Below are 283,925 nucleotides of genomic sequence, written 5' to 3'. Positions count from 1 at the left end.
TGTCTATAAAACCGTGTAAAGTTTGGCGTCTGGCCGGCAGGGAGCGCTAGTGTCTATAAAACCGTGTTAAGTTTGGCGTCTGGCCGGCAGAGGGCGCTAGTGTCTATAAAACCGTGTTTAGTTTGTCTTCTGGCCGGTAGGATATAAGAACTTGTCGAAAAAGATGAATTGCGAAAATTGAATGGAGATGTTTTGTATGTAGAAGCCGTCCAAGGTGTGTTATATAAAAGTTGTATGCAAATAGTTAGAATTATGGAAACCAAAGTATTATGAAATTAGATGTTCGCTCGATGTATGGAATTGTCGAAAAAGATGAATTGCGAAAATTGAATGGAGATGTTCTGTATGTAGAAGCCGTCCGAGGTGTGTTATATAAAAGTTGTATGAAAATAGTAATACAAAGGGAAAAAAGTATTATGAAATTAGATTGCCGCTCGATATAGGTACTTGTCCAAAAATAAAGAGATAGATGTATGTTAGGTTAGGTTGTGTGAAGCGATGCACATCTGGGACACTTTCTGATTGGTATTATAAGATTTGCCCATCCACACTAAAAAAAAGGTTAGGTTAGGTTAGGTTAGGTTAGGATAGGATAGGTTAGGTTAGGTTAGGTTAGTTTGGCCGGCAGAGGGCGCTAGTGTCTATAAAACCGTGTTAAGTTTGGCGTCTGGCCGGCAGAGGGCGCTAGTGTCTATAAAACCGTGTTAAGTTTGGCGCCTGGCCGGCAGAGGGCGCTAGTGTCTATAAAACGGTGTCAAGTTTGGCGTCTGGCCGGCAGAGGGCGCTAGTGTCTATAAAACCGTGTAAAGTTTGGCGTCTGGCCGGCAGGGAGCGCTAGTGTCTATAAAACCGTGTTAAGTTTGGCGTCTGGCCGGCAGGGAGCGCTAGTGTCTATAAAACCGTGTTAAGTTTGGCGTTTGGCCGGTAGGATATAAGAACTTGTCGAAAAAGATGAATTGCGAAAATTGAATGGAGATGTTTTGTATGTAGAAGCCGTCCAAGGTGTGTTAAGTTTGGCGTTTGGCCGGCAGAGGGCGCTAGTGTCTATAAAACCGTGTCAAGTTTGACGTCTGGCCGGCAGAGGGCGCTAGTGTCTATAAAACCGTGTCAAGTTTGGCGTCTGACCGGCAGAGGGCGCTAGTGTCTATAAAACGGTGTCAAGTTTGGCGTCTGGCCGGCAGAGGGCGCTAGTGTCTATAAAACCGTGTAAAGTTTGGCGTCTGGCCGGCAGGGAGCGCTAGTGTCTATAAAACCGTGTTAAGTTTGGCGTCTGGCCGGCAGAGGGCGCTAGTGTCTATAAAACCGTGTTTAGTTTGTCTTCTGGCCGGTAGGATATAAGAACTTGTCGAAAAAGATGAATTGCGAAAATTGAATGGAGATGTTTTGTATGTAGAAGCCGTCCAAGGTGTGTTATATAAAAGTTGTATGCAAATAGTTAGAATTATGGAAACCAAAGTATTATGAAATTAGATGTTCGCTCGATGTATGGAATTGTCGATAAAGATCAATTGTGAAAATTGAATGGGGGTGTTATGTATGTAGAAGCCGTTCGGAGTGTAACATATAAAAGTTGTATGAAAATAGTAATACAAAGGGAAAAAAGTATTATGAAATTAGATTGCCACTCGATATAGGTACTTGTCCAAAAATAAAGAGATAGATGTATGTTAGGTTAGGTTGTGTGAAGCGATGTACATCTGGGACACTTTCTGATTGGTATTATAAGATTTGCCCATCCACACTAAAAAAAAGGTTAGGTTAGGTTAGGTTAGGTTAGGATAGGATAGGTTAGGTTAGGTTAGGTTAGTTTAAAGTTTTATGAGAATAGAAACTGTTCGAGGTGTAACATATAAAAGTTGTATGAAATAGTAATAATAACGAAAAAAAAAATCGTGTCTATAAAACCGTGTCAAGTTTGGCGTCTGGCCGGCAGAGTGCGCTAGTGTATATAAAACCGTGATAAGTTTGGCGTTTGGCCGGCAGAGGGCGCTAGTGTCTATAAAACCGTGTCAAGTTTGGCGTCTGGCCGGCAGAGGGCGCTAGTGTCTATAAAACCGTGTAAAGTTTGGCGTCTGGCCGGCAGGGGGCGCTAGTGTCTATAAAACCGCGTTAAGTTTGGCGTTTGGCTGGCAGAGGTCGCTAGTGTCTATAAAATCGTGTCAAGTTTGGCGTCTGGCCGGCAGAGGGCGCTAGTGTCTATAAAACCGTGTTAAGTTTGGCGTCTGGCCGGCAGGGGGCGCTAGTGTCTATAAAACCGTGTAAAGTTTGGCGTCTGGCCGGCAGAGGGCGCTAGTGTCTATAAAACCGTGTTAAGTTTGGCGTTTGGCCGGCAGAGGGCGCTAGTTTCTTTAAAACCGTGTTTAGTTTGTCTTCTGGCCGGTAGGATATAAGAACTTGACGAAAAAGATGAATTGCGAAAATTGAATGGAGATGTTCTGTATGTAGAAGCCGTCCGAGGTGTGTTATATAAAAGTTGTATGAAAATAGTAATACAAAGGGAAAAAAGTATTATGAAATTAGATTGCCGCTCGATATGGGTACTTGTCCAAAAATAAAGAGATAGATGTATGTTAGGTTAGGTTGTGTGAAGCGATGCACATCTGGGACACTTTCTGATTGGTATTATAAGATTTGCCCATCCACACTAAAAAAAAGGTTAGGTTAGGTTAGGTTAGGATAGGATAGGTTAGGTTAGGTTAGGTTAGGTTAGGTTAGGATAGGTTAGGTTAGGTTAGGTCAGGTTAGGTTAGTTTAAAGTTTGATGAGAATAGAAACTGTTCGAGGTGTAACATATAAAAGTTGTATGAAGTAGTAATAATAACGAAAAACAAAAACGTGTCTATAGAACCGTGTCAAGTTTGGCGTCTGGCCGGCAGGGGGCGCTAGTGTCTATAAAACCGTGTTAAGTTTGGCGTTTGGCCGGCAGAGGGCGCTAGTGTCTATAAAACCGTGTTAAATTTTGCGTTTGGCCGGCAGAGGGCGCTAGTGTCTATAAAACCGTGTTTAGTTTGTCTTCTGGCCGGTAGGATATAAGAACTTGTCGAAAAAGATGCATTGCGAGAATTGAATGGAGATATTTTGTATGTAGAAGCCGTCCGAGGTGTGTTATATAAAAGTTGTATGAAAATAGTAATACAAAGGGAAAAAAGTATTATGAAATTAGATTGCCGCTCGATATAGGTACTTGTTCAAAAATAAAGAGATAGATGTATGTTAGGTTAGGTTGTGTGAAGTGATGCACATCTGGAACACTTTCTGATTGGTATTATAAGATTTGCCCATCCACACTAAAAAAAAGGTTAGGTTAGGATAGGATAGGTTGGGTTAGGTTAGGTTAGGATAGGTTAGGTTAGGTTAGGTTAGGTTAGGCTAGGTTAGTTTAAAGTTTTATGAGAATAGAAACTGTTCGAGGTGTAACATATAAAAGTTGTATGAAATAGTAATAATAACGAAAAAAAAATCGTGTCTATAAAACCGTGTCAAGTTTGGCGTCTGGCCGGCAGAGGGCGCTAGTGTCTATAAAACAGTGTTAAGTTTGGCGCTTGTCCGGCAGAGGGCGCTAGTGTCTATAAAACCGTGTCAAGTTTGGCGTCTGGCCGGCAGAGGGCGCTAGTGTCTATATAACCGTGTTAAGTTTGGCGTTTGGCCGGCAGAGGGCGCTAGTGTCTATAAAACCGTGTCAAGTTTTGCGTCTGGCCGGCAGAGGGCGCTAGTGACTATAAAACCGTGTAAAGTTTGGCGTCTGGCCGGCAGGGGGCAATAGTGTCTATAAAACCGTGTTAAGTTTGGCGTCTGGCCGGCAGAGGGCGCTAGTGTCTATAAAACCGTGTTAAGTTTTTCGTTTGGCCGGCAGAGGGCGCTAGTGTCTATAAAACCGTGTTAAGTTTGGCGTTCGGCCGGCAGAGGGCGCTAGTGTCTATAAAACCGTGTTAAGTTTGGCGTTCGGCCGGCAGAGGGCGCTAGTGTCTATAAAACCGTGTTTAGTTTGTCTTCTGGCCGGTAGGATATAAGAACTTGTCGAAAAAGATGAATTGCGAAAATTGAATGGAGATGTTTTGTATGAAGAAGCCGTCCGAGGTGTGTTATATAAAAGTTGTATGAAAATAGTAATACAAAGGGAAAAAAGTATTATGAAATTAGATTGCCGCTCGATATAGGTACTTGTCCAAAAATAAAGAGATAGATGTATGTTAGGTTAGGTTGTGTGAAGCGATGCATATCTGGGACACTTTCTGATTGGTATTATAAAATTTGCCCATCCACACTAAAAAATAGGTTAGGTTAGGTTAGGATAGGATAGGTTAGGTTAGGTTAGGTTAGTTTAAAGTTTTATGAGAATAGAATCTGTTCGAGGTGTAACATATAAAAGTTGTATGAAATAGTAATAATAACGAGAAAAAAATCGTGTCTATAAAACCGTGTCAAGTTTGGCGTCTGGCCGGCAGAGGGCGCTAGTGTATATAAAAGCGTGTTAAGTTTGGCGTTTGGCCAACAGAGGGCGCTAGTGTCTATAAAACCGTGTCAAGTTTGGCGTCTGGCTGGCAGAGGGCGCTAGTGTCTATAAAACCGTGTAAAGTTAGGCGTCTGTCCAGCAGGGGGAGCTAGTGTCTATAAAACCGCGTTAAGTTTGGCGTTTGGCCAGCAGAGGGCGCTAGTGTCTATAAAACCGTGTCAAGTTTGGCGTCTGGCCGGCAGAGGGCGCTAGTGTCTATAAAATCGTGTTAAGTTTGGCGTCTGGCCGGCAGGGGGCGCTAGTGTCTATAAAACCGTGTAAAGTTTGGCGTCTGGCCGGCAGAGGGCGCTAGTTTCTATAAAACCGTGTTAAATTTGGCGTTTGGCCGGCAGAGGGCGCTAGTTTCTATAAAACCGTGTTTAGTTTGTCTTCTGGCCGGTAGGATATAAGACTTGTCGAAAAAGATGAATTTCGAAAATTGAATGGTGATGTTCTGTATGTAGAAGCCGTCCGAGGTGTGTTATATAAAAGTTGTATGAAAATAGTAATACAAAGGGAAAAAAGTATTATGAAATTAGATTGCCGCTCGATATAGGTACTTGTCCAAAAATAAAGAGATAGATGTATGTTAGGTTAGGTTGTGTGAAGCGATGCACATCTGGGACACTTTCTGATTGGTATTATGAAGATTTGCACATCCACACTGAAAAAAAGGTTAGGTTAGGTTAGGTTAGGATAGGATAGGTTAGGTTAGGTTAGGTTAGGTTAGGTTAGGATAGGTTAGGTTAGGTTAGGTCAGGTTAGGTTAGTTTAAAGTTTTATGAGAATAGAAACTGTTCGAGGTGTAACATATAAAAGTTGTATGAAATAGTAATAATAACGAAAAACAAAAACGTGTCTATAGAACCGTGTCAAGTTTGGCGTCTGGCCGGCAGGGGGCGCTAGTGTCTATAAAACCGTGTTAAGTTTGGCGTTTGGCCGGCAGAGGGCGCTAGTGTCTATAAAACCGTGTTAAGTTTTGCGTTTGGCCGGCAGAGGGCGCTAGTGTCTATAAAACCGTGTTTAGTTTGTCTTCTGGCCGGTAGGATATAAAAACTTGTCGAAAAAGATGCATTGCGAGAATTGAATGGAGATATTTTGTATGTAGAAGCCGTCCGAGGTGTGTTATATAAAAGTTGTATGAAAATAGTAATACAAAGGGAAAAAAGTATTATGAAATTAGATTGCCGCTCGATATAGGTACTTGTTCAAAAATAAAGAGATAGATGTATGTTAGGTTAGGTTGTGTGAAGTGATGCACATCTGGAACACTTTCTGATTGGTATTATAAGATTTGCCCATCCACACTAAAAAAAAGGTTAGGTTAGGATAGGATAGGTTGGGTTAGGTTAGGTTAGGATAGGTTAGGTTAGGTTAGGTTAGGTTAGGCTAGGTTAGTTTAAAGTTTTATGAGAATAGAAACTGTTCGAGGTGTAACATATAAAAGTTGTATGAAATAGTAATAATAACGAAAAAAAAATCGTGTCTATAAAACCGTGTCAAGTTTGGCGTCTGGCCGGCAGAGGGCGCTAGTGTCTATAAAACCGTGTTAAGTTTGGCGCTTGTCCGGCAGAGGGCGCTAGTGTCTATAAAACCGTGTCAAGTTTGGCGTCTGGCCGGCAGAGGGCGCTAGTGTCTATAAAACCGTGTTAAGTTTGGCGTTTGGCCGGCAGAGGGCGCTAGTGTCTATAAAACCGTGTCAAGTTTTGCGTCTGGCCGGCAGAGGGCGCTAGTGACTATAAAACCGTGTAAAGTTTGGCGTCTGGCCGGCAGGGGGCAATAGTGTCTATAAAACCGTGTTAAGTTTGGCGTCTGGCCGGCAGAGGGCGCTAGTGTCTATAAAACCGTGTTAAGTTTTTCGTTTGGCCGGCAGAGGGCGCTAGTGTCTATAAAACCGTGTTAAGTTTGGCGTTCGGCCGGCAGAGGGCGCTAGTGTCTATAAAACCGTGTTAAGTTTGGCGTTCGGCCGGCAGAGGGCGCTAGTGTCTATAAAACCGTGTTTAGTTTGTCTTCTGGCCGGTAGGATATAAGAACTTGTCGAAAAAGATGAATTGCGAAAATTGAATGGAGATGTTTTGTATGAAGAAGCCGTCCGAGGTGTGTTATATAAAAGTTGTATGAAAATAGTAATACAAAGGGAAAAAAGTATTATGAAATTAGATTGCCGCTCGATATAGGTACTAGTCCAAAAATAAAGAGATAGATGTATGTTAGGTTAGGTTGTGTGAAGCGATGCACATCTGGGACACTTTCTGATTGGTATTATAAAATTTGCCCATCCACACTAAAAAAAAGGTTAGGTGAGGTTAGGTTAGGTTAGGTTAGGTTAGTTTAAAGTTTTATGAGAATAGAAACTGTTCGAGGTGTAACATATAAAAGTTGTATGAAATAGTAATAATAACGAAAAAAAAATCGTGTCTATAAAACCGTGTCAAGTTTGGCGTCTGACCGGCAGAGGGCGCTAGTGTCTATAAAACCGTGTTAAGTTTGGCGCTTGGCCGGCAGAGGGCGCTAGTGTCTATAAAACCGTGTTAAGTTTGGCGTTTGGCCGGCAGAGGGCGCTAGTGTCTATAAAACCGTGTCAAGTTTGGCGTCTGGCCGGCAGGGGGCACTAGTGTCTATAAAACCGTGTTAAGTTTGGCGTCTGGCCGGCAGAGGGCGCTAATGTATATAAAACCGTGTTAAGTTTGGCGTTTGGCCGGCAGAGGGCGCTAGTGTCTATAAAACCGTGTCAAGTTTGGCGTCTGGCCGGCAGAGGGCGCTAGTGTCTATAAAACCCTGTCAAGTTTGGCGTCTGGCCGGCAGAGGGCGCTAGTGACTATAAAACCGTGTAAAGTTTGGCGTCTGGCCGGAAGGGGGCACTAGTATCTATAAAACCGTGTTAAGTTTGGCGTCTGGCCGGCAGAGGAAGCTAGTGTCTATAAAACCGTGCTAAGTTTGGCGTTTGGCCGGCAGAGGGCGCTGGTGTCTATAAAACCGTGTTAAGTTTGGCGTCTGGCCGGCAGAGGGCGCTAGTGTCTATAAAACCGTGTTAAGTTTGGCGTCTGGCCGGCAGGGGGCGCTAGTGTCTATAGAACCGTGTCAAGTTTGGCGTCTGGCCGGCAGAGGGCGCTAGTGTCTATAAAACCGTGTTAAGTTTGGCGTCTGGCCGGCAGGGGGCGCTAGTGTCTATAGAACCGTGTAAAGTTTGGCGTCTGGCCGGCAGAGGGCGCTAGTGTCTATAAAACCGTGTGAAGTTTGGCGTTTGGCCGGCAGAGGGCGCTAGTGTCTATAAAACCGTGTTTAGTTTGTCTTCTGGCCGGTAGGTTATAGGAACTTGTCGAAAAAGATGAATTGCGAAAATTGAATGGAGATGTTTTGTATGTAGAAGCCGTCCAAGGTGTGTTATATAAAAGTTGTATGCAAATAGTTAGAATTATGGAAACCAAAGTATTATGAAATTAGATGTTCGCTCGATGTATGGAATTGTCGAAAAAGATGAATTGCGAAAATTGAATGGAGATGTTCTGTATGTAGAAGCCGTTCGGAGTGTAACATATAAAAGTTGTATGAAAATAGTAATACAAAGGGAAAAAAGTATTATGAAATTAGATTGCCACTCGATATAGGTACTTGTCCAAAAATAAAGAGATAGATGTATGTTAGGTTAGGTTGTGTGAAGCGATGTACATCTGGGACACTTTCTGATTGGTATTATAAGATTTGCCCATCCACACTAAAAAAAAGGTTAGGTTAGGTTAGGATAGGATAGGTTAGGTTAGGTTAGGTTAGTTTAAAGTTTTATGAGAATAGAAACTGTTCGAGGTGTAACATATAAAAGTTGTATGAAATAGTAATAATAACGAAAAAAAAAAATCGTGTCTATAAAACGGTGTCAAGTTTGGCGTCTGGCCGGCAGAGGGCGCTAGTGTATATAAAACCGTGATAAGTTTGGCGTTTGGCCGGCAGAGGGCGCTAGTGTCTATAAAACCGTGTCAAGTTTGGCGTCTGGCCGGCAGAGGGCGCTAGTGTCTATAAAACCGTGTAAAGTTTGGCGTCTGGCCGGCAGGGGGCGCTAGTGTCTATAAAACCGCGTTAAGTTTGGCGTTTGGCTGGCAGAGGGCGCTAGTGTCTATAAAACCATGTTAAGTTTTGCGTCTGGCCGGCAGGGGGCGCTAGTGTCTATAAAACCGTGTAAAGTTTGGCGTCTGGCCGGCAGAGGGCGCTAGTGTCTATAAAACCGTGTTAAGTTTGGCGTTTGGCCGGCAGAGGGCGCTAGTTTCTATAAAACCGTGTTTAGTTTGTCTTCTGGCCGGTAGGATATAAGAACTTGACGAAAAAGATGAATTGCGAAAATTGAATGGAGATGTTCTATATGTAGAAGCCGTCCGAGGTGTGTTATATAAAAGTTGTATGAAAATAGTAATACAAAGGGAAAAAAGTATTATGAAATTAGATTGCCGCTCGATATGGGTACTTGTCCAAAAATAAAGAGATAGATGTATGTTAGGTTAGGTTGTGTGAAGCGATGCACATCTGGGACACTTTCTGATTGGTATTATAAGATTTGCCCATCCACACTAAAAAAAAGGTTAGGTTAGGTTAGGTTAGGTTAGGTTAGGATTGGATAGGTTAGGTTAGGTTAGGTTAGTTTAAAGTTTTATGAGAATAGAAACTGTTCGAGGTGTAACATATAAAAAATGTATGAAATAGTAATAATAACGAAAAAAAAAATCGTGTCCATAAAACCGTGTCAAGTTTGGCGTCTGGCCGGCAGAGGGCGCTAGTGTATATAAAACCGTGTTAAGTTTGGCGTTTGGCCGACAGAGGGCGCTAGTGTCTATAAAACCGTGTCAAGTTTGGCGTCTGGCTGGCAGAAGGCGCTAGTATCTATAAAACCGTGTAAAGTTAGGCGTCTGGCCAGCAGGGGGCGCTAGTATCTATAAAACCGCGTTAAGTTTGGCGTTTGGCCAGCAGAAGGCGCTAGTGTCTATAAAACCGTGTCAAGTTTGGCGTCTGGCCGGCAGAGGGCGCTAGTGTCTATAAAATCGTGTTAAGTTTGGCGTCTGGCCGGCAGGGGGCGCTAGTGTCTATAAAACCGTATAAAGTTTGGCGTCTGGCCGGCAGAGGGCGCTAGTGTCTATAAAACCGTGTTAAATTTGGCGTTTGGCCGGCAGAGGGCGCTAGTTTCTATAAAACCGTGTTTAGTTTGTCTTCTGGCCGGTAGGATATAAGACTTGTCGAAAAAGATGAATTGCGAAATTTGAATGGAGATGTTCTGTATGTAGAAGCCGTCCGAGGTGTGTTATATAAAAGTTGTATGAAAATAGTAATACAAAGGGAAAAAAGTATTATGAAATTAGATTGCCGCTCGATATAGGTACTTGTTCAAAAATAAAGAGATAGATGTATGTTAGGTTAGGTTGTGTGAAGCGATGCACATCTGGGACACTTTCTGATTGGTATTATGAAGATTTGCCCATCCACACTAAAAAAAAGGTTAGGTTAGGTTAGGTTAGGATAGGATAGGTTAGGTTAGGTTAGGTTAGGTTAGGTTAGGATAGGATAGGTTAGGTTAGGTTAGGTTAGTTTAAAGTTTTATGAGAATAGAAACTGTTCGAGGTGTAACATATAAAAGTTGTATGAAATAGTAATAATAACGAAAAAAAAAAATCGTGTCTATAAAACCGTGTCAAGTTTGGCGTCTGGCCGGCAGAGGGCGCTAGTGTCTATAAAACCGTGTAAAGTTTGGCGTCTGGCCGGCAGGGGGCGCTAGTGTCTATAAAACCGCGTTAAGTTTGGCGTTTGGCTGGCAGAGGGCGCTAGTGTCTATAAAACCGTGTTAAGTTTTGCGTCTGGCCGGCAGGGGGCGCTAGTGTCTATAAAACCGTGTAAAGTTTGGCGTCTGGCCGGCAGAGGGCGCTAGTGTCTATAAAACCGTGTTAAGTTTGGCGTTTGGCCGGCAGATGGCGCTAGTTTCTATAAAACCGTGTTTAGTTTGTCTTCTGGCCGGTAGGATATAAGAACTTGACGAAAAAGATGAATTGCGAAAATTGAATGGAGATGTTCTGTATGTAGAAGCCGTCCGAGGTGTGTTATATAAAAGTTGTATGAAAATAGTAATACAAAGGGAAAAAAGTATTATGAAATTAGATTGCCGCTCGATATGGGTACTTGTCCAGAAATAAAGAGATAGATGTATGTTAGGTTAGGTTGTGTGAAGCGATGCACATCTGGGACACTTTCTGATTGGTATTATAAGATTTGCCCATCCACACTAAAAAAAAGGTTAGGTTAGGTTAGGTTAGGTTAGGATTGGATAGGTTAGGTTAGGTTAGGTTAGTTTAAAGTTTTATGAGAATAGAAACTGTTCGAGGTGTAACATATAAAAGTTGTATGAAATAGTAATAATAACGAAAAAAAAAATCGTGTCCATAAAACCGTGTCAAGTTTGGCGTCTGGCCGGCAGAGTGCGCTAGTGTCTATAAAACCGTGTTAAGTTTGGCGTCTGGCCGGCAGAGGGCGCTAGTGTCTATAAAACCGTGTTAAGTTTGGCGCCTGGCCGGCAGAGGGCGCTAGTGTCTATAAAACCGTGTAAAGTTTGGCATCTGGCCGGCAGAGGGCGCTAGTGTCTATAAAACCGTGTCAAGTTTGGCGTCTGACCGGCAGAGGGCGCTAGTGTTTATAAAACCGTGTTAAGTTTGGCGCCTGGCCGGCAGAGGGCGCTAGTGTCTATAAAACCGTGTCAAGTTTGGCGTCTGGCCGGCAGAGGGCGCTAGTGTCTATAAAACCGTGTTAAGTTTGGCGTTCGGCCGGCAGAGGGCGCTAGTGTCTATAAAACCGTGTCAAGTTTGGCGTCTGACCGGCAGAGGGCGCTAGTGTTTATAAAACCGTGTAAAGTTTGGCGTCTGGCCGGCAGGGGGCGCTAGTGTCTATAAAACCGTGTTAAGTTTGGCGTCTGGCCGGCAGAGGGCGCTAGTGTCTATAAAACCGTGTTTAGTTTCTCTTCTGGCCGGTAGGATATAAGAACTTGTCGAAAAACTGAATTGCGAAAATTGAATGGAGATGTTTTGTATGTAGAAGCCGTCCAAGGTGTGTTAAGTTTGGCGTTTGGCCGGCAGAGGGCGCTAGTGTCTATAAAACCGTGTCAAGTTTGACGTCTGGCCGGCAGAGGGCGCTAGTGTCTATAAAACCGTGTCAAGTTTGGCGTCTGACCGGCAGAGGGCGCTAGTGTCTATAAAACCGTGTTAAGTTTGGCGCCTGGCCGGCAGAGGGCGCTAGTGTCTATAAAACGGTGTCGAGTTTGGCGTCTGGCCGGCAGAGGGCGCTAGTGTCTATAAAACCGTGTAAAGTTTGTCTTCTGGCCGGTAGGATATAAGAACTTGTCGAAAAAATGAATTGCGAAAATTGAATGGAGATGTTTTGTATGTAGAAGCCGTCCAAGGTGTGTTAAGTTTGGCGTTTGGCCGGCAGAGGGCGCTAGTGTCTATAAAACCGTGTCAAGTTTGACGTCTGGCCGGCAGAGGGCGCTAGTGTCTATAAAACCGTGTTAAGTTTGGCGTTTGGCCGGCAGAGGGCGCTAGTGTCTATAAAACCGTGTCAAGTTTGACGTCTGGTCGGCAGAGGGCGCTAGTGTCTATAAAACCGTGTCAAGTTTGGCGTCTGACCGGCAGAGGGCGCTAGTGTCTATAAAACGGTGTCAAGTTTGGCGTCTGGCCGGCAGAGGGCGCTAGTGTCTATAAAACCGTGTAAAGTTTGGCGTCTGGCCGGCAGGGAGCGCTAGTGTCTATAAAACCGTGTTAAGTTTGGCGTCTGGCCGGCAGAGGGCGCTAGTGTCTATAAAACCGTGTTTAGTTTGTCTTCTGGCCGGTAGGATATAAGAACTTGTCGAAAAAGATGAATTGCGAAAATTGAATGGAGATGTTTTGTATGTAGAAGCCGTCCAAGGTGTGTTATATAAAAGTTGTATGCAAATAGTTAGAATTATGGAAACCAAAGTATTATGAAATTAGATGTTCGCTCGATGTATGGAATTGTCGAAAAAGATGAATTGCGAAAATTGAATGGAGATGTTCTGTATGTAGAAGCCGTCCGAGGTGTGTTATATAAAAGTTGTATGAAAATAGTAATACAAAGGGAAAAAAGTATTATGAAATTAGATTGCCGCTCGATATAGGTACTTGTCCAAAAATAAAGAGATAGATGTATGTTAGGTTAGGTTGTGTGAAGCGATGCACATCTGGGACACTTTCTGATTGGTATTATAAGATTTGCCCATCCACACTAAAAAAAAGGTTAGGTTAGGTTAGGTTAGGTTAGGATAGGATAGGTTAGGTTAGGTTAGGTTAGTTTAAAGTTTTATGAGAATAGAAACTGTTCGAGGTGTAACATATAAAAGTTGTATGAAATAGTAATAATAACGAAAAAAAAAAAATCGTGTCTATAAAACCGTGTCAAGTTTGGCGTCTGGCCGGCAGAGGGCGCTAGTGTCTATAAAACCGTGTCAAGTTTGGCGTCTGGCCGGCAGAGGGCGCTAGTGTCTATAAAACCGTGTAAAGTTTGGCGTCTGGCCGGCAGGCGGCGCTAGCGTCTATAAAACCGCGTTAAGTTTGGCGTTTGGCTGGCAGAGGGCGCTAGTGTCTATAAAACCGTGTTAAGTTTTGCGTCTGGCCGGCAGGGGGCGCTAGTGTCTATAAAACCGTGTAAAGTTTGGCGTCTGGCCGGCAGAGGGCGCTAGTGTCTATAAAACCGTGTTAAGTTTGGCGTTTGGCCGGCAGATGGCGCTAGTTTCTATAAAACCGTGTTTAGTTTGTCTTCTGGCCGGTAGGATATAAGAACTTGACAAAAAAGATGAATTGCGAAAATTGAATGGAGATGTTCTGTATGTAGAAGCCGTCCGAGGTGTGTTATATAAAAGTTGTATGAAAATAGTAATACAAAGGGAAAAAAGTATTATGAAATTAGATTGCCGCTCGATATGGGTACTTGTCCAAAAATAAAGAGATGGATGTATGTTAGGTTAGGTTGTGTGAAGCGATGCACATCTGGGACACTTTCTGATTGGTATTATAAGATTTGCCCATCCACACTAAAAAAAAGGTTAGGTTAGGTTAGGTTAGGTTAGGATTGGATAGGTTAGGTTAGGTTAGTTTAAAGTTTTATGAGAATAGAAACTGTTCGAGGTGTAACATATAAAAGTTGTATGAAATAGTAATAATAACGAAAAAAAAAATCGTGTCCATAAAACCGTGTCAAGTTTGGCGTCTGGCCGGCAGAGTGCGCTAGTGTATATAAAACCGTGATAAGTTTGGCGTTTGGCCGGCAGAGGGCGCTAGTGTCTATAAAACCGTGTTAAGTTTGGCGTCTGGCCGGCAGAGGGCGCTAGTGTCTATAAAACCGTGTTAAGTTTGGCGCCTGGCCGGCAGAGGGCGCTAGTGTCTATAAAACGGTGTCAAGTTTGGCGTCTGGCCGGCAGAGGGCGCTAGTGTCTATAAAACCGTGTAAAGTTTGGCGTCTGGCCGGCAGGGAGCGCTAGTGTCTATAAAACCGTGTTAAGTTTGGCGTCTGGCCGGCAGGGAGCGCTAGTGTCTATAAAACCGTGTTAAGTTTGGCGTTTGGCCGGTAGGATATAAGAACTTGTCGAAAAAGATGAATTGCGAAAATTGAATGGAGATGTTTTGTATGTAGAAGCCGTCCAAGGTGTGTTAAGTTTGGCGTTTGGCCGGCAGAGGGCGCTAGTGTCTATAAAACCGTGTCAAGTTTGACGTCTGGCCGGCAGAGGGCGCTAGTGTCTATAAAACCGTGTCAAGTTTGGCGTCTGACCGGCAGAGGGCGCTAGTGTCTATAAAACGGTGTCAAGTTTGGCGTCTGGCCGGCAGAGGGCGCTAGTGTCTATAAAACCGTGTAAAGTTTGGCGTCTGGCCGGCAGGGAGCGCTAGTGTCTATAAAACCGTGTTAAGTTTGGCGTCTGGCCGGCAGAGGGCGCTAGTGTCTATAAAACCGTGTTTAGTTTGTCTTCTGGCCGGTAGGATATAAGAACTTGTCGAAAAAGATGAATTGCGAAAATTGAATGGAGATGTTTTGTATGTAGAAGCCGTCCAAGGTGTGTTATATAAAAGTTGTATGCAAATAGTTAGAATTATGGAAACCAAAGTATTATGAAATTAGATGTTCGCTCGATGTATGGAATTGTCGATAAAGATCAATTGTGAAAATTGAATGGGGGTGTTATGTATGTAGAAGCCGTTCGGAGTGTAACATATAAAAGTTGTATGAAAATAGTAATACAAAGGGAAAAAAGTATTATGAAATTAGATTGCCACTCGATATAGGTACTTGTCCAAAAATAAAGAGATAGATGTATGTTAGGTTAGGTTGTGTGAAGCGATGTACATCTGGGACACTTTCTGATTGGTATTATAAGATTTGCCCATCCACACTAAAAAAAAGGTTAGGTTAGGTTAGGTTAGGTTAGGATAGGATAGGTTAGGTTAGGTTAGGTTAGTTTAAAGTTTTATGAGAATAGAAACTGTTCGAGGTGTAACATATAAAAGTTGTATGAAATAGTAATAATAACGAAAAAAAAAATCGTGTCTATAAAACCGTGTCAAGTTTGGCGTCTGGCCGGCAGAGTGCGCTAGTGTATATAAAACCGTGATAAGTTTGGCGTTTGGCCGGCAGAGGGCGCTAGTGTCTATAAAACCGTGTCAAGTTTGGCGTCTGGCCGGCAGAGGGCGCTAGTGTCTATAAAACCGTGTAAAGTTTGGCGTCTGGCCGGCAGGGGGCGCTAGTGTCTATAAAACCGCGTTAAGTTTGGCGTTTGGCTGGCAGAGGTCGCTAGTGTCTATAAAATCGTGTCAAGTTTGGCGTCTGGCCGGCAGAGGGCGCTAGTGTCTATAAAACCGTGTTAAGTTTGGCGTCTGGCCGGCAGGGGGCGCTAGTGTCTATAAAACCGTGTAAAGTTTGGCGTCTGGCCGGCAGAGGGCGCTAGTGTCTATAAAACCGTGTTAAGTTTGGCGTTTGGCCGGCAGAGGGCGCTAGTTTCTTTAAAACCGTGTTTAGTTTGTCTTCTGGCCGGTAGGATATAAGAACTTGACGAAAAAGATGAATTGCGAAAATTGAATGGAGATGTTCTGTATGTAGAAGCCGTCCGAGGTGTGTTATATAAAAGTTGTATGGAAATAGTAATACAAAGGGAAAAAAGTATTATGAAATTAGATTGCCGCTCGATATGGGTACTTGTCCAAAAATAAAGAGATAGATGTATGTTAGGTTAGGTTGTGTGAAGCGATGCACATCTGGGACACTTTCTGATTGGTATTATAAGATTTGCCCATCCACACTAAAAAAAAGGTTAGGTTAGGTTAGGTTAGGATAGGATAGGTTAGGTTAGGTTAGGTTAGGTTAGGTTAGGATAGGTTAGGTTAGGTTAGGTCAGGTTAGGTTAGTTTAAAGTTTGATGAGAATAGAAACTGTTCGAGGTGTAACATATAAAAGTTGTATGAAGTAGTAATAATAACGAAAAACAAAAACGTGTCTATAGAACCGTGTCAAGTTTGGCGTCTGGCCGGCAGGGGGCGCTAGTGTCTATAAAACCGTGTTAAGTTTGGCGTTTGGCCGGCAGAGGGCGCTAGTGTCTATAAAACCGTGTTAAATTTTGCGTTTGGCCGGCAGAGGGCGCTAGTGTCTATAAAACCGTGTTTAGTTTGTCTTCTGGCCGGTAGGATATAAGAACTTGTCGAAAAAGATGCATTGCGAGAATTGAATGGAGATATTTTGTATGTAGAAGCCGTCCGAGGTGTGTTATATAAAAGTTGTATGAAAATAGTAATACAAAGGGAAAAAAGTATTATGAAATTAGATTGCCGCTCGATATAGGTACTTGTTCAAAAATAAAGAGATAGATGTATGTTAGGTTAGGTTGTGTGAAGTGATGCACATCTGGAACACTTTCTGATTGGTATTATAAGATTTGCCCATCCACACTAAAAAAAAGGTTAGGTTAGGATAGGATAGGTTGGGTTAGGTTAGGTTAGGATAGGTTAGGTTAGGTTAGGTTAGGTTAGGCTAGGTTAGTTTAAAGTTTTATGAGAATAGAAACTGTTCGAGGTGTAACATATAAAAGTTGTATGAAATAGTAATAATAACGAAAAAAAAATCGTGTCTATAAAACCGTGTCAAGTTTGGCGTCTGGCCGGCAGAGGGCGCTAGTGTCTATAAAACAGTGTTAAGTTTGGCGCTTGTCCGGCAGAGGGCGCTAGTGTCTATAAAACCGTGTCAAGTTTGGCGTCTGGCCGGCAGAGGGCGCTAGTGTCTATATAACCGTGTTAAGTTTGGCGTTTGGCCGGCAGAGGGCGCTAGTGTCTATAAAACCGTGTCAAGTTTTGCGTCTGGCCGGCAGAGGGCGCTAGTGACTATAAAACCGTGTAAAGTTTGGCGTCTGGCCGGCAGGGGGCAATAGTGTCTATAAAACCGTGTTAAGTTTGGCGTCTGGCCGGCAGAGGGCGCTAGTGTCTATAAAACCGTGTTAAGTTTTTCGTTTGGCCGGCAGAGGGCGCTAGTGTCTATAAAACCGTGTTAAGTTTGGCGTTCGGCCGGCAGAGGGCGCTAGTGTCTATAAAACCGTGTTAAGTTTGGCGTTCGGCCGGCAGAGGGCGCTAGTGTCTATAAAACCGTGTTTAGTTTGTCTTCTGGCCGGTAGGATATAAGAACTTGTCGAAAAAGATGAATTGCGAAAATTGAATGGAGATGTTTTGTATGAAGAAGCCGTCCGAGGTGTGTTATATAAAAGTTGTATGAAAATAGTAATACAAAGGGAAAAAAGTATTATGAAATTAGATTGCCGCTCGATATAGGTACTTGTCCAAAAATAAAGAGATAGATGTATGTTAGGTTAGGTTGTGTGAAGCGATGCATATCTGGGACACTTTCTGATTGGTATTATAAAATTTGCCCATCCACACTAAAAAATAGGTTAGGTTAGGTTAGGATAGGATAGGTTAGGTTAGGTTAGGTTAGTTTAAAGTTTTATGAGAATAGAATCTGTTCGAGGTGTAACATATAAAAGTTGTATGAAATAGTAATAATAACGAGAAAAAAATCGTGTCTATAAAACCGTGTCAAGTTTGGCGTCTGGCCGGCAGAGGGCGCTAGTGTATATAAAAGCGTGTTAAGTTTGGCGTTTGGCCAACAGAGGGCGCTAGTGTCTATAAAACCGTGTCAAGTTTGGCGTCTGGCTGGCAGAGGGCGCTAGTGTCTATAAAACCGTGTAAAGTTAGGCGTCTATCCAGCAGGGGGCGCTAGTGTCTATAAAACCGCGTTAAGTTTGGCGTTTGGCCAGCAGAGGGCGCTAGTGTCTATAAAACCGTGTCAAGTTTGGCGTCTGGCCGGCAGAGGGCGCTAGTGTCTATAAAATCGTGTTAAGTTTGGCGTCTGGCCGGCAGGGGGCGCTAGTGTCTATAAAACCGTGTAAAGTTTGGCGTCTGGCCGGCAGAGGGCGCTAGTGTCTATAAAACCGTGTTAAATTTGGCGTTTGGCCGGCAGAGGGCGCTAGTTTCTATAAAACCGTGTTTAGTTTGTCTTCTGGCCGGTAGGATATAAGACTTGTCGAAAAAGATGAATTTCGAAAATTGAATGGTGATGTTCTGTATGTAGAAGCCGTCCGAGGTGTGTTATATAAAAGTTGTATGAAAATAGTAATACAAAGGGAAAAAAGTATTATGAAATTAGATTGCCGCTCGATATAGGTACTTGTCCAAAAATAAAGAGATAGATGTATGTTAGGTTAGGTTGTGTGAAGCGATGCACATCTGGGACACTTTCTGATTGGTATTATGAAGATTTGCACATCCACACTGAAAAAAAGGTTAGGTTAGGTTAGGTTAGGATAGGATAGGTTAGGTTAGGTTAGGTTAGGTTAGGTTAGGATAGGTTAGGTTAGGTTAGGTCAGGTTAGGTTAGTTTAAAGTTTTATGAGAATAGAAACTGTTCGAGGTGTAACATATAAAAGTTGTATGAAATAGTAATAATAACGAAAAACAAAAACGTGTCTATAGAACCGTGTCAAGTTTGGCGTCTGGCCGGCAGGGGGCGCTAGTGTCTATAAAACCGTGTTAAGTTTGGCGTTTGGCCGGCAGAGGGCGCTAGTGTCTATAAAACCGTGTTAAGTTTTGCGTTTGGCCGGCAGAGGGCGCTAGTGTCTATAAAACCGTGTTTAGTTTGTCTTCTGGCCGGTAGGATATAAAAACTTGTCGAAAAAGATGCATTGCGAGAATTGAATGGAGATATTTTGTATGTAGAAGCCGTCCGAGGTGTGTTATATAAAAGTTGTATGAAAATAGTAATACAAAGGGAAAAAAGTATTATGAAATTAGATTGCCGCTCGATATAGGTACTTGTTCAAAAATAAAGAGATAGATGTATGTTAGGTTAGGTTGTGTGAAGTGATGCACATCTGGAACACTTTCTGATTGGTATTATAAGATTTGCCCATCCACACTAAAAAAAAGGTTAGGTTAGGATAGGATAGGTTGGGTTAGGTTAGGTTAGGATAGGTTAGGTTAGGTTAGGTTAGGTTAGGCTAGGTTAGTTTAAAGTTTTATGAGAATAGAAACTGTTCGAGGTGTAACATATAAAAGTTGTATGAAATAGTAATAATAACGAAAAAAAAATCGTGTCTATAAAACCGTGTCAAGTTTGGCGTCTGGCCGGCAGAGGGCGCTAGTGTCTATAAAACCGTGTTAAGTTTGGCGCTTGTCCGGCAGAGGGCGCTAGTGTCTATAAAACCGTGTCAAGTTTGGCGTCTGGCCGGCAGAGGGCGCTAGTGTCTATAAAACCGTGTTAAGTTTGGCGTTTGGCCGGCAGAGGGCGCTAGTGTCTATAAAACCGTGTCAAGTTTTGCGTCTGGCCGGCAGAGGGCGCTAGTGACTATAAAACCGTGTAAAGTTTGGCGTCTGGCCGGCAGGGGGCAATAGTGTCTATAAAACCGTGTTAAGTTTGGCGTCTGGCCGGCAGAGGGCGCTAGTGTCTATAAAACCGTGTTAAGTTTTTCGTTTGGCCGGCAGAGGGCGCTAGTGTCTATAAAACCGTGTTAAGTTTGGCGTTCGGCCGGCAGAGGGCGCTAGTGTCTATAAAACCGTGTTAAGTTTGGCGTTCGGCCGGCAGAGGGCGCTAGTGTCTATAAAACCGTGTTTAGTTTGTCTTCTGGCCGGTAGGATATAAGAACTTGTCGAAAAAGATGAATTGCGAAAATTGAATGGAGATGTTTTGTATGAAGAAGCCGTCCGAGGTGTGTTATATAAAAGTTGTATGAAAATAGTAATACAAAGGGAAAAAAGTATTATGAAATTAGATTGCCGCTCGATATAGGTACTAGTCCAAAAATAAAGAGATAGATGTATGTTAGGTTAGGTTGTGTGAAGCGATGCACATCTGGGACACTTTCTGATTGGTATTATAAAATTTGCCCATCCACACTAAAAAAAAGGTTAGGTGAGGTTAGGTTAGGTTAGGTTAGGTTAGTTTAAAGTTTTATGAGAATAGAAACTGTTCGAGGTGTAACATATAAAAGTTGTATGAAATAGTAATAATAACGAAAAAAAAATCGTGTCTATAAAACCGTGTCAAGTTTGGCGTCTGACCGGCAGAGGGCGCTAGTGTCTATAAAACCGTGTTAAGTTTGGCGCTTGGCCGGCAGAGGGCGCTAGTGTCTATAAAACCGTGTTAAGTTTGGCGTTTGGCCGGCAGAGGGCGCTAGTGTCTATAAAACCGTGTCAAGTTTGGCGTCTGGCCGGCAGGGGGCACTAGTGTCTATAAAACCGTGTTAAGTTTGGCGTCTGGCCGGCAGAGGGCGCTAATGTATATAAAACCGTGTTAAGTTTGGCGTTTGGCCGGCAGAGGGCGCTAGTGTCTATAAAACCGTGTCAAGTTTGGCGTCTGGCCGGCAGAGGGCGCTAGTGTCTATAAAATCCTGTCAAGTTTGGCGTCTGGCCGGCAGAGGGCGCTAGTGACTATAAAACCGTGTAAAGTTTGGCGTCTGGCCGGAAGGGGGCACTAGTGTCTATAAAACCGTGTTAAGTTTGGCGTCTGGCCGGCAGAGGAAGCTAGTGTCTATAAAACCGTGCTAAGTTTGGCGTTTGGCCGGCAGAGGGCGCTGGTGTCTATAAAACCGTGTTAAGTTTGGCGTCTGGCCGGCAGAGGGCGCTAGTGTCTATAAAACCGTGTTAAGTTTGGCGTCTGGCCGGCAGGGGGCGCTAGTGTCTATAGAACCGTGTCAAGTTTGGCGTCTGGCCGGCAGAGGGCGCTAGTGTCTATAAAACCGTGTTAAGTTTGGCGTCTGGCCGGCAGGGGGCGCTAGTGTCTATAGAACCGTGTAAAGTTTGGCGTCTGGCCGGCAGAGGGCGCTAGTGTCTATAAAACCGTGTGAAGTTTGGCGTTTGGCCGGCAGAGGGCGCTAGTGTCTATAAAACCGTGTTTAGTTTGTCTTCTGGCCGGTAGGTTATAGGAACTTGTCGAAAAAGATGAATTGCGAAAATTGAATGGAGATGTTTTGTATGTAGAAGCCGTCCAAGGTGTGTTATATAAAAGTTGTATGCAAATAGTTAGAATTATGGAAACCAAAGTATTATGAAATTAGATGTTCGCTCGATGTATGGAATTGTCGAAAAAGATGAATTGCGAAAATTGAATGGAGATGTTCTGTATGTAGAAGCCGTTCGGAGTGTAACATATAAAAGTTGTATGAAAATAGTAATACAAAGGGAAAAAAGTATTATGAAATTAGATTGCCACTCGATATAGGTACTTGTCCAAAAATAAAGAGATAGATGTATGTTAGGTTAGGTTGTGTGAAGCGATGTACATCTGGGACACTTTCTGATTGGTATTATAAGATTTGCCCATCCACACTAAAAAAAAGGTTAGGTTAGGTTAGGATAGGATAGGTTAGGTTAGGTTAGGTTAGTTTAAAGTTTTATGAGAATAGAAACTGTTCGAGGTGTAACATATAAAAGTTGTATGAAATAGTAATAATAACGAAAAAAAAAAATCGTGTCTATAAAACCGTGTCAAGTTTGGCGTCTGGCCGGCAGAGGGCGCTAGTGTATATAAAACCGTGATAAGTTTGGCGTTTGGCCGGCAGAGGGCGCTAGTGTCTATAAAACCGTGTCAAGTTTGGCGTCTGGCCGGCAGAGGGCGCTAGTGTCTATAAAACCGTGTAAAGTTTGGCGTCTGGCCGGCAGGGGGCGCTAGTGTCTATAAAACCGCGTTAAGTTTGGCGTTTGGCTGGCAGAGGGCGCTAGTGTCTATAAAACCATGTTAAGTTTTGCGTCTGGCCGGCAGGGGGCGCTAGTGTCTATAAAACCGTGTAAAGTTTGGCGTCTGGCCGGCAGAGGGCGCTAGTGTCTATAAAACCGTGTTAAGTTTGGCGTTTGGCCGGCAGAGGGCGCTAGTTTCTATAAAACCGTGTTTAGTTTGTCTTCTGGCCGGTAGGATATAAGAACTTGACGAAAAAGATGAATTGCGAAAATTGAATGGAGATGTTCTATATGTAGAAGCCGTCCGAGGTGTGTTATATAAAAGTTGTATGAAAATAGTAATACAAAGGGAAAAAAGTATTATGAAATTAGATTGCCGCTCGATATGGGTACTTGTCCAAAAATAAAGAGATAGATGTATGTTAGGTTAGGTTGTGTGAAGCGATGCACATCTGGGACACTTTCTGATTGGTATTATAAGATTTGCCCATCCACACTAAAAAAAAGGTTAGGTTAGGTTAGGTTAGGTTAGGTTAGGATTGGATAGGTTAGGTTAGGTTAGGTTAGTTTAAAGTTTTATGAGAATAGAAACTGTTCGAGGTGTAACATATAAAAAATGTATGAAATAGTAATAATAACGAAAAAAAAAATCGTGTCCATAAAACCGTGTCAAGTTTGGCGTCTGGCCGGCAGAGGGCGCTAGTGTATATAAAACCGTGTTAAGTTTGGCGTTTGGCCGACAGAGGGCGCTAGTGTCTATAAAACCGTGTCAAGTTTGGCGTCTGGCTGGCAGAAGGCGCTAGTATCTATAAAACCGTGTAAAGTTAGGCGTCTGGCCAGCAGGGGGCGCTAGTATCTATAAAACCGCGTTAAGTTTGGCGTTTGGCCAGCAGAAGGCGCTCGTGTCTATAAAACCGTGTCAAGTTTGGCGTCTGGCCGGCAGAGGGCGCTAGTGTCTATAAAATCGTGTTAAGTTTGGCGTCTGGCCGGCAGGGGGCGCTAGTGTCTATAAAACCGTATAAAGTTTGGCGTCTGGCCGGCAGAGGGCGCTAGTGTCTATAAAACCGTGTTAAATTTGGCGTTTGGCCGGCAGAGGGCGCTAGTTTCTATAAAACCGTGTTTAGTTTGTCTTCTGGCCGGTAGGATATAAGACTTGTCGAAAAAGATGAATTGCGAAATTTGAATGGATATGTTCTGTATGTAGAAGCCGTCCGAGGTGTGTTATATAAAAGTTGTATGAAAATAGTAATACAAAGGGAAAAAAGTATTATGAAATTAGATTGCCGCTCGATATAGGTACTTGTTCAAAAATAAAGAGATAGATGTATGTTAGGTTAGGTTGTGTGAAGCGATGCACATCTGGGACACTTTCTGATTGGTATTATGAAGATTTGCCCATCCACACTAAAAAAAAGGTTAGGTTAGGTTAGGTTAGGATAGGATAGGTTAGGTTAGGTTAGGTTAGGTTAGGTTAGGATAGGTTAGGTTAGGTTAGGTTAGGTTAGGTTAGTTTAAAGTTTTATGAGAATAGAAACTGTTCGAGGTGTAACATATAAAAGTTGTATGAAATAGTAATAATAACGAAAAACAAAAACGTGTCTATAGAACCGTGTCAAGTTTGGCGTCTGGCCGGCAGGGGGCGATAGTGTCTATAAAACCATAATAAGTTTGGCGTCTGGCCGGCAGAGGGCGCTAGTGTCTATAAAACCGTGTTAAGTTTGGCGTTTGGCCGGCAGAGGGCGCTAGTGTCTATAAAACCGTGTTAAGTTTTGCGTTTGGCCGGCAGAGGGCGCTAGTGTCTATAAAACCGTGTTTAGTTTGTCTTCTGGCCGGTAGGATATAAGAACTTGTCGAAAAAGATGCATTGCGAAAATTGAATGGAGATATTTTGTATGTAGAAGCCGTCCGAGGTGTGTTATATAAAAGTTGTATGAAAATAGTAATACAAAGGGGAAAAAGTATTATGAAATTAGATTGCCGCTCGATATAGGTACTTGTTCAAAAATAAAGAGATAGATGTATGTTAGGTTAGGTTGTGTGAAGTGATGCACATCTGGAACACTTTCTGATTGCTATTATAAGATTTGCCCATCCACACTAAAAAAAAGGTAAGGTTAGGATAGGATAGGTTGGGTTAGGTTAGGTTAGGATAGGTTAGGTTAGGTTAGGTTAGGCTAGGTTAGTTTAAAGTTTTATGAGAATAGAAACTGTTCGAGGTGTAACATATAAAAGTTGTATGAAATAGTAATAATAACGAAAAAAAAATCGTGTCTATAAAACCGTGTCAAGTTTGGCATCTGGCCGGCAGAGGGCGCTAGTGTCTATAAAACCGTGTCAAGTTTGGCGTCTGGCCGGCAGAGGGCGCTAGTGTCTATAAAACCGTGTAAAGTTTGGCGTCTGGCCGGCAGGGGGCGCTAGTGTCTATAAAACCGTGTTTAGTTTGGCGTCTGGCCGGTAGGATATAAGAACTTGTCGAAAAAGATGAATTGCGAAAATTGAATGGAGATGTTTTGTATGTAGAAGCCGTCCGAGGTGTGTTATATAGAAGTTGTATGAAAATAGTAATACAAAGGGAAAAAAGTATTATGAAATTAGATGTTCGCTCGATATAGGTACTTGTCCAAAAATAAAGAGATAGATGTATGTTAGGTTAGGTTGTGTGAAGCGATGCACATCTGGGACACTTTTTGATTGGTATTATGAAGATTTGCCCATCCACACTAAAAAAAAGGTTAGGTTAGGCTAGGTTAGGTTAGGTTAGGTTAGGATAGGATAGGACAGGTTAGGTTAGCTTAGGTTAGGATAGGTTAGGTTAGTTTAGGTTATGTTAGGTTAGGTTAGGTTAGTTTAAAGTTTCATGAGAATAGAAACTGTTCGAGGTGTAACAAATAAAAGTTGTATGAAATAGTAATAATAACGAAAAAAAAAATCGTGTCTATAAAACCGTGTCAAGTTTGGCGTCTGGCCGGCAGAGGGCGCTAGTGTCTATAAAACCGTGATTAGTTTGGCGTTTGGCCGGCAGAGGACGCTAGTGTCTATAAAACCATGTTTAGTTTGTCTTCTGGTCGGTAGGATATAAGAACTTGTCGAAAAAGATGAATTGCGAAAATTGAATGGAGATGTTTTGTATGTAGAAGCCGTCCGAGGTGTGTTATATAAAAGTTGTATGAAATAGTTAGAATTATGAAAACCAAATTATTATGAAATTAGATGTTCGCTCGATGTATGAAATTGTCGAAAAAGATCAATTGTGAAAATTGAATGGGGGTGTTCTGTATGTAGAAGCCGTTCGGGGTGTAACATATAAAAGTTGTATGAAAATAGTAATACAAAGGGAAAAAAGTATTATGAAATTAGATTGCCGCTCGATATAGGTACTTGTCCAAAAATAAAGAGATAGATGTATGTTAGGTTAGGTTGTGTGAAGCGATGCACATCTGGGACACTTTCTGATTGGTATTATGAAGATTTGCCCATCCACACTAAAAAAAAGGTTAGGTTAGGTTAGGATTGGATAGGTTAGGTTAGGTTAGGATAGGTTACGTTAGGTTAGGTTGGGTTAGGTTAGTTTAAAGTTCTATGAGAATAGAAACTGTTCGAGGTGTAACATATAAAAGTTGTATGAAATAGTAATAATAACGAAAAAAAAAATCGTGTCTATAAAACCGTGTCAAGTTTGGCGTCTGGCCGGCAGAGGGCGCTAATGTATATAAAACCGTGTTAAGTTTGGCGTTTGGCCGGCAGAGGGCGCTAGTGTCTATAAAACCGTGTCAAGTTTGGCGTCTGGCCGGCAGAGGGCGCTAGTGTCTATAAAACCCTGTCAAGTTTGGCGTCTGGCCGGCAGAGGGCGCTAGTGACTATAAAACCGTGTAAAGTTTGGCGTCTGGCCGGAAGGGGGCACTAGTGTCTATAAAACCGTGTTAAGTTTGGCGTCTGGCCGGCAGAGGAAGCTAGTGTCTATAAAACCGTGCTAAGTTTGGCGTTTGGCCGGCAGAGGGCGCTGGTGTCTATAAAACCGTGTTAAGTTTGGCGTTTGGCCGGCAGAGGGCGCTAGTGTCTATAAAACCGTGTTTAGTTTGTCGTTTGGCCGGCAGAGGGCGCTAGTGTCTATAAAACCGTGTTTAGTTTGTCTTCTGGCCGGTAGGATATAAGAACTTGTCGAAAAAGATGAATTGCGAAAATTGAATGGAGATGTTTTGTATGTAGAAGCCGTCCGAGGTGTGTTATATGAAAGTTGTATGCAAATAGTTAGAATTATGAAAACCAAAGTATTATGAAATTAGATGTTCGCTCGATGTATGAAATTGTCGAAAAAGATCAATTGTGAAAATTGAATGGGGGTGTTCTGTATGTAGAAGCAGTTCGGGGTGTAACATATAAAAGTTGTATGAAAATAGTAATACAAAGGGGGAAAAGTATTATGAAATTAGATTGCCGCTCGATATAGGTACTTGTTCAAAAATAAAGAGATAGATGTATGTTAGGTTAGGTTGTGTGAAGTGATGCATATCTGGAACACTTTCTGATTGCTATTATAAGATTTGCCCATCCACACTAAAAAAAAGGTTAGGTTAGGATAGGATAGGTTGGGTTAGGTTAGGTTAGGATAGGTTAGGTTAGGTTAGGTTAGGTTAGGCTAGGTTAGTTTAAAGTTTTATGAGAATAGAAACTGTTCGAGGTGTAACATATAAAAGTTGTATGAAATAGTAATAATAACGAAAAAAAAATCGTGTCTATAAAACCGTGTCAAGTTTGGCATCTGGCCGGCAGAGGGCGCTAGTGTCTATAAAACCGTGTCAAATTTGGCGTCTGGCCGGCAGAGGGCGCTAGTGTCTATAAAACCGTGTAAAGTTTGGCGTCTGGCCGGCAGGGGGCGCTAGTGTCTATAAAACCGTGTTTAGTTTGTCTTCTGGCCGGTAGGATATAAGAACTTGTCGAAAAAGATGCATTGCGAAAATTGAATGGAGATATTTTGTATGTAGAAGCCGTCCGAGGTGTGTTATATAAAAGTTGTATGAAAATAGTAATACAAAGGGGAAAAAGTATTATGAAATTAGATTGCCGCTCGATATAGGTACTTGTTCAAAAATAAAGAGATAGATGTATGTTAGGTTAGGTTGTGTGAAGTGATGCATATCTGGAACACTATCTGATTGCTATTATAAGATTTGCCCATCCACACTAAAAAAAAGGTTAGGTTAGGATAGGATAGGTTGGGTTAGGTTAGGTTAGGATAGGTTAGGTTAGGTTAGGTTAGGTTAGGCTAGGTTAGTTTAAAGTTTTATGAGAATAGAAACTGTTCGAGGTGTAACATATAAAAGTTGTATGAAATAGTAATAATAACGAAAAAAAATCGTGTCTATAAAACCGTGTCAAGTTTGGCATCTGGCCGGCAGAGGGCGCTAGTGTCTATAAAACCGTGTCAAGTTTGGCGTCTGGCCGGCAGAGGGCGCTAGTGTCTATAAAACCGTGTAAAGTTTGGCGTCTGGCCGGCAGGGGGCGCTAGTGTCTATAAAACCGTGTTTAGTTTGGCGTCTGGCCGGTAGGATATAAGAACTTGTCGAAAAAGATGAATTGCGAAAATTGAATGGAGATGTTTTGTATGTAGAAGCCGTCCGAGGTGTGTTATATAGAAGTTGTATGAAAATAGTAATACAAAGGGAAAAAAGTATTATGAAATTAGATGTTCGCTCGATATAGGTACTTGTCCAAAAATAAAGAGATAGATGTATGTTAGGTTAGGTTGTGTGAAGCGATGCACATCTGGGACACTTTTTGATTGGTATTATGAAGATTTGCCCATCCACACTAAAAAAAAGGTTAGGTTAGGCTAGGTTAGGTTAGGTTAGGTTAGGATAGGATAGGACAGGTTAGGTTAGCTTAGGTTAGGATAGGTTAGGTTAGTTTAGGTTATGTTAGGTTAGGTTAGGTTAGTTTAAAGTTTCATGAGAATAGAAACTGTTCGAGGTGTAACAAATAGAAGTTGTATGAAATAGTAATAATAACGAAAAAAAAAATCGTGTCTATAAAACCGTGTCAAGTTTGGCGTCTGGCCGGCAGAGGGCGCTAGTGTCTATAAAACCGTGATTAGTTTGGCGTTTGGCCGGCAGAGGACGCTAGTGTCTATAAAACCATGTTTAGTTTGTCTTCTGGTCGGTAGGATATAAGAACTTGTCGAAAAAGATGAATTGCGAAAATTGAATGGAGATGTTTTGTATGTAGAAGCCGTCCGAGGTGTGTTATATAAAAGTTGTATGAAATAGTTAGAATTATGAAAACCAAATTATTATGAAATTAGATGTTCGCTCGATGTATGAAATTGTCGAAAAAGATCAATTGTGAAAATTGAATGGGGGTGTTCTGTATGTAGAAGCCGTTCGGGGTGTAACATATAAAAGTTGTATGAAAATAGTAATACAAAGGGAAAAAAGTATTATGAAATTAGATTGCCGCTCGATATGGGTACTTGTCCAAAAATAAAGAGATAGATGTATGTTAGGTTAGGTTGTGTGAAGCGATGCACATCTGGGACACTTTCTGATTGGTATTATGAAGATTTGCCCATCCACACTAAAAAAAAGGTTAGGTTAGGTTAGGATTGGATAGGTTAGGTTAGGTTAGGATAGGTTACGTTAGGTTAGGTTGGGTTAGGTTAGTTTAAAGTTCTATGAGAATAGAAACTGTTCGAGGTGTAACATATAAAAGTTGTATGAAATAGTAATAATAACGAAAAAAAAAATCGTGTCTATAAAACCGTGTCAAGTTTGGCGTCTGGCCGGCAGAGGGCGCTAATGTATATAAAACCGTGTTAAGTTTGGCGTTTGGCCGGCAGAGGGCGCTAGTGTCTATAAAACCGTGTCAAGTTTGGCGTCTGGCCGGCAGAGGGCGCTAGTGTCTATAAAACCCTGTCAAGTTTGGCGTCTGGCCGGCAGAGGGCGCTAGTGACTATAAAACCGTGTAAAGTTTGGCGTCTGGCCGGCAGGGGGCACTAGTGTCTATAAAACCGTGTTAAGTTTGGCGCCTGGCCGGCAGAGGAAGCTAGTGTCTATAAAACCGTGCTAAGTTTGGCGTTTGGCCGGCAGAGGGCGCTGGTGTCTATAAAACCGTGTTAAGTTTGGCGTTTGGCCGGCAGAGGGCGCTAGTGTCTATAAAACCGTGTTTAGTTTGTCGTTTGGCCGGCAGAGGGCGCTAGTGTCTATAAAACCGTGTTTAGTTTGTCTTCTGGCCGGTAGGATATAAGAACTTGTCGAAAAAGATGAATTGCGAAAATTGAATGGAGATGTTTTGTATGTAGAAGCCGTCCGAGGTGTGTTATATGAAAGTTGTATGCAAATAGTTAGAATTATGAAAACCAAAGTATCATGAAATTAGATGTTCGCTCGATGTATGAAATTGTCGAAAAAGATCAATTGTGAAAATTGAATGGGGGTGTTCTGTATGTAGAAGCAGTTCGGGGTGTAACATATAAAAGTTGTATGAAAATAGTAATACAAAGGGAAAAAAGTATTATGAAATTAGATTGCCGCTCGATATAGGTACTTGTCCAAAAATAAAGAGATAGATGTATGTTAGGTTAGGTTGTGTGAAGCGATGCACATCTGGGACACTTTCTGATTAGTATTATGAAGATTTTCCCATCCACACTAAAAAAAGGTTAGGTTAGGTTAGGTTAGGTTAGGATAGGATAGGTTAGGTTAGGATAGGTTATGTTAGGTTAGGATAAGATAGGTAAGGTTAGGTTAGGTTAGGTTAGGTTAGTTTAAAGTTTTATGAGAATAGAAACTGTTCGAGGTGTAACATATAAAAGTTGTATGAAATAGTAATAATAACGAAAAAAAAAAATCGTGTCTATAAAACCGTGTCAAGTTTGGCATCTGGCCGGCAGAGGGCGCTAGTGTCTATAAAACCGTGTTAAGTTTGGCGCTTGTCCGGCAGAGGGCGCTAGTGTCTATAAAACCGTGTCAAGTTTGGCGTCTGGCCGGCAGAGGGCGCTAGTGTCTATAAAACCGTGTTAAGTTTGGCGTTTGGCCGGCAGAGGGCGCTAGTGTCTATAAAACCGTGTCAAGTTTTGCGTCTGGCCGGCAGAGGGCGCTAGTGACTATAAAACCGTGTAAAGTTTGGCGTCTGGCCGGCAGGGGGCAATAGTGTCTATAAAACCGTGTTAAGTTTGGCGTCTGGTCGGCAGAGGGCGCTAGTGTCTATAAAACCGTGTTAAGTTTTTCGTTTGGCCGGCAGAGGGCGCTAGTGTCTATAAAACCGTGTTAAGTTTGGCGTTTGGCCGGCAGAGGGCGCTAGTGTCTATAAAACCGTGTTTAGTTTGTCTTCTGGCCGGTAGGATATAAGAACTTGTCGAAAAAGATGAATTGCGAAAATTGAATGGAGATGTTTTGTATGAAGAAGCCGTCCGAGGTGTGTTATATATAAGTTGTATGGAAATAGTAATACAAAGGGAAAAAAGTATTATGAAATTAGATTGCCGCTCGATATAGGTACTTGTCCAAAAATAAAGAGATAGATGTATGTAAGGTTAGGTTGTGTGAAGCGATGCACATCTGGAACACTCTCTGATTGGTATTATAAGATTTGCCCATCCACACTAAAAAAAAGGTTAGGTTAGGTTAGGTTAGTTTAAAGTTTAATGAGAATAGAAACTGTTCGAGGTGTAACATATAAAAGTTGTATGAAATAGTAATAATAACGAAAAAAAAATCGTGTCTATAAAACCGTGTCAAGTTTGGTATCTGGCCGGCAGAGGGCGCTAGTGTCTATAAAACCGTGTCAAGTTTGGCGTCCGACCGGCAGAGGGCGCTAGTGTCTATAAAACCGTGTTAAGTTTGGCGCTTGGCCGGCAGAGGGCGCTAGTGTCTATAAAACCGTATTAAGTTTGGCGTCTGGCCGGCAGAGGGCGCTAGTGCCTATAAAACCGTGTTAAGTTTGGCGTTTGGCCGGCAGAGGGCGCTAGTGTCTATAAAACCGTGTTAAGTTTGGCGTTTGGCCGGCAGAGGGCGCTAGTGTCTATAAAACCGTGTTTAGTTTGTCTTCTGGCCGGTAGGATATAAGAACTTGTCGAAAAAGATGAATTGCGAAAATTGAATGGAGATGTTTTGTATGTATAAGCCGTCCGAGGTGTGTTATATAAAAGTTGTATGAAAATAGTAATACAAAGGGAAAAAAGTATTATGAAATTAGATTGCCGCTCGATATAGGTACTTGTCCAAAAATAAAGAGATAGATGTATGTTAGGTTAGGTTGTGTGAAGCGATGCACATCTGGGACACTTTCTGATTGGTATTATAAGATTTGCCCATCCACACTAAAAAAAAGGTTAGGTTAGGTTAGGTTAGGTTAGGTTAGGATAGGATAGGATAGGTTAGGTTAGGTTAGGTTAGGATAGGTTAGCTTAGGTTAGGTTAGGTTAGGTTAGTTTAAAGTTTTATGAGAATAGAAACTGTTCGAGGTGTAACATATAAAATTTGTATGAAATAGTAATACAAAGGGAAAAAAGTATTATGAAATTAGATTGCCGCTCGATATAGGTACTTGTCCAAAAATAAAGAGATAGGTGTATGTTAGGTTAGGTTGTGTGAAGCGATGCACATCTGGGACACTTTCTGATTGGTATTATGAAGATTTGCCCATCCACACTAAAAAAAAGGTTAGGTTAGGATAGGTTAGGTTAGGATAGGATAGGTTAGGTTAGGATAGGTTAGGTTAGGTTAGGTTAGAATAGGATAGGAAAGGTTAGGTTAGGTTATGTTAGGTTAGTTTAAAGTTTTATGAGAATAGAAACTGTTCGAGATGTAACATATAAAAGTTGTATGAAATAGTAATAATAACGAAAAAAAAAATCGTGTCTATAAAACCGTGTTAAGTTTGGCGCTTGGCCGGCAGAGGGCGCTAGTGTCTATAAAACCGTGTCAAGTTTGGCGTTTGGCCTGCAGAGGGCGCTAGTGTCTATAAAACCGTGTCAAGTTTGGCGTCTGGCCGGCAGAGGGCGCTAGTGACTATAAAACCGTATTAAGTTTGGCGTCTGGCCGGCAGAGGGCGCTAGTGTTTATAAAACCGTGTTAAGTTTGGCGTTTGGCCGGCAGAGGGCGCTAGTGTCTATAAAACCGTGTTAAGTTTGGCGTCTGGCCGGCAGAGGGCGCTAGTGTCTATAAAACCGTGTCAAGTTTGGCGTCCGACCGGCAGAGGGCGCTAGTGTATATAAAACCGTGTTAAGTTTGGCGCTTGGCCGGCAGAGGGCGCTAGTGTCTATAAAACCGTATTAAGTTTGGCGTCTGGCCGGCAGAGGGCGCTAGTGTCTATAAAACCGTGTTAAGTTTGGCGTTTGGCCGGCAGAGGGCGCTCTCTCTCTTCTCTTCTAGCCGTTTTCTATCCTTTGGATATAGGCCTCTCTCATATTTTTCCAGTTTTCCCTGTTCTGTGCCACTTGGTACCAGTTAAGTCCGGCTGTTCTCTTGATATCATCATACCATCTTTGTTGTGGTCTGCCGGTGCTTCTTTTCTCCCCCCAAGGTCTCCATCTTGTTATTTTTCCGCTCCAGTTGGTGTTATTTCGAGCAACATGTCCGGCCTAGTTCCATTTAAGACTACCTATTCGCCTCACTATGTCCTCGATTTTGGTTCTATTTCTTATCCACTCATTGGTTTTATGGTCTTTAAGCGTTATTCCTATCATTTTCCGTTCTATTGATCTTTGATGTACCTTTAATTTATTCAAGATTTTCTTTGTTAGGACCCATGTTTCACATCCGTAGGTTGTTACTGGGAGAATGCATTCCATGTAAACCTTGGTTTTTAGTTTGAGGGGTAGGTTGGAGTTGAAGACGTGTCGCATCTTCCCGTAGGCCGCCCATCCTAGATGTATTCTGTGGTTAATTTCAAGTTCTTGATTGGTTTTACCCAATGTTAATTCTTGACCTAGGTAGATATAAGAGTTCACTTTCTTTATCTGTTGTCCTCGCACATTTATACTCTCTTTGTTTGTCCGTTGGTTTGTCATGAATTTGGTTTTAGAAATGTTCATTTCTAGGCCTACTTTTCTTGCTTCTTGTTGTAGTTCTATAAGCATGTATTCTAATTCTTCACTGTTTGGGGCAAAAATGGCAATGTCATCGGCAAATCTTAGGTTACTTAGTTTTTCTCCCGATATATCAATTCCTCTGTCTTCCCAATGTAGGCTCTTAAAAACGTCTTCTAGCACCAGTGTAAACAATTTGGGTGACACAATGTCTCCTTGTCTAACGCCTCTTTTAATTATGATTTCCTCAGTGTCTTCATATAGCCTTACTTTCATTTTTGAGTTGTCGTTTAGTGTCTGTATAATGTCAATATATCGTTGGTCTATTCTTGCATTTTTCATTGACCTCATAATTGCCCAAAATTCAACTGTGTCGAAGGCCTTTCTAAAATCTATGAAGGCAATCCATAATGGGATGTTATATTCCGTTACTTTTTCGTTCAGTGTCCTTACGGTGTGGAGACGTTCTATTGTACTCATGCCTTTTCTGAAGCCCGCCTGCTCATAGGGTTGGTATGCGTCGAGTTTGAATTCAAGGCGGTTTGCTATTATTCTCATAAAAAGCTTGTAGATCTGTGATAGCAGGCTGATTGGTCTATAGTTTTCTAGGTTGCTTGGATCACCTTTCTTATATATCAGTATGACTATCGCGGTGTTCCAATCCTGTGGTATTCTTCCCTCGGTTAGGCATGTATTAAATAATGATTTAAGCTCTCTTATCAGTAGGCTTCCACCTTCCTTCAACATTTCCGGTATGATGTTATCGTCACCTGCCGCCTTTCCGTTTTTTAGTTGATTTAAAGCTTTTACAATTTCTTCCTCTTCAATCTCAGGTAGATCCTCGGAGCCAACGTTACATATCCTGTTTTTATGGTCACTGTTTGCTTTTCTAACATACTCATTGTCTATTTTGGACTCGTACAGACCTGTGTAGAACTTCTCTGTTACCTTGAGTATCTCTCTTCGATCTTCTGTTATGTTACTTTGTCCGTCTCTCAATTTGATCATTTCTTTTTTATGTGCGTTTTCTTTTTTAAAGATGTTCAGACCTCTGTTTTTCTGTATCAACTCCTCTATTCGATTTTCTTGATACTTTCGTATGTCTTGCTTGGCCATTTTCCTTGCTGTTTTGTTTAGTTCGGCATACTCTACTGTATTCCTTTTGTTGTCTTTAATGAGCTCTCTCCTTCTTTCCAGTAGCTGTTTGGTTTGTGTTGTAAACTTTTCTATTCTTTTAGTTTTTGATGATACTAAACTTGTAGTTGTTTCTTTCAGTTCTTTTACCAGTCTATTGTTTGTTTCGTCCAAGCTCTCGTGTGATGATGTTGTTTCCTTTGTTAGTCGTTCTGTCAATCTTTTGCTATATACTGACTTGTTGTCTCTTATTGTATCAGGATCTATACGGTATTGCGTGCTGTTGAATTTTTTTGCTCTTTCCAATTTTGTGTTTAATACGATCCTGCACCGGACTAATCTGTGGTCGCTGCCCGTATTAAAGGAATTAAGAACGTCAACTTCTTGGACGATATGTTTATTTGGTGTCAGCACGTAGTCTATTTCGTTTTTTGTAATTCCATCCGGGCTGGCCCAGGTCCATTTTTTGTGAGGTCTTTTTTTGAAAAACGTATTCATTATGTATAGTTGTTCTTTTTCCAGGAAATTTGCAAGCATCGTCCCTCTTTCATTTCGTTTCCCCAGTCCAAATTGTCCAACATACTGTGAGCTATTACACTGCTCTCCTATTCTTGCGTTGAAGTCTCCTATTATCAGCGTGTATCTTGTCTTATTTTCTGTTAGGCTCTGTGTGATTTCATCATACAGCACCTCGATCTCTTCGTCCTCATGACTACTTGTTGGGGCATAGATTTGAACGACTTTAATTGTTATATTGGAGTTAATCTTAAGTGTTATGTATATTACTCTATCTGATATGGTTTTAAGTATTTGAAGATTTGGGGAGATTCGTTTGTTGATAAGAAAACCCACACCACCCAAACTATTATCTTCTCTTCCTTTGTAGAATAGGATATGTCCTGATCTTAGTCTAATGGATTCTTCACCTCTTCTCCTTGTTTCTGATATTCCCAGAATATCCCAGTTTATTCTGTCCAGTTCGTACTGTAGTTCCGTTAACCTTTCCTCATTTCCAATTGACCTAGCGTTATAAGTTGCAATGTGAAGTTGGCAGCCTTGTTTTACCCAGGGATTCTTAGCACCCCCTGCTCTACGACTGGTCTGACCGCTACCTTGGCCAGGGTCGTTCGAGCCGCTGGGCACTGGGGGCCATTGTTTTTGGTATGTCTTCATATGAGAGGGGTTAAGCCATAAAACACCACGTTGGCCAGACGTCTTGGTGAGTGTAGGTTCAGCCGCCCCTAACCTGGGGAGCCGTCGCTGTTTGCAGCCGCCCACTCTGGGTCAGACGCTGCAGATTTTTCCTGTTGGTCCACGGGGCGTATTTGATTTCCGCCCTACCACCCATATCTGGGAAGCATTCCCCTATCCGCCACCCGGGGACGCGCTCTCTAGGAGTTACAGGCTCTCCCGAGAGAGAGAGGGCGCTAGTGTCTATAAAACCGTGTTAAGTTTGGCGTTTGGCCGGCAGAGGGCGCTAGTGTCTATAAAAACGTGTTTAGTTTGTCTTCTGGCCGGTAGGATATAAGAACTTGTCGAAAAAGATGAATTGCGAAAATTGAATGGAGATGTTCTGTATGTAGAAGCCGTCCGAGGTGAGTTATATAAAAGTTGTATGAAAATAGTAATACAAAAAGAAAAAAGTATCATGAAATTAGATTGCCGCTCGATATAGGTACTTGTCCAAAAATAAAGAGATAGATGTATGTTAGGTTAGGTTGTGTGAAGCGATGCACATCTGGGACACTTTCTGATTGGTATTATGTAGATTTGCCCATCCACACTAAAAAAAAGGTTAGGTTAGGTTAGGTTAGGTTAGGATAGGTTAGGTTAGGTTAGGTTAGGTTAGGTTAGGTTAGGTTAGGTTAGGTTAGTTTAAAGTTTTATGAGAATAGAAACTGTTCGAGGTGTAACATATAAAAGTTGTATGAAATAGTAATAATAACGAAAAAAAAATCGTGTCTATAAAACCGTGTCAAGTTTGGCGTCTGGCCGGCAGAGGGCGCTAGTGTCTATAAAACCGTGTTAAGTTTGGCGTCTATCCGGCAGAGGCCGCTAGTGTCTATAAAACCGTGTCAAGTTTGGCGTCTGGCCGGCAGAGGGCGCTAGTGTCTATAAAACCGTGTTAAGTTTGGCGTTTGGCCGGCAGAGGGCGCTAGTGTCTATAAAACCGTGTTAAGTTTGGCGTCTGGCCGGCAGAGGGCGCTAGTGTCTATAAAACCGTGTTAAGTTTGGCATTTGGCCGGCAGAGGGCGCTAGTGTCTATAAAACCGTGTTAAGTTTGGCGTTTGGCCTGCAGAGGGCGCTATTGTCTATAAAACCGTGTCAAGTTTGGCGTCTGGCCGGCAGAGGGCGCTAGTGTCTATAAAACCGTGTTAAGTTTGGCGTTTGGCCAGCAGAGGGCGCTAGTGTCTATAAAAACGTGTTTAGTTTGTCTTCTGGCCGGTAGGATATAAGAACTTGTCGAAAAAGATGAATTGCGAAAATTGAATGGAGATGTTCTGTATGTAGAAGCCGTCCGAGGTGAGTTATATAAAAGTTGTATGAAAATAGTAATACAAAAAGAAAAAAGTATCATGAAATTAGATTGCCGCTCGATATAGGTACTTGTCCAAAAATAAAGAGATAGATGTATGTTAGGTTAGGTTGTGTGAAGCGATGCACATCTGGGACACTTTCTGATTGGTATTATGTAGATTTGCCCATGCACACTAAAAAAAAGGTTAGGTTAGGTTAGGTTAGGTTAGGATAGGTTAGGTTAGGTTAGGTTAGGTTAGGTTAGGTTAGGTTAGTTTAAAGTTTTATGAGAATAGAAACTGTTCGAGGTGTAACATATAAAAGTTGTATGAAATAGTAATAATAACGGAAAAAAAAATCGTGTCTATAAAACCGTGTCAAGTTTGGCATCTGGCCGGGGGAGGGCGCTAGTGTCTATAAAACCGTGTGAAGTTTGGCGTCTGACCGGCAGAGGGCGCTTGTGTCTATAAAACCGTGTTAAGTTTGGCGCCTGGCCGGCAGAGGGCGCTAGTGTCTATAAAACCGTGTTAAGTTTGGCGTTTGGCCGGCAGAGGGCGCTAGTGTCTATAAAACCGTGTCAAGTTTGGCGCCTGGCCGGCAGAGGGCGCTATTGTCTATAAAACTGTGTCAAGTTTGGCGTCTGGCCGGCAGAGGGCGCTAGTGTCTATAAAACCGTGTTGAGTTTGGCGTCTGGCCGGCAGGGGGCGATAGTGTCTATAAAACCGTGTTAAGTTTGGCGTCTGGCCGGCAGAGGGCGCTAGTGTCTATAAAACCATGTTTAGTTTGACTTCTGGCCGGTAGGATATAAGAACTTGTCGAAAAAGATGAATTGCGAAAATTGAATGGAGATGTTTTGTATGTAGAAGCCGTCCGAGGTGTGTTATATAAAAGTTGTATGAAAATAGTAATACAAAGGGAAAAAAGTATTATGAAATTAGATTGCCGCTCGATATAGGTACTTGTCCAAAAATAAAGAGATAGATGTATGTTAGGTTAGGTTGTGTGAAGCGATGCACATCTGGGACACTTTCTGATTGGTATTATAACATTTGCCCATCCACACTAAAAAAAAGGTTAGGTTAGGTTAGGTTAGGTTAGGATAGGATAGGTTAGGTTAGGTTAGGTTAGGATAGGTTAGGTTAGGTTAGGTTAGGTTAGGTTAGTTTAAAGTTTTATGAGAATAGAAACTGTTCGAGGTGTAACATATAAAAGTTGTATGAAATAGTAATAATAACGAAAAAAAAAATCGTGTCTATAAAACCGTGTCAAGTTTGGCGTCTGGCCGGCAGAGGGCGCTAGTGTATATAAAACCGTGTTAAGTTTGGCGTTTGGCCGGCAGAGGGCGCTAGTGTCTATAAAACCGTGTCAAGTTTGGCGTCTGGCCGGCAGAGGGCGCTAGTGTCTATAAAACCGTGTTAAGTTTGGCGTTTGGCCGGCAGAGGGCGCTAGTGTCTATAAAACCATGTTTAGTTTGTCTTCTGGTCGGTAGGATATAAGAACTTGTCGAAAAAGATGAATTGCGAAAATTGAATGGAGATGTTCTGTATGTAGAAGCCGTCCGAGGTGTGTTATATAAAAGTTGTATGAAAATAGTAATACAAAGGGAAAAAAGTATTATGAAATTAGATTGCCGCTCGATATAGGTACTTGTCCAAAAATAAAGAGATAGATGTATGTTAGGTTAGGTTGTGTGAAGCGATGCACATCTGGGACACTTTCTGATTGGTATTATGAAGATTTGCCCATCCACACTAAAAAAAAGGTAAGGTTAGGTTAGGTTAGGTTAGGTTAGGATAGGATAGGACAGGTTAGGTTAGGTTAGGTTAGGTTAGGATAGGTTAGGTTAGGATAGGTTAGGTTAGGATAGGTTAGGTTAGTTAAGGTTAGGTTAGGTTAGGTTAGGTTAGGTTAGGTTAGGTTAGTTCAAAGTTTTATGAGAATAGAAACTGTTCGAGGTGTAACATATAAAAGTTGTCTATAAAACCGTGTTAAGTTTGGCGCCTGGCCGGCAGAGGGCGCTAGTGTCTATAAAACCGTGTAAAGTTTGGCGTCTGGCCGGCAGGGGGCGCTAGTGTCTATAAAACCGTGTTAAGTTTGGCGTCTGGCTGGTAGGATATAAGAACTTGTCGAAAAAGATGAATTGCGAAAATTGAATGGAGATGTTTTGTATGTAGAAGCCGTCCGAGGTGTGTTATATAGAAGTTGTATGAAAATAGTAATACAAAGGGAAAAAAGTATTATGAAATTAGATGTTCGCTCGATGTATGAAATTGTCGAAAAAGATCAATTGTGAAAATTGAATGGGGGTGTTTTGTATGTAGAAGCCGTTCGATGTGTAACATATAAAAGTTGTATGAAAATAGTAATACAAAGGGAAAAAAGTATTATGAAATTAGATTGCCGCTCGATATAGGTACTTGTCCAAAAATAAAGAGATAGATGTATGTTAGGTTAGGTTGTGTGAAGCGATGCACATCTGGGACACTTTCTGATTGGTATTATGAAGATTTGCCCATCCACACTGAAAAAAGGTTAGGTTAGGTTAGGTAAGGATAGGATAGGTTAGGTTAGGTTAGGTAAGGATAGGTTAGGTAAGGTTAGGTTAGGTTAGGTTAGTTTAAAGTTTTATGAGAATAGAAACTGTTCGAGGTGTAACATATAAAAGTTGTATGAAATAGTAATAATAACGAAAAAAAAATCGTGTCTATAAAACCGTGTCAAGTTTGGCGTCTGGCCGGCAGAGGGCGCTAGTGTCTATAAAACCGTGTTTAGTTTGTCTTCTGGCCGGTAGGATATAAGAACTTGTCGAAAAAGATGAATTGCGAAAATTGAATGGAGATGTTCTGTATGTAGAAGCCGTCCGAGGTGAGTTATATAAAAGTTGTATGAAAATAGTAATACAAAAAGAAAAAAGTATCATGAAATTAGATTGCCGCTCGATATAGGTACTTGTCCAAAAATAAAGAGATAGATGTATGTTAGGTTAGGTTGTGTGAAGCGATGCACATCTGGGACACTTTCTGATTGGTATTATGTAGATTTGCCCTTCCACACTAAAAAAAAGGTTAGGTTAGGTTAGGTTAGGTTAGGATAGGTTAGGTTAGGTTAGGTTAGGTTAGGTTAGGTTAGGTTAGGTTAGGTTAGTTTAAAGTTTTATGAGAATAGAAACTGTTCGAGGTGTAACATATAAAAGTTGTATGAAATAGTAATAATAACGAAAAAAAAAAAGTGTCTATAAAACCGTGTCAAGTTTGGCGTCTGGCCGGCAGAGGGCGCTAGTGTCTATAAAACCGTGTTAAGTTTGGCGTCTATCCGGCAGAGGCCGCTAGTGTCTATAAAACCGTGTCAAGTTTGGCGTCTGGCCGGCAGAGGGCGCTAGTGTCTATAAAACCGTGTTAAGTTTGGCGTTTGGCCGGCAGAGGGCGCTAGTGTCTATAAAACCGTGTTAAGTTTGGCGTCTGGCCGGCAGAGGGCGCTAGTGTCTATAAAACCGTGTTAAGTTTGGCGTTTGGCCGGCAGAGGGCGCTAGTGTCTATAAAACCGTGTTAAGTTTGGCGTTTGGCCTGCAGAGGGCGCTAGTGTCTATAAAACCGTGTCAAGTTTGGCGTCTGGCCGGCAGAGGGCGCTAGTGTCTATAAAACCGTGTTAAGTTTGGCGTTTGGCCAGCAGAGGGCGCTAGTGTCTATAAAAACGTGTTTAGTTTGTCTTCTGGCCGGTAGGATATAAGAACTTGTCGAAAAAGATGAATTGCGAAAATTGAATGGAGATGTTCTGTATGTAGAAGCCGTCCGAGGTGAGTTATATAAAAGTTGTATGAAAATAGTAATACAAAAAGAAAAAAGTATCATGAAATTAGATTGCCGCTCGATATAGGTACTTGTCCAAAAATAAAGAGATAGATGTATGTTAGGTTAGGTTGTGTGAAGCGATGCACATCTGGGACACTTTCTGATTGGTATTATGTAGATTTGCCCATGCACACTAAAAAAAAGGTTAGGTTAGGTTAGGTTAGGTTAGGATAGGTTAGGTTAGGTTAGGTTAGGTTAGGTTAGGTTAGGTTAGTTTAAAGTTTTATGCGAATAGAAACTGTTCGAGGTGTAACATATAAAAGTTGTATGAAATAGTAATAATAACGGAAAAAAAAATCGTGTCTATAAAACCGTGTCAAGTTTGGCATCTGGCCGGCAGAGGGCGCTAGTGTCTATAAAACCGTGTGAAGTTTGGCGTCTGACCGGCAGAGGGCGCTTGTGTCTATAAAACCGTGTTAAGTTTGGCGCCTGGCCGGCAGAGGGCGCTAGTGTCTATAAAACCGTGTTAAGTTTGGCGTTTGGCCGGCAGAGGGCGCTAGTGTCTATAAAACCGTGTCAAGTTTGGCGTCTGGCCGGCAGAGGGCGCTAGTATCTATAAAACCGTGTCAAGTTTGGCGTCTGGCCGGCAGAGGGCGCTAGTGTCTATAAAACCGTGTTAAGTTTGGCGTTTGGCCGGCAGAGGGCGCTAGTGTCTATAAAACCATGTTTAGTTTGTCTTCTGGTCGGTAGGATATAAGAACTTGTCGAAAAAGATGAATTGCGAAAATTGAATGGAGATGTTCTGTATGTAGAAGCCGTCCGAGGTGTGTTATATAAAAGTTGTCTGAAAATAGTAATACAAAAAGAAAAAAGTATTATGAAATTAGATTGCCGCTCGATATAGGTACTTGTCCAAAAATAAAGAGATAGATGTATGTTAGGTTAGGTTGTGTGAAGCGATGCACATCTGGGACACTTTCTGATTGGTGTTATGAAGATTTGCCCATCCACACTAAAAAAAAGGTTAGGTTAGGTTAGGTTAGGTTAGGTTAGGATAGGATAGGACAAGTTAGGTTAGGTTAGGTAAGGATAGGTTAGGTTAGGTTAGGTTAGGTAAGGTTAGGTTAGGTTAGTTTAAAGTTTTATGGGAATAGAAACTGTTCGAGGTGTAACATATAAAAGTTGTATGAAATAGTAATAATAACGAAAAAAAATCGTGTCTATAAAACCGTGTCAAGTTTGGCGCCTGGCCGGCAGAGGGCGCTATTGTCTATAAAACTGTGTCAAGTTTGGCGTCTGGCCGGCAGAGGGCGCTAGTGTCTATAAAACCGTGTTGAGTTTGGCGTCTGGCCGGCAGGGGGCGATAGTGTCTATAAAACCGTGTTAAGTTTGGCGTCTGGCCGGCAGAGGGCGCTAGTGTCTATAAAACCATGTTTAGTTTGTCTTCTGGCCGGTAGGATATAAGAACTTGTCGAAAAAGATGAATTGCGAAAATTGAATGGAGATGTTTTGTATGTAGAAGCCGTCCGAGGTGTGTTATATAAAAGTTGTATGAAAATGGTAATACAAAGGTAAAAAAGTATTATGAAATTAGATTGCCGCTCGATATAGGTACTTGTCCAAAAATAAAGAGATAGATGTATGTTAGGTTAGGTTGTGTGAAGCGATGCACATCTGGGACACTTTCTGATTGGTATTATAAGATTTGCCCATCCACACTAAAAAAAAGGTTAGGTTAGGTTAGGTTAGGTTAGGATAGGATAGGTTAGGTTAGGTTAGGTTAGGATAGGTTAGGTTAGGTTAGGTTAGGTTAGGTTAGTTTAAAGTTTTATGAGAATAGAAACTGTTCGAGGTGTAACATATAAAAGTTGTATGAAATAGTAATAATAACGAAAAAAAAATCGTGTCTATTAAACCGTGTCAAGTTTGGCGTCTGGCCGGCAGGGGGCGCTAGTGTATATAAAACCGTGTTAAGTTTGGCGTTTGGCCGGCAGAGGGCGCTAGTGTCTATAAAACCGTGTCAAGTTTGGCGTCTGGCCGGCAGAGGGCGCTAGTGTCTATAAAACCGTGTCAAGTTTGGCGTTTGGCCAGCAGAGGGCGCTAGTGTCTATAAAACCGTGTTTAGTTTGTATTCTGGCCGGTAGTATATAAGAACTTGTCGAAAAAGATGAATTGCGAAAATTGAATGGAGATGTTCTGTATGTAGAAGCCGTCCGAGGTGTGTTATATAAAAGTTGTATGAAAATAGTAATACAAAGGGAAAAAAGTATTATGAAATTAGATTGCCGCTCGATATAGGTACTTGTCCAAAAATAAAGAGATAGATGTATGTTAGGTTAGGTTGTGTGAAGCGATGCACATCTGGGACACTTTCTGATTGGTATTATGAAGATTTGCCCATCCACACTAAAAAAAAGGTAAGGTTAGGTTAGGTTAGGATAGGATAGGATAGGACAGGTTAGGTTAGGTTAGGTTAGGATAGGTTAGGTTAGTTAAGGTTAGGTTAGGTTAGGTTAGGTTAGGTTAGGTTAGGTTAGTTCAAAGTTTTATGAGAATAGAAACTGTTCGAGGTGTAACATATAAAAGTTGTCTATAAAACCGTGTTAAGTTTGGCGCCTGGCCGGCAGAGGGCGCTAGTGTCTATAAAACCGTGTTAAGTTTGGCGTTTGGCCCGCAGAGGGCGCTAGTGTCTATAAAACCGTGTCAAGTTTGGCGCCTGGCCGGCAGAGGGCGCTATTGTCTATAAAACTGTGTCAAGTTTGGCGTCTGGCCGGCAGAGGGCGCTAGTGTCTATAAAACCGTGTTGAGTTTGGCGTCTGGCCGGCAGGGGGCGATAGTGTCTATAAAACCGTGTTAAGTTTGGCGTCTGGCCGGCAGAGGGCGCTAGTGTCTATAAAACCATGTTTAGTTTGTCTTCTGGCCGGTAGGATATAAGAACTTGTCGAAAAAGATGAATTGCGAAAATTGAATGGAGATGTTTTGTATGTAGAAGCCGTCCGAGGTGTGTTATATAAAAGTTGTATGAAAATAGTAATACAAAGGGAAAAAAGTATTATGAAATTAGATTGCCGCTCGATATAGGTACTTGTCCAAAAATAAAGAGATAGATGTATGTTAGGTTAGGTTGTGTGAAGCGATGCACATCTGGGACACTTTCTGATTGGTATTATAACATTTGCCCATCCACACTAAAAAAAAGGTTAGGTTAGGTTAGGTTAGGTTAGGATAGGATAGGTTAGGTTAGGTTAGGTTAGGATAGGTTAGGTTAGGTTAGGTTAGGTTAGGTTAGTTTAAAGTTTTATGAGAATAGAAACTGTTCGAGGTGTAACATATAAAAGTTGTATGAAATAGTAATAATAACGAAAAAAAAAATCGTGTCTATAAAACCGTGTCAAGTTTGGCGTCTGGCCGGCAGAGGGCGCTAGTGTATATAAAACCGTGTTAAGTTTGGCGTTTGGCCGGCAGAGGGCGCTAGTGTCTATAAAACCGTGTCAAGTTTGGCGTCTGGCCGGCAGAGGGCGCTAGTGTCTATAAAACCGTGTTAAGTTTGGCGTTTGGCCGGCAGAGGGCGCTAGTGTCTATAAAACCATGTTTAGTTTGTCTTCTGGTCGGTAGGATATAAGAACTTGTCGAAAAAGATGAATTGCGAAAATTGAATGGAGATGTTCTGTATGTAGAAGCCGTCCGAGGTGTGTTATATAAAAGTTGTATGAAAATAGTAATACAAAGGGAAAAAAGTATTATGAAATTAGATTGCCGCTCGATATAGGTACTTGTCCAAAAATAAAGAGATAGATGTATGTTAGGTTAGGTTGTGTGAAGCGATGCACATCTGGGACACTTTCTGATTGGTATTATGAAGATTTGCCCATCCACACTAAAAAAAAGGTAAGGTTAGGTTAGGTTAGGTTAGGTTAGGATAGGATAGGACAGGTTAGGTTAGGTTAGGTTAGGTTAGGATAGGTTAGGTTAGGATAGGTTAGGTTAGTTAAGGTTAGGTTAGGTTAGGTTAGGTTAGGTTAGGTTAGGTTAGGTTAGGTTAGTTCAAAGTTTTATGAGAATAGAAACTGTTCGAGGTGTAACATATAAAAGTTGTCTATAAAACCGTGTTAAGTTTGGCGCCTGGCCGGCAGAGGGCGCTAGTGTCTATAAAACCGTGTAAAGTTTGGCGTCTGGCCGGCAGGGGGCGCTAGTGTCTATAAAACCGTGTTAAGTTTGGCGTCTGGCTGGTAGGATATAAGAACTTGTCGAAAAAGATGAATTGCGAAAATTGAATGGAGATGTTTTGTATGTAGAAGCCGTCCGAGGTGTGTTATATAGAAGTTGTATGAAAATAGTAATACAAAGGGAAAAAAGTATTATGAAATTAGATGTTCGCTCGATGTATGAAATTGTCGAAAAAGATCAATTGTGAAAATTGAATGGGGGTGTTTTGTATGTAGAAGCCGTTCGATGTGTAACATATAAAAGTTGTATGAAAATAGTAATACAAAGGGAAAAAAGTATTATGAAATTAGATTGCCGCTCGATATAGGTACTTGTCCAAAAATAAAGAGATAGATGTATGTTAGGTTAGGTTGTGTGAAGCGATGCACATCTGGGACACTTTCTGATTGGTATTATGAAGATTTGCCCATCCACACTGAAAAAAGGTTAGGTTAGGTTAGGTAAGGATAGGATAGGTTAGGTTAGGTTAGGTAAGGATAGGTTAGGTAAGGTTAGGTTAGGTTAGGTTAGTTTAAAGTTTTATGAGAATAGAAACTGTTCGAGGTGTAACATATAAAAGTTGTATGAAATAGTAATAATAACGAAAAAAAAATCGTGTCTATAAAACCGTGTCAAGTTTGGCGTCTGGCCGGCAGAGGGCGCTAATGTCTATAAAACCGTGTTTAGTTTGTCTTCTGGCCGGTAGGATATAAGAACTTGTCGAAAAAGATGAATTGCGAAAATTGAATGGAGATGTTCTGTATGTAGAAGCCGTCCGAGGTGAGTTATATAAAAGTTGTATGAAAATAGTAATACAAAAAGAAAAAAGTATCATGAAATTAGATTGCCGCTCGATATAGGTACTTGTCCAAAAATAAAGAGATAGATGTATGTTAGGTTAGGTTGTGTGAAGCGATGCACATCTGGGACACTTTCTGATTGGTATTATGAAGATTTGCCCATCCACACTAAAAAAAAGGTTAGGTTAGGTTAGGTTAGGTTAGGTTAGGATAGGATAGGACAAGTTAGGTTAGGTTAGGTAAGGATAGGTTAGGTTAGGTTAGGTTAGGTAAGGTTAGGTTAGGTTAGTTTAAAGTTTTATGGGAATAGAAACTGTTCGAGGTGTAACATATAAAAGTTGTATGAAATAGTAATAATAACGAAAAAAAATCGTGTCTATAAAACCGTGTCAAGTTTGGCGCCTGGCCGGCAGAGGGCGCTATTGTCTATAAAACTGTGTCAAGTTTGGCGTCTGGCCGGCAGAGGGCGCTAGTGTCTATAAAACCGTGTTGAGTTTGGCGTCTGGCCGGCAGGGGGCGATAGTGTCTATAAAACCGTGTTAAGTTTGGCGTCTGGCCGGCAGAGGGCGCTAGTGTCTATAAAACCATGTTTAGTTTGTCTTCTGGCCGGTAGGATATAAGAACTTGTCGAAAAAGATGAATTGCGAAAATTGAATGGAGATGTTTTGTATGTAGAAGCCGTCCGAGGTGTGTTATATAAAAGTTGTATGAAAATGGTAATACAAAGGTAAAAAAGTATTATGAAATTAGATTGCCGCTCGATATAGGTACTTGTCCAAAAATAAAGAGATAGATGTATGTTAGGTTAGGTTGTGTGAAGCGATGCACATCTGGGACACTTTCTGATTGGTATTATAAGATTTGCCCATCCACACTAAAAAAAAGGTTAGGTTAGGTTAGGTTAGGTTAGGATAGGATAGGTTAGGTTAGGTTAGGTTAGGATAGGTTAGGTTAGGTTAGGTTAGGTTAGGTTAGTTTAAAGTTTTATGAGAATAGAAACTGTTCGAGGTGTAACATATAAAAGTTGTATGAAATAGTAATAATAACGAAAAAAAAATCGTGTCTATTAAACCGTGTCAAGTTTGGCGTCTGGCCGGCAGGGGGCGCTAGTGTATATAAAACCGTGTTAAGTTTGGCGTTTGGCCGGCAGAGGGCGCTAGTGTCTATAAAACCGTGTCAAGTTTGGCGTCTGGCCGGCAGAGGGCGCTAGTGTCTATAAAACCGTGTCAAGTTTGGCGTTTGGCCAGCAGAGGGCGCTAGTGTCTATAAAACCGTGTTTAGTTTGTATTCTGGCCGGTAGTATATAAGAACTTGTCGAAAAAGATGAATTGCGAAAATTGAATGGAGATGTTCTGTATGTAGAAGCCGTCCGAGGTGTGTTATATAAAAGTTGTATGAAAATAGTAATACAAAGGGAAAAAAGTATTATGAAATTAGATTGCCACTCGATATAGGTACTTGTCCAAAAATAAAGAGATAGATGTATGTTAGGTTAGGTTGTGTGAAGCGATGCACATCTGGGACACTTTCTGATTGGTATTATGAAGATTTGCCCATCCACACTAAAAAAAAGGTAAGGTTAGGTTAGGTTAGGATAGGATAGGATAGGACAGGTTAGGTTAGGTTAGGTTAGGATAGGTTAGGTTAGTTAAGGTTAGGTTAGGTTAGGTTAGGTTAGGTTAGGTTAGGTTAGTTCAAAGTTTTATGAGAATAGAAACTGTTCGAGGTGTAACATATAAAAGTTGTATGAAAATAGTAATACAAAGGGAAAAAAGTATTATGAAATTAGATTGCCGCTCGATATAGGTACTTGTCCAAAAATAAAGAGATAGATGTATGTTAGGTTAGGTTGTGTGAAGCGATGCACATCTGGGACACTTTCTGATTGGTATTATAACATTTGCCCATCCACACTAAAAAAAAGGTTAGGTTAGGTTAGGTTAGGTTAGGATAGGATAGGTTAGGTTAGGTTAGGTTAGGATAGGTTAGGTTAGGTTAGGTTAGGTTAGGTTAGTTTAAAGTTTTATGAGAATAGAAACTGTTCGAGGTGTAACATATAAAAGTTGTATGAAATAGTAATAATAACGAAAAAAAAAATCGTGTCTATAAAACCGTGTCAAGTTTGGCGTCTGGCCGGCAGAGGGCGCTAGTGTATATACAACCGTGTTAAGTTTGGCGTTTGGCCGGCAGAGGGCGCTAGTGTCTATAAAACCGTGTCAAGTTTGGCGTCTGGCCGGCAGAGGGCGCTAGTGTCTATAAAACCGTGTTAAGTTTGGCGTTTGGCCGGCAGAGGGCGCTAGTGTCTATAAAACCATGTTTAGTTTGTCTTCTGGTCGGTAGGATATAAGAACTTGTCGAAAAAGATGAATTGCGAAAATTGAATGGAGATGTTCTGTATGTAGAAGCCGTCCGAGGTGTGTTATATAAAAGTTGTATGAAAATAGTAATACAAAGGGAAAAAAGTATTATGAAATTAGATTGCCGCTCGATATAGGTACTTGTCCAAAAATAAAGAGATAGATGTATGTTAGGTTAGGTTGTGTGAAGCGATGCACATCTGGGACACTTTCTGATTGGTATTATGAAGATTTGCCCATCCACACTAAAAAAAAGGTAAGGTTAGGTTAGGTTAGGTTAGGTTAGGATAGGATAGGACAGGTTAGGTTAGGTTAGGTTAGGTTAGGATAGGTTAGGTTAGGATAGGTTAGGTTAGTTAAGGTTAGGTTAGGTTAGGTTAGGTTAGGTTAGGTTAGGTTAGGTTAGGTTAGTTCAAAGTTTTATGAGAATAGAAACTGTTCGAGGTGTAACATATAAAAGTTGTCTATAAAACCGTGTTAAGTTTGGCGCCTGGCCGGCAGAGGGCGCTAGTGTCTATAAAACCGTGTAAAGTTTGGCGTCTGGCCGGCAGGGGGCGCTAGTGTCTATAAAACCGTGTTAAGTTTGGCGTCTGGCTGGTAGGATATAAGAACTTGTCGAAAAAGATGAATTGCGAAAATTGAATGGAGATGTTTTGTATGTAGAAGCCGTCCGAGGTGTGTTATATAGAAGTTGTATGAAAATAGTAATACAAAGGGAAAAAAGTATTATGAAATTAGATGTTCGCTCGATGTATGAAATTGTCGAAAAAGATCAATTGTGAAAATTGAATGGGGGTGTTTTGTATGTAGAAGCCGTTCGATGTGTAACATATAAAAGTTGTATGAAAATAGTAATACAAAGGGAAAAAAGTATTATGAAATTAGATTGCCGCTCGATATAGGTACTTGTCCAAAAATAAAGAGATAGATGTATGTTAGGTTAGGTTGTGTGAAGCGATGCACATCTGGGACACTTTCTGATTGGTATTATGAAGATTTGCCCATCCACACTGAAAAAAGGTTAGGTTAGGTTAGGTAAGGATAGGATAGGTTAGGTTAGGTTAGGTAAGGATAGGTTAGGTAAGGTTAGGTTAGGTTAGGTTAGTTTAAAGTTTTATGAGAATAGAAACTGTTCGAGGTGTAACATATAAAAGTTGTATGAAATAGTAATAATAACGAAAAAAAAATCGTGTCTATAAAACCGTGTCAAGTTTGGCGTCTGGCCGGCAGAGGGCGCTAGTGTCTATAAAACCGTGTTTAGTTTGTCTTCTGGCCGGTAGGATATAAGAACTTGTCGAAAAAGATGAATTGCGAAAATTGAATGGAGATGTTCTGTATGTAGAAGCCGTCCGAGGTGAGTTATATAAAAGTTGTATGAAAATAGTAATACAAAAAGAAAAAAGTATCATGAAATTAGATTGCCGCTCGATATAGGTACTTGTCCAAAAATAAAGAGATAGATGTATGTTAGGTTAGGTTGTGTGAAGCGATGCACATCTGGGACACTTTCTGATTGGTATTATGTAGATTTGCCCTTCCACACTAAAAAAAAGGTTAGGTTAGGTTAGGTTAGGTTAGGATAGGTTAGGTTAGGTTAGGTTAGGTTAGGTTAGGTTAGGTTAGGTTAGGTTAGTTTAAAGTTTTATGAGAATAGAAACTGTTCGAGGTGTAACATATAAAAGTTGTATGAAATAGTAATAATAACGAAAAATAAAAAGTGTCTATAAAACCGTGTCAAGTTTGGCGTCTGGCCGGCAGAGGGCGCTAGTGTCTATAAAACCGTGTTAAGTTTGGCGTCTATCCGGCAGAGGCCGCTAGTGTCTATAAAACCGTGTCAAGTTTGGCGTCTGGCCGGCAGAGGGCGCTAGTGTCTATAAAACCGTGTTAAGTTTGGCGTTTGGCCGGCAGAGGGCGCTAGTGTCTATAAAACCGTGTTAAGTTTGGCGTCTGGCCGGCAGAGGGCGCTAGTGTCTATAAAACCGTGTTAAGTTTGGCGTTTGGCCGGCAGAGGGCGCTAGTGTCTATAAAACCGTGTTAAGTTTGGCGTTTGGCCTGCAGAGGGCGCTAGTGTCTATAAAACCGTGTCAAGTTTGGCGTCTGGCCGGCAGAGGGCGCTAGTGTCTATAAAACCGTGTTAAGTTTGGCGTTTGGCCAGCAGAGGGCGCTAGTGTCTATAAAAACGTGTTTAGTTTGTCTTCTGGCCGGTAGGATATAAGAACTTGTCGAAAAAGATGAATTGCGAAAATTGAATGGAGATGTTCTGTATGTAGAAGCCGTCCGAGGTGAGTTATATAAAAGTTGTATGAAAATAGTAATACAAAAAGAAAAAAGTATCATGAAATTAGATTGCCGCTCGATATAGGTACTTGTCCAAAAATAAAGAGATAGATGTATGTTAGGTTAGGTTGTGTGAAGCGATGCACATCTGGGACACTTTCTGATTGGTATTATGTAGATTTGCCCATGCACACTAAAAAAAAGGTTAGGTTAGGTTAGGTTAGGTTAGGATAGGTTAGGTTAGGTTAGGTTAGGTTAGGTTAGGTTAGGTTAGTTTAAAGTTTTATGCGAATAGAAACTGTTCGAGGTGTAACATATAAAAGTTGTATGAAATAGTAATAATAACGGAAAAAAAAATCGTGTCTATAAAACCGTGTCAAGTTTGGCATCTGGCCGGCAGAGGGCGCTAGTGTCTATAAAACCGTGTGAAGTTTGGCGTCTGACCGGCAGAGGGCGCTTGTGTCTATAAAACCGTGTTAAGTTTGGCGCCTGGCCGGCAGAGGGCGCTAGTGTCTATAAAACCGTGTTAAGTTTGGCGTTTGGCCGGCAGAGGGCGCTAGTGTCTATAAAACCGTGTCAAGTTTGGCGTCTGGCCGGCAGAGGGCGCTAGTGTCTATAAAACCGTGTCAAGTTTGGCGTCTGGCCGGCAGAGGGCGCTAGTGTCTATAAAACCGTGTTAAGTTTGGCGTTTGGCCGGCAGAGGGCGCTAGTGTCTATAAAACCATGTTTAGTTTGTCTTCTGGTCGGTAGGATATAAGAACTTGTCGAAAAAGATGAATTGCGAAAATTGAATGGAGATGTTCTGTATGTAGAAGCCGTCCGAGGTGTGTTATATAAAAGTTGTCTGAAAATAGTAATACAAAAAGAAGAAAGTATTATGAAATTAGATTGCCGCTCGATATAGGTACTTGTCCAAAAATAAAGAGATAGGTAGGATAGGTTAGGATAGGATAGGATAGGACAGGTTAGGTTAGGTTAGGTTAGGATAGGTTAGGTTAGTTAAGGTTAGGTTAGGTTAGGTTAGGTTAGGTTAGGTTAGGTTAGTTCAAAGTTTTATGAGAATAGAAACTGTTCGAGGTGTAACATATAAAAGTTGTCTATAAAACCGTGTTAAGTTTGGCGCCTGGCCGGCAGAGGGCGCTAGTGTCTATAAAACCGTGTAAAGTTTGGCGTCTGGCCGGCAGGGGGCGCTAGTGTCTATAAAACCGTGTTAAGTTTGGCGTCTGGCTGGTAGGATATAAGAACTTGTCGAAAAAGATGAATTGCGAAAATTGAATGGAGATGTTTTGTATGTAGAAGCCGTCCGAGGTGTGTTATATAGAAGTTGTATGAAAATAGTAATACAAAGGGAAAAAAGTATTATGAAATTAGATGTTCGCTCGATGTATGAAATTGTCGAAAAAGATCAATTGTGAAAATTGAATGGGGGTGTTTTGTATGTAGAAGCCGTTCGATGTGTAACATATAAAAGTTGTATGAAAATAGTAATACAAAGGGAAAAAAGTATTATGAAATTAGATTGCCGCTCGATATAGGTACTTGTCCAAAAATAAAGAGATAGATGTATGTTAGGTTAGGTTGTGTGAAGCGATGCACATCTGGGACACTTTCTGATTGGTATTATGAAGATTTGCCCATCCACACTGAAAAAAGGTTAGGTTAGGTTAGGTAAGGATAGGATAGGTTAGGTTAGGTTAGGTAAGGATAGGTTAGGTAAGGTTAGGTTAGGTTAGGTTAGTTTAAAGTTTTATGAGAATAGAAACTGTTCGAGGTGTAACATATAAAAGTTGTATGAAATAGTAATAATAACGAAAAAAAAATCGTGTCTATAAAACCGTGTCAAGTTTGGCGTCTGGCCGGCAGAGGGCGCTAGTGTCTATAAAACCGTGTTTAGTTTGTCTTCTGGCCGGTAGGATATAAGAACTTGTCGAAAAAGATGAATTGCGAAAATTGAATGGAGATGTTCTGTATGTAGAAGCCGTCCGAGGTGAGTTATATAAAAGTTGTATGAAAATAGTAATACAAAAAGAAAAAAGTATCATGAAATTAGATTGCCGCTCGATATAGGTACTTGTCCAAAAATAAAGAGATAGATGTATGTTAGGTTAGGTTGTGTGAAGCGATGCACATCTGGGACACTTTCTGATTGGTATTATGTAGATTTGCCCTTCCACACTAAAAAAAAGGTTAGGTTAGGTTAGGTTAGGTTAGGATAGGTTAGGTTAGGTTAGGTTAGGTTAGGTTAGGTTAGGTTAGGTTAGGTTAGTTTAAAGTTTTATGAGAATAGAAACTGTTCGAGGTGTAACATATAAAAGTTGTATGAAATAGTAATAATAACGAAAAATAAAAAGTGTCTATAAAACCGTGTCAAGTTTGGCGTCTGGCCGGCAGAGGGCGCTAGTGTCTATAAAACCGTGTTAAGTTTGGCGTCTATCCGGCAGAGGCCGCTAGTGTCTATAAAACCGTGTCAAGTTTGGCGTCTGGCCGGCAGAGGGCGCTAGTGTCTATAAAACCGTGTTAAGTTTGGCGTTTGGCCGGCAGAGGGCGCTAGTGTCTATAAAACCGTGTTAAGTTTGGCGTCTGGCCGGCAGAGGGCGCTAGTGTCTATAAAACCGTGTTAAGTTTGGCGTTTGGCCGGCAGAGGGCGCTAGTGTCTATAAAACCGTGTTAAGTTTGGCGTTTGGCCTGCAGAGGGCGCTAGTGTCTATAAAACCGTGTCAAGTTTGGCGTCTGGCCGGCAGAGGGCGCTAGTGTCTATAAAACCGTGTTAAGTTTGGCGTTTGGCCAGCAGAGGGCGCTAGTGTCTATAAAAACGTGTTTAGTTTGTCTTCTGGCCGGTAGGATATAAGAACTTGTCGAAAAAGATGAATTGCGAAAATTGAATGGAGATGTTCTGTATGTAGAAGCCGTCCGAGGTGAGTTATATAAAAGTTGTATGAAAATAGTAATACAAAAAGAAAAAAGTATCATGAAATTAGATTGCCGCTCGATATAGGTACTTGTCCAAAAATAAAGAGATAGATGTATGTTAGGTTAGGTTGTGTGAAGCGATGCACATCTGGGACACTTTCTGATTGGTATTATGTAGATTTGCCCATGCACACTAAAAAAAAGGTTAGGTTAGGTTAGGTTAGGTTAGGATAGGTTAGGTTAGGTTAGGTTAGGTTAGGTTAGGTTAGGTTAGTTTAAAGTTTTATGCGAATAGAAACTGTTCGAGGTGTAACATATAAAAGTTGTATGAAATAGTAATAATAACGGAAAAAAAAATCGTGTCTATAAAACCGTGTCAAGTTTGGCATCTGGCCGGCAGAGGGCGCTAGTGTCTATAAAACCGTGTGAAGTTTGGCGTCTGACCGGCAGAGGGCGCTTGTGTCTATAAAACCGTGTTAAGTTTGGCGCCTGGCCGGCAGAGGGCGCTAGTGTCTATAAAACCGTGTTAAGTTTGGCGTTTGGCCGGCAGAGGGCGCTAGTGTCTATAAAACCGTGTCAAGTTTGGCGTCTGGCCGGCAGAGGGCGCTAGTGTCTATAAAACCGTGTCAAGTTTGGCGTCTGGCCGGCAGAGGGCGCTAGTGTCTATAAAACCGTGTTAAGTTTGGCGTTTGGCCGGCAGAGGGCGCTAGTGTCTATAAAACCATGTTTAGTTTGTCTTCTGGTCGGTAGGATATAAGAACTTGTCGAAAAAGATGAATTGCGAAAATTGAATGGAGATGTTCTGTATGTAGAAGCCGTCCGAGGTGTGTTATATAAAAGTTGTCTGAAAATAGTAATACAAAAAGAAGAAAGTATTATGAAATTAGATTGCCGCTCGATATAGGTACTTGTCCAAAAATAAAGAGATAGGTAGGATAGGTTAGGATAGGATAGGATAGGACAGGTTAGGTTAGGTTAGGTTAGGATAGGTTAGGTTAGTTAAGGTTAGGTTAGGTTAGGTTAGGTTAGGTTAGGTTAGGTTAGTTCAAAGTTTTATGAGAATAGAAACTGTTCGAGGTGTAACATATAAAAGTTGTCTATAAAACCGTGTTAAGTTTGGCGCCTGGCCGGCAGAGGGCGCTAGTGTCTATAAAACCGTGTAAAGTTTGGCGTCTGGCCGGCAGGGGGCGCTAGTGTCTATAAAACCGTGTTAAGTTTGACGTCTGGCTGGTAGGATATAAGAACTTGTCGAAAAAGATGAATTGCGAAAATTGAATGGAGATGTTTTGTATGTAGAAGCCGTCCGAGGTGTGTTATATAAAAGTTGTATGAAAATAGTTAGAATTGTGAAAACCAAAGTATTATGAAATTAGATGTTCGCTCGATGTATGAAATTGTCGAAAAAGATCAATTGTGAAAATTGAATGGGGGTGTTTTGTATGTAGAAGCCGTTCGATGTGTAACATATAAAAGTTGTATGAAAATATTAATACAAAGGGAAAAAAGTATTATGAAATTAGATGTTCGCTCGATATAGGTACTTGTCTAAAAATAAAGAGATAGATGTATGTTAGGTTAGGTTGTGTGAAGCGATGCACATCTGGGACACTTTCTGATTGGTATTATGAAGATTTGCCCATCCACACTGAAAAAAGGTTAGGTTAGGTTAGGTTAGGTTAGGTAAGGATAGGATAGGTTAGGTTAGGTTAGGTTAGGATAGGTTAGGTAAGGTTAGGTTGGGTTAGGTTAGTTTAAAGTTTTATGAGAATAGAAACTGTTCGAGGTGTAACATATAAAAGTTGTATGAAATAGTAATAATAACGAAAAAAAAATCGTGTCTATAAAACCGTGTCAAGTTTGGCGTCTGGCCGGCAGAGGGCGCTAGTGTATATAAAACCGTGTTAAGTTTGGCGTTTGGCCGGCAGAGGGCGCTAGTGTCTATAAAACCGTGTCAAGTTTGGCGTCTGGACGGCAGAGGGCGATAGTGTCTATAAAACCGTGTTAAGTTTGGCGTCTGGCCGGCAGAGGGCGCTAGTGTCTATAAAACCGTGTTTAGTTTGTCTTCTGGCCGGTAGGATATAAGAACTTGTCGAAAAAGATGAATTGCGAAAATTGAATGGAGATGTTTTGTATGTATAAGCCGTCCGAGGTGTGTTATATGAAAGTTGTATGCAAATAGTTAGAATTATGAAAACCAAAGTATTATGAAATTAGATGTTCGCTCGATGTATGAAATTGTCTGAAAAGATCAATTGTGAAAATTGAATGGGGATGTTCTGTATGTAGAAGCCGTTCGGGGTGTAACATATAAAAGTTGTATGAAAATAGTAATACAAAGGGAAAAAAGTATTATGAAATTAGATTGCCGCTCGATATAGGTACTTGTCCAAAAATAAAGAGATAGATGTATGTTAGGTTAGGTTGTGTGAAGCGATGCACATCTGGGACACTTTCTGATTGGTATTATGAAGATTTGCCCATCCACACTAAAAAAAAGGTTAGGTTAGGTTAGGATTGGATAGGTTAGGTTAGGATAGGATAGGTTACGTTAGGTTAGGTTAGGTTAGGTTAGTTTAAAGTTTTATGAGAATAGAAACTCTTCGAGGTGTAACATATAAAAGTTGTATGAAATAGTAATAATAACGAAAAAAAAAATCGTGTCTATAAAACCGTGTCAAGTTTGGCATCTGGCCGCCAGACGGCGCTAGTGTCTATAAAACCGTGTCAAGTTTGGCGTCTGACCGGCAGAGGGCGCGAGTGTCTATAAAACCGTGTTAAGTTTGGCGCCTGGCCGGCAGAGGGCGCTAGTGTCTATAAAACCGTGTTAAGTTTGGCGTTTGGCCGGCAGAGGGCGCTAGTGTCTATAAAACCGTGTCAAGTTTGGCGTCTGGCCGGCAGAGGGCGCTAGTGTCTATAAAACCGTGTAAAGTTTGGCGTCTGGCCGGCAGGGGGCGCTAGTGTCTATAAAACCATGTTTAGTTTGTCTTCTGGCCGGTAGGATATAAGAACTTGTCGAAAAAGATGAATTGCGAAAATTGAATGGAGATGTTTTGTATGTAGAAGCCGTCCGAGGTGTGTTATATGAAAGTTGTATGCAAATAGTTAGAATTATGAAAACCAAAGTATTATGAAATTAGATGTTCGCTCGATGTATGAAATTGTCGAAAAAGATCAATTGTGAAAATTGAATGGGGGTGTTTTGTATGTAGAAGCCGTTCGATGTGTAACATATAAAAGTTGTATGAAAATAGTAATACAAAGGGAAAAAAGTATTATGAAATTAGATGTTCGCTCGATATAGGTACTTGTCTAAAAATAAAGAGATAGATGTATGTTAGGTTAGGTTGTGTGAAGCGATGCACATCTGGGACACTTTCTGATTGGTATTATTAAGATTTGCCCATCCACACTAAAAAAAAGGTTAGGTTAGGTTAGGATTGGATAGGTTAGGTTAGGATAGGATAGGTTACGTTAGGTTAAGTTAGGTTAGGTTAGTTTAAAGTTTTATGAGAATAGAAACTGTTCGAGGTGTAACATATAAAAGTTGTATGAAATAGTAATAATAACGAAAAAAAAAATCGTGTCTATAAAACCGTGTCAAGTTTGGCATCTGGCCGGCAGAGGGCGCTAGTGTATATAAAACCGTGTTAAGTTTGGCGTTTGGCCGGCAGAGGGCGCTAGTGTCTATAAAACCATGTTTAGTTTGTCTTCTGGTCGGTAGGATATAAGAACTTGTCGAAAAAGATGAATTGCGAAAATTGAATGGAGATGTTCTGTATGTAGAAGCCGTCCGAGGTGTGTTATATAAAAGTTGTCTGAAAATAGTAATACAAAAAGAAAAAAGTATTATGAAATTAGATTGCCGCTCGATATAGGTACTTGTCCAAAAATAAAGAGATAGATGTATGTTAGGTTAGGTTGTGTGAAGCGATGCACATCTCGGACACTTTCTGATTGGTATTATGAAGATTTGCCCATCCACACTAAAAAAAAGGTTAGGTTAGGTTAGGTTAGGTTAGGTTAGGATAGGATAGGACAGGTTAGGTTAGGTTAGGTAAGGATAGGTTAGGTTAGGTTAGGTTAGGTAAGGTTAGGTTAGGTTAGTTTAAAGTTTTATGGGAATAGAAACTGTTCGAGGTGTAACATATAAAAGTTGTATGAAATAGTAATAATAACGAAAAAAAATCGTGTCTATAAAACCGTGTCAAGTTTGGCGCCTGGCCGGCAGAGGGCGCTATTGTCTATAAAACTGTGTCAAGTTTGGCGTCTGGCCGGCAGAGGGCGCTAGTGTCTATAAAACCGTGTTGAGTTTGGCGTCTGGCCGGCAGGGGGCGATAGTGTCTATAAAACCGTGTTAAGTTTGGCGTCTGGCCGGCAGAGGGCGCTAGTGTCTATAAAACCATGTTTAGTTTGTCTTCTGGCCGGTAGGATATAAGAACTTGTCGAAAAAGATGAATTGCGAAAATTGAATGGAGATGTTTTGTATGTAGAAGCCGTCCGAGGTGTGTTATATAAAAGTTGTATGAAAATGGTAATACAAAGGTAAAAAAGTATTATGAAATTAGATTGCCGCTCGATATAGGTACTTGTCCAAAAATAAAGAGATAGATGTATGTTAGGTTAGGTTGTGTGAAGCGATGCACATCTGGGACACTTTCTGATTGGTATTATAAGATTTGCCCATCCACACTAAAAAAAAGGTTAGGTTAGGTTAGGTTAGGTTAGGATAGGATAGGTTAGGTTAGGTTAGGTTAGGATAGGTTAGGTTAGGTTAGGTTAGGTTAGGTTAGTTTAAAGTTTTATGAGAATAGAAACTGTTCGAGGTGTAACATATAAAAGTTGTATGAAATAGTAATAATAACGAAAAAAAAATCGTGTCTATAAAACCGTGTCAAGTTTGGCGTCTGGCCGGCAGAGGGCGCTAGTGTATATAAAACAGTGTTAAGTTTGGCGTTTGGCCGGCAGAGGGCGCTAGTGTCTATAAAACCGTGTCAAGTTTGGCGTCTGGCCGGCAGAGGGCGCTAGTGTCTATAAAACCGTGTCAAGTTTGGCGTTTGGCCAGCAGAGGGCGCTAGTGTCTATAAAACCGTGTTTAGTTTGTATTCTGGCCGGTAGTATATAAGAACTTGTCGAAAAAGATGAATTGCGAAAATTGAATGGAGATGTTCTGTATGTAGAAGCCGTCCGAGGTGTGTTATATAAAAGTTGTATGAAAATAGTAATACAAAGGGAAAAAAGTATTATGAAATTAGATTGCCGCTCGATATAGGTACTTGTCCAAAAATAAAGAGATAGATGTATGTTAGGTTAGGTTGTGTGAAGCGATGCACATCTGGGACACTTTCTGATTGGTATTATGAAGATTTGCCCATCCACACTAAAAAAAAGGTAAGGTTAGGTTAGGTTAGGATAGGATAGGATAGGACAGGTTAGGTTAGGTTAGGTTAGGATAGGTTAGGTTAGTTAAGGTTAGGTTAGGTTAGGTTAGGTTAGGTTAGGTTAGGTTAGTTCAAAGTTTTATGAGAATAGAAACTGTTCGAGGTGTAACATATAAAAGTTGTCTATAAAACCGTGTTAAGTTTGGCGCCTGGCCGGCAGAGGGCGCTAGTGTCTATAAAACCGTGTAAAGTTTGGCGTCTGGCCGGCAGGGGGCGCTAGTGTCTATAAAACCGTGTTAAGTTTGACGTCTGGCTGGTAGGATATAAGAACTTGTCGAAAAAGATGAATTGCGAAAATTGAATGGAGATGTTTTGTATGTAGAAGCCGTCCGAGGTGTGTTATATAAAAGTTGTATGAAAATAGTTAGAATTGTGAAAACCAAAGTATTATGAAATTAGATGTTCGCTCGATGTATGAAATTGTCGAAAAAGATCAATTGTGAAAATTGAATGGGGGTGTTTTGTATGTAGAAGCCGTTCGATGTGTAACATATAAAAGTTGTATGAAAATATTAATACAAAGGGAAAAAAGTATTATGAAATTAGATGTTCGCTCGATATAGGTACTTGTCTAAAAATAAAGAGATAGATGTATGTTAGGTTAGGTTGTGTGAAGCGATGCACATCTGGGACACTTTCTGATTGGTATTATGAAGATTTGCCCATCCACACTGAAAAAAGGTTAGGTTAGGTTAGGTTAGGTTAGGTAAGGATAGGATAGGTTAGGTTAGGTTAGGTTAGGATAGGTTAGGTAAGGTTAGGTTGGGTTAGGTTAGTTTAAAGTTTTATGAGAATAGAAACTGTTCGAGGTGTAACATATAAAAGTTGTATGAAATAGTAATAATAACGAAAAAAAAATCGTGTCTATAAAACCGTGTCAAGTTTGGCGTCTGGCCGGCAGAGGGCGCTAGTGTATATAAAACCGTGTTAAGTTTGGCGTTTGGCCGGCAGAGGGCGCTAGTGTCTATAAAACCGTGTCAAGTTTGGCGTCTGGACGGCAGAGGGCGATAGTGTCTATAAAACCGTGTTAAGTTTGGCGTCTGGCCGGCAGAGGGCGCTAGTGTCTATAAAACCGTGTTTAGTTTGTCTTCTGGCCGGTAGGATATAAGAACTTGTCGAAAAAGATGAATTGCGAAAATTGAATGGAGATGTTTTGTATGTATAAGCCGTCCGAGGTGTGTTATATGAAAGTTGTATGCAAATAGTTAGAATTATGAAAACCAAAGTATTATGAAATTAGATGTTCGCTCGATGTATGAAATTGTCTGAAAAGATCAATTGTGAAAATTGAATGGGGATGTTCTGTATGTAGAAGCCGTTCGGGGTGTAACATATAAAAGTTGTATGAAAATAGTAATACAAAGGGAAAAAAGTATTATGAAATTAGATTGCCGCTCGATATAGGTACTTGTCCAAAAATAAAGAGATAGATGTATGTTAGGTTAGGTTGTGTGAAGCGATGCACATCTGGGACACTTTCTGATTGGTATTATGAAGATTTGCCCATCCACACTAAAAAAAAGGTTAGGTTAGGTTAGGATTGGATAGGTTAGGTTAGGATAGGATAGGTTACGTTAGGTTAGGTTAGGTTAGGTTAGTTTAAAGTTTTATGAGAATAGAAACTCTTCGAGGTGTAACATATAAAAGTTGTATGAAATAGTAATAATAACGAAAAAAAAAATCGTGTCTATAAAACCGTGTCAAGTTTGGCATCTGGCCGCCAGACGGCGCTAGTGTCTATAAAACCGTGTCAAGTTTGGCGTCTGACCGGCAGAGGGCGCGAGTGTCTATAAAACCGTGTTAAGTTTGGCGCCTGGCCGGCAGAGGGCGCTAGTGTCTATAAAACCGTGTTAAGTTTGGCGTTTGGCCGGCAGAGGGCGCTAGTGTCTATAAAACCGTGTCAAGTTTGGCGTCTGGCCGGCAGAGGGCGCTAGTGTCTATAAAACCGTGTAAAGTTTGGCGTCTGGCCGGCAGGGGGCGCTAGTGTCTATAAAACTATGTTTAGTTTGTCTTCTGGCCGGTAGGATATAAGAACTTGTCGAAAAAGATGAATTGCGAAAATTGAATGGAGATGTTTTGTATGTAGAAGCCGTCCGAGGTGTGTTATATGAAAGTTGTATGCAAATAGTTAGAATTATGAAAACCAAAGTATTATGAAATTAGATGTTCGCTCGATGTATGAAATTGTCGAAAAAGATCAATTGTGAAAATTGAATGGGGGTGTTTTGTATGTAGAAGCCGTTCGATGTGTAACATATAAAAGTTGTATGAAAATAGTAATACAAAGGGAAAAAAGTATTATGAAATTAGATGTTCGCTCGATATAGGTACTTGTCTAAAAATAAAGAGATAGATGTATGTTAGGTTAGGTTGTGTGAAGCGATGCACATCTGGGACACTTTCTGATTGGTATTATTAAGATTTGCCCATCCACACTAAAAAAAAGGTTAGGTTAGGTTAGGATTGGATAGGTTAGGTTAGGATAGGATAGGTTACGTTAGGTTAAGTTAGGTTAGGTTAGTTTAAAGTTTTATGAGAATAGAAACTGTTCGAGGTGTAACATATAAAAGTTGTATGAAATAGTAATAATAACGAAAAAAAAAATCGTGTCTATAAAACCGTGTCAAGTTTGGCATCTGGCCGGCAGAGGGCGCTAGTGTATATAAAACCGTGTTAAGTTTGGCGTTTGGCCGGCAGAGGGCGCTAGTGTCTATAAAACCATGTTTAGTTTGTCTTCTGGTCGGTAGGATATAAGAACTTGTCGAAAAAGATGAATTGCGAAAATTGAATGGAGATGTTCTGTATGTAGAAGCCGTCCGAGGTGTGTTATATAAAAGTTGTCTGAAAATAGTAATACAAAAAGAAAAAAGTATTATGAAATTAGATTGCCGCTCGATATAGGTACTTGTCCAAAAATAAAGAGATAGATGTATGTTAGGTTAGGTTGTGTGAAGCGATGCACATCTCGGACACTTTCTGATTGGTATTATGAAGATTTGCCCATCCACACTAAAAAAAAGGTTAGGTTAGGTTAGGTTAGGTTAGGTTAGGATAGGATAGGACAGGTTAGGTTAGGTTAGGTAAGGATAGGTTAGGTTAGGTTAGGTTAGGTTAGGTTAGGTTAGGTTAGTTTAAAGTTTTATGGGAATAGAAACTGTTCGAGGTGTAACATATAAAAGTTGTATGAAATAGTAATAATAACGAAAAAAAATCGTGTCTATAAAACCGTGTCAAGTTTGGCGCCTGGCCGGCAGAGGGCGCTATTGTCTATAAAACTGTGTCAAGTTTGGCGTCTGGCCGGCAGAGGGCGCTAGTGTCTATAAAACGGTGTTGAGTTTGGCGTCTGGCCGGCAGGGGGCGATAGTGTCTATAAAACCGTGTTAAGTTTGGCGTCTGGCCGGCAGAGGGCGCTAGTGTCTATAAAACCATGTTTAGTTTGTCTTCTGGCCGGTAGGATATAAGAACTTGTCGAAAAAGATGAATTGCGAAAATTGAATGGAGATGTTTTGTATGTAGAAGCCGTCCGAGGTGTGTTATATAAAAGTTGAATGAAAATGGTAATACAAAGGTAAAAAAGTATTATGAAATTAGATTGCCGCTCGATATAGGTACTTGTCCAAAAATAAAGAGATAGATGTATGTTAGGTTAGGTTGTGTGAAGCGATGCACATCTGGGACACTTTCTGATTGGTATTATAAGATTTGCCCATCCACACTAAAAAAAAGGTTAGGTTAGGTTAGGTTAGGTTAGGATAGGATAGGTTAGGTTAGGTTAGGTTAGGATAGGTTAGGTTAGGTTAGGTTAGGTTAGGTTAGTTTAAAGTTTTATGAGAATAGAAACTGTTCGAGGTGTAACATATAAAAGTTGTATGAAATAGTAATAATAACGAAAAAAAAATCGTGTCTATAAAACCGTGTCAAGTTTGGCATCTGGCCGGCAGAGGGCGCTAGTGTATATAAAACAGTGTTAAGTTTGGCGTTTGGCCGGCAGAGGGCGCTAGTGTCTATAAAACCGTGTCAAGTTTGGCGTCTGGCCGGCAGAGGGCGCTAGTGTCTATAAAACCGTGTCAAGTTTGGCGTTTGGCCAGCAGAGGGCGCTAGTGTCTATAAAACCGTGTTTAGTTTGTATTCTGGCCGGTAGTATATAAGAACTTGTCGAAAAAGATGAATTGCGAAAATTGAATGGAGATGTTCTGTATGTAGAAGCCGTCCGAGGTGTGTTATATAAAAGTTGTATGAAAATAGTAATACAAAGGGAAAAAAGTATTATGAAATTAGATTGCCGCTCGATATAGGTACTTGTCCAAAAATAAAGAGATAGATGTATGTTAGGTTAGGTTGTGTGAAGCGATGCACATATGGGACACTTTCTGATTGGTATTATGAAGATTTGCCCATCCACACTAAAAAAAAGGTAAGGTTAGGTTAGGTTAGGATAGGATAGGATAGGACAGGTTAGGTTAGGTTAGGTTAGGATAGGTTAGGTTAGTTAAGGTTAGGTTAGGTTAGGTTAGGTTAGGTTAGGTTAGGTTAGTTCAAAGTTTTATGAGAATAGAAACTGTTCGAGGTGTAACATATAAAAGTTGTCTATAAAACCGTGTTAAGTTTGGCGCCTGGCCGGCAGAGGGCGCTAGTGTCTATAAAACCGTGTAAAGTTTGGCGTCTGGCCGGCAGGGGGCGCTAGTGTCTATAAAACCGTGTTAAGTTTGACGTCTGGCTGGTAGGATATAAGAACTTGTCGAAAAAGATGAATTGCGAAAATTGAATGGAGATGTTTTGTATGTAGAAGCCGTCCGAGGTGTGTTATATAAAAGTTGTATGAAAATAGTTAGAATTATGAAAACCAAAGTATTATGAAATTAGATGTTCGCTCGATGTATGAAATTGTCGAAAAAGATCAATTGTGAAAATTGAATGGGGGTGTTTTGTATGTAGAAGCCGTTCGATGTGTAACATATAAAAGTTGTATGAAAATATTAATACAAAGGGAAAAAAGTATTATGAAATTAGATGTTCGCTCGATATAGGTACTTGTCTAAAAATAAAGAGATAGATGTATGTTAGGTTAGGTTGTGTGAAGCGATGCACATCTGGGACACTTTCTGATTGGTATTATGAAGATTTGCCCATCCACACTGAAAAAAGGTTAGGTTAGGTTAGGTTAGGTTAGGTAAGGATAGGATAGGTTAGGTTAGGTTAGGTTAGGATAGGTTAGGTAAGGTTAGGTTGGGTAAGGTTAGTTTGAAGTTTTATGAGAATAGAAACTGTTCGAGGTGTAACATATAAAAGTTGTATGAAATAGTAATAATAACGAAAAAAAAATCGTGTCTATAAAACCGTGTCAAGTTTGGCGTCTGGCCGGCAGAGGGCGCTAGTGTATATAAAACCGTGTTAAGTTTGGCGTTTGGCCGGCAGAGGGCGCTAGTGTCTATAAAACCGTGTCAAGTTTGGCGTCTGGACGGCAGAGGGCGATAGTGTCTATAAAACCGTGTTAAGTTTGGCGTCTGGCCGGCAGAGGGCGCTAGTGTGTATAAAACCGTGTTTAGTTTGTCTTCTGGCCGGTAGGATATAAGAACTTGTCGAAAAAGATGAATTGCGAAAATTGAATGGAGATGTTTTGTATGTAGAAGCCGTCCGAGGTGTGTTATATGAAAGTTGTATGCAAATAGTTAGAATTATGAAAACCTAAGTATTATGAAATTAGATGTTCGCTCGATGTATGAAATTGTCTGAAAAGATCAATTGTGAAAATTGAATGGGGATGTTCTGTATGTAGAAGCCGTTCGGGGTGTAACATATAAAAGTTGTATGAAAATAGTAATACAAAGGGAAAAAAGTATTATGAAATTAGATTGCCGCTCGATATAGGTACTTGTCCAAAAATAAAGAGATAGATGTATGTTAGGTTAGGTTGTGTGAAGCGATGCACATCTGGGACACTTTCTGATTGGTATTATGAAGATTTGCCCATCCACACTAAAAAAAAGGTTAGGTTAGGTTAGGATTGGATAGGTTAGGTTAGGATAGGATAGGTTACGTTAGGTTAGGTTAGGTTAGGTTAGTTTAAAGTTTTATGAGAATAGAAACTCTTCGAGGTGTAACATATAAAAGTTGTATGAAATAGTAATAATAACGAAAAAAAAAATCGTGTCTATAAAACCGTATCAAGTTTGGCATCTGGCCGCCAGACGGCGCTAGTGTCTATAAAACCGTGTCAAGTTTGGCGTCTGACCGGCAGAGGGCGCGAGTGTCTATAAAACCGTGTTAAGTTTGGCGCCTGGCCGGCAGAGGGCGCTAGTGTCTATAAAACCGTGTTAAGTTTGGCGTTTGGCCGGCAGAGGGCGCTAGTGTCTATAAAACCGTGTCAAGTTTGGCGTCTGTCCGGCAGAGGGCGCTAGTGTCTATAAAACCGTGTAAAGTTTGGCGTCTGGCCGGCAGGGGGCGCTAGTGTCTATAAAACCATGTTTAGTTTGTCTTCTGGCCGGTAGGATATAAGAACTTGTCGAAAAAGATGAATTGCGAAAATTGAATGGAGATGTTTTGTATGTAGAAGCCGTCCGAGGTGTGTTATATGAAAGTTGTATGCAAATAGTTAGAATTATGAAAACCAAAGTATTATGAAATTAGATGTTCGCTCGATGTATGAAATTGTCGAAAAAGATCAATTGTGAAAATTGAATGGGGGTGTTTTGTATGTAGAAGCCGTTCGATGTGTAACATATAAAAGTTGTATGAAAATAGTAATACAAAGGGAAAAAAGTATTATGAAATTAGATGTTCGCTCGATATAGGTACTTGTCTAAAAATAAAGAGATAGATGTATGTTAGGTTAGGTTGTGTGAAGCGATGCACATCTGGGACACTTTCTGATTGGTATTATTAAGATTTGCCCATCCACACTAAAAAAAAGGTTAGGTTAGGTTAGGATTGGATAGGTTAGGTTAGGATAGGATAGGTTACGTTAGGTTAAGTTAGGTTAGGTTAGTTTAAAGTTTTATGAGAATAGAAACTGTTCGAGGTGTAACATATAAAAGTTGTATGAAATAGTAATAATAACGAAAAAAAAAATCGTGTCTATAAAACCGTGTCAAGTTTGGCATCTGGCCGGCAGAGGGCGCTAGTGTATATAAAACCGTGTTAAGTTTGGCGTTTGGCCGGCAGAGGGCGCTAGTGTCTATAAAACCATGTTTAGTTTGTCTTCTGGTCGGTAGGATATAAGAACTTGTCGAAAAAGATGAATTGCGAAAATTGAATGGAGATGTTCTGTATGTAGAAGCCGTCCGAGGTGTGTTATATAAAAGTTGTCTGAAAATAGTAATACAAAAAGAAAAAAGTATTATGAAATTAGATTGCCGCTCGATATAGGTACTTGTCCAAAAATAAAGAGATAGATGTATGTTAGGTTAGGTTGTGTGAAGCGATGCACATCTCGGACACTTTCTGATTGGTATTATGAAGATTTGCCCATCCACACTAAAAAAAAGGTTAGGTTAGGTTAGGTTAGGTTAGGTTAGGATAGGATAGGACAGGTTAGGTAAGGTTAGGTTAGGATAGGTTAGGTTAGGTTAGGTTAGGTTAGGTTAGGTTAGGTTAGGTTAGGTTAGGATAGGTTAGGTTAGGTTAGGTTAGGTTAGGTTAGTTTAAAGTTTTATGAGAATAGAAACTGTTCGAGGTGTAACATATAAAAGTTGTATGAAATAGTAATAATAACGAAAAAAAAATTCGTGTCTATAAAACTGTGTCAAGTTTGGCGTCTGGCCGGCAGAGGGCGCTAGTGTATATAAAACCGTGTTAAGTTTGGCGTTTGGCCGGCAGAGGGCGCTAGTGTCTATAAAACCGTGTCAAGTTTGGCGTCTGGCGGGCAGAGGGCGCTAGTGTCTATAAAACCGTGTCAAGTTTGGCGTCTGGCCGGCAGAGGGCGCTAGTGTCTATAAAACCGTGTTAAGTTTGGCGTCTGGCCGGCAGGGGGCGCTAGTGTCTATAAAACCGTGTTAAGTTTGGCGTCTGGCCGGCAGAGGGCGCTACTGTCTATAAAACCGTGTTAAGTTTGGCGTTTGGCCGGCAGAGGGCGCTAGTGTCTATAAAACCGTGTCAAGTTTGGCGTCTGGCCGGCAGAGGGCGCTAGTGTCTATAAAACCGTGTTAAGTTTGGCGTCTGGCAGGCAGAGGGCGCTAGTGTCTATAAAACCGTGTTAAGTTTGGCGTCTGGCCGGCAGAGGGCGCTAGTGTCTATAAAACCGTGTGAAGATTGGCGTCTGACCGGCAGAGGGCGCTAGTGTCTATAAAACCGTGTTAAGTTTGGCATTTGGCCGGCAGAGGGCGCTAGTGTCTATAAAACCGTGTCAAGTTTGGCGTCTGGCCGGCAGAGGGCGCTAGTGTCTATAAAACCGTGTAAAGTTTGGCGTCTGGCCGGCAGGGGGCGCTAGTGTCTATAAAACCGTGTTAAGTTTGGCGTCTGGCCGGTAGGATATAAGAACTTGTCGAAAAAGATGAATTGCGAAAATTGAATGGAGATGTTTTGTATGTAGAAGCCGTCCGAGGTGTGTTATATAGAAGTTGTATGGAAATAGTAATACAAAGGGAAAAAAGTATTATGAAATTAAATGTTCGCTCGATATAGGTACTTGTCCAAAAATAAAGAGATAGATGTATGTTAGGTTAGGTTGTGTGAAGCGATGCACATCTGGGACACTTTCTGATTGGTATTATGAAGATTTGCCCATTCACACTAAAAAAAAGGTTAGGTTAGGTTAGGTTAGGTTAGGTTAGGTTAGGTTACGTTAGGATAGGATAGGTTAGGTTAGGTTAGGTTAGAATAGGTTAGGTTAGGTTGGGTTAGGTTAGGTTAGTTTAAAGTTTTATGAGAATAGAAACTGTTCGAGGTGTAACATATAAAAGTTGTATGAAATAGTAATAATAACGAAAAAAAAAATCGTGTCTATAAAACGGTTTTATAGACACTAGCGCCCTCTGCCGGCCAGACGCCAAACTTGACACGGTTTTATAGACACTAGCGCCCTCTGCCGGCCAAACGCCAAACTTTACACGGTTTTATAGACACTAGCGCCCTCTGCCCGCCCGACGCCAAACTTGACACGGTTTTATAGACACTAGCGCCCTTTGCCGGCCAAACGCCAAACTTAACACGGTTTTATATACACTAGCGCCCTCTGCCGGCCAGACGCCAAACTTGACACAGTTTTATAGACACGATTTTTTTTTTTCGTTATTATTACTATTTCATACAACTTTTATATGTTACACCTCGAACAGTTTCTATTCTCATAAAACTTTAAACTAACCTAACCTAACCTAACCTAACCTAACCTATCCTAACCTAACCTAACCTAACCTATCCTATCCTAACCTAACCTAACCTAACCTAACCTATCCTAACCTAACCTAACCTAACCTATCCTATCCTAACGTAACCTAACCTAACCTAACCTAACCTTTTTTTTAGTGTGAATGGGCAAATCCTCATAATACCAATCAGAAAGTGTCCCAGATGTGCATCGCTTCACACAACCTAACCTAACATACATCTATCTCTTTATTTTTGGACAAATACCTATATCGAGCGAACATCTAATTTCATAATACTTTTTTCCCTTTGTATCACTATTTCCATACAACTTCTATATACCACACCTCGGACGGCTCCTACATACAAAACATCTCCATTCAATTCTCGCAATTCACCTTTTTCGACAAGTTCTTATATCCTACCGGCCAGACGCCAAACTTAACACGGTTTCATAGACACTAGCGCCCCCTGCCGGCCAGACGCCAAATTTTACACGGTTTTATAGACACTAGCGCCCTCTGCCGGCCAGACGCCAAACTTTACACGGTTTTATAGACACTAGCGCCCTCTGCCGGCCAAATGCCAAACTTAACACGGTTTTATAGACACTAGCGCCCTCTGCCGGTCAGACGCCAATCTTCACACGGTTTTATAGACACTTGCGCCCTCTGCCGGCCAGATGCCAAACTTGACACGGTTTTATAGACACGATTTTTTTTTTGTTATTATTACTATTTCATACAACTCTTATATGTTACACCTCGAACAGTTTCTATTCTCATAAAACTTTAAAATAACCTAACCTAACCTAACCTAACCTAACCTAACCTAACTCAACCTATCCTAACCTAACCTAACCTAACCTAACCTTTTTTTTAGTGTGGATGGGCAAATCTACATAATACCAATCAGAAAGTGTCCCAGATGTGCATCGCTTCACACAACCTAACCTAACATACATCTATCTCTTTATTTTTGGACAAGTACCTATATCGAGCGGCAATCTAATTTCATGATACTTTTTTCTTTTTGTATTACTATTTTCATACAACTTTTATATAACTCACCTCGGACGGCTTCTACATACAGAACATCTCCATTCAATTTTCGCAATTCATCTTTTTCGACAAGTTCTTATATCCTACCGGCCAGAAGACAAACTAAACATGGTTTTATAGACACTAGCGCCCCCTGCCGGCCAGACGCCAAACTTTACACGGTTTTATAGACACTAGCGCCCTCTGCCGGCCAGACGCCAAACTTGACACGGTTTTATAGACACTAGCGCCCTCTGCCGGCCAAACGCCAAACTTAACACGGTTTTATAGACACTAGCGCCCTCTGCCGGCCAGGCGCCAAACTTAACACGGTTTTATAGACACTCGCGCCCTCTGCCGGTCAGACGCCAAACTTGACACGGTTTTATAGACACTAGCGCCCTCTGGCGGCCAGATGCCAAACTTGACACGGTTTTATAGACACGATTTTTTTTTTCGTTATTATTACTATTTCATACAACTTTTATATGTTACACCTCGAACAGTTTCTATTCTCATAAAACTTTAAACTAACCTAACCTAACCTAACCTAACGTAACCTATCCTATCCTAACCTAACCTATCCAATCCTAACCTAACCTAACCTTTTTTTCAGTGTGGATGGGCAAATCTTCATAATACCAATCAGAAAGTGTCCCAGATGTGCATCGCTTCACACAACCTAACCTAACATACATCTATCTCTTTATTTTTGGACAAGTACCTATATCGAGCGGCAATCTAATTTCATAATACTTTTTTCCCTTTGTATTACTATTTTCATGCAACTTTTATATGTTACACCCCGAACAGCTTCTACATACAGAACACCCCCATTCAATTTTCACAATTGATCTTTTCAGACAATTTCATACATCGAGCGAACATCTAATTTCATAATACTTTGGTTTTCATAATTCTAACTATTTGCATACAACTTTCATATAACACACCTCGGACGGCTTCTACATACAAAACATCTCCATTCAATTTTCGCAATTCAACTTTTTCGACAAGTTCTTATATCCTACCGGCCAGAAGACAAACTAAATATGGTTTTATAGACACTAGCGCCCTCTGCCGGCCAGACGCCAAACTTGACACGGTTTTATAGACACTAGCGCCCTCTGCCGGCCAAACGCCAAACTTAACACGGTTTTATATAAACTAGCGCCCTCTGCCGGCCAGACGCCAAACTTGACACAGTTTTATAGACAATAGCGCCCTCTGCCGGCCAGGCGCCAAACTTGACACGGTTTTATAGACACGATTTTTTTTTCGTTATTATTACTATTTCATACAACTTTTATATGTTACACCTCGAACAGTTTCTATTCCCATAAAACTTTAAACTAACCTAACCTAACCTAACCTAACCTAACCTAACCTAACCTATCCTAACCTAACCTAACCTAACCTGTCCTATCCTATCCTAACCTAACCTACTTGTCCAAAAATAAAGAGATAGATGTATGTTAGGTTAGGTTGTGTGAAGCGATGCACATCTGGGACACTTTCTGATTGGTATTATGAAGATTTGCCCATTCACACTAAAAAAAAGGTTAGGTTAGGTTAGGTTAGGTTAGGTTAGGTTAGGTTAGGTTAGGTTACGTTAGGATAGGATAGGTTAGGTTAGGTTAGGTTAGGATAGGTTAGGTTAGGTTGGGTTAGGTTAGGTTAGTTTAAAGTTTTATGAGAATAGAAACTGTTCGAGGTGTAACATATAAAAGTTGTATGAAATAGTAATAATAACGAAAAAAAAAATCGTGTCTATAAAACTGTGTCAAGTTTGGCGTCTGGCCGGCAGAGGGCGCTAGTGTCTATAAAACCGTGTTGAGTTTGGCGTCTGGCCGGCAGGGGGCGATAGTGTCTATAAAACCGTGTTAAGTTTGGCGTTTGGCCGGCAGAGGGCGCTAGTGTCTATAAAACCGTGTCAAGTTTGGCGTCTGGCGGGCAGAGGGCGCTATTGTCTATAAAACCGTGTAAAGTTTGGCGTTTGGCCGGCAGAGGGCGCTAGTGTCTATAAAACCGTGTCAAGTTTGGCGTCTGACCGGCAGAGGGCGCTAGTGTCTATAAAACCGTGTTAAGTTTGGCGTCTGGCCGGCAGGGGGCGCTAGTGTCTATAAAACCGTGTTAAGTTTGGCGTCTGGCCGGCAGAGGGCGCTAGTGTATATTAAACCGTGTTAAGTTTAGCGTTTGGCCGACAGAGGGCGCTAGTGTCTATAAAACCGTGTTAAGTTTGGCGTTTGGCCGGCAGAGGGCGCTAGTGTCTATAAAACCGTGTTTAGTTTATCTTCTGGCCGGTAGGATATAAGAACTTGTCGAAAAAGATGAATTGCGAAAATTGAATGGAGATGTTCTGTATGTAGAGACCGTCCGAGGTGAGTTATATAAAAGTTGTATGAAAATAGTAATACAAAAAGAAAAAAGTATCATGAAATTAGATTGCCGCTCGATATAGCTACTTGTCCAAAAATAAAGAGATAGATGTATGTTAGGTTAGGTTGTGTGAAGCGATGCACATCTGAGACACTTTCTGATTGGTATTATGTAGATTTGCCCATCCACACTAAAAAAAAGGTTAGGTTAGGTTAGGTTAGGTTGGGATAGGTTAAGTTAGGTTAGGTTAGGTTAGGTAAGGTTAGGTTAGGTTATTTTAAAGTTTTATGAGAATAGAAACTGTTCGAGGTGTAACATGTAAAAGTTGTATGAAATAGTAATAATAACAAAAAAAAAAATCGTGTCTATAAAACCGTGTCAAGTTTGGCATCTGGCCGGCAGAGGGCGCTAGTGTCTATAAAACCGTGTGAAGATTGGCGTCTGACCGGCAGAGGGCGCTAGTGTCTATAAAACCGTGTTAAGTTTGGCATTTGGCCGGCAGAGGGCGCTAGTGTCTATAAAACCGTGTCAAGTTTGGCGTCTGGCCGGCAGAGGGCGCTAGTGTCTATAAAACCGTGTAAAGTTTGGCGTCTGGCCGGCAGGGGGCGCTAGTGTCTATAAAACCGTGTTAAGTTTGGCGTCTGGCCGGTAGGATATAAGAACTTGTCGAAAAAGATGAATTGCGAAAATTGAATGGAGATGTTTTGTATGTAGAAGCCGTCCGAGGTGTGTTATATAGAAGTTGTATGGAAATAGTAATACAAAGGGAAAAAAGTATTATGAAATTAGATGTTCGCTCGATATAGGTACTTGTCCAAAAATAAAGAGATAGATGTATGTTAGGTTAGGTTGTGTGAAGCGATGCACATCTGGGACACTTTCTGATTGGTATTATGAAGATTTGCCCATTCACACTAAAAAAAAGGTTAGGTTAGGTTAGGTTAGGTTAGGTTACGTTAGGATAGGATAGGTTAGGTTAGGTTAGGTTAGGATAGGTTAGGTTAGGTTAGGTTAGGTTAGGTTAGTTTAAAGTTTTATGAGAATAGAAACTGTTCGAGGTGTAACATATAAAAGTTGTATGAAATAGTAATAATAACGAAAAAAAAAATCGTGTCTATAAAACTGTGTCAAGTTTGGCGTCTGGCCGGCAGAGGGCGCTAGTGTATATAAAACCGTGTTAAGTTTGGCGTTTGGCCGGCAGAGGGCGCTAGTGTCTATAAAACCGTGTCAAGTTTGGTGTCTGGCCGGCAGAGGGCGCTAGTGTCTATAAAACCGTGTTAAGTTTGGCGTCTGGACGGCAGAGGGCGCTAGTGTCTATAAAACCGTGTTAAGTTTGGCGTTTGGCCGGCAGAGGGCGCTAGTGTCTATAAAACCGTGTCAAGTTTGGCGTCTGGCAGGCAGGGGGCGCTAGTGTCTATAAAACCGTGTTAAGTTTGGCGTCTGGCCGGCAGAGGGCGCTAGTGTCTATAAAACCGTGTTAAGTTTGGCGTTTGGCCAGCAGAGGGCGCTAGTATCTACAAAACCGTGTTTAGTTTGTATTCTGGCCGGTAGGATATAAGAACTTGTCGAAAAAGATGAATTGCGAAAATTGAATGGAGATGTTTTGTATGTAGAAGCCGTCCGAGGTGTGTTATATGAAAGTTGTATGCAAATAGTTAGAATTATGAAAACCAAAGTATTATGAAATTAGATGTTCGCTCGATGTATGAAATTGTCGAAAAAGATCAATTGTGAAAATTGAATGGGGGTGTTTTGTATGTAGAAGCCGTTCGATGTGTAACATATAAAAGTTGTATGAAAATAGTAATACAAAGGGAAAAAAGTATTATGAAATTAGATATTCGCTCGATATAGGTACTTGTCTAAAAATAAAGAGATAGATGTATGTTAGGTTAGGTTGTGTGAAGCGATGCACATCTGGGACACTTTCTGATTGGTATTATGAAGATTTGCCCATTCACACTAAAAAAAAGGTTAGGTTAGGTTAGGTTAGGTTAGGTTACGTTAGGATAGGATAGGTTAGGTTAGGTTAGGTTAGGATAGGTTAGGTTAGGTTAGGTTAGGTTAGGTTAGTTTAAAGTTTTATGAGAATAGAAACTGTTCGAGGTGTAACATATAAAAGTTGTATGAAATAGTAATAATAACGAAAAAAAAAATCGTGTCTATAAAACTGTGTTAAGTTTGGCGTCTGGCAGGCAGAGGGAGCTAGTGTCTATAAAACCGTGTTAAGTTTGGCGTCTGGCCGGCAGAGGGCGCTAGTGTCTATAAAACCGTGTGAAGATTGGCGTCTGACCGGCAGAGGGCGCTAGTGTCTATAAAACCGTGTTAAGTTTGGCATTTGGCCGGCAGAGGGCGCCAGTGTCTATAAAACCGTGTCAAGTTTGGCGTCTGGCCGGCAGAGGGCGCTAGTGACTATAAAACCGTGTTAAGTTTGGCGTTTGGCCGGCAGAGGGCGCTTGTGTCTATAAAACCATGTTTAGTTTGTCTTCTGGTCGGTAGGATATAAGAACTTGTCGAAAAAGATGAATTGCGAAAATTGAATGGAGATGTTCTGTATGTAGAAGCCGTCCGAGGTGTGTTATATAAAAGTTGTCTGAAAATAGTAATACAAAAAGAAAAAAGTATTATGAAATTAGATTGCCGCTCGATATAGGTACTTGTCCAAAAATAAAGAGATAGATGTATGTTAGGTTAGGTTGTGTGAAGCGATGCACATCTGGGACACTTTCTGATTGGTATTATGAAGATTTGCCCATCCACACTAAAAAAAAGGTTAGGTTAGGTTAGGTTAGGTTAGGTTAGGATAGGATAGGACAGGTTAGGTTAGGTTAGGTTAGGATAGGTTAGGTTAGGTTAGGTTAGGTTAGGTTAGGTTAGGTTAGTTTAAAGTTTTATGGGAATAGAAACTGTTCGGGGTGTAACATATAAAAGTTGTATGAAATAGTAATAATAACGAAAAAAAAATCGTGTCTATAAAACCGTGTCAAGTTTGGCGCCTGGCCGGCAGAGGGCGCTATTGTCTATAAAACTGTGTCAAGTTTGGCGTCTGGCCGGCAGAGGGCGCTAGTGTCTATAAAACCGTGTTGAGTTTGGCGTCTGGCCGGCAGGGGGCGATAGTGTCTATAAAACCGTGTTAAGTTTGGCGTCTGGCCGGCAGAGGGCGCTAGTGTCTATAAAACCATATTTAGTTTGTCTTCTGGCCGGTAGGATATAAGAACTTGTCGAAAAAGATGAATTGCGAAAATTGAATGGAGATGTTTTGTATGTAGAAGCCGTCCGAGGTGTGTTATATGAAAGTTGTATGCAAATAGTTAGAATTATGAAAACCAAAGTATTATGAAATTAGATGTTCGCTCGATGTATGAAATTGTCTGAAAAGATCAATTGTGAAAATTGAATGGGGGTGTTCTGTATGTAGAAGCTGTTCGGGGTGTAACATATAAAAGTTGCATGAAAATAGTAATACAAAGGGAAAAAAGTATTATGAAATTAGATTGCCGCTCGATATAGGTACTTGTCCAAAAATAAAGAGATAGATGTATGTTAGGTTAGGTTGTGTGAAGCGATGCTCATCTGGGACACTTTCTGATTGGTATTATGAAGATTTGCCCATCCACACTAAAAAAAAGGTTAGGTTAGGTTAGGATTGGATAGGTTAGGTTAGGATAGGATAGGTTACGTTAGGTTAGGTTAGGTTAGGTTAGTTTAAAGTTTTATGAGAATAGAAACTGTTCGAGGTGTAGCATATAAAAGTTGTATGAAATAGTAATAATAACGAAAAAAAAAATCGTGTCTATAAAACCGTGTCAAGTTTGGCATCTGGCCGGCAGAGGGCGCTAGTGTATATTAAACCGTGTTAAGTTTGGCGTTTGGCCGGCAGAGGGCGCTAGTGTCTATAAAACCGTGTTTAGTTTATCTTCTGGCCGGTAGGATATAAGAACTTGTCGAAAAAGATGAATTGCGAAAATTGAATGGAGATGTTCTGTATGTAGAAGCCGTCCGAGGTGAGTTATATAAAAGTTGTATGAAAATAGTGATACAAAAAGAAAAAAGTATCATGAAATTAGATTGCCGCTCGATATAGGTACTTGTCCAAAAATAAAGAGATAGATGTATGTTAGGTTAGGTTGTGTGAAGCGATGCACATCTGGGACACTTTCTGATTGGTATTATGTAGATTTGCCCATCCACACTAAAAAAAAGGTTAGGTTAGGTTAGGTTAGGTTAGGATAGGTTAAGTTAGGTTAGGTTAGGTTAGGTTAGGTTAGGTTAGGTTATTTTAAAGTTTTATGAGAATAGAATTTGTTCGAGGTGTAACATATGAAAGTTGTATGAAATAGTAATAATAACAAAAAAAAAAAAAATCGTGTCTATAAAACCGTGTCAAGTTTGGCATCTGGCCGGCAGAGGGCGCTAGTGTCTATAAAACCGTGTGAAGATTGGCGTCTGACCGGCAGAGGGCGCTAGTGTCTATAAAACCGTGTTAAGTTTGGCATTTTTTCGGCAGAGGGCGCTAGTGTCTATAAAACCGTGTCAAGTTTGGCGTCTGGCCGGCAGAGGGCGCTAGTGTCTATAAAACCGTGTAAAGTTTGGCGTCTGGCCGGCAGGGGGCGCTAGTGTCTATGAAACCGTGTTAAGTTTGGCGTCTGGCCGGTAGGATATAAGAACTTGTCGAAAAAGATGAATTGCGAAAATTGAATGGAGATGTTCTGTATGTAGAAGCCGTCCGAGGTGTGTTATATAGAAGTTGTATGGAAATAGTAATACAAAGGGAAAAAAGTATTATGAAATTAGATGTTCGCTCGATATAGGTATTTGTCCAAAAATAAAGAGATAGATGTATGTTAGGTTAGGTTGTGTGAAGCGATGCACATCTGGACAACTTTCTGATTGGTATTATGAAGATTTGCCCATTCACACTAAAAAAAGGTTAGGTTAGGTTAGGTTAGGTTAGGTTACGTTAGGATAGGATAGGTTAGGTTAGGTTAGGTTAGGATAGGTTAGGTTAGGTTAGGTTAGGTTAGGATAGGATAGGTTAGGTTAGGTTAGGTTAGGATAGATAGGTTAGGTTAGGTTAGGTTAGGTTAGTTTAAAGTTTTATGAGAATAGAAACTGTTCGAGGTGTGACATATAAAAGTTGTATGAAATAGTAATAATAACGAAAAAGCTAGTGTCTATAAAACCGTGTCAAGTTTGGCGTCTGGCCGGCAGAGGGCGCTAGTGTCTATAAAACCGTGTTAAGTTTGGCGTCTGGCCGGCAGGGGGCGCTAGTGTCTATAAAACCGTGTTAAGTTTGGCGTCTGGCCGGCAGAGTGCGCTAGTGTCTATAAAACAGTGTTAAGTTTGGCGTCTGGCCGGCAGGGGGCGCTAGTGTCTATAAAACCGTGTTAAGTTTGGCGTCTGGCCGGCAGAGGGCGCTAGTGTCTATAAAACCGTGTTAAGTTTGGCGTTTGGCCGGCAGAGGGCGCTAGTGTCTATAAAACCGTGTCAAGTTTGGCGTCTGGCCGGCAGAGGGCGCTAGTGTCTATAAAACCGTGTTAAGTTTGGCGTCTGGCAGGCAGAGGGCGCTAGTGTCTATAAAACCGTGTTGAGTTTGGCGTCTGGCCGGCAGAGGGCGCTAGTGTCTATAAAACCGTGTGAAGATTGGCGTCTGACCGGCAGAGGGCGCTAGTGTCTATAAAACCGTGTTAAGTTTGGCATTTGGCCGGCAGAGGGCGCTAGTGTCTATAAAACCGTGTCAAGTTTGGCGTCTGGCCGGCAGAGGGCGCTAGTGTCTATAAAACCGTGTAAAGTTTGGCGTCTGGCCGGCAGGGGGCGCTAGTGTCTATGAAATCGTGTTAAGTTTGGCGTCTGGCCGGTAGGATATAAGAACTTGTCGAAAAAGATGAATTGCGAAAATTGAATGGAGATGTTCTGTATGTAGAAGCCGTCCGAGGTGTGTTATATAGAAGTTGTATGGAAATAGTAATACAAAGGGAAAAAAGTATTATGAAATTAGATGTTCGCTCGATATAGGTATTTGTCCAAAAATAAAGAGATAGATGTATGTTAGGTTAGGTTGTGTGAAGCGATGCACATCTGGGACACTTTCTGATTGGTATTATGGAGATTTGCCCATTCACACTAAAAAAAAGGTTAGGTTAGGTTAGGTTAGGTTAGGTTACGTTAGGATAGGATAGGTTAGGTTAGGTTAGGTTAGGATAGGTTAGGTTAGGTTAGGTTAGGTTAGGTTAGTTTAAAGTTTTATGAGAATAGAAACTGTTCGAGGTGTAACATAGAAAAGTTGTATGAAATAGTAATAATAACGAAGAAAAAAATCGTGTCTATAAAACTGTGTCAAGTTTGGCGTCTGGCCGGCAGAGGGCGCTAGTGTCTATAAAACCGTGTAAAGTTTGGCGTTTGGCCGGCAGAGGGCGCTAGTGTCTATAAAACCGTGTCAAGTTTGGCGTCTGGCCGGCAGAGGGCGCTAGTGTCTATAAAACCGTGTTAAGTTTGGCGTCTGGCCGGCAGAGGGCGCTAGTGTCTATAAAACCGTGTTAAGTTTGGCGTTTGGCCGGCAGAGGGCGCTAGTGTCTATAAAACCGTGTCAAGTTTGGCGTCTGGCAGGCAGGGGGCGCTAGTGTCTATAAAACCGTGTTAAGTTTGGCGTCTGGCCGGCAGAGGGCGCTAGTGTCTATAAAACCGTGTTAAGTTTGGCGTTTGGCCAGCAGAGGGCGCTAGTATCTATAAAACCGTGTTTAGTTTGTATTCTGGCCGGTAGGATATAAGAACTTGTCGAAAAAGATGAATTGCGAAAATTGAATGGAGATGTTCTGTATGTAGAAGCCGTCCGAGGTGTGTTATATAAAAGTTGTATGAAAATAGTAATACAAAGGGGAAAAAGTATTATGAAATTAGATTGCCGCTCGATATAGGTACTTGTCCAAAAATAAAGAGATAGATGTATGTTAGGTTAGGATGTGTGAAGCGATGCACATCTGGGACACTTTCTGATTGGTATTATGAAGATTTGCCCATCCACACTGAAAAAAAGGTTAGGTTAGGTTAGGTTAGGTTGGGATAGGATAGAACAGGTTAGGTTAGGTTAGGTTAGGATAGTTTAGGTTAGTTTAGGTTATGTTAGGTTAGGTTAGGTTAGTTTAAAGTTTTATGAGAATAGAAACTGTTCGAGGTGTAACATATAAAAGTTGTATGGAATAGTAATAATAACGAAAAAAAAAATGGTGTCTATAAAACTGTGTCAAGTTTGGCGTCTGGCCGGCAGAGGGCGCTAGTGTCTATAAAACCGTGTTAAGTTTGGCGTCTGGCAGGCAGGGGGCGCTAGTGTCTATAAAACCGTGTTAAGTTTGGCGTCTGGCCGGCAGAGGGCGCTAGTGTCTATAAAACCGTGTAAAGTTTGGCGTCTGGCCGGCAGGGGGCGCTAGTGTCTATAAAACCATGTTTAGTTTGTCTTCTGGCCGGTAGGATATAAGAACTTGTCGAAAAAGATGAATTGCGAAAATTGAATGGAGATGTTTTGTATGTAGAAGCCGTCCGAAGTGTGTTATATGAAAGTTGTATGCAAATAGTTAGAATTATGAAAACCAAAGTATTATGAAATTAGATGTTCGCTCGATGTATGAAATTGTCGAAAAAGATCAATTGTGAAAATTGAATGGGGGTGTTTTGTATGTAGTAGCCGTTCGATGTGTAACATATAAAAGTTGTATGAAAATAGTAATACAAAGGGAAAAAAGTATTATGAAATTAGATGTTCGCTCGATATAGGTACTTGTCTAAAAATAAAGAGATAGATGTATGTTAGGTTAGGTTGTGTGAAGCGATGCACATCTGGGACACTTTCTGATTGGTATTATGAAGATTTGCCCATTCACACTAAAAAAAAGGTTAGGTTAGGTTAGGTTAGGTTAGGTTAGGTTACGTTAGGATAGGATAGGTTAGGTTAGGTTAGGTTAGGATAGGTTAGGTTAGGTTAGGTTAGGTTAGGTTAGTTTAAAGTTTTATGAGAATAGAAACTGTTCGAAGTGTAACATATAAAAGTTGTATGAAATAGTAATAATAACGAAAAAAAAATCGTGTCTATAAAACTGTGTTAAGTTTGGCGTCTGGCAGGCAGAGGGAGCTAGTGTCTATAAAACCGTGTTAAGTTTGGCGTCTGGCCGGCAGAGGGCGCTAGTGTCTATAAAACCGTGTGAAGATTGGCGTCTGACCGGCAGAGGGCGCTAGTGTCTATAAAACCGTGTTAAGTTTGGCATTTGGCCGGCAGAGGGCGCTAGTGTCTATAAAACCGTGTCAAGTTTGGCGTCTGGCCGGCAGAGGGCGCTAGTGTCTATAAAACCGTGTAAAGTTTGGCGTCTGGCCGGCAGGGGGCGCTAGTGTCTATGAAACCATGTTTAGTTTGTCTTCTGGTCGGTAGGATATAAGAACTTGTCGAAAAAGATGAATTGCGAGAATTGAATGGAGATGTTCTGTATGTAGAAGCCGTCCGAGGTGTGTTATATAGAAGTTGTCTGAAAATAGTAATACAAAAAGAAAAAAGTATTATGAAATTAGATTGCCTCTCGATATAGGTACTTGTCCAAAAATAAAGAGATAGATGTATGTTAGGTTAGGTTGTGTGAAGCGATGCACATCTGGGACACTTTCTGATTGGTATTATGAAGATTTGCCCATCCACACTAAAAAAAAGGTTAGGTTAGGTTAGGTTAGGTTAGGTTAGGATAGGATAGGACAGGTTAGGTTAGGTTAGGTTAGGATAGGTTAGGTTAGGTTAGGTTAGGTTAGGTTAGGTTAGGTTAGTTTAAAGTTTTATGGGAATAGAAACTGTTCGAGGTGTAGCATATAAAAGTTGTATGAAATAGTAATAATAACGAAAAAAAAATCGTGTCTATAAAACCGTGTCAAGTTTGGCGCCTGGCCGGCAGAGGGCGCTATTGTCTATAAAACTGTGTCAAGTTTGGCGTCTGGCCGGCAGAGGGCGCTAGTGTCTATAAAACCGTGTTGAGTTTGGCGTCTGGCCGGCAGGGGGCGATAGTGTCTATAAAACCGTGTTAAGTTTGGCGTCTGGCCGGCAGAGGGCGCTAGTGTCTATAAAACCATATTTAGTTTGTCTTCTGGCCGGTAGGATATAAGAACTTGTCGAAAAAGATGAATTGCGAAAATTGAATGGAGATGTTTTGTATGTAGAAGCCGTCCGAGGTGTGTTATATGAAAGTTGTATGCAAATAGTTAGAATTATGAAAACCAAAGTATTATGAAATTAGATGTTCGCTCGATGTATGAAATTATCTGAAAAGATCAATTGTGAAAATTGAATGGGGGTGTTCTGTATGTAGAAGCTGTTCGGGGTGTAACATATAAAAGTTGTATGAAAATAGTAATACAAAGGGAAAAAAGTATTATGAAATTAGATTGCCGCTCGATATAGGTACTTGTCCAAAAATAAAGAGATAGATGTATGTTAGGTTAGGTTGTGTGAAGCGATGCACATCTGGGACACTTTCTGATTGGTATTATGAAGATTTGCCCATCCACATTAAAAAAAAGGTTAGGTTAGGTTAGGATTGGATAGGTTAGGTTAGGATAGGATAGGTTACGTTAGGTTAGATTAGGTTAGGTTAGCTTAAAGTTTTATGAGAATAGAAACTGTTCGAGGTGTAACATATAAAAGTTGTATGAAATAGTAATAATAACGAAAAAAAAAATCGTGTCTATAAAACCGTGTCAAGTTTGGCATCTGGCCGCCAGAGGGCGCTAGTGTCTATAAAACCGTGTCAAGTTTGGCGTCTGACCGGCAGAGGGCGCGAGTGTCTATAAAACCGTGTTAAGTTTGGCGCCTGGCCGGCAGAGGGCGCTAGTGTCTATAAAACCGTGTTAAGTTTGGCGTTTGGCCGGCAGAGGGCGCTAGTGTCTATAAAACCGTGTCAAGTTTGGCGTCTGGCCGGCAGAGGGCGCTAGTGTCTATAAAACCGTGTAAAGTTTGGCGTCTGGCCGGCAGGGGGCGCTAGTGTCTATAAAACCATGTTTAGTTTGTCTTCTGGCCGGTAGGATATAAGAACTTGTCGAAAAAGATGAATTGCGAAAATTGAATGGAGATGTTTTGTATGTAGAAGCCGTCCGAGGTGTGTTATATGAAAGTTGTATGCAAATAGTTAGAATTATGAAAACCAAAGTATTATGAAATTAGATGTTCGCTCGATGTATGAAATTGTCGAAAAAGATCAATTGTGAAAATTGAATGGGGGTGTTTTGTATGTAGAAGCCGTTCGATGTGTAACATATAAAAGTTGTATGAAAATAGTAATACAAAGGGAAAAAAGTATTATGAAATTAGATGTTCGCTCGATATAGGTACTTGTCTAAAAATAAAGAGATAGATGTATGTTAGGTTAGGTTGTGTGAAGCGATGCACATCTGGGACACTTTCTGATTGGTATTATGAAGATTTGCCCATCCACACTAAAAAAAAGGTTAGGTTAGGTTAGGATTGGATAGGTTAGGTTAGGATAGGATAGGTTACGTTAGGTTAGGTTAGGTTAGGTTAGGTTAGTTTAAAGTTTTATGAGAATAGAAACTGTTCGAGGTGTAACATATAAAAGTTGTATGAAATAGTAATAATAACGAAAAAAAAAATCGTGTCTATAAAACCGTGTCAAGTTTGGCATCTGGCCGGCAGAGGGCGCTAGTGTATATTAAACCGTGTTAAGTTTGGCGTTTGGCCGGCAGAGGGCGCTAGTGTCTATAAAACCGTGTTTAGTTTATCTTCTGGCCGGTAGGATATAAGAACTTGTCGAAAAAGATGAATTGCGAAAATTGAATGGAGATGTTCTGTATGTAGAAGCCGTCCGAGGTGAGTTATATAAAAGTTGTATGAAAATAGTAATACAAAAAGAAAAAAGTATCATGAAATTAGATTGCCGCTCGATATAGGTACTTGTCCAAAAATAAAGAGATAGATGTATGTTAGGTTAGGTTGTGTGAAGCGATGCACATCTGGGACACTTTCTGATTGGTATTATGTAGATTTGCCCATCCACACTAAAAAAAAGGTTAGGTTAGGTTAGGTTAGGTTAGGATAGGTTAAGTTAGGTTAGGTTAGGTTAGGTTAGGTTAGGTTAGGTTAGGTTATTTTAAAGTTTTATGAGAATAGAAACTGTTCGAGGTGTAACATATAAAAGTTGTATGAAATAGTAATAATAACAAAAAAAAAAAATCGTGTCTATAAAACCGTGTCAAGTTTGGCATCTGGCCGGCAGAGGGCGCTAGTGTCTATAAAACCGTGTGAAGATTGGCGTCTGACCGGCAGAGGGCGCTAGTGTCTATAAAACCGTGTTAAGTTTTGCATTTGGCCGGCAGAGGGCGCTAGTGTCTATAAAACCGTGTCAAGTTTGGCGTCTGGCCGGCAGAGGGCGCTAGTGTCTATAAAACCGTGTAAAGTTTGGCGTTTGGCCGGCAGGGGGCGCTAGTGTCTATGAAACCGTGTTAAGTTTGGCGTCTGGCCGGTAGGATATAAGAACTTGTCGAAAAAGATGAATTGCGAAAATTGAATGGAGATGTTCTGTATGTAGAAGCCGTCCGAGGTGTGTTATATAGAAGTTGTATGGAAATAGTAATACAAAGGGAAAAAAGTATTATGAAATTAGATGTTCGCTCGATATAGGTATTTGTCCAAAAATAAAGAGATAGATGTATGTTAGGTTAGGTTGTGTGAAGCGATGCACATCTGGACAACTTTCTGATTGGTATTATGAAGATTTGCCCATTCACACTAAAAAAAAGGTTAGGTTAGGTTAGGTTAGGTTAGGTTACGTTAGGATAGGATAGGTTAGGTTAGGTTAGGTTAGGATAGGTTAGGTTAGGTTAGGTTAGGTTAGGATAGGATAGGATAGGTTAGGTTAGGTTAGGATAGGTTAGGTTAGGTTAGGTTAGGTTAGGTTAGGTTAGTTTAAAGTTTTATGAGAATAGAAACTGTTCGAGGTGTAACATATAAAAGTTGTATGAAATAGTAATAATAACGAAAAAAAAAATCGTGTCTATAAAACTGTGTCAAGTTTGGCGTCTGGCCGGCAGGGGGCGCTAGTGTATATAAAACCGTGTTGAGTTTGGCGTTTGGCCGGCAGAGGGCGCTAGTGTCTATAAAACCGTGTCAAGTTTGGCGTCTGGCGGGCAGAGGGCGCTAGTGTCTATAAAACCGTGTAAAGTTTGGCGTTTGGCCGGCAGAGGGCGCTAGTGTCTATAAAACCGTGTTAAGTTTGGCGTCTGGCCGGCAGGGGGCGCTAGTGTCTATAAAACCGTGTTAAGTTTGGCGTCTGGCCGGCAGAGGGCGCTAGTGTCTATAAAACCGTGTTAAGTTTGGCGTCTGGCAGGCAGAGGGCGCTAGTGTCTATAAAACCGTGTTAAGTTTGGCGTCTGGCCGGCAGAGGGCGCTAGTGTCTATAAAACCGTGTGAAGATTGGCGTCTGACGGGCAGAGGGCGCTAGTGTCTATAAAACCGTGTGAAGATTGGCGTCTGACGGGCAGAGGGCGCTAGTGTCTATAAAACCGTGTTAAGTTTGGCATTTGGCCGGCAGAGGGCGCTAGTGTCTATAAAACCGTGTCAAGTTTGGCATTTGGCCGGCAGAGGGCGCTAGTGTCTATAAAACCGTGTTAAGTTTGGCGTCTGGCCGGTAGGATATAAGAACTTGTCGAAAAAGATGAATTGCGAAAATTGAATGGAGATGTTTTGTATGTAGAAGCCGTCCGAGGTGTGTTATATAGAAGTTGTATGGAAATAGTAATACAAAGGGAAAAAAGTATTATGAAATTAGATGTTCGCTCGATATAGGTACTTGTCCAAAAATAAAGAGATAGATGTATGTTAGGTTAGGTTGTGTGAAGCGATGCAAACCTGGGACACTTTCTGATTGGTATTATGAAGATTTGCCCATTCACACTAAAAAAAAGGTTAGGTTAGGTTAGGTTAGGTTAGGATAGGTTAGGTTAGGTTGGGTTAGGTTAGGTTAGTTTAAAGTTTTATGAAAATAGAAACTGTTCGAGGTGTAACATATAAAAGTTGTATGAAATAATAATAATAACGAAAAAAAAAATCGTGTCTATAAAACTGTGTCAAGTTTGGCGTCTGGCCGGCAGAGGGCGCTAGTGTATATAAAACCGTGTTAAGTTTGGCGTTTGGCCGGCAGAGGGCGCTAGTGTCTATAAAACCATGTCAAGTTTGGCGTCTGGCGGGCAGAGGGCGCTAGTGTCTATAAAACCGTGTAAAGTTTGGCGTTTGGCCGGCAGAGGGCGCTAGTGTCTATAAAACCGTGTCAAGTTTGGCGTCTGACAGGCAGAGGGCGCTAGTGTCTATAAAACCGTGTTAAGTTTGGCGTCTGGCCGGCAGGGGGCGCTAGTGTCTATAAAACCGTGTTAAGTTTGGCGTCTGGCCGGCAGAGGGCGCTAGTGTATATTAAACCGTGTTAAGTTTAGCGTTTGGCCGACAGAGGGCGCTAGTGTCTATAAAACCGTGTCAAGTTTGGCGTCTGGCCGGCAGAGGGCGCTAGTGTCTATAAAACCGTGTTAAGTTTGGCGTTTGGCCGGCAGAGGGCGCTAGTGTCTATAAAACCGTGTTTAGTTTATCTTCTGGCCGGTAGGATATAAAAACTTGTCGAAAAAGATGAATTGCGAAAATTGAATGGAGATGTTCTGTATGTAGAAGCCGTCCGAGGTGTGTTATATAGAAGTTGTATGGAAATAGTAATACAAAGGGAAAAAAGTATTATGAAATTAGATGTTCGCTCGATATAGGTACTTGTCCAAAAATAAAGAGATAGATGTATGTTAGGTTAGGTTGTGTGAAGCGATGCACATCTGGGACACTTTCTGATTGGTATTATGAAGATTTGCCCATTCACACTAAAAAAAAGGTTAGGTTAGGTTAGGTTACGTTAGGATAGGATAGGTTAGGTTAGGTTAGGTTAGGATAGGTTAGGTTAGGTTAGGTTAGGTTAGGTTAGTTTAAAGTTTTATGAGAATAGAAACTGTTCGAGGTGTAACATATAAAAGTTGTATGAAATAGTAATAATAACGAAAAAAAAAATCGTGTCTATAAAACTGTGTCAAATTTGGCGTCTGGCCGGCAGAGGGCGATAGTGTCTATAAAACCGTGTTAAGTTTGGCGTCTGGCCGGCAGAGGGCGCTAGTGTCTATAAAACCGTGTTAAGTTTGGCGTTTGGCCGGCAGAGGGCGCTAGTGTCTATAAAACCGTGTTTAGTTTGTCTTCTGGCCGGTAGGATATAAGAACTTGTCGAAAAAGATGAATTGCGAAAATTGAATGGAGATGTTCTGTATGTAGAAGCCGTCCGAGGTGAGTTATATAAAAGTTGTATGAAAATAGTAATACAAAAAGAAAAAAGTATCATGAAATTAGATTGCCGCTCGATATAGGTACTTGTCCAAAAATAAAGAGATAGATGTATGTTAGGTTAGGTTGTGTGAAGCGATGCACATCTGGGACACTTTCTGATTGGTATTATGTAGATTTGCCCATCCACACTAAAAAAAGGTTAGGTTAGGTTAGGTTAGGATAGGTTAAGTTAGGTTAGGTTAGGTTAGGTTAGGTTAGGTTAGGTTAGGTTAGGTTAGGTTATTTTAAAATTTTTATGAGAATAGAAACTGTTCGAGGTGTAACATATAAAAGTTGTATGAAATAGTTATAATAACAAAAAAAAAAAATCGTGTCTATAAAACCGTGTCAAGCTTGGCATCTGGCCGGCAGAGGGCGCTAGTGTCTATAAAACCGTGTGAAGATTGGCGTCTGACCGGCAGAGGGCGCTAGTGTCTATAAAACCGTGTTAAGTTTGGCATTTGGCCGGCAGAGGGCGCTAGTGTCTATAAAACCGTGTCAAGTTTGGCGTCTGGCCGGCAGAGGGCGCTAGTGTCTATAAAACCGTGTAAAGTTTGGCGTCTGGCCGGCAGGGGGCGCTAGTGTCTATAAAACCGTGTTAAGTTTGGCGTCTGGCCGGTAGGATATAAGAACTTGTCGAAAAAGATGAATTGCGAAAATTGAATGGAGATGTTTTGTATGTAGAAGCCGTCCGAGGTGTGTTATATAGAAGTTGTATGGAAATAGTAATACAAAGGGAAAAAAGTATTATGAAATTAGATGTTCGCTCGATATAGGTACTTGTCCAAAAATAAAGAGATAGATGTATGTTAGGTTAGGTTGTGTGAAGCGATGCACATCTGGGACACTTTCTGATTGGTATTATGTAGATTTGCCCATCCACACTAAAAAAAGGTTAGGTTAGGTTAGGTTAGGATAGGTTAAGTTAGGTTAGGTTAGGTTAGGTTAGGTTAGGTTAGGTTAGGTTAGGTTAGGTTATTTTAAAATTTTTATGAGAATAGAAACTGTTCGAGGTGTAACATATAAAAGTTGTATGAAATAGTTATAATAACAAAAAAAAAAAATCGTGTCTATAAAACCGTGTCAAGCTTGGCATCTGGCCGGCAGAGGGCGCTAGTGTCTATAAAACCGTGTGAAGATTGGCGTCTGACCGGCAGAGGGCGCTAGTGTCTATAAAACCGTGTTAAGTTTGGCATTTGGCCGGCAGAGGGCGCTAGTGTCTATAAAACCGTGTCAAGTTTGGCGTCTGGCCGGCAGAGGGCGCTAGTGTCTATAAAACCGTGTAAAGTTTGGCGTCTGGCCGGCAGGGGGCGCTAGTGTCTATAAAACCGTGTTAAGTTTGGCGTCTGGCCGGTAGGATATAAGAACTTGTCGAAAAAGATGAATTGCGAAAATTGAATGGAGATGTTTTGTATGTAGAAGCCGTCCGAGGTGTGTTATATAGAAGTTGTATGGAAATAGTAATACAAAGGGAAAAAAGTATTATGAAATTAGATGTTCGCTCGATATAGGTACTTGTCCAAAAATAAAGAGATAGATGTATGTTAGGTTAGGTTGTGTGAAGCGATGCACATCTGGGACACTTTCTGATTGGTATTATGAAGATTTGCCCATTCACACTAAAAAAAGGTTAGGTTAGGTTAGGTTAGGTTAGGTTACGTTAGGATAGGATAGGTTAGGTTAGGTTAGGTTAGGATAGGTTAGGTTAGGTTAGGTTAGGTTAGGTTAGTTTAAAGTTTTATGAGAATAGAAACTGTTCGAGGTGTAACATATAAAAGTTGTATGAAATAGTAATAATAACGAAAAAAAAAATCGTGTCTATAAAACTGTGTCAAATTTGGCGTCTGGCCGGCAGAGGGCGCTAGTGTCTATAAAACCGTGTCAAGTTTGGCGTCTGGCGGGCAGAGGGCGCTAGTGTCTATAAAACCGTGTAAAGTTTGGCGTTTGGCCGGCAGAGGGCGCTAGTGTCTATAAAACCGTGTCAAGTTTGGCGTCTGGCCGGCAGAGGGCGCTAGTGTCTATAAAACCGTGTTAAGTTTGGCGACTGGCCGGCAGAGGGCGCTAGTGTCTATAAAACCGTGTTAAGTTTGGCGTCTGGCAGGCAGGGGGCGCTAGTGTCTATAAAACCGTGTTAAGTTTGGCGTCTGGCCGGCAGAGGGCGCTAGTGTCTATAAAACCGTGTTAAGTTTGGCGTTTGGCCGGCAGAGGGCGCTAGTGTCTATGAAACCGTGTTTAGTTTGTATTCTGGCCGGTAGGATATAAGAACTTGTCGAAAAAGATGAATTGCGAAAATTGAATGGAGATGTTCTGTATGTAGAAGCCGTTCGGGGTGTAACATATAAAAGTTGTATGAAAATAGTAATACAAAGGGAAAAAAGTATTATGAAATTAGATTGCCGCTCGATATAGGTACTTGTCCAAAAATAAAGAGATAGATGTATGTTAGGTTAGGTTGTGTGAAGCGATGCACATCTGGGACACTTTCTGATTGGTATTATGAAGATTTGCCCATCCACACTAAAAAAAAGGTTAGGTTAGGTTAGGATAGGTTGGGATAGGATAGAACAGGTTAGGTTAGGTTAGGTTAGGATAGTTTAGGTTAGTTTAGGTTATGTTAGGTTAGGTTAGGTTAGTTTAAAGTTTTATGAGAATAGAAACTGTTCGAGGTGTAACATATAAAAGTTGTATGGAATAGTAATAATAACGAAAAAAAAAATCGTGTCTATAAAACTGTGTCAAGTTTGGCGTCTGGCCGGCAGAGGGCGCTAGTGTCTATAAAACCGTGTCAAGTTTGGCGTCTGGCCGGCAGAGGGCGCTAGTGTCTATAAAACCGTGTCAAGTTTGGCGTCTGGCCGGCAGAGGGCGCTAGTGTCTATAAAACCGTGTTAAGTTTGGCGTCTGGCCGGCAGAGGGCGCTAGTGTCTATAAAACCGTGTTAAGTTTGGCGCCTGGCCGGCAGAGGGCGCTAGTGTCTATAAAACCGTGTTAAGTTTGGCGTTTGGCCGGCAGAGGGCGCTAGTGTCTATAAAACCGTGTCAAGTTTGGCGTCTGGCCGGCAGAGGGCGCTAGTGTCTATAAAACCGTGTAAAGTTTGGCGTCTGGCCGGCAGGGGGCGCTAGTGTCTACAAAACCATGTTTAGTTTGTCTTTTGGCCGGTAGGATATAAGAACTTGTCGAAAAAGATGAATTGCGAAAATTGAATGGAGATGTTTTGTATGTAGAAGCCGTCCGAGGTGTGTTATATGAAAGTTGTATGCAAATAGTTAGAATTATGAAAACCAAAGTATTATGAAATTAGATGTTCGCTCGATGTATGAAATTGTCGAAAAAGATCAATTGTGAAAATTGAATGGGGGTGTTTTGTATGTAGAAGCCGTTCGATGTGTAACATATAAAAGTTGTATGAAAATAGTAATACAAAGGGAAAAAAGTATTATGAAATTAGATGTTCGCTCGATATAGGTACTTGTCTAAAAATAAAGAGATAGATGTATGTTAGGTTAGGTTGTGTGAAGCGATGCACATCTGGGACACTTTCTGATTGGTATTATGAAGATTTGCCCATCCACACTAAAAAAAAGGTTAGGTTAGGTTAGGATTGGATAGGTTAGGTTAGGATAGGATAGGATAGGTTACGTTAGGTTAGGTTAGGTTAGGTTAGGTTAGGTTAGGTTAGTTTAAAGTTTTATGAGAATAGAAACTGTTCGAGGTGTAACATATAAAAGTTGTATGAAATAGTAATAATAACGAAAAAAAAATCGTGTCTATAAAACCGTGTCAAGTTTGGCATCTGGCCGGCAGAGGGCGCTAGTGTATATTAAACCGTGTTAAGTTGAGCGTTTGGCCGAAAGAGGGCGCTAGTGTCTATAAAACCGTGTCAAGTTTGGCGTCTGGCCGGCAGAGGGCGATAGTGTCTATAAAACCGTGTTAAGTTTGGCGTCTGGCCGGCAGAGGGCGCTAGTGTCTATAAAACCGTGTTAAGTTTGGCGTTTGGCCGGCAGAGGGCGCTAGTGTCTATAAAACCGTGTTTAGTTTGTCTTCTGGCCGGTAGGATATAAGAACTTGTCGAAAAAGATGAATTGCGAAAATTGAATGGAGATGTTCTGTATGTAGAAGCCGTCCGAGGTGAGTTATATAAAAGTTGTATGAAAATAGTAATACAAAAAGAAAAAAGTATCATGAAATTAGATTGCCGCTCGATATAGGTACTTGTCCAAAAATAAAGAGATAGATGTATGTTAGGTTAGGTTGTGTGAAGCGATGCACATCTGGGACACTTTCTGATTGGTATTATGTAGATTTGCCCATCCACACTAAAAAAAGGTTAGGTTAGGTTAGGTTAGGATAGGTTAAGTTAGGTTAGGTTAGGTTAGGTTAGGTTAGGTTAGGTTAGGTTAGGTTAGGTTATTTTAAAATTTTTATGAGAATAGAAACTGTTCGAGGTGTAACATATAAAAGTTGTATGAAATAGTTATAATAACAAAAAAAAAAAAATCGTGTCTATAAAACCGTGTCAAGCTTGGCATCTGGCCGGCAGAGGGCGCTAGTGTCTATAAAACCGTGTGAAGATTGGCGTCTGACCGGCAGAGGGCGCTAGTGTCTATAAAACCGTGTTAAGTTTGGCATTTGGCCGGCAGAGGGCGCTAGTGTCTATAAAACCGTGTCAAGTTTGGCGTCTGGCCGGCAGAGGGCGCTAGTGTCTATAAAACCGTGTAAAGTTTGGCGTCTGGCCGGCAGGGGGCGCTAGTGTCTATAAAACCGTGTTAAGTTTGGCGTCTGGCCGGTAGGATATAAGAACTTGTCGAAAAAGATGAATTGCGAAAATTGAATGGAGATGTTTTGTATGTAGAAGCCGTCCGAGGTGTGTTATATAGAAGTTGTATGGAAATAGTAATACAAAGGGAAAAAAGTATTATGAAATTAGATGTTCGCTCGATATAGGTACTTGTCCAAAAATAAAGAGATAGATGTATGTTAGGTTAGGTTGTGTGAAGCGATGCACATCTGGGACACTTTCTGATTGGTATTATGAAAATTTGCCCATTCACACTAAAAAAAAGGTTAGGTTAGGTTAGGTTAGGTTAGGTTACGTTAGGATAGGATAGGTTAGGTTAGGTTAGGTTAGGATAGGTTAGGTTAGGTTAGGTTAGGTTAGGTTAGTTTAAAGTTTTATGAGAATAGAAACTGTTCGAGGTGTAACATATAAAAGTTGTATGAAATAGTAATAATAACGAAAAAAAAAATCGTGTCTATAAAACTGTGTCAAGTTTGGCGTCTGGCCGGCAGAGGGCGCTAGTGTATATAAAACCGTGTTAAGTTTGGCGTTTGGCCGGCAGAGGGCGCTAGTGTCTATAAAACCGTGTCAAGTTTGGCGTCTGGCCGGCAGAGGGCGCTAGTGTCTATAAAACCGTGTAAAGTTTGGCGTTTGGCCGGCAGAGGGCGCTAGTGTCTATAAAACCGTGTCAAGTTTGGCGTCTGGCCGGCAGAGGGCGCTAGTGTCTATAAAACCGTGTTAAGTTTGGCGTCTGGCCGGCAGGGGGCGCTAGTGTCTATAAAACCGTGTTAAGTTTGGCGTCTGGCCGGCAGAGGGCGCTAGTGTCTATAAAACCGTGTTAAGTTTGGCGTTTGGCGGGCAGAGGGCGCTAGTGTCTATAAAACCGTGTCAAGTTTGGCGTCTGGCCGGCAGAGGGCGCTAGTGTCTATAAAACCGTGTTAAGTTTGGCGTCTGGCAGGCAGGGGGCGCTAGTGTCTATAAAACCGTGTTAAGTTTGGCGTCTGGCCGGCAGAGGGCGCTAGTGTCTATAAAACCGTGTTAAGTTTGGCGTTTGGCCAGCAGAGGGCGCTAGTGTCTATAAAACCGTGTTTAGTTTGTATTCTGGCCGGTAGGATATAAGAACTTGTCGAAAAAGATGAATTGCGAAAATTGAATGGAGATGTTCTGTATGTAGAAGCCGTCCGAGGTGTGTTATATAAAAGTTGTATGAAAATAGTAATACAAAGGGAAAAAAGTATTATGAAATTAGATTGCCGCTCGATATAGGTACTTGTCCAAAAATAAAGAGATAGATGTATGTTAGGTTAGGTTGTGTGAAGCGATGCACATCTGGGACACTTTCTGATTGGTATTATGAAGATTTGCTCATCCACACTAAAAAAAAGGTTAGGTTAGGTTAGGTTAGGTTGGGATAGGATAGGACAGGTTAGGTTAGGTTAGGTTAGGATAGGTTAGGTTAGTTTAGGTTATGTTAGGTTAGGTTAGGTTAGGTTAGTTTAAAGTTTTATGAGAATAGAAACTGTTCGAGGTGTAACATATAAAAGTTGTATGAAATAGTAATAATAACGAAAAAAAAAATCGTGTCTATAAAACCAAGTCAAGTTCGGCGCCTGGCCGGCAGAGGGCGCTAGTGTCTATAAAACCGTGTTAAGTTTGGCGTCTGGCCGGCAGAGGGCGCTAGTGTCTATAAAACCGTGTTAAGTTTGGCGTTTGGCGGGCAGAGGGCGCTAGTGTCTATAAAACCGTGTCAAGTTTGGCGTCTGGCCGGCAGAGGGCGCTAGTGTCTATAAAACCATATTTAGTTTGTCTTCTGGCCGGTAGGATATAAGAACTTGTCGAAAAAGATGAATTGCGAAAATTGAATGGAGATGTTTTGTATGTAGAAGCCGTCCGAGGTGTGTTATATGAAAGTTGTATGCAAATAGTTAGAATTATGAAAACCAAAGTATTATGAAATTAGATGTTCGCTCGATGTATGAAATTGTCTGAAAAGATCAATTGTGAAAATTGAATGGGGGTGTTCTGTATGTAGAAGCTGTTCGGGGTGTAACATATAAAAGTTGTATGAAAATAGTTATACAAAGGGAAAAAAGTATTATGAAATTAGATTGCCGCTCGATATAGGTACTTGTCCAAAAATAAAGAGATAGATGTATGTTAGGTTAGGTTGTGTGAAGCGATGCACATCTGGGACACTTTCTGATTGGTATTATGAAGATTTGCCCATCCACACTAAAAAAAAGGTTAGGTTAGGTTAGGATTGGATAGGTTAGATTAGGATAGGATAGGTTACGTTAGGTTAGATTAGGTTAGGTTAGTTTAAAGTTTTATGAGAATAGAAACTGTTCGAGGTGTAACATATAAAAGTTGTATGAAATAGTAATAATAACGAAAAAAAAAATCGTGTCTATAAAACCGTGTCAAGTTTGGCATCTGGCCGCCAGAGGGCGCTAGTGTCTATAAAACCGTGTCAAGTTTGGCGTCTGACCGGCAGAGGGCGCGAGTGTCTATAAAACCGTGTTAAGTTTGGCGCCTGGCCGGCAGAGGGCGCTAGTGTCTATAAAACCGTGTTAAGTTTGGCGTTTGGCCGGCAGAGGGCGCTAGTGTCTATAAAACCGTGTCAAGTTTGGCGTCTGGCCGGCAGAGGGCGCTAGTGTCTATAAAACCGTGTAAAGTTTGGCGTCTGGCCGGCAGGGGGCGCTAGTGTCTATAAAACCATGTTTAGTTTGTCTTCTGGCCGGTAGGATATAAGAACTTGTCGAAAAAGATGAATTGCGAAAATTGAATGGAGATGTTTTGTATGTAGAAGCCGTCCGAGGTGTGTTATATGAAAGTTGTATGCAAATAGTTAGAATTATGAAAACCAAAGTATTATGAAATTAGATGTTCGCTCGATGTATGAAATTGTCGAAAAAGATCAATTGTGAAAATTGAATGGGGGTGTTTTGTATGTAGAAGCCGTTCGATGTGTAACATATAAAAGTTGTATGAAAATAGTAATACAAAGGGAAAAAAGTATTATGAAATTAGATGTTCGCTCGATATAGGTACTTGTCTAAAAATAAAGAGATAGATGTATGTTAGGTTAGGTTGTGTGAAGCGATGCACATCTGGGACACTTTCTGATTGGTATTATGAAGATTTGCCCATCCACACTAAAAAAAAGGTTAGGTTAGGTTAGGATTGGATAGGTTAGGTTAGGATAGGATAGGTTACGTTAGGTTAGGTTAGGTTAGGTTAGTTTAAAGTTTTATGAGAATAGAAACTGTTCGAGGTGTAACATATAAAAGTTGTATGAAATAGTAATAATAACGAAAAAAAAAATCGTGTCTATAAAACCGTGTCAAGTTTGGCATCTGGCCGGCAGAGGGCGCTAGTGTATATTAAACCGTGTTAAGTTTGGCGTTTGGCCGGCAGAGGGCGCTAGTGTCTATAAAACCGTGTTTAGTTTATCTTCTGGCCGGTAGGATATAAGAACTTGTCGAAAAAGATGAATTGCGAAAATTGAATGGAGATGTTCTGTATGTAGAAGCCGTCCGAGGTGAGTTATATAAAAGTTGTATGAAAATAGTAATACAAAAAGGAAAAAGTATCATGAAATTAGATTGCCGCTCGATATAGGTACTTGTCCAAAAATAAAGAGATAGATGTATGTTAGGTTAGGTTGTGTGAAGCGATGCACATCTGGGACACTTTCTGATTGGTATTATGTAGATTTGCCCATCCACACTAAAAAAAAGGTTAGGTTAGGTTAGGTTAGGTTAGGATAGGTTAAGTTAGGTTAGGTTAGGTTAGGTTAGGTTAGGTTAGGTTATTTTAAAGTTTTATGAGAATAGAAACTGTTCGAGGTGTAACATATAAAAGTTGTATGAAATAGTAATAATAACAAAAAAAAAAAAATCGTGTCTATAAAACCGTGTCAAGTTTGGCATCTGGCCGGCAGAGGGCGCTAGTGTCTATAAAACCGTGTGAAGATTGGCGTCTGACCGGCAGAGGGCGCTAGTGTCTATAAAACCGTGTTAAGTTTGGCGCCTGGCCGGCAGAGGACGCTAGTGTCTATAAAACCGTGTTAAGTTTGGCGTTTGGCCGGCAGAGGGCGCTAGTGTCTATAAAACCGTGTCAAGTTTGGCGTCTGGCCGGCAGAGGGCGCTAGTGTCTATAAAACCGTGTAAAGTTTGGCGTCTGGCCGGCAGGGAGCGCTAGTGTCTATAAAACCATGTTTAGTTTGTCTTCTGGCCGGTAGGATATAAGAACTTGTCGAAAAAGATGAATTGCGAAAATTGAATGGAGATGTTTTGTATGTAGAAGCCGTCCGAGGTGTGTTATATGAAAGTTGTATGCAAATAGTTAGAATTATGAAAACCAAAGTATTATGAAATTAGATGTTCGCTCGATGTATGAAATTGTCGAAAAAGATCAATTGTGAAAATTGAATGGGGGTGTTTTGTATGTAGAAGCCGTTCGATGTGTAACATATAAAAGTTGTATGAAAATAGTAATACAAAGGGAAAAAAGTATTATGAAATTAGATGTTCGCTCGATATAGGTACTTGTCTAAAAATAAAGAGATAGATGTATGTTAGGTTAGGTTGTGTGAAGCGATGCACATCTGGGACACTTTCTGATTGGTATTATGAAGATTTGCCCATCCACACTAAAAAAAAGGTTAGGTTAGGTTAGGATTGGATAGGATAGGTTAGGATAGGATAGGATAGGTTACGTTAGGTTAGGTTAGGTTAGGTTAGGTTAGGTTAGGTTAGTTTAAAGTTTTATGAGAATAGAAACTGTTCGAGGTGTAACATATAAAAGTTGTATGAAATAGTAATAATAACGAAAAAAAAATCGTGTCTATAAAACCGTGTCAAGTTTGGCATCTGGCCGGCAGAGGGCGCTAGTGTATATTAAACCGTGTTAAGTTTAGCGTTTGGCCGACAGAGGGCGCTAGTGTCTATAAAACCGTGTCAAGTTTGGCGTCTGGCCGGCAGAGGGCGATAGTGTCTATAAAACCGTGTTAAGTTTGGCGTCTGGCCGGCAGAGGGCGCTAGTGTCTATAAAACCGTGTTAAGTTTGGCGTTTGGCCGGCAGAGGGCGCTAGTGTCTATAAAACCGTGTTTAGTTTGTCTTCTGGCCGGTAGGATATAAGAACTTGTCGAAAAAGATGAATTGCGAAAATTGAATGGAGATGTTCTGTATGTAGAAGCCGTCCGAGGTGAGTTATATAAAAGTTGTATGAAAATAGTAATACAAAAAGAAAAAAGTATCATGAAATTAGATTGCCGCTCGATATAGGTACTTGTCCAAAAATAAAGAGATAGATGTATGTTAGGTTAGGTTGTGTGAAGCGATGCACATCTGGGACACTTTCTGATTGGTATTATGTAGATTTGCCCATCCACACTAAAAAAAGGTTAGGTTAGGTTAGGTTAGGATAGGTTAAGTTAGGTTAGGTTAGGTTAGGTTAGGTTAGGTTAGGTTAGGTTAGGTTATTTTAAAATTTTTATGAGAATAGAAACTGTTCGAGGTGTAACATATAAAAGTTGTATGAAATAGTTATAATAACAAAAAAAAAAAATCGTGTCTATAAAACCGTGTCAAGCTTGGCATCTGGCCGGCAGAGGGCGCTAGTGTCTATAAAACCGTGTGAAGATTGGCGTCTGACCGGCAGAGGGCGCTAGTGTCTATAAAACCGTGTAAAGTTTGGCGTTTGGCCGGCAGAGGGCGCTAGTGTCTATAAAACCGTGTCAAGTTTGGCGTCTGGCCGGCAGAGGGCGCTAGTGTCTATAAAACCGTGTGAAGATTGGCGTCTGACCGGCAGAGGGCGCTAGTGTCTATAAAACCGTGTAAAGTTTGGCATTTGGCCGGCAGAGGGCGCTAGTGTCTATAAAACCGTGTCAAGTTTGGCGTCTGGCCGGCAGAGGGCGCTAGTGTCTATAAAACCGTGTAAAGTTCGGCGTCTGGCCGGCAGGGGGCGCTAGTGTCTATAAAACCGTGTTAAGTTTGGCGTCTGGCCGGCAGGGGGCGCTAGTGTCTATAAAACCGTGTTAAGTTTGGCGTCTGGCCGGCAGAGGGCGCTAGTGTCTATAAAACCGTGTTAAGTTTGGCGTCTGGCAGGCAGGGGGCGCTAGTGTCTATAAAACCGTGTTAAGTTTGGCGTCTGGCCGGCAGAGGGCGCTAGTGTCTATAAAACCGTGTTAAGTTTGGCGTTTGGCCAGCAGAGGGCGCTAGTGTCTATAAAACCGTGTTTAGTTTGTATTCTGGCCGGTAGGATATAAGAACTTGTCGAAAAAGATGAATTGCGAAAATTGAATGGAGATGTTCTGTATGTAGAAGCCGTCCGAGGTGTGTTATATAAAAGTTGTATGAAAATAGTAATACAAAGGGAAAAAAGTATTATGAAATTAGATTGCCGCTCGATATAGGTACTTGTCCAAAAATAAAGAGATAGATGTATGTTAGGTTAGGTTGTGTGAAGCGATGCACATCTGGGACACTTTCTGATTGGTATTATGAAGATTTGCTCATCCACACTAAAAAAAAGGTTAGGTTAGGTTAGGTTAGGTTGGGATAGGATAGGACAGGTTAGGTTAGGTTAGGTTAGGATAGGTTAGGTTAGTTTAGGTTATGTTAGGTTAGGTTAGGTTAGGTTAGTTTAAAGTTTTATGAGAATAGAAACTGTTCGAGGTGTAACATATAAAAGTTGTATGAAATAGTAATAATAACGAAAAAAAAAATCGTGTCTATAAAACCAAGTCAAGTTCGGCGCCTGGCCGGCAGAGGGCGCTAGTGTCTATAAAACCGTGTCAAGTTTGGCGCCTGGCCGGCATAGGGCGCTAGTGTCTATAAAACCGTGTTAAGTTTGGCGTCTGGCCGGCAGGGGGCGCTAGTGTCTATAAAACCGTGTTAAGTTTGGCGTCTGGCCGGCAGAGGGCGCTAGTGTCTATAAAACCATATTTAGTTTGTCTTCTGGCCGGTAGGATATAAGAACTTGTCGAAAAAGATGTATTGCGAAAATTGAATGGAGATGTTTTGTATGTAGAAGCCGTCCGAGGTGTGTTATATGAAAGTTGTATGCAAATAGTTAGAATTATGAAAACCAAAGTATTATGAAATTAGATGTTCGCTCGATGTATGAAATTGTCTGAAAAGATCAATTGTGAAAATTGAATGGGGGTGTTCTGTATGTAGAAGCTGTTCGGGGTGTAACATATAAAAGTTGTATGAAAATAGTAATACAAAGGGAAAAAAGTATTATGAAATTAGATTGCCGCTCGATATAGGTACTTGTCCAAAAATAAAGAGATAGATGTATGTTAGGTTAGGTTGTGTGAAGCGATGCACATCTGGGACACTTTCTGATTGGTATTATGAAGATTTGCCCATCCACACTAAAAAAAAGGTTAGGTTAGGTTAGGATTGGATAGGTTAGGTTAGGATAGGATAGGTTACGTTAGGTTAGATTAGGTTAGGTTAGTTTAAAGTTTTATGAGAATAGAAACTGTTCGAGGTGTAACATATAAAAGTTGTATGAAATAGTAATAATAACGAAAAAAAAAATCGTGTCTATAAAACCGTGTCAAGTTTGGCATCTGGCCGCCAGAGGGCGCTAGTGTCTATAAAACCGTGTCAAGTTTGGCGTCTGACCGGCAGAGGGCGCGAGTGTCTATAAAACCGTGTTAAGTTTGGCGCCTGGCCGGCAGAGGGCGCTAGTGTCTATAAAACCGTGTTAAGTTTGGCGTTTGGCCGGCAGAGGGCGCTAGTGTCTATAAAACCGTGTCAAGTTTGGCGTCTGGCCGGCAGAGGGCGCTAGTGTCTATAAAACCGTGTAAAGTTTGGCGTCTGGCCGGCAGGGGGCGCTAGTGTCTATAAAACCATGTTTAGTTTGTCTTCTGGCCGGTAGGATATAAGAACTTGTCGAAAAAGATGAATTGCGAAAATTGAATGGAGATGTTTTGTATGTAGAAGCCGTCCGAGGTGTGTTATATGAAAGTTGTATGCAAATAGTTAGAATTATGAAAACCAAAGTATTATGAAATTAGATGTTCGCTCGATGTATGAAATTGTCGAAAAAGATCAATTGTGAAAATTGAATGGGGGTGTTTTGTATGTAGGAGCCGTTCGATGTGTAACATATAAAAGTTGTATGAAAATAGTAATACAAAGGGAAAAAAGTATTATGGAATTAGATGTTCGCTCGATATAGGTACTTGTCTAAAAATAAAGAGATAGATGTATGTTAGGTTAGGTTGTGTGAAGCGATGCACATCTGGGAAACTTTCTGATTGGTATTATGAAGATTTGCCCATCCACACTAAAAAAAAGGTTAGGTTAGGTTAGGATTGGATAGGTTAGGTTAGGATAGGATAGGTTACGTTAGGTTAGGTTAGGTTAGGTTAGTTTAAAGTTTTATGAGAATAGAAACTGTTCGAGGTGTAACATATAAAAGTTGTATGAAATAGTAATAATAACGAAAAAAAAAATCGTGTCTATAAAACCGTGTCAAGTTTGGCGTTTGGCCGGCAGAGGGCGCTAGTGTCTATAAAACCGTGTTTAGTTTATCTTCTGGCCGGTAGGATATAAGAACTTGTCGAAAAAGATGAATTGCGAAAATTGAATGGAGATGTTCTGTATGTAGAAGCCGTCCGAGGTGAGTTATATAAAAGTTGTATGAAAATAGTAATACAAAAAGAAAAAAGTATCATGAAATTAGATTGCCGCTCGATATAGGTACTTGTCCAAAAATAAAGAGATAGATGTATGTTAGGTTAGGTTGTGTGAAGCGATGCACATCTGGGACACTTTCTGATTGGTATTATGTAGATTTGCCCATCCACACTAAAAAAAAGGTTAGGTTAGGTTAGGTTAGGTTAGGATAGGTTAAGTTAGGTTAGGTTAGGTTAGGTTAGGTTAGGTTAGGTTATTTTAAAGTTTTATGAGAATAGAAACTGTTCGAGGTGTAACATATAAAAGTTGTATGAAATAGTAATAATAACAAAAAAAAAAAATCGTGTCTATAAAACCGTGTCAAGTTTGGCATCTGGCCGGCAGAGGGCGCTAGTGTCTATAAAACCGTGTGAAGATTGGCGTCTGACCGGCAGAGGGCGCTAGTGTCTATAAAACCGTGTTAAGTTTGGCATTTGGCCGGCAGAGGGCGCTAGTGTCTATAAAACCGTGTCAAGTTTGGCGTCTGGCCGGCAGAGGGCGCTAGTGTCTATAAAACCGTGTAAAGTTTGGCGTTTGGCCGGCAGGGGGCGCTAGTGTCTATGAAACCGTGTTAAGTTTGGCGTCTGGCCGGTAGGATATAAGAACTTGTCGAAAAAGATGAATTGCGAAAATTGAATGGAGATGTTCTGTATGTAGAAGCCGTCCGAGGTGTGTTATATAGAAGTTGTATGGAAATAGTAATACAAAGGGAAAAAAGTATTATGAAATTAGATGTTCGCTCGATATAGGTATTTGTCCAAAAATAAAGAGATAGATGTATGTTAGGTTAGGTTGTGTGAAGCGATGCACATCTGGACAACTTTCTGATTGGTATTATGAAGATTTGCCCATTCACACTAAAAAAAAGGTTAGGTTAGGTTAGGTTAGGTTAGGTTACGTTAGGATAGGATAGGTTAGGTTAGGTTAGGTTAGGATAGGTTAGGTTAGGTTAGGTTAGGTTAGGATAGGATAGGATAGGTTAGGTTAGGTTAGGATAGGTTAGGTTAGGTTAGGTTAGGTTAGGTTAGTTTGAAGTTTTATGAGAATAGAAACTGTTCGAGGTGTAACATATAAAAGTTGTATGAAATAGTAATAATAACGAAAAAAAAAATCGTGTCTATAAAACTGTGTCAAGTTTGGCGTCTGGCCGGCAGGGGGCGCTAGTGTATATAAAACCGTGTTGAGTTTGGCGTTTGGCCGGCAGAGGGCGCTAGTGTCTATAAAACCGTGTCAAGTTTGGCGTCTGGCGGGCAGAGGGCGCTAGTGTCTATGAAACCGTGTAAAGTTTGGCGTTTGGCCGGCAGAGGGCGCTAGTGTCTATAAAACCGTGTCAAGTTTGGCGTCTGGCCGGCAGAGGGCGCTAGTGTCTATAAAACCGTGTTAAGTTTGGCGTCTGGCCGGCAGGGGGCGCTAGTGTCTATAAAACCGTGTTAAGTTTGGCGTCTGGCCGGCAGAGGGCGCTAGTGTCTATAAAACCGTGTTAAGTTTGGCGTTTGGCCGGCAGAGGGCGCTAGTGTCTATCCAACCGTGTCAAGTTTGGCGTCTGGCCGGCAGAGGGCGCTAGTGTCTATAAAACCGTGTTAAGTTTGGCGTCTGGCAGGCAGAGGGCGCTAGTGTCTATAAAACCGTGTTAAGTTTGGCGGTGGCCGGCAGAGGGCGCTAGTGTCTATAAAACCAGTGTGAAGATTGGCGTCTGACCGGCAGAGGGCGCTAGTGTCTATAAAACCGTGTTAAGTTTGGCATTTGGCCGGCAGAGGGCGCTAGTGTCTATAAAACCGTGTCAAGTTTGGCATTTGGCTGGCAGAGGGCGCTAGTGTCTATAAAACCGTGTCAAGTTTGGCGTCTGGCCGGCAGAGGGCGCTAGTGTCTATGAAACCGTGTTAAGTTTGGCGTCTGGCCGGTAGGATATAAGAACTTGTCGAAAAAGATGAATTGCGAAAATTGAATGGAGATGTTTTGTATGTAGAAGCCGTCCGAGGTGTGTTATATAGAAGTTGTATGGAAATAGTAATACAAAGGGAAAAAAGTATTATGAAATTAGATGTTCGCTCGATATAGGTACTTGTCCAAAAATAAAGAGATAGATGTATGTTAGGTTAGGTTGTGTGAAGCGATGCAAACCTGGGACACTTTCTGATTGGTATTATGAAGATTTGCCCATTCACACTAAAAAAAAGGTTAGGTTAGGTTAGGTTAGGTTAGGATAGGTTAGGTTAGGTTGGGTTAGGTTAGGTTAGTTTAAAGTTTTATGAAAATAGAAACTGTTCGAGGTGTAACATATAAAAGTTGTATGAAATAATAATAATAACGAAAAAAAAAATCGTGTCTATAAAACTGTGTCAAGTTTGGCGTCTGGCCGGCAGAGGGCGCTAGTGTATATAAAACCGTGTTAAGTTTGGCGTTTGGCCGGCAGAGGGCGCTAGTGTCTATAAAACCATGTCAAGTTTGGCGTCTGGCGGGCAGAGGGCGCTAGTGTCTATAAAACCGTGTAAAGTTTGGCGTTTGGCCGGCAGAGGGCGCTAGTGTCTATAAAACCGTGTCAAGTTTGGCGTCTGACCGGCAGAGGACGCTAGTGTCTATAAAACCGTGTTAAGTTTGGCGTCTGGCCGGCAGGGGGCGCTAGTGTCTATAAAACCGTGTTAAGTTTGGCGTCTGGCCGGCAGAGGGCGCTAGTGTATATTAAACCGTGTTAAGTTTAGCGTTTGGCCGACAGAGGGCGCTAGTGTCTATAAAACCGTGTCAAGTTTGGCGTCTGGCCGGCAGAGGGCGCTAGTGTCTATAAAACCGTGTTAAGTTTGGCGTTTGGCCGGCAGAGGGCGCTAGTGTCTATAAAACCGTGTTTAGTTTATCTTCTGGCCGGTAGGATATAAGAACTTGTCGAAAAAGATGAATTGCGAAAATTGAATGGAGATGTTCTGTATGTAGAAGCCGTCCGAGGTGTGTTATATAGAAGTTGTATGGAAATAGTAATACAAAGGGAAAAAAGTATTATGAAATTAGATGTTCGCTCGATATAGGTACTCGTCCAAAAATAAAGAGATAGATGTATGTTAGGTTAGGTTGTGTGAAGCGATGCACATCTGGGACACTTTCTGATTGGTATTATGAAGATTTGCCCATTCACACTAAAAAAAGTTTAGGTTAGGTTAGGTTAGGTTAGGTTACGTTAGGATAGGATAGGTTAGGTTAGGTTAGGTTAGGATAGGTTAGGTTAGGTTAGGTTAGGTTAGGTTAGTTTAAAGTTTTATGAGAATAGAAACTGTTCGAGGTGTAACATATAAAAGTTGTATGAAATAGTAATAATAACGAAAAAAAAAATCGTGTCTATAAAACTGTGTCAAGTTTGGCGTCTGGCCGGCAGAGGGCGCTAGTGTATATAAAACCGTGTTAAGTTTGGCGTTTGGCCGGCAGAGGGCGCTAGTATCTATAAAACCGTGTCAAGTTTGGCGTCTGGCGGGCAGAGGGCGCTAGTGTCTATAAAACCGTGTAAAGTTTGGCGTTTGGCCGGCAGAGGGCGCTAGTGTCTATAAAACCGTGTCAAGTTTGGCGTCTGGCCGGCAGAGGGCGCTAGTGTCTATAAAACCGTGTTAAGTTTGGCGTCTGGCCGGCAGAGGGCGCTAGTGTCTATAAAACCGTGTTAAGTTTGGCGTTTGGCCGGCAGAGGGCACTAGTGTCTATAAAACCGTGTCAAGTTTGGCGTCTGGCCAGCAGAGGGCGCTAGTGTCTATAAAACCGTGTTAAGTTTGGCGTCTGGCCGGCAGAGGGCGCTAGTGTCTATAAAACCGTGTTAAGTTTGGCGTTTGGCCGGCAGAGGGCGCTAGTGTCTATGAAACCGTGTTTAGTTTGTATTCTGGCCGGTAGGATATAAGAACTTGTCGAAAAAGATGAATTGCGAAAATTGAATGGAGATGTTCTGTATGTAGAAGCCGTTCGGGGTGTAACATATAAAAGTTGTATGAAAATAGTAATACAAAGGGAAAAAAGTATTATGAAATTAGATTGCCGCTCGATATAGGTACTTGTCCAAAAATAAAGAGATAGATGTATGTTAGGTTAGGTTGTGTGAAGCGATGCACATCTGGGACACTTTCTGATTGGTATTATGAAGATTTGCCCATCCACACTAAAAAAAAGGTTAGGTTAGGTTAGGTTAGGTTGGGATAGGATAGAACAGGTTAGGTTAGGTTAGGTTAGGATAGTTTAGGTTAGTTTAGGTTATGTTAGGTTAGGTTAGGTTAGTTTAAAGTTTTATGAGAATAGAAACTGTTCGAGGTGTAACATATAAAAGTTGTATGGAATAGTAATAATAACGAAAAAAAAAATCGTGTCTATAAAACTGTGTCAAGTTTGGCGTCTGGCCGGCAGAGGGCGCTAGTGTCTATAAAACCGTGTCAAGTTTGGCGTCTGGCCGGCAGAGGGCGCTAGTGTCTATAAAACCGTGTTAAGTTTGGCGTCTGGCCGGCAGAGGGCGCTAGTGTCTATAAAACCGTGTTAAGTTTGGCGCCTGGCCGGCAGAGGGCGCTAGTGTCTATAAAACCGTGTTAAGTTTGGCGTTTGGCCGGCAGAGGGCGCTAGTGTCTATAAAACCGTGTCAAGTTTGGCGTCTGGCCGGCAGAGGGCGCTAGTGTCTATAAAACCGTGTAAAGTTTGGCGTCTGGCCGGCAGGGGGCGCTAGTGTCTATAAAACCATGTTTAGTTTGTCTTCTGGCCGGCAGAGGGCGCTAGTGTCTATAAAACCGTGTTAAGTTTGGCGTCTGGCCGGCAGGGGGCGCTAGTGTCTATAAAACCGTGTTAAGTTTGGCGTCTGGCCGGCAGAGGGCGCTAGTGTCTATAAAACCGTGTTAAGTTTGGCGTCTGGCAGGCAGGGGGCGCTAGTGTCTATAAAACCGTGTTAAGTTTGGCGTCTGGCCGGCAGAGGGCGCTAGTGTCTATAAAACCGTGTTAAGTTTGGCGTTTGGCCAGCAGAGGGCGCTAGTGTCTATAAAACCGTGTTTAGTTTGTATTCTGGCCGGTAGGATATAAGAACTTGTCGAAAAAGATGAATTGCGAAAATTGAATGGAGATGTTCTGTATGTAGAAGCCGTCCGAGGTGTGTTATATAAAAGTTGTATGAAAATAGTAATACAAAGGGAAAAAAGTATTATGAAATTAGATTGCCGCTCGATATAGGTACTTGTCCAAAAATAAAGAGATAGATGTATGTTAGGTTAGGTTGTGTGAAGCGATGCACATCTGGGACACTTTCTGATTGGTATTATGAAGATTTGCTCATCCACACTAAAAAAAAGGTTAGGTTAGGTTAGGTTAGGTTAGGTTGGGATAGGATAGGACAGGTTAGGTTAGGTTAGGTTAGGATAGGTTAGGTTAGTTTAGGTTATGTTAGGTTAGGTTAGGTTAGGTTAGTTTAAAGTTTTATGAGAATAGAAACTGTTCGAGGTGTAACATATAAAAGTTGTATGAAATAGTAATAATAACGAAAAAAAAAATCGTGTCTATAAAACCAAGTCAAGTTCGGCGCCTGGCCGGCAGAGGGCGCTAGTGTCTATAAAACCGTGTCAAGTTTGGCGCCTGGCCGGCATAGGGCGCTAGTGTCTATAAAACCGTGTTAAGTTTGGCGTCTGGCCGGCAGGGGGCGATAGTGTCTATAAAACCGTGTTAAGTTTGGCGTCTGGCCGGCAGAGGGCGCTAGTGTCTATAAAACCGTGATTAGTTTGGCGTTTGGCCGGCAGATGGCGCTAGTGTCAATAAAACCATGTTTAGTTTGTCTTCTGGCCGGTAGGATATAAGAACTTGTCGAAAAAGATGAATTGCGAAAATTGAATGGAGATGTTTTGTATGTAGAAGCCGTCCGAGGTGTGTTATATGAAAGTTGTATGCAAATAGTTAGAATTATGAAAATCAAAGAATTATGAAATTAGATGTTCGCTCGATGTATGAAATTGTCGAAAAAGATCAATTGCGAAAATTGAATGGGGGTGTTCTGTATGTAGAAGCCGTTCGGGGTGTAACATATAAAAGTTGTATGAAAATAGTAATACAAAGGGAAAAAAGTATTATGAAATTAGATTGCCGCTCGATATAGGTACTTGTCCAAAAATAAAGAGATAGATGTATGTTAGGTTAGGTTGTGTGAAGCGATGCACATCTGGGACACTTTCTGATTGGTATTATGAAGATTTGCCCATCCACACTAGAAAAAAGTTAGGTTAGGTTAGGATTGGATAGCTTAGGTTAGGTTAGGATAGGTTAGGTTAGGTTAGGTTGGGTTAGGTTAGTTTAAAGTTTTATGAGAATAGAAACTGTTCGAGGTGTAACATATAAAAGTTGTATGAAATAGTATTAATAACGAAAAAAAAAATCGTGTCTATAAAACCGTGTCAAGTTTGGCATCTGGCCGGCAGAGGGCGCTAGTGTCTATAAAACCGTGTGATGATTGGCGTCTGACCGGCAGAGGGCGCTAGTGTATATAAAACCGTGTTAAGTTTGGCGTTTGGCCGGCAAGGGCGCTAGTGTCTATAAAACCGTGTAAAGTTTGGCGTCTGGCCGGCAGGGGGCGCCAGTGTCTATACAACCATGTTAAGTTTGGCGTTTGGCCGGCAGAGGGCGCTAGTGTCTATAAAACCGTGTCAAGTTTGGCGTCTGGCCGGCAGAGGGCGCTAGTGTCTATAAAACCGTGTTAAGTTTGGTGTCTGGCCGGCAGAGGGCGCTAGTGTCTATAAAACCGTGTTAAGTTTGGCGTTTGGCCAGCAGAGGGCGCTAGTGTCTATAAAACCGTGTTTAGTTTGTATTCTGGCCGGTAGGATATAAGAACTTGTCGAAAAAGATGAATTGCGAAAATTGAATGGAGATGTTCTGTATGTAGAAGCCGTCCGAGGTGTGTTATATAAAAGTTGTATGAAAATAGTAATACAAAGGGAAAAAAGTATTATGAAATTAGATTGCCGCTCGATATAGGTACTTGTCCAAAAATAAAGAGATAGATGTATGTTAGGTTAGGTTGTGTGAAGCGATGCACATCTGGGACACTTTTTGATTGGTATTATGAAGATTTGCCCATCCACACTAAAAAAAAGGTTAGGTTAGGTTAGGTTAGGTTAGGATAGGATAGGACAGGTTGGGTTAGCTTAGGTTAGGATAGGTTAGGTTAGTTTAGGTTATGTTAGGTTAGGTTAGGTTAGTTTAAAGTTTTATGAGAATAGAAACTGTTCGAGGTGTAACATATAAAAGTTGTATGAAATAGTAATAATAACGAAAAAAAAAATCGTGTCTATAAAACCGTGTCAAGTTTGGCGTCTGGCCGGCAGAGGGCGCTAGTGTCTATAAAACCGTGATTAGTTTGGCGTTTGGCCGGCAGAGGGCGCTAGTGTCTATAAAACCATGTTTAGTTTGTCTTCTGGCCGGTAGGATATAAGAACTTGTCGAAAAAGATGAATTGCGAAAATTGAATGGAGATGTTTTGTATGTAGAAGCCGTCCGAGGTGTGTTATATGAAAGTTGTATGCAAATAGTTAGAATTATGAAAACCAAAGTATTATGAAATTAGATGTTCGCTCGATGTATGAAATTGTCGAAAAAGATCAATTGTGAAAATTGAATGGGGGTGTTCTGTATGTAGAAGCCGTTCGGGGTGTAACATATAAAAGTTGTATGAAAATAGTAATACAAAGGGGAAAAAGTATTATGAAATTAGATTGCCGCTCGATATAGGTACTTGTCCAAAAATAAAGAGATAGATGTATGTTAGGTTAGGTTGTGTGAAGCGATGCACATCTGGGACACTTTCTGATTGGTATTATGAAGATTTGCCCAACCACACTATAAAAAAGGTTAGGTTAGGTTAGGATTGGATAGGTTAGGTTGGGTTAGGATAGGTTAGGTTAGGTTAGGTTGGGTTAGGTTAGTTTAAAGTTTTATGAGAATAGAAACTGTTCGATGTGTAACATATAAAAGTTGTATGAAATAGTAATAATAACGAAAAAAAAAATCGTGTCTATAAAACCGTGTCAAGTTTGGCGCTTGGCCGGCAGAGGGCGCTAGTGTCTATAAAATTGTGTCAAGTTTGGCGTCTGGCCGGCAGAGGGCGCTAGTGTCTATAAAACCGTGCCAAGTTTGGCGTCTGGCCGGCAGAGGGCGCTAGTGTCTATAAAACCGTGTAAAGTTTGGCGTCTGGCCGGCAGGGGGCGCTAGTGTCTATAAAACCGTGTTAAGTTTGGCGTCTGCCTGGTAGGATATAAGAACTTGTCGAAAAAGATGAATTGGGAAAATTGAATGGAGATATTTTGTATGTAGAAGCCGTCCGAGGTGTGTTATATAAAAGTTGTATGAAATAGTTAGAATTATGAAAACCAAAGTATTATGAAATTAGATGTTCGCTCGATGTATGAAATTGTCGAAAAAGATCAATTGTGAAAATTGAATGGAGGTGTTCTATATGTAGAAGCCGTTCGGGGTGCAACATATAAAAGTTGTATGAAAATAGTAATACAAAGGGAAAAAAGTATTATGAAATTAGATTGCCGCTCGATATAGGTACTTGTCCAAAAATAAAGAGATAGATGTATGTTAGGTTAGGTTGTGTGAAGCGATGCACATCTGGGACACTTTCTGATTGGTATTATGAAGATTTGCCCATCCACACTAAAAAAAAGGTTAGGTTAGGTTAGGTTAGGTTAGGATAGGATAGGACAGGATAGGTTAGGTTAGGTTAGGATAGGTTAGGTAAGTTTAGGTTAGGTTAGGTTAGGTTAGGTTAGTTTAAAGTTTTATGAGAATAGAAACTGTTCGAGGTGTAACATATAAAAGTTGTATGAAATAGTAATAATAACGAAAAAAAAATCGTGTCTATAAAACCGTGTCAAGTTTGGCGTCTGGCCGGCAGGGGGCGCTAGTGTCTATAAAACCGTGTTAAGTTTGGCGTCTGGCCGGTAGGATATAAGAACTTGTCGGAAAAATGAATTGCGGAAATTGAATGGAGATGTTTTGTATGTAGAAGCCGTCCGAGGTGTGTTATATAGAAGTTGTATGAAAAGTAAGTATTATGAAATTAGATTGCCGCTCGATATAGGTACTTGTCCAAAAATAAAGAGATAGATGTATGTTAGGTTAGGTTGTGTGAAGCGATGCACATCTGGGACACTTTCTGATTGGTATTATGAAGATTTGCCCATCCACTCTAAAAAAAAGGTTAGGTTAGTTTAGGTTAGGTTAGGATAGGATAGGACAGGTTAGGTTAGGTTAGGTTAGGATAGGTTAGGTTAGTTTAGGTTAGGTTAGGTTAGGTTAGGTTAGTTTTAACTTTTATGAGAATAGAAACTGTTCGAGGTGTAACATATAAAAGTTGTATGAAATAGTAATAATAACGAAAAAAAAAAATCGTGTCTATAAAACCGTGTCAAGTTTGGTATCTGGCCGGCAGAGGGCGCTACTGTCTATAAAACCGTGTCAAGTTTGGCGTCTGGCCAGCAGAGGGCGCTAGTGTCTATAAAACCGTGTTAAGTTTGGCGTCTGGCCGGCAGGGGGCGCTAGTGTCTATAAAACTGTGTCAAGTTTGGCATCTGGCCGGCAGAGGGCGCTAGTGTATATAAAACCGTGTTAAGTTTGGCGTTTGTCCGGCAGAGGGCGCTAGTGTCTATAAAACCGTGTCAAGTTTGGCGTCTGGCCGGCAGAGGGCGCCAGTGTCTATAAAACCGTGTTAAGTTTGGCGTCTGGCCAGCAGGGGGCGCCAGTGTCTATAAAACCGTGTTAAGTTTGGCGTTTGGGCGGCAGAGGGCGCTAGTGTCTATAAAACCGTGTCAAGTTTGGCGTCTGGCCGGCAGAGGGCGCTAGTGTCTATAAAACCGTGTTAAGTTTGGCGTCTGGCCGGCAGGGGGCGCTAGTGTCTATAAAACCGTGTTAAGTTTGGCGTCTGGTCGGCAGAGGGCGCTAGTGTCTATAAAATCGTGTTAAGTTTGGCGTCTGGCCGGCAGGGGGCGCTAGTGTCTATAAAACCGTGTTAAGTTTGGCGTCTGGCCGGCAGGGGGCGCTAGTGTCTATAAAACCGTGTTAAGTTTGGCGTCTGGTCGGCAGAGGGCGCTAGTGTCTATAAAATCGTGTTAAGTTTGGCGTCTGGCCGGCAGAGGGCGCTAGTGTCTATAAAACCGTGTTAAGTTTGACGTTTGGCCGGCAGAGGGCGCTAGTGTCTATAAAACCGTGCCAAGTTTGGCGTCTGGCCGGCAGAGGGCGCTAGTGTCTATAAAACCGTGTAAAGTTTGGCGTCTGGCCGGCAGGGTGCGCTAGTGTCTATAGAACCGTGTTAAGTTTGGCGTCTGGCCGGTAGGATATAAGAACTTGTCGAAAAAGATGAATTGCGAAAATTGAATGGGGGTGTTTTGTATGTAGAAGCCGTTCGATGTGTAACATATAAAAGTTGTATGAAAATAGTAATACAAAGGGAAAAAAGTATTATGAAATTAGATGTTCGCACGATATAGGTACTTGTCTAAAAATAAAGAGATGGATGTATGTTAGGTTAGGTTGTGTGAAGCGATGCACATCTGGGACACTTTCTGATTGGTATTATGAAGATTCGCCCATCCACACTAAAAAAAAGGTTAGGTTAGGTTAGGTTAGGTTAGGATAGGATAGGTTAGGTTAGGTTAGGTTAGGATAGGTTAGGTAAGGTTAGGTTAGGTTAGGTTAGTTTAAAGTTTTATGACAATAGAAACTGTTCGAGGTGTAACATATAAAAGTTGTATGAAATAGTAATAATAACGAAAAAAAAAAATCGTGTCTATAAAACCGTGTCAAGTTTGGCGTCTGGTCGGCAGATGGCGCTAGTGTATATAAAACCGTGTTAAGTTTGGCGTTTGGCCGGCAGAGGGCGCTAGTGTCTATAAAACCGTGTCAAGTTTGGCGTCTGGCCGGCAGAGGGCGCTAGTGTTTAAAAAACCGTGTTAAGTTTGGCGTCTGGCCGGCAGGGGCGCTAGTGGTTATAAAACCTTGTTAAGTTTGGCGTCTGGCCGGCAGGGGGCGCTAGTGTCTATAAAACCGTGTTAAGTTTGGCGTTTGGCCGGCAGAGGGCGCTAGTGTCTATAAAATCGTGTTTAGTTTGTCTTCTGGCCGGTAGGATATAAGAACTTGTCGAAAAAGATGAGTTGCGAAAATTGAATGGAGATGTTCTGTATGTAGAAGCCGTCCGAGGTGTGTTATATAAAAGTTGTATGAAAATAGTAATACAAAAAGAAAAAAGTATTATGAAATTAGATTGCCGCTCGATATAGGTACTTGTCCAAAAATAAAGAGATAGATGTATGTTAGGTTAGGTTGTGTGAAGCGATGCACATCTGGGACACTTTCTGATTGGTATTATGAAGATTTGTCCATCCACACTAAAAAAAAGGTTAGGTTAGGTTAGGATAGGATAGGACAGGTTAGGTTAGGTTAGGTTAGGATAGGTTAGGTTAGGTTAGGTTAGGTTAGGTTAGGTTAGGTTAGTTTAAAGTTTTATGAGAATAGAGACTGTTCGAGTTGTAACATATAAAAGTTGTATGAAATAGTAATAATAACGAAAAAAAAAATCGTGTCTATAAAACCGTGTCAAGTTTGGCGCCTGGCCGGCAGAGGGCGCTAGTGTCTATAAAACCGTGTCAAGTTTCGCGTCTGGCCGGCAGGGGGCGATAGTGTCTATAAAACCGTGTTGAGTTTGGCGTCTGGCCGGCAGAGGGCGCTGGTGACTATAATACCGTGATTAGTTTGGCGTTTGGCCGGCAGAGGGCGCTAGTGTCTATAAAACCATGTTTAGTTTGTCTTCTGGCCGGTAGGATATAAGAACTTGTCGAAAAAGATGAATTGCGAAAATTGAATGGAGATGTTTTGTATGTAGAAGCCGTCCGAGGTGTGTTATATGAAAGTTGTATGCAAATAGTTAGAATTATGAAAACCAAAGTATTATGAAATTAGATGTTCGCTCGATGTATGAAATTGTCGAAAAAGATCAATTGTGAAAATTGAATGGGGGTGTTCTGTATGTAGAAGCCGTTCGAGGTGTAACATATAAAAGTTGTATGAAAATAGTAATACAAAGGGAAAAAAGTATTATGAAATTAGATTGCCGCTCGATATAGGTACTTGTCCAAAACTAAAGAGATAGATGTATGTTAGGTTAGGTTGTGTGAAACGATGCACATCTGGGACACTTTCTGATTGGTATTATGAAGATTTGTCCATCCACACTGGAAAAAAAGGTTAGGTTAGGTTAGGATAGGATAGGTTAGGTTAGGTTAGGTTAGGTTAGGATAGGTTAGGTTAGGTTAGGTTAGATTAGGTTAGTTTCAAGTTTTATGAGAATAGAAACTGTTCGAGGTGTAACATATAAAAGTTGTATGAAATAGTAATAATAACGAAAAAAAAAAATCGTGTCTATAAAACCGTGTCAAGTTTGGCATCTGGCCGGCAGAGGGCGCTAGTGTCTATAAAACCGTGTCAAGGTTGGCGTCTGGCCGGCAGAGGGCGCTAGTGTCTATGAAAACGTGTTAAGTTTGGCGTTTGGCCGGCAGAGGGCGCTAGTGTCTATAAAACCGTGTCAAGTTTGGCGTCTGGCCGGCAGAGGGCGCTAGTGTCTATAAAACCGTGTTAAGTTTGGCGTTTGGCCGGCAGAGGGCGCTAGTGTCTATGAAACCGTGTCAAGTTTGGCGTCTGGCCGGCAGAGGGCGCTAGTGTCTATAAAACCGTGTAAAGTTTGGCGTCTGGCCGGCAGGGGGCGCTAGTGTCTATAAAACCGTGTTAAGTTTGGCGTCTGGCCAGCAGAGGGCGCTAGTGTCTATAAAACCGTGTTAAGTTTGGCGCCTGGCCGGCAGAGGGCGCTAGTGTCTATAAAACAGTGTCAAGTTTGGCATCTGGCCGGCAGAGGGCGCCAGTGTCTATAATACCGTGTCAAGTTTGGCGTCTGACCGGCAGAGGGCGCTAGAGTCTATAAAACCGTGTTAAGTTTGGCGCCTGGCCGGAAGAGGGCGCTAGTGTCTATAAAACCGTGTCAAGTTTGGCGTCTGGCCGGCAGAGGGCGCTAGTGTCTATAAAACCGTGCCAAGTTTGGCGTCTGGCCGGCAGAGGGCGCTAGTGTCTATAAAACCGTGTAAAGTTTGGCGTCTGGCCGGCAGGGGGCGCTAGTGTCTATAAAACCGTGTTAAGTTTGGCGTCTGCCTGGTAGGATATAAGAACTTGTCGAAAAAGATGAATTGCGAAAATTGAATGGAGATATTTTGTATGTAGAAGCCGTCCGAGGTGTGTTATATAAAAGTTGTATGAAATAGTTAGAATTATGAAAACCAAAGTATTATGAAATTAGATGTTCGCTCGATGTATGAAATTGTCGAAAAAGATCAATTGTGAAAATTGAATGGAGGTGTTCTGTATGTAGAAGCCGTTCGGGGTGCAACATATAAAAGTTGTATGAAAATAGTAATACAAAGGGAAAAAAGTATTATGAAATTAGATTGCCGCTCGATATAGGTACTTGTCCAAAAATAAAGAGATAGATGTATGTTAGGTTAGGTTGTGTGAAGCGATGCACATCTGGGACACTTTCTGATTGGTATTATGAAGATTTGCCCATCCACACTAAAAAAAAGGTTAGGTTAGGTTAGGTTAGGTTAGGATAGGATAGGACAGGATAGGTTAGGTTAGGTTAGGATAGGTTAGGTAAGTTTAGGTTAGGTTAGGTTAGGTTAGGTTAGTTTAAAGTTTTATGAGAATAGAAACTGTTCGAGGTCTAACATATAAAAGTTGTATGAAATAGTAATAATAACGAAAAAAAAATCTTGTGTATAAAACCGTGTCAAGTTTGGCGTCTGGCCGGTAGGATATAAGAACTTGTCGAAAAAATGAATTGCGAAAATTGAATGGAGATGTTTTGTATGTAGAAGCCGTCCGAGGTGTGTTATATAGAAGTTGTATGAAAATAGTAATACAAAGGGAAAAAAGTATTATGAAATTAGATTGCCGCTCGATATAGGTACTTGTCCAAAAATAAAGAGATAGATGTATGTTAGGTTAGGTTGTGTGAAGCGATGCACATCTGGGAAACTTTCTGATTGGTATTATGAAGATTTGCCCATCCACACTAAAAAAAAGGTTAGGTTAGGTTAGGTTAGGTTAGGATAGGATAGGACAGGTTAGGTTAGGTTAGGTTAGGATAGGTTAGGTTAGTTTAGGTTAGGTTAGGTTAGGTTAGGTTAGTTTTAACTTTTATGAGAATAGAAACTGTTCGAGGTGTAACATATAAAAGTTGTATGAAATAGTAATAATAACGAAAAAAAAAATCGTGTCTATAAAACCGTGTCAAGTTTGGTATCTGGCCGGCAGAGGGCGCTAGTGTCTATGAAACCGTGTCAAGTTTGGCGTCTGGCCGGCAGAGGGCGCTAGTGTCTATAAAACCGTGTTAAGTTTGGCGTCTGGCTGGCAGGGGGCGCTAGTGTCTATAAAACTGTGTCAAGTTTGGCATCTGGCCGGCAGAGGGCGCTAGTGTATATAAAACCGTGTTAAGTTTGGCGTTTGTCCGGCAGAGGGCGCTAGTGTCTATAAAACCGTGTCAAGTTTGGCGTCTGGCCGGCAGAGGGCGCCAGTGTCTATAAAACCGTGTTAAGTTTGGCGTCTGGCCGGCAGGGGGCGCCAGTGTCTATAAAACCGTGTTAAGTTTGGCGTTTGGGCGGCAGAGGGCGCTAGTGTCTATAAAACCGTGTCAAGTTTGGCGTCTGGCCGGCAGAGGGCGCTAGTGTCTATAAAACCGTGTTAAGTTTGGCGTCTGGCCGGCAGGGGGCGCTAGTGTCTATAAAACCGTGTTAAGTTTGGCGTCTGGCCGGCAGAGGGCGCTAGTGTCTATAAAATCGTGTTAAGTTTGGCGTCTGGCCGGCAGGGGGCGCTAGTGTCTATAAAACCGTGTTAAGTTTGGCGTCTGGCCGGCAGAGGGCGCTAGTGTCTATAAAATCGTGTTAAGTTTGGCGTCTGGCCGGCAGAGGGCGCCAGTGTCTATAAAACCGTGTTAAGTTTGGCGTCTGGCCGGCAGGGGGCGCCAGTGTCTATAAAACCGTGTTAAGTTTGGCGTTTGGGCGGCAGAGGGCGCTAGTGTCTATAAAACCGTGTCAAGTTTGGCGTTTGGCCGGCAGAGGGCGCTAGTGTCTATAAAACCGTGCCAAGTTTGGCGTCTGGCCGGCAGAGGGCGCTAGTGTCTATAAAACCGTGTAAAGTTTGGCGTCTGGCCGGCAGGGGGCGCTAGTGTCTATAGAACCGTGTTAAGTTTGGCGTCTGGCCGGTAGGATATAAGAACTTGTCGAAAAAGATGAATTGCGAAAATTGAATGGGGGTGTTTTGTATGTAGAAGCCGTTCGATGTGTAACATATAAAAGTTGTATGAAAATAGTAATACAAAGGGAAAAAAGTATTATGAAATTAGATGTTCGCACGATATAGGTACTTGTCTAAAAATAAAGAGATGGATGTATGTTAGGTTAGGTTGTGTGAAGCGATGCACATCTGGGACACTTTCTGATTGGTATTATGAAGATTCGCCCATCCACACTAAAAAAAAGGTTAGGTTAGGTTAGGTTAGGTTAGGATAGGATAGGTTAGGTTAGGTTAGGTTAGGATAGGTTAGGTAAGGTTAGGTTAGGTTAGGTTAGTTTAAAGTTTTATGACAATAGAAACTGTTCGAGGTGTAACATATAAAAGTTGTATGAAATAGTAATAATAACGAAAAAAAAAATCGTGTCTATAAAACCGTGTCAAGTTTGGCGTCTGGTCGGCAGATGGCGCTAGTGTATATAAAACCGTGTTAAGTTTGGCGTTTGGCCGGCAGAGGGCGCTAGTGTCTATAAAACCGTGTCAAGTTTGGCGTCTGGCCGGTAGGATATAAGAACTTGTCGAAAAAGATGAATTGCGAAAATTGAATGGGGGTGTTTTGTATGTAGAAGCCGTTCGATGTGTAACATATAAAAGTTGTATGAAAATAGTAATACAAAGGGAAAAAAGTATTATGAAATTAGATGTTCGCACGATATAGGTACTTGTCTAAAAATAAAGAGATGGATGTATGTTAGGTTAGGTTGTGTGAAGCGATGCACATCTGGGACACTTTCTGATTGGTATTATGAAGATTCGCCCATCCACACTAAAAAAAAGGTTAGGTTAGGTTAGGTTAGGTTAGGATAGGATAGGTTAGGTTAGGTTAGGTTAGGATAGGTTAGGTAAGGTTAGGTTAGGTTAGGTTAGTTTAAAGTTTTATGACAATAGAAACTGTTCGAGGTGTAACATATAAAAGTTGTATGAAATAGTAATAATAACGAAAAAAAAAATCGTGTCTATAAAACCGTGTCAAGTTTGGCGTCTGGTCGGCAGATGGCGCTAGTGTATATAAAACCGTGTTAAGTTTGGCGTTTGGCCGGCAGAGGGCGCTAGTGTCTATAAAACCGTGTCAAGTTTGGCGTCTGGCCGGCAGGGGGCGCCAGTGTCTATAAAACCGTGTTAAGTTTGGCGTTTGGCCGGCAGAGGGCGCTAGTGTCTATAAAACCGTGTCAAGTTTGGCGTCTGGCCGGCAGAGGGCGCTAGTGTTTATAAAACCGTGTTAAGTTTGGCGTCTGGCCGGCAGAGGGCGCTAGTGTTTAAAAAACCGTGTTAAGTTTGGCGTCTGGCCGGCAGGGGCGCTAGTGGTTATAAAACCTTGTTAAGTTTGGCGTCTGGCCGGCAGGGGGCGCTAGTGTCTATAAAACCGTGTTAAGTTTGGCGTTTGGCCGGCAGAGGGCGCTAGTGTCTATAAAATCGTGTTTAGTTTGTCTTCTGGCCGGTAGGATATAAGAACTTGTCGAAAAAGATGAGTTGCGAAAATTGAATGGAGATGTTCTGTATGTAGAAGCCGTCCGAGGTGTGTTATATAAAAGTTGTATGAAAATAGTAATACAAAAAGAAAAAAGTATTATGAAATTAGATTGCCGCTCGATATAGGTACTTGTCCAAAAATAAAGAGATAGATGTATGTTAGGTTAGGTTGTGTGAAGCGATGCACATCTGGGACACTTTCTGATTGGTATTATGAAGATTTGTCCATCCACACTAAAAAAAAGGTTAGGTTAGGTTAGGATAGGATAGGACAGGTTAGGTTAGGTTAGGTTAGGATAGGTTAGGTTAGGTTAGGTTAGGTTAGGTTAGGTTAGGTTAGTTTAAAGTTTTATGAGAATAGAGACTGTTCGAGTTGTAACATATAAAAGTTGTATGAAATAGTAATAATAACGAAAAAAAAAATCGTGTCTATAAAACCGTGTCAAGTTTGGCGCCTGGCCGGCAGAGGGCGCTAGTGTCTATAAAACCGTGTCAAGTTTCGCGTCTGGCCGGCAGGGGGCGATAGTGTCTATAAAACCGTGTTGAGTTTGGCGTCTGGCCGGCAGAGGGCGCTGGTGACTATAATACCGTGATTAGTTTGGCGTTTGGCCGGCAGAGGGCGCTAGTGTCTATAAAACCATGTTTAGTTTGTCTTCTGGCCGGTAGGATATAAGAACTTGTCGAAAAAGATGAATTGCGAAAATTGAATGGAGATGTTTTGTATGTAGAAGCCGTCCGAGGTGTGTTATATGAAAGTTGTATGCAAATAGTTAGAATTATGAAAACCAAAGTATTATGAAATTAGATGTTCGCTCGATGTATGAAATTGTCGAAAAAGATCAATTGTGAAAATTGAATGGGGGTGTTCTGTATGTAGAAGCCGTTCGAGGTGTAACATATAAAAGTTGTATGAAAATAGTAATACAAAGGGAAAAAAGTATTATGAAATTAGATTGCCGCTCGATATAGGTACTTGTCCAAAACTAAAGAGATAGATGTATGTTAGGTTAGGTTGTGTGAAACGATGCACATCTGGGACACTTTCTGATTGGTATTATGAAGATTTGTCCATCCACACTGGAAAAAAAGGTTAGGTTAGGTTAGGATAGGATAGGTTAGGTTAGGTTAGGTTAGGATAGGTTAGGTTAGGTTAGGTTAGATTAGGTTAGTTTCAAGTTTTATGAGAATAGAAACTGTTCGAGGTGTAACATATAAAAGTTGTATGAAATAGTAATAATAACGAAAAAAAAAAATCGTGTCTATAAAACCGTGTCAAGTTTGGCATCTGGCCGGCAGAGGGCGCTAGTGTCTATAAAACCGTGTCAAGGTTGGCGTCTGACCGGCAGAGGGCGCTAGTGTCTATAAAACCGTGTTGAGTTTGGCGCCTGGCCGGCAGAGGGCGCTAGTGTCTATAAAACCGTGTCAAGTTTGGCGTCTGGCCGGCAGAGGGCGCTAGTGTCTATAAAACCGTGTTAAGTTTGGCGTTTGGCCGGCAGAGGGCGCTAGTGTCTATGAAACCGTGTCAAGTTTGGCGTCTGGCCGGCAGAGGGCGCTAGTGTCTATAAAACCGTGTAAAGTTTGGCGTCTGGCCGGCAGGGGGCGCTAGTGTCTATAAAACCGTGTTAAGTTTGGCGTCTGGCCAGCAGAGGGCGCTAGTGTCTATAAAACAGTGTCAAGTTTGGCATCTGGCCGGCAGAGGGCGCCAGTGTCTATAATACCGTGTCAAGTTTGGCGTCTGACCGGCAGAGGGCGCTAGAGTCTATAAAACCGTGTTAAGTTTGGCGCCTGGCCGGCAGAGGGCGCTAGTGTCTATAAAACCGTGTCAAGTTTGGCGTCTGGCCGGCAGAGGGCGCTAGTGTCTATAAAACCGTGCCAAGTTTGGCGTCTGGCCGGCAGAGGGCGCTAGTGTCTATAAAACCGTGTAAAGTTTGGCGTCTGGCCGGCAGGGGGCGCTAGTGTCTATAAAACCGTGTTAAGTTTGGCGTCTGCCTGGTAGGATATAAGAACTTGTCGAGAAAGATGAATTGCTAAAATTGAATGGAGATATTTTGTATGTAGAAGCCGTCCGAGGTGTGTTATATAAAAGTTGTATGAAATAGTTAGAATTATGAAAACCAAAGTATTATGAAATTAGATGTTCGCTCGATGTATGAAATTGTCGAAAAAGATCAATTGTGAAAATTGAATGGAGGTGTTCTGTATGTAGAAGCCGTTCGGGGTGCAACATATAAAAGTTGTATGAAAATAGTAATACAAAGGGAAAAAAGTATTATGAAATTAGATTGCCGCTCGATATAGGTACTTGTCCAAAAATAAAGAGATAGATGTATGTTAGGTTAGGTTGTGTGAAGCGATGCACATCTGGGACACTTTCTGATTGGTATTATGAAGATTTGCCCATCCACACTAAAAAAAAGGTTAGGTTAGGTTAGGTTAGGTTAGGATAGGATAGGACAGGATAGGTTAGGTTAGGTTAGGATAGGTTAGGTAAGTTTAGGTTAGGTTAGGTTAGGTTAGGTTAGTTTAAAGTTTTATGAGAATAGAAACTGTTCGAGGTCTAACATATAAAAGTTGTATGAAATAGTAATAATAACGAAAAAAAAATCTTGTGTATGAAACCGTGTCAAGTTTGGCGTCTGGCCGGTAGGATATAAGAACTTGTCGAAAAAATGAATTGCGAAAATTGAATGGAGATGTTTTGTATGTAGAAGCCGTCCGAGGTGTGTTATATAGAAGTTGTATGAAAATAGTAATACAAAGGGAAAAAAGTATTATGAAATTAGATTGCCGCTCGATATAGGTACTTGTCCAAAAATAAAGAGATAGATGTATGTTAGGTTAGGTTGTGTGAAGCGATGCACATCTGGGACACTTTCTGATTGGTATTATGAAGATTTGCCCATCCACACTAAAAAAAAGGTTAGGTTAGGTTAGGATAGGATAGGACAGGTTAGGTTAGGTTAGGTTAGGATAGGTTAGGTTAGTTTAGGTTAGGTTAGGTTAGGTTAGGTTAGTTTTAACTTTTATGAGAATAGAAACTGTTCGAGGTGTAACATATAAAAGTTGTATGAAATAGTAATAATAACGAAAAAAAAAATCGTGTCTATAAAACCGTGTCAAGTTTGGTATCTGGCCGGCAGAGGGCGCTAGTGTCTATGAAACCGTGTCAAGTTTGGCGTCTGGCCGGCAGAGGGCGCTAGTGTCTATAAAACCGTGTTAAGTTTGGCGTCTGGCTGGCAGGGGGCGCTAGTGTCTATAAAACTGTGTCAAGTTTGGCATCTGGCCGGCAGAGGGCGCTAGTGTATATAAAACCGTGTTAAGTTTGGCGTTTGTCCAGCAGAGGGCGCTAGTGTCTATAAAACCGTGTCAAGTTTGGCGTCTGGCCGGCAGAGGGCGCCAGTGTCTATAAAACCGTGTTAAGTTTGGCGTCTGGCCGGCAGGGGGCGCCAGTGTCTATAAAACCGTGTTAAGTTTGGCGTTTGGGCGGCAGAGGGCGCTAGTGTCTATAAAACCGTGTCAAGTTTGGCGTCTGGCCGGCAGAGGGCGCTAGTGTCTATAAAACCGTGTTAAGTTCGGCGTCTGGCCGGCAGGGGGCGCTAGTGTCTATAAAACCGTGTTAAGTTTGGCGTCTGGCCGGCAGAGGGCGCTAGTGTCTATAAAATCGTGTTAAGTTTGGCGTCTGGCCGGCAGGGGGCGCTAGTGTCTATAAAACCGTGTCAAGTTTGGCGTCTGACCGGCAGAGGGCGCGAGTGTCTATAAAACCGTGTTAAGTTTGGTGCCTGGCCGGCAGAGGGCGCTAGTGTCTATAAAACCGTGTTAAGTTAGGCGTTTGGCCGGCAGAGGGCGCTAGTGTCTATAAAACCGTGCCAAGTTTGGCGTCTGGCCGGCAGAGGGCGCTAGTGTCTATAAAACCGTGTAAAGTTTGGCGTCTGGCCGGCAGGGGGCGCTAGTGTCTATAGAACCGTGTTAAGTTTGGCGTCTGGCCGGTAGGATATAAGAACTTGTCGAAAAAGATGAATTGCGAAAATTGAATGGGGGTGTTTTGTATGTAGAAGCCGTTCGATGTGTAACATATAAAAGTTGTATGAAAATAGTAATACGAAGGGAAAAAAGTATTATGAAATTAGATTGCCGCTCGATATAGGTACTTGTCCAAAAATAAAGAGATAGATGTATGTTAGGTTAGGTTGTGTGAAGCGTTGCACATCTGGGACACTTTCTGATTGGTATTATGAAGATTTGCCCATCCACACTAAAAAAAAGGTTAGGTTAGGTTAGGTTAGGTTAGGATAGGATAGGACAGGTTAGGTTAGGTTAGGTTAGGATAGGTTAGGTTAGTTTAGGTTAGGTTAGGTTAGGTTAGGTTAGTTTTAACTTTTATGAGAATAGAAACTGTTCGAGGTGTAACATATAAAAGTTGTATGAAATAGTAATAATAACGAAAAAAAAAAATCGTGTCTATAAAACCGTGTAAAGTTTGGCGTTTGGCCGGCAGAGGGCGCTAGTGTCTATAAAACCGTGTCAAGTTTGGCGTCTGGCCGGCAGAGGGCGCTAGTGTCTAGAACACCGTGTTAAGTTTGGCGTCTGGCCGGCAGGGGGCGCTAGTGTCTATAAAACCGTGTTAAGTTTGGCGTCTGGCCGGCAGAGGGCGCTAGTGTCTATAAAACCGTGTTAAGTTTGGCGTTTGGCCGGCAGAGGTTGCTAGTGTCTATAAAACCGTGTCAAGTTTGGCGTCTGGCCGGCAGAGGGCGCTAGTGTCTATAAAACCGTGTTAAGTTTGGCGTCTGGCAGGCAGAGGGCGCTAGTGTCTATAAAACCGTGTTAAGTTTGGCGTTTGGCCGCCAGAGGGCGCTAGTGTCTATAAAACCGTGTGAAGATTGGCGTCTGACCGGCAGAGGGCGCTAGTGTCTATAAAACCGTGTTAAGTTTGGCATTTGGCCGGCAGAGGGCGCTAGTGTCTATAAAACCGTGTCAAGTTTGGCGTCTGGCCGGCAGAGGGCGCTAGTGTCTATAAAACCGTGTAAAGTTTGGCGTCTGGCCGGCAGGGGGCGCTAGTGTCTATAAAACCGTGTTAAGTTTGGCGTCTGGCCGGCAGAGGGCGCTAGTGTCTATAAAACCGTGTTAAGTTTGGCGTTTGGCCGGCAGAGGGCGCTAGTGTCTATAAAAACGTGTCAAGTTTGGCGTCTGGCCGGCAGAGGGCGCTAGTGTCTATGAAACCGTGTTAAGTTTGGCGTCTGGCCGGCAGGGGGCGATAGTGTCTATAAAACCGTGTTAAGTTTGGAGTCTGGCCGTCAGAGGGCGCTAGTGTCTATAAAACCGTGATTAGTTTGGCGTTTGGCCGGCAGAGGGCACTAGTGTCTATAAAACCATGTTTAGTTTGTCTTCTGGCCGGTAGGATATAAGAACTTGTCGAAAAAGATGAACTGCGAAAATTGAATGGAGATGATTTGTATGTAGAAGCCGTCCGAGGTGTGTTATATGAAAGTTGTATGCAAATAGTTAGAATTATGAAAACCAAAGTATTATGAAATTAGATGTTCGCTCGATGTATGAAATTGTCGAAAAAGATCAATTGTGAAAATTGAATGGGGGTGTTCTGTATGTAGAAGCCGTTCGAGGTGTAACATATAAAAGTTGTATGAAAATAGTAATACAAAGGGAAAAAAGTATTATGAAATTAGATTGCCGCTCGATATAGGTACTTGTCCAAAACTAAAGAGATAGATGTATGTTAGGTTAGGTTGTGTGAAACGATGCACATCTGGGACACTTTCTGATTGGTATTATGAAGATTTGTCCATCCACACTGGAAAAAAAGGTTAGGTTAGGTTAGGATAGGATAGGTTAGGTTAGGTTAGGTTAGGATAGGTTAGGTTAGGTTGGGTTAGATTAAGTTAGTTTCAAGTTTTATGAGAATAGAAACTGTTCGAGGTGTAACATATAAAAGTTGTATGAAATAGTAATAATAACGAAAAAAAAAAATCGTGTCTATAAAACCGTGTCAAGTTTGGCATCTGGCCGGCAGGGGGCGCTAGTGTCTATAAAACCGTGTCAAGTTTGGCGTCTGGCCGGCAGAGGGCGCTAGTGTCTATGAAAACGTGTTAAGTTTGGCGTTTGGCCGGCAGAGGGCGCTAGTGTCTATAAAACCGTGTCAAGTTTGGCGTCTGGCCGGCAGAGGGCGCTAGTGTCTATAAAACCGTGTAAAGTTTGGCGTCTGGCCGGCAGGGGGCGCTAGTGTCTATAAAACCGTGTTAAGTTTGGTGTCTGGCCGGCAGAGGGCGCTAGTGTCTATAAAACCGTGTTTAGTTTGGCGCCTGGCCGGCAGAGGGCGCTAGTGTCTATAAAACCGTGTTAAGTTTGGCGTCTGGCCGGCAGGGGGCGCCAGTGTCTATAAAACCGTGTTAAGTTCTGCGTCTGGCCGGCAGAGGGCGCTAGTGTCTATAAAACCGTGTTTAGTTTGCCTTCTGGCCGGTAGGATATAATAACTTGTCGAAAAAGATGAATTGCGAAAATTGAATGGAGATGTTTTGTATGTAGAAGCCGTCCGAGGTGTGTTATATAAAAGTTGTCTGAAAATAGTAATACAAAAAGAAAAAAGTATTATGAAATTAGATTGCCGCTCGATATAGGTACTTGTCCAAAAATAAAGAGATAGATGTATGTTAGGTTAGGTTGTGTGAAGCGATGCACATCTGGGACACTTTCTGATTGGTATTATGAAGATTTGCCCATCCACACTAAAAAAAAGGTTAGGTTAGGTTAGGTTAGGTTAGGTTAGGAAAGGATAGGACAGGTTAGGTTAGGTTAGGTTAGGATAGGTTAGGTTAGGTTAGGTTAGGTTAGGTTAGGTTAGGTTAGTTTAAAGTTTTATGGGAATAGAAACTGTTCGAGGTGTAACATATAAAAGTTGTATGAAATAGTAATAATAACGAAAAAAAAATCGTGTCTATAAAACCGTGTCAAGTTTGGCGCCTGGCCGGCAGAGGGCGCTATTGTCTATAAAACTGTGTCAAGTTTGGCGTCTGGCCGGCAGAGGGCGCTAGTGTCTATAAAACCGTGTTGAGTTTGGCGTCTGGCCGGCAGGGGGCGATAGTGTCTATAAAACCGTGTTAAGTTTGGCGTCTGGCCGGCAGAGGGCGCTAGTGTCTATAAAACCATGTTTAGTTTGTCTTCTGGCCGGTAGGATATAAGAACTTGTCGAAAAAGATGAATTGCGAAAATTGAATGGAGATGTTTTGTATGTAGAAGCCGTCCGAGGTGTGTCATATGAAAGTTGTATGCAAATAGTTAGAATTATGAAAACCAAAGTATTATGAAATTAGATGTTCGCTCGATGTATGAAATTGTCTGAAAAGATCAATTGTGAAAATTGAATGGGGGTGTTCTGTATGTAGAAGCCGTTCGGGGTGTAACATATAAAAGTTGTATGAAAATAGTAATACAAAGGGAAAAAAGTATTATGAAATTAGATTGCCGCTCGATATAGGTACTTGTCCAAAAATAAAGAGATAGATGTATGTTAGGTTAGGTTGTGTGAAGCGATGCACATCTGGGACACTTTCTGATTGGTATTATGAAGATTTGCCCATCCACACTAAAAAAAAGGTTAGGTTAGGTTAGGTTAGGTTGGGATAGGATAGAACAGGTTAGGTTAGGTTAGGTTAGGATAGTTTAGGTTAGTTTAGGTTATGTTAGGTTAGGTTAGGTTAGTTTAAAGATTTATAAGAATAGAAACTGTTCGAGGTGTAACATATAAAATTTGTATGGAATAGTAATAATAACGAAAAAAAAAATCGTGTCTATAAAACTGTGTCAAGTTTGGCGTCTGGCCGGCAGAGGGCGCTAGTGTCTATAAAACCGTGTTAAGTTTGGCGTCTGGCCAGCAGGGGGCGCTAGTGTCTATAAAACCGTGTTAAGTTTGGCGTCTGGCCGACAGAGGGCGCTAGTGTCTATAAAACCGTGTTAAGTTTGGCGCCTGGCCGGCAGAGGGCGCTAGTGTCTATAAAACCGTGTTAAGTTTGGCGTCTGGCCGGCAGGGGGCGCTAGTGTCTATAAAACCGTGTTAAGTTTGGCGTCTGGCTGGCAGGGGGCGCTAGTGTCTATAAAACTGTGTCAAGTTTGGCATCTGGCCGGCAGAGGGCGCTAGTGTATATAAAACCGTGTTAAGTTTGGCGTTTGTCCGGCAGAGGGCGCTAGTGTCTATAAAACCGTGTCAAGTTTGGCGTCTGGCCGGCAGAGGGCGCCAGTGTCTATAAAACCGTGTTAAGTTTGGCGTCTGGCCGGCAGGGGGCGCCAGTGTCTATAAAACCGTGTTAAGTTTGGCGTTTGGGCGGCAGAGGGCGCTAGTGTCTATAAAACCGTGTCAAGTTTGGCGTCTGGCCGGCAGAGGGCGCTAGTGTCTATAAAACCGTGTTAAGTTTGGCGTCTGGCCGGCAGGGGGCGCTAGTGTCTATAAAACCGTGTTAAGTTTGGCGTCTGGCCGGCAGAGGGCGCTAGTGTCTATAAAATCGTGTTAAGTTTGGCGTCTGGCCGGCAGGGGGCGCTAGTGTCTATAAAACCGTGTCAAGTTTGGCGTCTGACCGGCAGAGGGCGCGAGTGTCTATAAAACCGTGTTAAGTTTGGCGCCTGGCCGGCAGAGGGCGCTAGTGTCTATAAAACCGTGTTAAGTTAGGCGTTTGGCCGGCAGAGGGCGCTAGTGTCTATAAAACCGTGCCAAGTTTGGCGTCTGGCCGGCAGAGGGCGCTAGTGTCTATAAAACCGTGTAAAGTTTGGCGTCTGGCCGGCAGGGGGCGCTAGTGTCTATAGAACCGTGTTAAGTTTGGCGTCTGGCCGGTAGGATATAAGAACTTGTCGAAAAAGATGAATTGCGAAAATTGAATGGGGGTGTTTTGTATGTAGAAGCCGTTCGATGTGTAACATATAAAAGTTGTATGAAAATAGTAATACGAAGGGAAAAAAGTATTATGAAATTAGATTGCCGCTCGATATAGGTACTTGTCCAAAAATAAAGAGATAGATGTATGTTAGGTTAGGTTGTGTGAAGCGATGCACATCTGGGACACTTTCTGATTGGTATTATGAAGATTTGCCCATCCACACTAAAAAAAAGGTTAGGTTAGGTTAGGTTAGGTTAGGATAGGATAGGACAGGTTAGGTTAGGTTAGGTTAGGATAGGTTAGGTTAGTTTAGGTTAGGTTAGGTTAGGTTAGGTTAGTTTTAACTTTTATGAGAATAGAAACTGTTCGAGGTGTAACATATAAAATTTGTATGAAATAGTAATAATAACGAAAAAAAAAAATCGTGTCTATAAAACCGTGTAAAGTTTGGCGTTTGGCCGGCAGAGGGCGCTAGTGTCTATAAAACCGTGTCAAGTTTGGCGTCTGGCCGGCAGAGGGCGCTAGTGTCTAGAACACCGTGTTAAGTTTGGCGTCTGGCCGGCAGGGGGCGCTAGTGTCTATAAAACCGTGTTAAGTTTGGCGTCTGGCCGGCAGAGGGCGCTAGTGTCTATAAAACCGTGTTAAGTTTGGCGTTTGGCCGGCAGAGGTTGCTAGTGTCTATAAAACCGTGTCAAGTTTGGCGTCTGGCCGGCAGAGGGCGCTAGTGTCTATAAAACCGTGTTAAGTTTGGCGTCTGGCAGGCAGAGGGCGCTAGTGTCTATAAAACCGTGTTAAGTTTGGCGTTTGGCCGCCAGAGGGCGCTAGTGTCTATAAAACCGTGTGAAGATTGGCGTCTGACCGGCAGAGGGCGCTAGTGTCTATAAAACCGTGTTAAGTTTGGCATTTGGCCGGCAGAGGGCGCTAGTGTCTATAAAACCGTGTCAAGTTTGGCGTCTGGCCGGCAGAGGGCGCTAGTGTCTATAAAACCGTGTAAAGTTTGGCATCTGGCCGGCAGGGGGCGCTAGTGTCTATAAAACCGTGTCAAGTTTGGCGTCTGGCCGGCAGAGGGCGCTAGTGTCTATAAAACCGTGTTGAGTTTGGCGTCTGGCCGGCAGGGGGCGATAGTGTCTATAAAACCGTGTTAAGTTTGGCGTCTGGCCGGCAGAGGGCGCTAGTGTCTATAAAACCATGTTTAGTTTGTCTTCTGGCCGGTAGGATATAAGAACTTGTCGAAAAAGATGAATTGCGAAAATTGAATGGAGATGTTTTGTATGTAGAAGCCGTCCGAGGTGTGTCATATGAAAGTTGTATGCAAATAGTTAGAATTATGAAAACCAAAGTATTATGAAATTAGATGTTCGCTCGATGTATGAAATTGTCTGAAAAGATCAATTGTGAAAATTGAATGGGGGTGTTCTGTATGTAGAAGCCATTCGGGGTGTAACATATAAAAGTTGTATGAAAATAGTAATACAAAGGGAAAAAAGTATTATGAAATTAGATTGCCGCTCGATATAGGTACTTGTCCAAAAATAAAGAGATAGATGTATGTTAGGTTAGGTTGTGTGAAGCGATGCACATCTGGGACACTTTCTGATTGGTATTATGAAGATTTGCCCATCCACACTAAAAAAAAGGTTAGGTTAGGTTAGGTTAGGTTGGGATAGGATAGAACAGGTTAGGTTAGGTTAGGTTAGGATAGTTTAGGTTAGTTTAGGTTATGTTAGGTTAGGTTAGGTTAGTTTAAAGATTTATAAGAATAGAAACTGTTCGAGGTGTAACATATAAAATTTGTATGGAATAGTAATAATAACGAAAAAAAAAATCGTGTCTATAAAACTGTGTCAAGTTTGGCGTCTGGCCGGCAGAGGGCGCTAGTGTCTATAAAACCGTGTTAAGTTTGGCGTCTGGCCAGCAGGGGGCGCTAGTGTCTATAAAACCGTGTTAAGTTTGGCGTCTGGCCGACAGAGGGCGCTAGTGTCTATAAAACCGTGTTAAGTTTGGCGCCTGGCCGGCAGAGGGCGCTAGTGTCTATAAAACCGTGTTAAGTTTGGCGTCTGGCCGGCAGGGGGCGCTAGTGTCTATAAAACCGTGTTAAGTTTGGCGTCTGGCTGGCAGGGGGCGCTAGTGTCTATAAAACTGTGTCAAGTTTGGCATCTGGCCGGCAGAGGGCGCTAGTGTATATAACACCGTGTTAAGTTTGGCGTTTGTCCGGCAGAGGGCGCTAGTGTCTATAAAACCGTGTCAAGTTTGGCGTCTGGCCGGCAGAGGGCGCCAGTGTCTATAAAACCGTGTTAAGTTTGGCGTCTGGCCGGCAGGGGGCGCCAGTGTCTATAAAACCGTGTTAAGTTTGGCGTTTGGGCGGCAGAGGGCGCTAGTGTCTATAAAACCGTGTCAAGTTTGGCGTCTGGCCGGCAGAGGGCGCTAGTGTCTATAAAACCGTGTTAAGTTTGGCGTCTGGCCGGCAGGGGGCGCTAGTGTCTATAAAACCGTGTTAAGTTTGGCGTCTGGCCGGCAGAGGGCGCTAGTGTCTATAAAATCGTGTTAAGTTTGGCGTCTGGTCGGCAGGGGGCGCTAGTGTCTATAAAACCGTGTCAAGTTTGGCGTCTGACCGGCAGAGGGCGCGAGTGTCTATAAAACCGTGTTAAGTTTGGCGCCTGGCCGGCAGAGGGCGCTAGTGTCTATAAAACCGTGTTAAGTTAGGCGTTTGGCCGGCAGAGGGCGCTAGTGTCTATAAAACCGTGCCAAGTTTGGCGTCTGGCCGGCAGAGGGCGCTAGTGTCTATAAAACCGTGTAAAGTTTGGCGTCTGGCCGGCAGGGGGCGCTAGTGTCTATAGAACCGTGTTAAGTTTGGCGTCTGGCCGGTAGGATATAAGAACTTGTCGAAAAAGATGAATTGCGAAAATTGAATGAGGGTGTTTTGTATGTAGAAGCCGTTCGATGTGTAACATATAAAAGTTGTATGAAAATAGTAATACGAAGGGAAAAAAGTATTATGAAATTAGATTGCCGCTCGATATAGGTACTTGTCCAAAAATAAAGAGATAGATGTATGTTAGGTTAGGTTGTGTGAAGCGATGCACATCTGGGACACTTTCTGATTGGTATTATGAAGATTTGCCCATCCACACTAAAAAAAAGGTTAGGTTAGGTTAGGTTAGGTTAGGATGGGATAGGACAGGTTAGGTTAGGTTAGGTTAGGATAGGTTAGGTTAGTTTAGGTTAGGTTAGGTTAGGTTAGGTTAGTTTTAACTTTTATGAGAATAGAAACTGTTCGAGGTGTAACATATAAAAGTTGTATGAAATAGTAATAATAACGAAAAAAAAAAATCGTGTCTATAAAACCGTGTGAAGTTTGGCGTTTGGCCGGCAGAGGGCGCTAGTGTCTATAAAACCGTGTCAAGTTTGGCGTCTGGCCGGCAGAGGGCGCTAGTGTCTAGAACACCGTGTTAAGTTTGGCGTCTGGCCGGCAGGGGGCGCTAGTGTCTATAAAACCGTGTTAAGTTTGGCGTCTGGCCGGCAGAGGGCGCTAGTGTCTATAAAACCGTGTTAAGTTTGGCGTTTGGCCGGCAGAGGTTGCTAGTGTCTATAAAACCGTGTCAAGTTTGGCGTCTGGCCGGCAGAGGGCGCTAGTGTCTATAAAACCGTGTTAAGTTTGGCGTCTGGCAGGCAGAGGGCGCTAGTGTCTATAAAACCGTGTTAAGTTTGGCGTTTGGCCGCCAGAGGGCGCTAGTGTCTATAAAACCGTGTGAAGATTGGCGTCTGACCGGCAGAGGGCGCTAGTGTCTATAAAACCGTGTTAAGTTTGGCATTTGGCCGGCAGAGGGCGCTAGTGTCTATAAAACCGTGTCAAGTTTGGCGTCTGGCCGGCAGGGGGCGCTAGTGTCTATAAAACCGTGTTAAGTTTGGTGTCTGGCCGGCAGAGGGCGCTAGTGTCTATAAAACCGTGTTTAGTTTGGCGCCTGGCCGGCAGAGGGCGCTAGTGTCTATAAAACCGTGTTAAGTTTGGCGTCTGGCCGGCAGGGGGCGCCAGTGTCTATAAAACCGTGTTAAGTTCTGCGTCTGGCCGGCAGAGGGCGCTAGTGTCTATAAAACCGTGTTTAGTTTGCCTTCTGGCCGGTAGGATATAATAACTTGTCGAAAAAGATGAATTGCGAAAATTGAATGGAGATGTTTTGTATGTAGAAGCCGTCCGAGGTGTGTTATATAAAAGTTGTCTGAAAATAGTAATACAAAAAGAAAAAAGTATTATGAAATTAGATTGCCGCTCGATATAGGTACTTGTCCAAAAATAAAGAGATAGATGTATGTTAGGTTAGGTTGTGTGAAGCGATGCACATCTGGGACACTTTCTGATTGGTATTATGAAGATTTGCCCATCCACACTAAAAAAAAGGTTAGGTTAGGTTAGGTTAGGTTAGGTTAGGAAAGGATAGGACAGGTTAGGTTAGGTTAGGTTAGGATAGGTTAGGTTAGGTTAGGTTAGGTTAGGTTAGGTTAGGTTAGTTTAAAGTTTTATGGGAATAGAAACTGTTCGAGGTGTAACATATAAAAGTTGTATGAAATAGTAATAATAACGAAAAAAAAATCGTGTCTATAAAACCGTGTCAAGTTTGGCGCCTGGCCGGCAGAGGGCGCTATTGTCTATAAAACTGTGTCAAGTTTGGCGTCTGGCCGGCAGAGGGCGCTAGTGTCTATAAAACCGTGTTGAGTTTGGCGTCTGGCCGGCAGGGGGCGATAGTGTCTATAAAACCGTGTTAAGTTTGGCGTCTGGCCGGCAGAGGGCGCTAGTGTCTATAAAACCATGTTTAGTTTGTCTTCTGGCCGGTAGGATATAAGAACTTGTCGAAAAAGATGAATTGCGAAAATTGAATGGAGATGTTTTGTATGTAGAAGCCGTCCGAGGTGTGTCATATGAAAGTTGTATGCAAATAGTTAGAATTATGAAAACCAAAGTATTATGAAATTAGATGTTCGCTCGATGTATGAAATTGTCTGAAAAGATCAATTGTGAAAATTGAATGGGGGTGTTCTGTATGTAGAAGCCGTTCGGGGTGTAACATATAAAAGTTGTATGAAAATAGTAATACAAAGGGAAAAAAGTATTATGAAATTAGATTGCCGCTCGATATAGGTACTTGTCCAAAAATAAAGAGATAGATGTATGTTAGGTTAGGTTGTGTGAAGCGATGCACATCTGGGACACTTTCTGATTGGTATTATGAAGATTTGCCCATCCACACTAAAAAAAAGGTTAGGTTAGGTTAGGTTAGGTTGGGATAGGATAGAACAGGTTAGGTTAGGTTAGGTTAGGATAGTTTAGGTTAGTTTAGGTTATGTTAGGTTAGGTTAGGTTAGTTTAAAGATTTATAAGAATAGAAACTGTTCGAGGTGTAACATATAAAATTTGTATGGAATAGTAATAATAACGAAAAAAAAAATCGTGTCTATAAAACTGTGTCAAGTTTGGCGTCTGGCCGGCAGAGGGCGCTAGTGTCTATAAAACCGTGTTAAGTTTGGCGTCTGGCCAGCAGGGGGCGCTAGTGTCTATAAAACCGTGTTAAGTTTGGCGTCTGGCCGACAGAGGGCGCTAGTGTCTATAAAACCGTGTTAAGTTTGGCGCCTGGCCGGCAGAGGGCGCTAGTGTCTATAAAACCGTGTTAAGTTTGGCGTCTGGCCGGCAGGGGGCGCTAGTGTCTATAAAACCGTGTTAAGTTTGGCGTCTGGCTGGCAGGGGGCGCTAGTGTCTATAAAACTGTGTCAAGTTTGGCATCTGGCCGGCAGAGGGCGCTAGTGTATATAAAACCGTGTTAAGTTTGGCGTTTGTCCGGCAGAGGGCGCTAGTGTCTATAAAACCGTGTCAAGTTTGGCGTCTGGCCGGCAGAGGGCGCCAGTGTCTATAAAACCGTGTTAAGTTTGGCGTCTGGCCGGCAGGGGGCGCCAGTGTCTATAAAACCGTGTTAAGTTTGGCGTTTGGGCGGCAGAGGGCGCTAGTGTCTATAAAACCGTGTCAAGTTTGGCGTCTGGCCGGCAGAGGGCGCTAGTGTCTATAAAACCGTGTTAAGTTTGGCGTCTGGCCGGCAGGGGGCGCTAGTGTCTATAAAACCGTGTTAAGTTTGGCGTCTGGCCGGCAGAGGGCGCTAGTGTCTATAAAATCGTGTTAAGTTTGGCGTCTGGCCGGCAGGGGGCGCTAGTGTCTATAAAACCGTGTCAAGTTTGGCGTCTGACCGGCAGAGGGCGCGAGTGTCTATAAAACCGTGTTAAGTTTGGCGCCTGGCCGGCAGAGGGCGCTAGTGTCTATAAAACCGTGTTAAGTTAGGCGTTTGGCCGGCAGAGGGCGCTAGTGTCTATAAAACCGTGCCAAGTTTGGCGTCTGGCCGGCAGAGGGCGCTAGTGTCTATAAAACCGTGTAAAGTTTGGCGTCTGGCCGGCAGGGGGCGCTAGTGTCTATAGAACCGTGTTAAGTTTGGCGTCTGGCCGGTAGGATATAAGAACTTGTCGAAAAAGATGAATTGCGAAAATTGAATGGGGGTGTTTTGTATGTAGAAGCCGTTCGATGTGTAACATATAAAAGTTGTATGAAAATAGTAATACGAAGGGAAAAAAGTATTATGAAATTAGATTGCCGCTCGATATAGGTACTTGTCCAAAAATAAAGAGATAGATGTATGTTAGGTTAGGTTGTGTGAAGCGATGCACATCTGGGACACTTTCTGATTGGTATTATGAAGATTTGCCCATCCACACTAAAAAAAAGGTTAGGTTAGGTTAGGTTAGGTTAGGATAGGATAGGACAGGTTAGGTTAGGTTAGGTTAGGATAGGTTAGGTTAGTTTAGGTTAGGTTAGGTTAGGTTAGGTTAGTTTTAACTTTTATGAGAATAGAAACTGTTCGAGGTGTAACATATAAAAGTTGTATGAAATAGTAATAATAACGAAAAAAAAAAATCGTGTCTATAAAACCGTGTAAAGTTTGGCGTTTGGCCGGCAGAGGGCGCTAGTGTCTATAAAACCGTGTCAAGTTTGGCGTCTGGCCGGCAGAGGGCGCTAGTGTCTAGAACACCGTGTTAAGTTTGGCGTCTGGCCGGCAGGGGGCGCTAGTGTCTATAAAACCGTGTTAAGTTTGGCGTCTGGCCGGCAGAGGGCGCTAGTGTCTATAAAACCGTGTTAAGTTTGGCGTTTGGCCGGCAGAGGTTGCTAGTGTCTATAAAACCGTGTCAAGTTTGGCGTCTGGCCGGCAGAGGGCGCTAGTGTCTATAAAACCGTGTTAAGTTTGGCGTCTGGCAGGCAGAGGGCGCTAGTGTCTATAAAACCGTGTTAAGTTTGGCGTTTGGCCGCCAGAGGGCGCTAGTGTCTATAAAACCGTGTGAAGATTGGCGTCTGACCGGCAGAGGGCGCTAGTGTCTATAAAACCGTGTTAAGTTTGGCATTTGGCCGGCAGAGGGCGCTAGTGTCTATAAAACCGTGTCAAGTTTGGCGTCTGGCCGGCAGAGGGCGCTAGTGTCTATAAAACCGTGTAAAGTTTGGCATCTGGCCGGCAGGGGGCGCTAGTGTCTATAAAACCGTGTCAAGTTTGGCGTCTGGCCGGCAGAGGGCGCTAGTGTCTATAAAACCGTGTTGAGTTTGGCGTCTGGCCGGCAGGGGGCGATAGTGTCTATAAAACCGTGTTAAGTTTGGCGTCTGGCCGGCAGAGGGCGCTAGTGTCTATAAAACCATGTTTAGTTTGTCTTCTGGCCGGTAGGATATAAGAACTTGTCGAAAAAGATGAATTGCGAAAATTGAATGGAGATGTTTTGTATGTAGAAGCCGTCCGAGGTGTGTCATATGAAAGTTGTATGCAAATAGTTAGAATTATGAAAACCAAAGTATTATGAAATTAGATGTTCGCTCGATGTATGAAATTGTCTGAAAAGATCAATTGTGAAAATTGAATGGGGGTGTTCTGTATGTAGAAGCCATTCGGGGTGTAACATATAAAAGTTGTATGAAAATAGTAATACAAAGGGAAAAAAGTATTATGAAATTAGATTGCCGCTCGATATAGGTACTTGTCCAAAAATAAAGAGATAGATGTATGTTAGGTTAGGTTGTGTGAAGCGATGCACATCTGGGACACTTTCTGATTGGTATTATGAAGATTTGCCCATCCACACTAAAAAAAAGGTTAGGTTAGGTTAGGTTAGGTTGGGATAGGATAGAACAGGTTAGGTTAGGTTAGGTTAGGATAGTTTAGGTTAGTTTAGGTTATGTTAGGTTAGGTTAGGTTAGTTTAAAGATTTATAAGAATAGAAACTGTTCGAGGTGTAACATATAAAATTTGTATGGAATAGTAATAATAACGAAAAAAAAAATCGTGTCTATAAAACTGTGTCAAGTTTGGCGTCTGGCCGGCAGAGGGCGCTAGTGTCTATAAAACCGTGTTAAGTTTGGCGTCTGGCCAGCAGGGGGCGCTAGTGTCTATAAAACCGTGTTAAGTTTGGCGTCTGGCCGACAGAGGGCGCTAGTGTCTATAAAACCGTGTTAAGTTTGGCGCCTGGCCGGCAGAGGGCGCTAGTGTCTATAAAACCGTGTTAAGTTTGGCGTCTGGCCGGCAGGGGGCGCTAGTGTCTATAAAACCGTGTTAAGTTTGGCGTCTGGCTGGCAGGGGGCGCTAGTGTCTATAAAACTGTGTCAAGTTTGGCATCTGGCCGGCAGAGGGCGCTAGTGTATATAACACCGTGTTAAGTTTGGCGTTTGTCCGGCAGAGGGCGCTAGTGTCTATAAAACCGTGTCAAGTTTGGCGTCTGGCCGGCAGAGGGCGCCAGTGTCTATAAAACCGTGTTAAGTTTGGCGTCTGGCCGGCAGGGGGCGCCAGTGTCTATAAAACCGTGTTAAGTTTGGCGTTTGGGCGGCAGAGGGCGCTAGTGTCTATAAAACCGTGTCAAGTTTGGCGTCTGGCCGGCAGAGGGCGCTAGTGTCTATAAAACCGTGTTAAGTTTGGCGTCTGGCCGGCAGGGGGCGCTAGTGTCTATAAAACCGTGTTAAGTTTGGCGTCTGGCCGGCAGAGGGCGCTAGTGTCTATAAAATCGTGTTAAGTTTGGCGTCTGGTCGGCAGGGGGCGCTAGTGTCTATAAAACCGTGTCAAGTTTGGCGTCTGACCGGCAGAGGGCGCGAGTGTCTATAAAACCGTGTTAAGTTTGGCGCCTGGCCGGCAGAGGGCGCTAGTGTCTATAAAACCGTGTTAAGTTAGGCGTTTGGCCGGCAGAGGGCGCTAGTGTCTATAAAACCGTGCCAAGTTTGGCGTCTGGCCGGCAGAGGGCGCTAGTGTCTATAAAACCGTGTAAAGTTTGGCGTCTGGCCGGCAGGGGGCGCTAGTGTCTATAGAACCGTGTTAAGTTTGGCGTCTGGCCGGTAGGATATAAGAACTTGTCGAAAAAGATGAATTGCGAAAATTGAATGAGGGTGTTTTGTATGTAGAAGCCGTTCGATGTGTAACATATAAAAGTTGTATGAAAATAGTAATACGAAGGGAAAAAAGTATTATGAAATTAGATTGCCGCTCGATATAGGTACTTGTCCAAAAATAAAGAGATAGATGTATGTTAGGTTAGGTTGTGTGAAGCGATGCACATCTGGGACACTTTCTGATTGGTATTATGAAGATTTGCCCATCCACACTAAAAAAAAGGTTAGGTTAGGTTAGGTTAGGTTAGGATGGGATAGGACAGGTTAGGTTAGGTTAGGTTAGGATAGGTTAGGTTAGTTTAGGTTAGGTTAGGTTAGGTTAGGTTAGTTTTAACTTTTATGAGAATAGAAACTGTTCGAGGTGTAACATATAAAAGTTGTATGAAATAGTAATAATAACGAAAAAAAAAATCGTGTCTATAAAACCGTGTAAAGTTTGGCGTTTGGCCGGCAGAGGGCGCTAGTGTCTATAAAACCGTGTCAAGTTTGGCGTCTGGCCGGCAGAGGGCGCTAGTGTCTAGAACACCGTGTTAAGTTTGGCGTCTGGCCGGCAGGGGGCGCTAGTGTCTATAAAACCGTGTTAAGTTTGGCGTCTGGCCGGCAGAGGGCACTAGTGTCTATAAAACCGTGTTAAGTTTGGCGTTTGGCCGGCAGAGGTTGCTAGTGTCTATAAAACCGTGTCAAGTTTGGCGTCTGGCCGGCAGAGGGCGCTAGTGTCTATAAAACCGTGTTAAGTTTGGCGTCTGGCAGGCAGAGGGCGCTAGTGTCTATAAAACCGTGTTAAGTTTGGCGTTTGGCCGCCAGAGGGCGCTAGTGTCTATAAAACCGTGTGAAGATTGGCGTCTGACCGGCAGAGGGCGCTAGTGTCTATAAAACCGTGTTAATTTTGGCATTTGGCCGGCAGAGGGCGCTAGTGTCTATAAAACCGTGTCAAGTTTGGCGTCTGGCCGGCAGAGGGCGCTAGTGTCTATAAAACCGTGTAAAGTTTGGCGTCTGGCCGGCAGGGGGCGCTAGTGTCTATAAAACCGTGTTAAGTTTGGCGTCTGGCCGGCAGAGGGCGCTAGTGTCTATAAAACCGTGTTAAGTTTGGCGTTTGGCCGGCAGAGGGCGCTAGTGTCTATAAAAACGTGTCAAGTTTGGCGTCTGGCCGGCAGAGGGCGCTAGTGTCTATGAAACCGTGTTAAGTTTGGCGTCTGGCCGGCAGGGGGCGATAGTGTCTATAAAACCGTGTTAAGTTTGGAGTCTGGCCGTCAGAGGGCGCTAGTGTCTATAAAACCGTGATTAGTTTGGCGTTTGGCCGGCAGAGGGCGCTAGTGTCTATAAAACCATGTTTAGTTTGTCTTCTGGCCGGTAGGATATAAGAACTTGTCGAAAAAGATGAACTGCGAAAATTGAATGGAGATGATTTGTATGTAGAAGCCGTCCGAGGTGTGTTATATGAAAGTTGTATGCAAATAGTTAGAATTATGAAAACCAAAGTATTATGAAATTAGATGTTCGCTCGATGTATGAAATTGTCGAAAAAGATCAATTGTGAAAATTGAATGGGGGTGTTCTGTATGTAGAAGCCGTTCGAGGTGTAACATATAAAAGTTGTATGAAAATAGTAATACAAAGGGAAAAAAGTATTATGAAATTAGATTGCCGCTCGATATAGGTACTTGTCCAAAACTAAAGAGATAGATGTATGTTAGGTTAGGTTGTGTGAAACGATGCACATCTGGGACACTTTCTGATTGGTATTATGAAGATTTGTCCATCCACACTGGAAAAAAAGGTTAGGTTAGGTTAGGATAGGATAGGTTAGGTTAGGTTAGGTTAGGATAGGTTAGGTTAGGTTAGGTTAGATTAAGTTAGTTTCAAGTTTTATGAGAATAGAAACTGTTCGAGGTGTAACATATAAAAGTTGTATGAAATAGTAATAATAACGAAAAAAAAAAATCGTGTCTATAAAACCGTGTCAAGTTTGGCATCTGGCCGGCAGGGGGCGCTAGTGTCTATAAAACCGTGTCAAGTTTAGCGTCTGGCCGGCAGAGGGCGCTAGTGTCTATGAAAACGTGTTAAGTTTGGCGTTTGGCCGGCAGAGGGCGCTAGTGTCTATAAAACCGTGTCAAGTTTGGCGTCTGGCCGGCAGAGGGCGCTAGTGTCTATAAAACCGTGTAAAGTTTGGCGTCTGGCCGGCAGGGGGCGCTAGTGTCTATAAAACCGTGTTAATTTTGGTGTCTGGCCGGCAGAGGGCGCTAGTGTCTATAAAACCGTGTTTAGTTTGGCGCCTGGCCGGCAGAGGGCGCTAGTGTCTATAAAACCGTGTTAAGTTTGGCGTCTGGCCGGCAGGGGGCGCCAGTGTCTATAAAACCGTGTTAAGTTCTGCGTCTGGCCGGCAGAGGGCGCTAGTGTCTATAAAACCGTGTTTAGTTTGCCTTCTGGCCGGTAGGATATAATAACTTGTCGAAAAAGATGAATTGCGAAAATTGAATGGAGATGTTTTGTATGTAGAAGCCGTCCGAGGTGTGTTATATAAAAGTTGTCTGAAAATAGTAATACAAAAAGAAAAAAGTATTATGAAATTAGATTGCCGCTCGATATAGGTACTTGTCCAAAAATAAAGAGATAGATGTATGTTAGGTTAGGTTGTGTGAAGCGATGCACATCTGGGACACTTTCTGATTGGTATTATGAAGATTTGCCCATCCACACTAAAAAAAAGGTTAGGTTAGGTTAGGTTAGGTTAGGTTAGGAAAGGATAGGACAGGTTAGGTTAGGTTAGGTTAGGATAGGTTAGGTTAGGTTAGGTTAGGTTAGGTTAGGTTAGGTTAGTTTAAAGTTTTATGGGAATAGAAACTGTTCGAGGTGTAACATATAAAAGTTGTATGAAATAGTAATAATAACGAAAAAAAAATCGTGTCTATAAAACCGTGTCAAGTTTGGCGCCTGGCCGGCAGAGGGCGCTATTGTCTATAAAACTGTGTCAAGTTTGGCGTCTGGCCGGCAGAGGGCGCTAGTGTCTATAAAACCGTGTTGAGTTTGGCGTCTGGCCGGCAGGGGGCGATAGTGTCTATAAAACCGTGTTAAGTTTGGCGTCTGGCCGGCAGAGGGCGCTAGTGTCTATAAAACCATGTTTAGTTTGTCTTCTTGCCGGTAGGATATAAGAACTTGTCGAAAAAGATGAATTGCGAAAATCGAATGGAGATGTTTTGTATGTAGAAGCCGTCCGAGGTGTGTCATATGAAAGTTGTATGCAAATAGTTAGAATTATGAAAACCAAAGTATTATGAAATTAGATGTTCGCTCGATGTATGAAATTGTCTGAAAAGATCAATTGTGAAAATTGAATGGGGGTGTTCTGTATGTAGAAGCCGTTCGGGGTGTAACATATAAAAGTTGTATGAAAATAGTAATACAAAGGGAAAAAAGTATTATGAAATTAGATTGCCGCTCGATATAGGTACTTGTCCAAAAATAAAGAGATAGATGTATGTTAGGTTAGGTTGTGTGAAGCGATGCACATCTGGGACACTTTCTGATTGGTATTATGAAGATTTGCCCATCCTCACTAAAAAAAAAGGTTAGGTTAGGTTAGGTTAGGTTGGGATAGGATAGAACAGGTTAGGTTAGGTTAGGTTAGGATAGTTTAGGTTAGTTTAGGTTATGTTAGGTTAGGTTAGGTTAGTTTAAAGATTTATAAGAATAGAAACTGTTCGAGGTGTAACATATAAAATTTGTATGGAATAGTAATAATAACGAAAAAAAAAATCGTGTCTATAAAACTGTGTCAAGTTTGGCGTCTGGCCGGCAGAGGGCGCTAGTGTCTATAAAACCGTGTTAAGTTTGGCGTCTGGCCAGCAGGGGGCGCTAGTGTCTATAAAACCGTGTTAAGTTTGGCGTCTGGCCGGCAGAGGGCGCTAGTGTCTATAAAACCGTGTTAAGTTTGGCGCCTGGCCGGCAGAGGGCGCTAGTGTCTATAAAACCGTGTTAAGTTTGGCGTTTGGCCGGCAGAGGGCGCTAGTGTCTATAAAACCGTGTCAAGTTTGGCGTCTGGCCGGCAGAGGGCGCTAGTGTCTATAAAACCGTGTAAAGTTTGGCGTCTGGCCGGCAGGGGGCGCTAGTGTCTATAAAACCATGTTTAGTTTGTCTTCTGGCCGGTAGGATATAAGAACTTGTCGAAAAAGATGAATTGCGAAAATTGAATGGAGATGTTTTGTATGTAGAAGCCGTCCGAGGTGTGTTATATGAAAGTTGTATGCAAATAGTTAGAATTATGAAAACCAAAGTATTATGAAATTAGATGTTCGCTCGATGTATGAAATTGTCGAAAAAGATCAATTGTGAAAATTGAATGGGGGTGTTTTGTATGTAGAAGCCGTTCGATGTGTAACATATAAAAGTTGTATGAAAATAGTAATACGAAAGGAAAAAAGTATTATGAAATTAGATGTTCGCTCGATATAGGTACTTGTCTAAAAATAAAGAGATAGATGTATGTTAGGTTAGGTTGTGTGAAGCGATGCACATCTGGGACACTTTCTTTGGTATTATGAAGATTTGCCCATTCACACTAAAAAAAAGGTTAGGTTAGGTTAGGTTAGGTTAGGTTACGTTAGGATAGGATAGGTTAGGTTAGGTTAGGTTAGGATAGGTTAGGTTAGGTTAGGTTAGGTTAGGTTAGTTTAAAGTTTTATGAGAATAGAAACTGTTCGAGGTGTAACATATAAAAGTTGTATGAAATAGTAATAATAACGAAAAAAAAAATCGTGTCTATAAAACTGTGTCAAGTTTGGCGTCTGGCCGGCAGAGGGCGCTAGTGTATATAAAACCGTGTTAAGTTTGGCGTTTGGCCGGCAGGGGGCGCAAGTGTCTATAAAACCGTGTTAAGTTTGGCGTCTGGCCGGCAGAGGGCGCTAGTGTCTATAAAACCGTGTTAAGTTTGGCGTTTGGCCGGCAGAGGGCGCTAGTGTCTATAAAACCGTGTCAAGTTTGGCGTCTGGCCGGCAGAGGGCGCTAGTTTCTATAAAACCGTGTTAAGTTTGGCGTCTGGCAGGCAGAGGGCGCTAGTGTCTATAAAACCGTGTTAAGTTTGGCGTCTGGCCGGCAGAGGGCGCTAGTGTCTATAAAACCGTGTGAAGATTGGCGTCTGACCGGCAGAGAGCGCTAGTGTCTATAAAACCGTGTTAAGTTTGGCATTTGGCCGGCAGAGGGCGCTAGTGTCTATAAAACCGTGTCAAGTTTGGTGTCTGGCCGGCAGAGGGCGCTAGTGTCTATAAAACCGTGTTAAGTTTGGCGTTTGGCCGGCAGAGGGCGCTAGTGTCTATAAAACCATGTTTAGTTTGTCTTCTGGTCGGTAGGATATAAGAACTTGTCGAAAAAGATGAATTGCGAAAATTGAATGGAGATGTTCTGTATGTAGAAGCCGTCCGAGGTGTGTTATATAAAAGTTGTCTGAAAATAGTAATACAAAAAGAAAAAAGTATTATGAAATTAGATTGCCGCTCGATATAGGTACTTGTCCAAAAATAAAGAGATAGATGTATGTTAGGTTAGGTTGTGTGAAGCGATGCACATCTGGGACACTTTCTGATTGGTATTATGAAGATTTGCCCATCCACACTAAAAAAAAGGTTAGGTTAGGTTAGGTTAGGTTAGGATAGGATAGGACAGGTTAGGTTAGGTTAGGTTAGGATAGGTTAGGTTAGGTTAGGTTAGGTTAGGTTAGGTTAGGTTAGGTTAGTTTAAAGTTTTATGGGAATAGAAACTGTTCGAGGTGTAACATATAAAAGTTGTATGAAATAGTAATAATAACGAAAAAAAAATCGTGTCTATAAAACCGTGTCAAGTTTGACGCCTGGCCGGCAGAGGGCGCTATTGTCTATAAAACTGTGTCAAGTTTGGCGTCTGGCCGGCAGAGGGCGCTAGTGTCTATAAAACCGTGTTGAGTTTGGCGTCTGGCCGGCAGGGGGCGATAGTGTCTATAAAACCGTGTTAAGTTTGGCGTCTGGCCGGCAGAGGGCGCTAGTGTCTATAAAACCATGTTTAGTTTGTCTTCTGGCCGGTATAATATAAGAACTTGTCGAAAAAGATGAATTGCGAAAATTGAATGGAGATGTTTTGTATGTAGAAGCCGTCCGAGGTGTGTTATATGAAAGTTTTATGCAAATAGTTAGAATTATGAAAACCAAAGTATTATGAAATTAGATGTTCGCTCGATGTATGAAATTGTCTGAAAAGATCAATTGTGAAAATTGAATGGGGGTGTTCTGTATGTAGAAGCCGTTCGGGGTGTAACATATAAAAGTTGTATGAAAATAGTAATACAAAGGGGAAAAAGTATTATGAAATTAGATTGCCGCTCGATATAGGTACTTGTCCAAAAATAAAGAGATAGATGTATGTTAGGTTAGGTTGTGTGAAGCGATGCACATCTGGGACACTTTCTGATTGGTATTTTGAAGATTTGCCCATCCACACTAAAAAAAAGGTTAGGTTAGGTTAGGATTGGATAGGTTAGGTTAGGATAGGATAGGTTACGTTAGGTTAGGTTAGGTTAGGTTAGTTTAAAGTTTTATGAGAATAGAAACTGTTCGAGGTGTAACATATAAAAGTTGTATGAAATAGTAATAATAACGAAAAAAAAAATCGTGTCTATAAAACCGTGTCAAGTTTGGCATCTGACCGGCAGAGGGCGCGAGTGTCTATAAAACCGTGTTAAGTTTGGCGCCTGGCCGGCAGAGGGCGCTAGTGTCTATAAAACCGTGTTAAGTTTGGCGTTTGGCCGGCAGAGGGCGCTAGTGTCTATAAAACCGTGTCAAGTTTGGCGTCTGGCCGGCAGAGGGCGCTAGTGTCTATAAAACCGTGTAAAGTTTGGCGTCTGGCCGGCAGGGGGCGCTAGTGTCTATAAAACCATGTTTAGTTTGTCTTCTGGCCGGTAGGATATAAGAACTTGTCGAAAAAGATGAATTGCGAAAATTGAATGGAGATGTTTTGTATGTAGAAGCCGTCCGAGGTGTGTTATATGAAAGTTGTATGCAAATAGTTAGAATTATGAAAACCAAAGTATTATGAAATTAGATGTTCGCTCGATGTATGAAATTGTCGAAAAAGATCAATTGTGAAAATTGAATGGGGGTGTTTTGTATGTAGAAGCCGTTCGATGTGTAACATATAAAAGTTGTATGAAAATAGTAATACAAAGGGAAAAAAGTATTATGAAATTAGATGTTCGCTCGATATAGGTACTTGTCTGAAAATAAAGAGATAGATGTATGTTAGGTTAGGTTGTGTGAAGCGATGCACATCTGGGACACTTTCTGATTGGTATTATGAAGATTTGCCCATCCACACTAAAAAAAAAGGTTAGGTTAGGTTAGGATTGGATAGGTTAGGTTAGGATAGGATAGGTTAGGTTAGGTTAGGTTAGGTTAGGTTAGTTTAAAGTTTTATGAGAATAGAAACTGTTCGAGGTGTAACATATAAAAGTTGTATGAAATAGTAATAATAACGAAAAAAAAAATCGTGTCTATAAAACCGTGTCAAGTTTGGCATCTGGCCGGCAGAGGGCGCTAGTGTAAATTAAACCGTGTTAAGTTTGGCGTTTGGCCGGCAGAGGGCGCTAGTGTCTATAAAACCGTGTTTAGTTTATCTTCTGGCCGGTAGGATATAAGAACTTGTCGAAAAAGATGAATTGCGAAAATTGAATGGAGATGTTCTGTATGTAGAAGCCGTCCGAGGTGAGTTATATAAAAGTTGTATGAAAATAGTAATACGAAGGGAAAAAAGTATTATGAAATTAGATTGCCGCTCGATATAGGTACTTGTCCAAAAATAAAGAGATTGATGTATGTTAGGTTAGGTTGTGTGAAGCGATGCACATCTGGGACACTTTCTGATTGGTATTATGAAGATTTGCCCATCCACACTAAAAAAAAGGTTAGGTTAGGTTAGGTTAGGTTAGGATAGGATAGGACAGGTTAGGTTAGGTTAGGTTAGGATAGGTTAGGTTAGTTTAGGTTAGGTTAGGTTAGGTTAGGTTAGTTTTAACTTTTATGAGAATAGAAACTGTTCGAGGTGTAACATATAAAAGTTGTATGAAATAGTAATAATAACGAAAAAAAAAAATCGTGTCTATAAAACCGTGTAAAGTTTGGCGTTTGGCCGGCAGGGGGCGCTAGTGTCTATAAAACCGTGTTAAGTTTGGCGTCTGGCCGGCAGAGGGCGCTAGTGTCTATAAAACCGTGTTAAGTTTGGCGTTTGGCCGGCAGAGGTTGCTAGTGTCTATAAAACCGTGTGAAGATTGGCGTCTGACCGGCAGAGGGCGCTAGTGTCTATAAAACCGTGTTAAGTTTGGCATTTGGCCGGCAGAGGGCGCTAGTGTCTATAAAACCGTGTCAAGTTTGGCGTCTGGCCGGCAGAGGGCGCTAGTGTCTATAAAACCGTGTAAAGTTTGGCGTCTGGCCGGCAGGGGGCGCTAGTGTCTATAAAACCGTGTTAAGTTTGGCGTCTGGCCGGCAGAGGGCGCTAGTGTCTATAAAACCGTGTTAAGTTTGGCGTTTGGCCGGCAGAGGGCGCTAGTGTCTATAAAAACGTGTCAAGTTTGGCGTCTGGCCGGCAGAGGGCGCTAGTGTCTATGAAACCGTGTTAAGTTTGGCGTCTGGCCGGCAGGGGGCGATAGTGTCTATAAAACCGTGTTAAGTTTGGAGTCTGGCCGTCAGAGGGCGCTAGTGTCTATAAAACCGTGATTAGTTTGGCGTTTGGCCGGCAGAGGGCGCTAGTGTCTATAAAACCATGTTTAGTTTGTCTTCTGGCCGGTAGGATATAAGAACTTGTCGAAAAAGATGAACTGCGAAAATTGAATGGAGATGATTTGTATGTAGAAGCCGTCCGAGGTGTGTTATATGAAAGTTGTATGCAAATAGTTAGAATTATGAAAACCAAAGTATTATGAAATTAGATGTTCGCTCGATGTATGAAATTGTCGAAAAAGATCAATTGTGAAAATTGAATGGGGGTGTTCTGTATGTAGAAGCCGTTCGAGGTGTAACATATAAAAGTTGTATGAAAATAGTAATACAAAGGGAAAAAAGTATTATGAAATTAGATTGCCACTCGATATAGGTACTTGTCCAAAACTAAAGAGATAGATGTATGTTAGGTTAGGTTGTGTGAAACGATGCACATCTGGGACACTTTCTGATTGGTATTATGAAGATTTGTCCATCCACACTGGAAAAAAAGGTTAGGTTAGGTTAGGATAGGATAGGTTAGGTTAGGTTAGGTTAGGATAGGTTAGGTTAGGTTAGGTTAGATTAAGTTAGTTTCAAGTTTTATGAGAATAGAAACTGTTCGAGGTGTAACATATAAAAGTTGTATGAAATTGTAATAATAACGAAAAAAAAAATCGTGTCTATAAAACCGTGTCAAGTTTGGCATCTGGCCGGCAGGGGGCGCTAGTGTCTATAAAACCGTGTCAAGTTTGGCGTCTGGCCGGCAGAGGGCGCTAGTGTCTATGAAAACGTGTTAAGTTTGGCGTTTGGCCGGCAGAGGGCGCTAGTGTCTATAAAACCGTGTCAAGTTTGGCGTCTGGCCGGCAGAGGGCGCTAGTGTCTATAAAACCGTGTAAAGTTTGGCGTCTGGCCGGCAGGGGGCGCTAGTGTCTATAAAACCGTGTTAAGTTTGGTGTCTGGCCGGCAGAGGGCGCTAGTGTCTATAAAACCGTGTTTAGTTTGGCGCCTGGCTGGCAGAGGGCGCTAGTGTCTATAAAACCGTGTTAAGTTTGGCGTCTGGCCGGCAGGGGGCGCCAGTGTCTATAAAACCGTGTTAAGTTCTGCGTCTGGCCGGCAGAGGGCGCTAGTGTCTATAAAACCGTGTTTACTTTGCCTTCTGGCCGGTAGGATATAATAACTTGTCGAAAAAGATGAATTGCGAAAATTGAATGGAGATGTTTTGTATGTAGAAGCCGTCCGAGGTGTGTTATATAAAAGTTGTCTGAAAATAGTAATACAAAAAGAAAAAAGTATTATGAAATTAGATTGCCGCTCGATATAGGTACTTGTCCAAAAATAAAGAGATAGATGTATGTTAGGTTAGGTTGTGTGAAGCGATGCACATCTGGGACACTTTCTGATTGGTATTATGAAGATTTGCCCATCCACACTAAAAAAAACGTTAGGTTAGGTTAGGTTAGGTTAGGTTAGGAAAGGATAGGACAGGTTAGGTTAGGTTAGGTTAGGATAGGTTAGGTTAGGTTAGGTTAGGTTAGGTTAGGTTAGGTTAGTTTAAAGTTTTATGGGAATAGAAACTGTTCGAGGTGTAACATATAAAAGTTGTATGAAATAGTAATAAAAACGAAAAAAAAATCGTGTCTATAAAACCGTGTCAAGTTTGGCGCCTGGCCGGCAGAGGGCGCTATTGTCTATAAAACTGTGTCAAGTTTGGCGTCTGGCCGGCAGAGGGCGCTAGTGTCTATAAAACCGTGTTGAGTTTGGCGTCTGGCCGGCAGGGGGCGATAGTGTCTATAAAACCGTGTTAAGTTTGGCGTCTGGCCGGCAGAGGGCGCTAGTGTCTATAAAACCATGTTTAGTTTGTCTTCTTGCCGGTAGGATATAAGAACTTGTCGAAAAAGATGAATTGCGAAAATTGAATGGAGATGTTTTGTATGTAGAAGCCGTCCGAGGTGTGTCATATGAAAGTTGTATGCAAATAGTTAGAATTATGAAAACCAAAGTATTATGAAATTAGATGTTCGCTCGATGTATGAAATTGTCTGAAAAGATCAATTGTGAAAATTGAATGGGGGTGTTCTGTATGTAGAAGCCGTTCGGGGTGTAACATATAAAAGTTGTATGAAAATAGTAATACAAAGGGAAAAAAGTATTATGAAATTAGATTGCCGCTCGATATAGGTACTTGTCCAAAAATAAAGAGATAGATGTATGTTAGGTTAGGTTGTGTGAAGCGATGCACATCTGGGACACTTTCTGATTGGTATTATGAAGATTTGCCCATCCTCACTAAAAAAAAAGGTTAGGTTAGGTTAGGTTAGGTTGGGATAGGATAGAACAGGTTAGGTTAGGTTAGGTTAGGATAGTTTAGGTTAGTTTAGGTTATGTTAGGTTAGGTTAGGTTAGTTTAAAGATTTATAAGAATAGAAACTGTTCGAGGTGTAACATATAAAATTTGTATGGAATAGTAATAATAACGAAAAAAAAAATCGTGTCTATAAAACTGTGTCAAGTTTGGCGTCTGGCCGGCAGAGGGCGCTAGTGTCTATAAAACCGTGTTAAGTTTGGCGTCTGGCCAGCAGGGGGCGCTAGTGTCTATAAAACCGTGTTAAGTTTGGCGTCTGGCCGGCAGAGGGCGCTAGTGTCTATAAAACCGTGTTAAGTTTGGCGCCTGGCCGGCAGAGGGCGCTAGTGTCTATAAAACCGTGTCAAGTTTGGCGCCTGGCCGGCAGAGGGCGCTAGTGTCTATAAAACCGTGTCAAGTTTGGCGTCTGGCCGGCAGAGGGCGCTAGTGTCTATAAAACCGTGTAAAGTTTGGCGTCTGGCCGGCAGGGGGCGCTAGTGTCTATAAAACCATGTTTAGTTTGTCTTCTGGCCGGTAGGATATAAGAACTTGTCGAAAAAGATGAATTGCGAAAATTGAATGGAGATGTTTTGTATGTAGAAGCCGTCCGAGGTGTGTTATATGAAAGTTGTATGCAAATAGTTAGAATTATGAAAACCAAAGTATTATGAAATTAGATGTTCGCTCGATGTATGAAATTGTCGAAAAAGATCAATTGTGAAAATTGAATGGGGGTGTTTTGTATGTAGAAGCCGTTCGATGTGTAACATATAAAAGTTGTATGAAAATAGTAATACGAAAGGAAAAAAGTATTATGAAATTAGATGTTCGCTCGATATAGGTACTTGTCTAAAAATAAAGAGATAGATGTATGTTAGGTTAGGTTGTGTGAAGCGATGCACATCTGGGACACTTTCTTTGGTATTATGAAGATTTGCCCATTCACACTAAAAAAAAGGTTAGGTTAGGTTAGGTTAGGTTAGGTTACGTTAGGATAGGATAGGTTAGGTTAGGTTAGGTTAGGATAGGTTAGGTTAGGTTAGGTTAGGTTAGGTTAGTTTAAAGTTTTATGAGAATAGAAACTGTTCGAGGTGTAACATATAAAAGTTGTATGAAATAGTAATAATAACGAAAAAAAAAATCGTGTCTATAAAACTGTGTCAAGTTTGGCGTCTGGCCGGCATAGGGCGCTAGTGTATATAAAACCGTGTTAAGTTTGGCGTTTGGCCGGCAGGGGGCGCAAGTGTCTATAAAACCGTGTTAAGTTTGGCGTCTGGCCGGCAGAGGGCGCTAGTGTCTATAAAACCGTGTTAAGTTTGGCGTTTGGCCGGCAGAGGGCGCTAGTGTCTATAAAACCGTGTCAAGTTTGGCGTCTGGCCGGCAGAGGGCGCTAGTTTCTATAAAACCGTGTTAAGTTTGGCGTCTGGCAGGCAGAGGGCGCTAGTGTCTATAAAACCGTGTTAAGTTTGGCGTCTGGCCGGCAGAGGGCGCTAGTGTCTATAAAACCGTGTGAAGATTGGCGTCTGACCGGCAGAGAGCGCTAGTGTCTATAAAACCGTGTTAAGTTTGGCATTTGGCCGGCAGAGGGCGCTAGTGTCTATAAAACCGTGTCAAGTTTGGTGTCTGGCCGGCAGAGGGCGCTAGTGTCTATAAAACCGTGTTAAGTTTGGCGTTTGGCCGGCAGAGGGCGCTAGTGTCTATAAAACCATGTTTAGTTTGTCTTCTGGCCGGTAGGATATAAGAACTTGTCGAAAAAGATGAATTGCGAAAATTGAATGGAGATGTTCTGTATGTAGAAGCCGTCCGAGGTGTGTTATATAAAAGTTGTCTGAAAATAGTAATACAAAAAGAAAAAAGTATTATGAAATTAGATTGCCGCTCGATATAGGTACTTGTCCAAAAATAAAGAGATAGATGTATGTTAGGTTAGGTTGTGTGAAGCGATGCACATCTGGGACACTTTCTGATTGGTATTATGAAGATTTGCCCATCCACACTAAAAAAAAGGTTAGGTTAGGTTAGGTTAGGTTAGGATAGGATAGGACAGGTTAGGTTAGGTTAGGTTAGGATAGGTTAGGTTAGGTTAGGTTAGGTTAGGTTAGGTTAGGTTAGGTTAGTTTAAAGTTTTATGGGAATAGAAACTGTTCGAGGTGTAACATATAAAAGTTGTATGAAATAGTAATAATAACGAAAAAAAAATCGTGTCTATAAAACCGTGTCAAGTTTGACGCCTGGCCGGCAGAGGGCGCTATTGTCTATAAAACTGTGTCAAGTTTGGCGTCTGGCCGGCAGAGGGCGCTAGTGTCTATAAAACCGTGTTGAGTTTGGCGTCTGGCCGGCAGGGGGCGATAGTGTCTATAAAACCGTGTTAAGTTTGGCGTCTGGCCGGCAGAGGGCGCTAGTGTCTATAAAACCATGTTTAGTTTGTCTTCTGGCCGGTAGGATATAAGAACTTGTCGAAAAAGATGAATTGCGAAAATTGAATGGAGATGTTTTGTATGTAGAAGCCGTCCGAGGTGTGTTATATGAAAGTTTTATGCAAATAGTTAGAATTATGAAAACCAAAGTATTATGAAATTAGATGTTCGCTCGATGTATGAAATTGTCTGAAAAGATCAATTGTGAAAATTGAATGGGGGTGTTCTGTATGTAGAAGCCGTTCGGGGTGTAACATATAAAAGTTGTATGAAAATAGTAATACAAAGGGAAAAAAGTATTATGAAATTAGATTGCCGCTCGATATAGGTACTTGTCCAAAAATAAAGAGATAGATGTATGTTAGGTTAGGTTGTGTGAAGCGATGCACATCTGGGACACTTTCTGATTGGTATTTTGAAGATTTGCCCATCCACACTAAAAAAAAGGTTAGGTTAGGTTAGGATTGGATAGGTTAGGTTAGGATAGGATAGGTTACGTTAGGTTAGGTTAGGTTAGGTTAGTTTAAAGTTTTATGAGAATAGAAACTGTTCGAGGTGTAACATATAAAAGTTGTATGAAATAGTAATAATAACGAAAAAAAAAATCGTGTCTATAAAACCGTGTCAAGTTTGGCATCTGACCGGCAGAGGGCGCGAGTGTCTATAAAACCGTGTTAAGTTTGGCGCCTGGCCGGCAGAGGGCGCTAGTGTCTATAAAACCGTGTTAAGTTTGGCGTTTGGCCGGCAGAGGGCGCTAGTGTCTATAAAACCGTGTCAAGTTTGGCGTCTGGCCGGCAGAGGGCGCTAGTGTCTATAAAACCGTGTAAAGTTTGGCGTCTGGCCGGCAGGGGGCGCTAGTGTCTATAAAACCATGTTTAGTTTGTCTTCTGGCCGGTAGGATATAAGAACTTGTCGAAAAAGATGAATTGCGAAAATTGAATGGAGATGTTTTGTATGTAGAAGCCGTCCGAGGTGTGTTATATGAAAGTTGTATGCAAATAGTTAGAATTATGAAAACCAAAGTATTATGAAATTAGATGTTCGCTCGATGTATGAAATTGTCGAAAAAGATCAATTGTGAAAATTGAATGGGGGTGTTTTGTATGTAGAAGCCGTTCGATGTGTAACATATAAAAGTTGTATGAAAATAGTAATACAAAGGGAAAAAAGTATTATGAAATTAGATGTTCGCTCGATATAGGTACTTGTCTGAAAATAAAGAGATAGATGTATGTTAGGTTAGGTTGTGTGAAGCGATGCACATCTGGGACACTTTCTGATTGGTATTATGAAGATTTGCCCATCCACACTAAAAAAAAAGGTTAGGTTAGGTTAGGATTGGATAGGTTAGGTTAGGATAGGATAGGTTACGTTAGGTTAGGTTAGGTTAGGTTAGTTTAAAGTTTTATGAGAATAGAAACTGTTCGAGGTGTAACATATAAAAGTTGTATGAAATAGTAATAATAACGAAAAAAAAAATCGTGTCTATAAAACCGTGTCAAGTTTGGCATCTGGCCGGCAGAGGGCGCTAGTGTAAATTAAACCGTGTTAAGTTTGGCGTTTGGCCGGCAGAGGGCGCTAGTGTCTATAAAACCGTGTTTAGTTTATCTTCTGGCCGGTAGGATATAAGAACTTGTCGAAAAAGATGAATTGCGAAAATTGAATGGAGATGTTCTGTATGTAGAAGCCGTCCGAGGTGAGTTATATAAAAGTTGTATGAAAATAGTAATACAAAAAGAAAAAAGTATCATGAAATTAGATTGCCGCTCGATATAGGTACTTGTCCAAAAATAAAGAGATAGATGTATGTTAGGTTAGGTTGTGTGAAGCGATGCACATCTGGGACACTTTCTGATTGGTATTATGTAGATTTGCCCATCCACACTAAAAAAAAGGTTAGGTTAGGATAGGTTAGGTTAGGATAGGTTAAGTTAGGTTAGGTTAGGTTAGGTTAGGTTAGGTTAGGTTATTTTAAAGTTTTATGAAAATAGAAACTGTTCGAGGTGTAACATATGAAAGTTGTATGAAATAATAATAATAACAAAAAAAAAAAATCGTGTCTATGAAACCGTGTCAAGTTTGGCATCTGGCCGGCAGAGGGCGCTAGTGTCTATAAAACCGTGTGAAGATTGGCGTCTGACCGGCAGAGGGCGCTAGTGTCTATAAAACCGTGTTAAGTTTGGCGTCTGGCCGGCAGAGGGCGCTAGTGTCTATAAAACCGTGTTAAGTTTGGCGTCTGGCCGGCAGAGGGCGCTAGTGTCTATAAAACCGTGTCAAGTTTGGCGTTTGGCCGGCAGAGGGCGCTAGTGTCTATAAAACCGTGTCAAGTTTGGCGTCTGGCCGGCAGAGGGCGCTAGTGTCTATAAAACCGTGTAAAGTTTGGCGTCTGGCCGGCAGGGGGCGCTAGTGTCTATAAAACCATGTTTAGTTTGTCTTCTGGCCGGTAGGATATAAGAACTTGTCGAAAAAGATGAATTGCGAAAATTGAATGGAGATGTTTTGTATGTAGAAGCCGTCCGAGGTGTGTTATATGAAAGTTGTATGCAAATAGTTAGAATTATGAAAACCAAAGTATTATGAAATTAGATGTTCGCTCGATGTATGAAATTGTCGAAAAAGATCAATTGTGAAAATTGAATGGGGGTGTTTTGTATGTAGAAGCCGTTCGATGTGTAACATATAAAAGTTGTATGAAAATAGTAATACGAAAGGAAAAAAGTATTATGAAATTAGATGTTCGCTCGATATAGGTACTTGTCTAAAAATAAAGAGATAGATGTATGTTAGGTTAGGTTGTGTGAAGCGATGCACATCTGGGACACTTTCTTTGGTATTATGAAGATTTGCCCATTCACACTAAAAAAAAGGTTAGGTTAGGTTAGGTTAGGTTAGGTTACGTTAGGATAGGATAGGTTAGGTTAGGTTAGGTTAGGATAGGTTAGGTTAGGTTAGGTTAGGTTAGGTTAGTTTAAAGTTTTATGAGAATAGAAACTGTTCGAGGTGTAACATATAAAAGTTGTATGAAATAGTAATAATAACGAAAAAAAAAATCGTGTCTATAAAACTGTGTCAAGTTTGGCGTCTGGCCGGCATAGGGCGCTAGTGTATATAAAACCGTGTTAAGTTTGGCGTTTGGCCGGCAGGGGGCGCAAGTGTCTATAAAACCGTGTTAAGTTTGGCGTCTGGCCGGCAGAGGGCGCTAGTGTCTATAAAACCGTGTTAAGTTTGGCGTTTGGCCGGCAGAGGGCGCTAGTGTCTATAAAACCGTGTCAAGTTTGGCGTCTGGCCGGCAGAGGGCGCTAGTTTCTATAAAACCGTGTTAAGTTTGGCGTCTGGCAGGCAGAGGGCGCTAGTGTCTATAAAACCGTGTTAAGTTTGGCGTCTGGCCGGCAGAGGGCGCTAGTGTCTATAAAACCGTGTGAAGATTGGCGTCTGACCGGCAGAGAGCGCTAGTGTCTATAAAACCGTGTTAAGTTTGGCATTTGGCCGGCAGAGGGCGCTAGTGTCTATAAAACCGTGTCAAGTTTGGTGTCTGGCCGGCAGAGGGCGCTAGTGTCTATAAAACCGTGTTAAGTTTGGCGTTTGGCCGGCAGAGGGCGCTAGTGTCTATAAAACCATGTTTAGTTTGTCTTCTGGTCGGTAGGATATAAGAACTTGTCGAAAAAGATGAATTGCGAAAATTGAATGGAGATGTTCTGTATGTAGAAGCCGTCCGAGGTGTGTTATATAAAAGTTGTCTGAAAATAGTAATACAAAAAGAAAAAAGTATTATGAAATTAGATTGCCGCTCGATATAGGTACTTGTCCAAAAATAAAGAGATAGATGTATGTTAGGTTAGGTTGTGTGAAGCGATGCACATCTGGGACACTTTCTGATTGGTATTATGAAGATTTGCCCATCCACACTAAAAAAAAGGTTAGGTTAGGTTAGGTTAGGTTAGGATAGGATAGGACAGGTTAGGTTAGGTTAGGTTAGGATAGGTTAGGTTAGGTTAGGTTAGGTTAGGTTAGGTTAGGTTAGGTTAGTTTAAAGTTTTATGGGAATAGAAACTGTTCGAGGTGTAACATATAAAAGTTGTATGAAATAGTAATAATAACGAAAAAAAAATCGTGTCTATAAAACCGTGTCAAGTTTGACGCCTGGCCGGCAGAGGGCGCTATTGTCTATAAAACTGTGTCAAGTTTGGCGTCTGGCCGGCAGAGGGCGCTAGTGTCTATAAAACCGTGTTGAGTTTGGCGTCTGGCCGGCAGGGGGCGATAGTGTCTATAAAACCGTGTTAAGTTTGGCGTCTGGCCGGCAGAGGGCGCTAGTGTCTATAAAACCATGTTTAGTTTGTCTTCTGGCCGGTAGGATATAAGAACTTGTCGAAAAAGATGAATTGCGAAAATTGAATGGAGATGTTTTGTATGTAGAAGCCGTCCGAGGTGTGTTATATGAAAGTTTTATGCAAATAGTTAGAATTATGAAAACCAAAGTATTATGAAATTAGATGTTCGCTCGATGTATGAAATTGTCTGAAAAGATCAATTGTGAAAATTGAATGGGGGTGTTCTGTATGTAGAAGCCGTTCGGGGTGTAACATATAAAAGTTGTATGAAAATAGTAATACAAAGGGAAAAAAGTATTATGAAATTAGATTGCCGCTCGATATAGGTACTTGTCCAAAAATAAAGAGATAGATGTATGTTAGGTTAGGTTGTGTGAAGCGATGCACATCTGGGACACTTTCTGATTGGTATTTTGAAGATTTGCCCATCCACACTAAAAAAAAGGTTAGGTTAGGTTAGGATTGGATAGGTTAGGTTAGGATAGGATAGGTTACGTTAGGTTAGGTTAGGTTAGGTTAGTTTAAAGTTTTATGAGAATAGAAACTGTTCGAGGTGTAACATATAAAAGTTGTATGAAATAGTAATAATAACGAAAAAAAAAATCGTGTCTATAAAACCGTGTCAAGTTTGGCATCTGACCGGCAGAGGGCGCGAGTGTCTATAAAACCGTGTTAAGTTTGGCGCCTGGCCGGCAGAGGGCGCTAGTGTCTATAAAACCGTGTTAAGTTTGGCGTTTGGCCGGCAGAGGGCGCTAGTGTCTATAAAACCGTGTCAAGTTTGGCGTCTGGCCGGCAGAGGGCGCTAGTGTCTATAAAACCGTGTAAAGTTTGGCGTCTGGCCGGCAGGGGGCGCTAGTGTCTATAAAACCATGTTTAGTTTGTCTTCTGGCCGGTAGGATATAAGAACTTGTCGAAAAAGATGAATTGCGAAAATTGAATGGAGATGTTTTGTATGTAGAAGCCGTCCGAGGTGTGTTATATGAAAGTTGTATGCAAATAGTTAGAATTATGAAAACCAAAGTATTATGAAATTAGATGTTCGCTCGATGTATGAAATTGTCGAAAAAGATCAATTGTGAAAATTGAATGGGGGTGTTTTGTATGTAGAAGCCGTTCGATGTGTAACATATAAAAGTTGTATGAAAATAGTAATACAAAGGGAAAAAAGTATTATGAAATTAGATGTTCGCTCGATATAGGTACTTGTCTGAAAATAAAGAGATAGATGTATGTTAGGTTAGGTTGTGTGAAGCGATGCACATCTGGGACACTTTCTGATTGGTATTATGAAGATTTGCCCATCCACACTAAAAAAAAAGGTTAGGTTAGGTTAGGATTGGATAGGTTAGGTTAGGATAGGATAGGTTACGTTAGGTTAGGTTAGGTTAGGTTAGTTTAAAGTTTTATGAGAATAGAAACTGTTCGAGGTGTAACATATAAAAGTTGTATGAAATAGTAATAATAACGAAAAAAAAAATCGTGTCTATAAAACCGTGTCAAGTTTGGCATCTGGCCGGCAGAGGGCGCTAGTGTAAATTAAACCGTGTTAAGTTTGGCGTTTGGCCGGCAGAGGGCGCTAGTGTCTATAAAACCGTGTTTAGTTTATCTTCTGGCCGGTAGGATATAAGAACTTGTCGAAAAAGATGAATTGCGAAAATTGAATGGAGATGTTCTGTATGTAGAAGCCGTCCGAGGTGAGTTATATAAAAGTTGTATGAAAATAGTAATACAAAAAGAAAAAAGTATCATGAAATTAGATTGCCGCTCGATATAGGTACTTGTCCAAAAATAAAGAGATAGATGTATGTTAGGTTAGGTTGTGTGAAGCGATGCACATCTGGGACACTTTCTGATTGGTATTATGTAGATTTGCCCATCCACACTAAAAAAAAGGTTAGGTTAGGATAGGTTAGGTTAGGATAGGTTAAGTTAGGTTAGGTTAGGTTAGGTTAGGTTAGGTTAGGTTATTTTAAAGTTTTATGAAAATAGAAACTGTTCGAGGTGTAACATATGAAAGTTGTATGAAATAATAATAATAACAAAAAAAAAAAATCGTGTCTATGAAACCGTGTCAAGTTTGGCATCTGGCCGGCAGAGGGCGCTAGTGTCTATAAAACCGTGTGAAGATTGGCGTCTGACCGGCAGAGGGCGCTAGTGTCTATAAAACCGTGTTAAGTTTGGCATTTGGCCAGCAGAGGGCGCTAGTGTCTATAAAACCGTGTCAAGTTTGGCGTCTGGCCGGCAGAGGGCGCTAGTGTCTATAAAACCGTGTAAAGTTTGGCGTCTGGCCGGCAGGGGGCGCTAGTGTCTATGAAACCGTGTTAAGTTTGGCGTCTGGCCGGTAGGATATAAGAACTTGTCGAAAAAGATGAATTGCGAAAATTGAATGGAGATGTTTTGTATGTAGAAGCCGTCCGAGGTGTGTTATATAGAAGTTGTATGGAAATAGTAATACAAAGGGAAAAAGTATTATGAAATTAGATGTTCGCTCGATATAGGTATTTGTCCAAAAATAAAGAGATAGATGTATGTTAGGTTAGGTTGTGTGAAGCGATGCACATCTGGGACACTTTCTGATTGGTATTATGAAGATTTGCCCATTCACACTAAAAAAAAGGTTAGGTTAGGTTAGGTTAGGTTAGGTTACGTTAGGATAGGATAGGTTAGGTTAGGTTAGGTTAGGATAGGTTAGGTTAGGTTAGGTTAGGTTAGGATAGGATAGGTTAGGTTAGGTTAGGTTAGGATAGGTTAGGTTAGGTTAGGTTAGGTTAGGTTAGTTTAAAGTTTTATGAGAATAGAAACTGTTCGAGGTGTAACATATAAAAGTTGTATGAAATAGTAATAATAACGAAAAAAAAAATCGTGTCTATAAAACTGTGTCAAGTTTGGCGTCTGGCCGGCAGAGGGCGCTAGTGTATATAAAACCGTGTTAAGTTTGGCGTTTGGCCGGCAGAGGGCGCTAGTGTCTATAAAACCGTGTCAAGGTTGGCGTCTGGCGGGCAGAGGGCGCTAGTGTCTATAAAACCGTGTAAAGTTTGGCGTTTGGCCGGCAGAGGGCGCTAGTGTCTATAAAATCGTGTCAAGTTTGGCGTCTGACCGGCAGAGGGCGCTAGTGTCTATAAAACCGTGTTAAGTTTGGCGTCTGGCCGGCAGGGGGCGCTAGTGTCTATAAAACCGTGTTAAGTTTGGCGTCTGGCCGGCAGAGGGCGCTAGTGTATATTAAACCGTGTTAAGTTTAGCGTTTGGCCGACAGAGGGCGCTAGTGTCTATAAAACCGTGTCAAGTTTGGCGTCTGGCCGGCAGAGGGCGCTAGTGTCTATAAAACCGTGTTAAGTTTGGCGTTTGGCCGGCAGAGGGCGCTAGTGTCTATAAAACCGTGTTAAGTTTATCTTCTGGCCGGTAGGATATAAGAACTTGTCGAAAAAGATGAATTGCGAAAATTGAATGGAGATGTTCTGTATGTAGAAGCCGTCCGAGGTGAGTTATATAAAAGTTGTATGAAAATAGTATTACAAAAAGAAAAAAGTATCATGAAATTAGATTGCCGCTCGATATAGCTACTTGTCCAAAAATAAAGAGATAGATGTATGTTAGGTTAGGTTGTGTGAAGCGATGCACATCTGAGACACTTTCTGATTGGTATTATGTAGATTTGCCCATACACACTAAAAAAAAGGTTAGGTTAGGTTAGGTTAGGTTAGGATAGGTTAAGTTAGGTTAGGTTAGGTTAGGTTAGGTTAGGTTAGGTTATTTTAAAGTTTTATGAGAATAGAAACTGTTCGAGGTGTAACATGTAAAAGTTGTATAAAATAGTAATAATAACAAAAAAAAAATCGTGTCTATAAAACCGTGTCAAGTTTGGCATCTGGCCGGCAGAGGGCGCTAGTGTCTATAAAACCGTGTGAAGATTGGCGTCTGACCGGCAGAGGGCGCTAGTGTCTATAAAACCGTGTTAAGTTTGGCATTTGGCCAGCAGAGGGCGCTAGTGTCTATAAAACCGTGTCAAGTTTGGCGTCTGGCCGGCAGAGGGCGCTAGTGTCTATAAAACCGTGTAAAGTTTGGCGTCTGGCCGGCAGGGGGCGCTAGTGTCTATAAAACCGTGTTAAGTTTGGCGTCTGGCCGGTAGGATATAAGAACTTGTCGAAAAAGATGAATTGCGAAAATTGAATGGAGATGTTTTGTATGTAGAAGCCGTCCGAGGTGGGTTATATAGAAGTTGTATGGAAATAGTAATACAAAGGGAAAAAAGTATTATGAAATTAGATGTTCGCTCGATATAGGTACTTGTCCAAAAATAAAGAGATAGATGTATGTTAGGTTAGGTTGTGTGAAGCGATGCACATCTGGGACACTTTCTGATTGCTATTATGAAGATTTGCCCATTCACACTAAAAAAAAGGTTAGGTTAGGTTAGGTTAGGTTACGTTAGGATAGGATAGGTTAGGTTAGGTTAGGTTAGGATAGGTTAGGTTAGGTTAGGTTAGGTTAGGTTAGTTTAAAGTTTTATGAGAATAGAAACTGTTCGAGGTGTAACATATAAAAGTTGTATGAAATAGTAATAATAACGAAAAAAAAAATCGTGTCTATAAAACTGTGTCAAGTTTGGCGTCTGGCCGGCAGAGGGCGCTATTGTCTATAAAACTGTGTCAAGTTTGGCGTCTGGCCGGCAGAGGGCGCTAGTGTCTATAAAACCGTGTTGAGTTTGGCGTCTGGCCGGCAGGGGGCGATAGTGTCTATAAAACCGTGTTAAGTTTGGCGTCTGGCCGGCAGAGGGCGCTAGTGTCTATAAAACCATGTTTAGTTTGTCTTCTGGCCGGTAGGATATAAGAACTTGTCGAAAAAGATGAATTGCGAAAATTGAATGGAGATGTTTTGTATGTAGAAGCCGTCCGAGGTGTGTCATATGAAAGTTGTATGCAAATAGTTAGAATTATGAAAACCAAAGTATTATGAAATTAGATGTTCGCTCGATGTATGAAATTGTCTGAAAAGATCAATTGTGAAAATTGAATGGGGGTGTTCTGTATGTAGAAGCCGTTCGGGGTGTAACATATAAAAGTTGTATGAAAATAGTAATACAAAGGGAAAAAAGTATTATGAAATTAGATTGCCGCTCGATATAGGTACTTGTCCAAAAATAAAGAGATAGATGTATGTTAGGTTAGGTTGTGTGAAGCGATGAACATCTGGGACACTTTCTGATTGGTATTATGAAGATTTGCCCATCCACACTAAAAAAAAGGTTAGGTTAGGTTAGGTTAGGTTGGGATAGGATAGAACAGGTTAGGTTAGGTTAGGTTAGGATAGTTTAGGTGTTTAGGTTATGTTAGGTTAGGTTAGGTTAGTTTAAAGATTTATAAGAATAGAAACTGTTCGAGGTGTAACATATAAAATTTGTATGGAATAGTAATAATAACGAAAAAAAAAATCGTGTCTATAAAACTGTGTCAAGTTTGGCGTCTGGCCGGCAGAGGGCGCTAGTGTCTATAAAACCGTGTTAAGTTTGGCGTCTGGCCAGCAGGGGGCGCTAGTGTCTATAAAACCGTGTTAAGTTTGGCGTCTGGCCGGCAGAGGGCGCTAGTGTCTATAAAACCGTGTTAAGTTTGGCGCCTGGCCGGCAGAGGGCGCTAGTGTCTATAAAACCGTGTTAAGTTTGGCGTTTGGCCGGCAGAGGGCGCTAGTGTCTATAAAACCGTGTCAAGTTTGGCGTCTGGCCGGCAGAGGGCGCTAGTGTCTATAAAACCGTGTAAAGTTTGGCGTCTGGCCGGCAGGGGGCGCTAGTGTCTATAAAACCATGTTTAGTTTGTCTTCTGGCCGGTAGGATATAAGAACTTGTCGAAAAAGATGAATTGCGAAAATTGAATGGAGATGTTTTGTATGTAGAAGCCGTCCGAGGTGTGTTATATGAAAGTTGTATGCAAATAGTTAGAATTATGAAAACCAAAGTATTATGAAATTAGATGTTCGCTCGATGTATGAAATTGTCGAAAAAGATCAATTGTGAAAATTGAATGGGGGTGTTTTGTATGTAGAAGCCGTTCGATGTGTAACATATAAAAGTTGTATGAAAATAGTAATACGAAAGGAAAAAAGTATTATGAAATTAGATGTTCGCTCGATATAGGTACTTGTCTAAAAATAAAGAGATAGATGTATGTTAGGTTAGGTTGTGTGAAGCGATGCACATCTGGGACACTTTCTGATTGGTATTATGAAGATTTGCCCATTCACACTAAAAAAAAGGTTAGGTTAGGTTAGGTTAGGTTAGGTTACGTTAGGATAGGATAGGTTAGGTTAGGTTAGGTTAGGATAGGTTAGGTTAGGTTAGGTTAGGTTAGGTTAGTTTAAAGTTTTATGAGAATAGAAACTGTTCGAGGTGTAACATATAAAAGTTGTATGAAATAGTAATAATAACGAAAAAAAAAATCGTGTCTATAAAACTGTGTCAAGTTTGGCGTCTGGCCGGCAGAGGGCGCTATTGTCTATAAAACTGTGTCAAGTTTGGCGTCTGGCCGGCAGAGGGCGCTAGTGTCTATAAAACCGTGTTGAGTTTGGCGTCTGGCCGGCAGGGGGCGATAGTGTCTATAAAACCGTGTTAAGTTTGGCGTCTGGCCGGCAGAGGGCGCTAGTGTCTATAAAACCATGTTTAGTTTGTCTTCTGGCCGGTAGGATATAAGAACTTGTCGAAAAAGATGAATTGCGAAAATTGAATGGAGATGTTTTGTATGTAGAAGCCGTCCGAGGTGTGTCATATGAAAGTTGTATGCAAATAGTTAGAATTATGAAAACCAAAGTATTATGAAATTAGATGTTCGCTCGATGTATGAAATTGTCTGAAAAGATCAATTGTGAAAATTGAATGGGGGTGTTCTGTATGTAGAAGCCGTTCGGGGTGTAACATATAAAAGTTGTATGAAAATAGTAATACAAAGGGAAAAAAGTATTATGAAATTAGATTGCCGCTCGATATAGGTACTTGTCCAAAAATAAAGAGATAGATGTATGTTAGGTTAGGTTGTGTGAAGCGATGAACATCTGGGACACTTTCTGATTGGTATTATGAAGATTTGCCCATCCACACTAAAAAAAAGGTTAGGTTAGGTTAGGTTAGGTTGGGATAGGATAGAACAGGTTAGGTTAGGTTAGGTTAGGATAGTTTAGGTGTTTAGGTTATGTTAGGTTAGGTTAGGTTAGTTTAAAGATTTATAAGAATAGAAACTGTTCGAGGTGTAACATATAAAATTTGTATGGAATAGTAATAATAACGAAAAAAAAAATCGTGTCTATAAAACTGTGTCAAGTTTGGCGTCTGGCCGGCAGAGGGCGCTAGTGTCTATAAAACCGTGTTAAGTTTGGCGTCTGGCCAGCAGGGGGCGCTAGTGTCTATAAAACCGTGTTAAGTTTGGCGTCTGGCCGGCAGAGGGCGCTAGTGTCTATAAAACCGTGTTAAGTTTGGCGCCTGGCCGGCAGAGGGCGCTAGTGTCTATAAAACCGTGTTAAGTTTGGCGTTTGGCCGGCAGAGGGCGCTAGTGTCTATAAAACCGTGTCAAGTTTGGCGTCTGGCCGGCAGAGGGCGCTAGTGTCTATAAAACCGTGTAAAGTTTGGCGTCTGGCCGGCAGGGGGCGCTAGTGTCTATAAAACCATGTTTAGTTTGTCTTCTGGCCGGTAGGATATAAGAACTTGTCGAAAAAGATGAATTGCGAAAATTGAATGGAGATGTTTTGTATGTAGAAGCCGTCCGAGGTGTGTTATATGAAAGTTGTATGCAAATAGTTAGAATTATGAAAACCAAAGTATTATGAAATTAGATGTTCGCTCGATGTATGAAATTGTCGAAAAAGATCAATTGTGAAAATTGAATGGGGGTGTTTTGTATGTAGAAGCCGTTCGATGTGTAACATATAAAAGTTGTATGAAAATAGTAATACGAAAGGAAAAAAGTATTATGAAATTAGATGTTCGCTCGATATAGGTACTTGTCTAAAAATAAAGAGATAGATGTATGTTAGGTTAGGTTGTGTGAAGCGATGCACATCTGGGACACTTTCTGATTGGTATTATGAAGATTTGCCCATTCACACTAAAAAAAAGGTTAGGTTAGGTTAGGTTAGGTTAGGTTACGTTAGGATAGGATAGGTTAGGTTAGGTTAGGTTAGGATAGGTTAGGTTAGGTTAGGTTAGGTTAGGTTAGTTTAAAGTTTTATGAGAATAGAAACTGTTCGAGGTGTAACATATAAAAGTTGTATGAAATAGTAATAATAACGAAAAAAAAAATCGTGTCTATAAAACTGTGTCAAGTTTGGCGTCTGGCCGGCAGAGGGCGCTAGTGTCTATAAAACCGTGTTAAGTTTGGCGTCTGGCCAGCAGGGGGCGCTAGTGTCTATAAAACCGTGTTAAGTTTGGCGTCTGGCCGGCAGAGGGCGCTAGTGTCTATAAAACCGTGTTAAGTTTGGCGCCTGGCCGGCAGAGGGCGCTAGTGTCTATAAAACCGTGTTAAGTTTGGCGTTTGGCCGGCAGAGGGCGCTAGTGTCTATAAAACCGTGTCAAGTTTGGCGTCTGGCCGGCAGAGGGCGCTAGTGTCTATAAAACCGTGTAAAGTTTGGCGTCTGGCCGGCAGGGGGCGCTAGTGTCTATAAAACCATGTTTAGTTTGTCTTCTGGCCGGTAGGATATAAGAACTTGTCGAAAAAGATGAATTGCGAAAATTGAATGGAGATGTTTTGTATGTAGAAGCCGTCCGAGGTGTGTTATATGAAAGTTGTATGCAAATAGTTAGAATTATGAAAACCAAAGTATTATGAAATTAGATGTTCGCTCGATGTATGAAATTGTCGAAAAAGATCAATTGTGAAAATTGAATGGGGGTGTTTTGTATGTAGAAGCCGTTCGATGTGTAACATATAAAAGTTGTATGAAAATAGTAATACGAAAGGAAAAAAGTATTATGAAATTAGATGTTCGCTCGATATAGGTACTTGTCTAAAAATAAAGAGATAGATGTATGTTAGGTTAGGTTGTGTGAAGCGATGCACATCTGGGACACTTTCTGATTGGTATTATGAAGATTTGCCCATTCACACTAAAAAAAAGGTTAGGTTAGGTTAGGTTAGGTTAGGATAGGTTAGGTTAGGTTAGGTTAGGTTAGGTTAGTTTAAAGTTTTATGAGAATAGAAACTGTTCGAGGTGTAACATATAAAAGTTGTATGAAATAGTAATAATAACGAAAAAAAAATCGTGTCTATAAAACTGTGTCAAGTTTGGCGTCTGGCCGGCAGAGGGCGCTAGTGTATATAAAACCGTGTTAAGTTTGGCGTTTGGCCGGCAGAGGGCGCTAGTGTCTATAAAACCGTGTCAAGTTTGGCGTCTGGCGGGCAGAGGGCGCCAGTGTCTATAAAACCGTGTAAAGTTTGGCGTTTGGCCGGCAGAGGGCGCTAGTGTCTATAAAACCGTGTCAAGTTTGTCGTCTGGCCGGCCAGGGGCGCAAGTGTCTATAAAACCGTGTTAAGTTTGGCGTCTGGCCGGCAGAGGGCGCTAGTGTCTATAAAACCGTGTTAAGTTTGGCGTTTGGCCGGCAGAGGGCGCTAGTGTCTATAAAACCGTGTCAAGTTTGGCGTCTGGCCGGCAGAGGGCGCTAGTTTCTATAAAACCGTGTTAAGTTTGGCGTCTGGCAGGCAGAGGGCGCTAGTGTCTATAAAACCGTGTTAAGTTTGGCGTCTGGCCGGCAGAGGGCGCTAGTGTCTATAAAACCGTGTGAAGATTGGCGTCTGACCGGCAGAGAGCGCTAGTGTCTATAAAACCGTGTTAAGTTTGGCATTTGGCCGGCAGAGGGCGCTAGTGTCTATAAAACCGTGTCAAGTTTGGTGTCTGGCCGGCAGAGGGCGCTAGTGTCTATAAAACCGTGTTAAGTTTGGCGTTTGGCCGGCAGAGGGCGCTAGTGTCTATAAAACCATGTTTAGTTTGTCTTCTGGTCGGTAGGATATAAGAACTTGTCGAAAAAGATGAATTGCGAAAATTGAATGGAGATGTTCTGTATGTAGAAGCCGTCCGAGGTGTGTTATATAAAAGTTGTCTGAAAATAGTAATACAAAAAGAAAAAAGTATTATGAAATTAGATTGCCGCTCGATATAGGTACTTGTCCAAAAATAAAGAGATAGATGTATGTTAGGTTAGGTTGTGTGAAGCGATGCACATCTGGGACACTTTCTGATTGGTATTATGAAGATTTGCCCATCCACACTAGAAAAAAGGTTAGGTTAGGTTAGGTTAGGTTAGGATAGGATAGGACAGGTTAGGTTAGGTTAGGTTAGGATAGGTTAGGTTAGGTTAGGTTAGGTTAGGTTAGGTTAGGTTAGTTTAAAGTTTTATGGGAATAGAAACTGTTCGAGGTGTAACATATAAAAGTTGTATGAAATAGTAATAATAACGAAAAAAAAATCGTGTCTATAAAACCGTGTCAAGTTTGACGCCTGGCCGGCAGAGGGCGCTATTGTCTATAAAACTGTGTCAAGTTTGGCGTCTGGCCGGCAGAGGGCGCTAGTGTCTATAAAACCGTGTTGAGTTTGGCGTCTGGCCGGCAGGGGGCGATAGTGTCTATAAAACCGTGTTAAGTTTGGCGTCTGGCCGGCAGAGGGCGCTAGTGTCTATAAAACCATGTTTAGTTTGTCTTCTGGCCGGTAGGATATAAGAACTTGTCGAAAAAGATGAATTGCGAAAATTGAATGGAGATGTTTTGTATGTAGAAGCCGTCCGAGGTGTGTTATATGAAAGTTGTATGCAAATAGTTAGAATTATGAAAACCAAAGTATTATGAAATTAGATGTTCGCTCGATGTATGAAATTGTCTGAAAAGATCAATTGTGAAAATTGAATGGGGGTGTTCTGTATGTAGAAGCCGTTCGGGGTGTAACATATAAAAGTTGTATGAAAATAGTAATACAAAGGGAAAAAAGTATTATGAAATTAGATTGCCGCTCGATATAGGTACTTGTCCAAAAATAAAGAGATAGATGTATGTTAGGTTAGGTTGTGTGAAGCGATGCACATCTGGGACACTTTCTGATTGGTATTTTGAAGATTTGCCCATCCACACTAAAAAAAAGGTTAGGTTAGGTTAGGATTGGATAGGTTAGGTTAGGATAGGATAGGTTACGTTAGGTTAGGTTAGGTTAGGTTAGTTTAAAGTTTTATGAGAATAGAAACTGTTCGAGGTGTAACATATAAAAGTTGTATGAAATAGTAATAATAACGAAAAAAAAAATCGTGTCTATAAAACCGTGTCAAGTTTGGCATCTGACCGGCAGAGGGCGCGAGTGTCTATAAAACCGTGTTAAGTTTGGCGCCTGGCCGGCAGAGGGCGCTAGTGTCTATAAAACCGTGTTAAGTTTGGCGTTTGGCCGGCAGAGGGCGCTAGTGTCTATAAAACCGTGTCAAGTTTGGCGTCTGGCCGGCAGAGGGCGCTAGTGTCTATAAAACCGTGTAAAGTTTGGCGTCTGGCCGGCAGGGGGCGCTAGTGTCTATAAAACCATGTTTAGTTTGTCTTCTGGCCGGTAGGATATAAGAACTTGTCGAAAAAGATGAATTGCGAAAATTGAATGGAGATGTTTTGTATGTAGAAGCCGTCCGAGGTGTGTTATATGAAAGTTGTATGCAAATAGTTAGAATTATGAAAACCAAAGTATTATGAAATTAGATGTTCGCTCGATGTATGAAATTGTCGAAAAAGATCAATTGTGAAAATTGAATGGGGGTGTTTTGTATGTAGAAGCCGTTCGATGTGTAACATATAAAAGTTGTATGAAAATAGTAATACAAAGGGAAAAAAGTATTATGAAATTAGATGTTCGCTCGATATAGGTACTTGTCTGAAAATAAAGAGATAGATGTATGTTAGGTTAGGTTGTGTGAAGCGATGCACATCTGGGACACTTTCTGATTGGTATTATGAAGATTTGCCCATCCACACTAAAAAAAAAGGTTAGGTTAGGTTAGGATTGGATAGGTTAGGTTAGGATAGGATAGGTTACGTTAGGTTAGGTTAGGTTAGGTTAGTTTAAAGTTTTATGAGAATAGAAACTGTTCGAGGTGTAACATATAAAAGTTGTATGAAATAGTAATAATAACGAAAAAAAAAATCGTGTCTATAAAACCGTGTCAAGTTTGGCATCTGGCCGGCAGAGGGCGCTAGTGTAAATTAAACCGTGTTAAGTTTGGCGTTTGGCCGGCAGAGGGCGCTAGTGTCTATAAAACCGTGTTTAGTTTATCTTCTGGCCGGTAGGATATAAGAACTTGTCGAAAAAGATGAATTGCGAAAATTGAATGGAGATGTTCTGTATGTAGAAGCCGTCCGAGGTGAGTTATATAAAAGTTGTATGAAAATAGTAATACAAAAAGAAAAAAGTATCATGAAATTGGATTGCCGCTCGATATAGGTACTTGTCCAAAAATAAAGAGATAGATGTATGTTAGGTTAGGTTGTGTGAAGCGATGCACATCTGGGACACTTTCTGATTGGTATTATGTAGATTTGCCCATCCACACTAAAAAAAAGGTTAGGTTAGGTTAGGTTAGGTTAGGTTACGTTAGGATAGGATAGGTTAGGTTAGGTTAGGTTAGGATAGATTAGGTTAGGTTAGGTTAGGTTAGGATAGGATAGGTTAGGTTAGGTTAGGTTAGGATAGGTTAGGTTAGGTTAGGTTAGGTTAGGTTAGTTTAAAGTTTTATGAGAATAGAAACTGTTCGAGGTGTAACATATAAAAGTTGTATGAAATAGTAATAATAACGAAAAAAAAAATCGTGTCTATAAAACTGTGTCAAGTTTGGCGTCTGGCCGGCAGAGGGCGCTAGTGTATATAAAACCGTGTTAAGTTTGGCGTTTGGCCGGCAGAGGGCGCTAGTGTCTATAAAACCGTGTCAAGGTTGGCGTCTGGCGGGCAGAGGGCGCTAGTGTCTATAAAACCGTGTAAAGTTTGGCGTTTGGCCGGCAGAGGGCGCTAGTGTCTATAAAATCGTGTCAAGTTTGGCGTCTGACCGGCAGAGGGCGCTAGTGTCTATAAAACCGTGTTAAGTTTGGCGTCTGGCCGGCAGGGGGCGCTAGTGTCTATAAAACCGTGTTAAGTTTGGCGTCTGGCCGGCAGAGGGCGCTAGTGTATATTAAACCGTGTTAAGTTTAGCGTTTGGCCGACAGAGGGCGCTAGTGTCTATAAAACCGTGTCAAGTTTGGCGTCTGGCCGGCAGAGGGCGCTAGTGTCTATAAAACCGTGTTAAGTTTGGCGTTTGGCCGGCAGAGGGCGCTAGTGTCTATAAAACCGTGTTAAGTTTATCTTCTGGCCGGTAGGATATAAGAACTTGTCGAAAAAGATGAATTGCGAAAATTGAATGGAGATGTTCTGTATGTAGAAGCCGTCCGAGGTGAGTTATATAAAAGTTGTATGAAAATAGTATTACAAAAAGAAAAAAGTATCATGAAATTAGATTGCCGCTCGATATAGCTACTTGTCCAAAAATAAAGAGATAGATGTATGTTAGGTTAGGTTGTGTGAAGCGATGCACATCTGAGACACTTTCTGATTGGTATTATGTAGATTTGCCCATACACACTAAAAAAAAGGTTAGGTTAGGTTAGGTTAGGTTAGGATAGGTTAAGTTATGTTAGGTTAGGTTAGGTTAGGTTAGGTTAGGTTATTTTAAAGTTTTATGAGAATAGAAACTGTTCGATGTGTAACATGTAAAAGTTGTATAAAATAGTAATAATAACAAAAAAAAAAAATCGTGTCTATAAAACCGTGTCAAGTTTGGCATCTGGCCGGCAGAGGGCGCTAGTGTCTATAAAACCGTGTGAAGATTGGCGTCTGACCGGCAGAGGGCGCTAGTGTCTATAAAACCGTGTTAAGTTTGGCATTTGGCCGGCAGAGGGCGCTAGTGTCTATAAAACCGTGTCAAGTTTGGCGTCTGGCCGGCAGAGGGCGCTAGTGTCTATAAAACCGTGTAAAGTTTGGCGTCTGGCCGGCAGGGGGCGCTAGTGTCTATAAAACCGTGTTAAGTTTGGCGTCTGGCCGGTAGGATATAAGAACTTGTCGAAAAAGATGAATTGCGAAAATTGAATGGAGATGTTTTGTATGTAGAAGCCGTCCGAGGTGTGTTATATAGAAGTTGTATGGAAATAGTAATACAAAGGGAAAAAAGTATTATGAAATTAGATGTTCGCTCGATATAGGTACTTGTCCAAAAATAAAGAGATAGATGTATGTTAGGTTAGGTTGTGTGAAGCGATGCACATCTGGGACACTTTCTGATTGCTATTATGAAGATTTGCCCATTCACTCTAAAAAAAAGGTTAGGTTAGGTTAGGTTAGGTTAGGTTAGGTTACGTTAGGATAGGATAGGTTAGGTTAGGTTAGGTTAGGATAGGTTAGGTTAGGTTAGGTTAGGTTAGGTTAGTTTAAAGTTTTATGAGAATAGAAACTGTTCGAGGTGTAACATATAAAAGTTGTATGAAATAGTAATAATAACGAAAAAAAAAATCGTGTCTATAAAACTGTGTCAAGTTTGGCGTCTGGCCGGCAGAGGGCGCTAGTGTATATAAAAACGTGTTAAGTTTGGCGTTTGGCCGGCAGAGGGCGCTAGTGTCTATAAAACCGTGTCAAGTTTGGCGTCTGGCGGGCAGAGGGCGCTAGTGTCTATAAAACCGTGTTAAGTTTGGCGTCTGGCCGGCAGAGGGCGCTAGTGTCTATAAAACCGTGTCAAGTTTGGCGTTTGGCCGGCAGAGGGCGCTAGTGTCTATAAAACCGTGTTTAGTTTGTCTTCTGGCCGGTAGGATATAAGAACTTGTCGAAAAAGATGAATTGCGAAAATTGAATGGAGATGTTCTGTATGTAGAAGCCGTCCGAGGTGAGTTATATAAAAGTTGTATGAAAATAGTAATACAAAAAGAAAAAAGGATCATGAAATTAGATTGCCGCTCGATATAGGTACTTGTCCAAAAATAAAGAGATAGATGTATGTTAGGTTAGTTTGTGTGAAGCGATGCACATCTGGGACACTTTCTGATTGGTATTATGAAGATTTGCCCATTCACACTAAAAAAAAGGTTAGGTTAGGTTAGGTTAGGTTAGGTTACGTTAGGATAGGATAGGTTAGGTTAGGTTAGGTTAGGATAGGTTAGGTTAGGTTAGGTTAGGTTAGGTTAGTTTAAAGTTTTATGAGAATAGAAACTGTTCGAGGTGTAACATATAAAAGTTGTATGAAATAGTAATAATAACGAAAAAAAAAATCGTGTCTATAAAACTGTGTCAAGTTTGGCGTCTGGCCGGCAGAGGGCGCTAGTGTATATAAAACAGTGTTAAGTTTGGCGTTTGGCCGGCAGAGGGCGCTAGTGTCTATAAAACCGTGTCAAGTTTGGCGTCTGGCCGGCAGAGGGCGCTTGTGTCTATAAAACCGTGTAAAGTTTGGCGTTTGGCCGGCAGAGGGCGCTAGTGTCTATAAAACCGTGTCAAGTTTGGCGTCTGGCCGGCAGAGGGCGCTAGTGTCTATAAAACCGTGTTAAGTTTGGCGTCTGGCCGGCAGGGGGCGCTAGTGTCTATAAAACCGTGTTAAGTTTGGCGTCTGGCCGGCAGAGGGCGCTAGTGTCTATAAAACCGTGTTAAGTTTGGCGTTTGGCGGGCAGAGGGCGCTAGTGTCTATAAAACCGTGTTAAGTTTGGCGTCTGGCAGGCAGGGGGCGCTAGTGTCTATAAAACCGTGTTAAGTTTGGCGTCTGGCCGGTAGGATATATGAACTTGTCGAAAAAGATGAATTGCGAAAATTCAATGGAGATGTTTTGTATGTAGAAGCCGTCCGAGGTGTGTTATATAAAAGTTGTATGAAAATAGTAATACAAAAAGAAAAAAGTATCATGAAATTAGATTGCCGCTCGATATAGGTACTTGTCCAAAAATAAAGAGATGGATGTATGTTAGGTTAGTTTGTGTGAAGCGATGCACATCTGGGACACTTTCTGATTGGTATTATGAAGATTTGCCCATTCACACTAAAAAAAAGGTTAGGTTAGGTTAGGTTAGGTTAGGTTACGTTAGGATAGGATAGGTTAGGTTAGGTTAGGTTAGGATAGGTTAGGTTAGGTTAGGTTAGGTTAGGTTAGTTTAAAGTTTTATGAGAATAGAAACTGTTCGAGGTGTAACATATAAAAGTTGTATGAAATAGTAATAATAACGAAAAAAAAAATCGTGTCTATAAAACTGTGTCAAGTTTGGCGTCTGGCCGGCAGAGGGCGCTAGTGTATATAAAACAGTGTTAAGTTTGGCGTTTGGCCGGCAGAGAGCGCTAGTGTCTATAAAACCGTGTCAAGTTTGGCGTCTGGCCGGCAGAGGGCGCTTGTGTCTATAAAACCGTGTAAAGTTTGGCGTTTGGCCGGCAGAGGGCGCTAGTGTCTATAAAACCGTGTCAAGTTTGGCGTCTGGCCGGCAGAGGGCGCTAGTGTCTATAAAACCGTGTTAAGTTTGGCGTCTGGCCGGCAGGGGGCGCTAGTGTCTATAAAACCGTGTTAAGTTTGGCGTCTGGCCGGCAGAGGGCGCTAGTGTCTATAAAACCGTGTTAAGTTTGGCGTTTGGCGGGCAGAGGGCGCTAGTGTCTATAAAACCGTGTTAAGTTTGGCGTCTGGCAGGCAGGGGGCGCTAGTGTCTATAAAACCGTGTTAAGTTTGGCGTCTGGCCGGTAGGATATAAGAACTTGTCGAAAAAGATGAATTGCGAAAATTCAATGGAGATGTTTTGTATGTAGAAGCCGTCCGAGGTGTGTTATATAAAAGTTGTATGAAAATAGTAATACAAAAAGAAAAAAGTATCATGAAATTAGATTGCCGCTCGATATAGGTACTTGTCCAAAAATAAAGAGATAGATGTATGTTAGGTTAGTTTGTGTGAAGCGATGCACATCTGGGACACTTTCTGATTGGTATTATGAAGATTTGCCCATTCACACTAAAAAAAAGGTTAGGTTAGGTTAGGTTAGGTTAGGTTACGTTAGGATAGGATAGGTTAGGTTAGGTTAGGTTACGTTAGGATAGGATAGGTTAGGTTAGGTTAGGTTAGGATAGGTTAGGTTAGGTTAGGTTAGGTTAGGTTAGTTTAAAGTTTTATGAGAATAGAAACTGTTCGAGGTGTAACATATAAAAGTTGTATGAAATAGTAATAATAACGAAAAAAAAAATCGTGTCTATAAAACTGTGTCAAGTTTGGCGTCTGGCCGGCAGAGGGCGCTAGTGTATATAAAACAGTGTTAAGTTTGGCGTTTGGCCGGCAGAGGGCGCTAGTGTCTATAAAACCGTGTCAAGTTTGGCGTCTGGCCGGCAGAGGGCGCTTGTGTCTATAAAACCGTGTAAAGTTTGGCGTTTGGCCGGCAGAGGGCGCTAGTGTCTATAAAACCGTGTCAAGTTTGGCGTCTGGCCGGCAGAGGGCGCTAGTGTCTATAAAACCGTGTTAAGTTTGGCGTCTGGCCGGCAGGGGGCGCTAGTGTCTATAAAACCGTGTTAAGTTTGGCGTCTGGCCGGCAGAGGGCGCTAGTGTCTATAAAACCGTGTTAAGTTTGGCGTTTGGCGGGCAGAGGGCGCTAGTGTCTATAAAACCGTGTCAAGTTTGGCATCTGGCCGGCAAAGGGCGCTAGTGTCTATAAAACCGTGTGATGATTGGCGTCTGACCGGCAGAGGGCGCTAGTTTCTATAAAACCGTGTTAAGTTTGGCGCCTGGCTGGCAGAGGGCGCTAGTGTCTATAAAACCGTGTTAAATTTGGCATTTGGCCGGCAGAGGGCGCTAGTGTCTATAAAACCGTGTCAAGTTCGGCGTGTGGCCAGCAGAGGGCGCTAGTGTCTATAAAACCGTGTAAAGTTTGGCGTCTGGCCGGCAGGAGGCGCTAGTGTCTATAAAACCGTGTTAAGTTTGGCGTCTGGCTGGTAGGATATAAGAACTTGTCGAAAAAGATGAATTGCGAAAATTGAATGGAGATGTTTTGTATGTAGAAGCCGTCCGAGGTGTGTTATATAGAAGTTGTATGAAAATAGTAATACAAAGGGAAAAAAGTATTATGAAATTAGATGTTCGCTCGATATAGGTACTTGTCCAAAAATAAAGAGATAGATGTATGTTAGGTTAGGTTGTGTGAAGTGATGCACATCTGGGACACTTTCTGATTGGTATTATGAAGATTTGCCCATCCACACTAAAAAAAAGGTTAGGTTAGGTTAGGTTAGGTTAGGTTAGGTTAGGATAGGATAGGTTAGGTTAGGTTAGGTTAGGATAGGTTAGGTTAGGTTAGGTTAGGTTAGGTTAGTTTAAAGTTTTATGAGAATAGAAACTGTTCGAGGTGTAACATATAAAAGTTGTATGAAATAGTAATAATAACGAAAAAAAAATCGTGTCTATAAAACCGTGTCAAGTTTGGCGTCTGGCCGGCAGGGGGCGCTAGTGTCTATAAAACCGTGTTAAGTTTGGCGTCTGGCCGGTAGGATATAAGAACTTGTCGAAAAAGATGAATTGTGAAAATTGAATGGAGATGTTCTGTATGTAGAACCATCCGAGGTGTGTTATATAAAAGTTGAATGAGAATAGTAATACAAAAAGAAAAAAGTATTATGAAATTAGATTGCCGCTCGATATAGGTACTTGTCCAAAAATAAAGAGATAGATGTATGTTAGGTTAGGTTGTGTGAAGCGATGCACATCTGGGACACTTTCTGATTGGTATTATGAAGATTTGCCCATCCACACTAAAAAAAAGGTTAGGTTAGGTTAGGTTAGGTTAGGATAGGATAGGACAGGTTAGGTTAGGTTAGGTTAGGATAGGTTAGGTTAGTTTAGGTTAGGTTAGGTTAGGTTAGGTTAGTTTTAACTTTTATGAGAATAGAAACTGTTCGAGGTGTAACATATAAAAGTTGTATGAAATAGTAATAATAACGAAAAAAAAAAATCGTGTCTATAAAACCGTGTCAAGTTTGGTATCTGGCCGGCAGAGGGCGCTAGTGTCTATAAAACCGTGTCAAGTTTGGCGTCTGGCCGGCAGGGGGCGCTAGTGTCTATAAAACTGTGTCAAGTTTGGCATCTGGCCGGCAGAGGGCGCTAGTGTATATAAAACCGTGTTAAGTTTGGCGTTTGTCCGGCAGAGGGCGCTAGTGTCTATAAAACCGTGTCAAGTTTGGCGTCTGGACGGCAGAGGGCGCCAGTGTCTATAACACCGTGTTAAATTTGGCGTCTGGCCAGCAGGGGGCGCCAGTGTCTATAAAACCGTGTTAAGTTTGGCGTTTGGGCGGCAGAGGGCGCTAGTGTCTATAAAACCGTGTCAAGTTTGGCGTCTGGCCGGCAGAGGGCGCTAGTGTCTATAAAACCGTGTTAAGTTTGGCGTCTGGCCGGCAGGGGGCGCTAGTGTCTATAAAACCGTGTTAAGTTTGGCGTCTGGCCGGCAGAGGGCGCTAGTGTCTATGAAACCGTGTTAAGTTTGGCGTCTGGCCGGTAGGATATAAGAACTTGTCGAAAAAGATGAATTGCGAAAATTGAATGGAGATGTTTTGTATGTAGAAGCCGTCCGAGGTGTGTTATATAGAAGTTGTATGGAAATAGTAATACAAAGGGAAAAAAGTATTATGAAATTAGATGTTCGCTCGATATAGGTATTTGTCCAAAAATAAAGAGATAGATGTATGTTAGGTTAGGTTGTGTGAAGCGATGCACATCTGGGACACTTTCTGATTGGTATTATGAAGATTTGCCCATTCACACTAAAAAAAAGGTTAGGTTAGGTTAGGTTAGGTTAGGTTACGTTAGGATAGGATAGGTTAGGTTAGGTTAGGTTAGGATAGGTTAGGTTAGGTTAGGTTAGGTTAGGATAGGATAGGTTAGGTTAGGTTAGGTTAGGATAGGTTAGGTTAGGTTAGGTTAGGTTAGGTTAGTTTAAAGTTTTATGAGAATAGAAACTGTTCGAGGTGTAACATATAAAAGTTGTATGAAATAGTAATAATAACGAAAAAAAAAATCGTGTCTATAAAACTGTGTCAAGTTTGGCGTCTGGCCGGCAGAGGGCGCTAGTGTATATAAAACCGTGTTAAGTTTGGCGTTTGGCCGGCAGAGGGCGCTAGTGTCTATAAAACCGTGTCAAGGTTGGCGTCTGGCGGGCAGAGGGCGCTAGTGTCTATCAAACCGTGTAAAGTTTGGCGTTTGGCCGGCAGAGGGCGCTAGTGTCTATAAAATCGTGTCAAGTTTGGCGTCTGACCGGCAGAGGGCGCTAGTGTCTATAAAACCGTGTTAAGTTTGGCGTCTGGCCGGCAGGGGGCGCTAGTGTCTATAAAACCGTGTTAAGTTTGGCGTCTGGCCGGCAGAGGGCGCTAGTGTATTTTAAACCGTGTTAAGTTTAGCGTTTGGCCGACAGAGGGCGCTAGTGTCTATAAAACCGTGTCAAGTTTGGCGTCTGGCCGGCAGAGGGCGCTAGTGTCTATAAAACCGTGTTAAGTTTGGCGTTTGGCCGGCAGAGGGCGCTAGTGTCTATAAAACCGTGTTAAGTTTATCTTCTGGCCGGTAGGATATAAGAACTTGTCGAAAAAGATGAATTGCGAAAATTGAATGGAGATGTTCTGTATGTAGAAGCCGTCCGAGGTGAGTTATATAAAAGTTGTATGAAAATAGTATTACAAAAAGAAAAAAGTATCATGAAATTAGATTGCCGCTCGATATAGCTACTTGTCCAAAAATAAAGAGATAGATGTATGTTAGGTTAGGTTGTGTGAAGCGATGCACATCTGAGACACTTTCTGATTGGTATTATGTAGATTTGCCCATACACACTAAAAAAAAGGTTAGGTTAGGTTAGGTTAGGTTAGGATAGGTTAAGTTAGGTTAGGTTAGGTTAGGTTAGGTTAGGTTAGGTTAGTTTAAAGTTTTATGAGAATAGAAACTGTTCGAGGTGTAACATATAAAAGTTGTATGAAATAGTAATAATAACGAAAAAAAAAATCGTGTCTATAAAACTGTGTCAAGTTTGGCGTCTGGCCGGCAGAGGGCGCTAGTGTATATAAAACCGTGTTAAGTTTGGCGTTTGGCCGGCAGAGGGCGCTAGTGTCTATAAAACTGTGTCAAGTTTGGCATCTGGCCGGCAGAGGGCGCTAGTGTATATAAAACCGTGTTAAGTTTGGCGTTTGTCCGGCAGAGGGCGCTAGTGTCTATAAAACCGTGTCAAGTTTGGCGTCTGGACGGCAGAGGGCGCCAGTGTCTATAACACCGTGTTAAATTTGGCGTCTGGCCAGCAGGGGGCGCCAGTGTCTATAAAACCGTGTTAAGTTTGGCGTTTGGGCGGCAGAGGGCGCTAGTGTCTATAAAACCGTGTCAAGTTTGGCGTCTGGCCGGCAGAGGGCGCTAGTGTCTATAAAACCGTGTTAAGTTTGGCGTCTGGCCGGCAGGGGGCGCTAGTGTCTATAAAACCGTGTTAAGTTTGGCGTCTGGCCGGCAGAGGGCGCTAGTGTCTATGAAACCGTGTTAAGTTTGGCGTCTGGCCGGTAGGATATAAGAACTTGTCGAAAAAGATGAATTGCGAAAATTGAATGGAGATGTTTTGTATGTAGAAGCCGTCCGAGGTGTGTTATATAGAAGTTGTATGGAAATAGTAATACAAAGGGAAAAAAGTATTATGAAATTAGATGTTCGCTCGATATAGGTATTTGTCCAAAAATAAAGAGATAGATGTATGTTAGGTTAGGTTGTGTGAAGCGATGCACATCTGGGACACTTTCTGATTGGTATTATGAAGATTTGCCCATTCACACTAAAAAAAAGGTTAGGTTAGGTTAGGTTAGGTTAGGTTACGTTAGGATAGGATAGGTTAGGTTAGGTTAGGTTAGGATAGGTTAGGTTAGGTTAGGTTAGGTTAGGATAGGATAGGTTAGGTTAGGTTAGGTTAGGATAGGTTAGGTTAGGTTAGGTTAGGTTAGGTTAGTTTAAAGTTTTATGAGAATAGAAACTGTTCGAGGTGTAACATATAAAAGTTGTATGAAATAGTAATAATAACGAAAAAAAAAATCGTGTCTATAAAACTGTGTCAAGTTTGGCGTCTGGCCGGCAGAGGGCGCTAGTGTATATAAAACCGTGTTAAGTTTGGCGTTTGGCCGGCAGAGGGCGCTAGTGTCTATAAAACCGTGTCAAGGTTGGCGTCTGGCGGGCAGAGGGCGCTAGTGTCTATCAAACCGTGTAAAGTTTGGCGTTTGGCCGGCAGAGGGCGCTAGTGTCTATAAAATCGTGTCAAGTTTGGCGTCTGACCGGCAGAGGGCGCTAGTGTCTATAAAACCGTGTTAAGTTTGGCGTCTGGCCGGCAGGGGGCGCTAGTGTCTATAAAACCGTGTTAAGTTTGGCGTCTGGCCGGCAGAGGGCGCTAGTGTATTTTAAACCGTGTTAAGTTTAGCGTTTGGCCGACAGAGGGCGCTAGTGTCTATAAAACCGTGTCAAGTTTGGCGTCTGGCCGGCAGAGGGCGCTAGTGTCTATAAAACCGTGTTAAGTTTGGCGTTTGGCCGGCAGAGGGCGCTAGTGTCTATAAAACCGTGTTAAGTTTATCTTCTGGCCGGTAGGATATAAGAACTTGTCGAAAAAGATGAATTGCGAAAATTGAATGGAGATGTTCTGTATGTAGAAGCCGTCCGAGGTGAGTTATATAAAAGTTGTATGAAAATAGTATTACAAAAAGAAAAAAGTATCATGAAATTAGATTGCCGCTCGATATAGCTACTTGTCCAAAAATAAAGAGATAGATGTATGTTAGGTTAGGTTGTGTGAAGCGATGCACATCTGAGACACTTTCTGATTGGTATTATGTAGATTTGCCCATACACACTAAAAAAAAGGTTAGGTTAGGTTAGGTTAGGTTAGGATAGGTTAAGTTAGGTTAGGTTAGGTTAGGTTAGGTTAGGTTAGGTTAGTTTAAAGTTTTATGAGAATAGAAACTGTTCGAGGTGTAACATATAAAAGTTGTATGAAATAGTAATAATAACGAAAAAAAAAATCGTGTCTATAAAACTGTGTCAAGTTTGGCGTCTGGCCGGCAGAGGGCGCTAGTGTATATAAAACCGTGTTAAGTTTGGCGTTTGGCCGGCAGAGGGCGCTAGTGTCTATAAAACCGTGTCAAGGTTGGCGTCTGGCGGGCAGAGGGCGCTAGTGTCTATAAAACCGTGTAAAGTTTGGCGTTTGGCCGGCAGAGGGCGCTAGTGTCTATAAAATCGTGTCAAGTTTGGCGTCTGACCGGCAGAGGGCGCTAGTGTCTATAAAACCGTGTGAAGATTGGCGTCTGACCGGCAGAGGGCGCTAGTGTCTATAAAACCGTGTTAAGTTTGGCATTTGGCCGGCAGAGGGCGCTAGTGTCTATAAAACCGTGTCAAGTTTGGCGTCTGGCCGGCAGAGGGCGCTAGTGTCTATAAAACCGTGTAAAGTTTGGCGTCTGGCCGGCAGGGGGCGCTAGTGTCTATAAAACCGTGTTAAGTTTGGCGTCTGGCCGGTAGGATATAAGAACTTGTCGAAAAAGATGAATTGCGAAAATTGAATGGAGATGTTTTGTATGTAGAAGCCGTCCGAGGTGTGTTATATAGAAGTTGTATGGAAATAGTAATACAAAGGGAAAAAAGTATTATGAAATTAGATGTTCGCTCGATATAGGTACTTGTCCAAAAATAAAGAGATAGATGTATGTTAGGTTAGGTTGTGTGAAGCGATGCACATCTGGGACACTTTCTGATTGCTATTATGAAGATTTGCCCATTCACTCTAAGAAAAAGGTTAGGTTAGGTTAGGTTAGGTTAGGTTACGTTAGGATAGGATAGGTTAGGTTAAGTTAGGTTAGGATAGGTTAGGTTAGGTTAGGTTAGGTTAGGTTAGTTTAAAGTTTTATGAGAATAGAAACTGTTCGAGGTGTAACATATAAAAGTTGTATGAAATAGTAATAATAACGAAAAAAAAAATCGTGTCTATAAAACTGTGTCAAGTTTGGCGTCTGGCCGGCAGAGGGCGCTAGTGTATATAAAAACGTGTTAAGTTTGGCGTTTGGCCGGCAGAGGGCGCTAGTGTCTATAAAACCGTGTCAAGTTTGGCGTCTGGCGGGCAGAGGGCGCTAGTGTCTATAAAACCGTGTAAAGTTTGGCGTTTGGCCGGCAGAGGGCGCTAGTGTCTATAAAACCGTGTTAAGTTTGGCGTCTGGCCGGCAGAGGGCGCTAGTGTCTATAAAACCGTGTTAAGTTTGGCGTTTGGCCGGCAGAGGTCGCTATTGTCTATAAAACCGTGTCAAGTTTGGCGTCTGGCCGGCAGAGGGCGCTAGTGTCTATAAAACCGTGTTAAGTTTGGCGTCTGACAGGCAGGGGGCGCTAGTGTCTATAAAACCGTGTTAAGTTTGGCGTCTGGCCGGCAGAGGGCGCTAGTGTCTATAAAACCGTGTTAAGTTTGGCGTTTGGCCAGCAGAGGGCGCTAGTGTCTATAAAACCGTGTTTAGTTTGTATTCTGGCCGGTAGGATATAAGAACTTGTCGAAAAAGATGAATTGCGAAAATTGAATGGAGATGTTCTGTATGTAGAAGCCGTCCGAGGTGGGTTATATAAAAGTTGTATGAAAATAGTAATACAAAGGGGAAAAAGTATTATGAAATTAGATTGCCGCTCGATATAGGTACTTGTCCAAAAATAAAGAGATAGATGTATGTTAGGTTAGGTTGTGTGAAGCGATGCACATCTGGGACACTTTCTGATTGGTATTATGAAGATTTGCCCATCCACACTAAAAAAAAGGTTAGGTTAGGTTAGGTTAGGTTGGGATAGGATAGAACAGGTTAGGTTAGGTTAGGTTAGGATAGTTTAGGTTATGTTAGGTTAGGTTAGGTTAGTTTAAAGTTTTATGAGAATAGAAACTGTTCGAGGTGTAACATATAAAAGTTGTATGGAATAGTAATAATAACGAAAAAAAATCGTGTCTATAAAACTGTGTCAAGTTTGGCGTCTGGCCGGCAGAGGGCGCTAGTGTCTATAAAACCGTGTTAAGTTTGGCGTCTGGCCGGCAGGGGGCGCTAGTGTCTATAAAACCGTGTTAAGTTTGGCGTCTGGCCGGCAGAGGGCGCTAGTGTCTATAAAACCGTGTTAAGTTTGGCGCCTGGCCGGCAGAGGGCGCTTGTGTCTATAAAACCGTGTTAAGTTTGGCGTTTGGCCGACAGAGGGCGCTAGTGTCTATAAAACCGTCTCAAGTTTGGCGTCTGGCCGGCAGAGGGCGATAGTGTCTATAAAACCGTGTTAAGTTTGGCGTCTGGCCGGCAGGGGGCGCTAGTGTCTATAAAACCATGTTTAGTTTGTCTTCTGGCCGGTAGGATATAAGAACTTGTCGAAAAAGATGAATTGCGAAAATTGAATGGAGATGTTTTGTATGTAGAAGCCGTCCGAGGTGTGTTATATGAAAGTTGTATGCAAATAGTTAGAATCATGAAAACCAAAGTATTATGAAATTAGATGTTCGCTCGATGTATGAAATTGTCGAAAAAGATCAATTGTGAAAATTGAATGGGGGTGTTTTGAATGTAGAAGCCGTTCGATGTGTAACATATAAAAGTTGTATGAAAATAGTAATACAAAGGGAAAAAAGTATTATGAAATTAGATGTTCGCTCGATATAGGTACTTGTCTAAAAATAAAGAGATAGATGTATGTTAGGTTAGGTTGTGTGAAGCGATGCACATCTGGGACACTTTCTGATTGGTATTATGAAGATTTGCCCATCCACACTAAAAAAAAGGTTAGGTTAGGTTAGGATTGGATAGGTTAGGTTAGGATAGGATAGGTTACGTTAGGTTAGGTTAGGTTAGGTTAGTTTGAAGTTTTATGAGAATAGAAACTGTTCGAGGTGTAACATATAAAAGTTGTATGAAATAGTAATAATAACGAAAAAAAAATCGTGTCTATAAAACCGTGTCAAGTTTGGCATCTGGCCGGCAGAGGGCGCTAGTGTATATTAAACCGTGTTAAGTTTAGCGTTTGGCCGACAGAGGGCGCTAGTGTCTATAAAACCGTCTCAAGTTTGGCGTCTGGCCGGCAGAGGGCGATAGTGTCTATAAAACCGTGTTAAGTTTGGCGTCTGGCCGGCAGAGGGCGCTAGTGTCTATAAAACCGTGTTAAGTTTGGCGTTTGGCCGGCAGAGGGCGCTAGTGTCTATAAAACCGTGTTTAGTTTGTCTTCTGGCCGGTAGGATATAAGAACTTGTCGAAAAAGATGAATTGCGAAAATTGAATGGAGATGTTCTGTATGTAGAAGCCGTCCGAGGTGAGTTATATAAAAGTTGTATGAAAATAGTAATACAAAAAGAAAAAAGTATCATGAAATTAGATTGCCGCTCGATATAGGTACTTGTCCAAAAATAAAGAGATAGATGTATGTTAGGTTAGTTTGTGTGAAGCGATGCACATCTGGGACACTTTCTGATTGGTATTATGAAGATTTGCCCATTCACACTAAAAAAAAGGTTAGGTTAGGTTAGGTTAGGTTAGGTTAGGTTACGTTAGGATAGGATAGGTTAGGTTAGGTTAGGTTAGGATAGGTTAGGTTAGGTTAGGTTAGGTTAGGTTAGTTTAAAGTTTTATGAGAATAGAAACTGTTCGAGGTGTAACATATAAAAGTTGTATGAAATAGTAATAATAACGAAAAAAAAAATCGTGTCTATAAAACTGTGTCAAGTTTGGCGTCTGGCCGGCAGAGGGCGCTAGTGTATATAAAACCGTGTTAAGTTTGGCGTTTGGCCGGCAGAGGGCGCTAGTGTCTATAAAACCGTGTCAAGTTTGGCGTCTGGCGGGCAGAGGGCGCTAGTGTCTATAAAACCGTGTTAAGTTTGGCGTCTGGCCGGCAGAGGGCGCTAGTGTCTATAAAACCGTGTCAAGTTTGGCGTTTGGCCGGCAGAGGGCGCTAGTGTCTATAAAACCGTGTTTAGTTTGTCTTCTGGCCGGTAGGATATAAGAACTTGTCGAAAAAGATGAATTGCGAAAATTGAATGGAGATGTTCTGTATGTAGAAGCCGTCCGAGGTGAGTTATATAAAAGTTGTATGAAAATAGTAATACAAAAAGAAAAAAGTATCATGAAATTAGATTGCCGCTCGATATAGGTACTTGTCCAAAAATAAAGAGATAGATGTATGTTAGGTTAGTTTGTGTGAAGCGATGCACATCTGGGACACTTTCTGATTGGTATTATGAAGATTTGCCCATTCACACTAAAAAAAAGGTTAGGTTAGGTTAGGTTAGGTTAGGTTACGTTAGGATAGGATAGGTTAGGTTAGGTTAGGTTAGGATAGGTTAGGTTAGGTTAGGTTAGGTTAGGTTAGTTTAAAGTTTTATGAGAATAGAAACTGTTCGAGGTGTAACATATAAAAGTTGTATGAAATAGTAATAATAACGAAAAAAAAAATCGTGTCTATAAAACTGTGTCAAGTTTGGCGTCTGGCCGGCAGAGGGCGCTAGTGTATATAAAACAGTGTTAAGTTTGGCGTTTGGCCGGCAGAGGGCGCTAGTGTCTATAAAACCGTGTCAAGTTTGGCGTCTGGCCGGCAGAGGGCGCTTGTGTCTATAAAACCGTGTAAAGTTTGGCGTTTGGCCGGCAGAGGGCGCTAGTGTCTATAAAACCGTGTCAAGTTTGGCGTCTGGCCGGCAGAGGGCGCTAGTGTCTATAAAACCGTGTTAAGTTTGGCGTCTGGCCGGCAGGGGGCGCTAGTGTCTATAAAACCGTGTTAAGTTTGGCGTCTGGCCGGCAGAGGGCGCTAGTGTCTATAAAACCGTGTTAAGTTTGGCGTTTGGCGGGCAGAGGGCGCTAGTGTCTATAAAACCGTGTTAAGTTTGGCGTCTGGCAGGCAGGGGGCGCTAGTGTCTATAAAACCGTGTTAAGTTTGGCGTCTGGCCGGCAGAGGGCGCTAGTGTCTATAAAACCGTGTTAAGTTTGGCGTTTGGCCAGCAGAGGGCGCTAGTGTCTATAAAACCGTGTTTAGTTTGTATTCTGGCCGGTAGGATATAAGAACTTGTCGAAAAAGATGAATTGCGAAAATTGAATGGAGATGTTCTGTATGTAGAAGCCGTCCGAGGTGTGTTATATAAAAGTTGTATGAAAATAGTAATACAAAGGGAAAAAAGTATTATGAAATTAGATTGCCGCTCGATATAGGTACTTGTCCAAAAATAAAGAGATAGATGTATGTTAGGTTAGGTTGTGTGAAGCGATGCACATCTGGGACACTTTCTGATTGGTATTATGAAGATTTTCCCATCCACACTAAAAAAAAGGTTAGGTTAGGTTAGGTGAGGTTGGGATAGGATAGGACAGGTTAGGTTAGGTTAGGTTAGGATAGGTTAGGATAGTTTAGGTTATGTTAGGTTAGGTTAGGTTAGGTTAGTTTAAAGTTTTATGAGAATAGAAACTGTTCGAGGTGTAACATATAAAAGTTGTATGAAATAGTAATAATAACGAAAAAAAAAAATCGTGTCTATAAAACCAAGTCAAGTTCGGCGCCTGGCCGGCAGAGGGCGCTAGTGTCTATAAAACCGTGTCAAGTTTGGCGCCTGGCCGGCATAGGGCGCTAGTGTCTATAAAACCGTGTTAAGTTTGGCGTCTGGCCGGCAGGGGGCGATAGTGTCTATAAAACCGTGTTAAGTTTCGCGTCTGGCCGGCAGAGGGCGCTAGTGTCTATAAAACCGTGATTAGTTTGGCGTTTGGCCGGCAGATGGCGCTAGTGTCAATAAAACCATGTTTAGTTTGTCTTCTGGCCGGTAGGATATAAGAACTTGTCGAAAAAGATGAATTGCGAAAATTGAATGGAGATGTTTTGTATGTAGAAGCCGTCCGAGGTGTGTTATATGAAAGTTGTATGCAAATAGTTAGAATTATGAAAACCAAAGAATTATGAAATTAGATGTTCGCTCGATGTATGAAATTGTCGAAAAAGATCAATTGTGAAAATTGAATGGGGGTGTTCTGTATGTAGAAGCCGTTCGGGGTGTAACATATAAAAGTTGTATGAAAATAGTAATACAAAGGGAAAAAAGTATTATGAAATTAGATTGCCGCTCGATATAGGTACTTGTCCAAAAATAAAGAGATAGATGTATGTTAGGTTAGGTTGTGTGAAGCGATGCACATCTGGGACACTTTCTGATTGGTATTATGAAGATTTGCCCATCCACACTAGAAAAAAGTTAGGTTAGGTTAGGATTGGATAGCTTAGGTTAGGTTAGGATAGGTTAGGTTAGGTTAGGTTGGGTTAGGTTAGTTTAAAGTTTTATGAGAATAGAAACTGTTCGAGGTGTAACATATAAAAGTTGTATGAAATAGTAATAATAACGAAAAAAAAATCGTGTCTATAAAACCGTGTCAAGTTTGGCATCTGGCCGGCAGAGGGCGCTAGTGTCTATAAAACCGTGTGAAGATTGGCGTCTGACCGGCAGAGGGCGCTAGTGTCTATAAAACCGTGTTGAGTTTGGCGCCTGGCCGGCAGAGGGCGCTAGTGTCTATAAAACCGTGTTAAGTTTGGCATTTGGCCGGCAGAGGGCGCTAGTGTCTATAAAACCGTGTCAAGTTTGGCGTCTGGCCGGCAGAGGGCGATAGTGTCTATAAAACCGTGTAAAGTTTGGCGTCTGGCCGGCAGGGGGCGCTAGTGTCTATAAAACCGTGTTAAGTTTGGCGTCTGGTCGGTAGGATATAAGAACTTGTCGAAAAAGATGAATTGCGAAAATTCAATGGAGATGTTTTGTATGTAGAAGCCGTCCGAGGTGTGTTATATAAAAGTTGTATGAAAATAGTAATACAAAAAGAAAAAAGTATCATGAAATTATATTGCCGCTCGATATAGGTACTTGTCCAAAAATAAAGAGATAGATGTATGTTAGGTTAGTTTGTGTGAAGCGATGCACATCTGGGACACTTTCTGATTGGTATTATGAAGATTTGCCCATTCACACTAAAAAAAAGGTTAGGTTAGGTTAGGTTAGGTTAGGTTACGTTAGGATAGGATAGGTTAGGTTAGGTTAGGTTAGGATAGGTTAGGTTAGGTTAGGTTAGGTTAGGTTAGTTTAAAGTTTCATGAGAATAGAAACTGTTCGAGGTGTAACATATAAAAGTTGTATGAAATAGTAATAATAACGAAAAAAAAAATCGTGTCTATAAAACTGTGTCAAGTTTGGCGTCTGGCCGGCAGAGGGCGCTAGTGTATATAAAACAGTGTTAAGTTTGGCGTTTGGCCGGCAGAGGGCGCTAGTGTCTATAAAACCGTGTTAAGTTTGGCGTCTGGCCGGCAGAGGGCGCTAGTGTCTATAAAACCGTGTTAAGTTTGGCGTTTGGCGGGCAGAGGGCGCTAGTGTCTATAAAACCGTGTTAAGTTTGGCGTCTGGCAGGCAGGGGGCGCTAGTGTCTATAAAACCGTGTTAAGTTTGGCGTCTGGCCGGTAGGATATAAGAACTTGTCGAAAAAGATGAATTGCGAAAATTCAATGGAGATGTTTTGTATGTAGAAGCCGTCCGAGGTGTGTTATATAAAAGTTGTATGAAAATAGTAATACAAAAAGAAAAAAGTATCATGAAATTAGATTGCCGCTCGATATAGGTACTTGTCCAAAAATAAAGAGATGGATGTATGTTAGGTTAGTTTGTGTGAAGCGATGCACATCTGGGACACTTTCTGATTGGTATTATGAAGATTTGCCCATTCACACTAAAAAAAAGGCTAGGTTAGGTTAGGTTAGGTTAGGTTAGGTTAGGATAGGTTAGGTTAGGTTAGGTTAGGTTAGGTTAGTTTAAAGTTTTATGAGAATAGAAACTGTTCGAGGTGTAACATATAAAAGTTGTATGAAATAGTAATAATAACGAAAAAAAAAATCGTGTCTATAAAACTGTGTCAAGTTTGGCGTCTGGCCGGCAGAGGGCGCTAGTGTATATAAAACAGTGTTAAGTTTGGCGTTTGGCCGGCAGAGAGCGCTAGTGTCTATAAAACCGTGTCAAGTTTGGCGTCTGGCCGGCAGAGGGCGCTTGTGTCTATAAAACCGTGTAAAGTTTGGCGTTTGGCCGGCAGAGGGCGCTAGTGTCTATAAAACCGTGTCAAGTTTGGCGTCTGGCCGGCAGAGGGCGCTAGTGTCTATAAAACCGTGTTAAGTTTGGCGTCTGGCCGGCAGGGGGCGCTAGTGTCTATAAAACCGTGTTAAGTTTGGCGTCTGGCCGGCAGAGGGCGCTAGTGTCTATAAAACCGTGTTAAGTTTGGCGTTTGGCGGGCAGAGGGCGCTAGTGTCTATAAAACCGTGTTAAGTTTGGCGTCTGGCAGGCAGGGGGCGCTAGTGTCTATAAAACCGTGTTAAGTTTGGCGTCTGGCCGGTAGGATATAAGAACTTGTCGAAAAAGATGAATTGCGAAAATTCAATGGAGATGTTTTGTATGTAGAAGCCGTCCGAGGTGTGTTATATAAAAGTTGTATGAAAATAGTAATACAAAAAGAAAAAAGTATCATGAAATTAGATTGCCGCTCGATATAGGTACTTGTCCAAAAATAAAGAGATAGATGTATGTTAGGTTAGTTTGTGTGAAGCGATGCACATCTGGGACACTTTCTGATTGGTATTATGAAGATTTGCCCATTCACACTAAAAAAAAGGTTAGGTTAGGTTAGGTTAGGTTAGGTTACGTTAGGATAGGATAGGTTAGGTTAGGTTAGGTTAGGATAGGTTAGGTTAGGTTAGGTTAGGTTAGGTTAGTTTAAAGTTTTATGAGAATAGAAACTGTTCGAGGTGTAACATATAAAAGTTGTATGAAATAGTAATAATAACGAAAAAAAAAATCGTGTCTATAAAACTGTGTCAAGTTTGGCGTCTGGCCGGCAGAGGGCGCTAGTGTATATAAAACAGTGTTAAATTTGGCGTTTGGCCGGCAGAGGGCGCTAGTGTCTATAAAACCGTGTCAAGTTTGGCGTCTGGCCGGCAGAGGGCGCTTGTGTCTATAAAACCGTGTAAAGTTTGGCGTTTGGCCGGCAGAGGGCGCTAGTGTCTATAAAACCGTGTCAAGTTTGGCGTCTGGCCGGCAGAGGGCGCTAGTGTCTATAAAACCGTGTTAAGTTTGGCGTCTGGCCGGCAGGGGGCGCTAGTGTCTATAAAACCGTGTTAAGTTTGGCGTCTGGCCGGCAGAGGGCGCTAGTGTCTATAAAACCGTGTTAAGTTTGGCGTTTGGCGGGCAGAGGGCGCTAGTGTCTATAAAACCGTGTCAAGTTTGGCATCTGGCCGGCAGAGGGCGCTAGTGTCTATAAAACCGTGTGATGATTGGCGTCTGACCGGCAGAGGGCGCTAGTTTCTATAAAACCGTGTTAAGTTTGGCGCCTGGCTGGCAGAGGGCGCTAGTGTCTATAAAACCGTGTTAAATTTGGCATTTGGCCGGCAGAGGGCGCTAGTGTCTATAAAACCGTGTCAAGTTCGGCGTGTGGCCAGCAGAGGGCGCTAGTGTCTATAAAACCGTGTAAAGTTTGGCGTCTGGCCGGCAGGAGGCGCTAGTGTCTATAAAACCGTGTTAAGTTTGGCGTCTGGCTGGTAGGATATAAGAACTTGTCGAAAAAGATGAATTGCGAAAATTGAATGGAGATGTTTTGTATGTAGAAGCCGTCCGAGGTGTGTTATATAGAAGTTGTATGAAAATAGTAATACAAAGGGAAAAAAGTATTATGAAATTAGATGTTCGCTCGATATAGGTACTTGTCCAAAAATAAAGAGATAGATGTATGTTAGGTTAGGTTGTGTGAAGTGATGCACATCTGGGACACTTTCTGATTGGTATTATGAAGATTTGCCCATCCACACTAAAAAAAAGGTTAGGTTAGGTTAGGTTAGGTTAGGTTAGGTTAGGATAGGATAGGTTAGGTTAGGTTAGGTTAGGATAGGTTAGGTTAGGTTAGGTTAGGTTAGGTTAGTTTAAAGTTTTATGAGAATAGAAACTGTTCGAGGTGTAACATATAAAAGTTGTATGAAATAGTAATAATAACGAAAAAAAAATCGTGTCTATAAAACCGTGTCAAGTTTGGCGTCTGGCCGGCAGGGGGCGCTAGTGTCTATAAAACCGTGTTAAGTTTGGCGTCTGGCCGGTAGGATATAAGAACTTGTCGAAAAAGATGAATTGTGAAAATTGAATGGAGATGTTCTGTATGTAGAACCATCCGAGGTGTGTTATATAAAAGTTGAATGAGAATAGTAATACAAAAAGAAAAAAGTATTATGAAATTAGATTGCCGCTCGATATAGGTACTTGTCCAAAAATAAAGAGATAGATGTATGTTAGGTTAGGTTGTGTGAAGCGATGCACATCTGGGACACTTTCTGATTGGTATTATGAAGATTTGCCCATCCACACTAAAAAAAAGGTTAGGTTAGGTTAGGTTAGGTTAGGATAGGATAGGACAGGTTAGGTTAGGTTAGGTTAGGATAGGTTAGGTTAGGTTAGGTTAGGTTAGGTTAGGTTAGGTTAGGTTAGTTTAAAGTTTTATGGGAATAGAAACTGTTCGAGGTGTAACATATAAAAGTTGTATGAAATAGTAATAATAACGAAAAAAAAATCGTGTCTATAAAACCGTGTCAAGTTTGACGCCTGGCCGGCAGAGGGCGCTATTGTCTATAAAACTGTGTCAAGTTTGGCGTCTGGCCGGCAGAGGGCGCTAGTGTCTATAAAACCGTGTTGAGTTTGGCGTCTGGCCGGCAGGGGGCGATAGTGTCTATAAAACCGTGTTAAGTTTGGCGTCTGGCCGGCAGAGGGCGCTAGTGTCTATAAAACCATGTTTAGTTTGTCTTCTGGCCGGTAGGATATAAGAACTTGTCGAAAAAGATGAATTGCGAAAATTGAATGGAGATGTTTTGTATGTAGAAGCCGTCCGAGGTGTGTTATATGAAAGTTTTATGCAAATAGTTAGAATTATGAAAACCAAAGTATTATGAAATTAGATGTTCGCTCGATGTATGAAATTGTCTGAAAAGATCAATTGTGAAAATTGAATGGGGGTGTTCTGTATGTAGAAGCCGTTCGGGGTGTAACATATAAAAGTTGTATGAAAATAGTAATACAAAGGGAAAAAAGTATTATGAAATTAGATTGCCGCTCGATATAGGTACTTGTCCAAAAATAAAGAGATAGATGTATGTTAGGTTAGGTTGTGTGAAGCGATGCACATCTGGGACACTTTCTGATTGGTATTTTGAAGATTTGCCCATCCACACTAAAAAAAAGGTTAGGTTAGGTTAGGATTGGATAGGTTAGGTTAGGATAGGATAGGTTACGTTAGGTTAGGTTAGGTTAGGTTAGTTTAAAGTTTTATGAGAATAGAAACTGTTCGAGGTGTAACATATAAAAGTTGTATGAAATAGTAATAATAACGAAAAAAAAAATCGTGTCTATAAAACCGTGTCAAGTTTGGCATCTGACCGGCAGAGGGCGCGAGTGTCTATAAAACCGTGTTAAGTTTGGCGCCTGGCCGGCAGAGGGCGCTAGTGTCTATAAAACCGTGTTAAGTTTGGCGTTTGGCCGGCAGAGGGCGCTAGTGTCTATAAAACCGTGTCAAGTTTGGCGTCTGGCCGGCAGAGGGCGCTAGTGTCTATAAAACCGTGTAAAGTTTGGCGTCTGGCCGGCAGGGGGCGCTAGTGTCTATAAAACCATGTTTAGTTTGTCTTCTGGCCGGTAGGATATAAGAACTTGTCGAAAAAGATGAATTGCGAAAATTGAATGGAGATGTTTTGTATGTAGAAGCCGTCCGAGGTGTGTTATATGAAAGTTGTATGCAAATAGTTAGAATTATGAAAACCAAAGTATTATGAAATTAGATGTTCGCTCGATGTATGAAATTGTCGAAAAAGATCAATTGTGAAAATTGAATGGGGGTGTTTTGTATGTAGAAGCCGTTCGATGTGTAACATATAAAAGTTGTATGAAAATAGTAATACAAAGGGAAAAAAGTATTATGAAATTAGATGTTCGCTCGATATAGGTACTTGTCTGAAAATAAAGAGATAGATGTATGTTAGGTTAGGTTGTGTGAAGCGATGCACATCTGGGACACTTTCTGATTGGTATTATGAAGATTTGCCCATCCACACTAAAAAAAAAGGTTAGGTTAGGTTAGGATTGGATAGGTTAGGTTAGGATAGGATAGGTTACGTTAGGTTAGGTTAGGTTAGGTTAGTTTAAAGTTTTATGAGAATAGAAACTGTTCGAGGTGTAACATATAAAAGTTGTATGAAATAGTAATAATAACGAAAAAAAAAATCGTGTCTATAAAACCGTGTCAAGTTTGGCATCTGGCCGGCAGAGGGCGCTAGTGTAAATTAAACCGTGTTAAGTTTGGCGTTTGGCCGGCAGAGGGCGCTAGTGTCTATAAAACCGTGTTTAGTTTATCTTCTGGCCGGTAGGATATAAGAACTTGTCGAAAAAGATGAATTGCGAAAATTGAATGGAGATGTTCTGTATGTAGAAGCCGTCCGAGGTGAGTTATATAAAAGTTGTATGAAAATAGTAATACAAAAAGAAAAAAGTATCATGAAATTAGATTGCCGCTCGATATAGGTACTTGTCCAAAAATAAAGAGATAGATGTATGTTAGGTTAGGTTGTGTGAAGCGATGCACATCTGGGACACTTTCTGATTGGTATTATGTAGATTTGCCCATCCACACTAAAAAAAAGGTTAGGTTAGGATAGGTTAGGTTAGGATAGGTTAAGTTAGGTTAGGTTAGGTTAGGTTAGGTTAGGTTAGGTTATTTTAAAGTTTTATGAAAATAGAAACTGTTCGAGGTGTAACATATAAAAGTTGTATGAAATAATAATAATAACAAAAAAAAAAAATCGTGTCTATGAAACCGTGTCAAGTTTGGCATCTGGCCGGCAGAGGGCGCTAGTGTCTATAAAACCGTGTGAAGATTGGCGTCTGACCGGCAGAGGGCGCTAGTGTCTATAAAACCGTGTTAAGTTTGGCATTTGGCCAGCAGAGGGCGCTAGTGTCTATAAAACCGTGTCAAGTTTGGCGTCTGGCCGGCAGAGGGCGCTAGTGTCTATAAAACCGTGTAAAGTTTGGCGTCTGGCCGGCAGGGGGCGCTAGTGTCTATGAAACCGTGTTAAGTTTGGCGTCTGGCCGGTAGGATATAAGAACTTGTCGAAAAAGATGAATTGCGAAAATTGAATGGAGATGTTTTGTATGTAGAAGCCGTCCGAGGTGTGTTATATAGAAGTTGTATGGAAATAGTAATACAAAGGGAAAAAGTATTATGAAATTAGATGTTCGCTCGATATAGGTATTTGTCCAAAATTAAAGAGATAGATGTATGTTAGGTTAGGTTGTGTGAAGCGATGCACATCTGGGACACTTTCTGATTGGTATTATGAAGATTTGCCCATTCACACTAAAAAAAAGGTTAGGTTAGGTTAGGTTAGGTTACGTTAGGATAGGATAGGTTAGGTTAGGTTAGGTTAGGATAGGTTAGGTTAGGTTAGGTTAGGTTAGGATAGGATAGGTTAGGTTAGGTTAGGTTAGGATAGGTTAGGTTAGGTTAGGTTAGGTTAGGTTAGTTTAAAGTTTTATGAGAATAGAAACTGTTCGAGGTGTAACATATAAAAGTTGTATGAAATAGTAATAATAACGAAAAAAAAAATCGTGTCTATAAAACTGTGTCAAGTTTGGCGTCTGGCCGGCAGAGGGCGCTAGTGTATATAAAACCGTGTTAAGTTTGGCGTTTGGCCGGCAGAGGGCGCTAGTGTCTATAAAACCGTGTCAAGGTTGGCGTCTGGCGGGCAGAGGGCGCTAGTGTCTATAAAACCGTGTAAAGTTTGGCGTTTGGCCGGCAGAGGGCGCTAGTGTCTATAAAATCGTGTCAAGTTTGGCGTCTGACCGGCAGAGGGCGCTAGTGTCTATAAAACCGTGTTAAGTTTGGCGTCTGGCCGGCAGGGGGCGCTAGTGTCTATAAAACCGTGTTAAGTTTGGCGTCTGGCCGGCAGAGGGCGCTAGTGTATATTAAACCGTGTTAAGTTTAGCGTTTGGCCGACAGAGGGCGCTAGTGTCTATAAAACCGTGTCAAGTTTGGCGTCTGGCCGGCAGAGGGCGCTAGTGTCTATAAAACCGTGTTAAGTTTGGCGTTTGGCCGGCAGAGGGCGCTAGTGTCTATAAAACCGTGTTAAGTTTATCTTCTGGCCGGTAGGATATAAGAACTTGTCGAAAAAGATGAATTGCGAAAATTGAATGGAGATGTTCTGTATGTAGAAGCCGTCCGAGGTGAGTTATATAAAAGTTGTATGAAAATAGTATTACAAAAAGAAAAAAGTATCATGAAATTAGATTGCCGCTCGATATAGCTACTTGTCCAAAAATAAAGAGATAGATGTATGTTAGGTTAGGTTGTGTGAAGCGATGCACATCTGAGACACTTTCTGATTGGTATTATGTAGATTTGCCCATACACACTAAAAAAAAGGTTAGGTTAGGTTAGGTTAGGTTAGGATAGGTTAAGTTAGGTTAGGTTAGGTTAGGTTAGGTTAGGTTAGGTTATTTTAAAGTTTTATGAGAATAGAAACTGTTCGAGGTGTAACATGTAAAAGTTGTATAAAATAGTAATAATAACAAAAAAAAAAAATCGTGTCTATAAAACCGTGTCAAGTTTGGCATCTGGCCGGCAGAGGGCGCTAGTGTCTATAAAACCGTGTGAAGATTGGCGTCTGACCGGCAGAGGGCGCTAGTGTCTATAAAACTGTGTTAAGTTTGGCATTTGGCCGGCAGAGGGCGCTAGTGTCTATAAAACCGTGTCAAGTTTGGCGTCTGGCCGGCAGAGGGCGCTAGTGTCTATAAAACCGTGTAAAGTTTGGCGTCTGGCCGGCAGGGGGCGCTAGTGTCTATAAAACCGTGTTAAGTTTGGCGTCTGGCCGGTAGGATATAAGAACTTGTCGAAAAAGATGAATTGCGAAAATTGAATGGAGATGTTTTGTATGTAGAAGCCGTCCGAGGTGTGTTATATAGAAGTTGTATGGAAATAGTAATACAAAGGGAAAAAAGTATTATGAAATTAGATGTTCGCTCGATATAGGTACTTGTCCAAAAATAAAGAGATAGATGTATGTTAGGTTAGGTTGTGTGAAGCGATGCACATCTGGGACACTTTCTGATTGCTATTATGAAGATTTGCCCATTCACACTAAAAAAAAGGTTAGGTTAGGTTAGGTTAGGTTACGTTAGGATAGGATAGGTTAGGTTAGGTTAGGTTAGGATAGGTTAGGTTAGGTTAGGTTAGGTTAGGTTAGTTTAAAGTTTTATGAGAATAGAAACTGTTCGAGGTGTAACATATAAAAGTTGTATGAAATAGTAATAATAACGAAAAAAAAAATCGTGTCTATAAAACTGTGTCAAGTTTGGCGTCTGGCCGGCAGAGGGCACTATTGTCTATAAAACTGTGTCAAGTTTGGCGTCTGGCCGGCAGAGGGCGCTAGTGTCTATAAAACCGTGTTGAGTTTGGCGTCTGGCCGGCAGGGGGCGATAGTGTCTATAAAACCGTGTTAAGTTTGGCGTCTGGCCGGCAGAGGGCGCTAGTGTCTATAAAACCATGTTTAGTTTGTCTTCTGGCCGGTAGGATATAAGAACTTGTCGAAAAAGATGAATTGCGAAAATTGAATGGAGATGTTTTGTATGTAGAAGCCGTCCGAGGTGTGTCATATGAAAGTTGTATGCAAATAGTTAGAATTATGAAAACCAAAGTATTATGAAATTAGATGTTCGCTCGATGTATGAAATTGTCTGAAAAGATCAATTGTGAAAATTGAATGGGGGTGTTCTGTATGTAGAAGCCGTTCGGGGTGTAACATATAAAAGTTGTATGAAAATAGTAATACAAAGGGAAAAAAGTATTATGAAATTAGATTGCCGCTCGATATAGGTACTTGTCCAAAAATAAAGAGATAGATGTATGTTAGGTTAGGTTGTGTGGAGCGATGCACATCTGGGACACTTTCTGATTGGTATTATGAAGATTTGCCCATCCACACTAAAAAAAAGGTTAGGTTAGGTTAGGTTAGGTTGGGATAGGATAGAACAGGTTAGGTTAGGTTAGGTTAGGATAGTTTAGGTGTTTAGGTTATGTTAGGTTAGGTTAGGTTAGTTTAAAGATTTATAAGAATAGAAACTGTTCGAGGTGTAACATATAAAATTTGTATGGAATAGTAATAATAACGAAAAAAAAAATCGTGTCTATAAAACTGTGTCAAGTTTGGCGTCTGGCCGGCAGAGGGCGCTAGTGTCTATAAAACCGTGTTAAGTTTGGCGTCTGGCCAGCAGGGGGCGCTAGTGTCTATAAAACCGTGTTAAGTTTGGCGTCTGGCCGGCAGAGGGCGCTAGTGTCTATAAAACCGTGTTAAGTTTGGCGCCTGGCCGGCAGAGGGCGCTAGTGTCTATAAAACCGTGTTAAGTTTGGCGTTTGGCCGGCAGAGGGCGCTAGTGTCTATAAAACCGTGTCAAGTTTGGCGTCTGGCCGGCAGAGGGCGCTAGTGTCTATAAAACCGTGTAAAGTTTGGCGTCTGGCCGGCAGGGGGCGCTAGTGTCTATAAAACCATGTTTAGTTTGTCTTCTGGCCGGTAGGATATAAGAACTTGTCGAAAAAGATGAATTGCGAAAATTGAATGGAGATGTTTTGTATGTAGAAGCCGTCCGAGGTGTGTTATATGAAAGTTGTATGCAAATAGTTAGAATTATGAAAACCAAAGTATTATGAAATTAGATGTTCGCTCGATGTATGAAATTGTCGAAAAAGATCAATTGTGAAAATTGAATGGGGGTGTTTTGTATGTAGAAGCCGTTCGATGTGTAACATATAAAAGTTGTATGAAAATAGTAATACGAAAGGAAAAAAGTATTATGAAATTAGATGTTCGCTCGATATAGGTACTTGTCTAAAAATAAAGAGATAGATGTATGTTAGGTTAGGTTGTGTGAAGCGATGCACATCTGGGACACTTTCTGATTGGTATTATGAAGATTTGCCCATTCACACTAAAAAAAAGGTTAGATTAGGTTAGGTTAGGTTAGGTTACGTTAGGATAGGATAGGTTAGGTTAGGTTAGGTTAGGATAGGTTAGGTTAGGTTAGGTTAGGTTAGGTTAGTTTAAAGTTTTATGAGAATAGAAACTGTTCGAGGTGTAACATATAAAAGTTGTATGAAATAGTAATAATAACGAAAAAAAAAATCGTGTCTATAAAACTGTGTCAAGTTTGGCGTCTGGCCGGCAGAGGGCGCTAGTGTCTATAAAACCGTGTTAAGTTTGGCGTCTGGCCAGCAGGGGGCGCTAGTGTCTATAAAACCGTGTTAAGTTTGGCGTCTGGCCGGCAGAGGGCGCTAGTGTCTATAAAACCGTGTTAAGTTTGGCGCCTGGCCGGCAGAGGGCGCTAGTGTCTATAAAACCGTGTTAAGTTTGGCGTTTGGCCGGCAGAGGGCGCTAGTGTCTATAAAACCGTGTCAAGTTTGGCGTCTGGCCGGCAGAGGGCGCTAGTGTCTATAAAACCGTGTAAAGTTTGGCGTCTGGCCGGCAGGGGGCGCTAGTGTCTATAAAACCATGTTTAGTTTGTCTTCTGGCCGGTAGGATATAAGAACTTGTCGAAAAAGATGAATTGCGAAAATTGAATGGAGATGTTTTGTATGTAGAAGCCGTCCGAGGTGTGTTATATGAAAGTTGTATGCAAATAGTTAGAATTATGAAAACCAAAGTATTATGAAATTAGATGTTCGCTCGATATAGGTACTTGTCTAAAAATAAAGAGATAGATGTATGTTAGGTTAGGTTGTGTGAAGCGATGCACATCTGGGACACTTTCTGATTGGTATTATGAAGATTTGCCCATTCACACTAAAAAAAAGGTTAGGTTAGGTTAGGTTAGGTTAGGATAGGTTAGGTTAGGTTAGGTTAGGTTAGGTTAGTTTAAAGTTTTATGAGAATAGAAACTGTTCGAGGTGTAACATATAAAAGTTGTATGAAATAGTAATAATAACGAAAAAAAAAATCGTGTCTATAAAACTGTGTCAAGTTTGGCGTCTGGCCGGCAGAGGGCGCTAGTGTATATAAAACCGTGTTAAGTTTGGCGTTTGGCCGGCAGAGGGCGCTAGTGTCTATAAAACCGTGTCAAGTTTGGCGTCTGGCGGGCAGAGGGCGCCAGTGTCTATAAAACCGTGTAAAGTTTGGCGTTTGGCCGGCAGAGGGCGCTAGTGTCTATAAAACCGTGTCAAGTTTGTCGTCTGGCCGGCCAGGGGCGCAAGTGTCTATAAAACCGTGTTAAGTTTGGCGTCTGGCCGGCAGAGGGCGCTAGTGTCTATAAAACCGTGTTAAGTTTGGCGTTTGGCCGGCAGAGGGCGCTAGTGTCTATAAAACCGTGTCAAGTTTGGCGTCTGGCCGGCAGAGGGCGCTAGTTTCTATAAAACCGTGTTAAGTTTGGCGTCTGGCAGGCAGAGGGCGCTAGTGTCTATAAAACCGTGTTAAGTTTGGCGTCTGGCCGGCAGAGGGCGCTAGTGTCTATAAAACCGTGTGAAGATTGGCGTCTGACCGGCAGAGAGCGCTAGTGTCTATAAAACCGTGTTAAGTTTGGCATTTGGCCGGCAGAGGGCGCTAGTGTCTATAAAACCGTGTCAAGTTTGGTGTCTGGCCGGCAGAGGGCGCTAGTGTCTATAAAACCGTGTTAAGTTTGGCGTTTGGCCGGCAGAGGGCGCTAGTGTCTATAAAACCATGTTTAGTTTGTCTTCTGGTCGGTAGGATATAAGAACTTGTCGAAAAAGATGAATTGCGAAAATTGAATGGAGATGTTCTGTATGTAGAAGCCGTCCGAGGTGTGTTATATAAAAGTTGTCTGAAAATAGTAATACAAAAAGAAAAAAGTATTATGAAATTAGATTGCCGCTCGATATAGGTACTTGTCCAAAAATAAAGAGATAGATGTATGTTAGGTTAGGTTGTGTGGAGCGATGCACATCTGGGACACTTTCTGATTGGTATTATGAAGATTTGCCCATCCACACTAGAAAAAAGGTTAGGTTAGGTTAGGTTAGGTTAGGTTAGGATAGGATAGGACAGGTTAGGTTAGGTTAGGTTAGGATAGGTTAGGTTAGGTTAGGTTAGGTTAGGTTAGGTTAGGTTAGGTTAGTTTAAAGTTTTATGGGAATAGAAACTGTTCGAGGTGTAACATATAAAAGTTGTATGAAATAGTAATAATAACGAAAAAAAAATCGTGTCTATAAAACCGTGTCAAGTTTGGCGTCTGGCCGGCAGAGGGCGCTAGTGTCTATAAAACCGTGTTGAGTTTGGCGTCTGGCCGGCAGGGGGCGATAGTGTCTATAAAACCGTGTTAAGTTTGGCGTCTGGCCGGCAGAGGGCGCTAGTGTCTATAAAACCATGTTTAGTTTGTCTTCTGGCCGGTAGGATATAAGAACTTGTCGAAAAAGATGAATTGCGAAAATTGAATGGAGATGTTTTGTATGTAGAAGCCGTCCGAGGTGTGTTATATGAAAGTTGTATGCAAATAGTTAGAATTATGAAAACCAAAGTATTATGAAATTAGATGTTCGCTCGATGTATGAAATTGTCTGAAAAGATCAATTGTGAAAATTGAATGGGGGTGTTCTGTATGTAGAAGCCGTTCGGGGTGTAACATATAAAAGTTGTATGAAAATAGTAATACAAAGGGAAAAAAGTATTATGAAATTAGATTGCCGCTCGATATAGGTACTTGTCCAAAAATAAAGAGATAGATGTATGTTAGGTTAGGTTGTGTGAAGCGATGCACATCTGGGACACTTTCTGATTGGTATTTTGAAGATTTGCCCATCCACACTAAAAAAAAGGTTAGGTTAGGTTAGGATTGGATAGGTTAGGTTAGGATAGGATAGGTTACGTTAGGTTAGGTTAGGTTAGGTTAGTTTAAAGTTTTATGAGAATAGAAACTGTTCGAGGTGTAACATATAAAAGTTGTATGAAATAGTAATAATAACGAAAAAAAAAATCGTGTCTATAAAACCGTGTCAAGTTTGGCATCTGACCGGCAGAGGGCGCGAGTGTCTATAAAACCGTGTTAAGTTTGGCGCCTGGCCGGCAGAGGGCGCTAGTGTCTATAAAACCGTGTTAAGTTTGGCGTTTGGCCGGCAGAGGGCGCTAGTGTCTATAAAACCGTGTCAAGTTTGGCGTCTGGCCGGCAGAGGGCGCTAGTGTCTATAAAACCGTGTAAAGTTTGGCGTCTGGCCGGCAGGGGGCGCTAGTGTCTATAAAACCATGTTTAGTTTGTCTTCTGGCCGGTAGGATATAAGAACTTGTCGAAAAAGATGAATTGCGAAAATTGAATGGAGATGTTTTGTATGTAGAAGCCGTCCGAGGTGTGTTATATGAAAGTTGTATGCAAATAGTTAGAATTATGAAAACCAAAGTATTATGAAATTAGATGTTCGCTCGATGTATGAAATTGTCGAAAAAGATCAATTGTGAAAATTGAATGGGGGTGTTTTGTATGTAGAAGCCGTTCGATGTGTAACATATAAAAGTTGTATGAAAATAGTAATACAAAGGGAAAAAAGTATTATGAAATTAGATGTTCGCTCGATATAGGTACTTGTCTGAAAATAAAGAGATAGATGTATGTTAGGTTAGGTTGTGTGAAGCGATGCACATCTGGGACACTTTCTGATTGGTATTATGAAGATTTGCCCATCCACACTAAAAAAAAAGGTTAGGTTAGGTTAGGATTGGATAGGTTAGGTTAGGATAGGATAGGTTACGTTAGGTTAGGTTAGGTTAGGTTAGTTTAAAGTTTTATGAGAATAGAAACTGTTCGAGGTGTAACATATAAAAGTTGTATGAAATAGTAATAATAACGAAAAAAAAAATCGTGTCTATAAAACCGTGTCAAGTTTGGCATCTGGCCGGCAGAGGGCGCTAGTGTAAATTAAACCGTGTTAAGTTTGGCGTTTGGCCGGCAGAGGGCGCTAGTGTCTATAAAACCGTGTTTAGTTTATCTTCTGGCCGGTAGGATATAAGAACTTGTCGAAAAAGATGAATTGCGAAAATTGAATGGAGATGTTCTGTATGTAGAAGCCGTCCGAGGTGAGTTATATAAAAGTTGTATGAAAATAGTAATACAAAAGAAAAAAGTATCATGAAATTGGATTGCCGCTCGATATAGGTACTTGTCCAAAAATAAAGAGATAGATGTATGTTAGGTTAGGTTGTGTGAAGCGATGCACATCTGGGACACTTTCTGATTGGTATTATGTAGATTTGCCCATCCACACTAAAAAAAAGGTTAGGTTATGTTAGGTTAGGTTAGGATAGGTTAAGTTAGGTTAGGTTAGGTTAGGTTAGGTTAGGTTAGGTTATTTTAAAGTTTTATGAAAATAGAAACTGTTCGAGGTGTAACATATAAAAGTTGTATGAAATAATAATAATAACAAAAAAAAAAAAATCGTGTCTATAAAACCGTGTCAAGTTTGGCATCTGGCCGGCAGAGGGCGCTAGTGTCTATAAAACCGTGTGAAGATTGGCGTCTGACCGGCAGAGGGCGCTAGTGTCTATAAAACCGTGTTAAGTTTGGCATTTGGCCAGCAGAGGGCGCTAGTGTCTATAAAACCGTGTCAAGTTTGGCGTCTGGCCGGCAGAGGGCGCTAGTGTCTATAAAACCGTGTAAAGTTTGGCGTCTGGCCGGCAGGGGGCGCTAGTGTCTATGAAACCGTGTTAAGTTTGGCGTCTGGCCGGTAGGATATAAGAACTTGTCGAAAAAGATGAATTGCGAAAATTGAATGGAGATGTTTTGTATGTAGAAGCCGTCCGAGGTGTGTTATATAGAAGTTGTATGGAAATAGTAATACAAAGGGAAAAAAGTATTATGAAATTAGATGTTCGCTCGATATAGGTATTTGTCCAAAAATAAAGAGATAGATGTATGTTAGGTTAGGTTGTGTGAAGCGATGCACATCTGGGACACTTTCTGATTGGTATTATGAAGATTTGCCCATTCACACTAAAAAAAAGGTTAGGTTAGGTTAGGTTAGGTTAGGTTACGTTAGGATAGGATAGGTTAGGTTAGGTTAGGTTAGGATAGATTAGGTTAGGTTAGGTTAGGTTAGGATAGGATAGGTTAGGTTAGGTTAGGTTAGGATAGGTTAGGTTAGGTTAGGTTAGGTTAGGTTAGTTTAAAGTTTTATGAGAATAGAAACTGTTCGAGGTGTAACATATAAAAGTTGTATGAAATAGTAATAATAACGAAAAAAAAAATCGTGTCTATAAAACTGTGTCAAGTTTGGCGTCTGGCCGGCAGAGGGCGCTAGTGTATATAAAACCGTGTTAAGTTTGGCGTTTGGCCGGCAGAGGGCGCTAGTGTCTATAAAACCGTGTCAAGGTTGGCGTCTGGCGGGCAGAGGGCGCTAGTGTCTATAAAACCGTGTAAAGTTTGGCGTTTGGCCGGCAGAGGGCGCTAGTGTCTATAAAATCGTGTCAAGTTTGGCGTCTGACCGGCAGAGGGCGCTAGTGTCTATAAAACCGTGTTAAGTTTGGCGTCTGGCCGGCAGGGGGCGCTAGTGTCTATAAAACCGTGTTAAGTTTGGCGTCTGGCCGGCAGAGGGCGCTAGTGTATATTAAACCGTGTTAAGTTTAGCGTTTGGCCGACAGAGGGCGCTAGTGTCTATAAAACCGTGTCAAGTTTGGCGTCTGGCCGGCAGAGGGCGCTAGTGTCTATAAAACCGTGTTAAGTTTGGCGTTTGGCCGGCAGAGGGCGCTAGTGTCTATAAAACCGTGTTAAGTTTATCTTCTGGCCGGTAGGATATAAGAACTTGTCGAAAAAGATGAATTGCGAAAATTGAATGGAGATGTTCTGTATGTAGAAGCCGTCCGAGGTGAGTTATATAAAAGTTGTATGAAAATAGTATTACAAAAAGAAAAAAGTATCATGAAATTAGATTGCCGCTCGATATAGCTACTTGTCCAAAAATAAAGAGATAGATGTATGTTAGGTTAGGTTGTGTGAAGCGATGCACATCTGAGACACTTTCTGATTGGTATTATGTAGATTTGCCCATACACACTAAAAAAAAGGTTAGGTTAGGTTAGGTTAGGTTAGGATAGGTTAAGTTATGTTAGGTTAGGTTAGGTTAGGTTAGGTTAGGTTATTTTAAAGTTTTATGAGAATAGAAACTGTTCGATGTGTAACATGTAAAAGTTGTATAAAATAGTAATAATAACAAAAAAAAAAAATCGTGTCTATAAAACCGTGTCAAGTTTGGCATCTGGCCGGCAGAGGGCGCTAGTGTCTATAAAACCGTGTGAAGATTGGCGTCTGACCGGCAGAGGGCGCTAGTGTCTATAAAACCGTGTTAAGTTTGGCATTTGGCCGGCAGAGGGCGCTAGTGTCTATAAAACCGTGTCAAGTTTGGCGTCTGGCCGGCAGAGGGCGCTAGTGTCTATAAAACCGTGTAAAGTTTGGCGTCTGGCCGGCAGGGGGCGCTAGTGTCTATAAAACCGTGTTAAGTTTGGCGTCTGGCCGGTAGGATATAAGAACTTGTCGAAAAAGATGAATTGCGAAAATTGAATGGAGATGTTTTGTATGTAGAAGCCGTCCGAGGTGTGTTATATAGAAGTTGTATGGAAATAGTAATACAAAGGGAAAAAAGTATTATGAAATTAGATGTTCGCTCGATATAGGTACTTGTCCAAAAATAAAGAGATAGATGTATGTTAGGTTAGGTTGTGTGAAGCGATGCACATCTGGGACACTTTCTGATTGCTATTATGAAGATTTGCCCATTCACTCTAAAAAAAAGGTTAGGTTAGGTTAGGTTAGGTTAGGTTACGTTAGGATAGGATAGGTTAGGTTAGGTTAGGTTAGGATAGGATAGGTTAGGTTAGGTTAGGTTAGGTTAGGTTAGTTTAAAGTTTTATGAGAATAGAAACTGTTCGAGGTGTAACATATAAAAGTTGTATGAAATAGTAATAATAACGAAAAAAAAAATCGTGTCTATAAAACTGTGTCAAGTTTGGCGTCTGGCCGGCAGAGGGCGCTAGTGTATATAAAAACGTGTTAAGTTTGGCGTTTGGCCGGCAGAGGGCGCTAGTGTCTATAAAACCGTGTCAAGTTTGGCGTCTGGCGGGCAGAGGGCGCTAGTGTCTATAAAACCGTGTTAAGTTTGGCGTCTGGCCGGCAGAGGGCGCTAGTGTCTATAAAACCGTGTCAAGTTTGGCGTTTGGCCGGCAGAGGGCGCTAGTGTCTATAAAACCGTGTTTAGTTTGTCTTCTGGCCGGTAGGATATAAGAACTTGTCGAAAAAGATGAATTGCGAAAATTGAATGGAGATGTTCTGTATGTAGAAGCCGTCCGAGGTGAGTTATATAAAAGTTGTATGAAAATAGTAATACAAAAAGAAAAAAGGATCATGAAATTAGATTGCCGCTCGATATAGGTACTTGTCCAAAAATAAAGAGATAGATGTATGTTAGGTTAGTTTGTGTGAAGCGATGCACATCTGGGACACTTTCTGATTGGTATTATGAAGATTTGCCCATTCACACTAAAAAAAAGGTTAGGTTAGGTTAGGTTAGGTTAGGTTACGTTAGGATAGGATAGGTTAGGTTAGGTTAGGTTAGGATAGGTTAGGTTAGGTTAGGTTAGGTTAGGTTAGTTTAAAGTTTTATGAGAATAGAAACTGTTCGAGGTGTAACATATAAAAGTTGTATGAAATAGTAATAATAACGAAAAAAAAAATCGTGTCTATAAAACTGTGTCAAGTTTGGCGTCTGGCCGGCAGAGGGCGCTAGTGTATATAAAACAGTGTTAAGTTTGGCGTTTGGCCGGCAGAGGGCGCTAGTGTCTATAAAACCGTGTCAAGTTTGGCGTCTGGCCGGCAGAGGGCGCTTGGTGTCTATAAAACCGTGTAAAGTTTGGCGTTTGGCCGGCAGAGGGCGCTAGTGTCTATAAAACCGTGTCAAGTTTGGCGTCTGGCCGGCAGAGGGCGCTAGTGTCTATAAAACCGTGTTAAGTTTGGCGTCTGGCCGGCAGGGGGCGCTAGTGTCTATAAAACCGTGTTAAGTTTGGCGTCTGGCCGGCAGAGGGCGCTAGTGTCTATAAAACCGTGTTAAGTTTGGCGTTTGGCGGGCAGAGGGCGCTAGTGTCTATAAAACCGTGTTAAGTTTGGCGTCTGGCAGGCAGGGGGCGCTAGTGTCTATAAAACCGTGTTAAGTTTGGCGTCTGGCCGGCAGAGGGCGCTAGTGTCTATAAAACCGTGTTAAGTTTGGCGTTTGGCCAGCAGAGGGCGCTAGTGTCTATAAAACCGTGTTTAGTTTGTATTCTGGCCGGTAGGATATAAGAACTTGTCGAAAAAGATGAATTGCGAAAATTGAATGGAGATGTTCTGTATGTAGAAGCCGTCCGAGGTGTGTTATATAAAAGTTGTATGAAAATAGTAATACAAAGGGAAAAAAGTATTATGAAATTAGATTGCCGCTCGATATAGGTACTTGTCCAAAAATAAAGAGATAGATGTATGTTAGGTTAGGTTGTGTGAAGCGATGCACATCTGGGACACTTTCTGATTGGTATTATGAAGATTTGCCCATCCACACTAAAAAAAAGGTTAGGTTAGGTTAGGTGAGGTTGGGATAGGTTAGGACAGGTTAGGTTAGGTTAGGTTAGGATAGGTTAGGATAGTTTAGGTTATGTTAGGTTAGGTTAGGTTAGGTTAGTTTAAAGTTTTATGAGAATAGAAACTGTTCGAGGTGTAACATATAAAAGTTGTATGAAATAGTAATAATAACGAAAAAAAAAATCGTGTCTATAAAACCAAGTCAAGTTCGGCGCCTGGCCGGCAGAGGGCGCTAGTGTCTATAAAACCGTGTCAAGTTTGGCGCCTGGCCGGCATAGGGCGCTAGTGTCTATAAAACCGTGTTAAGTTTGGCGTCTGGCCGGCAGGGGGCGATAGTGTCTATAAAACCGTGTTAAGTTTCGCGTCTGGCCGGCAGAGGGCGCTAGTGTCTATAAAACCGTGATTAGTTTGGCGTTTGGCCGGCAGATGGCGCTAGTGTCAATAAAACCATGTTTAGTTTGTCTTCTGGCCGGTAGGATATAAGAACTTGTCGAAAAAGATGAATTGCGAAAATTGAATGGAGATGTTTTGTATGTAGAAGCCGTCCGAGGTGTGTTATATGAAAGTTGTATGCAAATAGTTAGAATTATGAAAACCAAAGAATTATGAAATTAGATGTTCGCTCGATGTATGAAATTGTCGAAAAAGATCAATTGTGAAAATTGAATGGGGGTGTTCTGTATGTAGAAGCCGTTCGGGGTGTAACATATAAAAGTTGTATGAAAATAGTAATACAAAGGGAAAAAAGTATTATGAAATTAGATTGCCGCTCGATATAGGTACTTGTCCAAAAATAAAGAGATAGATGTATGTTAGGTTAGGTTGTGTGAAGCGATGCACATCTGGGACACTTTCTGATTGGTATTATGAAGATTTGCCCATCCACACTAGAAAAAAGTTAGGTTAGGTTAGGATTGGATAGCTTAGGTTAGGTTAGGATAGGTTAGGTTAGGTTAGGTTGGGTTAGGTTAGTTTAAAGTTTTATGAGAATAGAAACTGTTCGAGGTGTAACATATAAAAGTTGTATGAAATAGTAATAATAACGAAAAAAAAATCGTGTCTATAAAACCGTGTCAAGTTTGGCATCTGGCCGGCAGAGGGCGCTAGTGTCTAAAAAACCGTGTGAAGATTGGCGTCTGACCGGCAGAGGGCGCTAGTGTCTATAAAACCGTGTTGAGTTTGGCGCCTGGCCGGCAGAGGGCGCTAGTGTCTATAAAACCGTGTTAAGTTTGGCATTTGGCCGGCAGAGGGCGCTAGTGTCTATAAAACCGTGTCAAGTTTGGCGTCTGGCCGGCAGAGGGCGATAGTGTCTATAAAACCGTGTAAAGTTTGGCGTCTGGCCGGCAGGGGGCGCTAGTGTCTATAAAACCGTGTTAAGTTTGGCGTCTGGTCGGTAGGATATAAGAACTTGTCGAAAAAGATGAATTGCGAAAATTCAATGGAGATGTTTTGTATGTAGAAGCCGTCCGAGGTGTGTTATATAAAAGTTGTATGAAAATAGTAATACAAAAAGAAAAAAGTATCATGAAATTAGATTGCCGCTCGATATAGGTACTTGTCCAAAAATAAAGAGATAGATGTATGTTAGGTTAGTTTGTGTGAAGCGATGCACATCTGGGACACTTTCTGATTGGTATTATGAAGATTTGCCCATTCACACTAAAAAAAAGGTTAGGTTAGGTTAGGTTAGGTTAGGTTAGGTTACGTTAGGATAGGATAGGTTAGGTTAGGTTAGGTTAGGATAGGTTAGGTTAGGTTAGGTTAGGTTAGGTTAGTTTAAAGTTTTATGAGAATAGAAACTGTTCGAGGTGTAACATATAAAAGTTGTATGAAATAGTAATAATAACGAAAAAAAAAATCGTGTCTATAAAACTGTGTCAAGTTTGGCGTCTGGCCGGCAGAGGGCGCTAGTGTATATAAAACAGTGTTAAGTTTGGCGTTTGGCCGGCAGAGGGCGCTAGTGTCTATAAAACCGTGTCAAGTTTGGCGTCTGGCCGGCAGAGGGCGCTTGTGTCTATAAAACCGTGTAAAGTTTGGCGTTTGGCCGGCAGAGGGCGCTAGTGTCTATAAAACCGTGTCAAGTTTGGCGTCTGGCCGGCAGAGGGCGCTAGTGTCTATAAAACCGTGTTAAGTTTGGCGTCTGGCCGGCAGGGGGCGCTAGTGTCTATAAAACCGTGTTAAGTTTGGCGTCTGGCCGGCAGAGGGCGCTAGTGTCTATAAAACCGTGTTAAGTTTGGCGTTTGGCGGGCAGAGGGCGCTAGTGTCTATAAAACCGTGTTAAGTTTGGCGTCTGGCAGGCAGGGGGCGCTAGTGTCTATAAAACCGTGTTAAGTTTGGCGTCTGGCCGGTAGGATATAAGAACTTGTCGAAAAAGATGAATTGCGAAAATTCAATGGAGATGTTTTGTATGTAGAAGCCGTCCGAGGTGTGTTATATAAAAGTTGTATGAAAATAGTAATACAAAAAGAAAAAAGTATCATGAAATTAGATTGCCGCTCGATATAGGTACTTGTCCAAAAATAAAGAGATAGATGTATGTTAGGTTAGTTTGTGTGAAGCGATGCACATCTGGGACACTTTCTGATTGGTATTATGAAGATTTGCCCATTCACACTAAAAAAAAGGTTAGGTTAGGTTAGGTTAGGTTAGGTTACGTTAGGATAGGATAGGTTAGGTTAGGTTAGGTTAGGATAGGTTAGGTTAGGTTAGGTTAGGTTAGGTTAGTTTAAAGTTTTATGAGAATAGAAACTGTTCGAGGTGTAACATATAAAAGTTGTATGAAATAGTAATAATAACGAAAAAAAAAATCGTGTCTATAAAACTGTGTCAAGTTTGGCGTCTGGCCGGCAGAGGGCGCTAGTGTATATAAAACAGTGTTAAGTTTGGCGTTTGGCCGGCAGAGGGCGCTAGTGTCTATAAAACCGTGTCAAGTTTGGCGTCTGGCCGGCAGAGGGCGCTTGTGTCTATAAAACCGTGTAAAGTTTGGCGTTTGGCCGGCAGAGGGCGCTAGTGTCTATAAAACCGTGTCAAGTTTGGCGTCTGGCCGGCAGAGGGCGCTAGTGTCTATAAAACCGTGTTAAGTTTGGCGTCTGGCCGGCAGGGGGCGCTAGTGTCTATAAAACCGTGTTAAGTTTGGCGTCTGGCCGGCAGAGGGCGCTAGTGTCTATAAAACCGTGTTAAGTTTGGCGTTTGGCGGGCAGAGGGCGCTAGTGTCTATAAAACCGTGTCAAGTTTGGCATCTGGCCGGCAGAGGGCGCTAGTGTCTATAAAACCGTGTGATGATTGGCGTCTGACCGGCAGAGGGCGCTAGTTTCTATAAAACCGTGTTAAGTTTGGCGCCTGGCTGGCAGAGGGCGCTAGTGTCTATAAAACCGTGTTAAATTTGGCATTTGGCCGGCAGAGGGCGCTAGTGTCTATAAAACCGTGTCAAGTTCGGCGTGTGGCCAGCAGAGGGCGCTAGTGTCTATAAAACCGTGTAAAGTTTGGCGTCTGGCCGGCAGGAGGCGCTAGTGTCTATAAAACCGTGTTAAGTTTGGCGTCTGGCTGGTAGGATATAAGAACTTGTCGAAAAAGATGAATTGCGAAAATTGAATGGAGATGTTTTGTATGTAGAAGCCGTCCGAGGTGTGTTATATAGAAGTTGTATGAAAATAGTAATACAAAGGGAAAAAAGTATTATGAAATTAGATGTTCGCTCGATATAGGTACTTGTCCAAAAATAAAGAGATAGATGTATGTTAGGTTAGGTTGTGTGAAGTGATGCACATCTGGGACACTTTCTGATTGGTATTATGAAGATTTGCCCATCCACACTAAAAAAAAGGTTAGGTTAGGTTAGGTTAGGTTAGGTTAGGTTAGGATAGGATAGGTTAGGTTAGGTTAGGTTAGGATAGGTTAGGTTAGGTTAGGTTAGGTTAGGTTAGTTTAAAGTTTTATGAGAATAGAAACTGTTCGAGGTGTAACATATAAAAGTTGTATGAAATAGTAATAATAACGAAAAAAAAATCGTGTCTATAAAACCGTGTCAAGTTTGGCGTCTGGCCGGCAGGGGGCGCTAGTGTCTATAAAACCGTGTTAAGTTTGGCGTCTGGCCGGTAGGATATAAGAACTTGTCGAAAAAGATGAATTGTGAAAATTGAATGGAGATGTTCTGTATGTAGAACCATCCGAGGTGTGTTATATAAAAGTTGAATGAGAATAGTAATACAAAAAGAAAAAAGTATTATGAAATTAGATTGCCGCTCGATATAGGTACTTGTCCAAAAATAAAGAGATAGATGTATGTTAGGTTAGGTTGTGTGAAGCGATGCACATCTGGGACACTTTCTGATTGGTATTATGAAGATTTGCCCATCCACACTAAAAAAAAGGTTAGGTTAGGTTAGGTTAGGTTAGGATAGGATAGGACAGGTTAGGTTAGGTTAGGTTAGGATAGGTTAGGTTAGTTTAGGTTAGGTTAGGTTAGGTTAGGTTAGTTTTAACTTTTATGAGAATAGAAACTGTTCGAGGTGTAACATATAAAAGTTGTATGAAATAGTAATAATAACGAAAAAAAAAAATCGTGTCTATAAAACCGTGTCAAGTTTGGTATCTGGCCGGCAGAGGGCGCTAGTGTCTATAAAACCGTGTCAAGTTTGGCGTCTGGCCGGCAGGGGGCGCTAGTGTCTATAAAACTGTGTCAAGTTTGGCATCTGGCCGGCAGAGGGCGCTAGTGTATATAAAACCGTGTTAAGTTTGGCGTTTGTCCGGCAGAGGGCGCTAGTGTCTATAAAACCGTGTCAAGTTTGGCGTCTGGACGGCAGAGGGCGCCAGTGTCTATAACACCGTGTTAAATTTGGCGTCTGGCCAGCAGGGGGCGCCAGTGTCTATAAAACCGTGTTAAGTTTGGCGTTTGGGCGGCAGAGGGCGCTAGTGTCTATAAAACCGTGTCAAGTTTGGCGTCTGGCCGGCAGAGGGCGCTAGTGTCTATAAAACCGTGTTAAGTTTGGCGTCTGGCCGGCAGGGGGCGCTAGTGTCTATAAAACCGTGTTAAGTTTGGCGTCTGGCCGGCAGAGGGCGCTAGTGTCTATGAAACCGTGTTAAGTTTGGCGTCTGGCCGGTAGGATATAAGAACTTGTCGAAAAAGATGAATTGCGAAAATTGAATGGAGATGTTTTGTATGTAGAAGCCGTCCGAGGTGTGTTATATAGAAGTTGTATGGAAATAGTAATACAAAGGGAAAAAAGTATTATGAAATTAGATGTTCGCTCGATATAGGTATTTGTCCAAAAATAAAGAGATAGATGTATGTTAGGTTAGGTTGTGTGAAGCGATGCACATCTGGGACACTTTCTGATTGGTATTATGAAGATTTGCCCATTCACACTAAAAAAAAGGTTAGGTTAGGTTAGGTTAGGTTAGGTTACGTTAGGATAGGATAGGTTAGGTTAGGTTAGGTTAGGATAGGTTAGGTTAGGTTAGGTTAGGTTAGGATAGGATAGGTTAGGTTAGGTTAGGTTAGGATAGGTTAGGTTAGGTTAGGTTAGGTTAGGTTAGTTTAAAGTTTTATGAGAATAGAAACTGTTCGAGGTGTAACATATAAAAGTTGTATGAAATAGTAATAATAACGAAAAAAAAAATCGTGTCTATAAAACTGTGTCAAGTTTGGCGTCTGGCCGGCAGAGGGCGCTAGTGTATATAAAACCGTGTTAAGTTTGGCGTTTGGCCGGCAGAGGGCGCTAGTGTCTATAAAACCGTGTCAAGGTTGGCGTCTGGCGGGCAGAGGGCGCTAGTGTCTATCAAACCGTGTAAAGTTTGGCGTTTGGCCGGCAGAGGGCGCTAGTGTCTATAAAATCGTGTCAAGTTTGGCGTCTGACCGGCAGAGGGCGCTAGTGTCTATAAAACCGTGTTAAGTTTGGCGTCTGGCCGGCAGGGGGCGCTAGTGTCTATAAAACCGTGTTAAGTTTGGCGTCTGGCCGGCAGAGGGCGCTAGTGTATTTTAAACCGTGTTAAGTTTAGCGTTTGGCCGACAGAGGGCGCTAGTGTCTATAAAACCGTGTCAAGTTTGGCGTCTGGCCGGCAGAGGGCGCTAGTGTCTATAAAACCGTGTTAAGTTTATCTTCTGGCCGGTAGGATATAAGAACTTGTCGAAAAAGATGAATTGCGAAAATTGAATGGAGATGTTCTGTATGTAGAAGCCGTCCGAGGTGAGTTATATAAAAGTTGTATGAAAATAGTATTACAAAAAGAAAAAAGTATCATGAAATTAGATTGCCGCTCGATATAGCTACTTGTCCAAAAATAAAGAGATAGATGTATGTTAGGTTAGGTTGTGTGAAGCGATGCACATCTGAGACACTTTCTGATTGGTATTATGTAGATTTGCCCATACACACTAAAAAAAAGGTTAGGTTAGGTTAGGTTAGGTTAGGATAGGTTAAGTTAGGTTAGGTTAGGTTAGGTTAGGTTAGGTTAGGTTAGTTTAAAGTTTTATGAGAATAGAAACTGTTCGAGGTGTAACATATAAAAGTTGTATGAAATAGTAATAATAACGAAAAAAAAAATCGTGTCTATAAAACTGTGTCAAGTTTGGCGTCTGGCCGGCAGAGGGCGCTAGTGTATATAAAACCGTGTTAAGTTTGGCGTTTGGCCGGCAGAGGGCGCTAGTGTCTATAAAACTGTGTCAAGTTTGGCATCTGGCCGGCAGAGGGCGCTAGTGTATATAAAACCGTGTTAAGTTTGGCGTTTGTCCGGCAGAGGGCGCTAGTGTCTATAAAACCGTGTCAAGTTTGGCGTCTGGACGGCAGAGGGCGCCAGTGTCTATAACACCGTGTTAAATTTGGCGTCTGGCCAGCAGGGGGCGCCAGTGTCTATAAAACCGTGTTAAGTTTGGCGTTTGGGCGGCAGAGGGCGCTAGTGTCTATAAAACCGTGTCAAGTTTGGCGTCTGGCCGGCAGAGGGCGCTAGTGTCTATAAAACCGTGTTAAGTTTGGCGTCTGGCCGGCAGGGGGCGCTAGTGTCTATAAAACCGTGTTAAGTTTGGCGTCTGGCCGGCAGAGGGCGCTAGTGTCTATGAAACCGTGTTAAGTTTGGCGTCTGGCCGGTAGGATATAAGAACTTGTCGAAAAAGATGAATTGCGAAAATTGAATGGAGATGTTTTGTATGTAGAAGCCGTCCGAGGTGTGTTATATAGAAGTTGTATGGAAATAGTAATACAAAGGGAAAAAAGTATTATGAAATTAGATGTTCGCTCGATATAGGTATTTGTCCAAAAATAAAGAGATAGATGTATGTTAGGTTAGGTTGTGTGAAGCGATGCACATCTGGGACACTTTCTGATTGGTATTATGAAGATTTGCCCATTCACACTAAAAAAAAGGTTAGGTTAGGTTAGGTTAGGTTAGGTTACGTTAGGATAGGATAGGTTAGGTTAGGTTAGGTTAGGATAGGTTAGGTTAGGTTAGGTTAGGTTAGGATAGGATAGGTTAGGTTAGGTTAGGTTAGGATAGGTTAGGTTAGGTTAGGTTAGGTTAGGTTAGTTTAAAGTTTTATGAGAATAGAAACTGTTCGAGGTGTAACATATAAAAGTTGTATGAAATAGTAATAATAACGAAAAAAAAAATCGTGTCTATAAAACTGTGTCAAGTTTGGCGTCTGGCCGGCAGAGGGCGCTAGTGTATATAAAACCGTGTTAAGTTTGGCGTTTGGCCGGCAGAGGGCGCTAGTGTCTATAAAACCGTGTCAAGGTTGGCGTCTGGCGGGCAGAGGGCGCTAGTGTCTATCAAACCGTGTAAAGTTTGGCGTTTGGCCGGCAGAGGGCGCTAGTGTCTATAAAATCGTGTCAAGTTTGGCGTCTGACCGGCAGAGGGCGCTAGTGTCTATAAAACCGTGTTAAGTTTGGCGTCTGGCCGGCAGGGGGCGCTAGTGTCTATAAAACCGTGTTAAGTTTGGCGTCTGGCCGGCAGAGGGCGCTAGTGTATTTTAAACCGTGTTAAGTTTAGCGTTTGGCCGACAGAGGGCGCTAGTGTCTATAAAACCTTGTCAAGTTTGGCGTCTGGCCGGCAGAGGGCGCTAGTGTCTATAAAACCGTGTTAAGTTTGGCGTTTGGCCGGCAGAGGGCGCTAGTGTCTATAAAACCGTGTTAAGTTTATCTTCTGGCCGGTAGGATATAAGAACTTGTCGAAAAAGATGAATTGCGAAAATTGAATGGAGATGTTCTGTATGTAGAAGCCGTCCGAGGTGAGTTATATAAAAGTTGTATGAAAATAGTATTACAAAAAGAAAAAAGTATCATGAAATTAGATTGCCGCTCGATATAGCTACTTGTCCAAAAATAAAGAGATAGATGTATGTTAGGTTAGGTTGTGTGAAGCGATGCACATCTGAGACACTTTCTGATTGGTATTATGTAGATTTGCCCATACACACTAAAAAAAAGGTTAGGTTAGGTTAGGTTAGGTTAGGATAGGTTAAGTTAGGTTAGGTTAGGTTAGGTTAGGTTAGGTTAGGTTAGTTTAAAGTTTTATGAGAATAGAAACTGTTCGAGGTGTAACATATAAAAGTTGTATGAAATAGTAATAATAACGAAAAAAAAAATCGTGTCTATAAAACTGTGTCAAGTTTGGCGTCTGGCCGGCAGAGGGCGCTAGTGTATATAAAACCGTGTTAAGTTTGGCGTTTGGCCGGCAGAGGGCGCTAGTGTCTATAAAACCGTGTCAAGGTTGGCGTCTGGCGGGCAGAGGGCGCTAGTGTCTATAAAACCGTGTAAAGTTTGGCGTTTGGCCGGCAGAGGGCGCTAGTGTCTATAAAATCGTGTCAAGTTTGGCGTCTGACCGGCAGAGGGCGCTAGTGTCTATAAAACCGTGTGAAGATTGGCGTCTGACCGGCAGAGGGCGCTAGTGTCTATAAAACCGTGTTAAGTTTGGCATTTGGCCGGCAGAGGGCGCTAGTGTCTATAAAACCGTGTCAAGTTTGGCGTCTGGCCGGCAGAGGGCGCTAGTGTCTATAAAACCGTGTAAAGTTTGGCGTCTGGCCGGCAGGGGGCGCTAGTGTCTATAAAACCGTGTTAAGTTTGGCGTCTGGCCGGTAGGATATAAGAACTTGTCGAAAAAGATGAATTGCGAAAATTGAATGGAGATGTTTTGTATGTAGAAGCCGTCCGAGGTGTGTTATATAGAAGTTGTATGGAAATAGTAATACAAAGGGAAAAAAGTATTATGAAATTAGATGTTCGCTCGATATAGGTACTTGTCCAAAAATAAAGAGATAGATGTATGTTAGGTTAGGTTGTGTGAAGCGATGCACATCTGGGACACTTTCTGATTGCTATTATGAAGATTTGCCCATTCACTCTAAGAAAAAGGTTAGGTTAGGTTAGGTTAGGTTAGGTTACGTTAGGATAGGATAGGTTAGGTTAAGTTAGGTTAGGATAGGTTAGGTTAGGTTAGGTTAGGTTAGGTTAGTTTAAAGTTTTATGAGAATAGAAACTGTTCGAGGTGTAACATATAAAAGTTGTATGAAATAGTAATAATAACGAAAAAAAAAATCGTGTCTATAAAACTGTGTCAAGTTTGGCGTCTGGCCGGCAGAGGGCGCTAGTGTATATAAAAACGTGTTAAGTTTGGCGTTTGGCCGGCAGAGGGCGCTAGTGTCTATAAAACCGTGTCAAGTTTGGCGTCTGGCGGGCAGAGGGCGCTAGTGTCTATAAAACCGTGTAAAGTTTGGCGTTTGGCCGGCAGAGGGCGCTAGTGTCTATAAAACCGTGTTAAGTTTGGCGTCTGGCCGGCAGAGGGCGCTAGTGTCTATAAAACCGTGTTAAGTTTGGCGTTTGGCCGGCAGAGGTCGCTATTGTCTATAAAACCGTGTCAAGTTTGGCGTCTGGCCGGCAGAGGGCGCTAGTGTCTATAAAACCGTGTTAAGTTTGGCGTCTGACAGGCAGGGGGCGCTAGTGTCTATAAAACCGTGTTAAGTTTGGCGTCTGGCCGGCAGAGGGCGCTAGTGTCTATAAAACCGTGTTAAGTTTGGCGTTTGGCCAGCAGAGGGCGCTAGTGTCTATAAAACCGTGTTTAGTTTGTATTCTGGCCGGTAGGATATAAGAACTTGTCGAAAAAGATGAATTGCGAAAATTGAATGGAGATGTTCTGTATGTAGAAGCCGTCCGAGGTGGGTTATATAAAAGTTGTATGAAAATAGTAATACAAAGGGGAAAAAGTATTATGAAATTAGATTGCCGCTCGATATAGGTACTTGTCCAAAAATAAAGAGATAGATGTATGTTAGGTTAGGTTGTGTGAAGCGATGCACATCTGGGACACTTTCTGATTGGTATTATGAAGATTTGCCCATCCACACTAAAAAAAAGGTTAGGTTAGGTTAGGTTAGGTTGGGATAGGATAGAACAGGTTAGGTTAGGTTAGGTTAGGATAGTTTAGGTTATGTTAGGTTAGGTTAGGTTAGTTTAAAGTTTTATGAGAATAGAAACTGTTCGAGGTGTAACATATAAAAGTTGTATGGAATAGTAATAATAACGAAAAAAAATCGTGTCTATAAAACTGTGTCAAGTTTGGCGTCTGGCCGGCAGAGGGCGCTAGTGTCTATAAAACCGTGTTAAGTTTGGCGTCTGGCCGGCAGGGGGCGCTAGTGTCTATAAAACCGTGTTAAGTTTGGCGTCTGGCCGGCAGAGGGCGCTAGTGTCTATAAAACCGTGTTAAGTTTGGCGCCTGGCCGGCAGAGGGCGCTTGTGTCTATAAAACCGTGTTAAGTTTGGCGTTTGGCCGACAGAGGGCGCTAGTGTCTATAAAACCGTCTCAAGTTTGGCGTCTGGCCGGCAGAGGGCGATAGTGTCTATAAAACCGTGTTAAGTTTGGCGTCTGGCCGGCAGGGGGCGCTAGTGTCTATAAAACCATGTTTAGTTTGTCTTCTGGCCGGTAGGATATAAGAACTTGTCGAAAAAGATGAATTGCGAAAATTGAATGGAGATGTTTTGTATGTAGAAGCCGTCCGAGGTGTGTTATATGAAAGTTGTATGCAAATAGTTAGAATCATGAAAACCAAAGTATTATGAAATTAGATGTTCGCTCGATGTATGAAATTGTCGAAAAAGATCAATTGTGAAAATTGAATGGGGGTGTTTTGAATGTAGAAGCCGTTCGATGTGTAACATATAAAAGTTGTATGAAAATAGTAATACAAAGGGAAAAAAGTATTATGAAATTAGATGTTCGCTCGATATAGGTACTTGTCTAAAAATAAAGAGATAGATGTATGTTAGGTTAGGTTGTGTGAAGCGATGCACATCTGGGACACTTTCTGATTGGTATTATGAAGATTTGCCCATCCACACTAAAAAAAAGGTTAGGTTAGGTTAGGATTGGATAGGTTAGGTTAGGATAGGATAGGTTACGTTAGGTTAGGTTAGGTTAGGTTAGTTTGAAGTTTTATGAGAATAGAAACTGTTCGAGGTGTAACATATAAAAGTTGTATGAAATAGTAATAATAACGAAAAAAAAATCGTGTCTATAAAACCGTGTCAAGTTTGGCATCTGGCCGGCAGAGGGCGCTAGTGTATATTAAACCGTGTTAAGTTTAGCGTTTGGCCGACAGAGGGCGCTAGTGTCTATAAAACCGTCTCAAGTTTGGCGTCTGGCCGGCAGAGGGCGATAGTGTCTATAAAACCGTGTTAAGTTTGGCGTCTGGCCGGCAGAGGGCGCTAGTGTCTATAAAACCGTGTTAAGTTTGGCGTTTGGCCGGCAGAGGGCGCTAGTGTCTATAAAACCGTGTTTAGTTTGTCTTCTGGCCGGTAGGATATAAGAACTTGTCGAAAAAGATGAATTGCGAAAATTGAATGGAGATGTTCTGTATGTAGAAGCCGTCCGAGGTGAGTTATATAAAAGTTGTATGAAAATAGTAATACAAAAAGAAAAAAGTATCATGAAATTAGATTGCCGCTCGATATAGGTACTTGTCCAAAAATAAAGAGATAGATGTATGTTAGGTTAGTTTGTGTGAAGCGATGCACATCTGGGACACTTTCTGATTGGTATTATGAAGATTTGCCCATTCACACTAAAAAAAAGGTTAGGTTAGGTTAGGTTAGGTTAGGTTAGGTTACGTTAGGATAGGATAGGTTAGGTTAGGTTAGGTTAGGATAGGTTAGGTTAGGTTAGGTTAGGTTAGGTTAGTTTAAAGTTTTATGAGAATAGAAACTGTTCGAGGTGTAACATATAAAAGTTGTATGAAATAGTAATAATAACGAAAAAAAAAATCGTGTCTATAAAACTGTGTCAAGTTTGGCGTCTGGCCGGCAGAGGGCGCTAGTGTATATAAAACCGTGTTAAGTTTGGCGTTTGGCCGGCAGAGGGCGCTAGTGTCTATAAAACCGTGTCAAGTTTGGCGTCTGGCGGGCAGAGGGCGCTAGTGTCTATAAAACCGTGTTAAGTTTGGCGTCTGGCCGGCAGAGGGCGCTAGTGTCTATAAAACCGTGTCAAGTTTGGCGTTTGGCCGGCAGAGGGCGCTAGTGTCTATAAAACCGTGTTTAGTTTGTCTTCTGGCCGGTAGGATATAAGAACTTGTCGAAAAAGATGAATTGCGAAAATTGAATGGAGATGTTCTGTATGTAGAAGCCGTCCGAGGTGAGTTATATAAAAGTTGTATGAAAATAGTAATACAAAAAGAAAAAAGTATCATGAAATTAGATTGCCGCTCGATATAGGTACTTGTCCAAAAATAAAGAGATAGATGTATGTTAGGTTAGTTTGTGTGAAGCGATGCACATCTGGGACACTTTCTGATTGGTATTATGAAGATTTGCCCATTCACACTAAAAAAAAGGTTAGGTTAGGTTAGGTTAGGTTAGGTTACGTTAGGATAGGATAGGTTAGGTTAGGTTAGGTTAGGATAGGTTAGGTTAGGTTAGGTTAGGTTAGGTTAGTTTAAAGTTTTATGAGAATAGAAACTGTTCGAGGTGTAACATATAAAAGTTGTATGAAATAGTAATAATAACGAAAAAAAAAATCGTGTCTATAAAACTGTGTCAAGTTTGGCGTCTGGCCGGCAGAGGGCGCTAGTGTATATAAAACAGTGTTAAGTTTGGCGTTTGGCCGGCAGAGGGCGCTAGTGTCTATAAAACCGTGTCAAGTTTGGCGTCTGGCCGGCAGAGGGCGCTTGTGTCTATAAAACCGTGTAAAGTTTGGCGTTTGGCCGGCAGAGGGCGCTAGTGTCTATAAAACCGTGTCAAGTTTGGCGTCTGGCCGGCAGAGGGCGCTAGTGTCTATAAAACCGTGTTAAGTTTGGCGTCTGGCCGGCAGGGGGCGCTAGTGTCTATAAAACCGTGTTAAGTTTGGCGTCTGGCCGGCAGAGGGCGCTAGTGTCTATAAAACCGTGTTAAGTTTGGCGTTTGGCGGGCAGAGGGCGCTAGTGTCTATAAAACCGTGTTAAGTTTGGCGTCTGGCAGGCAGGGGGCGCTAGTGTCTATAAAACCGTGTTAAGTTTGGCGTCTGGCCGGCAGAGGGCGCTAGTGTCTATAAAACCGTGTTAAGTTTGGCGTTTGGCCAGCAGAGGGCGCTAGTGTCTATAAAACCGTGTTTAGTTTGTATTCTGGCCGGTAGGATATAAGAACTTGTCGAAAAAGATGAATTGCGAAAATTGAATGGAGATGTTCTGTATGTAGAAGCCGTCCGAGGTGTGTTATATAAAAGTTGTATGAAAATAGTAATACAAAGGGAAAAAAGTATTATGAAATTAGATTGCCGCTCGATATAGGTACTTGTCCAAAAATAAAGAGATAGATGTATGTTAGGTTAGGTTGTGTGAAGCGATGCACATCTGGGACACTTTCTGATTGGTATTATGAAGATTTTCCCATCCACACTAAAAAAAAGGTTAGGTTAGGTTAGGTGAGGTTGGGATAGGATAGGACAGGTTAGGTTAGGTTAGGTTAGGATAGGTTAGGATAGTTTAGGTTATGTTAGGTTAGGTTAGGTTAGGTTAGTTTAAAGTTTTATGAGAATAGAAACTGTTCGAGGTGTAACATATAAAAGTTGTATGAAATAGTAATAATAACGAAAAAAAAAAATCGTGTCTATAAAACCAAGTCAAGTTCGGCGCCTGGCCGGCAGAGGGCGCTAGTGTCTATAAAACCGTGTCAAGTTTGGCGCCTGGCCGGCATAGGGCGCTAGTGTCTATAAAACCGTGTTAAGTTTGGCGTCTGGCCGGCAGGGGGCGATAGTGTCTATAAAACCGTGTTAAGTTTCGCGTCTGGCCGGCAGAGGGCGCTAGTGTCTATAAAACCGTGATTAGTTTGGCGTTTGGCCGGCAGATGGCGCTAGTGTCAATAAAACCATGTTTAGTTTGTCTTCTGGCCGGTAGGATATAAGAACTTGTCGAAAAAGATGAATTGCGAAAATTGAATGGAGATGTTTTGTATGTAGAAGCCGTCCGAGGTGTGTTATATGAAAGTTGTATGCAAATAGTTAGAATTATGAAAACCAAAGAATTATGAAATTAGATGTTCGCTCGATGTATGAAATTGTCGAAAAAGATCAATTGTGAAAATTGAATGGGGGTGTTCTGTATGTAGAAGCCGTTCGGGGTGTAACATATAAAAGTTGTATGAAAATAGTAATACAAAGGGAAAAAAGTATTATGAAATTAGATTGCCGCTCGATATAGGTACTTGTCCAAAAATAAAGAGATAGATGTATGTTAGGTTAGGTTGTGTGAAGCGATGCACATCTGGGACACTTTCTGATTGGTATTATGAAGATTTGCCCATCCACACTAGAAAAAAGTTAGGTTAGGTTAGGATTGGATAGCTTAGGTTAGGTTAGGATAGGTTAGGTTAGGTTAGGTTGGGTTAGGTTAGTTTAAAGTTTTATGAGAATAGAAACTGTTCGAGGTGTAACATATAAAAGTTGTATGAAATAGTAATAATAACGAAAAAAAAATCGTGTCTATAAAACCGTGTCAAGTTTGGCATCTGGCCGGCAGAGGGCGCTAGTGTCTATAAAACCGTGTGAAGATTGGCGTCTGACCGGCAGAGGGCGCTAGTGTCTATAAAACCGTGTTGAGTTTGGCGCCTGGCCGGCAGAGGGCGCTAGTGTCTATAAAACCGTGTTAAGTTTGGCATTTGGCCGGCAGAGGGCGCTAGTGTCTATAAAACCGTGTCAAGTTTGGCGTCTGGCCGGCAGAGGGCGATAGTGTCTATAAAACCGTGTAAAGTTTGGCGTCTGGCCGGCAGGGGGCGCTAGTGTCTATAAAACCGTGTTAAGTTTGGCGTCTGGTCGGTAGGATATAAGAACTTGTCGAAAAAGATGAATTGCGAAAATTCAATGGAGATGTTTTGTATGTAGAAGCCGTCCGAGGTGTGTTATATAAAAGTTGTATGAAAATAGTAATACAAAAAGAAAAAAGTATCATGAAATTATATTGCCGCTCGATATAGGTACTTGTCCAAAAATAAAGAGATAGATGTATGTTAGGTTAGTTTGTGTGAAGCGATGCACATCTGGGACACTTTCTGATTGGTATTATGAAGATTTGCCCATTCACACTAAAAAAAAGGTTAGGTTAGGTTAGGTTAGGTTAGGTTACGTTAGGATAGGATAGGTTAGGTTAGGTTAGGTTAGGATAGGTTAGGTTAGGTTAGGTTAGGTTAGGTTAGTTTAAAGTTTTATGAGAATAGAAACTGTTCGAGGTGTAACATATAAAAGTTGTATGAAATAGTAATAATAACGAAAAAAAAAATCGTGTCTATAAAACTGTGTCAAGTTTGGCGTCTGGCCGGCAGAGGGCGCTAGTGTATATAAAACAGTGTTAAGTTTGGCGTTTGGCCGGCAGAGGGCGCTAGTGTCTATAAAACCGTGTCAAGTTTGGCGTCTGGCCGGCAGAGGGCGCTTGTGTCTATAAAACCGTGTAAAGTTTGGCGTTTGGCCGGCAGAGGGCGCTAGTGTCTATAAAACCGTGTCAAGTTTGGCGTCTGGCCGGCAGAGGGCGCTAGTGTCTATAAAACCGTGTTAAGTTTGGCGTCTGGCCGGCAGGGGGCGCTAGTGTCTATAAAACCGTGTTAAGTTTGGCGTCTGGCCGGCAGAGGGCGCTAGTGTCTATAAAACCGTGTTAAGTTTGGCGTTTGGCGGGCAGAGGGCGCTAGTGTCTATAAAACCGTGTTAAGTTTGGCGTCTGGCAGGCAGGGGGCGCTAGTGTCTATAAAACCGTGTTAAGTTTGGCGTCTGGCCGGTAGGATATAAGAACTTGTCGAAAAAGATGAATTGCGAAAATTCAATGGAGATGTTTTGTATGTAGAAGCCGTCCGAGGTGTGTTATATAAAAGTTGTATGAAAATAGTAATACAAAAAGAAAAAAGTATCATGAAATTAGATTGCCGCTCGATATAGGTACTTGTCCAAAAATAAAGAGATGGATGTATGTTAGGTTAGTTTGTGTGAAGCGATGCACATCTGGGACACTTTCTGATTGGTATTATGAAGATTTGCCCATTCACACTAAAAAAAAGGCTAGGTTAGGTTAGGTTAGGTTAGGTTACGTTAGGATAGGATAGGTTAGGTTAGGTTAGGTTAGGATAGGTTAGGTTAGGTTAGGTTAGGTTAGGTTAGTTTAAAGTTTTATGAGAATAGAAACTGTTCGAGGTGTAACATATAAAAGTTGTATGAAATAGTAATAATAACGAAAAAAAAAATCGTGTCTATAAAACTGTGTCAAGTTTGGCGTCTGGCCGGCAGAGGGCGCTAGTGTATATAAAACAGTGTTAAGTTTGGCGTTTGGCCGGCAGAGAGCGCTAGTGTCTATAAAACCGTGTCAAGTTTGGCGTCTGGCCGGCAGAGGGCGCTTGTGTCTATAAAACCGTGTAAAGTTTGGCGTTTGGCCGGCAGAGGGCGCTAGTGTCTATAAAACCGTGTCAAGTTTGGCGTCTGGCCGGCAGAGGGCGCTAGTGTCTATAAAACCGTGTTAAGTTTGGCGTCTGGCCGGCAGGGGGCGCTAGTGTCTATAAAACCGTGTTAAGTTTGGCGTCTGGCCGGCAGAGGGCGCTAGTGTCTATAAAACCGTGTTAAGTTTGGCGTTTGGCGGGCAGAGGGCGCTAGTGTCTATAAAACCGTGTTAAGTTTGGCGTCTGGCAGGCAGGGGGCGCTAGTGTCTATAAAACCGTGTTAAGTTTGGCGTCTGGCCGGTAGGATATAAGAACTTGTCGAAAAAGATGAATTGCGAAAATTCAATGGAGATGTTTTGTATGTAGAAGCCGTCCGAGGTGTGTTATATAAAAGTTGTATGAAAATAGTAATACAAAAAGAAAAAAGTATCATGAAATTAGATTGCCGCTCGATATAGGTACTTGTCCAAAAATAAAGAGATAGATGTATGTTAGGTTAGTTTGTGTGAAGCGATGCACATCTGGGACACTTTCTGATTGGTATTATGAAGATTTGCCCATTCACACTAAAAAAAAGGTTAGGTTAGGTTAGGTTAGGTTAGGTTACGTTAGGATAGGATAGGTTAGGTTAGGTTAGGTTAGGATAGGTTAGGTTAGGTTAGGTTAGGTTAGGTTAGTTTAAAGTTTTATGAGAATAGAAACTGTTCGAGGTGTAACATATAAAAGTTGTATGAAATAGTAATAATAACGAAAAAAAAAATCGTGTCTATAAAACTGTGTCAAGTTTGGCGTCTGGCCGGCAGAGGGCGCTAGTGTATATAAAACAGTGTTAAATTTGGCGTTTGGCCGGCAGAGGGCGCTAGTGTCTATAAAACCGTGTCAAGTTTGGCGTCTGGCCGGCAGAGGGCGCTTGTGTCTATAAAACCGTGTAAAGTTTGGCGTTTGGCCGGCAGAGGGCGCTAGTGTCTATAAAACCGTGTCAAGTTTGGCGTCTGGCCGGCAGAGGGCGCTAGTGTCTATAAAACCGTGTTAAGTTTGGCGTCTGGCCGGCAGGGGGCGCTAGTGTCTATAAAACCGTGTTAAGTTTGGCGTCTGGCCGGCAGAGGGCGCTAGTGTCTATAAAACCGTGTTAAGTTTGGCGTTTGGCGGGCAGAGGGCGCTAGTGTCTATAAAACCGTGTCAAGTTTGGCATCTGGCCGGCAGAGGGCGCTAGTGTCTATAAAACCGTGTGATGATTGGCGTCTGACCGGCAGAGGGCGCTAGTTTCTATAAAACCGTGTTAAGTTTGGCGCCTGGCTGGCAGAGGGCGCTAGTGTCTATAAAACCGTGTTAAATTTGGCATTTGGCCGGCAGAGGGCGCTAGTGTCTATAAAACCGTGTCAAGTTCGGCGTGTGGCCAGCAGAGGGCGCTAGTGTCTATAAAACCGTGTAAAGTTTGGCGTCTGGCCGGCAGGAGGCGCTAGTGTCTATAAAACCGTGTTAAGTTTGGCGTCTGGCTGGTAGGATATAAGAACTTGTCGAAAAAGATGAATTGCGAAAATTGAATGGAGATGTTTTGTATGTAGAAGCCGTCCGAGGTGTGTTATATAGAAGTTGTATGAAAATAGTAATACAAAGGGAAAAAAGTATTATGAAATTAGATGTTCGCTCGATATAGGTACTTGTCCAAAAATAAAGAGATAGATGTATGTTAGGTTAGGTTGTGTGAAGTGATGCACATCTGGGACACTTTCTGATTGGTATTATGAAGATTTGCCCATCCACACTAAAAAAAAGGTTAGGTTAGGTTAGGTTAGGTTAGGTTAGGTTAGGATAGGATAGGTTAGGTTAGGTTAGGTTAGGATAGGTTAGGTTAGGTTAGGTTAGGTTAGGTTAGTTTAAAGTTTTATGAGAATAGAAACTGTTCGAGGTGTAACATATAAAAGTTGTATGAAATAGTAATAATAACGAAAAAAAAATCGTGTCTATAAAACCGTGTCAAGTTTGGCGTCTGGCCGGCAGGGGGCGCTAGTGTCTATAAAACCGTGTTAAGTTTGGCGTCTGGCCGGTAGGATATAAGAACTTGTCGAAAAAGATGAATTGTGAAAATTGAATGGAGATGTTCTGTATGTAGAACCATCCGAGGTGTGTTATATAAAAGTTGAATGAGAATAGTAATACAAAAAGAAAAAAGTATTATGAAATTAGATTGCCGCTCGATATAGGTACTTGTCCAAAAATAAAGAGATAGATGTATGTTAGGTTAGGTTGTGTGAAGCGATGCACATCTGGGACACTTTCTGATTGGTATTATGAAGATTTGCCCATCCACACTAAAAAAAAGGTTAGGTTAGGTTAGGTTAGGTTAGGATAGGATAGGACAGGTTAGGTTAGGTTAGGTTAGGATAGGTTAGGTTAGTTTAGGTTAGGTTAGGTTAGGTTAGGTTAGTTTTAACTTTTATGAGAATAGAAACTGTTCGAGGTGTAACATATAAAAGTTGTATGAAATAGTAATAATAACGAAAAAAAAAAATCGTGTCTATAAAACCGTGTCAAGTTTGGTATCTGGCCGGCAGAGGGCGCTAGTGTCTATAAAACCGTGTCAAGTTTGGCGTCTGGCCGGCAGGGGGCGCTAGTGTCTATAAAACTGTGTCAAGTTTGGCATCTGGCCGGCAGAGGGCGCTAGTGTATATAAAACCGTGTTAAGTTTGGCGTTTGTCCGGCAGAGGGCGCTAGTGTCTATAAAACCGTGTCAAGTTTGGCGTCTGGACGGCAGAGGGCGCCAGTGTCTATAAAACCGTGTTAAATTTGGCGTCTGGCCAGCAGGGGGCGCCAGTGTCTATAAAACCGTGTTAAGTTTGGCGTTTGGGCGGCAGAGGGCGCTAGTGTCTATAAAACCGTGTCAAGTTTGGCGTCTGGCCGGCAGAGGGCGCTAGTGTCTATAAAACCGTGTTAAGTTTGGCGTCTGGCCGGCAGGGGGCGCTAGTGTCTATAAAACCGTGTTAAGTTTGGCGTCTGGCCGGCAGAGGGCGCTAGTGTCTATAAAATCGTGTTAAGTTCGGCGTCTGGCCGGCAGGGGGCGCTAGTGTCTATAAAACCGTGTCAAGTTTGGCGTCTGACCGGCAGAGGGCGCGAGTGTCTATAAAACCGTGTTAAGTTAGGCGTTTGGCCGGCAGAGGGCGCTAGTGTCTATAAAACCGTGCCAAGTTTGGCGTCTGGCCGGCAGAGGGCGCTAGTGTCTATAAAACCGTGTAAAGTTTGGCGTCTGGCCGGCAGGGGGCGCTAGTGTCTATAGAACCGTGTTAAGTTTGGCGTCTGGCCGGTAGGATATAAGAACTTGTCGAAAAAGATGAATTGCGAAAATTGAATGGGGGTGTTTTGTATGTAGAAGCCGTTCGATGTGTAACATATAAAAGTTGTATGAAAATAGTAATACAAAGGGAAAAAAGTATTATGAAATTAGATTGCCGCTCGATATAGGTACTTGTCCAAAAATAAAGAGATAGATGTATGTTAGGTTAGGTTGTGTGAAGCGATGCACATCTGGGACACTTTCTGATTGGTATTATGAAGATTTGCCCATCCACACTAAAAAAAAGGTTAGGTTAGGTTAGGTTAGGTTAGGCTAGGATAAGATAGGACAGGTTAGGTTAGGTTAGGTTAGGATAGGTTAGGTTAGTTTAGGTTAGGTTAGGTTAGGTTAGGTTAGTTTTAACTTTTATGAGAATAGAAACTGTTCGAGGTGTAACATATAAAAGTTGTATGAAATAGTAATAATAACAAAAAAAAAAATCGTGTCTATGAAACCGTGTCAAATTTGGTATCTGGCCGGCAGAGGGCGCTAGTGTCTATAAAACCGTGTCAAGTTTGGCGTCTGGCCGGCAGAGGGCGCTAGTGTCTATAAAACCGTGTTAAGTTTGGCGTCTGGCCGGCAGGGGGCGCTAGTGTCTATAAAACTGTGTCAAGTTTGGCATCTGGCCGGCAGAGGGCGCTAGTGTATATAAAACCGTGTTAAGTTAGGCGTTTGTCCGGCAGAGGGCGCTAGTGTCTATAAAACCGTGTCAAGTTTGGCGTCTGGCCGGCAGAGGGCGCCAGTGTCTATAAAACCGTGTTAAGTTCGGCATCTGGCCGGCAGAGGGCGCTAGTGTCTATAAAATCGTGTTAAGTTTGGCGTCTGGCCGGCAGGGGGCGCTAGTGTCTATAAAACCGTGTCAAGTTTGGCGTCTGACCGGCAGAGGGCGCGAGTGTCTATAAAACCGTGTTAAGTTTGGCGCCTGGCCGGCAGAGGGCGCTAGTGTCTATAAAACCGTGTTAAGTTAGGCGTTTGGCCGGCAGAGGGCGCTAGTGTCTATAAAACCGTGCCAAGTTTGGCGTCTGGCCGGCAGAGGACGGTAGTGTCTATAAAACCGTGTAAAGTTTGGCGTCTGGCCGGCAGGGGGCGCTAGTGTCTATAGAACCGTGTTAAGTTTGGCGTCTGGCCGGTAGGATATAAGAACTTGTCGAAAAAAATGAATTGCGAAAATTGAATGGGGGTGTTTTGTATGTAGAAGCCGTTCGATGTGTAACATATAAAAGTTGTATGAAAATAGTAATACAAAGGGAAAAAAGTATTATGAAATTAGATGTTCGCTCGATATAGGTACTTGTCTAAAAATAAAGAGATAGATGTATGTTAGGTTAGGTTGTGTGAAGCGATGCACATCTGGGACACTTTCTGATTGGTATTATGAAGATTCGCCCATCCACACTAAAAAAAAGGTTAGGTTAGGTTAGGTTAGGTTAGGATAGGATAGGTTAGGTTAGGTTAGGTTAGGATAGGTTAGGTAAGGTTAGGTTAGGTTAGGTTAGTTTAAAGTTTTATGACAATAGAAACTGTTCGAGGTGTAACATATAAAAGTTGTATGAAATAGTAATAATAACGAAAAAAAAAATCGTGTCTATAAAACCGTGTCAAGTTTGGCGTCTGGCCGGCAGATGGCGCTAGTGTATATAAAACCGTGTGAAGTTTGGCGTTTGGCCGGCAGAGGGCGCTAGTGTCTATAAAACCGTGTCAAGTTTGGCGTCTGGCCGGCGGAGGGCGCTAGTGTCTATAAAACCGTGTAAAGTTTGGCGTCTGGCCGGCAGGGGGCGCCAGTGTCTATAAATCCGTGTTAAGTTTGGCGTTTGGCCGGCAGAGGGCGCTAGTGTCTATAAAACCTTGTCAAGTTTGGCGTCTGGCCGGCAGAGGGCGCTAGTGTTTATAAAACCGTGTTAACTTTGGCGTCTGGCCGGCAGAGGGCGCTAGTGTTTATAAAACCGTGTTAAGTTTGGCGTCTGGCCGGCAGGGGGCGCTAGTGTTTATAAAACCTTGTTAAGTTTGGCGTCTGGCCGGCAGGGGGCGCTAGTGTCTATAAAACCGTGTTAAGTTTGGCGTTTGGCCGGCAGAGGGCGCTAGTGTCTATAAAACCGTGTTTAGTTTGTCTTCTGGCCGGTAGGATATAAGAACTTGTCGAAAAAGATGAATTGCGAAAATTGAATGGAGATGTTCTGTATGTAGAAGCCGTCCGAGGTGTGTTATATAAAAGTTGTATGAAAATAGTAATACAAAAAGAAAAAAGTATTATGAAATTAGATTGCCGCTCGATATAGGTACTTGTCCAAAAATAAAGAGATAGATGTATGTTAGGTTAGGTTGTGTGAAGCGATGCACATCTGGGACACTTTCTGATTGGTATTATGAAGATTTGTCCATCCACACTAAAAAAAAGGTTAGGTTAGGTTAGGATAGGATAGGACAGGTTAGGTTAGGTTAGGTTAGGTTAGGATAGGATAGGACAGGTTAGGTTAGCTTAGGTTAGGATAGGTTAGGTTAGTTTAGGTTATGTTAGGTTAGGTTAGGTTAGTTTAAAGTTTTATGAGAATAGAAACTGTTCGAGGTGTAACATATAAAAGTTGTATGAAATAGTAATGATAACGAAAAAAAAAATCGTGTCTATAAAACCGTGTCAAGTTTGGCGTCTGGCCGGCAGAGGGCGCTAGTGTCTATAAAACCGTGATTAGTTTGGCGTTTGGCCGGCAGAGGGCGCTAGTGTCTATAAAACCATGTTTAGTTTGTCTTCTGGCCGGTAGGATATAAGAACTTGTCGAAAAAGATGAATTGCGAAAATTGAATGGAGATGTTTTGTATGTAGAAGCCGTCCGAGGTGTGTTATATGAAAGTTGTATGCAAATAGTTAGAATTATGAAAACCAAAGTATTATGAAATTAGATGTTCGCTCGATGTATGAAATTGTCGAAAAAGATCAATTGTGAAAATTGAATGGGGGTGTTCTGTATGTAGAAGCCGTTCGGGGTGTAACATATAAAAGTTGTATGAAAATAGTAATACAAAGGGGAAAAAGTATTATGAAATTAGATTGCCGCTCGATATAGGTACTTGTCCAAAAATAAAGAGATAGATGTATGTTAGGTTAGGTTGTGTGAAGCGATGCACATCTGGGACACTTTCTGATTGGTATTATGAAGATTTGCCCAACTACACTAAAAAAAAGGTTAGGTTAGGTTAGGATTGGATAGGTTAGGTTGGGTTAGGATAGGTTAGGTTAGGTTAGGTTGGGTTAGGTTAGTTTAAAGTTTTATGAGAATAGAAACTGTTCGAGGTGTAACATATAAAAGTTGTATGAAATAGTAATAATAACGAAAAAAAAATCGTGTCTATAAAACTGTGTCAAGTTTGGCATTTGACCGGCAGAGGGCGCTAGTGTCTATAAAACCGTGTCAAGTTTGGCGTCTGGCCGGCAGAGGGCGCTAGTGTCTATAAAACCGTGTAAAGTTTGGCGCCTGGCCGGCAGAGGGCGCTAGTGTCTATAAAACCGTGTCAAGTTTGGCGTCTGGCCGGCAGAGGGCGCTAGTGTCTATAAAACCGTGCCAAATTTGGCGTCTGGCCGGCAGAGGGCGCTAGTGTCTATAAAACCGTGTAAAGTTTGGCGTCTGGCCGGCAGGGGGCGCTAGTGTCTATAAAACCGTGTTAAGTTTGGCGTCTGCCTGGTAGGATATAAGAACTTGTCGAAAAAGATGAATTGCGAAAATTGAATGGAGATATTTTGTATGTAGAAGCCGTCCGAGGTGTGTTATATAAAAGTTGTATGAAATAGTTAGAATTATGAAAACCAAAGTATTATGAAATTAGATGTTCGCTCGATGTATGAAATTGTCGAAAAAGATCAATTGTGAAAATTGAATGGAGGTGTTCTGTATGTAGAAGCCGTTCGGGGTGCAACATATAAAAGTTGTATGAAAATAGTAATACAAAGGGAAAAAAGTATTATGAAATTAGATTGCCGCTCGATATAGGTAATTGTCCAAAAATAAAGAGATAGATGTATGTTAGGTTAGGTTGTGTGAAGCGATGCACATCTGGGACACTTTCTGATTGGTATTATGAAGATTTGCCCATCCACACTAAAAAAAAGGTTAGGTTAGGTTAGGTTAGGTTAGGATAGGATAGGACAGGATAGGTTAGGTTAGGTTAGGATAGGTTAGGTAAGTTTAGGTTAGGTTAGGTTAGGTTAGGTTAGTTTAAAGTTTTATGAGAATAGAAACTGTTCGAGGTGTAACATATAAAAGTTGTATGAAATAGTCATAATAACGAAAAAAAAATCGTGTCTATAAAACCGTGTCAAGTTTGGCGTCTGGCCGGCAGGGGGCGCTAGTGTCTATAAAACCGTGTTAAGTTTGGCGTCTGGCCGGTAGGATATAAGAACTTGTCGAAAAAATGAATTGCGAAAATTGAATGGAGTTGTTTTGTATGTAGAAGCCGTCCGAGGTGTGTTATATAGAAGTTGTATGAAAATAGTAATACAAAGGGAAAAAAGTATTATGAAATTAGATTGCCGCTCGATATAGGTACTTGTCCAAAAATAAAGAGATAGATGTATGTTAGGTTAGGTTGTGTGAAGCGATGCACATCTGGGACACTTTCTGATTGGTATTATGAAGATTTGCCCATCCACACTAAAAAAAAGGTTAGGTTAGGTTAGGTTAGGTTAGGATAGGATAGGACAGGTTAGGTTAGGTTAGGTTAGGATAGGTTAGGTTAGTTTAGGTTAGGTTAGGTTAGGTTAGGTTAGTTTTAACTTTTATGAGAATAGAAACTGTTCGAGGTGTAACATATAAAAGTTGTATGAAATAGTAATAATAACGAAAAAAAAAAATCGTGTCTATAAAACCGTGTCAAGTTTGGTATCTGGCCGGCAGAGGGCGCTAGTGTCTATAAAACCGTGTCAAGTTTGGCGTCTGGCCGGCAGGGGGCGCTAGTGTCTATAAAACTGTGTTAAGTTTGGCGTTTGTCCGGCAGAGGGCGCTAGTGTCTATAAAACCGTGTCAAGTTTGGCGTCTGGCCGGCAGAGGGCGCCAGTGTCTATAAAACCGTGTTAAGTTTGGCGTCTGGCCAGCAGGGGGCGCCAGTGTCTATAAAACCGTGTTAAGTTTGGCGTTTGGGCGGCAGAGGGCGCTAGTGTCTATAAAACCGTGTCAAGTTTGGCGTCTGGCCGGCAGAGGGCGCTAGTGTCTATAAAACCGTGTTAAGTTTGGCGTCTGGCCGGCAGGGGGCGCTAGTGTCTATAAAACCGTGTTAAGTTTGGCGTCTGGCCGGCAGAGGGCGCTAGTGTCTATAAAATCGTGTTAAGTTTGGCGTCTGGCCGGCAGGGGGCGCTAGTGTCTATAAAACCGTGTCAAGTTTGGCGTCTGACCGGCAGAGGGCGCGAGTGTCTATAAAACCGTGTTAAGTTTGGCGCCTGGCCGGCAGAGGGTGCTAGTGTCTATAAAACCGTGTTAAGTTAGGCGTTTGGCCGGCAGAGGGCGCTAGTGTCTATAAAACCGTGCCAAGTTTGGCGTCTGGCCGGCAGAGGGCGCTAGTGTCTATAAAACCGTGTAAAGTTTGGCGTCTGGCCGGCAGGGGGCGCTAGTGTCTATAGAACCGTGTTAAGTTTGGCGTCTGGCCGGTAGGATATAAGAACTTGTCGAAAAAGATGAGTTGCGAAAATTGAATGGGGGTGTTTTGTATGTAGAAGCCGCTCGATGTGTAACATATAAAAGTTGTATGAAAATAGTAATACAAAGGGAAAAAAGTATTATGAAATTAGATTGCCGCTCGATATAGGTACTTGTCCAAAAATAAAGAGATAGATGTATGTTAGGTTAGGTTGTGTGAAGCGATGCACATCTGGGACACTTTCTGATTGGTATTATGAAGATTTGCCCATCCACACTAAAAAAAAGGTTAGGTTAGGTTAGGTTAGGTTAGGATAGGATAGGACAGGTTAGGTTAGGTTAGGTTAGGATAGGTTAGGTTAGTTTAGGTTAGGTTAGGTTAGGTTAGGTTAGTTTTAACTTTTATGAGAATAGAAACTGTTCGAGGTGTAACATATAAAAGTTGTATGAAATAGTAATAATAACGAAAAAAAAAATCGTGTCTATGAAACCGTGTCAAGTTTGGTATCTGGCCGGCAGAGGGCGCTAGTGTCTATAAAACCGTGTCAAGTTTGGCGTCTGGCCGGCAGAGGGCGCTAGTGTCTATAAAATCGTGTTAAGTTTGGCGTCTGGCCGGCAGGGGGCGCTAGTGTCTATAAAACTGTTTCAAGTTTGGCATCTGGCCGGCAGAGGGCGCTAGTGTATATAAAACCGTGTCAAGTTTGGCGTCTGGCCGGCAGAGGGCGCCAGTGTCTATAAAACCGTGTTAAGTTTGGCGTTTGTCCGGCAGAGGGCGCTAGTGTCTATAAAACCGTGTCAAGTTTGGCGTCTGGCCGGCAGAGGGCGCCAGTGTCTATAAAACCGTGTTAAGTTTGGCGTCTGGCCGGCAGGGGGCGCCAGTGTCTATAAAACCGTGTTAAGTTTGGCGTTTGGGCGGCAGAGGGCGCTAGTGTCTATAAAACCGTGTCAAGTTTGGCGTCTGGCCGGCAGGGGGCGCTAGTGTCTATAAAACCGTGTTAAGTTCGGCGTCTGGCCGGCAGAGGGCGCTAGTGTCTATAAAATCGTGTTAAGTTTGGCGTCTGGCCGGCAGGGGGCGCTAGTGTATATAAAACCGTGTCAAGTTTGGCGTCTGACCGGCAGAGGGCGCGAGTGTCTATAAAACCGTGTTAAGTTTGGCGTCTGCCTGGTAGGATATAAGAACTTGTCGAAAAAGATGAATTGCGAAAATTGAATGGAGATATTTTGTATGTAGAAGCCGTCCGAGGTGTGTTATATAAAAGTTGTATGAAATAGTTAGAATTATGAAAACCAAAGTATTATGAAATTAGATGTTCGCTCGATGTATGAAATTGTCGAAAAAGATCAATTGTGAAAATTGAATGGAGGTGTTCTGTATGTAGAAGCCGTTCGGGGTGCAACATATAAAAGTTGTATGAAAATAGTAATACAAAGGGAAAAAAGTATTATGAAATTAGATTGCCGCTCGATATAGGTAATTGTCCAAAAATAAAGAGATAGATGTATGTTAGGTTAGGTTGTGTGAAGCGATGCACATCTGGGACACTTTCTGATTGGTATTATGAAGATTTGCCCATCCACACTAAAAAAAAGGTTAGGTTAGGTTAGGTTAGGTTAGGATAGGATAGGACAGGATAGGTTAGGTTAGGTTAGGATAGGTTAGGTAAGTTTAGGTTAGGTTAGGTTAGGTTAGGTTAGTTTAAAGTTTTATGAGAATAGAAACTGTTCGAGGTGTAACATATAAAAGTTGTATGAAATAGTAATAATAACGAAAAAAAAATCGTGTCTATAAAACCGTGTCAAGTTTGGCGTCTGGCCGGCAGGGGGCGCTAGTGTCTATAAAACCGTGTTAAGTTTGGCGTCTGGCCGGTAGGATATAAGAACTTGTCGAAAAAATGAATTGCGAAAATTGAATGGAGTTGTTTTGTATGTAGAAGCCGTCCGAGGTGTGTTATATAGAAGTTGTATGAAAATAGTAATACAAAGGGAAAAAAGTATTATGAAATTAGATTGCCGCTCGATATAGGTACTTGTCCAAAAATAAAGAGATAGATGTATGTTAGGTTAGGTTGTGTGAAGCGATGCACATCTGGGACACTTTCTGATTGGTATTATGAAGATTTGCCCATCCACACTAAAAAAAAGGTTAGGTTAGGTTAGGTTAGGTTAGGATAGGATAGGACAGGTTAGGTTAGGTTAGGTTAGGATAGGTTAGGTTAGTTTAGGTTAGGTTAGGTTAGGTTAGGTTAGTTTTAACTTTTATGAGAATAGAAACTGTTCGAGGTGTAACATATAAAAGTTGTATGAAATAGTAATAATAACGAAAAAAAAAAATCGTGTCTATAAAACCGTGTCAAGTTTGGTATCTGGCCGGCAGAGGGCGCTAGTGTCTATAAAACCGTGTCAAGTTTGGCGTCTGGCCGGCAGGGGGCGCTAGTGTCTATAAAACTGTGTTAAGTTTGGCGTTTGTCCGGCAGAGGGCGCTAGTGTCTATAAAACCGTGTCAAGTTTGGCGTCTGGCCGGCAGAGGGCGCCAGTGTCTATAAAACCGTGTTAAGTTTGGCGTCTGGCCAGCAGGGGGCGCCAGTGTCTATAAAACCGTGTTAAGTTTGGCGTTTGGGCGGCAGAGGGCGCTAGTGTCTATAAAACCGTGTCAAGTTTGGCGTCTGGCCGGCAGAGGGCGCTAGTGTCTATAAAACCGTGTTAAGTTTGGCGTCTGGCCGGCAGGGGGCGCTAGTGTCTATAAAACCGTGTTAAGTTTGGCGTCTGGCCGGCAGAGGGCGCTAGTGTCTATAAAATCGTGTTAAGTTTGGCGTCTGGCCGGCAGGGGGCGCTAGTGTCTATAAAACCGTGTCAAGTTTGGCGTCTGACCGGCAGAGGGCGCGAGTGTCTATAAAACCGTGTTAAGTTTGGCGCCTGGCCGGCAGAGGGTGCTAGTGTCTATAAAACCGTGTTAAGTTAGGCGTTTGGCCGGCAGAGGGCGCTAGTGTCTATAAAACCGTGCCAAGTTTGGCGTCTGGCCGGCAGAGGGCGCTAGTGTCTATAAAACCGTGTAAAGTTTGGCGTCTGGCCGGCAGGGGGCGCTAGTGTCTATAGAACCGTGTTAAGTTTGGCGTCTGGCCGGTAGGATATAAGAACTTGTCGAAAAAGATGAGTTGCGAAATTTGAATGGGGGTGTTTTGTATGTAGAAGCCGTTCGATGTGTAACATATAAAAGTTGTATGAAAATAGTAATACAAAGGGAAAAAAGTATTATGAAATTAGATTGCCGCTCGATATAGGTACTTGTCCAAAAATAAAGAGATAGATGTATGTTAGGTTAGGTTGTGTGAAGCGATGCACATCTGGGACACTTTCTGATTGGTATTATGAAGATTTGCCCATCCACACTAAAAAAAAGGTTAGGTTAGGTTAGGTTAGGTTAGGATAGGATAGGACAGGTTAGGTTAGGTTAGGTTAGGATAGGTTAGGTTAGTTTAGGTTAGGTTAGGTTAGGTTAGGTTAGTTTTAACTTTTATGAGAATAGAAACTGTTCGAGGTGTAACATATAAAAGTTGTATGAAATAGTAATAATAACGAAAAAAAAAATCGTGTCTATGAAACCGTGTCAAGTTTGGTATCTGGCCGGCAGAGGGCGCTAGTGTCTATAAAACCGTGTCAAGTTTGGCGTCTGGCCGGCAGAGGGCGCTAGTGTCTATAAAATCGTGTTAAGTTTGGCGTCTGGCCGGCAGGGGGCGCTAGTGTCTATAAAACTGTTTCAAGTTTGGCATCTGGCCGGCAGAGGGCGCTAGTGTATATAAAACCGTGTCAAGTTTGGCGTCTGGCCGGCAGAGGGCGCCAGTGTCTATAAAACCGTGTTAAGTTTGGCGTTTGTCCGGCAGAGGGCGCTAGTGTCTATAAAACCGTGTCAAGTTTGGCGTCTGGCCGGCAGAGGGCGCCAGTGTCTATAAAACCGTGTTAAGTTTGGCGTCTGGCCGGCAGGGGGCGCCAGTGTCTATAAAACCGTGTTAAGTTTGGCGTTTGGGCGGCAGAGGGCGCTAGTGTCTATAAAACCGTGTCAAGTTTGGCGTCTGGCCGGCAGGGGGCGCTAGTGTCTATAAAACCGTGTTAAGTTCGGCGTCTGGCCGGCAGAGGGCGCTAGTGTCTATAAAATCGTGTTAAGTTTGGCGTCTGGCCGGCAGGGGGCGCTAGTGTATATAAAACCGTGTCAAGTTTGGCGTCTGACCGGCAGAGGGCGCGAGTGTCTATAAAACCGTGTTAAGTTTGGCGTCTGGCCGGCAGGGGGCGCCAGTGTCTATAAAACCGTGTTAAGTTTGGCGTTTGGGCGGCAGAGGGCGCTAGTGTCTATAAAACCGTGTTAAGTTTGGCGTCTGGCCGGCAGGGGGCGCTAGTGTCTATAAAACCGTGTTAAGTTCGGCGTCTGGCCGGCAGAGGGCGCTAGTGTCTATAAAATCGTGTTAAGTTTGGCGTCTGGCCGGCAGGGGGCGCTAGTGTATATAAAACCGTGTCAAGTTTGGCGTCTGACCGGCAGAGGGCGCGAGTGTCTATAAAACCGTGTTAAGTTTGGCGCCTGGCCGGCAGAGGGCGCTAGTGTCTATAAAACCGTGTAAAGTTTGGCGTCTGGCCGGCAGGGGGCGCTAGTGTCTATAGAACCGTGTTAAGTTTGGCGTCTGGCCGGTAGGATATAAGAACTTGTCGAAAAAGATGAATTGCGAAAATTGAATGGAGGTGTTCTGTATGTAGAAGCCGTTCGGGGTGCAACATATAAAAGTTGTATGAAAATAGTAATACAAAGGGAAAAAAGTATTATGAAATTAGATTGCCGCTCGATATAGGTACTTGTCCAAAAATAAAGAGATAGATGTATGTTAGGTTAGGTTGTGTGAAGCGATGCACATCTGGGACACTTTCTGATTGGTATTATGAAGATTTGCCCATCCACACTAAAAAAAAGGTTAGGTTAGGTTAGGTTAGGTTAGGATAGGATAGGACAGGATAGGTTAGGTTAGGTTAGGATAGGTTAGGTAAGTTTAGGTTAGGTTAGGTTAGGTTAGGTTAGTTTAAAGTTTTATGAGAATAGAAACTGTTCGAGGTGTAACATATAAAAGTTGTATGAAATAGTAATAATAACGAAAAAAAAATCGTGTCTATAAAACCGTGTCAAGTTTGGCGTCTGGCCGGCAGGGGGCGCTAGTGTCTATAAAACCGTGTTAAGTTTGGCGTCTGGCCGGTAGGATATAAGAACTTGTCGAAAAAATGAATTGCGAAAATTGAATGGAGTTGTTTTGTATGTAGAAGCCGTCCGAGGTGTGTTATATAGAAGTTGTATGAAAATAGTAATACAAAGGGAAAAAAGTATTATGAAATTAGATTGCCGCTCGATATAGGTACTTGTCCAAAAATAAAGAGATAGATGTATGTTAGGTTAGGTTGTATGAAGCGATGCACATCTGGGACACTTTCTGATTGGTATTATGAAGATTTGCCCATCCACACTAAAAAAAAGGTTAGGTTAGGTTAGGTTAGGTTAGGATAGGATAGGACAGGTTAGGTTAGGTTAGGTTAGGATAGGTTAGGTTAGTTTAGGTTAGGTTAGGTTAGGTTAGGTTAGTTTTAACTTTTATGAGAATAGAAACTGTTCGAGGTGTAACATATAAAAGTTGTATGAAATAGTAATAATAACGAAAAAAAAAAATCGTGTCTATAAAACCGTGTCAAGTTTGGTATCTGGCCGGCAGAGGGCGCTAGTGTCTATAAAACCGTGTCAAGTTTGGCGTCTGGCCGGCAGGGGGCGCTGGTGTCTATAAAACTGTGTTAAGTTTGGCGTTTGTCCGGCAGAGGGCGCTAGTGTCTATAAAACCGTGTCAAGTTTGGCGTCTGGCCGGCAGAGGGCGCCAGTGTCTATAAAACCGTGTTAAGTTTGGCGTCTGGCCAGCAGGGGGCGCCAGTGTCTATAAAACCGTGTTAAGTTTGGCGTTTGGGCGGCAGAGGGCGCTAGTGTCTATAAAACCGTGTCAAGTTTGGCGTCTGGCCGGCAGAGGGCGCTAGTGTCTATAAAACCGTGTTAAGTTTGGCGTCTGGCCGGCAGGGGGCGCTAGTGTCTATAAAACCGTGTTAAGTTTGGCGTCTGGCCGGCAGAGGGCGCTAGTGTCTATAAAATCGTGTTAAGTTTGGCGTCTGGCCGGCAGGGGGCGCTAGTGTCTATAAAACCGTGTCAAGTTTGGCGTCTGACCGGCAGAGGGCGCGAGTGTCTATAAAACCGTGTTAAGTTTGGCGCCTGGCCGGCAGAGGGTGCTAGTGTCTATAAAACCGTGTTAAGTTAGGCGTTTGGCCGGCAGAGGGCGCTAGTGTCTATAAAACCGTGCCAAGTTTGGCGTCTGGCCGGCAGAGGGCGCTAGTGTCTATAAAACCGTGTAAAGTTTGGCGTCTGGCCGGCAGGGGGCGCTAGTGTCTATAGAACCGTGTTAAGTTTGGCGTCTGGCCGGTAGGATATAAGAACTTGTCGAAAAAGATGAGTTGCGAAAATTGAATGGGGGTGTTTTGTATGTAGAAGCCGTTCGATGTGTAACATATAAAAGTTGTATGAAAATAGTAATACAAAGGGAAAAAAGTATTATGAAATTAGATTGCCGCTCGATATAGGTACTTGTCCAAAAATAAAGAGATAGATGTATGTTAGGTTAGGTTGTGTGAAGCGATGCACATCTGGGACACTTTCTGATTGGTATTATGAAGATTTGCCCATCCACACTAAAAAAAAGGTTAGGTTAGGTTAGGTTAGGTTAGGATAGGATAGGACAGGTTAGGTTAGGTTAGGTTAGGATAGGTTAGGTTAGTTTAGGTTAGGTTAGGTTAGGTTAGGTTAGTTTTAACTTTTATGAGAATAGAAACTGTTCGAGGTGTAACATATAAAAGTTGTATGAAATAGTAATAATAACGAAAAAAAAAATCGTGTCTATGAAACCGTGTCAAGTTTGGTATCTGGCCGGCAGAGGGCGCTAGTGTCTATAAAACCGTGTCAAGTTTGGCGTCTGGCCGGCAGAGGGCGCTAGTGTCTATAAAATCGTGTTAAGTTTGGCGTCTGGCCGGCAGGGGGCGCTAGTGTCTATAAAACTGTTTCAAGTTTGGCATCTGGCCGGCAGAGGGCGCTAGTGTATATAAAACCGTGTCAAGTTTGGCGTCTGGCCGGCAGAGGGCGCCAGTGTCTATAAAACCGTGTTAAGTTTGGCGTTTGTCCGGCAGAGGGCGCTAGTGTCTATAAAACCGTGTCAAGTTTGGCGTCTGGCCGGCAGAGGGCGCCAGTGTCTATAAAACCGTGTTAAGTTTGGCGTCTGGCCGGCAGGGGGCGCCAGTGTCTATAAAACCGTGTTAAGTTTGGCGTTTGGGCGGCAGAGGGCGCTAGTGTCTATAAAACCGTGTCAAGTTTGGCGTCTGGCCGGCAGGGGGCGCTAGTGTCTATAAAACCGTGTTAAGTTCGGCGTCTGGCCGGCAGAGGGCGCTAGTGTCTATAAAATCGTGTTAAGTTTGGCGTCTGGCCGGCAGGGGGCGCTAGTGTATATAAAACCGTGTCAAGTTTGGCGTCTGACCGGCAGAGGGCGCGAGTGTCTATAAAACCGTGTTAAGTTTGGCGTCTGCCTGGTAGGATATAAGAACTTGTCGAAAAAGATGAATTGCGAAAATTGAATGGAGATATTTTGTATGTAGAAGCCGTCCGAGGTGTGTTATATAAAAGTTGTATGAAATAGTTAGAATTATGAAAACCAAAGTATTATGAAATTAGATGTTCGCTCGATGTATGAAATTGTCGAAAAAGATCAATTGTGAAAATTGAATGGAGGTGTTCTGTATGTAGAAGCCGTTCGGGGTGCAACATATAAAAGTTGTATGAAAATAGTAATACAAAGGGAAAAAAGTATTATGAAATTAGATTGCCGCTCGATATAGGTAATTGTCCAAAAATAAAGAGATAGATGTATGTTAGGTTAGGTTGTGTGAAGCGATGCACATCTGGGACACTTTCTGATTGGTATTATGAAGATTTGCCCATCCACACTAAAAAAAAGGTTAGGTTAGGTTAGGTTAGGTTAGGATAGGATAGGACAGGATAGGTTAGGTTAGGTTAGGATAGGTTAGGTAAGTTTAGGTTAGGTTAGGTTAGGTTAGGTTAGTTTAAAGTTTTATGAGAATAGAAACTGTTCGAAGTGTAACATATAAAAGTTGTATGAAATAGTAATAATAACGAAAAAAAAATCGTGTCTATAAAACCGTGTCAAGTTTGGCGTCTGGCCGGCAGGGGGCGCTAGTGTCTATAAAACCGTGTTAAGTTTGGCGTCTGGCCGGTAGGATATAAGAACTTGTCGAAAAAATGAATTGCGAAAATTGAATGGAGTTGTTTTGTATGTAGAAGCCGTCCGAGGTGTGTTATATAGAAGTTGTATGAAAATAGTAATACAAAGGGAAAAAAGTATTATGAAATTAGATTGCCGCTCGATATAGGTACTTGTCCAAAAATAAAGAGATAGATGTATGTTAGGTTAGGTTGTGTGAAGCGATGCACATCTGGGACACTTTCTGATTGGTATTATGAAGATTTGCCCATCCACACTAAAAAAAAGGTTAGGTTAGGTTAGGTTAGGTTAGGATAGGATAGGACAGGTTAGGTTAGGTTAGGTTAGGATAGGTTAGGTTAGTTTAGGTTAGGTTAGGTTAGGTTAGGTTAGTTTTAACTTTTATGAGAATAGAAACTGTTCGAGGTGTAACATATAAAAGTTGTATGAAATAGTAATAATAACGAAAAAAAAAAATCGTGTCTATAAAACCGTGTCAAGTTTGGTATCTGGCCGGCAGAGGGCGCTAGTGTCTATAAAACCGTGTCAAGTTTGGCGTCTGGCCGGCAGGGGGCGCTAGTGTCTATAAAACTGTGTTAAGTTTGGCGTTTGTCCGGCAGAGGGCGCTAGTGTCTATAAAACCGTGTCAAGTTTGGCGTCTGGCCGGCAGAGGGCGCCAGTGTCTATAAAACCGTGTTAAGTTTGGCGTCTGGCCAGCAGGGGGCGCCAGTGTCTATAAAACCGTGTTAAGTTTGGCGTTTGGGCGGCAGAGGGCGCTAGTGTCTATAAAACCGTGTCAAGTTTGGCGTCTGGCCGGCAGAGGGCGCTAGTGTCTATAAAACCGTGTTAAGTTTGGCGTCTGGCCGGCAGGGGGCGCTAGTGTCTATAAAACCGTGTTAAGTTTGGCGTCTGGCCGGCAGAGGGCGCTAGTGTCTATAAAATCGTGTTAAGTTTGGCGTCTGGCCGGCAGGGGGCGCTAGTGTCTATAAAACCGTGTCAAGTTTGGCGTCTGACCGGCAGAGGGCGCGAGTGTCTATAAAACCGTGTTAAGTTTGGCGCCTGGCCGGCAGAGGGTGCTAGTGTCTATAAAACCGTGTTAAGTTAGGCGTTTGGCCGGCAGAGGGCGCTAGTGTCTATAAAACCGTGCCAAGTTTGGCGTCTGGCCGGCAGAGGGCGCTAGTGTCTATAAAACCGTGTAAAGTTTGGCGTCTGGCCGGCAGGGGGCGCTAGTGTCTATAGAACCGTGTTAAGTTTGGCGTCTGGCCGGTAGGATATAAGAACTTGTCGAAAAAGATGAGTTGCGAAAATTGAATGGGGGTGTTTTGTATGTAGAAGCCGTTCGATGTGTAACATATAAAAGTTGTATGAAAATAGTAATACAAAGGGAAAAAAGTATTATGAAATTAGATTGCCGCTCGATATAGGTACTTGTCCAAAAATAAAGAGATAGATGTATGTTAGGTTAGGTTGTGTGAAGCGATGCACATCTGGGACACTTTCTGATTGGTATTATGAAGATTTGCCCATCCACACTAAAAAAAAGGTTAGGTTAGGTTAGGTTAGGTTAGGATAGGATAGGACAGGTTAGGTTAGGTTAGGTTAGGATAGGTTAGGTTAGTTTAGGTTAGGTTAGGTTAGGTTAGGTTAGTTTTAACTTTTATGAGAATAGAAACTGTTCGAGGTGTAACATATAAAAGTTGTATGAAATAGTAATAATAACGAAAAAAAAAATCGTGTCTATGAAACCGTGTCAAGTTTGGTATCTGGCCGGCAGAGGGCGCTAGTGTCTATAAAACCGTGTCAAGTTTGGCGTCTGGCCGGCAGAGGGCGCTAGTGTCTATAAAATCGTGTTAAGTTTGGCGTCTGGCCGGCAGGGGGCGCTAGTGTCTATAAAACTGTTTCAAGTTTGGCATCTGGCCGGCAGAGGGCGCTAGTGTATATAAAACCGTGTCAAGTTTGGCGTCTGGCCGGCAGAGGGCGCCAGTGTCTATAAAACCGTGTTAAGTTTGGCGTTTGTCCGGCAGAGGGCGCTAGTGTCTATAAAACCGTGTCAAGTTTGGCGTCTGGCCGGCAGAGGGCGCCAGTGTCTATAAAACCGTGTTAAGTTTGGCGTCTGGCCGGCAGGGGGCGCCAGTGTCTATAAAACCGTGTTAAGTTTGGCGTTTGGGCGGCAGAGGGCGCTAGTGTCTATAAAACCGTGTCAAGTTTGGCGTCTGGCCGGCAGGGGGCGCTAGTGTCTATAAAACCGTGTTAAGTTCGGCGTCTGGCCGGCAGAGGGCGCTAGTGTCTATAAAATCGTGTTAAGTTTGGCGTCTGGCCGGCAGGGGGCGCTAGTGTATATAAAACCGTGTCAAGTTTGGCGTCTGACCGGCAGAGGGCGCGAGTGTCTATAAAACCGTGTTAAGTTTGGCGTCTGGCCGGCAGGGGGCGCCAGTGTCTATAAAACCGTGTTAAGTTTGGCGTTTGGGCGGCAGAGGGCGCTAGTGTCTATAAAACCGTGTTAAGTTTGGCGTCTGGCCGGCAGGGGGCGCTAGTGTCTATAAAACCGTGTTAAGTTCGGCGTCTGGCCGGCAGAGGGCGCTAGTGTCTATAAAATCGTGTTAAGTTTGGCGTCTGGCCGGCAGGGGGCGCTAGTGTATATAAAACCGTGTCAAGTTTGGCGTCTGACCGGCAGAGGGCGCGAGTGTCTATAAAACCGTGTTAAGTTTGGCGCCTGGCCGGCAGAGGGCGCTAGTGTCTATAAAACCGTGTAAAGTTTGGCGTCTGGCCGGCAGGGGGCGCTAGTGTCTATAGAACCGTGTTAAGTTTGGCGTCTGGCCGGTAGGATATAAGAACTTGTCGAAAAAGATGAATTGCGAAAATTGAATGGAGGTGTTCTGTATGTAGAAGCCGTTCGGGGTGCAACATATAAAAGTTGTATGAAAATAGTAATACAAAGGGAAAAAAGTATTATGAAATTAGATTGCCGCTCGATATAGGTACTTGTCCAAAAATAAAGAGATAGATGTATGTTAGGTTAGGTTGTGTGAAGCGATGCACATCTGGGACACTTTCTGATTGGTATTATGAAGATTTGCCCATCCACACTAAAAAAAAGGTTAGGTTAGGTTAGGTTAGGATAGGACAGGATAGGTTAGGTTAGGTTAGGATAGGTTAGGTAAGTTTAGGTTAGGTTAGGTTAGGTTAGGTTAGTTTAAAGTTTTGTGAGAATAGAAACTGTTCGAGGTGTAACATATAAAAGTTGTATGAAATAGTAATAATAACGAAAAAAAAATCGTGTCTATAAAACCGTGTCAAGTTTGGCGTCTGGCCGGCAGGGGGCGCTAGTGTCTATAAAACCGTGTTGAGTTTGGCGTCTGGCCGGTAGGATATAAGAACTTGTCGAAAAAATGAATTGCGAAAATTGAATGGAGATGTTTTGTATGTAGAAGCCGTCCGAGGTGTGTTATATGAAAGTTGTATGCAAATAGTTAGAATTATGAAAACCAAAGTATTATGAAATTAGATGTTCGCTCGATGTATGAAATTGTCGAAAAAGATCAATTGTGAAAATTGAATGGAGGTGTTCTGTATGTAGAAGCCGTTCGGGGTGCAACATATAAAAGTTGTATGAAAATAGTAATACAAAGGGAAAAAAGTATTATGAAATTAGATTGCCGCTCGATATAGGTACTTGTCCAAAAATAAAGAGATAGATGTATGTTAGGTTAGGTTGTGTGAAGCGATGCACATCTGGGACACTTTCTGATTGGTATTATGAAGATTTGCCCATCCACACTAAAAAAAAGGTTAGGTTAGGTTAGGTTAGGTTAGGATAGGATAGGACAGGTTAGGTTAGGTTAGGTTAGGATAGGTTAGGTTAGTTTAGGTTAGGTTAGGTTAGGTTAGGTTAGTTTTAACTTTTATGAGAATAGAAACTGTTCGAGGTGTAACATATAAAAGTTGTATGAAATAGTAATAATAACGAAAACAAAAAAATCGTGTCTATAAAACCGTGTCAAGTTTGGTATCTGGCCGGCAGAGGGCGCTAGTGTCTATAAAACCGTGTCAAGTTTGGCGTCTGGCCGGCAGATGGCGCTAGTGTCTATAAAACCGTGTTAAGTTTGGCGTCTGGCCGGCAGGGGGCGCTAGTGTCTATAAAACTGTGTCAAGTTTGGCATCTGGCCGGCAGAGGGCGCTAGTGTATATAAAACCGTGTTAAGTTTGGCGTTTGGCCGGCAGAGGGCGCTAGTGTCTATAAAACCGTGTCAAGTTTGGCGTCTGGCCGGCAGAGGGCGCCAGTGTCTATAAAACCGTGTTAAGTTTGGCGTCTGGCCGGCAGGGGGCGCCAGTGTCTATAAAACCGTGTTAAGTTTGGCGTTTGGGCGGCAGAGGGCGCTAGTGTCCATAAAACTGTGTCAAGTTTGGCGTCTGGCCGGCAGAGGGCGCTAGTGTTTATAAAACCGTGTTCAGTTTGGCGTCTGGCCGGCAGGGGGAGCTAGTGTCTATAAAACCGTGTTAAGTTTGGCGTCTGGCCGGCAGAGGGCGCTAGTGTCTATAAAACCATGCCAAGTTTGGCGTCTGGCCGGCAGAGGGCGCTAGTGTCTATGAAACCGTGTAAAGTTTGGCGTCTGGCCGGCAGGGGGCGCTAGTGTCTATAGAACCGTGTTAAGTTTGGCGTCTGGCCGGTAGGATATAAGAACTTGTCGAAAAAGATGAATTGCGAAAATTGAATGGGGGTGTTTTGTATGTAGAAGCCGTTCGATGTGTAACATATAAAAGTTGTATGAAAATAGTAATACAAAGGGAAAAAAGTATTATGAAATTAGATTGCCGCTCGATATAGGTACTTGTCCAAAAATAAAGAGATAGATGTATGTTAGGTTAGGTTGTGTGAAGCGATGCACATCTGGGACACTTTCTGATTGGTATTATGAAGATTTGCCCATCCACACTAAAAAAAAGGTTAGGTTAGGTTAGGTTAGGTTAGGTTAGGATAGGATAGGACAGGTTAGGTTAGGTTAGGTTAGGATAGGTTAGGTTAGTTTAGGTTAGGTTAGGTTAGGTTAGGTTAGTTTTAACTTTTATGAGAATAGAAACTGTTCGAGGTGTAACATATAAAAGTTGTATGAAATAGTAATAATAACGAAAAAAAAAAAATCGTGTCTATAAAACCGTGTCAAGTTTGGTATCTGGCCGGCAGAGGGCGCTAGTGTCTATAAAACCGTGTCAAGTTTGGCGTCTGGCCGGCAGATGGCGCTAGTGTCTATAAAACCGTGTTAAGTTTGGCGTCTGGCCGGCAGGGGGCGCTAGTGTCTATGAAACTGTGTCAAGTTTGGCATCTGGCCGGCAGAGGGCGCTAGCGTATATAAAACCGTGTTAAGTTTGGCGTTTGTCCGGCAGAGGGCGCTAGTGTCTATAAAACCGTGTCAAGTTTGGCGTCTGGCCGGCAGAGGGCGCCAGTGTCTATAAAACCGTGTTAAGTTTGGCGTCTGGCCGACAGGGGGCGCCAGTGTCTATAAAACCGTGTTAAGTTTGGCGTCTGGCCGGCAGAGGGCGCTAGTGTCTATAAAACCGTGTTAAGTTTGGCGCCTGGCCGGCAGAGGGCGCTAGTGTATAAAACCGTGTCAAGTTTGGCATCTGGCCGGCAGAGGGCGCCAGTGTCTATAATACCGTGTCAAGTTTTGCGTCTGACCGGCAGAGGGCGCTAGAGTCTATAAAACCGTGTTAAGTTTGGCGCCTGGCCGGCAGAGGGCACTAGTGTCTATAAAACCGTGTCAAGTTTGGCGTCTGGCCGGCAGAGGGCGCTAGTGTCTATGAAAACGTGTTACGTTTGGCGTTTGGCCGGCAGAGGGCGCTAGTGTCTATAAAACCGTGTCAAGTTTGGCGTCTGGCCGGCAGAGGGCGCTAGTGTCTATAAAACCGTGTTTAGTTTGCCTTCTGGCCGGTAGGATATAATAACTTGTCGAAAAAGATGAATTGCGAAAATTGAATGGAGATGTTTTGTATGTAGAAGCCGTCCAAGGTGTGTTATAAAAAAGTTGTATGCAAATAGTTAGAATTATGGGATCCAAAGTATTATGAAATTAGATGTTCGCTCGATGTATGGAATTGTCGAAAAAGATCAATTGTGAAAATTGAATGGGGGTGTTCTGTATGTAGAAGCCGTTCGGAGTGTAACATATAAAAGTTGTATGAAAATAGTAATACAAAGGGAAAAAAGTATTATGAAATTAGATTGCCGCTCGATATAGGTACTTGTCCAAAAATAAAGAGATAGATGAATGTTAGGTTAGGTTGTGTGAAGCGATGCACATCTGGGACACTTTCTGATTGGTATTATAAGATTTGCCCATCCACACCAAAAAAAGGTTAGGTTAGGTTAGGTTAGATTAGGATAGGATAGGTTAGGTTAGGTTAGGTTAGGATAGGTTAGGTTAGGTTAGGTTAGGTTAGGATAGGATAGGACAGGATAGGTTAGGTTAGGTTAGGATAGGTTAGGTAAGTTTAGGTTAGGTTAGGTTAGGTTAGGTTAGTTTAAAGTTTTGTGAGAATAGAAACTTTTCGACGTGTAACATATAAAAGTTGTATAAATAGTAATAATAACGAAAAAAAAAATCGTGTCTATAAAACCGTGTCAAGTTTGGCGTCTGGCCGGCAGAGGGCGCTAGTGTATATAAAACCGTGTTGAGTTTGGCGTTTGGCCGGCAGAGGGCGCTAGTGTCTATAAAACCGTGTCAAGTTTGGCGTCTGGCTGGCAGAGGGCGCTAGTGTCTATAAAACCGTGTGAAGTTTGGCGTTTGGCCGGCAGAGGGCGCTAGTGTCTATAAAACCGTGTTTAGTTTGTCTTCTGGCCGGTAGGATATAGGAACTTGTCGAAAAAGATGAATTGCGATAATTGAATGGAGATGTTTTGTATGTAGAAGCCGTCCGAGGTGTGTTATATAAAAGTTGTATGAAAATAGTAATACAAAGGGAAAAAAGTATTATGAAATTAGATTGCCGCTCGATATAGGTATTTGTCCAAAAATAAAGAGATAGATGTATGTTAGGTTAGGTTGTGTGAAGCGATGCACATCTGGGACACTTTCTGATTGGTATTATAAGATTTGCCCATCCACACTAAAAAAAAGTTAGGTTAGGTTAGGTTAGGTTAGTTTAAAGTTTTATGAGAATAGAAACTGTTCGAGGTGTAACATATAAAAGTTGTATGAACTAGTAATAATAACGAAAAAAAAAATCGTGTCTATAAAACCGTGTCAAGTTTGGCGTCTGGCCGGCAGGGGGCGCTAGTGTCTATAAAATCGTGTTAAGTTTGGCGTTTGGCCGGCAGAGGGCGCTAGTGTCTATAAAACCGTGTCAAGTTTGGCGTCTGGCCGGCAGAGGGCGCTAGTGTCTATAAAACCGTGTTAAGTTTGGCGTCTGGCCGGCAGGGGGCGCTAGTGTCTATAAAACCGTGTTAAGTTTGGCGTCTGGCCGGCAGAGGGCGCTAGTGTCTATAAAACCGTGTCAAGTTTGGCGTCTGGCCGGCAGAGGGCGCTAGTGACTATAAAACCGTGTAAAGTTTGGCGTCTGGCCGGCAGGGGGCACTAGTGTCTATAAAACCGTGTTAAGTTCGGCGTCTGGCCGGCAGAGGGCGCTAGTGTCTATAAAACCGTGTTAAGTTTGGCGTTTGGCCGGCAGAGGGCGCTAGTGTCTATAAAACCGTGTTAAGTTTGGCGTTTGTCCGGCAGAGGGCGCTAGTGTCTATAAAACCGTGTTTAGTTTGTCTTCTGGCCGGTAGGACATAAGAACTTGTCGAAAAAGATGAATTGCGAAAATTGAATGGAGATGTTTTGTATGTAGAAGCCGTCCGAGGTGTGTTATATAAAAGTTGTATGAAAATAGTAATACAAAGGGAAAAAAGTATTATGAAATTAGATTGCCGCTCGATATAGGTACTTGTCCAAAAATAAAGAGATAGATGTTAGGTTAGGTTGTGTGAAGCGATGCACATCTGGGACACTTTCTGATTGGTATTATAAGATTTGCCCATCCACATTAAAAAAAAAGGTTAGGTTAGGTTAGGTTAGGTTAGGATAGGATAGGTTAGGTTATGTTAGGTTAGGATAGGTTAGCTTAGGTTAGGTTAGGTTAGGTTAGTTTAAAGTTTTATGAGAATAGAAACTGTTTGAGGTGTAACATATAAAAGTTGTATGAAATAGTAATAATAACGAAAAAAAAAATCGCGTCTATAAAACCGTGTCAAGTTTGGCGTCTGGCCGGCAGAGGGCGCTAGTGTATATAAAACCGTGTTAAGTTTGGCGTTTGGCCGGCAGAGGGCGCTAGTGTCTATAAAACCCTGTCAAGTTTGACGTCTGGCCGGCAGAGGGCGCTAGTGACTATAAAACCGTGTAAAGTTTGCGTCTGGCCGGCAGGGGGCACTAGTGTCTATAAAACCGTGTTAAGTTTGGCGTTTGGCCGGCAGAGGGCGCTAGTGTCTATAAAACCGTGTTAAGTTTGGCGTTTGGCCGGCAGAGGCCGCTAGTATTTATAAAACCGTGTTTAGTTTGTCGTTTGGCCGGCAGAGGGCGCTAGTGTCTATAAAACCGTGTCAAGTTTGGCGTCTGGCCGGCAGAGGGCGCTAGTGTCTATAAAACCGTGTTTAGTTTGTCTTCTGGCCGGTAGGATATAAGAACTTGTCGAAAAAGATGAATTGCGAAAATTGAATGGAGATGTTTTGTATGTAGAAGCCGTCCGAGGTGTGTTATATGAAAGTTGTATGCAAATAGTTAGAATTATGAAAACCAAAGTATTATGAAATTAGATGTTCGCTCGATGTATGAAATTGTCGAAAAAGATCAATTGTGAAAATTGAATGGAGGTGTTCTGTATGTAGAAGCCGTTCGGGGTGCAACATATAAAAGTTGTATGAAAATAGTAATACAAAGGGAAAAAAGTATTATGAAATTAGATTGCCGCTCGATATAGGTACTTGTCCAAAAATAAAGAGATAGATGTATGTTAGGTTAGGTTGTGTGAAGCGATGCACATCTGGGACACTTTCTGATTGGTATTATGAAGATTTGCCCATCCACACTAAAAAAAAGGTTAGGTTAGGTTAGGTTAGGATAGGACAGGATAGGTTAGGTTAGGTTAGGATAGGTTAGGTAAGTTTAGGTTAGGTTAGGTTAGGTTAGGTTAGTTTAAAGTTTTGTGAGAATAGAAACTGTTCGAGGTGTAACATATAAAAGTTGTATGAAATAGTAATAATAACGAAAAAAAAATCGTGTCTATAAAACCGTGTCAAGTTTGGCGTCTGGCCGGCAGGGGGCGCTAGTGTCTATAAAACCGTGTTGAGTTTGGCGTCTGGCCGGTAGGATATAAGAACTTGTCGAAAAAATGAATTGCGAAAATTGAATGGAGATGTTTTGTATGTAGAAGCCGTCCGAGGTGTGTTATATAGAATTTGTATGAAAATAGTAATACAAAGGGAAAAAAGTATTATGAAATTAGATTGCCGCTCGATATAGGTACTTGTCCAAAAATAAAGAGATAGATGTATGTTAGGTTAGGTTGTGTGAAGCGATGCACATCTGGGACACTTTCTGATTGGTATTATGAAGATTTGCCCATCCACACTAAAAAAAAGGTTAGGTTAGGTTAGGTTAGGTTAGGATAGGATAGGACAGGTTAGGTTAGGTTAGGTTAGGATAGGTTAGGTTAGTTTAGGTTAGGTTAGGTTAGGTTAGGTTAGTTTTAACTTTTATGAGAATAGAAACTGTTCGAGGTGTAACATATAAAAGTTGTATGAAATAGTAATAATAACGAAAAAAAAAAAATCGTGTCTATAAAACCGTGTCAAGTTTGGTATCTGGCCGGCAGAGGGCGCTAGTGTCTATAAAACCGTGTCAAGTTTGGCGTCTGGCCGGCAGATGGCGCTAGTGTCTATAAAACCGTGTTAAGTTTGGCGTCTGGCCGGCAGGGGGCGCTAGTGTCTATAAAACTGTGTCAAGTTTGGCATCTGGCCGGCAGAGGGCGCTAGTGTATATAAAACCGTGTTAAGTTTGGCGTTTGTCCGGCAGAGGGCGCTAGTGTCTATAAAACCGTGTCAAGTTTGGCGTCTGGCCGGCAGGGGGCGCCAGTGTTTATAAAACCGTGTTAAGTTTGGCGTTTGGGCGGCAGAGGGCGCTAGTGTCTATAAAACTGTGTCAAGTTTGGCGTCTGGCCGGCAGAGGGCGCTAGTGTTTATAAAACCGTGTTCAGTTTGGCGTCTGGCCGGCAGGGGGAGTTAGTGTCTATAAAACCGTGTTAAGTTTGGCGTCTGGCCGGCAGAGGGCGCTAGTGTCTATAAAATCGTGTTAAGTTTGGCGTCTGGCCGGCAGGGGGCGCTAGTGTCTATAAAACCGTGTCAAGTTTGGCGTCTGACCGGCAGAGGGCGCGAGTGTCTATAAAACCGTGTTAAGTTTGGCGCCTGGCCGGCAGAGGGCGCTAGTGTCTATAAAACCGTGTTAAGTTAGGCGTTTGGCCAGCAGAGGGCGCTAGTGTCTATAAAACCATGCCAAGTTTGGCGTCTGGCCGGCAGAGGGCGCTAGTGTCTATAAAACCGTGTAAAGTTTGGCGTCTGGCCGGCAGGGGGCGCTAGTGTCTATAGAACCGTGTTAAGTTTGGCGTCTGGCCGATAGGATATAAGAACTTGTCGAAAAAGATGAATTGCGAAAATTGAATGGGGGTGTTTTGTATGTAGAAGCCGTTCGATGTGTAACATATAAAAGTTGTATGAAAATAGTAATACAAAGGGAAAAAAGTATTATGAAATTAGATTGCCGCTCGATATAGGTACTTGTCCAAAAATAAAGAGATAGATGTATGTTAGGTTAGGTTGTGTGAAGCGATGCACATCTGGGACACTTTCTGATTGGTATTATGAAGATTTGCCCATCCACACTAAAAAAAAGGTTAGGTTAGGTTAGGTTAGGTTAGGTTAGGATAGGATAGGACAGGTTAGGTTAGGTTAGGTTAGGATGGGTTAGGTTAGTTTAGGTTAGGTTAGGTTAGGTTAGGTTAGTTTTAACTTTTATGAGAATAGAAACTGTTCGAGGTGTAACATATAAAAGTTGTATGAAATAGTAATAATAACGAAAAAAAAAAAATCGTGTCTATAAAACCGTGTCAAGTTTGGTATCTGGCCGGCAGAGGGCGCTAGTGTCTATAAAACCGTGTCAAGTTTGGCGTCTGGCCGGCAGATGGCGCTAGTGTCTATAAAACCGTGTTAAGATTGGCGTCTGGCCGGCAGGGGACGCTAGTGTCTATGAAACTGTGTCAAGTTTGGCATCTGGCCGGCAGAGGGCGCTAGTGTATATAAAACCGTGTTAAGTTTGGCGTTTGTCCGGCAGAGGGCGCTAGTGTCTATAAAACCGTGTCAAGTTTGGCGTCTGGCCGGCAGAGGGCGCTAGTGTCTATAAAACCGTGTAAAGTTTGGCGTCTGGCCGGCAGAGGGCGCTAGTGTCTATAAAACCGTGTCAAGTTTGGCGTCTGGCCGGCAGGGGGCGCCAGTGTCTATAAAACCGTGTTAAGTTTGGCGTTTGGGCGGCAGAGGGCGCTAGTGTCTATAAAACTGTGTCAAGTTTGGCGTCTGGCCGGCAGAGGGCGCTAGTGTTTATAAAACCGTGTTCAGTTTGGCGTCTGGCCGGCAGGGGGAGCTAGTGTCTATAAAACCGTGTTAAGTTTGGCGTCTGGCCGGCAGAGGGCGCTAGTGTCTATAAAATCGTGTTAAGTTTGGCGTCTGGCCGGCAGGGGGCGCTAGTGTCTATAAAACCGTGTCAAGTTTGGCGTCTGACCGGCAGAGGGCGTGAGTGTCTATAAAACCGTGTTAAGTTTGGCGCCTGGCCGGCAGAGGGCGCTAGTGTCTATAAAACCGTGTTAAGTTAGGCGTTTGGCCAGCAGAGGGCGCTAGTGTCTATAAAACCATGCCAAGTTTGGCGTCTGGCCGGCAGAGGGCGCTAGTGTCTATAAAACCGTGTAAAGTTTGGCGTCTGGCCGGCAGGGGGCGCTAGTGTCTATAGAACCGTGTTAAGTTTGGCGTCTGGCCGGTAGGATATAAGAACTTGTCGAAAAAGATGAATTGCGAAAATTGAATGGGGGTGTTTTGTATGTAGAAGCCGTTCGATGTGTAACATATAAAAGTTGTATGAAAATAGTAATACAAAGGGAAAAAAGTGTTATGAAATTAGATTGCCGCTCGATATAGGTACTTGTCCAAAAATAAAGAGATAGATGTTAGGTTAGGTTGTGTGAAGCGATGCACATCTGGGACACTTTCTGATTGGTATTATAAGATTTGCCCATCCACACTAAAAAAAAGGTTAGGTTAGGTTAGGTTAGGTTAGGATAGGATAGGACAGGTTAGGTTAGGTTAGGTTAGGATGGGTTAGGTTAGTTTAGGTTAGGTTAGGTTAGGTTAGGTTAGTTTTAACTTTTATGAGAATAGAAACTGTTCGAGGTGTAACATATAAAAGTTGTATGAAATAGTAATAATAACGAAAAAAAAAAAATCGTGTCTATAAAACCGTGTCAAGTTTGGTATCTGGCCGGCAGAGGGCGCTAGTGTATATAAAACCGTGTTAAGTTTGGCGTTTGGCCGGCAGAGGGCGCTAGTGTCTATAAAACCCTGTCAAGTTTGACGTCTGGCCGGCAGAGGGCGCTAGTGACTATAAAACCGTGTAAAGTTTGCGTCTGGCCGGCAGGGGGCACTAGTGTCTATAAAACCGTGTTAAGTTTGGCGTTTGGCCGGCAGAGGGCGCTAGTGTCTATAAAACCGTGTTAAGTTTGGCGTTTGGCCGGCAGAGGCCGCTAGTATCTATAAAACCGTGTTTAGTTTGTCGTTTGGCCGGCAGAGGGCGCTAGTGTCTATAAAACCGTGTCAAGTTTGGCGTCTGGCCGGCAGAGGGCGCTAGTGTCTATAAAACCGTGTTTAGTTTGTCTTCTGGCCGGTAGGATATAAGAACTTGTCGAAAAAGATGAATTGCGAAAATTGAATGGAGATGTTTTGTATGTAGAAGCCGTCCGAGGTGTGTTATATGAAAGTTGTATGCAAATAGTTAGAATTATGAAAACCAAAGTATTATGAAATTAGATGTTCGCTCGATGTATGAAATTGTCGAAAAAGATCAATTGTGAAAATTGAATGGAGGTGTTCTGTATGTAGAAGCCGTTCGGGGTGCAACATATAAAAGTTGTATGAAAATAGTAATACAAAGGGAAAAAAGTATTATGAAATTAGATTGCCGCTCGATATAGGTACTTGTCCAAAAATAAAGAGATAGATGTATGTTAGGTTAGGTTGTGTGAAGCGATGCACATCTGGGACACTTTCTGATTGGTATTATGAAGATTTGCCCATCCACACTAAAAAAAAGGTTAGGTTAGGTTAGGTTAGGATAGGACAGGATAGGTTAGGTTAGGTTAGGATAGGTTAGGTAAGTTTAGGTTAGGTTAGGTTAGGTTAGGTTAGTTTAAAGTTTTGTGAGAATAGAAACTGTTCGAGGTGTAACATATAAAAGTTGTATGAAATAGTAATAATAACGAAAAAAAAATCGTGTCTATAAAACCGTGTCAAGTTTGGCGTCTGGCCGGCAGGGGGCGCTAGTGTCTATAAAACCGTGTTGAGTTTGGCGTCTGGCCGGTAGGATATAAGAACTTGTCGAAAAAATGAATTGCGAAAATTGAATGGAGATGTTTTGTATGTAGAAGCCGTCCGAGGTGTGTTATATAGAATTTGTATGAAAATAGTAATACAAAGGGAAAAAAGTATTATGAAATTAGATTGCCGCTCGATATAGGTACTTGTCCAAAAATAAAGAGATAGATGTATGTTAGGTTAGCTTGTGTGAAGCGATGCACATCTGGGACACTTTCTGATTGGTATTATGAAGATTTGCCCATCCACACTAAAAAAAAGGTTAGGTTAGGTTAGGTTAGGTTAGGATAGGATAGGACAGGTTAGGTTAGGTTAGGTTAGGATAGGTTAGGTTAGTTTAGGTTAGGTTAGGTTAGGTTAGGTTAGTTTTAACTTTTATGAGAATAGAAACTGTTCGAGGTGTAACATATAAAAGTTGTATGAAATAGTAATAATAACGAAAAAAAAAAAATCGTGTCTATAAAACCGTGTCAAGTTTGGTATCTGGCCGGCAGAGGGCGCTAGTGTCTATAAAACCGTGTCAAGTTTGGCGTCTGGCCGGCAGATGGCGCTAGTGTCTATAAAACCGTGTTAAGTTTGGCGTCTGGCCGGCAGGGGGCGCTAGTGTCTATAAAACTGTGTCAAGTTTGGCATCTGGCCGGCAGAGGGCGCTAGTGTATATAAAACCGTGTTAAGTTTGGCGTTTGTCCGGCAGAGGGCGCTAGTGTCTATAAAACCGTGTCAAGTTTGGCGTCTGGCCGGCAGGGGGCGCCAGTGTCTATAAAACCGTGTTAAGTTTGGCGTTTGGGCGGCAGAGGGCGCTAGTGTCTATAAAACTGTGTCAAGTTTGGCGTCTGGCCGGCAGAGGGCGCTAGTGTTTATAAAACCGTGTTCAGTTTGGCGTCTGGCCGGCAGGGGGAGCTAGTGTCTATAAAACCGTGTTAAGTTTGGCGTCTGGCCGGCAGAGGGCGCTAGTGTCTATAAAATCGTGTTAAGTTTGGCGTCTGGCCGGCAGGGGGCGCTAGTGTCTATAAAACCGTGTCAAGTTTGGCGTCTGACCGGCAGAGGGCGCGAGTGTCTATAAAACCGTGTTAAGTTTGGCGCCTGGCCGGCAGAGGGCGCTAGTGTCTATAAAACCGTGTTAAGTTAGGCGTTTGGCCAGCAGAGGGCGCTAGTGTCTATAAAACCATGCCGAGTTTGGCGTCTGGCCGGCAGAGGGCGCTAGTGTCTATAAAACCGTGTAAAGTTTGGCGTCTGGCCGGCAGGGGGCGCTAGTGTCTATAGAACCGTGTTAAGTTTGGCGTCTGGCCGGTAGGATATAAGAACTTGTCGAAAAAGATGAATTGCGAAAATTGAATGGGGGTGTTTTGTATGTAGAAGCCGTTCGATGTGTAACATATAAAAGTTGTATGAAAATAGTAATACAAAGGGAAAAAAGTATTATGAAATTAGATTGCCGCTCGATATAGGTACTTGTCCAAAAATAAAGAGATAGATGTATGTTAGGTTAGGTTGTGTGAAGCGATGCACATCTGGGACACTTTCTGATTGGTATTATGAAGATTTGCCCATCCACACTAAAAAAAAGGTTAGGTTAGGTTAGGTTAGGTTAGGATAGGATAGGACAGGTTAGGTTAGGTTAGGTTAGGATGGGTTAGGTTAGTTTAGGTTAGGTTAGGTTAGGTTAGGTTAGTTTTAACTTTTATGAGAATAGAAACTGTTCGAGGTGTAACATATAAAAGTTGTATGAAATAGTAATAATAACGAAAAAAAAAAAATCGTGTCTATAAAACCGTGTCAAGTTTGGTATCTGGCCGGCAGAGGGCGCTAGTGTCTATAAAACCGTGTCAAGTTTGGCGTCTGGCCGGCAGATGGCGCTAGTGTCTATAAAACCGTGTTAAGTTTGGCGTCTGGCCGGCAGGGGGCGCTAGTGTCTATGAAACTGTGTCAAGTTTGGCATCTGGCCGGCAGAGGGCGCTAGTGTATATAAAACCGTGTTAAGTTTGGCGTTTGTCCGGCAGAGGGCGCTAGTGTCTATAAAACCGTGTCAAGTTTGGCGTCTGGCCGGCAGAGGGCGCTAGTGTCTATAAAACCGTGTAAAGTTTGGCGTCTGGCCGGCAGAGGGCGCTAGTGTCTATAAAACCGTGTCAAGTTTGGCGTCTGGCCGGCAGGGGGCGCCAGTGTCTATAAAACCGTGTTAAGTTTGGCGTTTGGGCGGCAGAGGGCGCTAGTGTCTATAAAACTGTGTCAAGTTTGGCGTCTGGCCGGCAGAGGGCGCTAGTGTTTATAAAACCGTGTTCAGTTTGGCGTCTGGCCGGCAGGGGGAGCTAGTGTCTATAAAACCGTGTTAAGTTTGGCGTCTGGCCGGCAGAGGGCGCTAGTGTCTATAAAATCGTGTTAAGTTTGGCGTCTGGCCGGCAGGGGGCGCTAGTGTCTATAAAACCGTGTCAAGTTTGGCGTCTGACCGGCAGAGGGCGCGAGTGTCTATAAAACCGTGTTAAGTTTGGCGCCTGGCCGGCAGAGGGCGCTAGTGTCTATAAAACCGTGTTAAGTTAGGCGTTTGGCCAGCAGAGGGCGCTAGTGTCTATAAAACCATGCCAAGTTTGGCGTCTGGCCGGCAGAGGGCGCTAGTGTCTATAAAACCGTGTAAAGTTTGGCGTCTGGCCGGCAGGGGGCGCTAGTGTCTATAGAACCGTGTTAAGTTTGGCGTCTGGCCGGTAGGATATAAGAACTTGTCGAAAAAGATGAATTGCGAAAATTGAATGGGGGTGTTTTGTATGTAGAAGCCGTTCGATGTGTAACATATAAAAGTTGTATGAAAATAGTAATACAAAGGGAAAAAAGTATTATGAAATTAGATTGCCGCTCGATATAGGTACTTGTCCAAAAATAAAGAGATAGATGTATGTTAGGTTAGGTTGTGTGAAGCGATGCACATCTGGGACACTTTCTGATTGGTATTATGAAGATTTGCCCATCCACACTAAAAAAAAGGTTAGGTTAGGTTAGGTTAGGTTAGGATAGGATAGGACAGGTTAGGTTAGGTTAGGTTAGGATGGGTTAGGTTAGTTTAGGTTAGGTTAGGTTAGGTTAGGTTAGTTTTAACTTTTATGAGAATAGAAACTGTTCGAGGTGTAACATATAAAAGTTGTATGAAATAGTAATAATAACGAAAAAAAAAAAATCGTGTCTATAAAACCGTGTCAAGTTTGGTATCTGGCCGGCAGAGGGCGCTAGTGTCTATAAAACCGTGTCAAGTTTGGCGTCTGGCCGGCAGATGGCGCTAGTGTCTATAAAACCGTGTTAAGTTTGGCGTCTGGCCGGCAGGGGGCGCTAGTGTCTATGAAACTGTGTCAAGTTTGGCATCTGGCCGGCAGAGGGCGCTAGTGTATATAAAACCGTGTTAAGTTTGGCGTTTGTCCGGCAGAGGGCGCTAGTGTCTATAAAACCGTGTCAAGTTTGGCGTCTGGCCGGCAGAGGGCGCCAGTGTCTATAAAACCGTGTTAAGTTTGGCGTCTGGCCGGCAGGGGGCGCCAGTGTCTATAAAACCGTGTTAAGTTTGGCGTTTGGGCGGCAGAGGACGCTAGTGTCTATAAAACTGTGTCAAGTTTGGCGTCTGGCCGGCAGAGGGCGCTAGTGTTTATAAAACCGTGTTAAGTTTGGCGTCTGGCCGGCAGGGGGAGCTAGTGTCTATAAAACCGTGTTAAGTTTGGCGTCTGGCCGGCAGAGGGCGCTAGTGTCTATAAAATCGTGTTAAGTTTGGCGTCTGGCCGGCAGGGGGCGCTAGTGTCTATAAAACCGTGTCAAGTTTGGCGTCTGACCGGCAGAGGGCGCGAGTGTCTATAAAACCGTGTTAAGTTTGGCGCCTGGCCGGCAGAGGGCGCTAGTGTCTATAAAACCGTGTTAAGTTAGGCGTTTGGCCAGCAGAGGGCGCTAGTGTCTATAAAACCATGCCAAGTTTGGCGTCTGGCCGGCAGAGGGCGCTAGTGTCTATAAAACCGTGTAAAGTTTGGCGTCTGGCCGGCAGGGGGCGCTAGTGTCTATAGAACCGTGTTAAGTTTGGCGTCTGGCCGGTAGGATATAAGAACTTGTCGAAAAAGATGAATTGCGAAAATTGAATGGGGGTGTTTTGTATGTAGAAGCCGTTCGACGTGTAACATATAAAAGTTGTATGAAAATAGTAATACAAAGGGAAAAAAGTATTATGAAATTAGATTGCCGCTCGATATAGGTACTTGTCCAAAAATAAAGAGATAGATGTATGTTAGGTTAGGTTGTGTGAAGCGATGCACATCTGGGACACTTTCTGATTGGTATTATGAAGATTTGCCCATCCACACTAAAAAAAAGGTTAGGTTAGGTTAGGTTAGGTTAGGTTAGGATAGGATAGGACAGGTTAGGTTAGGTTAGGTTAGGATAGGTTAGGTTAGTTTAGGTTAGGTTAGGTTAGGTTAGGTTAGTTTTAACTTTTATGAGAATAGAAACTGTTCGAGGTGTAACATATAAAAGTAGTATGAAATAGTAATAATAACGAAAAAAAAAAAATCGTGTCTATAAAACCGTGTCAAGTTTGGTATCTGGCCGGCAGAGGGCGCTAGTGTCTATAAAACCGTGTCAAGTTTGGCGTCTGGCCGGCAGAGGGCGCTAGTGTCTATAAAACCATGCCAAGTTTGGCGTCTGGCCGGCAGAGGGCGCTAGTGTCTATAGAACCGTGTTAAGTTTGGCGTCTGGCCGGTAGGATATAAGAACTTGTCGAAAAAGATGAATTGCGAAAATTGAATGGGGGTGTTTTGTATGTAGAAGCCGTTCGATGTGTAACATATAAAAGTTGTATGAAAATAGTAATACAAAGGGAAAAAAGTATTATGAAATTAGATTGCCGCTCGATATAGGTACTTGTCCAAAAATAAAGAGATAGATGTATGTTAGGTTAGGTTGTGTGAAGCGATGCACATCTGGGACACTTTTTGATTGGTATTATGAAGATTTGCCCATCCACACTAAAAAAAAGGTTAGGTTAGGTTAGGTTAGGTTAGGATAGGATAGGACAGGTTAGGTTAGGTTAGGTTAGGATAGGTTAGGTTAGTTTAGGTTAGGTTAGGTTAGGTTAGGTTAGTTTTAACTTTTATGAGAATAGAAACTGTTCGAGGTGTAACATATAAAAGTTGTATGAAATAGTAATAATAACGAAAAAAAAAAAATCGTGTCTATAAAACCGTGTCAAGTTTGGTATCTGGCCGGCAGAGGGCGCTAGTGTCTATAAAACCGTGTCAAGTTTGGCGTCTGGCCGGCAGATGGCGCTAGTGTCTATAAAACCGTGTTAAGTTTGGCGTCTGGCCGGCAGGGGGCGCTAGTGTCTATAAAACTGTGTCAAGTTTGGCATCTGGCCGGCAGAGGGCGCTAGTGTATATAAAACCGTGTTAAGTTTGGCGTTTGTCCGGCAGAGGGCGCTAGTGTCTATAAAACCGTGTCAAGTTTGGCGTCTGGCCGGCAGGGGGCGCCAGTGTCTATAAAACCGTGTTAAGTTTGGCGTTTGGGCGGCAGAGGGCGCTAGTGTCTATAAAACTGTGTCAAGTTTGGCGTCTGGCCGGCAGAGGGCGCTAGTGTTTATAAAACCGTGTTCAGTTTGGCGTCTGGCCGGCAGGGGGAGCTAGTGTCTATAAAACCGTGTTAAGTTTGGCGTCTGGCCGGCAGAGGGCGCTAGTGTCTATAAAATCGTGTTAAGTTTGGCGTCTGGCCGGCAGGGGGCGCTAGTGTCTATAAAACCGTGTCAAGTTTGGCGTCTGACCGGCAGAGGGCGCGAGTGTCTATAAAACCGTGTTAAGTTTGGCGCCTGGCCGGCAGAGGGCGCTAGTGTCTATAAAACCGTGTTAAGTTAGGCGTTTGGCCAGCAGAGGGCGCTAGTGTCTATAAAACCATGCCAAGTTTGGCGTCTGGCCGGCAGAGGGCGCTAGTGTCTATAAAACCGTGTAAAGTTTGGCGTCTGGCCGGCAGGGGGCGCTAGTGTCTATAGAACCGTGTTAAGTTTGGCGTCTGGCCGGTAGGATATAAGAACTTGTCGAAAAAGATGAATTGCGAAAATTGAATGGGGGTGTTTTGTATGTAGAAGCCGTTCGATGTGTAACATATAAAAGTTGTATGAAAATAGTAATACAAAGGGAAAAAAGTATTATGAAATTAGATTGCCGCTCGATATAGGTACTTGTCCAAAAATAAAGAGATAGATGTATGTTAGGTTAGGTTGTGTGAAGCGATGCACATCTGGGACACTTTCTGATTGGTATTATGAAGATTTGCCCATCCACACTAAAAAAAAGGTTAGGTTAGGTTAGGTTAGGTTAGGATAGGATAGGACAGGTTAGGTTAGGTTAGGTTAGGATGGGTTAGGTTAGTTTAGGTTAGGTTAGGTTAGGTTAGGTTAGTTTTAACTTTTATGAGAATAGAAACTGTTCGAGGTGTAACATATAAAAGTTGTATGAAATAGTAATAATAACGAAAAAAAAAAAAATCGTGTCTATAAAACCGTGTCAAGTTTGGTATCTGGCCGGCAGAGGGCGCTAGTGTCTATAAAACCGTGTCAAGTTTGGCGTCTGGCCGGCAGATGGCGCTAGTGTCTATAAAACCGTGTTAAGTTTGGCGTCTGGCCGGCAGGGGGCGCTAGTGTCTATGAAACTGTGTCAAGTTTGGCATCTGGCCGGCAGAGGGCGCTAGTGTATATAAAACCGTGTTAAGTTTGGCGTTTGTCCGGCAGAGGGCGCTAGTGTCTATAAAACCGTGTCAAGTTTGGCGTCTGGCCGGCAGAGGGCGCTAGTGTCTATAAAACCGTGTAAAGTTTGGCGTCTGGCCGGCAGAGGGCGCTAGTGTCTATAAAACCGTGTCAAGTTTGGCGTCTGGCCGGCAGGGGGCGCCAGTGTCTATAAAACCGTGTTAAGTTTGGCGTTTGGGCGGCAGAGGGCGCTAGTGTCTATGAAACTGTGTCAAGTTTGGCGTCTGGCCGGCAGAGGGCGCTAGTGTTTATAAAACCGTGTTCAGTTTGGCGTCTGGCCGGCAGGGGGAGCTAGTGTCTATAAAACCGTGTTAAGTTTGGCGTCTGGCCGGCAGAGGGCGCTAGTGTCTATAAAATCGTGTTAAGTTTGGCGTCTGGCCGGCAGGGGGCGCTAGTGTCTATAAAACCGTGTCAAGTTTGGCGTCTGACCGGCAGAGGGCGCGAGTGTCTATAAAACCGTGTTAAGTTTGGCGCCTGGCCGGCAGAGGGCGCTAGTGTCTATAAAACCGTGTTAAGTTAGGCGTTTGGCCAGCAGAGGGCGCTAGTGTCTATAAAACCATGCCAAGTTTGGCGTCTGGCCGGCAGAGGGCGCTAGTGTCTATAAAACCGTGTAAAGTTTGGCGTCTGGCCGGCAGGGGGCGCTAGTGTCTATAGAACCGTGTTAAGTTTGGCGTCTGGCCGGTAGGATATAAGAACTTGTCGAAAAAGATGAATTGCGAAAATTGAATGGGGGTGTTTTGTATGTAGAAGCCGTTCGATGTGTAACATATAAAAGTTGTATGAAAATAGTAATACAAAGGGAAAAAAGTATTATGAAATTAGATTGCCGCTCGATATAGGTACTTGTCCAAAAATAAAGAGATAGATGTATGTTAGGTTAGGTTGTGTGAAGCGATGCACATCTGGGACACTTTCTGATTGGTATTATGAAGATTTGCCCATCCACACTAAAAAAAAGGTTAGGTTAGGTTAGGTTAGGTTAGGATAGGATAGGACAGGTTAGGTTAGGTTAGGTTAGGATGGGTTAGGTTAGTTTAGGTTAGGTTAGGTTAGGTTAGGTTAGTTTTAACTTTTATGAGAATAGAAACTGTTCGAGGTGTAACATATAAAAGTTGTATGAAATAGTAATAATAACGAAAAAAAAAAAATCGTGTCTATAAAACCGTGTCAAGTTTGGTATCTGGCCGGCAGAGGGCGCTAGTGTCTATAAAACCGTGTCAAGTTTGGCGTCTGGCCGGCAGATGGCGCTAGTGTCTATAAAACCGTGTTAAGTTTGGCGTCTGGCCGGCAGGGGGCGCTAGTGTCTATGAAACTGTGTCAAGTTTGGCATCTGGCCGGCAGAGGGCGCTAGTGTATATAAAACCGTGTTAAGTTTGGCGTTTGTCCGGCAGAGGGCGCTAGTGTCTATAAAACCGTGTCAAGTTTGGCGTCTGGCCGGCAGAGGGCGCTAGTGTCTATAAAACCGTGTAAAGTTTGGCGTCTGGCCGGCAGAGGGCGCTAGTGTCTATAAAACCGTGTCAAGTTTGGCGTCTGGCCGGCAGGGGGCGCCAGTGTCTATAAAACCGTGTTAAGTTTGGCGTTTGGGCGGCAGAGGGCGCTAGTGTCTATGAAACTGTGTCAAGTTTGGCGTCTGGCCGGCAGAGGGCGCTAGTGTTTATAAAACCGTGTTCAGTTTGGCGTCTGGCCGGCAGGGGGAGCTAGTGTCTATAAAACCGTGTTAAGTTTGGCGTCTGGCCGGCAGAGGGCGCTAGTGTCTATAAAATCGTGTTAAGTTTGGCGTCTGGCCGGCAGGGGGCGCTAGTGTCTATAAAACCGTGTCAAGTTTGGCGTCTGACCGGCAGAGGGCGCGAGTGTCTATAAAACCGTGTTAAGTTTGGCGCCTGGCCGGCAGAGGGCGCTAGTGTCTATAAAACCGTGTTAAGTTAGGCGTTTGGCCAGCAGAGGGCGCTAGTGTCTATAAAACCATGCCAAGTTTGGCGTCTGGCCGGCAGAGGGCGCTAGTGTCTATAAAACCGTGTAAAGTTTGGCGTCTGGCCGGCAGGGGGCGCTAGTGTCTATAGAACCGTGTTAAGTTTGGCGTCTGGCCGGTAGGATATAAGAACTTGTCGAAAAAGATGAATTGCGAAAATTGAATGGGGGTGTTTTGTATGTAGAAGCCGTTCGATGTGTAACATATAAAAGTTGTATGAAAATAGTAATACAAAGGGAAAAAAGTATTATGAAATTAGATTGCCGCTCGATATAGGTACTTGTCCAAAAATAAAGATATAGATGTATGTTAGGTTAGGTTGTGTGAAGCGATGCACATCTGGGACACTTTCTGATTGGTATTATGAAGATTTGCCCATCCACACTAAAAAAAAGGTTAGGTTAGGTTAGGTTAGGTTAGGATAGGATAGGACAGGTTAGGTTAGGTTAGGTTAGGATGGGTTAGGTTAGTTTAGGTTAGGTTAGGTTAGGTTAGGTTAGTTTTAACTTTTATGAGAATAGAAACTGTTCGAGGTGTAACATATAAAAGTTGTATGAAATAGTAATAATAACGAAAAAAAAAAAAATCGTGTCTATAAAACCGTGTCAAGTTTGGTATCTGGCCGGCAGAGGGCGCTAGTGTCTATAAAACCGTGTCAAGTTTGGCGTCTGGCCGGCAGATGGCGCTAGTGTCTATAAAACCGTGTTAAGTTTGGCGTCTGGCCGGCAGGGGGCGCTAGTGTCTATGAAACTGTGTCAAGTTTGGCATCTGGCCGGCAGAGGGCGCTAGTGTATATAAAACCGTGTTAAGTTTGGCGTTTGTCCGGCAGAGGGCGCTAGTGTCTATAAAACCGTGTCAAGTTTGGCGTCTGGCCGGCAGAGGGCGCCAGTGTCTATAAAACCGTGTTAAGTTTGGCGTCTGGCCGGCAGGGGGCGCCAGTGTCTATAAAACCGTGTTAAGTTTGGCGTTTGGGCGGCAGAGGACGCTAGTGTCTATAAAACTGTGTCAAGTTTGGCGTCTGGCCGGCAGAGGGCGCTAGTGTTTATAAAACCGTGTTAAGTTTGGCGTCTGGCCGGCAGGGGGAGCTAGTGTCTATAAAACCGTGTTAAGTTTGGCGTCTGGCCGGCAGAGGGCGCTAGTGTCTATAAAATCGTGTTAAGTTTGGCGTCTGGCCGGCAGGGGGCGCTAGTGTCTATAAAACCGTGTCAAGTTTGGCGTCTGACCGGCAGAGGGCGCGAGTGTCTATAAAACCGTGTTAAGTTTGGCGCCTGGCCGGCAGAGGGCGCTAGTGTCTATAAAACCGTGTTAAGTTAGGCGTTTGGCCAGCAGAGGGCGCTAGTGTCTATAAAACCATGCCAAGTTTGGCGTCTGGCCGGCAGAGGGCGCTAGTGTCTATAAAACCGTGTAAAGTTTGGCGTCTGGCCGGCAGGGGGCGCTAGTGTCTATAGAACCGTGTTAAGTTTGGCGTCTGGCCGGTAGGATATAAGAACTTGTCGAAAAAGATGAATTGCGAAAATTGAATGGGGGTGTTTTGTATGTAGAAGCCGTTCGATGTGTAACATATAAAAGTTGTATGAAAATAGTAATACAAAGGGAAAAAAGTATTATGAAATTAGATTGCCGCTCGATATAGGTACTTGTCCAAAAATAAAGAGATAGATGTATGTTAGGTTAGGTTGTGTGAAGCGATGCACATCTGGGACACTTTCTGATTGGTATTATGAAGATTTGCCCATCCACACTAAAAAAAAGGTTAGGTTAGGTTAGGTTAGGTTAGGTTAGGATAGGATAGGACAGGTTAGGTTAGGTTAGGTTAGGATAGGTTAGGTTAGTTTAGGTTAGGTTAGGTTAGGTTAGGTTAGTTTTAACTTTTATGAGAATAGAAACTGTTCGAGGTGTAACATATAAAAGTAGTATGAAATAGTAATAATAACGAAAAAAAAAAAATCGTGTCTATAAAACCGTGTCAAGTTTGGTATCTGGCCGGCAGAGGGCGCTAGTGTCTATAAAACCGTGTCAAGTTTGGCGTCTGGCCGGCAGAGGGCGCTAGTGTCTATAAAACCATGCCAAGTTTGGCGTCTGGCCGGCAGAGGGCGCTAGTGTCTATAAAACCGTGTAAAGTTTGGCGTCTGGCCGGCAGGGGCCGCTAGTGTCTATAAAACCGTGTTTAGTTTGGCGCCTGGCCGGCAGAGGGGGCTAGTGTCTATAAAACCGTGTTAAGTTAGGCGTTTGGCCGGCAGAGGGCGCTAGTGTCTATAAAACCGTGCCAAGTTTGGCGTCTGGCCGGCAGAGGGCGCTAGTGTCTATAAAACCGTGTTAAGTTTGGCGTCTGGCCGGCAGGGGGCGCTAGTGTCTATAAAACCGTGTCAAGTTTGGCGTCTGACCGGCAGAGGGCGCGAGTGTCTATAAAACCGTGTTAAGTTTGGCGCCTGGCCGGCAGAGGGCGCTAGTGTCTATAAAATCGTGTTAAGTTAGGCGTTTGGCCAGCAGAGGGCGCTAGTGTCTATAAAACCATGCCAAGTTTGGCGTCTGGCCGGCAGAGGGCGCTAGTGTCTATAAAACCGTGTAAAGTTTGGCGTCTGGCCGGCAGGGGGCGCTAGTGTCTATAGAACCGTGTTAAGTTTGGCGTCTGGCCGGTAGGATATAAGAACTTGTCGAAAAAGATGAATTGCGAAAATTGAATGGGGGTGTTTTGTATGTAGAAGCCGTTCGATGTGTAACATATAAAAGTTGTATGAAAATAGTAATACAAAGGGAAAAAAGTATTATGAAATTAGATTGCCGCTCGATATAGGTACTTGTCCAAAAATAAAGAGATAGATGTATGTTAGGTTAGGTTGTGTGAAGCGATGCACATCTGGGACACTTTCTGATTGGTATTATGAAGATTTGCCCATCCACACTAAAAAAAAGGTTAGGTTAGGTTAGGTTAGGTTAGGATAGGATAGGACAGGTTAGGTTAGGTTAGGTTAGGATGGGTTAGGTTAGTTTAGGTTAGGTTAGGTTAGGTTAGGTTAGTTTTAACTTTTATGAGAATAGAAACTGTTCGAGGTGTAACATATAAAAGTTGTATGAAATAGTAATAATAACGAAAAAAAAAAAATCGTGTCTATAAAACCGTGTCAAGTTTGGTATCTGGCCGGCAGAGGGCGCTAGTGTCTATAAAACCGTGTCAAGTTTGGCGTCTGGCCGGCAGATGGCGCTAGTGTCTATAAAACCGTGTTAAGTTTGGCGTCTGGCCGGCAGGGGGCGCTAGTGTCTATGAAACTGTGTCAAGTTTGGCATCTGGCCGGCAGAGGGCGCTAGTGTATATAAAACCGTGTTAAGTTTGGCGTTTGTCCGGCAGAGGGCGCTAGTGTCTATAAATCCGTGTCAAGTTTGGCGTCTGGCCGGCAGAGGGCGCCAGTGTCTATAAAACCGTGTTAAGTTTGGCGTCTGGCCGGCAGGGGGCGCCAGTGTCTATAAAACCGTGTTAAGTTTGGCGTTTGGGCGGCAGAGGACGCTAGTGTCTATAAAACTGTGTCAAGTTTGGCGTCTGGCCGGCAGAGGGCGCTAGTGTTTATAAAACCGTGTTAAGTTTGGCGTCTGGCCGGCAGGGGGAGCTAGTGTCTATAAAACCGTGTTAAGTTTGGCGTCTGGCCGGCAGAGGGCGCTAGTGTCTATAAAATCGTGTTAAGTTTGGCGTCTGGCCGGCAGGGGGCGCTAGTGTCTATAAAACCGTGTCAAGTTTGGCGTCTGACCGGCAGAGGGCGCGAGTGTCTATAAAACCGTGTTAAGTTTGGCGCCTGGCCGGCAGAGGGCGCTAGTGTCTATAAAACCGTGTTAAGTTAGGCGTTTGGCCAGCAGAGGGCGCTAGTGTCTATAAAACCATGCCAAGTTTGGCGTCTGGCCGGCAGAGGGCGCTAGTGTCTATAAAACCGTGTAAAGTTTGGCGTCTGGCCGGCAGGGGGCGCTAGTGTCTATAGAACCGTGTTAAGTTTGGCGTCTGGCCGGTAGGATATAAGAACTTGTCGAAAAAGATGAATTGCGAAAATTGAATGGGGGTGTTTTGTATGTAGAAGCCGTTCGATGTGTAACATATAAAAGTTGTATGAAAATAGTAATACAAAGGGAAAAAAGTATTATGAAATTAGATTGCCGCTCGATATAGGTACTTGTCCAAAAATAAAGAGATAGATGTATGTTAGGTTAGGTTGTGTGAAGCGATGCACATCTGGGACACTTTCTGATTGGTATTATGAAGATTTGCCCATCCACACTAAAAAAAAGGTTAGGTTAGGTTAGGTTAGGTTAGGTTAGGATAGGATAGGACAGGTTAGGTTAGGTTAGGTTAGGATAGGTTAGGTTAGTTTAGGTTAGGTTAGGTTAGGTTAGGTTAGTTTTAACTTTTATGAGAATAGAAACTGTTCGAGGTGTAACATATAAAAGTAGTATGAAATAGTAATAATAACGAAAAAAAAAAATCGTGTCTATAAAACCGTGTCAAGTTTGGTATCTGGCCGGCAGAGGGCGCTAGTGTCTATAAAACCGTGTCAAGTTTGGCGTCTGGCCGGCAGAGGGCGCTAGTGTCTATAAAACCATGCCAAGTTTGGCGTCTGGCCGGCAGAGGGCGCTAGTGTCTATAAAACCGTGTAAAGTTTGGCGTCTGGCCGGCAGGGGCCGCTAGTGTCTATAAAACCGTGTTTAGTTTGGCGCCTGGCCGGCAGAGGGCGCTAGTGTCTATAAAACCGTGTTAAGTTAGGCGTTTGGCCGGCAGAGGGCGCTAGTGTCTATAAAACCGTGCCAAGTTTGGCGTCTGGCCGGCAGAGGGCGCTAGTGTCTATAAAACCATGCCAAGTTTGGCGTCTGGCCGGCAGAGGGCGCTAGTGTCTATAAAACCGTGTAAAGTTTGGCGTCTGGCCGGCAGAGGGCGCTAGTGTCTATAAAACCGTGTCAAGTTTGGCGTCTGGCCGGCAGGGGGCGCCAGTGTCTATAAAACCGTGTTAAGTTTGGCGTTTGGGCGGCAGAGGGCGCTAGTGTCTATAAAACTGTGTCAAGTTTGGCGTCTGGCCGGCAGAGGGCGCTAGTGTTTATAAAACCGTGTTAAGTTTGGCGTCTGGCCGGCAGGGGGAGCTAGTGTCTATAAAACCGTGTTAAGTTTGGCGTCTGGCCGGCAGAGGGCGCTAGTGTCTATAAAATCGTGTTAAGTTTGGCGTCTGGCCGGCAGGGGGCGCTAGTGTCTATAAAACCGTGTCAAGTTTGGCGTCTGACCGGCAGAGGGCGCGAGTGTCTATAAAACCGTGTTAAGTTTGGCGCCTGGCCGGCAGAGGGCGCTAGTGTCTATAAAACCGTGTTAAGTTAGGCGTTTGGCCAGCAGAGGGCGCTAGTGTCTATAAAACCATGCCAAGTTTGGCGTCTGGCCGGCAGAGGGCGCTAGTGTCTATAAAACCGTGTAAAGTTTGGCGTCTGGCCGGCAGGGGGCGCTAGTGTCTATAGAACCGTGTTAAGTTTGGCGTCTGGCCGGTAGGATATAAGAACTTGTCGAAAAAGATGAATTGCGAAAATTGAATGGGGGTGTTTTGTATGTAGAAGCCGTTCGATGTGTAACATATAAAAGTTGTATGAAAATAGTAATACAAAGGGAAAAAAGTATTATGAAATTAGATTGCCGCTCGATATAGGTACTTGTCCAAAAATAAAGAGATAGATGTATGTTAGGTTAGGTTGTGTGAAGCGATGCACATCTGGGACACTTTCTGATTGGTATTATGAAGATTTGCCCATCCACACTAAAAAAAAGGTTAGGTTAGGTTAGGTTAGGTTAGGATAGGATAGGACAGGTTAGGTTAGGTTAGGTTAGGATGGGTTAGGTTAGTTTAGGTTAGGTTAGGTTAGGTTAGGTTAGTTTTAACTTTTATGAGAATAGAAACTGTTCGAGGTGTAACATATAAAAGTTGTATGAAATAGTAATAATAACGAAAAAAAAAAATCGTGTCTATAAAACCGTGTCAAGTTTGGTATCTGGCCGGCAGAGGGCGCTAGTGTCTATAAAACCGTGTCAAGTTTGGCGTCTGGCCGGCAGATGGCGCTAGTGTCTATAAAACCGTGTTAAGTTTGGCGTCTGGCCGGCAGGGGGCGCTAGTGTCTATGAAACTGTGTCAAGTTTGGCATCTGGCCGGCAGAGGGCGCTAGTGTATATAAAACCGTGTTAAGTTTGGCGTTTGTCCGGCAGAGGGCGCTAGTGTCTATAAAACCGTGTCAAGTTTGGCGTCTGGCCGGCAGAGGGCGCCAGTGTCTATAAAACCGTGTTAAGTTTGGCGTCTGGCCGGCAGGGGGCGCCAGTGTCTATAAAACCGTGTTAAGTTTGGCGTTTGGGCGGCAGAGGACGCTAGTGTCTATAAAACTGTGTCAAGTTTGGCGTCTGGCCGGCAGAGGGCGCTAGTGTTTATAAAACCGTGTTAAGTTTGGCGTCTGGCCGGCAGGGGGAGCTAGTGTCTATAAAACCGTGTTAAGTTTGGCGTCTGGCCGGCAGAGGGCGCTAGTGTCTATAAAATCGTGTTAAGTTTGGCGTCTGGCCGGCAGGGGGCGCTAGTGTCTATAAAACCGTGTCAAGTTTGGCGTCTGACCGGCAGAGGGCGCGAGTGTCTATAAAACCGTGTTAAGTTTGGCGCCTGGCCGGCAGAGGGCGCTAGTGTCTATAAAACCGTGTTAAGTTAGGCGTTTGGCCAGCAGAGGGCGCTAGTGTCTATAAAACCATGCCAAGTTTGGCGTCTGGCCGGCAGAGGGCGCTAGTGTCTATAAAACCGTGTAAAGTTTGGCGTCTGGCCGGCAGGGGGCGCTAGTGTCTATAGAACCGTGTTAAGTTTGGCGTCTGGCCGGTAGGATATAAGAACTTGTCGAAAAAGATGAATTGCGAAAATTGAATGGGGGTGTTTTGTATGTAGAAGCCGTTCGATGTGTAATATATAAAAGTTGTATGAAAATAGTAATACAAAGGGAAAAAAGTATTATGAAATTAGATTGCCGCTCGATATAGGTACTTGTCCAAAAATAAAGAGATAGATGTATGTTAGGTTAGGTTGTGTGAAGCGATGCACATCTGGGACACTTTCTGATTGGTATTATGAAGATTTGCCCATCCACACTAAAAAAAAGGTTAGGTTAGGTTAGGTTAGGTTAGGTTAGGATAGGATAGGACAGGTTAGGTTAGGTTAGGTTAGGATAGGTTAGGTTAGTTTAGGTTAGGTTAGGTTAGGTTAGGTTAGTTTTAACTTTTATGAGAATAGAAACTGTTCGAGGTGTAACATATAAAAGTAGTATGAAATAGTAATAATAACGAAAAAAAAAAAATCGTGTCTATAAAACCGTGTCAAGTTTGGTATCTGGCCGGCAGAGGGCGCTAGTGTCTATAAAACCGTGTCAAGTTTGGCGTCTGGCCGGCAGAGGGCGCTAGTGTCTATAAAACCATGCCAAGTTTGGCGTCTGGCCGGCAGAGGGCGCTAGTGTCTATAAAACCGTGTAAAGTTTGGCGTCTGGCCGGCAGGGGCCGCTAGTGTCTATAAAACCGTGTTTAGTTTGGCGCCTGGCCGGCAGAGGGCGCTAGTGTCTATAAAACCGTGTTAAGTTAGGCGTTTGGCCGGCAGAGGGCGCTAGTGTCTATAAAACCGTGCCAAGTTTGGCGTCTGGCCGGCAGAGGGCGCTAGTGTCTATAAAACCATGCCAAGTTTGGCGTCTGGCCGGCAGAGGGCGCTAGTGTCTATAAAACCGTGTAAAGTTTGGCGTCTGGCCGGCAGGGGCCGCTAGTGTCTATAGAACCGTGTTAAGTTTGGCGTCTGGCCGGTAGGATATAAGTACTTGTCGAAAAAGATGAATTGCGAAAATTGAATGGGGGTGTTTTGTATGTAGAAGCCGTTCGATGTGTAACATATAAAAGTTGTATGAAAATAGTAATACAAAGGGAAAAAAGTATTATGAAATTAGATGTTCGCTCGATATAGGTACTTGTCTAAAAATAAAGAGATAGATGTATGTTAGGTTAGGTTGTGTGAAGCGATGCACATCTGGGACACTTTCTGATTTGTATTATGAAGATTCGCCCATCCACACTAAAAAAAAGGTTAGGTTAGGTTAGGTTAGGTTAGGATAGGATAGGTTAGGTTAGGTTAGGTTAGGTTAGGATAGGTTAGGTAAGGTTGGGTTAGGTTAGGTTAGTTTAAAGTTTTATGACAATAGAAACTGTTCGAGGTGTAACATATAAAAGTTGTATGAAATAGTAATAATAACGAAAAAAAAAAATCGTGTCTATAAAACCGTGTCAAGTTTGGCGTCTGGCCGGCAGATGGCGCTAGTGTATATAAAACCGTGTTAAGTTTGGCGTTTGGCCGGCAGAGGGCGCTAGTGTCTATAAAACCGTGTCAAGTTTGGCGTCTGGCCGGCAGAGGGCGCTAGTGTCTATAAAACCGTATTTAGTTTGTCTTCTGGCCGGTAGGATATAAGAACTTGTCGAAAAAGATGAATTGCGAAAATTGAATGGAGATGTATTGTATGTAGAAGCCGTCCGAGGTGTGTTATATGAAAGTTGTATGCAAATAGTTAGAATTATGAAAACCAAAGTATTATGAAATTAGATGTTCGCTCGATGTATGAAATTGTCGAAAAAGATCAATTGTGAAAATTGAATGGAGGTGTTCTGTATGTAGAAGCCGTTCGGGGTGCAACATATAAAAGTTGTATGAAAATAGTAATACAAAGGGAAAAAAGTATTATGAAATTAGATTGCCGCTCGATATAGGTACTTGTCCAAAAATAAAGAGATAGATGTATGTTAGGTTAGGTTGTGTGAAGCGATACACATCTGGGACACTTTCTGATTGGTATTATGAAGATTTGCCCATCCACACTAAAAAAAAGGTTAGGTTAGGTTAGGTTAGGTTAGGATAGGATAGGACAGGATAGGTTAGGTTAGGTTAGGATAGGTTAGGTAAGTTTAGGTTAGGTTAGGTTAGGTTAGGTTAGTTTAAAGTTTTGTGAGAATAGAAACTGTTCGAGGTGTAACATATAAAAGTTGTATGAAATAGTAATAATAACGAAAAAAAAATCGTGTCTATAAAACCGTGTCAAGTTTGGCGTCTGGCCGGCAGGGGGCGCTAGTGTCTATAAAACCGTGTTAAGTTTGGCGTCTGGCCGGTAGGATATAAGAACTTGTCGAAAAAATGAATTGCGAAAATTGAATGGAGATGTTTTGTATGTAGAAGCCGTCCGAGGTGTGTTATATAGAATTTGTATGAAAATAGTAATACAAAGGGAAAAAAGTATTATGAAATTAGATTGCCGCTCGATATAGGTACTTGTCCAAAAATAAAGAGATAGATGTATGTTAGGTTAGGTTGTGTGAAGCGATGCACATCTGGGACACTTTCTGATTGGTATTATGAAGATTTGCCCATCCACACTAAAAAAAAGGTTAGGTTAGGTTAGGTTAGGTTAGGATAGGATAGGACAGGATAGGTTAGGTTAGGTTAGGATAGGTTAGGTAAGTTTAGGTTAGGTTAGGTTAGGTTAGGTTAGTTTAAAGTTTTGTGAGAATAGAAACTGTTCGAGGTGTAACATATAAAAGTTGTATGAAATAGTAATAATAACGAAAAAAAAATCGTGTCTATAAAACCGTGTCAAGTTTGGCGTCTGGCCGGCAGGGGGCGCTAGTGTCTATAAAACCGTGTTAAGTTTGGCGTCTGGCCGGTAGGATATAAGAACTTGTCGAAAAAATGAATTGCGAAAATTGAATGGAGATGTTTTGTATGTAGAAGCCGTCCGAGGTGTGTTATATAGAATTTGTATGAAAATAGTAATACAAAGGGAAAAAAGTATTATGAAATTAGATTGCCGCTCGATATAGGTACTTGTCCAAAAATAAAGAGATAGATGTATGTTAGGTTAGGTTGTGTGAAGCGATGTACATCTGGGACACTAAAAAAAAGGTTAGGTTAGGTTAGGTTAGGTTAGGATAGGATAGGACAGGTTAGGTTAGGTTAGGTTAGGATAGGTTAGGTTAGTTTAGGTTAGGTTAGGTTAGGTTAGGTTAGTTTAGGTTAGGTTAGGTTAGGTTAGGTTAGTTTTAACTTTTATGAGAATAGAAACTGTTCGAGGTGTAACATATAAAAGTTGTATGAAATAGTAATAATAACGAAAAAAAAAAAAATCGTGTCTATAAAACCGTGTCAAGTTTGGTATCTGGCCGGCAGAGGGCGCTAGTGTCTATAAAACCGTGTCAAGTTTGGCGTCTGGCCGGCAGATGGCGCTAGTGTCTATAAAACCGTGTTAAGTTTGGCGTCTGGCCGGCAGGGGGCGCTAGTGTCTATGAAACTGTGTCAAGTTTGGCATCTGGCCGGCAGAGGGCGCTAGTGTATATAAAACCGTGTTAAGTTTGGCGTTTGTCCGGCAGAGGGCGCTAGTGTCTATAAAACCGTGTCAAGTTTGGCGTCTGGCCGGCAGAGGGCGCCAGTGTCTATAAAACCGTGTTAAGTTTGGCGTCTGGCCGGCAGGGGGCGCCAGTAGCTATAAAACCGTGTTAAGTTTGGCGTTTGGGCGGCAGAGGGCGCTAGTGTCTATAAAACTGTGTCAAGTTTGGCGTCTGGCCGGCAGAGGGCGCTAGTGTTTATAAAACCGTGTTAAGTTTGGCGTCTGGCCGGCAGGGGGAGCTAGTGTCTATAAAACCGTGTTAAGTTTGGCGTCTGGCCGGCAGAGGGCGCTAGTGTCTATAAAATCGTGTTAAGTTTGGCGTCTGGCCGGCAGGGGGCGCTAGTGTCTACAAAACCGTGTCAAGTTTGGCGTCTGACCGGCAGAGGGCGCGAGTGTCTATAAAACCGTGTTAAGTTTGGCGCCTGGCCGGCAGAGGGCGCTAGTGTCTATAAAACCGTGTTAAGTTAGGCGTTTGGCCAGCAGAGGGCGCTAGTGTCTATAAAACCATGCCAAGTTTGACGTCTGGCCGGCAGAGGGCGCTAGTGTCTATAAAACCGTGTAAAGTTTGGCGTCTGGCCGGCAGGGGCCGCTAGTGTCTATAGAACCGTGTTAAGTTTGGCGTCTGGCCGGTAGGATATAAGAACTTGTCGAAAAAGATGAATTGCGAAAATTGAATGGGGGTGTTTTGTATGTAGAAGCCGTTCGATGTGTAACATATAAAAGTTGTATGAAAATAGTAATACAAAGGGAAAAAAGTATTATGAAATTAGATTGCCGCTCGATATAGGTACTTGTCCAAAAATAAAGAGATAGATGTATGTTAGGTTAGGTTGTGTGAAGCGATGCACATCTGGGACACTTTCTGATTGGTATTATGAAGATTTGCCCATCCACACTAAAAAAAAGGTTAGGTTAGGTTAGGTTAGGTTAGGTTAGGATAGGATAGGACAGGTTAGGTTAGGTTAGGTTAGGATAGGTTAGGTTAGTTTAGGTTAGGTTAGGTTAGGTTAGGTTAGTTTTAACTTTTATGAGAATAGAAACTGTTCGAGGTGTAACATATAAAAGTAGTATGAAATAGTAATAATAACGAAAAAAAAAAATCGGGTCTATAAAACCGTGTCAAGTTTGGTATCTGGCCGGCAGAGGGCGCTAGTGTCTATAAAACCGTGTCAAGTTTGGCGTCTGGCCGGCAGAGGGCGCTAGTGTCTATAAAACCGTGTTAAGTTTGGCGTCTGGCCGGCAGGGGGCGCTAGTGTCTATAAAACTGTGTCAAGTTTGGCATCTGGCCGGCAGAGGGCGCTAGTGTATATAAAACCGTGTTAAGTTTGGCGTTTGTCCGGCAGTGGGCGCTAGTGTCTATAAAACCGTGTCAAGTTTGGCGTCTGGCCGGCAGAGGGCGCCAGTGTCTATAAAACCGTGTTAAGTTTGGCGTCTGGCCGGCAGGGGGCGCCAGTGTCTATAAAACCGTGTTAAGTTTGGCGTTTGGGCGGCAGAGGGCGCTAGTGTCTATAAAACCGTGTCAAGTTTGGCGTCTGGCCGGCAGAGGGCGCTAGTGTCTATAAAACCGTGTTTAGTTTGGCGTCTGGCCGGCAGGGGGCGCTAGTGTCTATAAAACCGTGTTAAGTTCGGCGTCTGGCCGGCAGAGGGCGCTAGTGTCTATAAAATCGTGTTAAGTTTGGCGTCTGGCCGGCAGGGGGCGCTAGTGTCTATAAAACCGTGTCAAGTTTGGCGTCTGACCGGCAGAGGGCGCGAGTGTCTATAAAACCGTGTTTAGTTTGGCGCCTGGCCGGCAGAGGGCGCTAGTGTCTATAAAACCGTGTTCAGTTAGGCGTTTGGCCGGCAGAGGGCGCTAGTGTCTATAAAACCGTGCCAAGTTTGGCGTCTGGCCGGCAGAGGGCGCTAGTGTCTATAAAACCATGCCAAGTTTGGCGTCTGGCCGGCAGAGGGCGCTAGTGTCTATAAAACCGTGTAAAGTTTGGCGTCTGGCCGGCAGGGGCCGCTAGTGTCTATAGAACCGTGTTAAGTTTGGCGTCTGGCCGGTAGGATATAAGAACTTGTCGAAAAAGATGAATTGCGAAAATTGAATGGGGGTGTTTTGTATGTAGAAGCCGTTCGATGTGTAACATATAAAAGTTGTATGAAAATAGTAATACAAAGGGAAAAAAGTATTATGAAATCAGATGTTCGCTCGATATAGGTACTTGTCTAAAAATAAAGAGATAGATGTATGTTAGGTTAGGTTGTGTGAAGCGATGCACATCTGGGACACTTTCTGATTTGTATTATGAAGATTCGCCCATCCACACTAAAAAAAAGGTTAGGTTAGGTTAGGTTAGGATAGGATAGGTTAGGTTAGGTTAGGTTAGGATAGGTTAGGTAAGGTTGGGTTAGGTTAGGTTAGTTTAAAGTTTTATGACAATAGAAACTGTTCGAGGTGTAACATATAAAAGTTGTATGAAATAGTAATAATAACGAAAAAAAAAAATCGTGTCTATAAAACCGTGTCAAGTTTGGCGTCTGGCCGGCAGATGGCGCTAGTGTATATAAAACCGTGTTAAGTTTGGCGTTTGGCCGGCAGAGGGCGCTAGTGTCTATAAAACCGTGTCAAGTTTGGCGTCTGGCCGGCAGAGGGCGCTAGTGTCTATAAAACCGTGTAAAGTTTGGCGTCTGGCCGGCAGGGGGCGCCAGTGTCTATAAAACCGTGTTAAGTTTGGCGTTTGGCCGGCAGAGGGCGCTAGTGTCTATAAAACCGTGTCAAGTTTGGCGTCTGGCCGGCAGAGGGCGCTAGTGTTTATAAAACCGTGTTAAGTTTGGCGTCTGGCCGGCAGAGGGCGCTAGTGTTTATAAAACCGTGTTAAGTTTGGCGTCTGGCCGGCAGGGGGCGCTAGTGTTTATAAAACCTTGTTAAGTTTGGCGTCTGGCCGGCAGGGGGCGCTAGTGTCTATAAAACCGTGTTAAGTTTGGCGTTTGGCCGGCAGAGGGCGCTAGTGTCTATAAAACCGTGTTTAGTTTGTCTTCTGGCCGGTAGGATATAAGAACTTGTCGAAAAAGATGAATTGCGAAAATTGAATGGAGATGTTCTGTATGTAGAAGCCGTCCGAGGTGTGTTATATAAAAGTTGTATGAAAATAGTAATACAAAAAGAAAAAAGTATTATGAAATTAGATTGCCGCTCGATATAGGTACTTGTCCAAAAATAAAGAGATAGATGTATGTTAGGTTAGGTTGTGTGAAGCGATGCACATCTGGGACACTTTCTGATTGGTATTATGAAGATTTGTCCATCCACACTAAAAAAAAGGTTAGGTTAGGTTAGGTTAGGTTAGGTTAGGATAGGATAGGACAGGTTAGGTTAGGTTAGGTTAGGATAGGTTAGGTTAGGTTAGGTTAGGTTAGGTTAGGTTAGTTTAAAGTTTTATGAGAATAGAAACTGTTCGAGGTGTAACATATAAAAGTTGTATGAAATAGTAATAATAACGAAAAAAAAAATCGTGTCTATAAAACCGTGTCAAGTTTGGCGCCTGGCCGGCAGAGGGCGCTAGTGTCTATAAAACCGTGTCAAGTTTGGCGTCTGGCCGGCAGAGGGCGCTAGTGTCTATGAAACCGTGTTAAGTTTGGCGTCTGGCCGGCAGGGGGCGATAGTGTCTATAAAACCGTGTTAAGTTTGGCGTCTGGCCGGCAGAGGGCGCTAGTGTCTATAAAACCGTGATTAGTTTGGCGTTTGGCCGGCAGAGGGCGCTAGTGTCTATAAAACCATGTTTAGTTTGTCTTCTGGCCGGTAGGATATAAGAACTTGTCGAAAAAGATGAACTGCGAAAATTGAATGGAGATGTTTTGTATGTAGAAGCCGTCCGAGGTGTGTTATATGAAAGTTGTATGCAAATAGTTAGAATTATGAAAACCAAAGTATTATGAAATTAGATGTTCGCTCGATGTATGAAATTGTCGAAAAAGATCAATTGTGAAAATTGAATGGGGGTGTTCTGTATGTAGAAGCCGTTCGGGGTGTAACATATAAAAGTTGTATGAAAATAGTAATACAAAGGGAAAAAAGTATTATGAAATTAGATTGCCGCTCGATATAGGTACTTGTCCAAAACTAAAGAGATAGATGTATGTTAGGTTAGGTTGTGTGAAACGATGCACATCTGGGACACTTTCTGATTGGTATTATGAAGATTTGTCCATCCACACTAAAAAAAAGGTTAGGTTAGGTTAGGTTAGGTTAGGATAGGATAGGTTAGGTTAGGTTAGGTCAGGATAGGTTAGGTTAGGTTAGGTTAGGTTAGGTTAGTTTAAAGTTTTATGAGAATAGAAACTGTTCGAGGTGTAACATATAAAAGTTGTATGAAATAGTAATAATAACGAAAAAAAAATCGTGTCTATAAAACCGTGTCAAGTTTGGCGCCTGGCCGGCAGAGGGCGCTAGTGTCTATAAAACCGTGTCAAGTTTCGCGTCTGGCCGGCAGGGGGCGATAGTGTCTATAAAACCGTGTTTAGTTTGGCGTCTGGCCGGCAGAGGGCGCCGGTGACTATAATACCGTGATTAGTTTGGCGTTTGGCCGGCAGAGGGCGCTAGTGTCTATAAAACCATGTTTAGTTTGTCTTCTGGCCGGTAGGATATAAGAACTTGTCGAAAAAGATGAACTGCGAAAATTGAATGGAGATGTTCTGTATGTAGAACCGTCCGAGGTGTGTTATATAAAAGTTGTATGAAAATAGTTAGAATTATGAAAACCAAAGTATTATGAAATTAGATGTTCGCTCGATGTATGAAATTGTCGAAAAAGATCAATTGTGAAAATTGAATGGGGGTGTTCTGTATGTAGAAGCCGTTCGGGGTGTAACATATAAAAGTTGTATGAAAATAGTAATACAAAGGGAAAAAAGTATTATGAAATTAGATTGCCGCTCGATATAGGTACTTGTCCAAAACTAAAGAGATAGATGTATGTTAGGTTAGGTTGTGTGAAACGATGCACATCTGGGACACTTTCTGATTGGTATTATGAAGATTTGTCCATCCACACTAAAAAAAAGGTTAGGTTAGGTTAGGTTAGGTTAGGATAGGATAGGTTAGGTTAGGTTAGGTCAGGATAGGTTAGGTTAGGTTAGGTTAGGTTAGGTTAGTTTAAAGTTTTATGAGAATAGAAACTGTTCGAGGTGTAACATATAAAAGTTGTATGAAATAGTAATAATAACGAAAAAAAAATCGTGTCTATAAAACCGTGTCAAGTTTGGCGCCTGGCCGGCAGAGGGCGCTAGTGTCTATAAAACCGTGTCAAGTTTCGCGTCTGGCCGGCAGGGGGCGATAGTGTCTATAAAACCGTGTTTAGTTTGGCGTCTGGCCGGCAGAGGGCGCCGGTGACTATAATACCGTGATTAGTTTGGCGTTTGGCCGGCAGAGGGCGCTAGTGTCTATAAAACCATGTTTAGTTTGTCTTCTGGCCGGTAGGATATAAGAACTTGTCGAAAAAGATGAATTGCGAAAATTGAATGGAGATGTTCTGTATGTAGAACCGTCCGAGGTGTGTTATATAAAAGTTGTATGAAAATAGTAATACAAAAAGAAAAAAGTATTATGAAATTAGATTGCCGCTCGATATAGGTACTTGTCCAAAAATAAAGAGATAGATGTATGTTAGGTTAGGTTGTGTGAAGCGATGCACATCTGGGACACTTTCTGATTGGTATTATGAAGATTTGTCCATCCACACTAAAAAAAAGGTTAGGTTAGGTTAGGATAGGATAGGACAGGTTAGGTTAGGTTAGGTTAGGATAGGTTAGGTTAGGTTAGGTTAGGTTAGGTTAGGTTAGGTTAGGTTAGGTTAGTTTAAAGTTTTATGAGAATAGAGACTGTTCGAGGTGTAACATATAAAAGTTGTATGAAATAGTAATAATAACGAAAAAAAAATCGTGTCTATAAAACCGTGTCAAGTTTGGCGCCTGGCCGGCAGAGGGCGCTAGTGTCTATAAAACCGTGTCAAGTTTCGCGTCTGGCCGGCAGGGGGCGATAGTGTCTATAAAACCGTGTTTAGTTTGGCGTCTGGCCGGCAGAGGGCGCTGGTGACTATAATACCGTGATTAGTTTGGCGTTTGGCCGGCAGAGGGCGCTAGTGTCTATAAAACCATGTTTAGTTTGTCTTCTGGCCGGTAGGATATAAGAACTTGTCGAAAAAGATGAATTGCGAAAATTGAATGGAGATGTTCTGTATGTAGAACCGTCCGAGGTGTGTTATATAAAAGTTGTATGGAAATAGTAATACAAAAAGAAAAAAGTATTATGAAATTAGATTGCCGCTCGATATAGGTACTTGTCCAAAAATAAAGAGATAGATGTATGTTAGGTTAGGTTGTGTGAAGCGATGCACATCTGGGACACTTTCTGATTTGTATTATGAAGATTTGCCCATCCACACTAAAAAAAAGGTTAGGTTAGGTTAGGTTAGGTTAGGTTAGGATAGGATAGGACAGGTTAGGTTAGGTTAGGTTAGGATAGGTTAGGTTAGTTTTAACTTTTATGAGAATAGAAACTGTTCGAGGTGTAACATATAAAAGTTGAATGAAATAGTAATAATAACGAAAAAAAAAAATCGTGTCTATAAAACTGTGTCAAGTTTGGCATCTGGCCGGCAGAGGGCGCTAGTGTATATAAAACTGTGTTAACTTTGGCGTTTGTCCGGCAGAGGGCGCTAGTGTCTATAAAACCGTGTCAAGTTTGGCGTCTGGCCGGCAGAGGGCGCCAGTGTCTATAAAACCGTGTTAAGTTTGGCGTCTGGCCGGCAGGGGGCGCCAGTTTCTATAAAACCGTGTTAAGTTTGGCGTTTGGGCGGCAGAGGGCGCTAGTGTCTATAAAACCGTGTCAAGTTTGGCGTCTGGCCGGCAGAGGGCGCTAGTGTCTATAAAACCGTGTTTAGTTTGGCGTCTGGCCGGCAGGGGGCGCTAGTGTCTATAAAACCGTGTTAAGTTCGGCGTCTGGCCGGCAGAGGGCGCTAGTGTCTATAAAATCGTGTTAAGTTTGGCGTCTGGCCGGTAGGGGGCGCTAGTGTCTATAAAACCGTGTCAAGTTTGGCGTCTGACCGGCAGAGGGCGCGAGTGTCTATAAAACCGTGTTAAATTTGGCGCCTGGCCGGCAGAGGGCGCTAGTGTCTATAAAACCGTGTTAAGTTAGGCGTTTGGCCGGCAGAGGGCGCTAGTGTCTATAAAACCGTGCCAAGTTTGGCGTCTGGCCGGCAGAGGGCGCTAGTGTCTATAAAACCGTGTAAAGTTTGGCGTCTGGCCGGCAGGGGGCGCTAGTGTCTATAGAACCGTGTTAAGTTTGGCGTCTGGCCGGTAGGATATAAGAACTTGTCGAAAAAGATGAATTGCGAAAATTGAATGGGGGTGTTTTGTATGTAGAAGCCGTTCGATGTGTAACATATAAAAGTTGTATGAAAATAGTAATACAAAGGGAAAAAAGTATTATGAAATTAGATGTTCGCTCGATATAGGTACTTGTCTAAAAATAAAGAGATAGATGTATGTTAGGTTAGGTTGTGTGAAGCGATGCACATCTGGGACACTTTCTGATTGGTATTATGAAGATTCGCCCATCCACACTAAAAAAAAGGTTAGGTTAGGTTAGGTTAGGTTAGGTTAGGATAGGATAGGTTAGGTTAGGTTAGGTTAGGATAGGTTAGGTAAGGTTGGGTTAGGTTAGGTTAGTTTAAAGTTTTATGACAATAGAAACTGTTCGAGGTGTAACATATAAAAGTTGTATGAAATAGTAATAATAACGAAAAAAAAAAATCGTGTCTATAAAACCGTGTCAAGTTTGGCGTCTGGCCGGCAGATGGCGCTAGTGTATATAAAACCGTGTTAAGTTTGGCGTTTGGCCGGCAGAGGGCGCTAGTGTCTATAAAACCGTGTCAAGTTTGGCGTCTGGCCGGCAGAGGGCGCTAGTGTCTTTAAAACCGTGTAAAGTTTGGCGTCTGGCCGGCAGAGGGCGCTAGTGTTTATAAAACCGTGTTAAGTTTGGCGTCTGGCCGGCAGGGGGCGCTAGTGTTTATAAAACCTTGTTAAGTTTGGCGTCTGGCCGGCAGGGGGCGCTAGTGTCTATAAAACCGTGTTAAGTTTGGCGTTTGGCCGGCAGAGGGCGCTAGTGTCTATAAAACCGTGTTTAGTTTGTCTTCTGGCCGGTAGGATATAAGAACTTGTCGAAAAAGATGAATTGCGAAAATTGAATGGAGATGTTCTGTATGTAGAAGCCGTCCGAGGTGTGTTATATAAAAGTTGTATGAAAATAGTAATACAAAAAGAAAAAAGTATTATGAAATTAGATTGCCGCTCGATATAGGTACTTGTCCAAAAATAAAGATAGATGTATGTTAGGTTAGGTTGTGTGAAGCGATGCACATCTGGGACACTTTCTGATTGGTATTATGAAGATTTGTCCATCCACACTAAAAAAAAGGTTAGGTTAGGTTAGGTTAGGTTAGGTTAGGATAGGATAGGACAGGTTAGGTTAGGTTAGGTTAGGATAGGTTAGGTTAGGTTAGGTTAGGTTAGGTTAGGTTAGTTTAAAGTTTTATGAGAATAGAAACTGTTCGAGGTGTAACGTATAAAAGTTGTATGAAATAGTAATAATAACGAAAAAAAAAATCGTGTCTATAAAACCGTGTCAAGTTTGGCGCCTGGCCGGCAGAGGGCGCTAGTGTCTATAAAACCGTGTCAAGTTTGGCGTCCGGCCGGCAGAGGGCGCTAGTGTCTATGAAACCGTGTTAAGTTTGGCGTCTGGCCGGCAGGGGGCGATAGTGTCTATAAAACCGTGTTAAGTTTGGCGTCTGGCCGGCAGATGGCGCTAGTGTCTATAAAACCGTGATTAGTTTGGCGTTTGGCCGGCAGAGGGCGCTAGTGTCTATAAAACCATGTTTAGTTTGTCTTCTGGCCGGTAGGATATAAGAACTTGTCGAAAAAGATGAACTGCGAAAATTGAATGGAGATGTTTTGTATGTAGAAGCCGTCCGAGGTGTGTTATATGAAAGTTGTATGCAAATAGTTAGAATTATGAAAACCAAAGTATTATGAAATTAGATGTTCGCTCGATGTATGAAATTGTCGAAGAAGATCAATTGTGAAAATTGAATGGGGGTGTTCTGTATGTAGAAGCCGTTCGGGGTGTAACATATAAAAGTTGTATGAAAATAGTAATACAAAGGGAAAAAAGTATTATGAAATTAGATTGCCGCTCGATATAGGTACTTGTCCAAAACTAAAGAGATAGATGTATGTTAGGTTAGGTTGTGTGAAGCGATGCACATCTGGGACACTTTCTGATTGGTATTATGAAGATTCGCCCATCCACACTAAAAAAAAGGTTAGGTTAGGTTAGGTTAGGTTAGGTTAGGTTAGGATAGGATAGGTTAGGTTAGGTTAGGTTAGGATAGGTTAGGTAAGGTTGGGTTAGGTTAGGTTAGTTTAAAGTTTTATGACAATAGAAACTGTTCGAGGTGTAACATATAAAAGTTGTATGAAATAGTAATAATAACGAAAAAAAAAAATCGTGTCTATAAAACCGTGTCAAGTTTGGCGTCTGGCCGGCAGATGGCGCTAGTGTATATAAAACCGTGTTAAGTTTGGCGTTTGGCCGGCAGAGGGCGCTAGTGTCTATAAAACCGTGTCAAGTTTGGCGTCTGGCCGGCAGAGGGCGCTAGTGTCTATAAAACCGTGTAAAGTTTGGCGTCTGGCCGGCAGAGGGCGCTAGTGTTTATAAAACCGTGTTAAGTTTGGCGTCTGGCCGGCAGGGGGCGCTAGTGTTTATAAAACCTTGTTAAGTTTGGAGTCTGGCCGGCAGGGGGCGCTAGTGTCTATAAAACCGTGTTAAGTTTGGCGTTTGGCCGGCAGAGGGCGCTAGTGTCTATAAAACCGTGTTTAGTTTGTCTTCTGGCCGGTAGGATATAAGAACTTGTCGAAAAAGATGAATTGCGAAAATTGAATGGAGATGTTCTGTATGTAGAAGCCGTCCGAGGTGTGTTATATAAAAGTTGTATGAAAATAGTAATACAAAAAGAAAAAAGTATTATGAAATTAGATTGCCGCTCGATATAGGTACTTGTCCAAAAATAAAGAGATAGATGTATGTTAGGTTAGGTTGTGTGAAGCGATGCACATCTGGGACACTTTCTGATTGGTATTATGAAGATTTGTCCATCCACACTAAAAAAAAGGTTAGGTTAGGTTAGGTTAGGTTAGGTTAGGATAGGATAGGACAGGTTAGGTTAGGTTAGGTTAGGATAGGTTAGGTTAGGTTAGGTTAGGTTAGGTTAGGTTAGTTTAAAGTTTTATGAGAATAGAAACTGTTCGAGGTGTAACATATAAAAGTTGTATAAAATAGTAATAATAACGAAAAAAAAAATCGTGTCTATAAAACCGTGTCAAGTTTGGCGCCTGGCCGGCAGAGGGCGCTAGTGTCTATAAAACCGTGTCAAGTTTGGCGTCCGGCCGGCAGAGGGCGCTAGTGTCTATGAAACCGTGTTAAGTTTGGCGTCTGGCCGGCAGGGGGCGATAGTGTCTATAAAACCGTGTTAAGTTTGGCGTCTGGCCGGCAGATGGCGCTAGTGTCTATAAAACCGTGATTAGTTTGGCGTTTGGCCGGCAGAGGGCGCTAGTGTCTATAAAACCATGTTTAGTTTGTCTTCTGGCCGGTAGGATATAAGAACTTGTCGAAAAAGATGAACTGCGAAAATTGAATGGAGATGTTTTGTATGTAGAAGCCGTCCGAGGTGTGTTATATGAAAGTTGTATGCAAATAGTTAGAATTATGAAAACCAAAGTATTATGAAATTAGATGTTCGCTCGATGTATGAAATTGTCGAAGAAGATCAATTGTGAAAATTGAATGGGGGTGTTCTGTATGTAGAAGCCGTTCGGGGTGTAACATATAAAAGTTGTATGAAAATAGTAATACAAAGGGAAAAAAGTATTATGAAATTAGATTGCCGCTCGATATAGGTACTTGTCCAAAACTAAAGAGATAGATGTATGTTAGGTTAGGTTGTGTGAAACGATGCACATCTGGGACACTTTCTGATTGGTATTATGAAGATTTGTCCATCCACACTGAAAAAAAAGGTTAGGTTAGGTTAGGATAGGATAGGTTAGGTTAGGTTAGGTTAGGTTAGGTTAGGTTAGGTTAGGTTAGGTTAGATTAGGTTAGTTTCAAGTTTTATGAGAATAGAAACTGTTCGAGGTGTAACATATAAAAGTTGTATGAAATAGTAATAATAACGAAAAAAAAAATCGTGTCTATAAAACCGTGTCAAGTTTGGCGCCTGGCCGGCAGAGGGCGCTAGTGTCTATAAAACCGTGTCAAGTTTGGCGTCTGGCCGGCAGAGGGCGCTAGTGTCTATGAAACCGTGTTAAGTTTGGCGTCTGGCCGGCAGGGGGCGATAGTGTCTATAAAACCGTGTTAAGTTTGGCGTCTGGCCGGCAGAGGGCGCTAGTGTCTATAAAACCGTGATTAGTTTGGCGTTTGGCCGGCAGAAGGCGCTAGTGTCTATAAAACCATGTTTAATTTGTCTTCTGGCCGGTAGGATATAAGAACTTGTCAAAAAAGATGAACTGCGAAAATTGAATGGAGATGTTTTGTATGTAGAAGCCGTCCGAGGTGTGTTATATGAAAGTTGTATGCAAATAGTTAGAATTATGAAAACCAAAGTATTATGAAATTAGATGTTCGCTCGATGTATGAAATTGTCGAAAAAGATCAATTGTGAAAATTGAATGGGGGTGTTCTGTATGTAGAAGCCGTTCGGGGTGTAACATATAAAAGTTGTATGAAAATAGTAATACAAAGGGAAAAAAGTATTATGAAATTAGATTGCCGCTCGATATAGGTACTTGTCCAAAACTAAAGAGATAGATGTATGTTAGGTTAGGTTGTGTGAAACGATGCACATCTGGGACACTTTCTGATTGGTATTATGAAGATTTGTCCATCCACACTGAAAAAAAAGGTTAGGTTAGGTTAGGATAGGATAGGTTAGGTTAGGTTAGGTTAGGATAGGTTAGGTTAGGTTAGGTTAGATTAGGTTAGTTTCAAGTTTTATGAGAATAGAAACTGTTCGAGGTGTAACATATAAAAGTTGTATGAAATAGTAATAATAACGAAAAAAAAATCGTGTCTATAAAACCGTGTCAAGTTTGGCGCCTGGCCGGCAGAGGGCGCTAGTGTCTATAAAACCGTGTCAAGTTTGGCGTCTGGCCGGCAGAGGTCGCTAGTGTCTATGAAACCGTGTTAAGTTTGGCGTCTGGCCGGCAGGGGTCGATAGTGTCTATAAAACCGTGTTAAGTTTGGCGTCTGGCCGGCAGAGGGCGCTAGTGTCTATAAAACCGTGATTAGTTTGGCGTTTGGCCGGCAGAGGGCGCTAGTGTCTATAAAACCGTGTCAAGTTTGACGTCTGGCCGGCAGAGGGCGCTAGTGTCTATAAAACCGTGTAAAGTTTGGCGTCTGGCCGGCAGGGGGCGCTAGTGTCTATAAAACCGTGTTAAGTTTGGCGTCTGGCCGGCAGAGGGCGCTAGTGTCTATAAAACCGTGTTAAGTTTGGCGCCTGGCCGGCAGAGGACGCTAGTGTCTATAAAACCGTGTCAAGTTTGGCATCTGGCCGGCAGAGGGCGCCAGTGTCTATAATACCGTGTCAAGTTTGGCGTCTGACCGGCAGAGGGCGCTAGAGTCTATAAAACCGTGTTAAGTTTGGCGCCTGGCCGGCAGAGGGCGCTAGTGTCTATAAAACCGTGTCAAGTTTGGCGTCTGGCCGGCAGAGGGCGCTAGTGTCTATGAAAACGTGTTAAGTTTGGCGTTTGGCCGGCAGAGGGCGCTAGTGTCTATAAAACCGTGTCAAGTTTGGCGTCTGGCCGGCAGAGGGCGCTAGTGTCTATAAAACCGTGTTAAGTTTGGTGTCTGGCCGGCAGAGGGCGCTAGTGTCTATAAAACCGTGTTTAGTTTGGCGCCTGGCCGGCAGAGGGCGCTAGTGTCTATAAAACGGTGTTAAGTTTGGCGTCTGGCCGGCAGGGGGCGCCAGTGTCTATAAAACCGTGTTAAGTTTGGCGTCTGGCCGGCAGAGGGCGCTAGTGTCTATAAAACCGTGTTTAGTTTGCCTTCTGGCCGGTAGGATATAATAACTTGTCGAAAAAGATGAATTGCGAAAATTGAATGGAGATGTTTTGTATGTAGAAGCCGTCCAAGGTGTGTTATATAAAAGTTGTATGCAAATAGTTAGAATTATGGGAACCAAAGTATTATGAAATTAGATGTTCGCTCGATGTATGGAATTGTCGAAAAAGATCAATTGTGAAAATTGAATGGGGGTGTTCTGTATGTAGAAGCCGTTCGGAGTGTAACATATAAAAGTTGTATGAAAATAGTAATACAAAGGGAAAAAAGTATTATGAAATTAGATTGCCGCTCGATATAGGTACTTGTCCAAAAATAAAGAGATAGATGAATGTTAGGTTAGGTTGTGTGAAGCGATGCACATCTGGGACACTTTCTGATTGGTATTATAAGATTTGCCCATCCACACTAAAAAAAAAGGTTAGGTTAGGTTAGGTTAGGTTAGGATAGGATAGGTTAGGTTAGGTTAGGTTAGGATAGGTTAGCTTAGGTTAGGTTAGGTTAGGTTAGTTTAAAGTTTTATGAGAATAGAAACTGTTTGAGGTGTAACATATAAAAGTTGTATGAAATAGTAATAATAACGAAAAAAAAAATCGCGTCTATAAAACCGTGTCAAGTTTGGCGTCTGGCCGGCAGAGGGCGCTAGTGTATATAAAACCGTGTTAAGTTTGGCGTTTGGCCGGCAAAGGGCGCTAGTGTCTATAAAACCGTGTCAAGTTTGGAGTCTGGCCGGCAGAGGGCGCTAGTGTCTATAAAACCCTGTCAAGTTTGACGTCTGGCCGGCAGAGGGCGCTAGTGACTATAAAACCGTGTAAAGTTTGCGTCTGGCCGGCAGGGGGCGCTAGTGTCTATAAAACCGTGTTAAGTTTGGCGTTTGGCCGGCAGAGGCCGCTAGTATCTATAAAACCGTGTTTAGTTTGTCGTCTGGCCGGCAGAGGGCGCTAGTGTCTATAAAACCGTGTTAAGTTTGGCGTTTGGCCGGCAGAGGCCGCTAGTATCTATAAAACCGTGTTTAGTTTGTCGTTTGGCCGGCAGAGGGCGCTAGTGTCTATAAAACCGTGTCAAGTTTGGAGTCTGGCCGGCAGAGGGCGCTAGTGTCTATAAAACCCTGTCAAGTTTGACGTCTGGCCGGCAGAGGGCGCTAGTGTCTATAAAACCGTGTTTAGTTTGTCTTCTGGCCGGTAGGATATAAGAACTTGTCGAAAAAGATGAATTGCGAAAATTGAATGGAGATGTTTTGTATGTAGAAGCCGTCCGAGGTGTGTTTTATAAAAGTTGTATGAAAATAGTGATACAAAGGGAAAGAAGTATTATGAAATTAGATTGCCGCTCGATATAGGTACTTGTCCAAAAATAAAGAGATAGATGTTAGGTTAGGTTGTGTGAAGCGATGCACATCTGGGACACTTTCTGATTGGTATTATAAGATTTGCCCATCCACACTAAAAAAAAGGTTAGGTTAGGTTAGGTTAGGATAGGATAGGTTAGGTTAGGTTAGGTTAGGATAGGTTAGCTTAGGTTAGGTTAGGTTAGGTTAGTTTAAAGTTTTATGGGAATAGAAACTGTTCGAGGTGTAACATATAAAAGTTCTATGAAATAGTAATAATAACGAAAAAAAAAATCGCGTCTATAAAACCGTGTCAAGTTTGGCGTCTGGCCGGCAGAGGGCGCTAGTGTATATAAAACCGTGTTAAGTTTGGCGTTTGGCCGGCACAGGGCGCTAGTGTCTATAAAACCGTGTCAAGTTTGGCGTCTGGCCGGCAGAGGGCGCTAGTGTCTATAAAACCGTGTCAAGTTTGGCGTCTGGCCGGAAGAGGGCGCTAGTGTCTATAAAACCGTGTCAAGTTTGGCGTCTGGCCAGCAGAGGGCGCTAGTGTCTATAAAACCGTGTTAAGTTTGGCGTTTGGCCGGCAGAGGGCGCTAGTGTCTATAAAACCGTGTTAAGTTTGGCGTTTGGCCGGCAGAGGGCGCTAGTGTCTATAAAATCGTGTCAAGTTTGGCGTCTGGCCGGCAGAGGGCGCTAGTGTCTATGAAACCGTGTTAAGTTTGGCGTCTGGCCGGCAGGGGGCGATAGTGTCTATAAAACCGTGTTAAGTTTGGCGTCTGGCCGGCAGAGGGCGCTAGTGTCTATAAAACCGTGATTAGTTTGGCGTTTGGCCGGCAGAGGGCGCTAGTGTCTATAAAACCATGTTTAGTTTGTCTTCTGGCCGGTAGGATATAAGAACTTGTCGAAAAAGATGAACTGCGAAAATTGAATGGAGATGTTTTGTATGTAGAAGCCGTCCGAGGTGTGTTATATGAAAGTTGTATGCAAATAGTTAGAATTATGAAAACCAAAGTATTATGAAATTAGATGTTCGCTCGATGTATGAAATTGTCGAAAAAGATCAATTGTGAAAATTGAATGGGGGTGTTCTGTATGTAGAAGCCGTTCGGGGTGTAACATATAAAAGTTGTATGAAAATAGTAATACAAAGGGAAAAAAGTATTATGAAATTAGATTGCCGCTCGATATAGGTACTTGTCCAAAACTAAAGAGATAGATGTATGTTAGGTTAGGTTGTGTGAAACGATGCACATCTGGGACACTTTCTGATTGGTATTATGAAGATTTGTCCATCCACACTGAAAAAAAAGGTTAGGTTAGGTTAGGATAGGATAGGTTAGGTTAGGTTAGGATAGGTTTGGTTAGGTTAGGTTAGATTAGGTTAGTTTCAAGTTTTATGAGAATAGAAACTGTTCGAGGTGTAACATATAAAAGTTGTATGAAATAGTAATAATAACGAAAAAAAAAATCGTGTCTATAAAACCGTGTCAAGTTTGGCGCCTGGCCGGCAGAGGGCGCTAGTGTCTATAAAACCGTGTCAAGTTTGGCGTCTGGCCGGCAGAGGGCGCTAGTGTCTATGAAACCGTGTTAAGTTTGGCGTCTGGCCGGCAGGGGGCGATAGTGTCTATAAAACCGTGTTAAGTTTGGCGTCTGGCCGGCAGAGGGCGCTAGTGTCTATAAAACCGTGATTAGTTTGGCGTTTGGCCGGCAGAGGGCGCTAGTGTCTATAAAACCGTGTCAAGTTTGGCGTCTGGCCGGCAGAGGGCGCTAGTGTCTATAAAACCGTGTAAAGTTTGGCGTCTGTCCGGCAGGGGGCGCTAGTGTCTATAAAATCGTGTTAAGTTTGGCGTCTGGCCGGCAGAGGGCGCTAGTGTCTATAAAACCGTGTTAAGTTTGGCGCCTGGCCGGCAGAGGGCGCTAGTGTCTATAAAACCGTGTCAAGTTTGGCATCTGGCCGGCAGAGGGCGCCAGTGTCTATAATACCGTGTCAAGTTTGGCGTCTGACCGGCAGAGGGCGCTAGAGTCTATAAAACCGTGTTAAGTTTGGCGCCTGGCCAGCAGAGGGCGCTAGTGTCTATAAAACCGTGTTTAGTTTGGCGCCTGGCCGGCAGAGGGCGCTAGTGTCTATAAAACCGTGTCAAGTTTGGCGTCTGGCCG

This window comes from Diorhabda sublineata, chromosome 11, assembly GCF_026230105.1.
Source record: "Diorhabda sublineata isolate icDioSubl1.1 chromosome 11, icDioSubl1.1, whole genome shotgun sequence".
NCBI lineage: Eukaryota > Metazoa > Arthropoda > Insecta > Coleoptera > Chrysomelidae > Diorhabda > Diorhabda sublineata.
The sequence above is the reverse complement of the archived record's forward strand: the minus strand, read 5'-3'. Positions refer to the sequence as shown.